General features: G+C 51.8%; 5 protein-coding genes across 32 annotated transcripts; 3 read left to right on the top strand and 2 right to left on the bottom strand.

Annotated features, from left to right (window-relative positions):
- Nucleotides 1-266: 266 nt before the first annotated feature.
- ZBTB41 (zinc finger and BTB domain containing 41) lies at nt 267-22,906 on the bottom strand. Of its 11 annotated transcripts, none has more exons than XM_036354583.1 (15): nt 22,765-22,906; nt 20,798-22,194; nt 17,769-17,976; nt 16,982-17,051; nt 16,080-16,227; nt 14,058-14,187; nt 12,926-12,994; nt 12,754-12,849; nt 11,297-11,403; nt 10,238-10,343; nt 8,401-8,460; nt 8,220-8,308; nt 6,014-6,850; nt 2,726-5,056; nt 267-878 (listed from the first exon to the last, which is right to left on the bottom strand). In XM_036354583.1, exons 2-13 carry the CDS (start codon nt 22,050-22,052, stop codon nt 6,195-6,197), a joined length of 2,994 nt encoding a protein of 997 aa, XP_036210476.1. In that variant the 5' UTR covers nt 22,053-22,194; nt 22,765-22,906; the 3' UTR covers nt 267-878; nt 2,726-5,056; nt 6,014-6,194. The 11 variants fall into 11 exon arrangements, with proteins under 11 accessions (XP_036210476.1, XP_036210475.1, XP_036210474.1 ...); XM_036354582.1 differs by having other exon boundaries at nt 267-2,845; nt 3,861-5,056; XM_036354581.1 differs by having other exon boundaries at nt 267-4,038; nt 4,974-5,056.
- Nucleotides 22,907-64,072: 41,166 nt separating this feature from the next.
- DENND1B (DENN domain containing 1B) lies at nt 64,073-148,319 on the bottom strand. Of its 6 annotated transcripts, none has more exons than XM_036354836.1 (24): nt 148,139-148,319; nt 142,768-142,832; nt 132,999-133,042; nt 121,032-121,081; nt 119,230-119,349; nt 116,663-116,732; nt 114,516-114,596; nt 113,465-113,524; nt 111,688-111,741; nt 109,481-109,591; nt 101,454-101,554; nt 98,070-98,115; nt 95,192-95,293; nt 88,222-88,347; nt 87,534-87,635; nt 80,701-80,791; nt 79,481-79,531; nt 76,764-76,804; nt 75,951-76,019; nt 75,211-75,267; nt 73,635-73,742; nt 67,493-67,575; nt 66,143-66,359; nt 64,073-65,391 (listed from the first exon to the last, which is right to left on the bottom strand). In XM_036354836.1, the coding sequence occupies exons 1-24, from the start codon at nt 148,192-148,194 to the stop codon at nt 64,843-64,845; spliced, it is 2,454 nt and encodes an 817-aa protein (XP_036210729.1). In that variant the 5' UTR covers nt 148,195-148,319; the 3' UTR covers nt 64,073-64,842. The 6 variants fall into 6 exon arrangements, 5 of the variants coding, with proteins under 5 accessions (XP_036210729.1, XP_036210731.1, XP_036210733.1 ...); XM_036354838.1 differs by lacking the exon at nt 148,139-148,319 and adding an exon at nt 144,934-145,119; XM_036354840.1 differs by lacking the exon at nt 142,768-142,832 and having other exon boundaries at nt 148,139-148,278.
- A 17,792-nt stretch (nt 148,320-166,111) lies between these two features.
- Nucleotides 166,112-171,021, top strand: CUNH1orf53 (chromosome unknown C1orf53 homolog). Its single transcript, XM_036355148.1, has 3 exons — nt 166,112-166,409; nt 169,101-169,202; nt 170,376-171,021. Exons 1-3 carry the CDS (start codon nt 166,146-166,148, stop codon nt 170,445-170,447), a joined length of 438 nt encoding a protein of 145 aa, XP_036211041.1. The 5' UTR covers nt 166,112-166,145; the 3' UTR covers nt 170,448-171,021.
- Nucleotides 171,022-174,679: 3,658 nt separating this feature from the next.
- On the top strand, nt 174,680-195,957 carry LHX9 (LIM homeobox 9). Of its 4 annotated transcripts, none has more exons than XM_036354983.1 (6): nt 174,680-174,772; nt 179,994-180,112; nt 181,852-182,054; nt 183,397-183,752; nt 190,433-190,635; nt 195,806-195,957. In XM_036354983.1, the coding sequence occupies exons 1-6, from the start codon at nt 174,745-174,747 to the stop codon at nt 195,860-195,862; spliced, it is 966 nt and encodes a 321-aa protein (XP_036210876.1). In that variant the 5' UTR covers nt 174,680-174,744; the 3' UTR covers nt 195,863-195,957. The 4 variants fall into 4 exon arrangements, with proteins under 4 accessions (XP_036210876.1, XP_036210878.1, XP_036210874.1 ...); XM_036354985.1 differs by lacking the exon at nt 195,806-195,957 and adding an exon at nt 192,754-193,005; XM_036354981.1 differs by lacking the exon at nt 174,680-174,772 and having other exon boundaries at nt 179,445-180,112.
- Nucleotides 195,958-234,916: 38,959 nt separating this feature from the next.
- NEK7 (NIMA related kinase 7) lies at nt 234,917-275,789 on the top strand. Of its 10 annotated transcripts, none has more exons than XM_036354529.1 (11): nt 234,939-235,222; nt 236,126-236,203; nt 250,321-250,405; nt 254,265-254,405; nt 255,107-255,169; nt 256,105-256,215; nt 260,491-260,599; nt 261,797-261,904; nt 265,306-265,400; nt 269,571-269,684; nt 272,951-273,213. In XM_036354529.1, the coding sequence occupies exons 3-11, from the start codon at nt 250,349-250,351 to the stop codon at nt 273,059-273,061; spliced, it is 909 nt and encodes a 302-aa protein (XP_036210422.1). In that variant the 5' UTR covers nt 234,939-235,222; nt 236,126-236,203; nt 250,321-250,348; the 3' UTR covers nt 273,062-273,213. The 10 variants fall into 10 exon arrangements, with proteins under 10 accessions (XP_036210424.1, XP_036210426.1, XP_036210425.1 ...); XM_036354530.1 differs by having other exon boundaries at nt 236,121-236,203; XM_036354533.1 differs by lacking the exon at nt 254,265-254,405 and having other exon boundaries at nt 234,938-235,222.
- Nucleotides 275,790-284,455: the final 8,666 nt, after the last annotated feature.

Raw genomic sequence — 284,455 nt, 5'->3', positions numbered from 1 at the left:
TTGGCCCCGTTCAGACTGGTGTACAAGGAGAACACTACTACAGAGTTTTCTAAGCAAAAGTGTTAGCATGAATGATAATTCCAACAACACTTCATTTACATTGTCATATGGTGAATATCATCCTTCAGATTAACATTGCAAATACAAGCCTTCTTACGCCTCAGTCACTGAAAAGTTGGTTTCCGATCCATGGCGTAGTTCATTTTGTTTACTAATCATCGTTAGCATGTAAATGTATATTAATTAGCCACTTAAAAACCATTAAATCATTTAATACATTTAATATGTAAAATACCGCAAAATATCTGGCTGATGAGAAATGAAATTGACACAGATGTGCCCTGGAATGCTCGGTTTTCCATTTGTTCACGGTCGTTGACTCACCCAGGTACTGAGTACCACATCCCCATGCCAAGAACCTGTTCAGTAAGACCTGGAGATGCTTTATGAAGATCCAAGAACTTTATTTTAAGTATCAAAATCACACAGAGAACTAGTTCGGCGTACAACATCCTCCTCGTCACAGACACGGGGACTTTTCTACAAAGACATTGGTACTTCAGAAACACGGGGCAGCCCACGTATCCAGAAAACACACCCGGGAACGTCATACACGGTCGACAGAATGACGCCTGTGGATATCTGAGGTTTCTCTCTGTAACTGCTCTGACACGTGTCCTTAGGGATTAAAACAAAACTTGGGAGCTGAGACTGAAAACTAAGTTCGAAAGCATTTTCACTTTAATGAACATCGTGAGTGCCCTTCATCCTAACAGGTGCTACGCAGCGTGGAGCAGCTCAGTGCTCACCTCTGCACTCATCTGTTGGCCGCCACACTCATCAGCTGTCCTCCAGTTTCATCTGCAAGTCAAGCCCAACTGTTGGAAGGAATAAAAGTTTTGTAATTGCACCCCAGGGTGCTGTCCAACTTCACCGCAAGCAGGAATGCCGAGCAAAGAGGAGAAATAACCGTGAGAAGTGTACCTGCTCTTTATTCAAAAAACAGTTTAGAATTTCCAAAAGTAATGCAAGCACTGACAATACTTAAGAATTTGAAAAAAAAAAAAAAAGAGGTATGTCGTCTCTGTATAACCTCTATTCCGTCAATATAATCTTCATTTCTATTTATATAATGGCTACAGAGGCTAAATTTAGATTCTTTGGGAATTTTTCCAATAGTCATAGACTTAAGATCAATCGATACATAGCAAGTTGATGCGTGAAGAGTAACAAAACGTAGGCTTTCTCTCTACCAAAATCTCTCATCTACCACACAAGCTAATCCTATTACTTTTGTCTTGTTAAGGCTACTTCCAAAGGAGGTGCGGAGGGCATGCTAATATTCCTGCATAAAAGGACCGTGAAGTAGAAATAGTTTGGAAGGAAATAAAGAGGCCGATCCCCCTCAGGAAACCACTGCCGACTTTACCGAGAGACTACGCTTAAGCAAGCGAAGGGCCTAAGAAAGAATTGTCCAATTTTCTAAACGGGTTAGAAAACGATTCTCACATTACCCATCATTCGCTCTAATAGCAGGTAACACTTGCCCATGACCCTATTTGAAGTCTTAGAAATGCCACCGGCTTCTGGTACATTCTCATCATTTTAAATTTGGCACGGAATCTTCGAGTCACCCCAACGCGACTTTCAAAGTCCTCCCTCTGCCCACGCTGATACGCTCCAGCTGTTAGCCGGTTGGCTGGGTTGCTCCTGCGCCTAAGGGCAAACTCATCTCAAGCCATCACCACCCTCAAACTGAACTCAGAAGCCACTCAGTAGAGCTGTGTGGTTATGGTGACTGATTATTATTAAAAAACTGGGGGGCGGGAGGAAGAGACAGAGAGACAGACACACAACTCGTTTTATTTTATTTGTTAGATTCCTCTATGAAGCGTATAGAGCCAGGCCTGGGAGTGTCTTTGCGGTGACTATGAAGGCCAAAAGAGACATCAAAACACAAACAACAAATATTCACACAAGTACGTGAGTGCCTATTTCCTTACGTAAACATAAAGCAACCTAAAAAAAAAAATTATAATAAAGTGCTGCCTGACCAGCAGGCCACACACACATAAGACCCATAACAACAAAAATAATCAAACCCCGTTATTAGCCGGCACACGCTGGCCGGCGGAAGCAACTCGAAGCAACGACAACACAGGGAAAAGGCACAGAGCATTCCATCCAGACAAGACGGTCAGAGAGCCAGGGCACCACGTCTGGCTTGTCCCCGGGGACACGGTCGAATGATCTGGAAGGAGGAAAACGCAAACTACCCAACCTACCAGTTTAGCTGTGTCTTTACTTTGCTTGCAATTGGAGAACGGAAAACGATGCCTGATATTTTATACTAGCCCTCAGCTAACGGTTCATAGGTACTCCGCTAAGATGCTTTGACACTTTAAAAGGTCGACCGAACGTGATCAGTGGGCCAAACTTCGCCCAAAAGGAAGTCACTTTAGGGAAGCACCAGGGTAAGCCCTATCTTGGCTGCTCACTCTTCTCGTGGCAATAAATGACTACGTTACTTCAAAGGACGCCAAGACCGCCACCTTCGGAGTTAGTTACATCTTGCTGGATGCAGAACCGACCCTAACCTAACATGGCATCTTAGACTGCAAAAAAAAATAGGTGGAGTGTTTCATACAAAAATAACTTCAACTCGTCTTAAAAAAAAAATCTAAGGCAAATGATTTGAATAGTGTAGTGTAAAAAATAAGCTTACTGTTATGCATTTAATAGTGTTCACTGAAGGTAACATTCTATGCATTAAACTGAGGAAAACAGCGTTCTTCCTTGTGATTCCTTTGTCAGTATGACTCTTCCCAGAGTACTTTCTTCTGTTCTTGTTTTTATACGTATAAACACAAACACTTCATCTTAGTATTCAAACTAACAATTTTTTTTTTTTTTAAATCCATAAGCCTAGGACTTCAACTGTGCTTCTTTGGACAAATATTTATTCAGACAACGAAGAATTTAAATTCTTTTGAACTATTGCAATACCTACTAAAATCTTTGGTGCATTTAAGTAAAAACGGAGCAGGTTAACAAATCTCTACACTTTATAAATTATTCCACTTACATATTGAGTGCTAACTGCTATCAGCTAAAACATTAATTTAAAACAATAAATTATGCTCATAAGATAAAAAATTCTGAATGAGGCTAAGCTTAGTTGCAAAATTCAAAAGTTAAGTACAGGTACAGAAGTAACGAATTTTAGAGTTGACGGGACATTTGTCCCAGAAACTCCCAAATAGTACAAAAGGTTAAGTGAAAAGAGGAGGCGTTTCATATTTCTTGTGCCAACTTCAAAAACTATATACATTCAGTTTGCCCAAATCTACGAGGTTTTCACCAGTTTAGTGTTTCTTAGGCTCTAATTTGGAAATTAGAGGCAGCAGATTGGAATTGTTTGCTTGTTCGTCCGCTGAGACTCTCGCTTCGTCAGAACCACCCTTCCCTGCCCAGCCTGCTGACAATGACGCGAGAACACACGGGGCCTGGCACCTGGGAGGCAGGACTGAGCCACGTGTCCTTCCCTAGAAGCCGGGACCTGCCACTCATCAATGATGGGGCGTACCTGCGTCCTTCGCCTCAGACTCCCTCTCTCCAAACTGGGAAGACGGCACGTGCAACTCGCCCTCAGAGCTCGGTCTGAAGTTTGCAGAAGATGACTTGGGAAAGCAATTTATAAACCTCTGTTCAGGCGTAGTGACCTACAATCACTACATGGATTTGTATTTCATTCTACGGAAGAGATGCATTCCGGAAAAGCTGCCTACTGTAAACCAATCCCTACCACCGAACCATGTATTTAAAGCATTAGATTACGAAAAGAACCCTAAAGTAAATACCTTCAAAATACAAAGCGTTCTTTTCCATGTGAAAATGCAACACCCCTTCTGTCCTGCTACCAAACAGAATACACCCTGTACACACACGTCTAGACCCTCTGCCTTTTTGCAAGTCCCAGTCTTCCACGCAGCTTGTACGCGAGGCCGGGCACACTGCTGGGTATGATGACTTCTTTTCCTAAGAGGAACTTTGTTAGTTCAAAGCCGTGTTGTTCTTTGTTAAAAATCCTAAGGATACGTATTCCTCAAAGCCGATCTGAAACACTAACAGGCTAACAGTACCTCACATTGTCAAGTTCAGCCATGTAAGTACCCAGATAGATTATCGTTTCCACACAAAAGGATGTGCCAAACAGGAGAATTCATACATTAATTCCATCTACCGGTCCTAGACTGACTATAACCAAATCTTAACAACTGAGGCAAAACTCAGGCTGGTTTTCTTATTTACAAGAGCTACGTGGGGTAAGTAGCCTCAATTCTCACCACTTTTTCTCCTCTTCCCACTAGGACGACACACTGTAAAGTACCTTCCTTTCTTAAGTGCTTCAGCAAACACCTGTCCCCATGAAGTGGCTAAATTTTATTAAAACTTCATTATTTTATTTGTGATTTTTTTTTTTCTCACAAGGACCAGGCCAGACATTAGTTTACATTAAAAAAGTGCTTAAAGCAATCAGGGGTGTAAACAAAACGGAAATAGCAAACTCTTCACATTGCTATTTTCCACCAGTTTACATACAGACGACAGGCCACGGGAATCAGCCCCGCCTATCGGACCCTCCCAGCAGCTCTCCTCGCAAACAGTGGCCTCGCTGAGGATGAAGCTGACCTGAAGATGCGGAAAGTGCACACCTTTAAAGGTATCTCACTGACTTGTTCCTCAGTTACCTGTACTCAGTGAGGAGTCCCTGTAACTGCCATTTCCCTTCACCAAGTGCTCACCTTCTGTCTCAGACGACAACAAAGATCCAGGAAGATTAGGCCCCAGGCTTATGGGAAAAGCAGACATAAACCTGGGTTCCATGTACACCTGTACACACACAGCGGTTCCCTGTAATGACTAGTAAACAACATTGAGAGGAGACAGACACACAGAGTATAATTTGGCACCTTTTCTAACAACGGTGTGTGGAATATCACGGTTCTGTTTCCTAGAGTTTCAGTCAGCCAGCGTCAATGAGACCAAACATCACCTGTGAATTACATTTCATTAATCGGTGAGATGAAGATCTAGGCTGTGATATGTTAATGGGAAATAAATGGCAGCTAGGACAGGTGAACTGACCTTGAACGATACTATCACGTTTTGCTTTCTACACATTATCAATTGTGTAATTTAATGCCTAGAACTGCATTTGCATTTCTTATTCATGTTCACTGAAGCATAGGCAAAAACCAATTTGGATACAGTGGGGCCTTGACTTACGAGTGTCCCGACTAACGAGTTTTTCGAGATACGAGCCGTCTCTCGGCCGATTTTTTGCTTTGAGTTGCGAGCTAAAATTTGGGTTACGAGCCAGCTTCAGATACCCCACCACTAGCTGGCGCAGCGAATGTCACAGTGAACGCCACAACATCAGCCCAGCATCACGTGTCTCACTCGTTCACTTTAATGATTTGAAATACGAGTAATTTGAGTTACGAGCTCCGTCCCGGAACGAATTAAACTCGTAAGTCAAGGCCCCACTGGAGTTATTTCCATTCTGCATTTCATTGAACACGCTACTCTGACACGCGTTAGCTTTCTGGCTTTTTGCCAAAAGACCAAAGGAGAAAGATAACCTAAAATTATCAGGTAACCAGACTAAGAAACAATACAGACACACCCAAGACTTCCTTATAAATACAAATCCCTAATACCAATTTCCGGAAACCTGGAGGAAATAACGAATCTCTGTTAGGATAAGGGAAGGGTTGCGATTATCAGTAAACTCTCGCAAATTCTTTCCTAAAGCCTACATGGTCCTTAAGCTTGTTCGGAAGAGGGGGAAGGGAGAGAGGAGGAATGAGACTAAAGAATAAAATGTCCACTGATGATTCAAAAAATCAAAACATAATGTCAACAGCTAATAATTTTGAAAAGTTTGAGATTCCATTAAAATTAGCGCTAAATAATCCTTTAAAATCATAAAAATGTTCACTTCAAATACCTCAGTATGTGTCCAGATATTCACATGTTCAGTAAACAGAGATGCGTATTTTTTCTTGATTTGCGACGGCTCTGAGTACTTGAAAATGAAAAAAAATCGCAGCCCTACCCGTTGAAAAGCCACCTGCACCAGGCGGCCGGCACGCGAGCATCCAAGAAACCCGTGGACCGCGTGGACGCCCTCACGCGTGATGCTCCGCGTCCGGCAGGTTCTGCACGGCCGTGGCGCTATCGAGGCCCAGCAGCGTCCCGAGGTAGGACTGTTCCCGGGGGTCCAGCATCTGCTCGGGCCGGACGGGGTGAACTATATTTGCGGGCTGGGGGGTCAGGGTGTATTTTTCCAGAAAAGCTAAGTCGGCTGCCCGCGGGTAGTCGGCTGCCGGTGGCTGTGGCGACAGGATGTCGTGCGAAGACGGTGGGAGGGGGGTGCTGTGCTGCCCCAGGTCGCTCGGGGCGTCGGGCATCTGCACGGGAACCAGCGTCACGGGCACGCACACCTCGGCAGACACGTCCTGTAGCATCGCCTTGGCCTCCGTCGGATACGCTTTGGGCTGGTCCGCGTACTGTTTTGTCTCTGCCGGGAAGATCTTGTCGTCGGACGAGTATTCCCCGGGCAAGGCCACGAGCTTCTCCTCGGAAGCGCTCAGGGCGTCGTCGGGGGACTTGATGCCATGCACGTGGTCCGTGTGGTACTTGAGCTTGTCTTTCCGCTTGAACGTGGCGTTACAGTACTGACAGTAGAAAGGCCGGGCGTCCGAATGAATGACCAGGTGCTTGGTCAAGGTTTTCTTAATTCTGAAGGACTGATTGCAGATCTGACACTTGTATGGCTTTTCACCTGCATGAACAAACATCAAGTGTCAAATGCACTGGCTGGATAAGACAATGGTTTTAAGTAGCCAATTTCCATGCGGATTCTTACAAGAACTTAATAAAATAATGCAATAATGTTATGTGCTGTCACAACGCAGTCAGCTGGTAAAACAGGGAAAGACTTGGGTTTGAATTCTGGCTGTGCCCCTTACTAGACAACCCTTGAGCAAGCGTCCCAATTCTCAGTCGTCAGCCCCGGCCATTGTCATTACAGCTGGCATTCACTCTCCTTTGTTCTCACAGTGGCCTCTGTGTACCCCCCGAATGGGGCTTCTTCATCTGGAGGGAGGTGTGATTTTGCTTGTCACAGCAGCACTGGGTCAGTCATAAATTCTATCCTGTAATTCTTGCCTATTGAAATCACCCAAATCCGGTTATTTCCCCCATTCTGGTTTTTATGAACGCAATTATCGTTCTTTTCCAGAACAGCCGCATGACAACACTCAAACTCAATATAAAACAAAGCGGCTGGCTCTAACCGGTGTGGCTCAGTGGATAGAGCGTCGGCCTGCGGACTGAAGGGTCCCAGGTTTGATTCCGGTCAAGGGCATGTACCTTGGTCACGGGCACATCCCCACTGGGGGGTGTGCAGGAGGCAGCTGATGGATGTTGCTCTCTCATCGATGTTTCTGATTCTCTATCCCTCTCCCTTCCTCTCTGTAAAAAATCAATAAAATATATTTTAAAAAAAAACAAAGCGGCTGAAAATGCATAAATGTGCCTCTTTCTCAAAGAAGAAGAGGAAGAGCACGAAAAACTCCTCACTGATATGAGACGTCAGACACAGACATCCACGGAGGAGTCCAGCAGAGCCGATGTTTCACAACAGGCAGCAGCGCCCGGGGAAGAGGAGGATGAAGAACGTGGCCCCTTCCGGAAAGCAGCAAAGCCAGCCGTTCTCCTCGCCCGCCTGTGAGTGACAGCTGACGCGGAGGAGAAGGACACGGGGGCACTTGCGGGCGAGGCAATGAGGCCACATTCGAATTACTTTTTCAAAGACAAGAAAATAACTGATTCAGAGTTCGCAGATACAGAGGAGCCATAAACAAGCAGACAAGAGGAGAGGAGAGCCACGCTGAGTCCATTCCCGACGGGAAAGGTCTTCCCCTAACTGTACAGAAGGACGTTCACAGCATTAAAGCTTCTGTCAGCGAGAAGGGGAGACCGGAATTCAGCTCATCGGTAACGTCAACCTTTACGTAATGAGTACCAGTCTTAATGGGGGAAAAACAAAGCAATTTAACCGAGAACAACAAAGTTTAAATGCCTCTATTTTACTCCTGAATACTACACAGAGGTGTATATATATATATAAACTACCCATTAAGTTTTACCTGAATGCGTCCGAAAATGCATTTCGAGACTTGATTTGCCTTTAAAAAATTTCTTACAGACATCGCATTGATGAAAGGTGGCTTTATATCTAAGAAAATAAAAAGGGTAGAGTTTTTTTCAGCGTCATTTCAATAAGTCATACACCACAAATCGAAGTACAATGGTGTCAAAGACAAGCACCTGTGAGACCAAGTTGGGCGCTGAAGTGGCCACTGTCTTCGTGGAATACATACCATTTGACTTGAAAGAACAAAAGACAACCTACAGTTACAGACGTGAATATTCTGGTAGGTACTTCCTCAAAAATTAAATGAAGTGAGCCTGTCACTTCAAGGGGGAAAAACTGACAATACCGGTTGCTGATAAAATTGGAGCTTTCAAACTAATGTAAGACTTTGGGGAAACTTGCATTTGCCCTTGATCTTGGCAGGGTTCCAGCACTCCATTCTGGGACGCTGGCGGAAGTATTAGCCAACGTGACTTGTTGATCCGTCCCGTGAAATACACTGACACTGGAAAATCTGTAACTCAGTGAGCCCCTATTTCCAAATGACGAACGCAGGATACGACAGTGTCATGTAGGTAACACACCCATTCAAAGTGCAAGGCCGACCAAGAGATTCCAGGCATCAGAGGATAAACCCCATGCATCTTGTTCAGGTCCCCCCTAGCTCCTACCCTTACGAAGCTACCACTTGCTGAGTTTCAGTGTGGCTGTCACGAATAACACCCACAATTACCTAAGAAAAAGGCTACTGTAACACTCCTCTGTTAACCAACCGTGTATCTGAGGGAGGCTAGGTTTTCTTCATTTCCTTCAACCAAAATAACACCCGTGACAGCAGATAGGACAATCCAGCTCTGAGGCCGTGAAAGGGATTTGCAAGAATGTACACCACCCCACTCTCTTGATAGTTTTGTTCTGTGAAGGACTTATCTTTCACACAAGTGCTATTTATGTGAGCATGGGATGGCCGTCTCATTACTAAATGAACTAATAAGAACTTACGTTTTTCTCATCTTAATTTCTAAGGATTCATGTAATGTATCTCACCTATAATTCAGCATCTATGTTGTAAGCACATAAACAAAGGCTCCCAAGGCACTGACCCATTGTAAGGGTACAGAGGGGTTGAGGCTCTGGAGCGGTGAGCGTGCGGCCCGTCTTCCACCCACGCACACGGGCTGCTGAGGCTCTGGCTTCCTTCTCCGCATGGCATCGGGGGTATTTGCACGGCCCAGCCCTTCAGAGCCTGCTGGCACCTCGTGAGCCCAGAGTAAAACGACCCCTCTGAACACACTGATGCAATGAGTGGGTCGCTGAACAAGGTCAGCGAAGGTCAGCGAAGGGAGCGCCAAACCAATGCATGAAAATGAGCAAAGGATGCAGTCGCCTGCCTAGTGGTCCGCAGACCCGTCTCCAGCTCCTGCCGTTATAGACGCTGTGGGCAGCACGCTCAGGACTTGTCACTAGGCGTCCGGGCACCTTGGACCACGCCTGCTACTTCGCACTTGCTCCAAATACCGCGTCCAAGAGCATAAACTCATTCAACGTTTTACACTCGACAACTCAGTTAAGCTCGGCTGTCTAAACTGTACTAAAAGGTGGATGCTCCGGACCATGCACGCCTCCTTCAAATGAAATGCCATGTTCAGTGCTTAGGATGGTTACAAAGATTTAAGTTCCGACTGCACACATTCCCGGTAACGGCTGTCTCAGTAAGTGTAACACACAGGCAGTGCCAGGCACGAGAGCCACAGCAACCAACACACACGAATCCCCCAAGGAGCCGAGCTTTTGTGTGAGTCATCAAGTTCAATGTCCACCCCCCAGCCTCTGAACAACTTGGTACTGATGCCTTGCTCAGCCCCCACAGGTCTGCAGAGAAGCTACGGCAGTGAGAGAGCCGGTTAGCCAATATCCCCAACCAAACAGCAGCAACTGAGACACCTTGTGAGTCCCCCCAACCCAGGCTGATCGGACGCGGCGCTGAGGAGAAACTACCTGTCCACTTACTTCTGCCACACCTTCTCTCCGAGGTGCACGCTCTTGTAATGAACAGTGAGATGATCCCTGCGGCCAAAACATTTTCCGCATTCTTCACACTGATGAGCCTTTTCACCTTAAAGACCCAAATATCTGATTATAATATGCACTTCAGTTTCCCCCCAGAAAAAAATTACCAAACAGGAAAATAACACGGGGAGATACAGACCAGGAAAGTAAAGCCACCCTCAGCTGAGGGTGTAACGATCTGAAATTGATCGGCATGATTAAGGTACACTTTAAACAAAAAAATAGGGTTTCAAAAATTCACCGTGACATGAACTTGAACACCCAGGTACAATCATTTCTCTTCAAGCTTCCATGTTCTAACTTCCTTCATCTCCAATCAAATGATAAATATTATCCTGGCATCTCCCTTTAGGGCAGCGGTTCTCAACCTGTGGGTCGCAACCCCTTTGGGGGCAGAAAGACCCTTTCACAGGGGTCGCCTAAGACCATCGGAAAACACATGTATAATTACATATTGGTTTTGTGATTAATCACTATGCTTTAATTATGTTCAATTTGTAACCATGAAAATACATCCTGCCTATCAGATATGTACATGACGATTCACAACAGTAGCAACATTACAGTGATGAATTAGCCACGAAAATAGTTTTATGGTTGGGGGTCCCCACAACATGAGGAACTGTATTAAAGGGTCGCAGCATTAGGAAGGTTGAGAACCACTGCTTTAGGGAGTCGTGGGCAGCCATCGCTGCATAATCCACACGATGTGCACAATGCTAATGTTGAGCATTTGATTAAAACAATTTTAAAATATAGTTTGTAGTCACTAAAGACAACCAAGTAATTAAAGTTACAGTGGAAAAAAAATGGGTCATAAAATGATGTCCCTTTCAAATGCTTCTTAAAAAAGGTAGTTGGGACCAGGGTTCAAAGGAGTGGCCTACAGAGACCCAATCATTGGACTAATAGCCAGCGTTAATTAGCATTGAATAGCATGTACTTTTCAGGTGCGTGTTACAGAAAGACTTCGGAACAGCTTGGCCAAAGACACCTCACCTGAATGTATCTTTTTGTGCTTCGTCAGGTGGTCGTGGCGAATAAATGTTTTCCCACACTCGTCGCACTCGTACCTCTTGTCATCGTGATGGACTCGCAAGTGAAGTCTACAGGGGAACAGAGTTCAAGAGCACGGGAGGCGGTGACTCCGGGGGAACAACGAGGGTGACTCCACGCGGGGGGAGCGGCTGTCTGCTCCCAGCCTCATCCCGTCCCGGCTCCCTTTCTAGGTCTGAGCCCTTCCTGCTCTGACTACCCGACTCCAGGCTTCCTGCTTCCCCACCTCTTCAAACGAGCACTCAGCTCCGCCCAGGCTCCCACCCCGGCCGGACGACACTCGCCCCTGACCTTTCAGATCCTCCAGCTACTTCACTAGACCCAGCACGCGCTGGACTCGTATCCCTCTGGCCAGTGAGGTCTCCGAGCAGCCAGAGGAGAGAATCCAGAAGGACTGGCAGCAGGCGGGTAGGTGCCCAAGGGACAGACTCGTATGGTGGCCAGCGACAGCCAGTAATTAAAGGGACCCTTTCGGAGCACTGGCAGTGCTGATAAAGTGACAGTTGAGAACTGAGTGGATGTCTAAGTCATCAGCTTTCTGACAATTACATTTTACTGCTGTTCTTCATATCTAACCAGACAAAATATGGCTCATTTCGTAGTTACCCAAGGACAGATTATAAAAGGTTTAAATTCTTAAAACTGGTTTAACTGGAATTATTTTTATCCTCACCGTCCTCCAACTATGTCTGTCCCAGAGAAACGAATAGCTTTCTCATTCAAGTCGCCCAAACATGCTTACTCTACTGTCACTAAAACTGTAAACTGACTGAATTCCTGCAAAGGGAAGCATTCTGTTTAAACTTGGAGGTAAATAGCAAAGCCTTAAGGTTAACATCCTTCAGAGAATTAATTAAAAGTAAAAATTGTACACGTATCCCCCAGTACACAGTCACCTATTCATTCAGAAAAAAAAGCAACTTTTCAGAAACTGCAAATGTGGTCAAGGATTCAGTTGCAGAAATAATTACATGAACTTCAAATAATGAAGACTTTCAAAAACTGAGAATCCTGGAGTTTTCCATTTTGCCGTATTTTCATACCGAACTATTCTTGGACAATCGAGAGTGAAGAAATACACTAAGTTCTGAACACCAGAGTTATAATGAATTTTGATTCAAAGAAAAGTAATGAAATAAATCTTTAAACGATGATAATTCCGACAGTAAAGCATCCGGCAGGTCTGGTGATGAGGAAACGTTTAAAAATATTTTATCGCACAGAATGAAGACGACATTGGAAGTTGTAGGGGGAAGTCTACACGCTTTTGCACACCTTTGCTTGTGACAAGTACTGAGAAGTGTTTTCATCCAACACACAGCTAAGCCACCGGTAAGGAAACGGACGGAAACGAAGACGCAACTCTCACTCCCGTACCAGGAAGACAAGGGCCGGCTCACCTGTAGGAGCTGCCGTGGCGGAAGCGCTGCCCACAGATGCTGCAGAGATGAGGCTTCTCCCCGCTGTGGATCCTCATGTGCTCCTTCAGCGTGGTTCTACGTTAAACACACGTTTAAACGAAAGGTTTACTGAACGCCAACGTGCACACGAAACAGACGCCCGCAGGCTCACCGGAAACGTGTCCAAGCCAACACTCTTCTTCTAGGACCAGTCTCCCCTGCACACAGTGGTCTCTCTCCTCTGACAAAACCAAAAGGGACAAAATCTGAACGTTGGGCCCCTTTGCCACTGGTTTGCTCATGGCTGAACTATCTATCTATCTATCTGTCTGTCTTACACAAAACCTGGAGAGGAATAAAGAGAAGATACGTAATTGAGACTGCTGAGTTGTTTTCCCATCTGCCTGGAAGATCAAACCCATAAGCCAGGATGTCCGCCGGGATCAGGCCCGGGGCTCAGTGCTTTCAGTAGTCAGAACGCATCCACCCTGCACTGCGCGCTGGGAGGGGGGTGCCCGCAGCCATGGCCCGAGTGGGGGGCGGAAGAATCCAATGACCTCCCTTCTCAAGCACCTTTACCCCATGCCCCCTTTTCTGCCTCTCCTTCCCGCAGGCTCCAGGGGGACCCCCTGCTGCTAGCCCTTGTGCCTTCTGTGGGTTCCATGATGTCAACTAGGCTCTCCATCCCTCCGATGCCTCCTTCGGTCCGAGACCTCAGTCAGGTACTGCTGACCCACTGGCTTTCTAGCTATAAACCTGTGTTGTTCTTGTTACCTTTCTCCTCGGTCTCTGCAGCTTACTGTCTTTAAGATAAATAAATAAGTGAATAAATGTTAATGTATGTCCAGTGGGGTTCCAGAAAAAGGCAGAATGGTACCTACATTACATTCACCATCTAAACTCACAAATCCTGGCTTTACATCATCGTCTAGAGCAGCGGTTCTCAACCTGTGGGTCGCGACCCCTTTGGTGGCCGAATGACCCTCTCACAGGGGTCTCCTAAGACCATCCTGCATATCAGATATTTCCATGACGACTCATCACAGTAGCAACATGACAGTGATGAAGTCGCCACGGAAATAATGGTATGGTTGGGTCACCACATGAGGAGCTGTATGTAAAGGGCCGGAAGGTTGAGAACCGCTGGTCTACAGCATTTTACATAATTTGTGTTTTACCTCTAACCCTGACGTTAGAGCATAACTCACGCACGCTGTGTCTTGCGTGTCTCTAGTCCTCACACACGACAGGTCTCATTTCCACACGCCGGCACCAGGACGCCCCTGCGTGTGGGGGCCCCTCACCTCTCTCGCACGGACTTCCCGCAGATGAAGCAGGTCCACTTTCTCTTCCCGCCGTGCGTGCACTCTATGTGGCGCTTCAGGTTCCCCGTGTCATTGAACTGGCGGCCGCAGATGTCGCACGGAAAGGGACCTGAAGGGGAAGAGCAGAGTAAGTCCAGGTCGAGGAGGAGAAACTGAGGTCAGCTTCCCCGGTGTGTGTGAGACCAGAGCGGCTGCGGGCGACCAGGGAACCGACTACCCGTGATGGGCATCTGAAGGGGAGGGCAGCCCGGAGGGATCTGACGCCCTCTCCAGCCAGCGTGTCGGCACTGAGTTCACCTGTGGGGCAGCCGGCTGGGGTCAGGGACCCGCCTACTGGTGTGGGGAGCCCCACACACATTTGGTGGCCAGAGGCTTCAGAAATGAAGGGTTTTGTGTGAACAGCGAAGGAGACTCAGGGGAGGAGGAAGACACAGTGGGTACGAACTGGGTTCCCCCTCCACGGGAGACTGGGCTTTCCCCCTCACAGTATGTGACAAATGGATGCCCACTCTCACAAGTGCATATGTCACGACACAATGCAATCATTTATTTATAGTTTTCTCTTCTCTTCCTAGAAGGCAGATTTATAGTCTTGTCTATATTCCTGGAATTGAAGACCCCTCAATTCCCAACGGAAGCTGTTTTTCCCGGAACTAACACCTAAAGAAACTTCTCACATGCAACACGCAGTCATGAACGTGCCTTCAACCACGGTTCTTACATTACACATATCGTAATAGTATGGAACCCATGCAACAGTAATTACAAAACCTGTTTCCATATGACGGCATCTTAGATGTGCTGAGATGAAATACTATGCTAGAACAACTTACTAAATGCAGAGAAGTCTAAGCAAAAAAAACAAAAATAAGCCCCCAGCAGACACTAGTGCTATATACGAGAATTGCAAAGCTGAAGTATTCCTGACCACACAATGGAGGCTTCAAAGTATTGGGAGATAGATGGTCAATCTCTCTTCCCAGACAAAATATCTCCCTACTTCCAAAAGCGTTTTAAGTCCTTCAAACATTTTAGTCCATGAAATAACTGTACGACCCTAGGTCACCATGGTCACCCACCTCTAGAATATGTATTTGTCAATTTCCATCTTGAATGTGGTATCGAGAAATGTCATGTTCCAGATGAAGTTAAAATCGGTGAGATGACTACCTCCTAATTTTGAACAATATATTTTTATTAGTATAGTTCAAAGCTACACTGGTTTCCGTCAAGTCCTGTGACACTGGTTCGGATTGTGCCTTGAAAGTCTCTGCTATTAATCCCAGCTATAAAACAAGAGTTGGGATTTGGACCATTTTACAGTGTCCCCCATGACCAAAAGTCAGATCATCCCCATGCCTACGACTCTGCATTTATTCTTAAATAAATGTAACTTAATTTGTTTTAACCTTTTGTCCAGTAGTTTTCTTTTTACATTTTTATTTTCTACTGTATTTATCACCCCTACCAGCTTCACATTAGCTACACGTTTCCTGAGCACGAGGCACGTGTTTGCATCCAAGTCGTCAATGGGAACGCTGAACAGGAAAAGCTCTCCGCCTGGCATGACAATAACTCATCTCGGGGGTTAACTATGGTGACTGCGCCTCACCGCACGACCAGCAGGCCACAGTCTCCACACGCACTGGGGAGAGAATTCACCCAACACGATACTGAATTCCAAGCAGACGAAGTCTATTGCCCTCCCTGAAAAATGAGTTTTTTTCCAACACAAAGAAGCCGTAACCCAACCACTCCCAAAGCTATCCAACTGTCAACGGTGAGTAAATGCCATTTAGAACCACGGAAAGATCTGCCACCGAAACAATCAACAAACAGACGTATTTCCTGGTCTCCAGGAACTGCAGGACACGCAGCTCCCCGCCCGATCCACACGACTCTTCCTCCTCCTCCCCCTCCTCGCTGTGTGACTGCGGCAGGTCCCCGCACGCTGTGGTCACCAACCGCAGCCACTGCTTCTGGAAGGAGCCATCTGCTCACCCAGATGGAACTTTTCCTGATGCTTTAACCGGGCGAACCGTGACTTGAAATGCTCTTCGCAGTAGGTGCACTTGAAGGGCTTGTCCTGGGAGTGCAGGATCATGTGTTCCTCCAAGTGAGGCCTCCGAGTGAAATATTTCTTGCAAATCTAAAAGAACGTGCACACAAGATGTAAGGGGACCCGAATTGGAAATTAAAATACAAATCTCGTGATGAGGAAGAAACCCACAAATTCAAGTAGATTAAAAAAAAATAATAATGTGCTGACAGTGCTGCTCCGGGGCCTAAAAAGGCCTCTAGTTTTGGCCGAGGCTTCTTGGATCCTAGCCGCCATGCCAGAAGGAAGCTCAAGTAGCCCCACCAAGAGACCAAAGCAGAGAAGACGCCCAACACCGAGTTGCCAGCGCTGTGAGTGAGCCACTTTGGAAGTGCCCCAGACCAGACCAGATCAGACCACCCACTGGCTGCAAAGGACTGAGTGACGCCAGCTAAAACCACGTGGAACAGAAGAAGCACCTTGCGAAGTCCGGCCCCAGAAAATGGTGAGAGACGATAAAATGACTGTTTAAGGCCACTAGGCCTTGAGGTGGCTTGTTATGTAGCAACAGATAATCAGAAATGGAGGGGAAGTTCTAACATTTGATATGCACGGGCGATAGTGGTGTCACAGTTTACACACACAACTTCAAGTTCAAGGCATGGTGATCACAGTAAAATAAAGCCAGGACTATATCTGTCAGGTTCATCACCAGCCTTAATTTGTCAAACGTAGGATGTCATAGCTAAAAGGCAGGTCTAAAAGGCAGCTACACTAAGTTTGTGTTACATGCAAGTCTGATTACTTTCCCCAAAGGTACCATGACATTTAGCTTTGTTTTCTAATACAAATGAAAAGCTATTACCTCACATTTCCAACTTTCACTCTTTGTCTTCCTAATGGAAATAAACTCTTGTGCATTTTCAGGATGAAATCTGGAAGAGAAAAAGAAAAGGATGATTAAGAAAAGACTGTATTAGTTAAATCAACATTCCATATAACCTGTGGACAGTGATTACAAAAATCAAACAGATTCCTTTCTTACAGAGAATGACACATGAGTATGTTAAGAATATACATGTCACTTCATGAAGTGAATGCATATGCCTAAATTTATGCAGATGTTGTAAAAAAGTCTAAACAGACGTTAAATACATTCAGGGACCTAGCTATTCAGAGATAATCTTCAAGGTGATTCACTTAATTTCTGTGGGTTTTTTTGTCCAGATTTCAGTAAATTTAACATCTTATGAGTTAAATATTCTCTCTCACAAATTCTTTATCAACTAAAGACAAAGTTGAGCATGAGGAATAAGCCTCCTAGGGTTCTAAAACCCTCCCTGGAGTTCTAAAACCGTATTATTTTGAAAACAACCTTGCCCAAACCCAAGGCAGAAAACAAGATAACTAAACGCTGTATCTGAAATGTCTACAGACAAAGGAGCACGTTTCGTCAAAAACCTTCATCTCAACAGCCTGAACAAAAAATGTCAACAAACCAACACTCGCTGCTCTTAACCAGTTTACAGTCCGCAAAACACGAAGCCATGACGGCACTGGGGACAAGCCCCCCTCCGCCGACGCAGCCGGCGACCTGCGTGTTTCAGCCGGAGGGCGCGGTGAGTGCGTGGCGGAAGCGCGGCCGTACTTGCCTCTTCACGTGCTTGGCGAGCGTCTTCCTGCTGGCGTGGAGCTTATGACAGTAAGGACACTTGTGCTCCTTCTTATGAAAGTCGGTGTCGCTGCTGTGCTTCTTCCTGTGAACAGTCAGGTTATACTTTGTCGAATAGCGCTGGTGACAAATATCACACTCAAAGGGCTTCTCACCTGTGTGCACACGTGTGTGGCTCTCGTATTTCCCTAGGAAGAGAGAGACGGCAACGTTAAACTCCGTGCCTTCACCGCAGTGACTAGAATTTGATGGTGGGGGGGAAAAAACAACCTCATGATTCATAGCCTAGTTAATACACAGACCCACACCCACACCCACACCTAAAGGAAGTTTACCTAAACTTGTAACTTTGATCAACCTCAGCGACTTATTGTTCTGAGCTTACTGCTCAAGACGCCTTCCCTCGAAAACCTGGGCCACCCCTCCCGTGTTCGAGGGATGAGTCTGATCCACGCCTTTATGACTCTTCGACATCACAAGGAGCGGGCAGGTTTTACCAAACCAGAAGGAAGCTCGCTGCGCTTTAGATCAGCGCTCCACACATCCTGGGGCCGTGAGGAGGGCTGGGGGTGGAGGGAAGGGACAGACGCAGTAGAAGATGCCAAAGTGCGTTCACACTCGCTGGCTTGTCAGAGACACGCAACTACACCAGATTCATGACTAACAGGAGCAGCTCGCATTCCTCCAACACCTTCTCCATGTCATCCGCTGTAAGCAATTCCATCCTCATGGTCACCCCAGGAGAAGGTGCCGTCAGCATCTCCCCCACTCTACATACAAAGGGCAGAAGGTGAAGGAACTTGCCCAAGAGCTGGATTCAAAAATGCAGGCGGTGGGACATCCCCCACAGCCCATGCTTTTTTAACTGGGATGTTATAATATCAACTGCCATCTCTAAGTTCTGGGGGAGAGAACACAGCCCCAATGAGGCTAAGGGGGGAGGAGGGTGTGGGATGAGAGGGAGGGGTAACGTAAAATACACTCCGAAAGGTAGGCTGGAAATAGGCCTGCAATGCGACCAATTTATTCCCACAATTACCTGCGCTGCCCTTGGATTAAAAAGCTGCCAAAAGCTAATATATCAGGACCTTCATCTTGAAAAGTATTTTCCCAAATGATGTGCAGGGAACTTTCATCTCTTGGGGCAGTGAAAGAAGTACACCCCAAAAGTGTCTTGTGATAAAATTACTGCAGGAAATGCCAGGTTATGTAAAGTGAACAGGTTTCTTCGCAGGGCCTTGGACAGGTAACACAGGGGGAATGACAGCACCGGCCTCCCAACCTAACGTCCACGGAGAACTCCTCTCGGAAGCACCTCACAGTCCGAGGTCTGCGTGCTGGGCTCGCAAGGCCGTTTGTGACCTGACTCCCTGCTCACTCCTCTCGAGTCAAATTAGGTCAAATGAAGGCAGAATACGGGAGGCACGAGTGAAGAATCCAAAGCCTAAGAAATAAAATCTATTGGAAAGATGACATGTTCCCGGGTCTCTCCATGCAGAGATGGCGTTCTCCCCCCTGCACCCCGCACAGCATTCGTGGAGAGCTCTGCAGGAGCGACTATTCACCCTGAGGCAGCTAGTTCACCTGTATGTCTGTGCTCTTCCCACTGGGTTACTCAGGAAACGTTGTATTATTCGTGTTTGTACAGAGCCGCACAGTAAAAATCGAGATAAATGATTAAACTGGGCTGTCAAAAGTATTCTCCTTTGGAGTGACGAATATTCAGAGGCATGATAAAAAGCAAAAGGATGTTAGCGCGGCTGTGCCAACAGTATACTGTCGCCTATTTGGAGAGGAAATGATTACCAGTCCCTTATAAAGCCAATTTCCACCTATAACCAGTCACATGAGTACCTCAACCCTGCCAGACACAGGGGGAGAGATTAAAACTGAGTAATTTTACGAAGTCAGGTTGCACTCACATGTTCCTTTTACCGTTTTATGTGGTAGACTACATTTCACAATTTCACAACTTTGAATTATATGGAAAATATCAATTGTTGCAGTTTAGAAGTCCACATTAGAAAAGTTCATATAAGAGGCCTTCAAAACTTACTGTACTAGCAAATATGAGATATCTTAAATACTCACTGGCATAACTTTAACTCAAGCTGACAGACCACATTTCCTACAGAGACTTTTCTAATAAGGGAAAAGGTGATGTATTCATTATTACAACAACCAAAGAATCTACTAACTAGGGCACTTCCTAAAGGCTCGTCCGACAAAATTAAATTGCAATCAGTACAGCTTTACGCTCAACTATATAACAGTCTAGTCCAAAACCTACTGACTAAACAATGCCCAACACTGGAAAAGTGATGTTTCTAACTCACATGTTACCAAGTCCAAGAGGAAAAGGTAAATGCATTATTGGATTAAATCTAATATGACCTAATCCAATTTTCTATCATGACTCAAAAATAGCACTTATCTATGAAATCGAATTAGCATATAAATCAAATCTCTACATGCACCATAACTGATGCTCTGGAGATTCTCAAACCAAACACACGAACCAGTCACCTGCCGCCTGCTGTCAGGACACGAGGAAGAGACAGTAAAGCCTTATGAATGCATAATTCCTGAATCACGACAAATTCAAACAAACAGGATAAAATATGTACTGGGAACCAAGCACCCACCCCAGTGAAGTATTCTTTTTAAAATTGACTTTCCAGCCCTAACCGGTGTGGCCCAGCGGATAGCGCGTCGGCCTGCGGACTGAAGGGTCCCAGGTTCGATTCCGGTCAAGGGCATGTACCTTGGTTGCAGGCACATCTCCAGTAGGGGGTGTGCAGGAGGCAGCTGATCGATGTTTCTCTCTCGTCGATGTTTCTAACTCTCTAACCCTCTCCCTTCCTCTCTGTAAAAAATCAATAAAATGTATATTAAAAAATAATAATAATAAAATTGACTTTCCAAGTCCAGTTTTTAGTCATGGCCTTCAAAACACCCCTGAAAACGAAGTTATTAGAGACAGAAGTGCGACAGGCTCTCTCTTCTTACCTATCCGGTCGAAGGTTTTATCGCATATGGGGCACTGCAGGGTTTTTTTGTTATTTATCTGAATGATCACGGGAGATAACCCGTCCTGAATACTTCCTGCAGAATCGCCGGTCTCAGGTTCTTCTTCCTCCTCCTCCTCCTCCTCCTCCTCCTCTTCCTCCTCCTCCTCCTCTTCCTCCTCCGCACCATTCGGCTCCTTGTCACTTGGCTCTTCGGTGTCCGAGAACTCATCCGACATCTCCTCTAGCTCATCTTCCTCGGCGTTCCCTTCGCTCCCCGGATCCTCGGAATCGTTCCTATCGGGCTTCCCCTTCTCGAAACGATCTCGGTTCAAGCTGTCTGACCCGTCGCCACCTTCTCGTTTGTCATCGCCGGCGGCGGCGGCGGCGTCTTCGAACTTCACGGGGCACCTCCGGTTCCTCTTGGACCTCCTGGCGGAAAACCCTCTGTCCAGCATGTTTAGCCCATGTTTTTTCCCTAAGAAGAGGGACCTGTGCGTCTTGGCCAAATGGTTCTCTAAGGACTTCTTGTAACAAAAGTGTCTGCTGCAGAAGGTGCACCGATGGTCATCCGACAGCCGCCCCCCGGTCAACCCGCTCAGCGACTCCTCCGGGGGCGGCTGCTCGAGGCGCTGGGGCTGGAACGGGGGGTGGTGGACGTCTTCGCTGTTGAGCAGCTTGACCGCATCGATGATGTCCAGGAACTTGGCGGCCTCGAGGACCAGGGGGATCTCGTACTGGGACACGAAGAACTCGGCCGTGTAGAGGAACTCCAGCAGGTGCCGGAAGACCGAGTGCGGCACGTGGTCCAGGATGACCACGTCCGTGCTGGGGTTCTTGCTCAGGCACGCGTGGAAGTAGCTGCTGCCCACGGCCACCACCACCTTGTGGGCGCTGAACTCCTTCCCTTCCACGATGATGAGCAGGTCGCAGAAGGACGGCTGCTTCTGCCGGTCGGCGTTCAGGTAGGCGAGCAGGTTCCGGCGGTACTGCCAGGAGCTCAGGAGCTTCCTCTGATCGGGGGCGGCGGCGGCGGGAGGAGGCGGCGGCGGCGGCGGCGGCGGTGGCGGGGACGGGGGCAGGTCCCGGTAGCAGCGGAGAGCCTCCGGGGCGGCTGGTCTCCGGGCGGCGCGGGGGGCGTAGGTCAGCGGGTCCCGCGCCCCGGCGGCAGCGACATGCCCCTCGGGGGGATCGCGGTGACAGCCCAGGCGGATCTTGTCGTCAAGGCTGAGAGTCGCCTTTCTCCTCTTCTTCATTGCAGGGCGACGGTTTCGGGGCGAGAAACTTCATGAAGTGGCTGGAGGGAGGTAGCAAGGGGGGAAATAAATAAAATAAAATAAAAAACTAGATTGTCTTGGGTATCGGCTACCGGAGGGGCGTGCCCGAGGGCTTCGTGAGCTGCAAAATAAGGGGGGAAAAGCGTTAGATGGCAAACCCAAGCCCCTCGCCCCACCCGACGTCACCCGAAAGGACGGCCAGGTCGCAGCGTCCACTCCCTCGGGGCTGAGACCTCAGGGCGGGGAGCCCCGCGGGCCGCGTCCGGGGAGACAACCCACAAAGGACCCGCGGGGGAAGCCCGTTCGCACCCCGAGGGCCCGCCGCGCGCACGGGGCGCGGGGCAGGAGGGGCGCCCGCGACCCCCGAGCGAGGGGGCAGGTGGGCGCGGGGCTGGTGACAATAAGGCCTGCGCCGCCGCGGCACCAAGTCCCCCCGATCACACGCTGTTGTGGGGCGCGTAAGGCTCCCCACTTTGGAGAATCAGCGCGCCCCGCGGCCGACACCGCCCCGCGGAGGCGCCACCCCCGGAGCGCGCGGCGCAGGACGAGCGGGGTCAACCTCCGGGACGACCCCGTCAGCACCGGCGCCTTCGCAGGCCCAGCCCCGGCGGGGACGGCGCGCTCGCCGGCGGCCAACCCGTTCCCGTCCCCACCCCGGGGTCCTCGGGCCAGCGCCCCGTAGAGCCCTTACCGGGAACCCGGGGCTGCCCCGCTGGCTGCCGGCCGCCGCGCTCCACTCCCGGCGCGCTCGCTCCAGCGCCGACCCACTTCCGGGTTCAGCCCCCCTCCTCCCTCGGCGTCGGCCCCACCGACCACGTCACTGCGCGCGCCGCCGCCCAGCCTCCCGGCTTCCCAGCGCGCGGCCCGGCGCCGGCCACTGCGCATGTGCGCGCGCCCAGCTGTGCGCAGTCTCCGTAAGCCCTCCCCGCCCGCCCGGGGAGTCCGGAAAGTGCGCATGTTCCGTAAACCTCCCCGCCCGCCTGGGGAGTCCGGCAGTGCGCATGCTCCGTAAGCCCTCCCCGCCCGCCTGGGGAGTCCAGCAGTGCGCATGCTCCGTAAACCTTCCAGGCCCGCCCTGGGAACCTAGCAATAACCCAAATCTGTGCTCCGGGTTTTCGGGGCGATTTGCCGGCTTGCAGGGATTGAACCCCTCAAAACCCCGCAGGGAGCCTTGTTGGGAAAGGGAAGCGGGCCGGACGGATGGGAACTGGGGAGCCATGGGCAGGGCCGCTGGAGCACCAAGGATCGCACCTCCCTGTGTGCAGCCACCCACGGAGCCGGTCCCCAAACTCTGCGTCCGAGGAACCCACGTGGACGGCGTTTCCTTCTTTTTCTTGAGTCAAAGAGCTAACGCGGCTGCTCCTGAAATTATTCTTTAAATTCTTACTGTGCACAGAAGACACGGGGAAGTGTCCGTATAAATATAATACAAGCCGGGAGGGCAGGAAGGGGAGCCAAAACCAGAGAAAAGTGATGTGCTCTCTCTGAAATATGTCTTTATTAAACACACCGTCAGGGATATTCTTTCAGAAGATATTCAATAGGTGCGTGTGCATGTGATCTGACTTTATCTTCCAGTTAAAAAAAAAATGAAGAGTTTTGAAGCTCTTTTACTTGCCCAACATTTAAAGTCATATTTACTTATAATAGACTCAAACTCAGAGCAACTTTCCGGGACCCAGAGGAAACGAATAGCGACAGAGGTACATTAGTGCAGGTCATAAAACATCGGCACATCAAAACGTTTTAGATAAAAGCACATTTGAATATCGCAAGCCTGCCTGCAGTGCAGCAACAGCCTAAATGTTTATGGGTAAACTTTTTTTTTTCCACTGGGGGGTGCAGTTGGTCAGCATATCCAGATTTCCACAGCTCCTTTCGTAAGTATACTTCATAAATAAATAATAACAAAGAGGTGATTATTTCCAAGACACTGTAGGATGTGGAGCAGAAAGAAAAAGGGGGGGGGGGGAGAGAGAGGGAGGAAAGGGAGGGAGGGAGGAAGGGAGACAGAGAGAGAGAGAGAGAGAGAGAGAGAGAGAGAGAGGGAGGGCCTCCTCTATTTCAGTGTTCTTTTCTGAGCCCTGGGTCTGTTGGCCAGGCTTCTCTCTGTCGTCCCATCTCCTTACATTTGCTTCCTACATCATGCCCAGGGGTTTTCATTAGCGAAAGGAAGAGGGACACGTACACCCCTTCCACTTTTCCTGGAAGAGGTTCCAAGATTTCTTTTTTTAAGTCGTTGGGGGGGGGGGGGGAAGCACAAAAGAAAAATAAAATTCCATGACACACGAGGATCCGATGAAATGCAAAATTCAGCGCCTGTCAAGTTCCAAGTGCCTATGGCTGCTCTTGAGTTGAGTCGTGGCATCAGAGACCGTCTGCTCGACACACCCTAACATACGTGCTATCAGATTCTTTACCGCCATCGGCTGACCCCTGGGAATAATGGGATGAATGAGAGCCTTTTACTAACAGAGCTGGAAAGAGTGCCTCCTCCATCAAGACTAACAGGAAGAGACTGGAAATCCGGGTAGCTTCTACTCACTTGTAGGCCCTGGGGAATATAGGCGAGGCTGGAATGTTGGTCAGGAAAAATGATACTGCAGTAGAAGATTTTTTTTTGTCCTCCTATTAGTATTTTCGTCACGTTTTGACATCCCTGACGTGACTTATTATCATTTAATTGGCGGCATTTTTTCTCTCTCTTTGTGATACATAAAATGAGGGCGCACCTTACGAAGGATGGTGTCTTCCACTCAATGAAACATGTCACTGGTCTGGAGTAATCACAAGTAAATCCTTTGCAATGAAAATATGTACATTGTTTCACCTCCTCCGGTTAGATTGAATAACTCCTGATTAAACATTGACCTCAGAGTGGCTCTTTTAACATTCTTGTTCGCGCAAATCCTTCTTCCAATTAAATGAATTTCCAGCAAGGTCTGATACAAACATCGTGACATATTTTTTTTTCTACTTACACAACGCCCTCCAAGAAGCTTGCACGCTTCCCAAGAACATGCCTGCTTATGATGACACATGTTTTTGTGTACCTGTCATTTTTATCGGCACGTGGGAGTCCTATAACCAAGGTTGTCACTGTCAACGTTGACCCTCTCTTCATTCTCAGAGCCATAAATAGTGAGTCCAAAACTACGTTTGAAAGGCAGGATGCAAGAAAAAAAGAAAAAAAAAAAACACAAAAAAACCCCATCGTATCATTTCCCACTCATCTAACCCTTCCAGGACGCGTCGCAGTTAGAAGACAGTTATGGGCACAGACAGATTTCCCGATTAGCAGGTTCATTAGGGAGAAGGTACAGAATACTCATCGCAAGACGTTCATTCACGCTGACAAGGCCTGACCCGGTGGGCACTCACTCATCAGTGACAGTGGAGCTGCTCCCTGGTGGAGGCAGCCACGGGCCAGGCAGGGAACACGCGTTCCTCGTGGAGGAATGCATCCGACGGAAGCAGGCCCCCCACCGCATGCCCCTGCTTCTGGGAACTCCCCAGGGAGCAGCCAGCTCTTCTTCAGTCCCTTTGTTCGCGCTGCAAAATGCTCAGGGGAAGTTTGCATGTTACCGCAAAGCAGTTTAAACTTCCAGCTCTGGTGAGAAGCATGATTCTGCACCTTAAATCATCGCATTGGGCCTGGACGGTTTTGCTCAGGGGTTAGAGCGTTGGCCCTCGGACGTAAGAGCCGCCGGTTTGATTCCGGTCAAGGGCACATACCTGGTTACAGGCTGGATCCCTGGTCCTGGGTTGGGGTGCGTACGGGAGGAAACTAATCGATGTCTTCTCTCTCACACATCCATGTTTCTCTCTCTCTCTCTCTCTCTCCCCCTCCCTTCCACTCTCTCTAAAAATCAATGGAAAAAATATCCTTGGGTGAGGATTAACAACACCCCTCCCCCCCAAAAAAATAATCAAATTGATCCTGAGTAGCTCCTTTGGTCAATACAAACTCTATAAGCACGGGGTGTACTCAGCTATTAACTCCGTAGTAATTGTGTTACAAACTCTTATATTTTCATTTTTCAATATCATGACACCCAAAAAGGTTACTCTATGAATATCAATCAAAATCACATATTTTAAGCCCAGAAGGATATTTTCACATTATGATTATAAAATGTGTATTTATTTAATGGCGCTTTTTCCAAAGGGCAGAATGTTCAATGATATATGCCCTTCTCCTATATTGGCTGGAGGCCTACAGCCTGTCCCCACCCCTCCTCCTGCCCAGAGGACCACAATTCCTATTACCCAGATGATCCCACTTTTCATAATAAATGACCATGAATTGGGAGTGGGGGGTGGAGAGTGAAAAGAGAGAATGTGGAGAGAAATGGAGGACGGGGGAGAGATTGGTAGACGTGGCAAAAGGCCTCGACCTCCAGGAACGTTCCTTCTCTCGGCGCCAAAGCTAAAATGAACAGATGGGGAGCCAAAGGTGCTGAGGGTCACAAGGACCCCCAGGTGTGGCCCTGGCCAGGTAGCTCGGATGGTTAGAACATCCTCCTGGGGCACCAGGGTTTCGAGTTGGATCCCAGGCCAGGGCACACCCAAGAATCAACCAATGAATGTATCAATAAGTGGAACAAGGTGGTGGTTATGGACAAGTGGACACAGGATCAAAATCTCTAACAAACTATAATTTTTAGTACTTAAGTATGTGATGTTTCATTCTAGGAAATAAGAAACAGATGATATCATCGATGTATCTTCCTTTCATCTTCAGAATTTTTGCATCTTTTCAGAAAATGACAAAAATACTACTTTTCTGTTTCGCTCCGCAATTGTGACGATACTGAAAATTCTTTTTTTTTAATATATTTTATTGATTTTTCACAGAAAGGAAGGGAGAGAGATAGAAAGTTAGAAACATCAATGAGAGAGAAACATCGATCAGCTGCCTCCTGCACATCTCCCACTGGGGATGTGCCCGCAACCCAGGTACATGCCCTTGACCGGAATCGAACCTGGGACCTTTCAGTCCGCAGGCCGACGCTCTATCCACTGAGCCACACCGGTTTCGGCTATACTGAAAATTCTTGTAGTCTGTAGAGATATCAATAAAGTTGTATATGTTTGTAAAAAAAAAATAAGTGGAACAACAAATTGATGTTTCTCTCACACACACACTCTCTCTGTGTGTGTCTGTGTCTCTGTGTCTGTCTCTTTCTTTCCCCCTAAATTTATTTATTCGTCTTATTTTCTCCCTTGTTTCCAGCAACAGAGAAACATTTAGAGGCCAAACTATCCTGGGAATGGAGCGGGGAGTCGGGGGAACGGTGGCGAACGGATGAAAAGCTAGCTCCTTGTCTTTCGGTGGTTACTATAGCAATCATCAGGATGGGAGACTGCTTCCCCCGAACGTGGTTTCTATAACAACGTGATGGGGGGCTTTAGAAACAGACCTGAGCGAAGAGATGCTCCAGGGGTCTCCCAACCCCGAGTAGACCACGGGATTAGCATCCTCGTAGGGGGCAGATATGCGCTGGCTTATTTGCTGGGAGCCTTAAACATATTGCTTTTATTTCCTGCAGATGAACGCACTCGATTGTCCCATCGAGACCTGGCTTTCGCTGATAGGGTCTTAGGACCTCTTCCTTTTGGAAAATAATGGAAAACCTCCTGACTTCGTGTCTCTATCATGGCATCAAAATAGCCTTAAAGCGCCTTCTCTCCCTGTGTCGCCCTCCAACGGGGAAAACGGTAACTATCCCTCGTGACCACATCTGCCAATTCTCTCCCAGGTCTCCCCAAGGTTGCTCTAGGCCAGCGGTTCTCAACCTTCTGGCCCTTTCAATACAGTTCCTCATGTGGCGACCCAACCATACAATTATTTTCGTGGCGACTTCATCACTGTCACGTTGCTACTGTGATGAATCGTCCTGTAAATAGCTGATATGCAGGATGGTCTTAGGCGACCCCTGGGAAAGGGTCCTTCGACCGCCAAAGGGGTCGCGACCCACAGGTTGAGAACCGCTGCTCCAGGGAGACCTCGTACACGCCAAGATTCCCCCTGATGGGAGGTGACCCTCCTGCTCCCACACGTGGAGCCGGGGTCCTCCGCCTTGGCTGGGCTCCTCTCACGGGGCATGGCCCCTGTTCGACTGACCATCTCTCAGATATCAGACAGGGAAGCTGACTGGAGTTGTTCTGCGTGGATTGCGTGTTAGCACAGTAAGAGGGTGGCCTACAAGGAAACAAGGCCGCCACTTCTACACGCGTGTCAATCGGGATCGTGGATGAGTAGAGAGGATCGATGCAAACGCCAACGGTTTCCTAATAATGGCTGATGGCCTGTGGCGGACGTGACTCTAATCTCCACGGTTCACCTGTGGGGTGGGTGTCATGTTTACCCTCCTCGGGGCCTGCAAACCCCCCAGGACAAAGGGAGAAAGGCTGTTCACAAGAACGTCTGAGAAATTCAGGGAATGCCTTTCCTGAAATTGCCTGTAGTTTTCCGTTGCTCTGAGTGACTCCACTCCCCCTTGTAACTGAGCTAAATGACCAGCATCACTGTTTTCCAAGTAAATAGAATTATTAGGAAATACAGGGTGTCCCCCCACCACCACCAAATGTATACACAGGCTTTGAAGAACAATAAAGGCGGTGTTTATCACAATACATTTCGTTTTCAGAATTGAGCTATCCGCTGTTAGAGTGTGCAGACGTCTTTTGGGGACACTTTCTATACACACAGACACTCACAAAATACAATATTGTTTAATGTTTGGGTGCTCATCTTCTTTAAAAATGGTCAAATTGGTGTCTGCGTCTCAGCACAAATATATATGTATATTTCATGTATGTTTGTATTAAAAGTGACACATATATTTTTTCAGCAATGGCAATACCAAAATAGCAAACACGAAAAGAATTGCTCACAGTAACCACATAAAATATTTTCTTTGGACAGAGATGTCCGAATTGCTATCGTCAACCCTTCGTTGGGGATGTTTCTGGAAAGGGCCGGAGTCCTGTGACTGAGCTAGAAGGGCTCCTCCCCTCCCTCCTCCCCCTCCCCTTCCCCCTCCTCCCCCTCCAGCCCCCCCTCCCCCCCAACAGCTGGCCCACACCCTGATTTTGTGCACTGGGATTACTCATGGCATTTGCCTGGAAAGAACTCTACTGCACTTGAGAAAGAAAAGGCCTCAAACCCACTAGCGTTCTAGAGCTTCTAAGAAGATCCAGTAGGTGGCGGACTTGACTTTGAGGAAACAACTTGGCAGACTATATAAATTGGTCTGGAAATACCAATTCTCCTTCACATCTGTGTGTGTGTGTGTCTGTGTGTGTGTCTGTGTGTGTGTCTGTGTGTCTGTCTGTCTGTGTGTGTGTCTGTGTGTGTGTGTCTGTGTGTGTGTGTCTCTGTGTGTGTGTGTGTCTGTGTGTCTGTGTGTCTGTCTGTGTGTGTGTCTGTGTGTGTGTCTGTGTGTGTGTGTGTCTGTGTGTGTGTCTGTGTGTCTGTCTGTGTGTGTGTCTGTGTGTGTGTGTCTGTGTGTGTGTGTCTGTGTGTGTGTGTGTGTCTGTGTGTGTGTCTGTGTGTCTGTCTGTGTGTGTGTCTCTGTGTGTGTGTCTGTGTGTGTGTCTGTGTGTCTGTCTGTCTGTGTGTGTGTCTGTGTGTGTGTGTGTCTGTGTGTGTGTCTCTGTGTGTCTGTGTGTGTGTCTGTGTGTGTGTCTGTGTGTCTGTCTGTGTGTGTCTCTCTGTGTGTGTGTGTCTGTGTGTGTGTGTCTGTGTGTGTCTGTGTGTGTCTCTGTGTGTGTGTGTCTGTGTGTGTGTCTGTGTGTGTGTCTGTGTGTGTGTGTCTGTGTGTGTGTGTCTGTGTGTGTGTGTGTGTGTGTGTGTGTGTGTGTGTGGTGTCCCCCCCAAAATGTATGCACACACTTTGAATTATTATAAAGGCAGTGTTTATTTTTATTGTTCATTTTTTAAATGCATTTACTTAATTAAACTCATTACTTAGGAGAGCACACCAAGGCAGTGTTTTATTAAAATACATTTCCTTTTCAAAACTGAGCTACCCGCTGTTAAAGTGAGTATACATTTCTGGGGGACTCTCCCTCTCTCTCTCTCTCTCTCTCTCTCTCTCTATATATATATATATATATATATATATATATGTACATATATATAAAAATATATGCTATGCATATCATCGAGAATAAAGCAATCTATGGTCTATACCAGTGATGGCGAACCTTTTGAGCTCGGAGTGTCAGCATTTTGAAAAACCCTAACTTCACTCTGGTGCCGTGTCACATGTAGAAAATTTTTGATCTTTGCAACCAGAGTAAAACAAAGACGTATATTTTTGCTATTTATTTTATGTATTTAAGTGCCATTTAACAAAGAAAAATCAACCCAAAAAATGAGTTCGCGTGTCACAGGTTCGCCATCGCCGGGCTATACAGCATAGACAACAGAGCGATAAGAACTTGGGAAAGGAGTCCAGACGTAGTTTTTCTCAGGAAGGGACCCTGGAGGGAAGACGCGAACATCGAGGAGCCGGTTAGACATCCCAAGATGTGGTCAGAAGGCCAGCCTCTGGAGGGGAAAAAACCTAAAGTCAAGGACGATGAGCTGAGGTTTCCCGTGGGGAACAGGCGAGGTTTGCTCCCGGGTCAACCCTCCCGATAACGTGGACGCCCATGTGAACTTCCCCGGGGCAGGCGCTGGAGAGAAGAGTCGGCTGCCAGAGAGACTCCATCCGGGACATCTGTGAACATCATCCTCCAGGACCAAACCCATTGGCTTGAGGCCTCCAGTCTGTATCCTTAGGACGCAGCCGGCGTGGAGTCCCATCGGCCAGCTTGGGATGGCACAGGGAGCGGAGTTCTTTAACTTGACCCTCAACCGGTGATATGTGAGCTTCACTGATATTTTTAAATCTTTGTAGATTCCTTTTTAAAAAAAAAATAAAAAATATGTTCTTACTGATTTTTTAGAGAGAAAGGGAGAAGGAGAGAGAGAGAGAAATATCCATGATGAGAGAGAATCCTGAATCGGCTGCCTCCTGCACGCCCCCTGCTGGGGATGGAGCCTGTAACCTGGGCCTGTGCCCTGACCGGGAATCGAACCGTGACCTCCTGGTTCAGAGGTCGATGCTCAACCACTGAGCCACACCAGCTGGGCCTTCGTGAAAGCTTCATACCTGTGTTTGGTGATAAACATACGCACAGCCCTGGCGAACAGTCTAGCTCATTATGAACTCACAGGTGCCCTCGCCCCCAGCCCCTCCTAACCAGTGGTTCTCAACCTTCTGGCCCTTTCAATACAGCTCCTCATGTTGTGACCCAACCATACAATTATTTTCGTGGCTACTTCATCACGGTCATGTTGCTACTGTGATGAATCGTCATGGAAATATCTGATAGGCAGGATGGTCTTAGGCGACCCCTGTGCAAGGGTCGTTCGACCGCCAAAGGGGTCGCGACCCACAGGTTGAGAACCGCTGGCAATAAGCCACGTGCAAGCCGGAGCATCCACAATGATGAGTCCTCGAGAAAAAAGCCTGTCTAAACACAGGGCCTCCTCCTGGCAAAGTCAACACTCCCCCTGGGGGATCTGTGTGTGGCTCCGTCAGATAATCCCACTCGACCCCTAAGAGCTCAGACATAGCAAGACCAAACCCTTCCTGTAACCTGAAAAGAGGAGGGCGTAAGTCCCCGCTCACATAACGAGGGCTTCTTCTGCTTTTTGCATAATTTATTGTTTCGTTTTTCGTTAGGGACCTTGTTAATAGGCTCTCCATACAAGAGAGGGACCCGGTGATGTAAGTCATTCTCTCCCGCCTTCGCGGATAGTAACAGCTCCGGTGAGTGCTGTGCGGTCGTAATTCATTCGTGTTTCTCATGCGTGAGAGACCGTGCCTGTTCTTTATGCGCTCGATTAATTCTCACAATAACTCCACGCCACAGGCACTATTATCTTCAATTTACGGAGGAGGAAGCTGAAGTGCGCAATCATGGTTTCCAAATAAGGTGGCAGGATAAAGGAAAATACTGAAGCTGTAGCTAAAAGATCATGGGGCATTGATATGGAAACTCATCATGCCTTAAGGCTTACAGAGATAATTCCCCAGGGTTTTTTGTTTGTTTGTTTGTCTGTTTAGGTTTGTTAAAGACATATATATATTTTAAATATTTTTAATTGATTTCAGAGAGGAAGGGAGAAGGAGAGAGAGAGACAAACATCCATGATGAGAGAGAATCCTGGATCGGCTGCCTCCTGCACGCCCCCTACTGGGGATCGAACCCACAACCAGGCCATGTGCCCTGACCAGGAATCCAACCATGACCTCCCGGTTCATAGGTTGATGCTCAACCACTGAGCCACACTGGCTGGGCTCCCCAGGGTTGTTTGAGGTAAATATTAAAAACATGCTACAGGTCTTGGGTCAGTGGGCCACGGAAGAGATGGAATAAAGAGGTTTGATCTCAATGTGACCACGAGCTGGTGGGATAATTCCATGGGGCTCTTCAGCTTCAGCGGCACCTGCCCAGGAAGTGGCTTCCCAGGGCCACCAAATATCTCCCACCTTTTTTATTTTTTTATTTTTATTTTTGCTTAGAATAGAAACAAATTGCTTCTAGCAAAGAGAGGGTAACCATGTCTTATGGTTAAAGGCTTAAAACCACACCTTTGAGTTACCATCGTCTAATGTAATTGTATCTTCGGTGCTCACACATACCTACTGCTGCACCATGCAGTGTCTAAAGTCGGCTACCAAGCTGCCCAAGCGACAGAACATTCTAGAAGAAACAGAGGGCAGGGGGGAAATCAACAGAAGGAACCATTTCAGCCATTCATGGAGAAAATTTCACTAGCAGATGCTTCCTTTTCCTCCGTGATGTGTTTTTGGACGCGTACTGTATATTACTAAAGCCCATGACACGATATTAAAATTCGAGGCTCTTGCGTCATAAATTCACAGAGTCGGTCGACATGGCTATGACGGTCCCCGAAGAGGGTGGAGAATGATATTCCAGAACTGGAGTCGTCGCCTAAGCATTTGCGATGTAAATGAGAATACAAGCGATACATACTCTAGAACTGAAAATTCTGCAACAGGGCAATCAGCCTGTGTTGTAGAGGTGATACCAGAATCCGTGGAAAACCCTCCGTAACCCTTGTCATCGGGCCACCTATAAATATTGGTGTGAATTTTGGCAAGCAACCTGCCCGGCCTGATTTTGGCCTAATTCTCACTAGGGTTGTGTTGATAGAAATGTAAAAGCATTTCACCTCTCTTCTTTCTTGGCCCACTGGTGTGTGTGGGGGGGTGGGAGGGAGAAATAAACATGATTATTTCAAAATCTAGTTCCTCCTCTCTGAAATCAATAAAAATATATTTAAAAACCAAATAAAGAGAAGATTTAATGCTACAAGCTCCTCTACATCTGAGAAAAAGAGATCAGCCCTAGCTGTTTGGCTCGGTGGATACAGCATCAGCCTGCAGACTGAAGGGTCCCAGGTTCAATTCCGGTCGAGGGCACAGGCCTGAGTTGTGGGCTCGATCCCCAGGAGGGGGCGTGCAGGAGGCAGCCGATCCATGATTCTCTCTCATCGTGGCTGTTTCTCTCTCTCTCTTCCTCTCTGAAATCAATAAAGATATATTAAAAAGAAAAAGAGAGCACGCCATTGGGTCACGAGACCCATGGAACTCAACGACAAGACTCCATGGGGATAGCTGTGCCAGGTCCTCGCCTCCAGAGTAATTAATTACAGGAAGCGCCAGTCACCTGACATGCTTATCTGAAAAGTTCCTCTGTTCCCCAGATAAGATTGGATTTGTTTAAAAAAAAAAATCAAAGAAAGAACCCCAACAGCCCTGGGGACTGGATTCCGCCTCACAGTGTCTCTGTGGCCAGAGTCCTACAGAAAACCTCGTTAAAACCATCGACTGCAGGGATGAGGGAGGGATCTATTTATACACATGGTTAAAGGGAAGTGCAGGCCCACGCCCCACAGGGTCCCAGCGTGGGGACAGGCCTGGCGAGACGATAAATCAGAGGCTCCTGGCCGGAAGGAGATAATCCGGGACCAGAAAGCAGAAGAGGATTTATGACGGCTGTGAGCGGCTTCCCAGCCCGGCCATGGGGGAGTCTGGAGACTTCGGAGGAGAAGGAAATTGGAAATAGCTGAAGAGCTTTCTTCCCTAAGTCCGCTGGCGCACTCCCAGCGCCGGGTTATAAAGACTCATGGAGGCCATGCCTGAGTGGCGATGTGTCGATCCTGCCATAGGAAAGCCACGTATTGAAAAAGGAGACGTTCCAGTTTAAGGGACTGAGGGTCCCCGGCGGGAGGGTCACCCTCAAGGTCTGTGGGATCTTGATCTCACAGGTGCTTTTCGTTTCCGTTTTCCACTAGACGTTCCTTCTTCCGATGGTTGGAGAGGGTCCCCGAGGGTCACCCGTCACACAGGCATTCCACCGGCGGGTGGCAAATTTATGTTGCGGTTCTACCTGGACGTCTGACCCCACTCGGGTTTTTATTAAAACTTCAAATTAGCGAGCCTATCGTAGTCTCGTTATTTGCTTATTAATAGTCAATTCTCCAGGTTTGGTTTGGGCTTTTTTGCGAAGCTAGGATTATATTGTAAATGGTTGATGGATGCCTACTTGAAGGCCGCCTCCTTTCGTTTGCTCAGGACTGAAGTCGTGGGGACAGAAACAAAGTCCCTGCTTTGGGGAAGCTTTTCGTCTGTCGAGAGAGGCAACTCCACATGAGAATAAATACGTGATAAAAATTACGCGAAGGGCAAAGAAAGAAAAGGCCCGCCCAGGTGCTGTGAGGGTCAATGAGAGGATCTCATGCAAAGCGGAACACAAGGTCAAGTCTGGAAGCTAAGAGCAGCCAATCACAGTCTTGGAAGGGGCGGGGGTGAGGAGGAGGGTTCTGGGAGAGGGAACAGTGTTATCAGGGCCTGGAATAGAAGATGTTCTAGGATAGGGATGTAGCGATGGGAGTGGGGCCAGAACACACAGGGCATTGTAGGTGAATGAGTGTGAATTTCATTCCAAAATAAAAGGGAGTCATTGAATGATTTTGAAGTGTGTGTATGTCTATATATAAAAGAGTAATATGCAAATCGACCGAACGGCGGAACAACCAGAACGACCGCTCACCCAGTTGCTATGAGGTGCACTGACCACCTCCCCGTTCCTCCCCCAGGCTGGCAGACTATGATTCCCCGATGGTGAACAGGGAGGGTGGTACCAGGGGGCAGGACTGGCTGCCAGCAGCTGGGGAAGATGGCCCTGATCACAGGCCCAGGCATGTGCCCTTGACCAGAATCAAACCCAGGACCTTTTAGTCCCCAGGCCGACGCTGTATCCACTGGGCCAAAGCCACTAGGGCACCTGCATGCTTTTATTTCCCCCTTCATAAAAGGCGTGCAAATAAATCTTGATAAATGAAGAAAAGCATGAAATAAATCTTGGAATGGGCGCTATTTCCCAGGCGTGTCGGCCGCTAGAAACCTCACAGGTAAGCTTGGTTTCCGTGAGCACAGAGCTTTCTCTGGAACATATTTATGCATTGACCTCACCCCTGGGATTATTTAAATTTCCTGTTTCTGTTTCTTAAGGTTGTCTTTTTTTTTTTTAATTTCTTTCTAAGATTATTAGATCTTGGTGTAGGCACTTTTTTTGTATGCATTTTTGTCGGCTCTAAGGTAAGGGGATGATAAATATTTTAAGTATTGGTTTTAGAGGCATAAAGAGTAGATTCTACCAAAATCAGAGGCCACTGCTAATATGGCCTCATCAATGCATCTGCAAGTCCTAAGAGGAGAAGCAGTGGAATATTCTAGAAAAGTGAGCTAGATTTGACTTCTAAAGAGCTGCCAGGAATGACCATCTGAATTAGGAAGTCCTAGCTGTCCCAAATCTTTTTTAAAAAATATATTTTTATTGATGTCAGAGAGGAAGGGAGAGGGAGAGATAGAAACATCCATGATGAGAGAGAGTCATGGATTGGCTGCCTCCTGCACGCCCCTCACTGGGGATCGAGCCTGCAACCCGGGCATGGGCCCTTGACCAGGAATCGAACCCTGACCTCCTGGTGCATAATGTTCAACCATTGAGCCACGCCAGCCGGGCTGCCCCAAATCTTCATGGCGTAATGAAATAGTTTAGCTTTCACTCACGTGAATTCCAGAATGGGGTTATCATAATCAACTGTCCTCAAAATGGTGATTCAGGTCATAGGCTCCCATTTTTTTTTTTTTCCCTCTTCAAAATGTGGCTTTCAAGTTTCCCGGGTTTTTCTGCAGCGAGCCCCTGGAGGAGGAACGAGAATGCAGCATGGCATCTAGGTTTTTATGGGCCAAGTAGTAAAAGTGGTGAAAATCTCTCTCTCTCTCTCTCTCTCTCTCTCTCTCTCTCTCTCTCTCTCTCTCTCATTCAACAAAATAAATTTATTTCCCATACTTTTGGAGGCTAGAAGTCAGAGTGGCAGCATGGTTCTATTATTTCTGAGAAGGCCTTTATTGCCCGTAATCCCTAAAGGATGGTTTTACTGAATATAGAATCCATGATCTATTCCTTCAGCATCTGCAAAGTTCAACACCACTTCCTTCTGCCCCCCATGGTTTCACATGAGAAATCTGCTGTCACTGTGCTGGTGCTCCCGTGCAGGTAATGACTTCCACTTCGTCGTTAGTGTTCACAAGTTTATTTATGATGTGTCTTGGTGTCAATTTACTTGGGTTTTTTTTCCTGTTTGGGCTTCCTTCAGCTCTTCATATCTGTGGATGAATAACTTTTGCCAAATCTGGGAAGTCTTCACCCAATTTTTCTCGAATGCTCGTTCAGCCCTGCCTTCTTGTTTTCTACATCTGGGAGTCTGGCCATACAAATTATAGGCCTTGGGCTATTATTTTTTCTCAGGTTCCTGAGGCTCTATTCTTTTTTTTTTCCAGTCTATTTTCTCTCAGTCGCTTAGTTTAGGTAAATTCCATTGATCTGACTTCAAATTCACTCACTTCATCCTCTTTCATCTCATCTCTACGATTGAGCCCACCCAGGTCACTGTTACTTCTCCTGTTGTGTTTGTCACTTGCATTATTTTTTTTTTTTTTGGTAACATCTATTTCTTTGCTGATATTTTCCATTTTTTACTTTCATGTCAACAGAATTTGTCGTTTCTTATTAAATCACTTCTATGGTGCTGACTTCGAAATCTTTGTTAGCTAAATGCAACATCTGATTCAACTCATTGAATTGACATCCATTCATTTTCTTTTCTCATTCAAGTTGTCATTTTCCTGGTTCTTGGATGACAGGTGCCTTTAAATTATATCCTGGACATTTGAGATATTAGGTTCAGAAACTCAGAATTCCATTTGATTATTGTTTACATTTTATCAGGCAGCCACCTACTTAGGTTTGGCAAACAAGTCCCGGCTCACTTTTGTGGGCTCTGGGTCCCATAATCAGTTAATTTTCCAAGTCTTTTCAGTGTTCTTTTTTGTTTGCTTCGTCTCTCCAGGGCCATGGGGGCTCTCACGGGTCTCCGCTGATGATAGACATGACACGTTTTACTTTTTTACATGCTAGACATATGTGTATTTCTATCACTTGCCGGATTAAAATAAAATGTGCATCACGATCAAAGAGATCATGGCGTGTAATGCATTTCATGAGCGCCATTCAAAGAAAGCATTGAAGTTGGTAAATATAGCTGCAAACGATTCGGTTTTATTATAACTAAGAATGTGTGTATGATTCTTCACGTGTATGGTTCCTTCCTATATTGAGAATGGCCGCGGATGTAGCTTAATTCTTCTAACGTTGTGTACCTTAAAGTGAAACAGTCCCACACGAGCATTCACTGAGTGTCAGGAGACAATCCCCAGGAAGAGAGAATTAAGAACCTGAGGCCGGGAAAGGGAGACACGGTGAGAATGGTGAGAACGTGGGCCTGAGGAGGCGGGACATCCTGGGGAGAGGAACAGGCTTCCCTGAAGGACTCCAGCTTTTATCCGGGTTTCTCCTGGGATTTCCGGCCGGTGAAGCAAGTGTTCATGACCCAGAGAAGCCATGTCTCCTTCAGTGAGATCATTGAGAAAACCTGAAGATCCACTGGGGTATTTTTATATATATATATATATATATATATATATATATATATATATATATATATATATATTATTGATTTCACAGAGGAAGGTAGAAGGAGAGAGAGATAGAAGCATCAATGATGAGAGAGAATCATTGATCCGCTGCCTCCCCCTACTGGGAATCAAGCCCGCAACCCAGGCATGTGCCCTTGACCAGGAATCAAACTAGGCACCTCTTGGTTCAACAGGTCAATGCTCAACCACTGAGCCATACCAGCCGGACTCCACTGGGGTATTTTAACTATTAGAACCGACACTCAGAAATGCGTGTGTCTAGGGCAATAATGGTTACTGTTGTCTCAGTGCCTAAACTCATGAACATTTTTTCTTTAGCAAAATATCCTCATATACTGGCACGACCCCCTTCTGCTCACAGTTGCAATGCCGTGCAAGACTGGTGCCTCAACACTTGATTTAAAGGTCTCTGCCTCCCCCGAAGCCCACGTATTCACATAAGTGGAAGGGGAAGCTCAGCAGCTCTGTACTTGGAGAAGGCCTGGCGTTGGATAACACTGTCCAGTCCAGTCCAAAGTCAGTAAATTATCTTTATTTTGCACGACCATCCTTGACCGCTAGTGGAAGGAATGTTGGCCGCTTCTTGCTGTTATGTCCTAGCTGTCCCGTTTGGGGCACTGAACTCAGTTCTGGGATAGAATGAGGAAAATACAGGGTCTTTGCCCAAAGGTCACTAGAAGAGCATGGAGAAAAGACGCCTAAAAATATGGCAACGGCCACAGTGAAGCCATAAAAAGGTAGTCAGACCAGTTCGTAAAGAGGGCCTGTCAGTGCTATGGATGCCAAGTAGAATTTAGTGGAAATTATAAGAATCCCAACAACTTGATTAGTTAACTTGTGTGTGTGTGTGTGTGTGTGTGTGTGTGTGTGTGTATGTGTGTGTTTACACAAATGACCATGTTTCTTCTGAAACGTGAGGCAGGCTCCCATGACCCGTGTGCTCCTGCTTGAAGCAGCCTGTTCTAACCCAGCGGCTAAATTGGAAACAACTGGCTCACGGTTTCTAATGTTCACAGTTTGTTTCTGTTTATCAGAATACGGGCGTGAGAAAACCTTGCCCAGCCTCCCCAACCGCCTCCTAAGCCAAGTCCAATGCTCAAGTCCAATGTTCACTCACCAACCCCAATTAGCATTGGCTCCGACTGTGGGCAGCCCCCTCGAGGGGCTCTGGATCGCTCTGTGGTCATCTCAAAGGCTACATTTTGGTCTGCTTCCCCATCTGCTCTCTGCGGGGATCCCCTGAAGTCCTGCTTTCCGACCTGGGGCAGAAATAGCGGGGTCCTAGCAACAAACACCCCGGTGAGGGCCACCTGGCGAGGTGACTATACCCAGAGCTCCTGGTCTCTGGTTCATGTGTTTCAGGCACAACGTGGCTAAACATGTTCCCTTACCCTTAAGCATTAAGTCCAGCCGCTTCACCTAAAATCCAACTGGCATAGCCACAGAGGGCCAAGCAGGAGGCGTGGGGAGTGTCATATATTAATGAGGCCACCAGGCATATGGGACAGTCAATAGCTGTGCCTAAGAGACGGTCTCAGTAGAATATGTGCACTTGCTGACTTTATGTTTCAGGTTCATTGTTCTTCGAGATGCATTTTTTTCCCCTTTAATTACGATGTCAAGTTAGAGAGTCTAGATCCTAAGTAACTTGAACGGATATTAGAGACACACAACAAACTCGTTCTATTTCCTCATCTCTAATTCCACGCGCACCGACTCCCCGGGAAATCTCACGGCCTCTCCTGACTTTAAATTGCATGGAAATGTTGATGTCATCAACATTTTTTATCTCCGGCTCCTGAACTCCCCTTGACTTTTCCATTTAGAGGACTGAAACGATTTTCTGACATAGCGTACCTCCAAAAGAAATCTTTATCTCTACCTCTGGGCATTCTCGACCTCCGTGCGCTCCAAAATCAAACCCAAGCGAGCAAAGAAACTAAAACAACCACAAAACCATGCTAACGACAGACCTATTTCTCTTTCCCGTCTCAGCGAGGCTAACAACGCAATCACCCAGTTTGTGTCAGGGCGCAAATCTAAAAGGCATATCACTCCTCCCTTCCTTTCATCACACGTTCAATTCAGGGACAAGTTTTGTTGGTTCCTCAGTTCCAACTTTCTTCTTCTCAAGGGTTTCAAGACTCACAGAGAAAATCGCAAATGCATTGTGAGAGCTTGTATTTTGGTGAGAAATCCTTCCATTAAAACTTAAATCCTCAACCCTTTCTTTGATGATTTCATGACTTCCTGTGTTGGTGGATGGACGTGGATTGGGCCAGTAGGAGCTGTTATTGGGAATGGATGCCATCATGGGGGGCACTTCATAACCTAAGGCAGTGGTCGGCAAACTCATTCATCAACAGAGCCAAATATCAACAGTACAACGATTGAAATTTCTTTTGAGAGCCAAATTTTGTAAACTTAAACTATAGAGGTAGGTACATTGTTATTAACTTCATTAGGGTACTCCTAAGGCTTAGGAAGAGCCACACTCAAGGTGCCAAAGAGCCGCGTGTGGCTCGAGAGCCGCAGTTTGCCGACCACGGGCCTAAGGCAAGGTCACCCAAGTTCTGTGCCTGGTTTCCCTGGGCATTATCTTTGAGTCAAGTGAGTATTTTTATTCCATTGGTTGGTGACAAACGTAAGTTTACCTGTTAGATGCTTTAGTAGTGGTGTCCTTGGTGAGTTGGTTTCCCAAGGCAAACCCACAAGGTTTTGTTGACACGTGACAATGTTTTCTGGTGTTTTTGTGTGTTTTTGTTGTTGTTGTTTTTTTCCAGTTTGACCTCCTTGTATTTATCTCCCATAGTGTGTGAAGTTGTGTTTTTTTTAAAAAGAATAAATGAAGGCTGGGTGTGGGTTGGCCACTGTTGGCACATGGGAGACTTCAGGACTTTCCAAGTATCCCACACAATGAGGCAGATGTAGCCAAGCGTTTAAGATGTTAGAACTCCAGCCAAGCAAAATGGCGGCCACAATTACGTCCAATTTTTACGTCCATGTGATTCGCAGCTTAGATCTCAAGGCCTGTTTATGACTTGAAATTTCCAGGCAGCTATAGAGCTATTTGATAGATCCAGATCCATCCACCTGATTTATTCCCATCCTAATTCTTCTCCCTCCTCTCTCGCTCTTTCAATGATCATGGCTCCTAAAAATTTCCTTAAAGAAGGATTTTTCAATCCAAAACTCCGCCAACTCTTCCTGACCAGAGAGGAAAGAGATGCAGCTGTGTAAACTCCAGCCTCTTTTTCAGCTCCTCTCATGGTAGTCGGACCCCAACACGGAAGGTCTGAGTGAAACTTTTCATAAGAGTCACAGGCACTCTCTTGCTAAAGCTAATGTTGATTGCCTTCTTCAAGGAGTTCTTTAAAAACATCCCTCTCAGAATTATACTTTACAGTCTATTGAAAAAACCATAGTGAACCAGATACGGCGACCCCTCTACCATTTTGGTTTTGTTTCCTTGTAAACATTTGATTGAAGTATACCGCACAAGCAAAGAAAAGTGTGCTTGTCCAACATTTACAGCTCAATCAACTTGTTATGCAGGGAACACACAGGTATCACGTGCTCAGGTCAAGATAATGATGAAAGGGATGCTCCTTTCTTTGGGAGGAGGGATTCAGAACTGGCGTGGATAGGAGAAGAGATAAAATTCAGTTTAATAAAAGGAGTGACTTTTGAATAATTAAAGCCTCTACCACTTGTGATGAATTGAGGTTCTATATGGTTCATGGACAGGAGAGATAAGACCCTGAATCAAGTGGTAGGTTGAATGGGATGAGATCTTTGCTTCCTTTCAATTCCAAGAAACTATACAAAAACCAACTGAAGATGAATGTCCTAGTGGTAGCATCCAGGCAATTACAAACGTGTGCAAAGAAATTTTATTTTCTAATTTATCAGTGAAGATGACATTGAGAAGCTCCTGAAAAATTGTTTTCCAACTTCGTCCAGTATGTACATTAAAAGAGTAATGGTGTGGGGTTTCCATTTCCCATGTTTATAGAATATTTTATTCTCAGTGAAGAATACCTTCAATGAAGTCTGGGGTGGAAGGTTAGAGTAAGCTGCATAGGATGAAAGAGTAATGGGTGAATTTTGTCAAATAGTGAAAATTTACATCTCTTCTTCTTAAAGCTAACAGCATTTAATTTTAACACAAAGGTGTTGCCTAGATGAGGGCAATAAAATTCTTTTGTAACCGTGCACCCCACGTTCAACATCACAACTAAGATCTCATTCCTCTGCACTTATTTTTTAATGAGGAATACTCTTCCACACGTGGCCATTTCGTCTTCTGATTTAAACGCCTTCGAACACAACCTGCTTCGATGACTTAATACATTTCAAAAAGGCACATAAAGATAAGGGTTGTCTGTGTTTGCTACTTAACACCTGGCTTTCGCGGAGACCGGGGTGATTAAAACGAAGACAGCATTCCTTCGGGGTCACCTATGAAACAGCGATTCTGGAACATCATCAAAACTCTGGGCCAGGAGGAACCAGTTTTTGGACGGGGAGGGTTCCACAGAGGCCAGGGCCTCGGATTTATCTAGTCCTTTGAATGAGGTTTAACACCATCGACCTGGCCACACTCCAATACCATTCATTATAGCCTGCCTGTCTCCAGCGCCCTTGAGATTTTAATAAGGCCCCATATTTCTTGTCTTAACCCACTTTCCCAAGACCGCTCGCAGCAGCCGTCCAGCTGTGGCCTCTCACGTAGGGAGCCGGCCTTATCTCGCGGCAAAGGGCATCCCTGCCTCTCCTTTCCCCACAGAAGCAGGAGGAAGCCAGGCGAATTCGTTCTGCTGAAAAGCTTTGAGCAGCTTAGACAACTAGGTAGGAAGATTCAAGGATGATAATCCAATTCCGGATGGTGCCTTCATCGGGAAAACAAAAATGATAGAAGCGGGCACCCGGCCGAGCATGTAACTGCAACCAGCGTGAGATTCTGCAAAGCCCCTGAAGGTAGAAACGCTGTGAGCAGTTAAAATGCAGGGCGGCCTTACACCCGGCCGCTTTCCAGGTCGTCGGCAGCCTTTTGGGCCTTTGCATCCTCACTTTGATGCTTCCCGTCTGGACACATCCCCACATCAGATTCCACCATGCAGCCCAGCGGGACCCCAGGGCCCAGGAGCCAGCGCCAGGGCGTGTCTGGCGTCCGTCCTCGCTGGATTGTCCTGGTGGGGAGGGATTGTAGGACGCAGATCAGGCCCCTAAAAGCAGTAGGAAAAGGGGGGGGGGTCCCTCAGGTTCTCCCTGTTTCTAGTGAAGATACATTTCCCTCCATGACCCCAGGATGTCCTCTGACAACCATTCCCATTCGAATTACTACTCCTAGGTCCCGGGAGGTCACCAGTTAATATCAGCTCTTCACGTAAGCAACGCCTCATAGGACCTGCATTTTGTGGGCCTCCGACAAATGGGTCCCCCGTTCTGGTTTCCTCTCACTCCCTCCCTTTAATATTTTAGCCTATTTAGGCAATGCATATTGGAGAAATATATAGAAAATAATTTTCACTAGGTGCAAGGAATCCTATATAATAAAAGGGTAACATGCAAATGGACCAACAGAGGAAATACTGGTCACTATGATACACACTGACCACCAGGGGGCAGACACTCAACACAGACACTGATTGGGGCCTGCCGGCCAACGTCTCAATCCCTTCCCTCCAGCCGGCAGGCTCCGATTGCCAGATGGCAAACAGGGAACCGGGGTGGGTGGCAGGGCCAGCTGCCGGCAGCTGGGGAAGATGGCCCTGATCTCAGGCCTGGCCTTGCGACCATACCTGCACACGGATTTTTGTGCACCGAGCCTCTAGTATATTATAATAGACAAACAAGACATTATGGCTATATATATATATATATATATATTCATATACATACATATTTTTTATTGATTTCAGAGAGAAAGGGAGAGGGAGAGAGAGAAAGAAACATCAATGATGAGAGAGAATCATGGATCAGCTGCCGCCTGCACGCCCCACACTGGGGATCAAGCCTGCAACCCAGGCCTGTGCCCTGACTGGGAATCAAACCATGACCTCCTGGTTCAAAGGCCGACGCTCAACCACTGAGCCACGCAGGTCAGACCGTTATGACCATGTTTGAGTCCCTCAGATTGTCTGTCTAACACCCATTGACCCCATATTTCACAGGCAACTTCAGATCCTGGCAAACATGCTGAGGAAATAGAGCAATGGGGCGTTCTACGTTCAGTGGCACAGAATAAGTAATTAATTTTCTGTAGAGCCGTACGGGGATGTCTTACAAAGGTTTTCTCCAGGGAGACTCATACATCAATTTAATTTGTGTATGTGTAACTAAAAGTGCTTCCTCACTAACAATTATTTTCCGTGTGTGTCCTTTGTAATAAACTCTGTAGCTGTAATGTTATAAAATTGATTCAATCACACTGAGCACCTGTAGGAAATGATTAAAGCCCGGCCGGCGTGGCTCAGGGCTTGAGCGTCAACCTATGAACCAGGAGGTCCCGGGTTCGATTCCCAGTCAGGACATATGCCCAGGTTGGGGGCTCGATCCCCAGAAGGGGGCGTGTAGGAGGCAGCCGATCCATGGTTCTCTCTCATCATGGATGTTGCTATCTCTTTCCCTCTCCCTCCCTCCCTCTCTGAAATCAATTAAAAATATATTTAAAAAGAAAACGATTAAAGGCGAAGTGTGGGCACCCAGCCTTCCTGTGTCACGTGGCAGCATCACTCATCGCAATGGTCATCATGAGCGCTGTCCCCACCTTCAATGAGAAGGACATTCCACGGCCACTGAGCTCACACGAGACATCTCAGACACGTCCACGCCGACTGGCAACAACGCAGACGACAGACCAACCAGCGAGATAGTGGAACCTCCAACGTCCCGCACTCGGTGATGGGCGGGAGGCCTGACCCCACGTGGAGTTTGCATGACCACATGGTGTGCCCAGGCGGCGCTGGGCGCTCCCTTTTCAGGCCACAGGACTGACACTGTGATGGTGAATGAAGGGTGGACGGTGGGGCCAGACGTCCTTGGTGTGAAGGCACGTGATTCTGCGTCCCTGTTTCCTCACTTACAAAATAGGGATACTGCCAGCAGCCTAATTTGCAGAGTGGTTGTAAGGGATGCATGAGGGCATCCTCAATGAATCTGCTGTCTTTGCTTGCAGCTCATCCACACCCATGAGTCCCGCAGGCCTGGCTGCTTCCTGATCATCAGCCCTCAGTGTTGACAATCGGAGGGGCAGATAAGCCAACGCCGACCCGCAGTCTCCCCTCCATGATCCCCAAAAGCATCTCACACTCCATTGCCTAGCGTTTCCGGACGCTGAGGACCGGAATGACCGCCTGCGCCTGCGTCTGCTCCTTTGCCAAAAAAATCAAAGTAAAACTAATCTTCATGAAAGGCGGAGAGACTTATAATCAGACGGGGCTCGCTCTGAACTTCGGAGGATAAGCAGGGACCTTTGAAGGATTTTCTCATCCGAGGATCCTGGGGGTGGGGGGGTTTGTGGGGGGGAGGGTCTGATTTGGCCAGGGCCTGGGCTAAGCTCATTCATTCAGGTAACTGGTTTTCCAAGGGGAATTTTCCTGGGAAATGCTGCTGGGGCCGACCTGGGGTGTCTCTCTTGTTATTTCCAATGTCACAGGGACACCCCGCTATTGTGAATGCGTTGAATGAGCCATAATTGTACACCACGGTCTGTTAAAATTAGTACTGAGTCCTAAATTGTCATTTAAACTTAAAAAGGCAACCAAAGATTGTTTTCCCTAAAGCAATGGTTGTTGTTTTTTTTTTTAAAAAAAGGTAAATAGATACGTGCGGCAATTTTTGAAACTGCTCTTTGCTATTTTCTGTTATTCCATCATGAAAGCATACGTCTGTGTCGTAGGTTATAATAATTGTAAGGAGGAAGCAAATTTTCAGGCTTCTCTTCTTTCTTTAGTCTTTGTCCCCCAATCACCCCAACTCTTCAAGTTCAATAGGTTATTTATAATAGTAATAATAATATATTAGAATATGCTATATATTCTAGATATAGCATTAATATTCATACAGTGTACCACTATGTTGATATTAAAACTTCTCTGTTCTATTAATATTTATAGCATAACCTTCTATCCTATTGTAAATGTGCCATTGCTATTACTAGTATTCTTTTTCACTATGATACATTTTTAGGCAAGCTTTAATCCTGGATTGAGTGAAGGTGGTCAAAAGGTACAAACGTTCAGTTATAAGACGAATAAGTCCTTGGGTTCTAACTTACTTCATGTGACTGTAGGTAGCAATACTGTATCGTACACGTGAATGCTGCTAAGAGAGGCGAGAGATCTGAAAAGTTCTCTCCACATTCAAAGCCAGCATGAGAGGTGATGGGTGTGTCAACGCAACTTTTGTTTTTTGTCATCATTTCACAACATGTACATGTATCACATCAACACACAACATGTACATGTATCACATCAACACACAACATGTACATGTATCACATCAACACACAACACGTAAATGTATCGCATCAATACGTGTATACCTTAAACTTACACAAGGTTATGTGTCATTTATATTTCAATGAAGTTGGGAGGGGGGTGGAAATGGGTTAATTAAAATATTCCATCCCGTCTCCCCTCTCCCCTCTCTTCCTCATGAAAAAAGACACCCCACCAGAGTCTCTCCTTCATTCTCCGTGACCCGATGTCTTTTTTCTATCAACACATTTCCTGTGAAAACTATCATTTTCTAGCCCGGGGTCTTTCAGAATATGCAGCGATAGGACTGAACAGCAAGGCCATGCACGCATAGTCACACATGGCGGATTTATATATTTTAGAGCACAGTTTTTGCCTGGAATTCCTGGGAATTGTTGAAATGCTTCCCCGGGCAAGAGCTGCAGGCAGAGGCGGCTTCCCAGCGGACGGCACAGGCATTCCCTGCCAAATGCAATTAGAACGAGGAGAGAAGTCACCTGGAGACCAGAAACACAATTCCTTTTACGGCACCAGGCGGGCAGCCCGATTGGTCCCCACAGTGCGATCCATCAAACCGCTCACGTCTGAAGGCCCCCGGCCGAGGTCGCTGGGGTGAGAACGAATTTGATTTTAGTGCGGCCGGCCCAGGAGAGAAACCTTCTAGAATCATCTGCCTGGTTGGCCCGTCCACCTCTCATAATAACGATTGATCCCGCTGGCTCACTTCGCCCAACTCTGATGGAAGGCCACGGGGTCCACAGCCGGCCGGAGCCTCATAAATTTCTCGCGGTTTCCTCGGATCCCTTCCGAAGGGGCGTTTAATGGCGTCATTTCGAAGCTGGGAGAACAGCAGCGCCGGCTTCTGCCGTGCGGGTGTCACTGTAATGGAGGATGATGGCAGCCGGAGAAGTTCAAGTGGAAACGAATGAGTGTGGGCGCCTCGCCGCTTCCCGGCTAACAAGCCGGGTGGGCATCATCGATAACCCCGGCCCTGGGCAGCATCTGAGCTTCCGAGAGCCGCAGCCCGAAACTCTCTCACAAATCCCACTCTGGGGTCTGCCCATCCAGCGGCCGCTCTTTGCAGATTGCAGGCCGAGGTAACCATTCCCAGGAGGGTGTTGGGGAGTCGGATGGGGGCGGGAGGGGGGATGTGGAACAGATGAGAATCAAGAAGAATGGCAGGCAGGAAGCAGTAGACCCTCCCACGTATATCCTGGGATATACACCAGGGTCACAAGCCAAGTTCAAGTCTTGGGTGGCGGCGGCGGCGGAGAGGGTCCAGGTCTGCGTGTCACGGGGACCTGCTTTTGCAGTGGTTCTCAACCTTCCTCATGCCGCGACCCTTTCATACAGTTCCTCATGTTGTGGTGACCCCCAATGTCATTGTTACAAATTGAACATCATGAAAGCATAGTGATTCATCACAAAAACAATATGTCATTATAGATGTGTTTTCCGATGGTCTTAGGCGACCCCTGTGAAAGCGTCGTTTGACCTCCAAAGAGGTCGCGACCCACAGGTTGAGAACCACTGGCTAGAGTTTGGGGCAAGCTATGAGGACGTAGGGATGGAGCCAGGGGAGGAGGGTTAGACTGAAATTGCAGGGCACCTGGACCAACAAGACAAAAACAGCACATGGTTCCAGGCGTTCTCTTCCTGCCTAGGAGGAGCCGTGGAACTAACAAACCATTGTTTCTTCCGCTGGGTTTCCTGCTGCCAAATTAATAGCCTCAGGATCCTGCTCGACCGGTGGTGTGGCTCAGGGGTTGAGCGTTGACCTAGGAACCAGGAGGTCACGGTTCGATTCCTGGTCAGGGCACAGGCCCGGGTTGCAGGCTCGATCCCCAGTGGGGGGCGCGCAGGAGGCAGCCGATCCATGATTCTCTCTCATCATGGATGTTTCTGTCTCTCTCTCCCTCTCCCTTCCTCTCTGAAATCAATTAAAAAAATTATCTTTTTAAAAGTATAGCCTTGGGATCCCGACCCGTAGGATGGGCTGGTAAAGAACCCGCAGCAACACCACTTCGAGAGAAGCGTGGCCAGGGCTGCTTCGCAGCGAATATTGGCAGCGAAAAGCTGGGCTGTTTTCAATTTCCCTCTGACAATCTTAGACGAATGCACCCGGTACCCTCAGCAGCGCCAATCGCTTGAAGAGAGATCATTTTTTCTTTCCCAAAGGATAACAATTCATTATTAAAGAGGTGAAAGCAATGGGGGAAAATACTATTGTTTTACTAGAAAAGGCCTAAGGACTTAGAGCGTTTAAGGAACCAAGCGCTTACCAGGAAAGTGTTGCCCGAGGAGTACAAAGTATGGCCACAGATCACGTTTCGCCCGGTGGAATTTAAAGTGTTTGGGGTATGACATGTTATTCCAATCACAGCGCTCTAAAAACCCGACTCCCATTCGCAGGAATGGAATTGTTATGAAGACTAAGTCACACCAGTCTGTTCTTTTACTGCATTTTCCCCCCAAACTGCTTCACTCCACAAAATGCACTTAAATAAGCATTGGAAAAATCGAATAAAGACAGGCGAATATACGGCAATCAAGGACACTTCTGTTGAAATAGTTTTCCTTCAAAACTGCAACAAAATGGTCTCAAGACCAATTTCAAAAACCTTCCTATAGATAGATAGTGTCTAGGCATCCTTTCCGAAAATCCCCATAAAATTGATCAAGTTTGGGGTGGTATTTTATGTAGATAAGGGCTGTCCCCCCCTTTGAATATATGCTTTGAATAATTATTAATTCCAGTGGCTCAAATCTGAAAAGAAAGAAACATTAATTGAGCTATCAGCTGTTAAAGTGTGTATATATTTTGGGGGGACTCTCTCTCTCTCTCTCTCTCTCCCTCTCTCTCTCTCTCTCTCTCTCTCTCTATATATATACACACACATACTGAGTGGCCAGATTATTATGACCGGCCAGATTATTATGACCACCCCATCAGTACAATTAACAAGTGAATTAGTTATGCGAATAATAATAATAATAAAACCTTGAGAGTATTTGCTTAGGAAGTTTTCAATATTCAGTATTTTTGGAAGTGTCAATGAAGTACTGATGGGGTGATCATAATAATCTGGCCGGGCCCTGACTGGTTTGGCTCAGTGGATGGAGCGTTGGCCTGCGGACTGAAAGGTCCCAGGTTCGATTCTGGTCAAGGGCATGTACCTCGGTTGCAGTCACATCCCCAGTGGGGGTTGTGCAGGAGGCAGCTGACCAATGTTTCTCTCTCATTGATGTTTCTGACTCTCTCTCTCCCTTCCTCTCTGTAAGAAATCAATAAAATATATTTTAAAAATTAAAAAGAAAATCTGGCTGGTCATAATAATCTGGCCACTCAGTATATATATATATAATACCTAGGCATTATAGATATTATAAAAGCACTTAGTTTGCACCAATGAATAACACAAATGACAATTCTATACTTCTATCATTGTATACATTACAATTACATTGACGATTCATATAGGTTATCACTGACTTTGTCACACATGTGAGGAACCTCAGCAGTTAATTTGCACGCTGCTGTTCCTGTCCAAGGACTCCCTGGATTCCTGTCTGAGGACAGTCCCTTTCCATGCAGGGACACCCTTGCTCTGTGTGACAGGACAAGCTGTCAGATTCCATTCCTCCGGATGTGCTGGCAGCGTTTCCATTCGGGAGGGAGGCCAGGCCGCTGGCAGAAACCCCACCCTCTGCCGGGGCAGCACCCACAGTGGGCTGTGCTCCAGGGAGAGGGGCGCCCACGGGTCCCCGCCCTGTGTTCTGTGCCTCGGCTAGTTCCTAAGGCAACGAGAGGAATAAATAACTCCCAGGAGGCAGCAATCGAGGAGCCTTGTTCTCACCGTGGCTTTCCCTCTCAACCCCGGGGGTGTAGCTGTCATTATCCACCGGCAGAGAGAAGGGAGGGCGGGCCTCAGAGGCTGAGAAACTTGCCTGAAGGGACGGTGTCCACGTAAAGCTAGGATGGGAGCAGAAGCGCCAATAGCTGTCTCCAGACCACGTGCAGCAGAAAAGCTAGAGGTCATCCGAGTCCAACTCCCTCCAGGAGAACGACCTAGTGCCGTGGTCGGCAAACCGCGGCTCGCGAGCCACATGCGGCTCTTTGGCCCCTTCATTGTGGCTCTTCCACAAAATACCACGTGCGGGCGCACATACAGTGCCATTGAAACTTCGAGGCCCATGCGCAGAAGTCGGTATTTTGTGGAAGGGCCACACTCAAGGGGCCAAAGAGCCGCATGTGGCTCGCGAGCCGCGGTTTGCCGAGCCGCAGTTTGCCGACCACTGACCTAGTGAATGGGATATATCCCGACATTGTTCGAAGCGATAGCTGAGTCAAAGAACTTCCTAGAGCGGGTGTCTCCCGACCCCCAAGTCAAGTCCGTTATGTCTGAAACCACTTGAAACTCTGTGCTGGTCTGCGGGTGCGGGCGAGAAATTACTCAGAAGCCAGAACTATCTATACTCCCCGCTTCGGGGCGTGCTTAGATGAACGATCACATTATATTCACTGAAGAACTATAAACGTTAACAGAGAAGACTACCTGGAAATAGAGTCTCACGTTGGAACACGAGAGAAATGCTGTATAAAAATGGTAGGTTGTGTCCTCGCCGGTGTGGCTCAGTGGACAGAGCATTGGCCTGCTCTACTGAAGGGTCCCGGGTTCGATTCCGGTCAAGGGCATGGACCTTGGTTACAGGCTCCTCCCCGGCCCGGGCCCTGGTCAGAGTGCGTGCAGGAGGCCACCCATCGATGTGTTTCTCTCACATCGATGTTTCTCCCTGTCTTCCCCTCTCTCTTCCATTCTCCCTAAAAAAAAAATCAATGGGAAAATATCCTGGGGTGAGGATTAAACCCTCCTCCCCCCGCCCAAAAAAAAGTTAGGTTGTGATTCTAAAACCCCCTTTTTCTTTTCCTCTTTAAAGAATTCCCAGGTCTCCTCTGGATTTTGACTAAGCGGAGAGAGGGACAGAGCCTCGAAGAGGCTTTCATTTCTATCCCCCTGAAGTGTTCGGCACAGATCATGTATGTTGTGGGGCGCGGAAAGTCACTGGGGGAGGGGGAGGGGAGAGAAATAAAAGCCAGACTGTGGAATGTCAGCTCTTACCAGGCCCGTCATCTACCTGGAGATGATCTGGGTAGCTGTGCACAACAGAAATACGAATAAATCGGTGAGAGACGACCTCACCACTCCTAACTCGTGGAAAGCCAACGCCCACCTTGGCAGAGAGAGCAAACGTGACGGAGAACAGCAACCCGTCCCACCCGAGGAGGCCACGCAGGGTTTCATCACCGCCCAGCTCCGCGGCCAGCACTCACTCTTGACAAGAAGGGGGGGCGGTGGTTTGAGCAAGAGCAGAACCCTGTCCGATGATTTACCAATCGAAGCCAATTACAGCCGTTGCGTCTGAACTGGATTGAGTTTCTCCGAAATGACTTTTCAAAGCAAAGACACGAGTGCGCCGACGCGACGCTGTCTTTTCTCCCCGATCGCCCGTAACACAGCCCCAGACCGCTTCCCTGGCCCACTGAGCTTCCAAGTGCCAGTGGTGGGGGCAAAAATCAGGTGGAAACCTAGAGCCAAAACACAAAGCTACAGAGAGGGCGAGCCTGGCTCTGCCGGACGGCGCGTGCCCGGAGCCCCGCGTGGCCACGCGTCCATGGGGGTGCGCGGCACCAAACTCCTTGGGTGGTTTCCCCGTGGATGCGACCGGCCACGGAGCTGCTCCGCCTGCCATCTGTGATCTCCCCTCCACCCTTCCTTCCTAGGCCTTCCCAGGTGTTCAGGTTGGCTCCACTCCCATCGCCCTGGAGGGCAAACCCCCCTCCCCCATCACTCAAATAAAAATCAAGAAAGGAAGGAAGAGAGAGAGGGGAAGGAAGGAAGGAAGGAAGGAAGGAAGGAAGGAAGGAAGGAAGGAAGGAAGGAAGGAAGGAAGGAAGGAAGGATGAATGGAGGGAGGGAGGGAGGGAGGGAGGGAGGAAGGAAGGAAGGAAGGAAGGAAGGAAGGAAGGAAGGAAGGAAGGGAGGGAGGAAGGGAAGACAGTGAAACTTGGTAGATGCCATAAACTAATTGATCTCATTTCTCTAGCCCAGAGGTTCTCAACCTGTGGGTCACGACCCCTTTGGCGGTCGAACGACCCTTTCACAGGGGTCGCCTCAGACCATCCTGCATATCAGATATTTCCATGACGAATCATCGCAGTAGCCACATGACAGTGATGAAGTCGCAACGAAAATAATTGTATGGTTGGGTCACAACATGAGGAACTGTATTGAAAGGGCCAGAAGGTTGAGAACCACTGCCCTAGCCGATCACAGCTTGAAATGTCTTTCAAAATCCCTAACTCCCAACAAGCTTTCCGAGATCTCTGTTTGAAGTCTCGCTGCAATTTACCCCGAGATGTTGGCGGAACCTGAAGTGAGACAAACATCTGGTACGTGGTCGTCTCTGTTTTCCATGAAAGTGAAATTAAAACCAGTCTTAGCCCATCGCCGCCGCCGCCACGTCCCAATGGCTGAGAGGGCCTGGGAGCGGCTCCGGCCTCCCCGTCGACCACAGCGCTCATTACGCATCGCGGGCCGGGTGACACTGAGCTATGACGCCCGCCGCCTCCATGTCATATTTCACACGGAGTGGCAAGCCGTTTGATGATTTGTCTTTCAAGGAGAACCCGGGAAACGATGGCGAGGCCACGCTCGCTTTTTGAAGAAAATTGTAACTGACCCAAGGCAATGCTGGGACTACACCGTCAAAATAGCAAACAGATGTTGACTTGTTTTGATGGGCGTCCGAAGGCAGCGACCCGTGCGGTTCGGACGGGCCATGGTGATGCCAGCCGCCTGCTAATTACATTCAAAAGATGCCACCCCAGCAGGCCTGTGCTTTCCTTTCGTTTCTCCCCACCCCCCCCCCCCCCAACTTGGAAGTTCATGAAGTTTTTAAACCAAGTCTCCTCAATCGGTGACCGAACCCTGCTTCTCCCCAACCCCCCAACCCCCACCCCTCTCCTTATTCCCCCACACGACTAGAAACTGTTTAACCCTCATGAACAATCCGGGACGTCAAAAGCTATCTGCAAGATCATCTCTTTCTGAAAATTCGCGGCACACGTTCAAGGGAAATTCTGTTTTGCGTATCCCTTCTTCGTCATCAAATGAAAATACTCTGCATTTGCTGTTCCTATGAGGAATGTTTGCTGGGAGGTTATTCCCATTATAAGAAGATGCCTCCTGGCCGGCGTGGCTCCGTGGTTGAGCGTGGACCTAGGAACCAGGAGGTCAAGGTTTGGTTCCCGGTCAGGGTACATGCCCGGGTTGTGGGTTCCATCCCCGGCAGGGGTCGTGCAGGAGGCAGCCGATCCATGAACCTCTCTCATCTCTGAGGTTTCTATCTCTCTCTCCCTCTTCCTTCCTCTTCGAAATCAATGAAAACTATATATCTACTAGAGGCCCTGTGCATGAAATTCATGCACTTGAGGCAGGGAGGGGTCCCTCAACCCGGCCTGTGCCCTCTCCCAGTCTGGGAGCCCTCAGGGGATGTCTGACTGACGGCTTAGTGCCGGTAGTCGGACATCCTTGGTGCTGCCGCTGAGGCGGGAGAGGCTCCCACCACCACTGCTGGGCTCCCTGTGGGAGCGCACTGACCACCAGGGGGGCAACTCCTGCATTGAGCATCTGCCCCCTGGTGGTCAGTGTGCATCATAGCGGCCCGCCGTTCCGCCATTCAGTTGATTTACATATTAGCCTTTTATTATATAGGATATATACTTATGAGCCATAATGAGAAAATGGCATCTTTCTGGCCTGGTCCATGTCCATCCAAGAGGGAGGAGACAGACTAAAAAGGGCAAAGGCAAGCTCTCCCCCGCCCCATCATGATCTTGGCTCGATGTTCCCCAATCATGGTACCCACTGCGGATGGAGAACGCAGTCGGCTGAGTAGACAGGGAAGGTGTGGGGTCTCGCTCTCTTTTCAAGCCGACCGTCACATCATCAGGTGTCTCAACAAGGCGAGTGTGGAGAAGGGTTTCTCAAAGCGTAGTTCCCGGATATATTGCTGTCTCTCTCTTTCTCTCTCCTTCTCCCTTCTTCCCTGAAATGAATAAAAATATGTTTAACTTTTTTTTAAAAAAAGCCAAAGGCATTCAGGATCAAAATGAGGAGGGTTGCCAGGGCCTCTCGCAATGAGCTCAGTAAACACACGCGCCCCAGTCACTAGCTTTCGCTGTTGTTTTCTCCTGCCTGATGCATCCAAGTCAAGTTGTCAAAGATTAACGTCCCCCAAAGCACTTCCTAATGAGATTCAAACTTCCTCCGTTAAATGTCAGATGTATACTGAGCCTCCTATTTGCATTGCTAATTGACCTCTTTCAAAGCCAGTTGACATTTTTGGCTTTTTTTAATGAAAAGTGCTCCTGATCAGTTCACTGTAAAGCGGAATTGATTTGTCTTATGGGAAGAGACACACTTCACCATCGTACAGTCCGTCCATATCAGCTGCAGTGCCCACAACAATGGATTCGATTCCTCTTATATTTCCTGAATATTAATTATGAATCAGATTCCATCTGAACACCACTCTTAAACCCCCCTTTTTTTTTCTTTTAAATTCTCACCTGAGGATATTTTTTCCATTGATTTTTAGAGAGAGTGGAAGAGAGAGGGAAAGACAGAGAAATATCAATGAGAGAGAAACACATCGATTGATTGCTTCCTGCACGCGCCCGGACCAGAGCCCAGGCCGGGGAGGAGCCTGCAACGGAGGTACATGCCCTTGACCCGAATCCAACCCGGGACCCTTCGGTCTGCAGGCCGAGGCTCTATCCACTGAGCCAAACTGGCTAGGGCACAACCCCTTCATCTCACAATAAAGTGCTGCTTAGCTTCTAACAATCTGTCCTGTCTTTTACAAGGATTCATTAATACAGGCGTCTTTGCTAGACAAGGGCCTCACCCTGAGTCCTATATGGGAACCTGCGGGGCAGCCTGGGCTGGCGGTCAGCTAAGCTCTGAACGATGACCAGGCAGCTGCAGGTCAGCCCTGAAAGCCAGCAGAAGTCACGTGAGCACTCGGCCACCCGTGTTGATTTATCACCAAAGGAGCAGCCCCCACGGCTCTTACTGCCACCCAGGGCATCGATCTGAATCTCACCACTGGACCCTGTAGAGATGGAAGATGTGCAGCCGTCTAGTCGCAGCGCCCCCTAGCGCTTCCCCGAGAAAGTGACTCTTCATGAAGAAGCATTGGTCCTTCAGCCCGCCCCGGGGGTTTAATGAGTTTGGCACTGACCACAGGCATCCATGAACTTTTCCCCAACAGGGTTCTTGCACGCCATCAAGAAGATGAACAGCTTGTTCTTCAGGTTGGCCGTCCCCGTTCTCTCCCCAGACACCCCGATTACCCTCGACAGCCTGTGGGAATGAGAAGACGGATATCACATAGCTCCATGGGGATGGCAATGCGCCTGCCGGCCGGGTGTCTCAAGGGGGGGGGGGGGGGGTTCTGGGCTGAAGAACAGTGGGAGGAGTCGAAGTGTACGTCTCCTCTCACTTCTTATCTCAGTTCCCATAGAAAAGTCTCTGCTGAAATACAGGTCCAGATAGAGTCCACCCATAAAAACGAAGAAAAATGACCGTTCGGGTCAAAGGGGAGAGAGCACTTCGTGAGCCAAGACTTCACAGAGGGAAACACGGTTTTGGAAAATGTAAAACGGGATCTTGTTCTTGCTTATCAGCACCCCTGGCTTCACGCTTCTTTCCCACTAACTCGAACGCACGAGGCAAAGATGGTGGCTGTTGACATAGAGCGAAATAGGCCTAAAAGGCTGCCTCACAGAACCGCCTAGAACCCCAAGAGGATCCGCAGTTGACCTACGAGCCGCCTGGGTGGAAGCGCACAGTGCACTGACCTGCAGATTTTTTTCAATAAGTACAATCATTGTGCTTTTTCTTCCTTATGATTTTCTCAATAACATTTTCTTTTCTCTAGCTTATTTTAGTGTAAGAATACAGTATATAATACACAAAATAGTCCAGTCCATAGCAGACTATCCGTACAGCTGGCCCTCCACATCCACAGACTCCTGACCGTGGATTGGAAATACTGTTTCCAACCCTAGCCGGTGTGGCTCAGTGGAGAGAGCATCAGCCTACGGACCAAATGGACCTGGGTTCGATTCTGGCCAAGGGCGCGTACCTCGGTTGCAGGCTCCTCCCCAGCCTGGGCCCTGGTCAGGGCTCATACAGGAGGCAACCCATCGATGTGTTTCTCTCACATCGATGTTTCTCTCTGTCTCTTCCACTCTCCCTAAAAGTCAATGGAAAAATATCCTCTAGTGAGGATTAACCAAAAACAAATAAAGAAAAATAAAAAAGAAAGAAAATACTGTTTTCAGCCTGGCTGGTGTGGCTCAGTGGTTGAGCATCGACCTATGAACCAGAAGGTCACGGTTTGATTCCTGGTCAGGGCACATGCCCGGGTTGTAGGCTCGATCCCCAGTGTGGGGCGTGCAGGGAGGGAGCCGATCCATGATTCTCTCTCATCATGGATGTCTCTCTCTCTCTCTCTCCCTCTCCCTTCCTCTCTGAAATCAATAAAAATATATATTTAAAAAAGAGAGACTTAGGTAAGACATTGAGAAAGACTAGCTCGAGGAGACTAGAAAACACTGGGCCATCCCCCAACGTCCATCACATCCAAACCTACTGAAAGCTGCCCCGAGCAAGTGGCCTCCCTGCGGTGCCTGAGCCCCGCCACCCGGCCGGTGGGATGATGGATGGTCCGCGCCCTCTGGCCCACCCAGGGCTCTGCGCACTTGGCAGGCTCCCTCCCTGGTCCGGCTCCTCGCAGATCTAATCGGAGGGCTCCCCTCCCGCCCCAGAAGCCTGAGCCAAAAAAAGGAAACGAAAACGCCTCAGCTATGCTCGGTCTCCCGGGGGAGAAGAAGCTGTTTTTCTGGGAGGAAACCTCCTTTTTCCTCTTTATCTCGGCCCTGCCCCAGCCACCACCCGTCCCCTTCCAGTCTGAGCCCAGCCATCAGCCAGCGGCCCCTGCAAGCAACAAGCAACGTTCACCTTCTGGGAGGTGGGGGAGGAAACGTTTCTGACACCCAGGCCGCTGGTCTGCAGAGGGAAGAGGACATTTTCCAATCACCGTCGAGTTGCTATCAGTTGTTTTGGAAAATCTGGCTTTCGCAAGTCATCCTACCTGGACATTCCAAAGCTGTACTGAGCGGGCAACCACCGGCTTGTTGAGCCACGGAGACCTTCCCTTGATCTCCTTTTGCTTTGGGTTGAAACATGGGCGTCCGAAGGAAAAGAAGAATTCAAACTCATCAGCTACATTCTTGTTTGCCTTCGCGTAAGGCCGTGGTCGGCACACTGCGGCTGGGCAGACCGCGGCTCCTGAGCCACATGCGGCTCTTTGGCCCCTTGAGTGTGGCTCTTCCACAAAATACCGACTTCTGCGCATGGGCCACGAAGTTTCAATCGTGCTGTACGTGTGCGCCCGCACGTGGTATTTTGTGGAAGAGCCACACTCAAGGGGCCAAAGAGCCGCATGTGGCTCGCGAGCCACGGTTTGCCGACCACGGGCCTAAGGGCACATTGCAGGTTGGCGACTTACAGCCTGCGTCCCAGGGCTCTTTGGCATCCCCTATACATGGACCTTTTATCGCAGTGGTTCTGGAGGATGAGGCCCAGAAATCAGGATTTTAAAAAGATTCCCAGGTGATTCTAATGGGCAGCCAAGGTTGAGAACCACTGTGTTATTGGGTGGCAGAGAGACCAATCCTCTTGGAGAAATTGGTTACTTCCTGGCTCAGTTTTCTCTTGGTTTCCAAATATTTAACCTGTTTTCTATTCTAATGGGGGTGTGTGTGTGTGTATGTGTACAAATAACTTCCATTACACCCCAAATTCGCTAAGGAATATGGAGAGTCATTTCCCCTATGATTAAGCATGTATGAATTGCATGGGGCTTGGGAAATAAAACTGTACCATTCCAGGTAGACGAGGCAAATTTTAGCCGTAGCCGGTTTGGCTCAGTGGATAGAGTGTCGGCCTGTGGACCTAAGGGTCTCGGGTTCGATTCCATTCAGGGCCACATGCCCAGGTTGTGGGCTCGATCCCCAGTAGGGGGCATGCAGGAGGCAGCCAATCAATGATTCTCTCTCATCATTGATGTTTCTATCTCTCTCCCCTCCTCTCTTTAAAAAATCAATAAAATATATATTGGAAAAAAACCCAAAAAACATAGCGCTCACATAAGACACGGTTCTGAAGCCTACATTTTTCTGCACACCTTCGCCTCGTCAGAGGCCCAGGCCCCCCAGTGTGTTTTGGGAACGGGCAGGCCCGAGGTGGCAAGGCCTCCCGGGAGGATTGGCAGCTGCACTTGGAAATGAGCAAATGCAAGGACGGGCTTCGTTCCCAATACATTTCCAACTTCCCATCCAAGTCCGATTGTGCTGATGGCAGTCAAACCACATCGCGGCATCGATTCAAAGAACCTGCTGATGGAGTAGAAAGGAATCCATGGCAACCGGGTAACGACAAGGACAATTATCCGCGTCTCAGCAAGTCACGCCGGAATGTGCTGAGCTCAGGCGGCCGCGCGCCAACGAGGCGCTCTCGTCGCTGATACTGACAGTTGGACGAGACACGTGCTGCGATTTCACTGTTGCACCCGGACAAGGTGCTGTTGGCTCAACACCGCGTTTCCCGACACGGAGGCTGGGAACCGGCTCCTTCCTGATCGTCGCCTGATACGTGGTGTTAGATCCGGAGGGAAGCGCGTGGCCAACTCCCGCAAGCAAAGCCCCGGGGACCTGCTGCCTCGTTTAGTTGTTTTATTTCTCCACGGGCACGCGGGGGTGTCACAACCACAGGACTGAGCCCGGCCGGCGCGGCTCAGGGGTTGAGCATCAACCTATGAACCAGGAGGTCACAGTTCGATTCCTGGTCATGGTCGGGTTGTGGGCTTGATCCCCAGTGTGAGGCATGCAGGGGGTGGCAGGGGGAGACAGCCGATCCATGACTCACTCTCATCATTGATGTTTCTTTTTTCTTTTTTAAAAATATATTTTTATTGCTTTCAGAGAGAGGAAGGGAGAGGGAGGGCGGAGAGATAGAAACATCAACGATGAGAGAGAATCATGGATCGGCTGCCTCCTGCACGCCCCACACTGGGGATCGAGCCCGCAATCCGGGCCTGTGCCCTGACCGGGAATCAAACCCTGACCTCCTGGTTCACGCTGAGCCACGCCAGTTGGGCCTGATACGCTTAGTAACACTCTGTGTGCCCGTCCCACGATCGTAGACCCGAACAAAGTGAGGGGACCACACCCATCGGGATGATGTAGGCTGGAGTCTGCAATGAGGTAAAGCTGAGGCAGGGATGGTAGGGCCCCCCCATCGGTCACCTAGAGAAACGAAGGGGTTACCTGCCCGGTTATAAGAGAAGAGCCACACCGCCATGTGAAGTTTGGGTTACACATCGATTTTATTTCATAACTGCATTGTCGGGCACTTTATGGTAATGCGTAGTTCATCCAATATTCATATCTGCATATTTATTTTTAAAATTCCCCCAACAATCCTTTTCTACACAATGTTCTCTCAGTAGTAGTCAGCCTTTGAGATGATTCCTACTGCAGCCTCCAGGACGCAAGCACAGTGGAGCCCGTCTCCATGCCCCGTGTCTCCAGAGGGCTCAGGCCTTCTAAACAGCTACTGCATTAAAGCAAAAGAAACACGCAAGGGGCAAGTTCAACTCGGAACCCCTCGTGAGCCGCGTCTGCAGGAAAGCCGGGTGCACGGGAAGCTGGGGGGTCTCGCCCACGTCTTGCCCGCCTGCAGTGTCATCACCGAAACCACAGCAGATGCAAGAAAGCTCGTGTTTGGCATCCGATGGTGAAATGGGTCGCAAGTCAAGCGTGCAGAAGGGGGAGGGGTGTTCCCTGAAGGAGGCCGACGGAGGGGTGTGGTACCTGGAGGACGCACCCAGCCTCTTGGGTCCCATCCTCGACGTCACGGGACCAACCAGAGGCCGATTTGTTCGTGTCCCTCGTTGTCCCTTCTTGAGGGACATGAGCAGGCGACCCCACGGAGACCGGGAGTTCCCCGGACCGAGAGACTGAGGGGTGTCTCACATCAACGAGGTAACCTTTTGTGGTTCTGCAGCCTTTGAAGACAAACGATTGTGCGGCTCGCGATTCCTTCACTCCACGCACGGAGCGAACACGGCATCCGGCGGACGCCGCTGGCCAGTACCTCTGAGTTGGTACCTTCACTTTGCTTTGCTTGCTTTTGGGTAGATTTGCATTTGGGTTACAGAACTGGCACAGTGCTTTTCTGCTGGATTCAAGTATCGTAAAGGTAGAAACCTCGAGAAGCTGGGAGGTGCAACAGACTGTACATCACACACAAAGAAATGAACTTCATTCACAGGCGGTGCCCAGCTGCGGGCGTCGCCCGACAAATGCCCCTTCGATCGGCGCGGCGCGGGCTGGGCGTTTGTTCAATGGACACGTAGCATCCAGACGCTGCCCCGTGCCCGTGTCCTTTAAAAACACAGCATGGCCAACCCTCACCTAAGGCTGCGGATTCTTCTTGCATATTTATTGTTGCTGAAGCAGTTCGCGAGGATGCACAGTCCACAATTATTTTAAATAAACAAACACACTTCTCCTGCCAACCACAGCAACACTATACATTTTTTCCCCCCCTAAAAACATCACCGGGGGCATTACTACATACAGTTTTACACAAACACCGAACAACAACACCTTAAGGCGTCTGCTACCAAAGCAGGTTTGCATATGTATCTGAACGAAATGAAGCAAGAAATGATATTGCACAAAAATCCTATCGTTTTCAACGTGAAACGTCCTTCTTTCTAAACACACAGAATTCTCTAGAACAAATCAAGATGCCGGCCGGTTTGATCAAAACCATCCTCTCTCTCAAACAGGCTTGAAGACACAGACACTGACCAGAGGGCGGGCTCCGCGTAAGACAGACCCCACTACTGACCCCATTGGAAAGAACCCCTTGCTGTGTCATGAGGCGCTTTGGAGAAATTAGATTTGGGGACTCAGCTGACATTTTTTTTTCTTCACGTGACATTCTTAAACTTGTGTTCCCATGGACAAATCTCGGCCCAGAATCAAGGTGTCTTATGCTAAACAAAACGGCATTCGCATCCAAAAATGTATTCATGAGAGTAATTCCACCCCCACCCCCCCCCCCGAAAATCCAGATTTTTCTAGAAGAGAAGGAAGAGCTACTGATGTTGAGAATATTCACAGTTTTCTCCTCTGGCACAGGAGCCGAACTTTCTCACCCTGTTTAAGACACAACTGACTCATTCAAACCCTGGATCCTATGAGGGAGTTAGCGACAGAACTGTCACATACAGTCTTCATTCAAAAGCGAGGGGATTAGAGCCGGGCCGGCGTGGCTCGGTGGTTGAGCATCGACCTAGGAACCAGGAGGCCACGGTTCGATTCCCAGTCGGGGCACATGCCCGGGTTGCGGGCTCCATCCCCAGTGTGGGGCGTGCAGGAGGCAGCCGATCCATGATTCTCTCTCATCATTGACGTTTCTCTCTCTCTCTCCCTCTCCCTTCCTCTCTGAAATCAATAAAAATATATTTAAAAAAATAAAAATAAAAGTAGGTACCTCGGGTAGCAGCATTATTCTAGATTCTTCATATAATTACAGAGAAAGGTCATGAGCGTGGACGTGGCACTGTGGCTCTGACTTACAGCAAGTATCAGATGAAGCAGCTTTAAGAGGCTTTTTTGGTATTAGAATCTTGGGTTAATAACATCTAAGCAGAATTTATTATTATTATTATTATTATTATTATCATCATCATCATCACTATTATTGATATTTGCAATCCCTTTTAACGGGTCCCTTCGCAGCAGGGACAATGCCCACCGTTTTCTTTCCCTCCGTCCGCAGATACGGCTCCTTGCGTATGTCCGGGACGAAGAGTCCGTGACTGCTTTCTAAATGAGAGGGCTGTTCGCTTTTAATAGAACGACGATCATGCTATCATTGGGTGCTTTTCTAAAACATGCGAAAGGAGGGCACCATCCTGCTACCAACACTCCTAATGCTACTGCCTAACACTCTCCCTTAACAGAGCAAGAGCCCTGGGTTCACACGCTGCTCTTCCTCCCCTGCAATGCCACGGGGACCCCCGCTAAGGGCGAAGGATGCAGGCTGTGGGGGGGAGGAGGTAGGGGGATTTCGGGGAGAACCCGGGCTCTGTGGAGGGCCCGTCTCCCTCATCTACACAAGTCTCTTCGTCGGACAAACAGGTGTTAGGTCTTCAAACACATAAAATCCCAGCAGCAGGGGAACCTGCAAATAGCTGGCTTCGTGGGAACAGAAGAGAGGAGCCGAGTAGAAAAGGACACTTCTGTCCACGGCAGACCTCACGTGAATTTCACTTCCTTCCCCCCACGTCCACCGGGGCACTGGGGAGTCCAGCTGAAGAGCAGACGCTGAATACCCAACGGTTCCATGGGCTGAAACAGGAGTCCTCGCTGCTAGTCTTTCGGATGGTTTCCCGGCATAGCGCGGCGAGTGTTTGGTTTGGCTTTTGTTCCTAACGTGGACGCGAACGCTGACTCCGCGTGGTCAGTAAGGCACGGATCCAGCTGAAAAGACCTCGAGGGAAATGGTACCCGTGAGGGGCCGGGCAGCTCTCCCAGCCAAGGGGGGACCTAAGGAGACATGACAGCCACATGGGCCTAGGACCGAGAAAGGACAGCAGGGAAGACTCAGGGCGTCTGAAAGGGGCATGGACCATCAATACTGACTCACGAAGCCCGGCCGGTGTGGCTCAGGGGTTGAGCATCGATCTATGAACCAGAAGGTCACGGTTCGATTCCCGGTAGGGCACAGGCCCGGGTTGCAGGCTCGATCCCCGGTAGGGGGCGTGCAGGAGGCAGCCGATCCGTGATACTCTCTCCTCATCGATGTTTCTCTCTCTCTCTCCCTCTCCCTCTCTGTGAAATCAATAAAAAATATATTTAAAAATAAATACTGATTCATTGATTGTGATGAACGGACCATCCATACTGACCTGGGCTATTAGAACAGGGGAATTGTGGGTAGGGATGGACGGGAGCTCAGTACCTCCTTGACAATTTTCCTGGAAGTTTAAAATGTCTAACATGTAAAGTCAGTTACTTTAAAACCCAACTTGAAAATATAAGCAATTTAGAGAAGTATTACTTAAGGAAAGAAAAAGATCAGAACTTAAAAAGTCAGGACAGTGTGGGTGGCCTTTGGCTCTCTGAGGGGAGGGAGGAGGGAGGGGAGGGAGGAGGGGGGGGGAGGGAGGAGGGAGGAGGGCCTCCCCGAGAGGCTGGGGGGAGGCATGGAAAGTGTCTCGTGTGTAAACAGGAGGCATTCCCTTCACGCTGTCGTGCAAGAAGCTCCCTGTGTGAAAGGCATGGACCCGGAGACTTGTTTTTTGGAAGACGTGGCTGCAGCGTCCACAAGAGCTTTTCATTAAAAACAAAAAAAAAAAACACAAAAAAGAGAGATTTTTGTCCTGGACTCAATGACTAGAAAGGCATTATTGCTCCGCAGGCCACGTCTAACGTCTCTGGGAGGGTTGACAGGCGATTCCATGAGTGGCTACGTTTGCTTACTAGCGGCGGAAGATTAAGGCAATCGTGGGTCAAGAGTTTCAGCAGTTGGAGGGGAGTTCGGATACGTTTAGCTAACTGGATCGGTTCCTGGAGTAGCGCCGGTCACGTGCAAGGCTTCCGTACGCATCCTCCGTTTAAATAAAATGCAGGGCGGTAAGCACCAATCCTGGGAAGTCACGTGTCCAATGATAATCTCCACACACACACACACACACACACACACTAGTACCTGACTGAAGAGCACAGTAGAAGAAGTAGCTTTCACCCCAAAAGATCAATGGGTCGCACGGGCCCACCAGATCCGCGGGTGATGTCTCCCATGAAAACGAAAATGTCTAGACAACAGCGAGCGTTGCCATGCCTACAAGTAACTGTTTACTGCACAGTCCCGTGGGACCCTCCAGTGTCTCCCCAGACGCGTGGACGCCTGAGGCTGGCCCTCAGTTCTTGACAGAGGCCTGGTTTCCACTCGTGCTTCCCCCCGGAACGTTCCCATCGGGCTGGAAGGCGGGCACCGCGGGGCACAGCGAAGCGGCTTCGTGGAGCGGCCCAGGGTCTCCCGGAGCCCCCTGGACACCCTTCCCTTCCTTCTCCCATGGGACCGAGGAGGACGGCCGGCGCTCGAGGCTGGGGATCAGCAGATCGTCTGGGGCCTGGTTTAGTGTTTCCTCCTTGTCTGCTTTTCCTTCCTCAGTCCGGGCAGCGTCCGTTGGAGCCCGCGGGACACCCAGCTCAGAGGGGGAGGCCGGCTGGTCCGCCCCATGAGGGCCGCTCCCGGGGGCCCCGTCGAGGGGCCTGGCACTGTTCTCCTCCTTCAGGCTGAAGAGCGAGCCCGTGGCGCAGCTGGAGCTGGCCCGCTTCCTGGGGGACGGGGGCAGGTGTCGGCCGTGGAGGGCGCTGTCGTCCTGGCCCCGGTTCCAGTCGCCTTGGTCCCCGGACCCGCCACAGAGGGCCGCCAGGTTGTCCTCGCTTGGGGCGTTGGATTTATTCTGGAAGAGGAAACAGCCCATTCAGGAACGTCTTTGATACCTTATAGCATCGCTTGAGCGACTGCCCATGATTTTATTTAGTTCTTTTTTAATCCTCATCCAAGGATATTTTTAAAAAATATATATATTTCCATTGATTCCAGAGAGGAAGGGAGAGAAAGAGGAGAGAAACATCAGTGATGAGAGAGAATCATGGATCGATGCCTCCTGCATGCCCCACACTGGGGATCGAGCCTGCAACCCAGGCCTGTGCCCTGACCGGGAATCAAACCGTGACCTCCTGGTTCATAGGTCGATGCTCAACCACTGAGCCACGAAAGCTGGGCTAGCTCTAGTGTTTTTAAAGCATTCAGGTCAATTTGTTTAAAACTACAGCTCCGTTTTGAGGCAAGACGACAAAAATTTAGTCTATTTTAAGATCAAGGAACTTTAGAAAATATAGTGGGGACATTTCATGTTTTATAAAAGTCCCCCCAAAAAAGACAAGTATAGAATTAGGTTGTCAGGAAATACTACTACTTGGCCAAAGAATTTCAATTCCAGCCAACCAGAGTTGGCTGAATAAAAGGGAAAACACTCAATATGTTTTTACTAGAATTAATTCTTCACGATTCAACGTTAGAGTATTTTTGAAGTTGGGGCACGTGTCCATTAGAGGTCCGACACTTGTATGAGCTAAGAGGACAGCCTGGGGCCGTCGCAGCCACGGGAGGGGCGGGGCCTTGAGCTCCGTGGCCGGAGCACCACTCACCGCGGGCTGGTAGTCGATGTTGTCCATGGAGCGGAAGAAGTCCAGGCTCTTGGCGGCCGCCAGCTTGCCCGGGTCGGAGCTGTGGGTGCTCAGCGTGTCCAGGATCTCACCCAGCAGGTCCATCTCCCCCGAGTACAGCGTCTTCCCTCGCGTCTCCACCGAGTCATCGCTTTCGTAGGAATAAGCCCCAGCCTCCTCTCCATCCTCCGAGGACAGCCTGAGGGGAAACAAGACGCGCTCTGGGGGCCGGGTGACCACACGGGCTGCTGTGCCGCACCTCTTGCCCCCTCCCTTCCAGGGCCCGCTCAGGGGAACAGCGAGAAGACGGAGGCTGGTCCATGGCCAAGTTCACCCTGGGGAGGATGTCTAGCCCAGTCACATACAGGGAGTTCCGAGCAGCTGCATTAAGAACATGCAGCCGGGCCCGGCCCGTGTGGCTCAGTGGTTGAGCGTCCACTCAAGAACCAAGAGGTCAGAGCACAAGCCCGGGTTGTGCACTCGATCCCCAGTAGGGGGCGTGCAGGAGGCAGCCGATCGATGATGTTTCTCATCGACGTTTCTGTCTCTCCATCCCTCTCCCATCCTCTCTCTCTAAAAATCAACAAAAACATATTTTTTTTTAAAAAAAAAGAACGTACAGCCGGCAAGTCTACGGCACCTTCACCAGGAAGCAGAAAAGTCGGGATGTCACCCAGTCTGATTCTGTGGGACTTGGGACTTTGGCCTTCGAAATGGTAGATCGAGCACTTGCACCATGTGCTGGGGTCAAGTTCACGTTCGATATTTTTATATGGTTTATCCTTGTACTTATTTAGTCGCCTGTCTTAGGGAAGAATGCATATTCCCTTGTACAGACCAAGATTGAACAGCGAAAAGGCATGTTCATTGGTCACGCCCTTGTAGGTTAACATTGAGAAGTCAAACAGACACTATTATGATTATTATTTCCCTTATTTTATGGTAAAATTCCTCTTCACCACTGTGGGTTACACCGTAGACGTAAGTCTCTCCGATCCCCCGGCTCAGTCTGTTTCTAGGGACTTTCCCTGTTTCTGATGCTGAACCTGCCCCCTCCCGGGAGGGTGGGGGGGCAGGGTATAATGTGGGTGGCTTCCTACTTCCCGCCCCCCGACGTCCCCCACATCTGCAGCATCCTTGCTTCCCAAGAACCAGCCAGCCCAGGCCCACCCTGCTCTCCCGTCTCAATATTCACCCCCCACGAGACGGGTGAAGAGCATCACAAGGGGGTGACATCCGATGCCTGGGGGTGCGCACTCTCAAGTACCCTGTGTGACCTACGACCTCTGCCCAAGCCCCGCGGCTGGGAGGCCATCCAGCCCCATTACTGACTTGCTGGCCCGGTCCACGTCCTCGTCCTCGTCCTCACACGGCGCGCCGTCGTCGAGGCTCTTGAGGGGCCTGTGTAAGCGTGCCTGCGGGACGGACGGACAGACGGCGTTAGGAGGACAGCACGCCTCCTTCCCAGTCACGTGTCAAGGAACGATTTGATTTGCAAAGGAACGTTTTTTTTAAAAGATCAATTTCAGAGAGGAAGGGAGAGCGAGAGAGAGACAGAACCATCCATGATGAGAGAGAATTATAGATCGGCCGCCTCCTGCACGCCCCCCACTGGGGATGGAGCCCACACCCCGGGCAGGTGGCCTGATTGGGAATCGAACCGTGACCTCCTGGTTCCTAGGTCGACGCTCAACCCCTGAGCCACGCCAGCCGGGCGGTCAGAAACACTTTTAAAAGCAATACGTACTCAGGGCTTTCAACGTTACCCAATAACTTGGTGAGCTGGGCAGGAAGAGAGGAGAGAGTAAGGGGCCATTTATCTCAACACGTACTCCACCTCACACTCAAAACCAAGAACGAACGAGAGGACTGAACAGGTGTATACGTAGCCCACCCACCCGGTCGGTCGGTCGGTTGGTCGGTCGGTCCCTGTTTGTTCTGGGAATACTTGGCTTACAATTGATTCGGTCAACACTCAAGAGAGAGAAAAATGGCCGCTTATTCAACACAAGCATCCCAGGTGGTGTCTGCGTTACCGGTTCCGTTGGCCCGGGACTCGGGTGCAATGGTTTCTGGGAGGCAGCAGGCCCAAGTCACAGAACCACCCAACTTCCTGTCCTGACCACCGCCTGCTCCTCCTGCAGTTACCATTTCTGCCGCTAGATGGCAGGCGGACCCCAATCAGGCAAAGGGCTGAGTCCATTGCAATTCATAAGGGGGTTAGGGGGTGTTTGGGGGAGAGGGGGGATGAGGGATATAGGCAGAGGAATGGGCAAATAACGGTTTTTTAGACTTTATAAAATTAAGATGCTGTGACATGTGATGTGTTTGAAGGCAGCTCCTCTGTGCTACTGTCCGCATTTTAGAGTTGGGAGTGACTGAGGCTCTGACGTGTTACCTTGCCTACCCAGACTCCACAGCAAACCCCTGAGCTTATGCATTCTGGATGCTCGGACTTGCATGAAATAACGTGAGAATAAGCTTTAGAACTCTACGGAATTATAATGGCCACAACCCTAAAAAAACGCATGCGGTTCGGAATTGGAAAAGAGCTTTAAAAGCACGCCTGTCGTCATTTTTGTAGGTGGGACTATAGCAAGGTGCAGGAGACATCAGTCCAGTTCAGATGATGATAAGATTCTATTAGCCCAGCCGGCGTGGCGTGAGCGTCGACCTAGGAACCAGGAGGTCACGGTTCCATTCCCCGTCAGGGCACAGGCCCGGGTTGGGGGCTCCATCCCCAGTGTGGGGCGTGCCGGAGGCGGCCGATCAACGATTCTCTCTCATCGTTGATGTTTCTATATTTCTCTCCCTCTCCCTTCCTTTCTGACATCGATATTTAGAAAAATAAATAATAAATTAAAAATGTTTTAAAAAGACTACCCTGAAAGGTAAATTTTATCATGATGAATTTTGTCTTGCACAACCATCATCTTTCAAGGAAAGGAAGAATTATCTCATGCCCACTAGAGGGCAGCCTTGTAGCCCATTACTGGATGTTGGGGAGGGAGCTATGGAGCACAAGTTGGACTACAAGTATGTGACATGCTGGAGATTAATATTATTTCAACAATTAAAAAAACGGGAAAATAGCTTTCTTTAAAATTAACAATGTGGCACCAATACTGTTCAATATTGGCCTTAAAAGATCAAATTTAAAAATTAGCGACATTAGCATAAATGAGACTAAATATATGCTACGGAAAGAGTGATTTTGGGACAGAGATGCTAAAAGGTGTTTAGAAAATTCAGACAATTTTTCTTGGGCGTCTTTAAACGGGATCATACTCACATAAAACATTTCAAAAAATTTTTTATCATCTAGAACTTGCGAATAGATTTCCTGATCACCTTCACTCAACATTTCAGCTTGATCGTAATAACAGGACGCTCACTACCGAGTCCAATTAAACAAAGTGTTAAAAATTTAAATTAAAAAAACAACAACAGGTTTTTTTTACTTATCACGATTCGGTTAAGCATTTTTTTTCTTTTAACTTTGCAAAATGTATGTGAAGTATTCGTTCCAATGACCTGGGCCTCCTCCTTCCTACACAGAGGCCCCACCCCCAGGCCATGGCGATCTTTCTCCTGGTGACTGACAATCGCTTTTCCTTGGTCGGATGAGCGACTGGCCACTTCCAAACCAATGGCCGAGCCACTTCTTTCTCGGCCAATAAAGCAACGCTATGCAACGGGCCCTGCTTGCCACGTTCTGGAACCTACTGAGTCACCTGAGTGGGAAACGCAACCTATGATCACATTCACTTTATGCCCGCGGTTCGCTGAATTCCAATGAAGGAACGTGTGTCCTAAATACGAGACTGTCATCCACGGCCTACGAGGCGCGAGGGGGCCGCCATGTGGGAGCTCAATAATTGAGAGCATGCGCCTGTGTTTTCCTAGAAATTTCACAGGAAGTTACTGTCCTCCGTGTCGCGCATTAACATACGAGATTCATTATCTGTGCGACGTCAGCCACCTGCTTGCTTCTATTTTTAAAGACAGGCTTCCGTCCTGGGATTCTTTCTGGTCCCCCTTCAACCAAGAAGGGGGCTTTGAAATGCCCGGCTCGCAAGTGTTTCCTTGCCAAACAGGCACATGGGACCTCCACGCACCTTCCTTACAGGTGAAATGACGGCTCATCCGCTATCAGATGAGCGTGTGCCATATCCCGCCAATCGAGGAGCAGGTTGCATCCACCAATCAAGTCAGAAGGACCCAAAAAGGTAGCCAAGTTTCCTCTGAGGTGTGCATAACACCTCGCACGATGGGTAGAACAGGGAACATCCCCAAATGGTATCTGCTAGTGCACACACCTCCCTCTGTATACACTGGAGAGAAAGCTACTCGTATCTCAAACCACAAGCCTCTACGTAAAGACCCTTAAAAATAGAACAAATGCCCCGGCCAGCTTGGCTCAGTGGATAGAGGGTCACCCTGCGGACTGAAGGGTCCCAGGTTCGATTCCGGCCAAGGGCACATGCCTGGGTTATGGGCTCGATCCCCAGTAGGGGTTGTGCAGGAGGCAGCCGATCAATGATTCTCTCTCATCATTGATTTTCTATCTCTCTCTCTCTCTCCCTCTCCCTTCCTCTCTGAAATCAATAAATATATTTTCAAAAAATAGAATGACCACCCGTGGAACAGTACGTGGCGTTATTCGTAGAAACTACGGCTATTAAACACACGTCCGCTTGTACACACTGCGTGTGGGTGAGAGTCTTGACTGCATTCCAAGGGGGGGCGTTGTTCACCCACAGGGACACCCCCCTTTCTGTCATGGTTCAGGCGGAGAAATAGCCTTCCTCTACATGGTCTGTGCAGCTCCGGCACAATTAGCTGGACGGGTTGGAAAGAAACCGGGCGGACAGCTCTGGGGCCCAGCCGTGAAGGAGTTAAGAGCGACGCCTGCCAGGGTTTCCAAAGGCCTCACAACAAAGAGCCCAGCCCTGCCCTCGCAGGGGATGGGGGTGCGGTGTTTGGTTTGCTTGGGGCCATCCATCTGCTAATGTTGACGTGCAGCACAGCTAAGCTCCCGCCTACGGTGCACCCGTCCTGCTGCTGCTGTGTGTGTGAGAGAGAGAGAGAGAGAGAGAGGGAGGGAGATGCAGACACACACACACACACACACACACACACACACTATTACTGGACTAGGACAGGCTACTATGATTACAAATGCAGCCGTCTCTTAGATGCACACACATTCGATGTTTCCTTTCAAGGGATTTCTCATCCTTGGAAAATGCCCCTCGGTTTCTGCGGGGCAGCATGTAAGGCAGCATCCTAGAGGACAGACGTCGTCCAAACATCGCCCGCGAGGCCTACGGGTCTTGTTCTGCCGTCACATGGACGAGAGAAGGCCCGTGTGTGGCCGAGATCAAAGCTGCCATGACACGGGGGACCCCCTCCCCGGGGCCTCGTTAGCCTGAGGCCGCGGCTAACCCCGCACCGGAGGGGCCAGGCCTGGGCTGTACAGATGCAGCGCCTAATTGGGAGCTGTCCCCCGGACAGGCCGTGCAGCCTCATCAACGAAACGGGAACCAGCCAGGCTCATCGGCACCTCCCCACGCGGTTCCCGGGGGGTAGGGGATGCGCAATCGGTTCCGGCCACGAGCGGGTCACGCACGCGGGCTCGGAGCACACACAGTCCGGGGGTCGGTCCATTCTCGTCCACGGGACCCAGGTGGGGAAGCGTGCCTTTTTCGCCTCTAAGCACACTCTCGGAATGCCAACAATCACCACCATCTCCTTCACATCCTTTGCAGAACAGATGAAAATAAAATGTTTCAGCGACACGAGTCCGGCTGCAAACTGGGGGTGGAAGGCTCTTCCCGGAGCTGAGGCCCGGGGCGCAGGGGGACAGGCCAACGGAGTCCAGATCCTTTATTTCGATAATTTCACTGACAACAAAACACATCCTCAAGGTCTGCTAGGCCAAGATGTTTCTTGGTACAAGAGCTGTATATAGATATATATTTTTTTGGTCTCAATGTGTTTGTATTGACTTCAGAGAGGAAGGGAGAGGGAGAGAGAGATAGAAACATCCATGATGAGAGAGAGTCATGGACCAGCTGCCTCCTACACGCCCCACACTGGGGATCGAGCCCCAAACCTGGGCATGTGTCCTGACCGGGAATCGAACCCTGACCTCCTGGTTCATAGGCTGATGCTCAACCACGGAGCCACGCCGGCCGGGCACGAGCTGTATATGTCTTTTCAAATCATAACCTGGGGTCTTCAAGTCATTCCTACTTAAATGGAAACAGACACCGTTAGGGGCCCGTGGCGTTAGTGACTGGAGGGTGATTGTGTGACCCCGGGAAGTGGCTACGGGGAGGGAAGACAGCGAGCAGATGCGTGGCTACGCGCGGCCAGAAGCTAAGGACGCGCGTGTCTGTGTACACAGACGGCTGCCACCTCGCGCACACGCTCTCTCTGATGCCTGCGGCACCCTGGGGAATGACAGGGGTTGTCATCCCTGTCTCCCAGGCGCCCGAAGTGAGGCTTGGGGACGCTGTGTTCTGCTCAGTGCCAAAGGCTGGGACCTTCTTCAAAGTCAGGGGTGTCTGTCTCGGAACCCCACCCCCTGGTCCCTCAGGGCCCAGCCTGGCTCCTCCCAACATGAAGGCCAGGCAGCGGCTTCGGAACCCGGGTCCCAGAGTCAGTCTCTCCCCCGTTCCACCCCTGCTGCTCTGTGTACCACCTGCAGACCCGTGGGCAGCGGGACCCCTCCTTCCCTGGGAATTTGCTGATTCTAGATTCCGCCTTTCGCCACCTGCAACTGTCCCGAGAAATGCTCCCCTATCTCCCCGAAGATCTCAACGTGCCCAGACCCTGATGTTATTCCACTCGGGGAGACGGGGGTAAGAGAACCCCTTCACATAGAAACCCGTTCACATAGAAACCCGTTCCCCGCGGTAAAGACAACCCACAGGCTCCCAGATCGAGGCAGCCCACCTTCTGCGAAAGTTAACTTTCTAAGAGGCGAGAGCCTGAGACGGATAGGAATTGAACATCCTGGGAGCAAGACTGAGACGCCGATTACAAACCCATCAGTCATTTACAAGCGAGTACAGTGGGGCCTTGACTTACGAGTGTCCCGACTAACGAGTTTTTTGAGATACCAGCTGTCTCTCCGCCGATTTTTTTGCATTGAGTTGACAGAGTAATTTGAGTTAACGAGCTCCGTAACGAGCTCGGTCTCGGAACGAATTAAACTCGTAAGTCAAGGCCCCACTGTAAATGTTTCCCAGCTGATGGCAGTGGGTAGAACAGGTTGCCTCACTGGCGGAATCATCATCATCATCATTATTTAACATTGTTAACTAGTTATTTAAATATAGTTTATAATTTTTACGTTTTTTGTTGTTTTTTAGAGAGAGAGGAAGGAAGAAGCAAAGAGAGAAGAAACATGGATTGCTGCCTCCCGCACGCCCCCTCCCGGAGGCCCGCGGGCGGGCAGCCGTACCTGGGTGAGCCTGCGCTTCTCCCGGCTTGCCCCCTTGTCGTTGTGTACGGTGTAGACGGGGGTGTACTGCACAAAACCGGAGTAGGCCCCACACTCGTCCTCAGTCTCCTGCACGTGGAGAGAGACGAGAAGTGGTGTCAGAACGCTGCCTGGATGACTGATGGACGCTCTTGGGTTCCTCAACCAAGCATCCGTCCGACACAGACGTAAATAACAAAAGAACACCCGAACTGCACGCCGAAAGGCTCTATTTAGAAAAATAGGCCCCCCTGCATTGTTCTGTGTCATGAATGAACAATTCACGATTATTTCCAGAATAATCTCTATTTTGAGTAATTTGAGTCAAACGCATATGAGGATCATTCACCCTCCGTCGAGACCATGGAAGTTTTGAGTGGGATTATTGGTCTCCGAAGGCACAATTTCAAAACAGAATAACCGATAAAAAAAAAACTGCGGAGATGTAATATGTAATCAAATCAGACAGACGTACACACAGACGCATAAATATGCACATACATGCGATGTTCGCAGAGTCCAGTACACACCCTCACACACAAACCTTTGTCAATGAAGGACAAGCGTCGTGTAAAGCAGCTACTGCTGGAAAGAGCTCATAGATAGACCAGCGGTTCTCAACCTTCCTAATGCCGCGACCCTTTAATACATACAGTTCCTCATGTTGTGGTGACTCCCAACCATAAAATTATTTTCGTGGCTACTTCATAACTGTAATGTTGCTACTGTTACGAATCGTCATGCAAATATCTGATCTGCAGGATGTATTTTCATTGTTACAAATTGAACGTAATTAAAGCATAGTGATGAATCACAAAAACAATATGTAATGATATATTCAATATGTGTTTTCCGAATGGTCTTAGGCGACCCCTGTGAAAGGGTCGTTCGACCCCCAAAGGGGTCGCGACCCACAGGTTGAGAACCGCTGTCAGAGACCAAAGGAGGGCATTCATGGCTTAATCCTGCACCCCAAATCATCTTCTTTTAAAAAATCATTAGCTTCACCCGGCCGGCTGGCGTGGCTCAGTGGCTGAGCGTCAACCTAGGAACCAGGAGGTCAGGGTTCGATTCCCGGTCAGGGCACATGCCCGGGTTGCAGGCTCCATCCCCAGTGGGGCAGGAGGCAGCCAACCGATGACTCCCTCTCATCATTCATGTTTCTCTCCCTCTCTGCCTGTCCCTTCCTCTCTGAAATCAATAAAAATATCTACCTAAAACAAATTTTTTTCTTAAATACATAAACAATGATCGGCTTGCAGCAAAGCATTTTGGGAGGGGTAGCTATATCAAGGCCATGAACTTTACGGGAACAACACCTCCTGTTAGAAGAGCATCTTTGAAGATCTCGGGAGCCCTGCGATAAAATATGCAAGCGATCAAGAGATGGCTCCGTGGGCGCACGCAGCCCGGCAGGCGGTTTCCAGGGGGCTTGTTAGGAAAAATCCATTCCCGAGCACAGGGCTAAGCACACTTCAAAAGTCATTAAAAGCACACATCCCGTGTGGTCTGCGAGGTCTGCGCGCCAACCTTTCGCGAGCGGGAGGAGGAGGCCCACCTTGTGTTTCAGCTTGCTCTTCACTTCCTTGATGCCCTGCTTGGCGTGGCTTTTTGCCTGGAAAGCAAGAATCCGATTGTCGGGCTCAGAACGCTCCTTTTACCACGTGAACAACGAGTCCCCAAGCCCTGGCCGGTTTGGCTCAGTGGGTAGAGCGTCAGCCTGCAGACTGGGGTCGATTCCCGGGCAGGGCACGTGCCTGGGTGGGTTGTGGGCTCGATCCCCAGTGTGGGGCGCGCAGGAGGCAGCCGATCCATGATTCTCTGTCACCACTGATGTTTCTCTCTCTCTCTCCCTCTCCCCGCCTCTCTGAAATCAATATAAATATGCTTAAAAATAAAACAATGAGGAGCCATTGTTAGCTTTTATAAATAAAACTAGAGGTCCGATGCAGGAAAATTCATGCAAGAGTAGGGCTTCTTCCCCCGGCTGGCTTCCCCAGGGCTATCTGTAGGCACCTGGAACCCGGCTGGCTTCCCTCCAGCCCCAGCTTCGTCAGGAAGGACATCCGGAAGACGTCCGGTCTAATTAGCATATTACCCTTTTATTATTATAGATATCCTCTCTATATAATGACACCATTTGAGCACTTGGGTTTCTTTTGGTCAGCGCTATTTCTGATTTTTGACCATCGTATTTAAAAGGAAAGGAGGGAACATTCGAGACTGACAGGTCTCTCGGCTAAAACCATGCCGTAAAATTTTACCGGTGGGGTGTTTAAGTATCCAATGAAGACTCACGTATTTATACGCTGTCCGCACCGCTGGGGTCGCTCTGGTCATCGCGGAGTTGAACAGGGCGCCTCCTTTCTGCAAAGGAAACACAGACACTCATTTCCAAATACGGTCGACCAGATGCCCTGGAAACAAGCACGGGTGATAGGGTAGAAAAAAAGCTTTCGTCATAGGTTCAACGAAGGCCTACAAAACAGCAACAATGAGAGAGACTCATGGACCGGCTGCTTCCTGCACACCCCCCACTGCGATGGAGCCCGCAACCCAGGCCTGTGCCCTTGGCCGGGAATCGAGCTGTGACCTCCTGGTTCATAGGTTGACGCTCAACCACTGAGCCACGCCGGCTGGGCTCACCCTGGAAGGTGAAGCCTACTGCAGCGGCACGGCCAGTAACAGGTGTATATTTAAAGCGTCATAAAGAAATACGACTATTTTCACGTTGGGTAATAAAGTCTCGATTTGTGGAAGAGGGGCTTTATATATTTGAAAAAAACTGTATTAACAAAAAAAAAAACTGTACCGGAAAGGAAAAAGTCCCCCTCCCTCCCCCGCCCCAAATCTCACTATTCCACCCAATTCCCTGTTTTGGAATAGAATTCAAGGTGGCAGTGAAACCTTGCTTTTTCAAAAGAAGCCATCTCTCTCCGGACAAAAGCTTTCCACTGGAAATCGCATTCATAAATACAAGCAGGCGATCAAGGATGTTGAAATGTGAGAACACACACATTGAAAAGACCGCCAAGACACTGCATACTCTGGCTGAACCTCGCCCATAGATCGAGAGTGGAAGGAGAAGAAGTTCTGGAAGGCTGTCATTACCTTGACCGTGTGTACCCACTGCTGATACGACCTCGGGCTCCCTGGGAGAGGCGAAAGTAAGATGTCAGGGATATTTGACCAGAAATAAATCCACAGACCAAAGTTTACCAAGAACGACTACTGCCAGGAATTTAGCAAGCAACTTCTACTTTTCTGCAACGCGGTGGAAGCAGCAAGGAAACGCCATGAGAAAGAATAAACTGTTCTAATTCTTCGAACAGTTATCACCCTTTTTAAGCACAGACACTTTTTCTTCGCTCACCGATGAAGCCAAGACGTTAAAATATGCTGCCGTCTTTCGGTTTTTAATAGTGTCTTCAGAGGGGGGAAAAATACAATCTCTCTTTCGAAAGCCAAGATGTCTGCATCTTTTAAAAACCGATTTTTCAATGTTTCGTGTCTCTTTTACCTTTTTTTTTTTTTTTTTTTGCCTCTTTAACACAATCAGGTTCGTTTTAAGATAATATTTCAAGTGGATAAGATAAAAAAAACAGCAAATAGAAGCAAATTGAGACATGCAGAGGACCTTGAGGACAAAAAAGATTCTCTATGGATGTTCGATGTGAATTTTCATGGACAACAAATCTGATTTCAATGCAATTCCACTGCGGCTCCCGTTGGAAAAGTCTCTGGTTGAGAACCCAAGTGTGAGAGATTCATGCCAGGAATGGTCATCACAGTCACTGGAAAGCTCAGAGGCAGACAAATCCAGTGCGAATAACACCAGTGATCGCATATCCGGCTCCAAAGATGGCCATTTAGTCGGTAAAAGGATATCAGAAGCCCCACAGCTCCCCGAAGGCATGCCCTATAGCAACTGACTGAGTCAGATTTCATCAGCCTTCCTGGTTGTTTAATTTTTTCAAAATATATTTTTTATTGATTTCAGAGAGGAACAGAGAGGAAGAGGGAGAATGAGAAACATCCATGATGAGAGAGAATCATGGACCGGCTGCCTCCTGCACGCCCCCTATTGGGGATGGAGCCCACAACCTGGGCATGTGCCCTGACCGGGAATCGAACCGTGACCTCCTGGTTCATAGGTCAACGCTCAATCCACTGAGCCACAACGGCCGGGCTGCCTTCCTGGTTGTTTAAATGCTTAAGAAAGCAACGTCCCAACGGCTACCCTGCGAGTATCTGGTACACAGAATCCCTAAAACAGCTCATCTTTTTAAAATTGAGACATAATTGACACAAATAACATTATAGCTATAGCTCACATTCAGCCCTTTCCAATTTTGTTCTCAGATTTTGTTTTTTACCTCCATGACATTATTGGAGTTGTACTTTTCAACTCTAAAATTAAGCCCAGCCGGTGTGGCTCAGTGGGTTGAGCGTCGACCTATGAACCAGGGGGTCACCGTTCAATTCCCCGGTCGGGGCACATGCCCGGGTTGCCGGCTCGGTCCCCAGTGTGGGGCGTGCAGGAGGCAGCCGATCCATGATTCTCTCTCATCACTGATGTTTCTCTCTCTCTCTCTGCCTCTCCCTTCCTCTCTGAAATCAATAAAAATATATATATTTTTAAAAAGAATCTGGAATGATGTGGCGCAGGGCAAACTAGAAGTCCCTAAGAAAACTGCCTAAGATGATAGGAAAACATGCTGTATAATTTAGGTAGAAACCTGTGTGTTTTAAAAAAAAAGAAAAAAAAATGTCTAAAGGATGCTTGTCTCTTTAAATTTCGTGCTTTTACGATCCAAGGCTCCTATTAGCACAAAATTGAAGAGACAAGCACATTATTCTTTGAAAATGTTCTTTTTTAAAAGCTGTTTTTCTCCTTAAAAAATGCATCTGAATGCCAAAAATGAAAGAAAAAAGGAGGGGGGAAAAAAAACCCCCAAGACCTTCTGTTCGAGTAACAGGATTATGGGAAGAATCAGCATTTTTTGAGAAAATTCTTCACATTGTTCTTGTTCATCAAAACAGCGATTTTTCTCACACTCAGGGACAGACTCTCCCTCTGGTCTGCGCCAAGCCCGTCTCTCCTAACGTATTTGTTTAAATTCCAGTCATTTGTAGCGTCTTATCCCCAAACATGTACATTGGTCTACATTGCTCGGTGCGGCCAAAAAGATGACACTAAAACTGATGATGAGTTACCGCCCCTTCAAATTCCTCCGCTCCCTTCGTCAGTAAGAAGGGAAACAGGACAGCCCGGCCGGCGTGGCTCAGTGGCTGAGCGTCGACCTAGGAACCGGGAGGTCACGGTTCGATTCCCGGTCAAGGGCGCAGGCCCGGGTTCGGGCTGGATCCCCAGTGTGGGGCGTGCAGGAGGCAGCGGGTCCATGATTCTCTCTCATCATTGATGTTTCTCTCTCTCTCTCCCTTTCCCTTCCTCTCTGAAATCAATTAAAAAAAATAGATCAAAAAATGAAGAATCCAAAACCTTTTGCATTTTTCAAGAACAACGAAGTGGTTGGCACGGAGTCGTACTGAAAATGCAGTCCCCAAGTCAGGTGCCCGCTGGGGACCGCTATCCCCCATCCTTTTTTCAAACAATAAGACCGACAGTGACATCGGTAGGGACCGCCCCTCGGAAAAGCCACCAAAGCCACCTGGCCTGATCCATTGCCTTGGAATGGGGACCGACTCATAATCCATCTACATGAAAGGCTCACGCCCTATTACTGTCACCCACGTCACCTTCCCTCCCAGGGGTGCCGCCAGCCCCACGGGTCACAGAGATAATGAGACAGCAGTTATGTAAATACCCAATCGATGCCTCCAGCAATTTGTCCAGGAGCTGACAATGCTTTGCTTGTCTGAGGTGAAAAGTATAAAAAAAAAAAAAAAGTCTTATTTTAACACAAAAGTCCCATTGAAGCTAAATTCCTCCCAGTGAGCTGAGGGGAGCCAGGAGGTGGGGGACTCCGGGTTCGGCACCTGCAGAGTCAAGTCTGATAAGTTTTTCCCCCAAAATAAGCACTTCCAGGAAAATTCTGTGCTTCTTTCGGGCAAAGGCCCACCGCGCTGGGCTCCCTTGTTCATCTTTAACGAACGGACAGTTGATGGCAATGGCTTTTCTGTTTCCATGCTGCATAAACAGATCTCATTTAAGAATAAAATTCAACATGGGGGCATTTTTAGAAGAGTGCTGTTTGTCTTTTCACGTCTTCTTTAAAAATATATTTTTATCGATTTCAGAGAGGAAGGGAGAGGGACAGAGAACGAGAGACATCCATGGTGAGCCCTGGCCTGTGTGGCTCAGTGCATAGAGCGTCAGCCTGCGTACGGAAGGGTCCCGGGTTCAAGTCCGGTCAAGAGCACGTCCCTAGTCGGGTCAAGAACACGTCGGGTCAAGCTCCATCCCTGGCCCTGGTCAGGACGGATGTGCGCGGGAGGCAACCCATCGATGGTGACATCTCACATCGACGTTTCTCTCTCAGTGTCTCTCCCCTTCCCTTCCACTCTCTCTGAAAAAAAAAAAAAAAAAAGAGCAATGGGAAAAGATCCTTGGGTGAGGATGAACAACAACAACAAAAGAAGGTCAAAACCTCTACAAAATCGACTCACTGAGCATCTAGAAGCCACAGGGCGTTCCACCCTCTCTTTTCAGAGGGCACAGCCTTGTGCCCTGTCTGTGGCCTGCCCCCTGGGCAATAGCATCCCTCGTACGTCCGAGCAGACAGCGCAGGCCGGTAGGACGGGCGGGGAGAGGTCAGCGCCTGCCTCTCTGTGTGTTTATGTCCAGAAATAGCGGGCGGTGACCCAAACCATCACCCCTTGGGGAGCCCCTCCACCCCAAGTCACGCCGCGAGTCACGGGAACAGGCAAAGGAAGTGGATGGATGGGGCGGCCCCTCTGACACAAGAAGATGCCTCTGACACATCACCCGTTTAGAGGGAGACAGCGGGGCATCAAGCCGCTGCTGCCAGACACAGGGGAGAGGATCCCCTGGAAGACAGGTCCTCGCCCGGGACGTCGTCTTTACCTCCAGAAAAGCCCCCAGAGGTGATCTCCTCCTCGAAGGCGTCGGAGAAGCCCTTTCCTGCGTTCAGTTTCGCCAGCCGCCCGTCGATGAACTGAAATGGAAGAGAGTCGGATGGGTTCATCGTCACGGCTCTCCTCAGAGTAAAGGCTCACGTATATCAACGACATGAGCAGCAGACACTCACAGAAACATCAATTACGCACACGCACACACACATATATATATGCACACACACACAGACACAGGACGAGAAAATGCTCCCAGAATTGCAATAGCCAGGACTCAGGAACAGCAGCTCATTATTTAAATATAAATGCAAAGACGAACTTCACGAATGGGAATCGGAAACTGCAGGAGGGCCTGGCGGGTGTGGCTCAGTGGTTGAGCGTCGGCCTATGAACCAGATCACAGTTCGATTCCCAGTCGGGGCACATGCTCAGGTTGCAGGCCCCATCCCCAGTAGGGGGCGTGCTGGAGGCAGCCGGTCCATGATTCTCTCTCATCATTGATGTTTTTATCTCTCTCTCTCCCCCTCTCTGAAATCAATCAATCAATCAATGTATATACATATGGAAAGTGCGGGAAGAACGATCCAGGCTCTGGGCAGCACTCAGTGCACAGGAGTCTGCACAGAGGCCTGCTGGCCCCTCCCGGCCTCCGTGGCCACAGTATCCGCTCAGGGCGTAACTGCAAACCTTACATGAACTTAACCTGACGGATGCGCTTCATTGCACAGTCACTGACACAGGCAGCATCCAAGGAGTGTCAGACCCCTGTCCCATGGAGATCAAGTTCCTCCAGCAAAATTCAGCACCCTCATCTAACCCGTCCTGTCCCGAAGTATAACACAGCAGAGGTGATTCGAACCGCTTACCAACAAGTAAGCACACCTCTCTTTTTTAAAAATATACTTGTATCGATTTCAGAGAGGAAGGGAGAGGGAGAGACATAGAAACATCCATGGTGAGAGAGACTCATCGATCGGCTGCCTCCCGCACGCCCTACACAGGGGATAGAGCCCGAAACCCGGGCCTGTGCCCTGACCGGGAATCGAACCATGACCTCCTGGTTCCTACGTCGACGCTCACCATCATGGCCGGGCTGTCATGTGTAGAATTATTCATTCCATCCTCCCTTAGGTCAGAGGCAGTCACTTCTAACGCGGGCATCCCTGCTCCACAGAATAAATGGCTAATTCGTAAGAAAAGCAGTTGAAAGTGATTGCAAAATTCGGCCTGCACCCATTCCCAGCCCAGCATTATCCATCAAGTATCCTTTTGAAAGAAAAAGCAAGGTGAGGCAGAGAGATAAATTTAAAGCGATCCGTCCCTGACGATCAGGCCCAGGGAAGGCATCCTTTTAAAGGCCTCCACTCGCCCGAAGAGATTAAGACCGCGGGACTTTCTAAAAGGTTTCCATTTCTGTGTTTACTGGAAATAATCCCCCCCTTTTACTTGGAGTGGGACGGCTCAGGTCCGGAGATAGATAAATCCCCGACCATCCCCTGATGGTGCGTTTCTGGGGGTGAGTGAGTGCTGGGGGTGACGGCCCTGCCGTGCGACCCAACGGCCATCCATCACCCGCCTAAATGCCTCGTGTTATCGCCGACCGGGCCGCCAAGCCCGCCAAGCCCGCCAGGGACAGCCGGACACGGCTCAGCCGCATGCTTCATGAGGATGGGTCTGGGGGCGCGCACCCCCATGTAGTATGAACGCCCACACAAACACAGGCACCCCCGGGGGGAGCTGGGCCGTGGGACTCACGGCGGGAATGCTAAAGGGCAAGAGTTCTCCCAACTCCCTTTTTCTATTTTTGCCTCAATAACAGCTTCTTTTCCCGTCCAAGTGGAGTTGGTTCCCGGCCACACCTCCCCCCCCAATAACTCCCTCGCATTTCACAGTGAGAAAAAGAAAAAAAAAGAAAAAGATAAGGACAGGTTTGGCTACCGTGGCACAGAAACAAATTGTGAACGAGAAAACAGCCTGTGTTGGAAAGCGATGGTTTTATAAGGGCCTTAACCTTGGGTAACGGTTAGGAAACACACATCCCTAGCTCCGTGGTCGGCAAACCGCAGCTCGCGAGCCACAGGCGGCTCTTTGGCCCCTTGAGTGTGGCTCTTCCTAAGCCTTAGGAGGACCCTAATTCAGTGAATAACAATGTGCCTACCTATAGAGTTTAAGTCTAAAAAATCTGGCTCTCAGAAGAAATTTCAATCGTTGTGCTGTGGATGTTTGGCTCTGTTGACGAATGAGTGTGCCGACCACTGGCCTAGGTCATTGGAAGACGTGAGTTTTGAAAGAGTGACTTGGTATTGAGAGGAATGACAAGAAACACTGCGAATAACAACGAAAGTGCCAGAGACAGCGCAGAAAACGAGACGGCAGCAGGTTTTTAAAGGAAGGCAGGAGTGCGCTAAGATGATGGCGTTTACGTCAATCTTCCTATTTGGCTTTTTAGTCCAGAGGCATTGAAGGGTCGCACGCTGGTTTGATCCCCGGTCAAGGGCACGTACCCGGGTTGTAGGCGCATGTGGGAGGCAACCAATCGATGTGTCTCTCTCACCTCAATGTCTGTCTGTCTCTCTCTCTCTCTCTCTCTCTCTCTCTCTCTCTCTTTCTTTCTCTCTCTCTCCCTTCCTCCCTCCCTCTCTCTCTAAAAATCAACAGAAAAAAAATATCTTCGGGTGAGAATTAAAACAAGTAATAATAAACGCTCAAAAAGATTGTTCGGGGCAGAGGGGGTCAGTGGAGCACCTCTTTGCCGGCTGGGGAACAGGAAGTCGGGGTGCTATTTTGTGTGCTAACCTAAAGCACAGAAGCCAACCCCCAGAAGCGACACACTAGACACAACCGCACACCCAAACGCGTTTTCAGTTCGGAGGAAAAATGACCGTGTTGCAAAAAATGATCTATGAGCAGCCCCTCTTGGACACGAAGATAACTAAGCTAATAAAATCCAAGCCTCGCCCTGGCCAGTTTGGCTCAGCGGATAGAGCGTCGGCCTGCGGACTCAAGGGTCCCAGGTTCGATCCTGGTCAAGGGCATGTAACTTGGTTGCGGGCACATCCCCAGTAGGGAGTGTGCAGGAGGCAGCTGGTCAATGTTTCTCTCTCATCGATGTTTCTAACTATCCCTCTCCCTTCCTCACTGTAAAAAAATCAATAAAATATATTTTTTTAAAAAATCCAAGCCTCAAGGGCTGGAGAAAAAGACATTGTAAGTGAACCAGAGATCATTCACAATTTCAAAAAACATTCCAAAAAATTAAACTACTTTTAAAATATATTCATTTCTTAGGGGTCTCTACAGTTCCCTTTCTTCGGGGCTAAAAAAGAACCAGGTAGTAGTCTGATTTAAATATTTCACCTTATAAATGCTCCGTAAACCTTGACAGCTTAGTGAAAACTACGCTCAAGTGTTATAATAAATTAAGTCATCAGCTACTTATGGGCACCTGCTAATGGCCAGAGGCTCAGCCAGTCGCCGTGTATATATATATACACACGGCCTGTTGTAACAAGTGGGAACACGCCGGGCCAGTCTCGAGCTTAAATCCAGAGAACGGAGTACGTGAAGGAGTAGAAATATATTGTTATTTTTATTTCCTCGCCCAGATTCAGTGGTCACGTGACAGTTAACCTCTCACATGCTAAATTAGCCTGCCAGGGCATAATGACCCGAAAAGCAAGTGAAGAGTATAAGAAGCCCATTCAGTGCTACTTACTATTAGACCTAATAATTTAAAAGCAGCATCGATGGGACAATAGCGCCCCCCAGGAATATCAACAGACAGACATGAAATAATTTTCTCCAGCACGAAGTCTGTTGAACTTCACGACCATCGGCCCGAAGGATCCATGAATTCAATCATTCAATAAACACGTAATGGCATGTCTGCTACACACCGGGCACTTTTCTAAGCGCCTGAAACACTGAAAATGAATAAAACAGACCCAAATCCAAGTCTTGGTGATGCTACAACAGCTGGCGGGGGAGGGGGTGGCGGAGAGAAATAGCAAGAAATAATGCGATCCATTACTTAGTACGTGAGAAGGTGCTGAGTGTTGGGAAATAAACTAAAGATTGTGTGAGGGAGGCTGGGACTGTGGGGCAGGCACTTTCCATTTCAAATAGTGAGGCTGGGCCCTGGCCGGTGTGGCTCAGTGGATAGAGCATCGGCCTGCGGACTGAAGGGTCCCGGGTTCGATTCAGATCAAGGGCACATGCCCGGGTTGCAGGCTCGATCCCCAGTGTGGGGCGTGCAGGAGGCAGCCGATCCATGATTCTCGCTCATCATGGATGCTTCTATCTCTCTCTCTCCCCTCTCCCTTCCTCTCTGAAATCAATAAAAATAAATAAAACATAAAAAAATGCGAAAATGCATCCTCGTGCTGCTATTCTTGCGGCTGCAGGGTCTCCATCGCCCGCCTGGGTCACATTACACGTTTACTCCTTTTTCAGGTCGTGAAATATGTGTCGGGTGCAGTTGCCGCCTCGCCTCGCCTCTGTTCACGCGGCAGATGTGTTCTCACACCCCCGAACGGCGCGATCTCCAGCTCCACTAATGCATGTGCTGATCTCGGCTATAAATTACCCACCGTACATAACGAACTATGTGTTTCTTTAAAAAAAAAAAAAGATGAATAGGAAGGTGTGGAGATTTATCAGAATTTATTGTTATGTTAAAAGCTTTCTAAAATCTCCCCAAATCTCCAGCAAACATAAAAGGGGCACGTTTGGCTTCTGACCCGTCTCTCTGATCCAGGATCTTATTCAAGTCGGAGAAAGTGGGTCAGAGCACAAAACATAAAGGCTCTGGATCTCAGAGAATTCCCACTCTGCACAGCACGACCTCATGCGACGACTCCAGGTTTAACATGACGGACACCACGCCCTGCCGGTGTGGCTCCGTGGCTGAGCGTCAACCTATGAACCAGGAGGTCGGGGTTCGATTCCCGGTCGGGGCACAGGCCCAGGTTGGGGGCTCGATCCCCAGTGTGGGGCACGCAGGAGGTGGCCGATCCATGATTCCCTCTCATCATGGATGCTTCTCTCTCTCTCTCCCCCTCTCCCTTCCTCTCTGAAATCAATGAAAATATATTTAAAAAGTAAAAAAGGGCAAGAAACCAACACAGGTGCAAGGCTGCTGAGGGACCCCAGGTAAGAGGCCTGGAAAGAAGGGCTCGGCCCTCAGGAGGCGGCGGCTAAAGAAAGATGGAGCTGTCAGGGCCGGGGCTTAGGAAGCGGTTTCTGGGACGCCTTCCAAGTCCATTATCTGACGAGGAGCCGCTCCAAATGGAGCCGCTATCACCCGCCAACGTTCTGTTTATTTCACGGTATCGGGGAATGTTCGCGCCGGAAGGTATCTCGGATGCGGTGGCGCTGCAAGCTGACTCATGTTACAGGGGCCCCAGGAGGTTAAGGCGTGGACAGTCAAGAAAAACACAGCCCACGACTGGCGAATCTAGAAACGTTCAAAACCAGGGTTTTTTTTCCCTTTTTTTTTTTTAAAAAAAATATATTTCTATGGAATATATTTATATTCAGAAGGTTCCTCCATTTGCATGTGCTCATTCGAGTCTTTTGCACCATTAGGTTGGATATGATTCTTTACTGACACACAGAAGTTTGTTTCTTTATATTCTAGATTCTAAAGTCTTGGGTGCTTCATATGTATTGCAAATATGGTGTTTCTATCTTCAAAGTAGCGAACATGTCAGTTTGGCCCGGCCGGTGTGGCTCAGTGGTTGAGCGTCAACCTATGAACCAGGAGGTCATGGTTCGATTCCCGGTCAGGGTACATGCCCGGGTTGCGGGCTCGATCCCCAATGGGGGGCGTGCAGGAGGCAGCTGATCGATGATTCTCAACGTTGATGTTTCTCTCTCTCCCTCTCCCTTTTTCTCTGAAATCAATAACAGTATTTTTTAAAAATAGGTGCTTTTTGTAACTATATAAAAGAAAAACTTATTGCGTCGGACGGAACTTGCTCTAATGATAAGACTCTAGTCGTGGAGTTCTGATGGTCAGAGTTCTGATGGTGGAGGCCTAACTGACCAAGCATGTCAAACTCGCGGACCTCGGGCGGCATACAGCCCACAATGAAGATTTCTGGGGCCCAGCCCATGTAACGGTATGCAAGAAACGTTTTAATAAAAATTTCCTAACTTAATTTTTACAACATCCTGTTATACATCATTATGAATAACGAACTACAACATTTGCTAATGACTGATGACTATCATCGTGTTGCATTCATTTCCCTACGCGCCTTACGCACAGGCGCACCATTTCTCTCCACGAATACCAGCAGCGAGTATTTTAGCAGCCGACGGCCACGTCATTCGTCTTGGACTGACTTGTGTGGTGTGCACAACAGGAAATAGTTCGCTTTCGGAGAACGAGAAAAATAGGTTTACTTGCGTGACGCTTATTCATTTGTGTAGTTAGTTATTCAGTGTCCGGTAAGTTAATGTTCAAGAACAAATATTCATTTTTACTAGAATGTTCTATTACTTTATGTTAGCGATGGCTCATTTATTGCAACCCTTTGTATTCAGCACGTCTCTATCGAAACAAACCCACGTTTCTACGAACATGGAAGCTTTTGTTTTTTTTGCTGCCCACGTACACTTACACCTTGTTGATTTGGCCTGTGTTAGCCTTTGTGTTTGACATGCTTGAGTGAGATCTTCTACCCGCCCACTCCACCCATGACCCCCACAGAATTCGACCTTCACAACTCACTTAGGACACAGACAGGTGGCACGGTCTCACCTTGACAGATAAAGACACAGAAGGGCACTAATACTCCACGCGAGGGGGCCCACCCTCACCTGCTTGAACAGCTGCAGGTTCACGGCCGTCTCCAGGAATTGCTTCATCGGGCTGGAGCGGTGCCTCACAAAGCTCTCCTCACAGAAGGTGACGGGCTCCCCCTGGAGGGAGAGAGGAGGTCGGGGCGTCCGTAGACGGGAAACCGGACAACCAGGGGGTCCGGGCTGCCTGTCGCTACGTGAGCCAATTCAGCACAGACAGGGCTGAATCCTCCACAGATGAGCGTTCATTCCAATAAAGGCAGCAGCCTGGGAGAGCCGCCGTCGGAAAAGGTTAGGGGCAAACACAGCCTACTGGGGACTCGCTACGGCCTCACTGCCAAACAATGGAGCCCCACCCCAGCCCGCACTACCGTTCCCGCCTGTGATCCCTGCGTCCCCGTGTCATCTTTGTCCTCCTACCCTACAGAGGCAGCTGGCTATGGGGGGCTGCAGAGCAGCTTTTTGTGGATGACCTGCTGGTATGGAGGTCAGGGTTCGAATCCCGGTCAGGGCACAGGCCCAGGTTGCAGGCTCGATCCCCAGTGTGGGGCGTGCGGGGGGCAGCCGATCCATGATTCTCTCTCATCGTGGATGTTTCTATCTCTCGCTCCCTCTCCCTTCCTCTCTGAAATCATTTGAAAAATGTATTTTTTTTTTTTAAAGAAAAGCAAATGCAAATTGAAATCATGACGCAAGGCAGGCTCACGGGTTTGTATCTCAGCGCGTCTCGGTAGCATCCGAACAGAGCGGCCTGCGCCCTGAGGAAGGCCCGGGCCACCCCGTCCCCCGTGGCCGTGGACTGCTTCTTCAGCTTCGTCTTCAGGGCCGAGACCTGCGGGACAGAGAGGAGCCATTACATCAGTGGTTCTCAACCTTCCGGCCCTTTCAATACAGTTCCTCACGCTGTGACCCAGCCATACAATTATTTTCGTGGCTACTTCATCACTGTCATGTGGCTACTGCGATGAATCGTCATGGAAATACCTGATATGCAGGATGGTCTTCAGCGACCCCTGTGAAAGGGTCCTTCGACCGCCAAAGGGGCCGCGACCCGCAGGTTGAGAACCGCTACGTTACATGAACACCTCAGGAACTGGTCCGGGGAGGCACGGGCCCCAGGGCAGGCAGGCCGACCCCAGACCCTGCGGGTCCCCCCCCCCCCGGACCCCCCCCCCCCAGCTCGGCCTCCTCCCCGCAGCTTCTCCCCTGAACGGCGGGAGCGCCTGCTGGCCCGTTAACTGAAGGGAAAGCTGGGACCCAGAGTCACGTGCTGATGCAAATGGCTCCACGCTCTCCCTTCTCCTGTCTCCCAAGGCCTCTTGACATCAACGAGCTTTAATTGTTTTACAGGAAACTGCTTGGGAGTCACTTCTTGCCCATTTTTTTAGCCATCACAACAGGTGTCTACCCTCCATTTCTGCCCTAAAAGGCTCCTCGTTCCAGGTCCTCCGGGGTCCCTTCCCATTGAATCTTAGTTTTGGAAGCCTCGCCTGCATATGGGATTTGCGGATCCCTTGCTGAATAGTTCTGAGCATCTATAATAATCAAAGCGCCATATGCTAATTAGACCAGACGTCCTTCCGGGCGTCCTTCCTTCCGGACAAATTCTGCCACAGCAGAATTTCGTGCACCGGGCCTCTAGTTATGACATAAGAAAGGGGAATGAAGGTAAAGTTATTGAGAGCCTACGGTGAGTAGAGAACTGTGTTGTGCAAATGGTATACCCGGTCTTGTTTAAATATGTTTTTATTGATGTCAGAGAGGAAGGGAGAGGGAGAGAGAGAGAAACATCAACGATGAGAGAGCATCACGGATGGGCTGCCTCCTGCACACGCCCCACACTGGGGATCGAGCCCTGACCTGGAATCGAACTGTGACCTCCTGGTTCCTAGGTCGATGCTCAACCACTGAGCCACACCGGCCGGGCAAGAAGGAATATTTTTATTTCCTGACGCAAGCGGTCCTGACTCCTCTTGTCGATGATGGTTGTCACGGAAGGGTCAACCTAATTAACAACTCAACTTTGAATAATGCTAATGAGAGAGGGACACAGCGTCAGAGGAAAGACCAGCTCTACAGGTGACAAACCTTCACAGGAGTGACATTTTCCAGGGAAAAGTCACAGTGACTCTGATCTGATCAAAGGGAGGGACCCCCACTGGGTCCAATTATACCCTCAGTCTGGAGAAAATGATTGAGTCGGGATATTCATCATCTAGGCAGCAAGGCTTGTGTCGTGTGGGCTGCCTCCCAATAGCTGATCTTCCCCATTTCTACCCAAGCCCCCTAGATGCAGATGGAAGTTTATTTTTTTTTAAGGAATCTGCCTTTTATTTCACATGTGAATCTGAACAGGGTGGGGATGGGATGTGATTAACATTTTATTTTACTTGTTTAAAATATACTTGTATTGATTTCAGAGGGGAAGGAAGAGGGAGAGAGAGAGAAACATCCACGATGAGAGAGAATCATGGATCGGCTGCCTCCTGCACGCCCCACACTGGGGATCCAGCCCCCAACCCAGGCGTGTGCCCTGACAGGGAATCGAACCCTGATCTCCAGGTTCATAGATCGATGCTCAACCACTGAGCCACGCCGGCCGGGCATCCCTGCTGAATTTGTGCTGATTTCGTCTGGGCTTCCCCTAGAAATTTCAGGGGCCTCCATGGACTGTGAGACACAATGAGGACGTTAGCAGAACTGAACCGTGGCAAACCTGGGACAAAGGGAATATTCTCTGGGGCCCTTTTTTTTCTTGATGACAACGTAACCTATTAAACCTTCATGTTGGATTAGAGGAAAGTGCCAAAGGCTTCACCAAGTCTGTTGACTATCTTTAGCTGGGAGACTGCCGTTTGTTTATCTACTTATTGTTTTCTTTTTAAAAAAAGCTCATTTAAAACACTCTTTGAAAAAGCCCATTTTTTCCCCAAACTTATTCCCAAATTAATTAACTCGCTCGAATGCAACTATCTAAACAATTTATTTAAAGTCAGCGTTGTTGTTGTTGATTCTAGCTCTTTAGTCTTCAGTCTTTAGGCTGACTTCTTTAGTCATGGTTTTTGGTGACTGAGAACAATTCATGTCTTTCTTTTTTCTTGATCTCCGAGAGGAAGGAAGAGGGAGAGAGAGATAGAAACATCCATGATGAGAGAGAATCACTGACCGGCTGCCTCCTATACGCCCCCTATTGGGGACCAGGCTGGAAACCTGGACATGTGCCCTTGACCGGGAATCGAACCGGTTCAGAGGTCAATGCACTGAGCCACACCTGCGAGGGTGCCTTTTCTTTGTTTCACAATAAAAACATCAACCTGTTCCTTCAGGGGCAGCCGAGAGCCTCGAGGGGAGATGCCTGGGATTTTAAACGACTCATTGTATGTCAAGGCCTCCTCAGTGTTTCCGTAAGGACAGGCACTTCACACACAGGTACCGTCCACGGAACGGAACGCACCGTGGTTCCCAGCGAACTGCACGAGGACTCTTACACGTACCTATTTTCTACACACCCTCCTTATATGACACGGAAAATCATTTCCCAATAGGGTTACAGGCCAGGTGAGAATGAGTGGTTCAGACAGTGCAGAAAATCCGAATTCACATCCAATAGGCCATCGGGACGTTTCCGTAACAAGATTAGAAAGGAGAGAAGCTTGGATATGGAATCTTAGAAGAGTTAGCTCATGGCTCCGGGAGTCACGGTTATGGGAGAGGGACCGCGGTCTCGGGTGTGGGGCATGAATCCGAGGGTCAAAACCCATGTCACCTAAAGCTCTAAAAACACCATTAACGGCACCGTCTGTGCGCCTTCATCTTCAAAACAGGAGACCTGAGACAGGTCACCTGTCTCAGAGTATATTATTATTATTATTATTATTATTGTTATTATTATTTATGATTTACTGAGTTAAAATGAAAGACAGGGAAGCAATATAGGTCCAAATGGACATTCCGACGCACGTAACTGTCAGATGCCCACTCTAACCTGCTTTCAGGTAGAAGAGCGAGCTGACCGTGGTTTTATCTTAACAGTCCCCTGGAGACGGATTTCCTGCATCTCGTCATGATTCTAATTCGCTTCGTTTCCCAGCAAGTGGGTCGCCCTATTTATTTCTGAAATAATAACCACGGTTCAAGGTACTTGTCCAAGTGTCAATGACAGTAAAAATTAAAACGCGCAGTAATAGCTTAGAAATACAGTATTTTAAGTGGGTGCATAATTGACACGAAATGAGTGTTGATATTTGGAATGGGGGTGGGGGGTGTCTCCATAGTGCATTTTCTTAAACGAAAGTGACCTCATTAGAGATTTCACATGTTCTGTTTAATCAGACTGGTTCTTCTCCCACCCCTTGCTTCAGAACATAACACAATAACGCGAACTTCAACTGGTATTGTTTCTAGCCCTAACATGGCCTTTTTTTGAAATTTCCAAACACTCAAACAACATCTGTTTGGAAGTCTCCATATTTGGCACAGCCAATAAAAAAATAAAATCAGCTGAAACCGGTTTGGCTCAGTGGATAGAGCGTCGGCCTGCGGACTGAAAGGTCCCAGGTTCGATTCCGGTCAAGGGCATGTACCCGGGTTGCGGGCATATCCCCAGTGGGAGATGTGCAGGAGGCAGCTGATCGATGTTTCTAACTCTCTATCTCTCTCCCTTCCTCTCTGTAAAAAATCAATAAAATATATTAAATAAAATAAAATCACACACAAAAATAAAAAAAACTAAAATCACAATGTCCTCACAGGCCAACACGGCGACGGCCGCTCTGAATGGACCCCCAGCTTTTAAAAGCGACCCCGCGTAATCATCAATATCGTTAAAATCACTCCCAATCCAACCTGCGCTCCGTTTCCTTTGAGCGCCCCAAATCTGTAGTGAAATGATGAAATCGAAAAACAAGTGTTCGTGTCAGAAGACAGAACGGGAGTTTCTCCCCCCCCACCCCCCCCACCCCCATCCCCGCCCCCTTAAGGGACACAAAGGGTCGCCGGACGCCTGGCCCTGATTTATTTCTCCAATTTTGAATTTCTTGAGTAACGGAACTGCTACTGGCAGGGTCGTATTTCTCACAGTCCATAAATCTCCGATATTATGTGTGAATATTGGAATGAAGCCATTAAGAAGATTACAGCGTGCGACGCAGCAGAGGGTCCCCGGGAAAAAAGACGGGTAATTCAGGACAACTGTGACCACTGACCCGGGGCCAGCGCGGCCACTGGGCAGGCGGGCACCTAATCGGGAGCACATGGGCCCGGGGTCCTTCCGGACTCGGAGCGCAATTTAAGGGCCCGCTGCACGGGTTTAAAAGGCCCCCGTTGAACTATCAGTTAATTTATTAAACAACCAAACAAGGCCAGTAGTCCTGTGTTCCAGGCTTCGGGTCTAGTTTACGAGCTCCCATCGCACACGGAAGTCAGGATGATTCTTGACATCACTGAAAACATGGACAGCGACAGGACATAGGACTTGATACTTGATCCTGTCATCCTGAAAGCGGACGATACAGCTACATGGGCGAGAGATGGTTAAGCAGTCCTCTGAAATGTTTTTAAGACAATGAGTAGGACCTCAAACACCGCAGGCTTGTGATCATAGCCCTGGCGCTACCTGGGAGCTATTTCAATTTCTTCTTTCTTCATATTTGTAAGTCCCTGGCCCTTAGCTTCACACACACACACACACACACACATATTTCTGTCTACACCACCTCGCAACGGCCTTCTTAGCAATATTTTCACTGTTTCACTTATGCCTCGTTAACTGTGGCTATAAGATGGTCCCTCGTGTCCTTGTACATTGTGTGAATATTGGTTAACTCCTCATATTTAACTCAATGTTTTCACATCAAGCTAATTCTACTAGGGAAGTACTACTTCTTTACTTAAAAAAGAATCGCCCATCAAAACAATGACCGTTAAAGATTCTTTTTCTCAAAGAAAGAACGAGGCGTCGTTAAAGTGACTAAAAATTTTATTGTCACACACACACACACACACACACACACACACAAAACACATTGATTTCTTATTTTTCTTCCTCTTCCTCCTTTTTTTTTAAAAAAATAAACAATCCTTTCTCCTTAGACTATTAAGAGCAGGGAATACATGCACCTAAGGAAAACATTCTTAAAAGTTGGGGCTTTGTTTTCGTAATTATTTCTCTATCCGGCGAAGGATACTTTGATGGATTTCCAAATGAATAACTCTAATCATTTCTAGCAGCTTCTGCAAAATTTTTATAATGAGGCAATCTAGTTATAATGAGCTCAAAACATAATAAAATTCTGCACTGAGCGGGGGGGTGTGGATTTGTTCGTACGTAGCCTTAATGGCAAGATAAAGAGGTTCAATTTCATTTGCTTCAAGGTCAGCAAGCATTCGAGGTTATTTATTTATACCCATAAATAACCTGATGTGGGCTTAAAATATCCTATTTTCCTATCACTAGCCATAAACACAATCAGGTTTAGCTTCACTGTTATTTTTTCTGAGTACGAAATTTTTTAAATTCCATTTCTCAAACTCCCTAATCATGATTTCAAAATACTTGCCATATGACAGGGGGAAAAAAATATATATTCTGGAGGTTTTGTTTATTCTCCAATTTTAATACCTCTGAAAAGAATGAATTTAAAAAAAAAGAGGGGGGGGAGGGAGCGCAGTATTTTTTTTTTTACCTAGGACTGTGTTATAAAGATATTTTTCAACCACCATTCAGAAACAATCCCAGCCTGCATTTTTTTGGCCCTGTCATCAGAAATACCAAGGCCATAAAATGTACTTTTGGAGGCTATTTAACATGGAATACAGAATCTGCCCTGTTAGAAGCTGTAGACACACACGTGTGCGCGTACACACACACACACACACACACACACACACACACACACACGCCCTTTGCGAGATCAAAGACCCGGAGAGAGCCGGCACTTAATTCATCAGCCTTCCCCGAACCAGAGACAGTTTTCGTCATTTCAAAAGGCTCAGATGTCTTTCATGACAAGCCGGGCCTGCAGTTTAATTTACAAAACAGAATCCCAAGCCGGCCAGCCTCGGCGCGGCCCAGGCCGGGGCCGCACGGCGTGCGTTTCCCTCCCCACCGCCCCCAGCAGGCCCGGGAAGATGAAACACGCAAACCGAAATAATTTAGGGAAAACAAATAAATGTTTCAGGAACGTCGAGGGGGATCAAAGGCAGCGTTTGCTGACCCCGCCGGGCCCCGCATTTCTGATGAGACTGACCGGGGCCATCGGATCATTAATTAAAAGGAACGGTGCTGGCAGGTGGCGGGGACGCGCCGCCGGTAATTGGCTCCCTTCTCTTTCCTTCAAAAACTCTCTCTCTCTCGCTCTTTGGCAAGACATGCCACCAGGCAGACAGAAATGCCTACTTTGTAAGATAATGATGAAGATGAGAGGGAGAGGTGCCCGTTTCAAGAAACGCTGCCTAATGAAGGCGCCCGGCTTTTTAATTACGGTCCCGCGTCTCCCCAGCTGCCAAGGAGGGAGACACGGGACACGCAGACCCGCTCGGATGCCTCACCCACGCGCGCAACCCCTTTATCTCCCAGTCTATGAAAGTGGGGGGACTCGCTCTCGGGAAGTCGGGGCGCAGGAGCAGCCGTGGGTGTACGGATCCAGGGGCGCCCCCAAGGGCCCTCCCGGACTCACCACATCACTGGGGAGGTTGTCCAAGTCGTGAAACGGGGACTCCAAAGTGTTCGTGTCCACGTTTAACATCACCACGTCCTCCAGCGATCTGTTCCTCACTCTCTGTCGAAAACACACCGTGATCAATGAGACGGCTCAGGGCCTCGGCCCTCCAAAATCCGCCGAGCTTGGAAATGTAGGGAGAAGTGTCTGAAGGCATGAGTCTGGGGTCGGCACACTCATTAGTCCACAGAGCCAAATATCAACAGTACAACGACTGAAATGTCTTTCGAGAGCCAATTTTTTTGAACTTAAACTATACAGGTAGGTACATTGTTATTAACTTCATTAGGGTCCTCCTAAGGCTTAGGAAGAGCCACACTCAAGGGGCCAAAGAGCCGCCTGTGGCTCGCGAGCCGCGGTTTGCCGACCACGGGTCTGGGGGGAAGAATTAAGGGAAAAGTCCTGCCTCATAAAAAGAATGCAAACAACTTTGCTTTATGAGGAAAAATAGTTCCTATCCGACCATTCGAAAAGGTTGGGTTGAAAACGCTTAACTAGCACGTTTGCTCATCTCAACATACTGATGCGGTTTGGAGATAATGACTATGATTTAGCTGCCACAGATATCTCCCGACGAAGACTTACAAAGTGGGCATGGTTATGTTGAACTGTGAAAAGTTATCTTCTTTCAATTTGATCAACTGAATTGTGATCTTTGATACAGGAACATGGGTCAGGTCCTAGACCAGTGATGGCGCACCTATGACACGCGTGTCAGAGGTGACACGCGAACTCATTTTTGTGGTTGATTTTTCTGTGTTAAATGGCATTTAAATATATAAAATAAATATCAAAAATGTAAGTCTTTGTTTTACTATGGTTGCAAATACCAAAAAATTTCTATATGTGACACGGCAACAGAGTTAAGCTAGGGTTTTTCAAAATGCTGACCCGCCGAGCTCAAAAGGTTCACCATCACTGGCCTATACCTATATTTTTTTTCAGTATAAATCATAATGTAGGTCTAAGATAAGCCAACCAAAGTTCATAGCAGTCAATGTTTTCTCTATATTTCCATTTCGATTTGGTGTAAGTTTATGATGACGACAAAGTCAAATAAAAAAAAAAGACAGAGAGGGAAGTAATATGGAAGTCATTCTTAGTATTTATCACATGAATTTCAACATAAAAGATCAGATTTCATAGCCTATCAGATTAACTAGTTGACTGTTTGTTTGAAAGCTTAGTCAATTGGCCAAATTATCTCAATATGTGTACAAATAATTGTGAATTAGAATTTCATCAAATTTTTCATCCTTAAAGAAAGAAAATATTTACAGTTCATGTTTCCTATTTAATTTAATATGTATACTTAAATCATATAATTCTACTGGTCTTTAATAAATGATAGCACCTAATCTTATTCCCTAATGCAAATAAGGTGTGCATTAATAAAATTTATCCACCAACTCAGAACTCCATAATTGTATAGGTCAACTAGCAATAGGTCAATTAACTTCAGCATCATATTTTTAAAGTGACATTCTAGAAGAATAGCCATTTTTGAGAAATATGAAATACTGTACATTTTAAATTGGCCAGATTAATTACTTTGTTTTCAAGTTGGGCAGGACTAAAATTTCTCTGACTCGTTTAGAATTTCAAATCTCTGCATCAACCCAACCCAGGAACCAAAAGGTCCCAGTTCGATTGCCGGTCAGGGCACATGCCTGGGTTATGGGCTCCATTCCCAGTAGGGGGTGTGCAGGAGGCAGCCCATCCATGGCTCTCTCTCATCATTGATGCTTCTCTCTCTCTCCCTGTCCCTTCTTTTCTGAAATCAATAAAAATATAATAAAAACAGAGCACAAGGTGTTGAAGGTGGTCAGCCTGCCTCCCATCCTCGCGAGAGGACGCTTCCGGGCAATGTGGCTAGCGTGGATGGACAGGAGCATCGATGCAGGAAGAGGCCACAGGGTAAGCATGTCCCGCAGAATCCTCTGCGCGCGCACACGGTCCACATGACCCTCCCCTTGGCGGCCTCGCCTCATTTATTTCTAATCGCCCACAGGCCTTCGCCAGCCTTGGGTTCGTCCCTCAAGTCTCGTTTCCCAGGCAGAACAAAATGTCCTTATCCTTAATTTTGGAAAGAGAGCTCCACTGTCAAAAGAGACTGCTGGCCATCTTTTATACCCAGGATTGCATAAAAAGAATTAAAAGGGAGATTTAAAAGGTCATTCATTTCATGGCTTTGAACGACTATGTTTACAAGTCCTGCACTGCCTTGACTGAGAATAAGAGAATATGTGATTCTCCCTTAAAAAAAAAATTCGTTGTAACCGCAGCCAATTAAGATGCGGAAAATTACGCACTTCAGCCTCCCCTATAAAACATGTAAGTAGATATACCTACGTTTTAATTATAATGACATTTACATAAAATTTAAAATTTTGGTGGAAAAAAAATCTGCCAATAATGACATGATAAGAATGGAATTGGAGCTTGCATATCATCTCCTAATAGATTAAGGAGAAAGTTACTAAATGGTGCCCAACTAGTATAAAACATACCTACCGTTCCTGTTGTACCGTCTCACTCACGATGAAACCAAATAATGGTTCATTAAGAACTAAAGTTTTCTGGATTTAAAACTAACCATGTGATTTCTCCCTTATGTAACCTATTTTCATGGGTTTCCTGCCATTGAAGATGCTCATTTGGTATAAAAATTAAAATGACGTTATTTCAATGTTACTTTTTAAAAAAATGACCATGTGAGTATGATATTAAACTAGTCACTGCTCTGTACTAGTCAACTGATATTCTTCCAAAGCACAACTGTGTTAACTATGATTTTTATGAGTGAATTGATCACTATTGTCTGATGGATACTCACCTCTATGAGGCTGGAGTGTACTCCAATCAGGTACGGCATTGGAGCGCTGAATTTAAAAAACGGTACATTCATAGTTCATTAAAACTGAAACAATATACGTAGTTCTGCATGCTTAAACTATTACTTAAATGCACAGTTCTAACGTAGCATAGCTTAGGTATTTTAAATTATTTTCTATATACAATTCAAATTGAAAGACCATTAATAGATTCAAGTTAAGGTTGATTTATATATAAAAAAAATCACAAAATCATTTCTAAGTAAATCAAGAAACGGAATGCTTTAAAAAACTTTACCGATTGAGAATATTAGGGTCGAGGCGATAACCTGAGTTGAACCTTTTCCATATACTTCATGTCAAATATATCATAAATAATCATCAAATGTATTCATATTTCTTTTGTACATCTTTTTATCCAATTAGATCCTCATTCCTATGATTTTCTTAATATATCATTATTTCCCCCCTACTACATCGGCAACGTTTTTTGAGTCAGTCAGTACCAAATACTTATGGAGCCCTACTGTGCGCCGGGCAAAGTTCCTCCTCACTGTCATCATCCTATTTCGGTCCTGTCCTTCTGCTCATGTACCCTTGTCTTTTCATTCAAATATCATCCTTTCCTTTTTATCCCACATTATATTTCTTAATAGAATAATTTTAACAAATTAGAAAATATGCAAATAAGTTTAAGAATAATATTGTATTAAATTAATTAAAATATGGAAAGCCCACCAGGTGCCCTGGTCGAGGGCCTTGGGTCCAACAGTAAACAATATGGACCGAATATACTCCCCGGGGGGGTCTCATACTCTAGCAGAGAATAGAGTCATTCAATAATTTTTGTAGCACATACCATCAGACTCACCACTAACTCAAAAACAGTTCTCATGAAACAGAAGAAGGAAAGTATTCAACTTGACATTGCAAAATTAAAATGCTACTTGACAAGAAACCATGAGAATGGGCAGATGTCTACAAAGGTGACAGAAAATACCCAAATACACAGCTACTTAAAAATAAAACACTTTTCAATATGTCCGTACTGACTTCAGAGAGAGGGAGGGAGAGGGAGAGAGAGATAGAAACATCCATGATGAGAGAGAAGCATGGATCGGCTGCCTCCTGCACGCCCCCTACTGGGGACTGAACCGGTGACCTCTTGGTTTATGGGTCAGCGCTCAACCACTGAGCTGGCGAAATCGGCCCCTTTTGGGAGAAGAAGACCGGGCACATCGCCTGGATTCAAAGGTGAACCAGCTATCGGTGAACGAGGAAGAACAACTATCATTTTCTTGGTGCTGGAGTCGCCCCGCCTCCTGGGTGTGTAAGGACTCACACAGCTGAAGCCCTTCCGCCAACATCGCAGACTCGCCCGGGTTCGAGACCTCTCTGTCGAGACGTGACATGCGCCCCGTGTGTACGCACCGAACTGTTAACCTGCTAACCGACCACAGGAGGTCGTTCAATAGATCGCGAGAACCTTGCAGAACTGATGCCCACGGACTAGTAACTCCCAGCCCTGGCCGGTTTGGCTCAGTGGATGGAGCACCAGCCCTAGACTGAAGGGTCCCGGGTTCGATTCCAGTCAAGGGCAAGTACCTGGGTTGGGCATGTGCGGGAGGCAACCAATGGATGTGTCTCTCTCACATCGATGTCTCTCTCTCTGTGTCTCTCCCCCTCCCTTCCACTCTCTCTCAAATTGAATGGGAAAATATCCTTGGGTGAGGACGAACAAAAAAGAAAAACAGAAACTCCCCATTTTCTCCTCATACTGGGAGATCGAGGGGAAGAGGCAGATGGTGTCACATGACCCTAGGAGCCCCTCGCCATCCGGGTAGGCCACAGGGACCTCTTCCTCCTACGTGACTCCTAGGTGTCCCCATCCATGTCCCCTTTATACACCTCTGACATTCACCTCGCAGAATTACAGTGTTACTCTGTGCCCTGCGTGTGTGTGCATGTGCATGTGTGTGCGTGCGTGTGCACGTTGGTGTAAATTCCTTCCCATCTGGGAACCCAGGGGCAGACGCTAAGTCTTATTCCTGATATGACAGACTCATGGCTTGGCAAATGGGTGCTCACTTCACGGTGGATGTACAAATGGGCGAGGGAGTGAATGGAGGTGCCAGCACCCTGGGGAGCCTTTACCGGCAGACCCCGAGGTGAGGTTCCCCTGCGGCCACGGGGTGGCATCCTGGCCCTCACAGGCCACGCCATCAGAGACCCCCAGCGTGAAAGCAAAGGCCCTTCCAGGCGCGAGGGGGGCCCTGGGGTTGGGACAGTGGGCGCACACACCCCACCGCTCTCCAGGCTTCCTGCTGCTATTTCTGAAGTGGAATCTAAACCATGGACTGGCAGGCGTGGCCTCTGACATCCGTCTCCCTTCCGCATGCCGACCTGTCTGACTAGAACCGTCCGCAAGGACACAGAGAGGGGGAAGTCATGCTCCCCAGAAAGTAGCTGGGTCCGTAGAATTCTCTGACATGGAAGACAGCTCGCGTCTTCGAGGGCTGGTCCTCAATACACGGCTATGTCCTCCTGCCCCACCCCCTGAGCCATCCTCGTGGCCTGGACGCTTGGGCGTGCTGGTCATCTCCCCTGCACCCCCCGGGCCAGGGGACAGTCTGGCATGAGAACTTGTCCCAGAGGCTTCTGCAGGGGCTGGAACCCAGTCAGAAAACTCCAGAGATGAAGCCAGGAAACAAGCTCCCTCCGTTACCATGGAAACAGCAGGAAGAGGACTGGGGGCTGGCTTAGCGAGGACCGGGATGGCCCCCCAGGAAAGCACCGCTTGGCCCCTTCTTAAAAGCATGTTCCACACTCGTTGCTAATCCCCAAAGCAGCTTCCGGCGCGTCCGGGCACGCATGTGCACATCAAGCTCCCCGTGGCTCAGTGGGTGAGCGTCAACCTAGGAACCAGGAGGTCACTGTTTGATTCCCGGTCAAGGGCACAGGCCGGAGGTGCCAGCTCAATCCCCAGTAAGGGGTGTACGGAGGCAGCCGATCCATGACTCTCTCTCATCATGGATGTTTCTGTCTCTCTCTCCCTCTCTGAAATCAATAAAATTATATTTAAAAGAGGAGGAGGAGGAGGAGAGGAGGAGGAGGAGGAGGAGGAGGAGGAGGAGGAGGAGGGGAGGAGGAGGAGGAGGAGGAGGAGGAGGAGGAGGAGGGGAGGAGGAGGAGGAGGAGGAGGAGGAGGAGGAGAAGAATAAGGAGAATAAGAAGGAGAAGGAGAAGGAGAAGAGGGAGGAGAGGAAGGAGAGGAAGAAGGAGAGGAAGAGGAAGAGGGAGAGGAGGAGGAGGAGGAAGAGGAACCGGGCTTTCTCCCACGGTGACCCCGGGTCCGGGAGCCGCCGGGAGCCGGCGGGGGTGCTCACCAGCAGTAGTCCAGCAGGTGCGGCGGCAGCACGGGGATGTAGATGTGCTGCCAGAACATGGGGTAGAGCAGCGCGGCCGATCCGTGCAGGCAGGCAGTCAACTGCGAGATGGAAACGGACAGCCACAGTGAGGAGCAGGCTCCCTCAAACACAACACCATCCCCCCCACACACACCCCCGTTCCCCAAGACGATCGCACATCCCACTGCTCTCGTGACCTCCACCCTATGCCTCTACCAATTCCGCACGCAACATGCCTTCCATTTCGGAAGCGCCCCCTCCCTGAAAACACAGCCTATCAGCAGCTCCAGGAGGTTCTTGGGGGTCTCAGGGAGACCGGTGTCTGAAAATACAGTGTTTGGGGGTCAACACGAAGCCCATGGACACAAAGATCAGGTGGGCGCCGTAGGGGAAACGGTGGGACCCGACGGCTGGGCATGGCTGGGACTCGTGCTCCGCGATGAGACGTGGAGAGGGAGAGGGGGGAGGCTCCGGAGGGAGATCGTTAGGGCAAATTGCCAAAGCGTGAAACACGGGTCCGACAGCCGGGGCTGTGCCGCCCGAACGCCGGGGGACCGGGCTGCTCGACAGTGGACCGCGGGGCGCGGTACCCAGAGACGCTGCTCGCTGACACATGGGATGTCACTATTGACCAGCGCGGGCCGCGCCTGACAGCTGGGCTGCAGGAAGCCAGGAATATCATCATTCCCTCCTTCCTGACGCCTGTTTGGGGGCCCAGCTGCGGATCAAGACAGCTGCCCGGACGTGGCTGCGATTGCAAAGGGAATTGCCATTTTAATTGTTTTGATTTGGCGAGTGGCTAATTAAATCTTTTCAACGCCTCACGTAAAGATACCTCCCCTCTCTAGTCCCCCCTTCTTCTGTCCTATGGACCCGCCGCAGAATTCTTCCCCCGTGATTTTCTGTGCTTTTTAAATTCCATTCCTGTAAGCGGGGAGTCGTCTTTCTCCCCCAGCGTTTACGGCAATAAGTGAATCAGCATGCATCATCGTTTTAAAGGGTTGCTAGGGTCTGCCTTTCAAGGCTACGGAGGAAATCATTTTGCCCAGCTTGAAAATCAGATTTGAGAAATAAAACCACCCGAAAACGGGCCTGAAAACAGACTTTCTATTAGCCATCATTTCTCTTTCATTATAGAGGGGATGAAAATTTTACACACAGTAATCAAATTAATTTAAAAATTAAATGCATACAAAGCAGTTCAGTATTTTCTTATTATTGAATATACCAGGGTGACACTGGTTAATAAGATCATCTAGGTCTCTGGGGTACAAATCTACATCATCATCTGTGTATTGTATTGTGTGTTCACCACCCCCAAGTCGAGTCTCCTTCCATCACCATTGATCCCCCCCTTTCCCCTCTGCTCCCTCCCCCATCCCCGTCCCCTCTCAATTCAATCTCAATAGCAGCACTGTCTATATTCAAGTACCAAGGAGTTCTACAGAATTAAAAAAATTAATTAAGATAACCTCGTCGGGAACCAAAAACATACACATTTTGATTAAAAGCATATTCCTCTTTATCACGTGTGTTCTGTCTTTTGCCAATTAGATTTTTCATTAGTGACATGTGGAAAACGATCGATTTTGGTTCCATTTAGAATAAATGCCATTGACGGGTTTTAGCGCTTCACCCTCGCAAGCCTTCACAGCTCACCGACAGCCGTCTTTCAACCAACACTCGTTCCAAATTCCTTCATCCGAACACGCAATAGGCCACTAGGAGGCATGCAAATGCTTCCATTTAGCGATTGCGGACCATGGACTTCCTTATCTCCCGTATCTGAGCCAGAGGATAATAAAAGCGGGGTTCACCTAGCCAGCGTCGCCTTCCCCGAGAGCTTTCGGGCACTCCCTGGGTGTAAAGCAGGCATCCTCCCGACGGTGCGGACCCTCCTCCCACGGGAAGAGTTAAGGAAAGGCAGCTCTTTTGCTCACTTCCTCCATTTCTCCAGACATGGCTTTGAAAACCCCTCCTTTTACCCCTTGAGAAGGACCGTGGCCCGGGTGTGTGTGGTACACAAACACAATGAACAGGCTAATGGAGGAAGACACACATTCTCAAGGTGGGGAATGTACTCAGGGTCACTTATCTCCCGGGCCACACCCAGAACCCAAAGTCCGCTGGGACACGTCACCTAGATCCGTCCCCGACGCCCCCAGGGGTCATCCTGCATGGACGCTATGAATGAGGCACAAGATTGGACCGGCTTCCAGAAGAATGAGTTCCTAATGCTAAGCAGTCACCACCTCTGACGACGGTCAGCACGTGGGCTCTGTCCCTGACGCTAAGGCAGCGCTAACTCTCCCGACCAATCCTGTCCCTCCACCCCTCTGAGAGCCGAACCAACGAAGGGAAATAAACAACGTGTTTTAGAAGTTTGGTTAGAAGAACAAAGTCCTAGCAGGAAATAAGCTCAGTTTAAAAGCCAGGGAGAGGGAGAAGTTTCTTGCTTTTTAGTTATCCGTGACCTACTGGATCCTGAACCTTCAAGGGTAGCGACAACCACATTTTGGGGCCAGATTACCCGAGGTTCTGCCTGGCTGGTGACGAGGCCAGGAAGCAACCTTACTTTTCCTTTTTTTAAAATATATTTTTATTGATTTCAGAGAGGAAGGGAGAGGGAGAGAGAGAAACACCCATGATGAGAGAGAATCATGGATCAGCTGCCTCCTGGGGATCAAGCCCACAACCTAGGCATGGGCCCTTGACCGGGAATCCAACCGTGACCTCCTGGTGCATAGGTCGACGCTCAACCACTGAGCCACGCCGGCCAGGCCACAGTGCTTTTCTGGTATCTTCCAGCTGCTTCTTTCATCATCCCTGCTGCTTCTCGTGAAGTTCAAAGAGGAACAAATTCACCAAATAACGGTTTAAGAGAAGAAAAAAACCCACCACCACCATTCCTCCCCATCTGGGTCCAGTGGCAAGTGAGTATCTCTCCGCACCTGTAACCCCACAAAGCTCCCTCAAAGTGCTGACTAATGCGAGATCAATCCCGATTCCCCACACACTGCGATTGTAGAGTCAGCACAGGTGGAAGCCATGGGAAGAGACGAGAAGTCCACGGGAGAAACCTGACAACGAAGGTGGGGGACAGTGAACGTGGTCATGCGATAAAGGCACCTGGAACTTCCGGTCCCAGGCCCCCAGGTCGAATGTCACTGACGATAACAATAGCAAACGTCTCCAGGACGCTGACCAGGTGCCGGCACTCTTCTGAGAACCTGACATTCTCACATCTGTTACCACTATTCCCACCGACGGACCAGGGCATGATGGCAAAGGTAGACCAGTTGCCCAAGACCACACACCTCGCAAGCAGCCAAGCCAGGACTCCAGCCCAAGCAGGCGCAATCGAGAACCTTCCTTTCCGACTGCCTTCCCACATACAAAGATCCGAAATGCCCACCCTTCTGAGACCCTGAGTCACATCTACTGACGGAAAACATTTTATCCGAACGACATGACGGAGAGTGAGTCTTTGGGATGGACACCCGGACAAGCATAAGACGAGAGGAGAGTTTTCCAGTCTTAGGAGTTCCCTCAGATGGACCTCCAGCCGTACCTGCCAACAAAGTGCCACCTGACCACCCCAGTGGTGACCTTGAACCAGGAGGTCGCGGTTCGATTCCCGGTCAAGGGCACCTGCCCGGGTTGCGGTCTCGATCCCCAGTGTGGGGCGTGCAGGAGGCAGCGGACCCATGACTCTCTGTCACCCGGTCCTATCTCCAGACCCCTGTCCCTCTCCCTTAGCTCTGAATGGAAATACACATCACACGACACCCTGGGAAGGAGAATTAGCAGGGGCCGCGTCAGCTGACATCACTGGTTGCTACAGGCTTCGGGGAGAATGAAAAATCTAAAATTCCTAGCATCTCCCTCCCTGCGGCGTCTCAATGACGACATGCAACGGCACCCCGCGGCTGCCGCTCGACAAACACGAGGGGGGACGTGCGCTCCGATAATCTTCGCAAAGAAGTGGGCCTGGGTCACGCCTGTTCCCTCGCCAACCGTTCGGTTCCTGATCTCCAGCAAGATGCTCCCAGCTTCGGGGTTCGGGCTCAGTGCCCACACAGGTGCCCCCAGTGACAGACAAGTCACGGATCCTCAAGATCCAGACGGAGAGGGTCAAGTCCCCCCAACTCCCCTGCAGCCCAGCGAAGCCTGTGAAATCCCCACCTTCACGGCCGATTTTCCAGGGATCACAGAGCTTTCTGCTTGCAGATGCCCTGGACGGAATTAGCGCGAGGAGGAGAGAAAGCATATGCCTGGCTGCCCGGGGGCATCTCCCACAAAGGCAGACATTACAGTTTATTAACACGATTCCAGCGCGCGGCACACTGCTCGCCGGGCGTGCTCCCGAAGGGGCGTACGCCCTCGCTCCAATCTCTGGAATTAACGTGCTTACGGGCTTTGGGAGGGAGATGTTTACCAACTGAACGTGGGTCCGGACGGGAGCCCCCGATTAGAGACCGGCTTCAGAGAGGGGCACCCCGCTCCCCCGCTGCAGGCCACGCAGGCCCGCCCTCGTTAGCAGATGACTGACAGCGTGATGGGGAGGCGCTGTCAGAGGCTGGCCGATGGGCCGGCGCCGAGACAAGACGCACAGCCCCGGCCGGCTGCTCAGAGCAGGTCTGAGGGACCGTGACAGACGCGGATGACAGCGCTGCACGCCCGACCGCCTTGAGACGCGGGGACATGACTTTCGACAGCCATGTTCCCGGCTCCGGTCGTAAAGCAGCAAGGAGTCGAGGGATCTACGCGTGTACGATCATGATGGATCCTCTGCTCTGATGTTCTGCAAGCCCCGCCGAGGTGCACCCGCCCCCCCCGCGGGGACATGCCTGTCTGTTGCATGGATGACACCCACGCTCTCCATCAGGGTTTCCAGGACGCCCCGCCCCCAGCCGTGTGTACTTGACAATGGAAGTATCAACAGAATAAACACAGAGGTGTTATGTCCTAGTGTCGTGGTCGGCAAACTGCGGCTCTCGAGCCACATGCGGCTCTTTGGCCCCTTGAGTGTGGCTCTTCCTAAGCCTTAGGAGTACCCTAATTAAGTTAATAACAATGTACCTACCGATATAGTTTAAGCTTAAAAAATTTGGCTCTCAAAAGAAATTTCAATCGCTGTACTGTTGATATTTGGCTCTGTGGACTAATGAGTTTGCCGACCACTGGCCTAGTGCATGAAACTCAAACACATAAAAATATAATAATGGGTCCCAGCAAAACACTACACTTATAATGGGGGGGGGGGGGGGGACACATTAAAATTTCATTTTATTTTATTTTAAGTATGCCTTTATTTATTTCAGAGAGGAAGGGAGAGGAAGCGAGAGATAGAAACATCAATGATGAGAGAGAATCATGAATTGGCTGCCTCCTGCACACCCCACACTGGGGATTGAGCCCACAACCCGGGCCTGTGCCCTGACCGGGAATCGAACCTTGGCCTCCTGGTTCATAGGTCGATTCTCAACCACTGAGCCACGCCGGCCGGGCCATAACAACACTCTTAATATTTTTGCTACCATATCTCAGAACTAGATTTTTTATGTTAAAGTTCATCTCTATAAAGATGATGAAAAAGTACAATCTTAACTACAAACAATAGGTAAAGAAAGCAGAGCCTTGAGTAACTGAATTCTCTAAATTCAGTTACTAAAACCCCCAGCAGCGCTACAACCCCCAGCAAGCTATAAGGCGGACAAGCGTGATTAGAATAAAATTATGAACGTCAAAAGGGTAAAAACGCAAACACAATTCCTCAAACGACAATTAGATAGTGAATGTAAATACACCTTAACTCATATGTGTTCTTTCGAGAATTAAAATTTTGGCTGTAGGTTTTTAGAACGAGTGCAACAATTCATGGCGTTAAGATGAAGTGCATTCTAGTCTTTATGGCATAGAAAGAAATATAAGACTCTGAAAAGCTTTACAGCAAATCAGTTCACGGACACTTTACTCTTTCCTTGGATGTCTCCGAGGTCTCACTCAATTCTTTCTAAAGTCAGTTCCTTCCGAATGTACGTATGATCCTGGTCTCTGACATTAAGTGTTACCGTGCGTAGGATTCGTGGCAGATCTAGACATGAATTTCCAAGAGAGAGAGACCCAGGTATAGCAGCTTCCCCCACATAAGACGGTAGCAGATCCTGACCGCGAACTTGATCTGTGTGTCTGTGATCAGCCCTACGCCCCAGAGAGGGAACTTAGGGATGGCACTGCCATGGAGCTTTCTCGAACGGCCATAAACCATCGGCATTGGGTTTAGTACCTCGAGCATGGGGAGCAACTCCCTGAGCGAGACCACGCCTTTAGTAAAACAACTTATTTTTTTTAACTCAGATAAAGTTAAAGGGCGGGTCTGTTACTCTTTAAACTGCATTTATCTAGTCCCTTAGAAAATTATAGCTGACAATCATTGAAGAATCATTGGGTCTTATGTAGATAGGATTCTTAGCACTTCACCTGTATGGATATGTATGCATATGTATGTATATATGTGTATGTATATGTGTGTGCATATGGGCATGTGTGTATGTGTGTGTGTACATGTTCAAAAAAGGATGAGGATGAAGAGAAGAGGGAGAAGAAAGAAGACTGGTTTTACCTCAGTGGGCAATTTAAAAAATGGCAGAAAAGCAAATTTATAACGATTCAGACTGAATTGCTCGATAGTGCTTTAAGAAAATGCAAGATATCACCTTTGTCACCGCCTGTTGCATCCTCCACGCTTCCCCCTTTAAGTGCAAGTGGTGTGTCTTTCAAGATGTAAAATAATATATCTCCAATTTTTTTGAAAAAGTGAGCATATCGATATTTCAATTCAAAAATCTGAAAACCGTGGTTTTTCAATTATAGAGTCAGGAGAACAACCCAAAATTAGAAGCAGAAAACCCAGGACCACATGACCTGTCTCCGGTGAGCTCTGGGGCCTATGGGTGGGCATGTAGCCTCTCTGATACCACCTCTCCCGCCATTCAACACGAAACCGACCTCCTAGAGAGATCCTGAAACTCTCTCTGCTCGAAAATACCAAACTTCGTCGTTTCTATTTCTACGACCAAACGAAACATGTATACGTTACCTTCTTTTTACCAGCTACCCAAATGCTTAAGACAGCAAACCCGTGCCATCTTAAATGATGGGTTTTAATAAATATCTCACATATTATGCTAAATATCTAGTTAAGTGGATATTTACATTTTTTAAGTCAATCAAAAATATTAAAAATTGCAATATCGAAAGCAGGAAAAAAAATAAACAGGAAATGTAGCAAAAGACTTGTGACTCTTTTTCTACGGCCCAAAGACACTCCGATTCTCACCGCCTTCGCCGTGTTGATCAAGAGCTCCCATAGCCCGTTTCAGGGAGCAGCGGACGACGTGTGATTAATAAAAAAAAAAAAAAAAAATGCTGCTTTGACTTTTAAGTTATTATCCGTCTGAAGAGCTCCTCCAAGTCACAACTCCTATAGAACCTTCCAGCAAACCCGCGCTTGGCAACAAAGAGGCACCCACCTACTGCCCGGTTGGGAGAGCGGCTATTCTCCTGGGCCCCGGGTCCCTTTCAGGCAAGCGCCCGGGGAACAAGCCACAAGTGCATAATCACCCTCTCATAATAGCTCTTCAGAATTCTTCCTCTGGCAGAAGGCAGTCAAATGAACCCGGGAGAGTTAACAAGAAAAACGGAGGGGGGAGGAAAAGAAAAAAAACAACAACAAAAACGCAACTCTCATCTCCCGGATCAGAAAAAAAATAATTAACCCGACTTAATGCATCGCAGGCCGCCTCCCATAAATCAGACTTTTGTCCTTCAAGAGCCGCGGGACGACCACTTATCAGACACGGGGGCCGCGGATATTGTCTCCGGGGACACGGGGAACCTGTCCGAGTCCGCAGAGGCGCACGGCCTCTTTGTGATGCAGGGATGCAGGGGGGGCCCTTTGTGATGCGCACCACGCGGTTGCTAGGAGACGGGGCGGTACTCACGGTGCTGAGCTTGCTGGAGGTGATGAGGATGCGCCGCTCGTGCAGCATGCTGGCGTACAGCTGCAGCATGTTGCTCACGTCCACGGCCACGAAGTACTCGGTGAGGTTCCTCTGCGCGCGAGAAAAACCACGGTGTGCGCGTCAGGGCGCGTGGGGATGACCGAGGAACACGTCTGACACAGTTAATGGTCTTTTTAAAAAATATATATATGTGTTTTTTTCATTGACTTTTTTAGAGAGAGGGTCAGGGAGAGGGAAAGGGAGAGGGAGATAGAAACATGTTTGAGAGAGAAGCGTCATCTATCGGCTGCCTCCTGCACGCACCCCCTACTGGGGATCGAGCCGAAACCCGGGCATGTGCCCTGACTGGGGTGGTTCATGGGTCGATGCTCAACCACTGAGCTATACCAGCTGGGCACGTACCTGGGTTGCAGGTTCAATTCAGGGCCCCAGTCAAGGTGTGTGCGGGAGGCAACCGGTCAATGTGTCTCTCTCGCACAGATGTTTCTCCATCTTCCTCTCCCTCTTCCTCTCTGTCAACCAATCAGTGTCTCTCTCACCTAGATGTTTCTCCCTCTACCTCTCCCTCTCTCAACCAATCAATGTGTCTCTCTCACATAGATGTTTCTCTCTCTCCTTCTCTCCCCCCCCCTTCCTCCCTCCCACCCTCTCTTCCACGCTCTCTAAAAATCAATAGGGAAAAAAATATATCCTCTGGCGAGGATTAACAAAAAATAAATAAAATGAAATGAAAACTCTGAAGGGAAGGGTCCAGGGTCATATCAGTCAAGGCATGGGGGGTCAGCTGCCAGGAGGACAGAGCAGGGCGGCCCCGCCCAGCGGGAGCAGCACATGGACTTGAGGCCTGTGAGGTGCCCTGAGCGTCTGGGTGGCCCCCCTCAGGCCCACAGTCAGAGCCGCAAGCGGAGACCTGCCCCAGGAGCTCTCTGGACGCGTCTGCACTGGCAGCACCATCCACACACCGTCTGGGTTCGACACGAGGAAATTCACAACTGATTTCTTGGGCTTATTCACGCGTCACGCGTGTGCTTTTCGGACACAAACCACTCAGGAGCTTTGGAAACATGTTTGGAGGAGGAGTGGAATTCCGAGGAAATAGTAAATAATCCGGGAAGCGTTTTTTTCCCGTTGCGGTTTCCCTCACGTGCAATCGAGTTGTTTCTCCCGGTTCATTTTATCTTCCCAAGGGGAGCAGACCAGAAATCACGCAGGAAAAATACTCCCGTTCCACGCCTCGTCCAAAGGCATCTTTCCGCTGACACCTACCCATGTACACTTTCCTACGCAGTATTAACTGGGTATAAATATTAAAGCACTAAGAATGTTTCTAATATTGCCCTACCCGGTGTGGCTCAGTGGATAGAGCATCAGCCTGCGGACTCAAGGGTCCCAGGTTCGATTCCGGTCAAGGGCATGTACCTTGGTTGCGGGCACATACCCAGTAGGGGCTGTGCAGGAGGCGGCTGATTGATGTTTTTCTCTCATCGATGTTTCTAACTCTCTATCCGTCTCCCTTCCTCTCTGTAAAAAATCAATAAAATATATATTTTTTTAAAAAAAGAATATTTCAAATATTGGCTACAACCAATTGGGGCTTAGCAAAATGCAAAACTTAGCAACTTTTATAATTTCTTGTTAATACCCCTCAGGCCTTACAAAGTAATGCTATCGCTTCAGTGAGAATCCAGAACTCAGGCACGAGACACCCAGGAGCTGAACGGAGATAGAAGCAGGGATCTCAGATGCTCCGGTCAGTTCACGGAGGTGGCTATTTGTGCGGAAATATTTCCCACTGCGGTAGCCATGCCCCACCCATAGAAGTCATCCCAAGAGAAACCTCCCCTCCCTGATCCTCACTGAAATATATGATCCCCTGAACTATCTCAATGGATGGAAATACTGGCTCTCACACCATTCTCCTAGCCACACCCTGATATTCAGAAGGGGGTAAAGTAGCAGGAACATAAAGAAGAGAGAGAGAGAGAGAGAGAGAGAGAGAGAGAGAGAGAGAGAGAGAGAGAGAGAGAATGAACCATGTTACTCTGTATTTCTTCATTATTTCTCAGAACCACAGATAGTTACTATATCTTCTATGTCTTTACACGGGGATCCTTCAACAGGGAGGCCGAAGGAAAGGAAACCCACACAGGGAATAGAATAAAAAACAAAAGCAGCAATCAACTTACACTCTCGGGGATGGTTGGGAGTCCGGTTACGTCGGGGGCGATGAAGTAGGAGTGCTAATGGGTAGAAGGAAGCACACGGAAGAGAGGAGGGTTACGACTGGGCAGCATCGCATACCACGTGGGGTGAAAAGCAGAAAAACTACAGCAACCGAGTCTGTAGATACCGAGGACCAATGCTCAGGATTTGTTGAATTTGAGAGATTATGTCCATGAGGTTTAAAGGCGCTTCAACAATCACTTTCTCATATAAAGAACTAAGTCTGGGCCCTAGTAGCCAGTGTGGCTCAGTGGATAGAGCGTCGGCCTGCGGACTGAAGGGTCCCAGGTTCGATTCCGGTCAAGGGCATGTGCCTGGGTTGCGGGCATATCCCCAGTGGGGGGTGTGCAGGAGGCAGCTGATCGATGTTTCTCTCTCATCGATGTTTCTAACTCTCTATCCCTCTCCCTTCCTCTCTGTAAAAAAATCAATAAAATATATTTAAAAAAAAAAAAAAAAAGAACTAAGTGTTGTTGGCCCTAGCTGGTTTGGCTCAGTGGGTAGAGCATCGGCCTGTGGACTGAAGGGTCCTGGGTTCGATTCCCGGTTAGAGCACATGCCCGGGTTGTGGGCTCAATCCCCAGTAGGGGGCGTGCAGGAAGCAGCCGATCCGTGATTCTCATCATGGATGTTTGTCTCTCGCTCTCTCCCTCTCCCTTTCTCTCTGAAATCAATAAATTTTTTTAAAAAAATTAAGTGTTGGTTGAAAATATTGAATTTTACAAAGTCCTAAAAACAGTTGAGAACAAAAAGCATATCACTGTAAGGTAGATATCTCTTCATTTTTGTGTATACTTATGCTATATATTTATGTATTTAAAAACACGTTTAGTTTAGGGAGACGGCACAAGAAGGCTTGCTTCCCCAAAAAAGATATCAAAATCTAAGATTTCCTATGGACAGCCACAACAGGTATCTCTGGGACATATCCGTCGCTGTACGATTTAGAACGCGGCAATCAAACAATATTTCGGCCTTTAAAACTTCTTAAAAATACAGTGACTCGTCTCACAATGTTGTGGCCTTCATACATCCCCTCAACGAATACGAATTAGCTTCGATACCTGAAGCAACACCACAGGTCTCAGACGGATCTGGATAAAACGCACACCGTGTGTGCCGGCCCGTCCCCCACCCCACATCTACCACCCAGAATCAGAGTCCCAGGGAATCACCAGAATTGTTTTATTTTCTGTTCATAGCGATCTCCAACATCACTTTACTGCCTTCATCACAGAAGGACATATTTAATACTGTTTTAGGATTAAAGATGGGGGTGGGGGGGAGCCATTCGAGCCAATACTAAGCTCCGCTGAACTAGCGAGACAAGGCTAGTTCCCACAGTCCATGTATATATAATTTTCCAGGGTGGGAGAAGAAGATGAGAGAGACCGCAAGGCCTCCAGGGACCTTGTGACCAAAAAAAAAAAAAAAAAAAAGGGACAGAACTCTCACTCCTAAAATGCGCTTCACCATCACTACTTCTGACGACGGAGAATATGCGTGGATTTGGTCTCTATTCGCTGCTTTTACTTAGAGGGGTTTTCAAAAGAACTGAATTTCACACGACTGGGCTTTAAAAGGGAGTATAAACAGAAAATATATCCCACGTGATTAATTTCCTTCCGAGAGACCCATTCCCCATTTCCCACAGACGGGAGTGAATCGTAAAGACACAGTGGAAGGATTCTTTTCCCAATTTGATAGTGATTGTGAGAAGTTGGTGCCCTTGGAACTCACCGGTGCTAGGGAGGGCTGATCTCTCAGAACTTGCTCACTGGCAATAAATATCTCTTGGTTCTTATGATATATGAGAGAGAAAAAAATGAATATTTTTACTTTCAAGGGGGAAGTCTGCACCACCACTGGCTGTCTCGCCGAGACAAACCCGCGTAGCCACACTGTCCACGGAAAACATGTGAAGGGCACTGATGATAAACGTGATTTTAAATGCAGATCTGCTCATGGTATGTTAGGATAATCTGAAAGGACGTATTTTCATTCTCCCCTGAGAGCAGAGAACGCTATGGGGAGGTAACGATTCTGAAAGACGTTTCAAAATAACCATTTACATGAAATATTCCATTTTCACAGCCTCGCTGCGATATTCTAGCGGCCGTAACATCAAGTCTTGAAGAACCCATGTGCTGGGACATGGAGATTGTAAGAAATAGGAGATTGTAAGAGAATCAGAGTGCCTTCTCTAGAGTTGTCACATTTTTCTAACGGAAATTCTGGAAACAAAACAAAAATTTCTTTCCATTTGAGGGAGGAACAAAATTCCTAACTCATAAAGCTAGAACGGCTACCAGTAGTTCAAAGTAAGTGATTCAATCGCAACTTTTGCCCCTCGTTAACAGCACGGGACTGGGCGCGTGACTCGTCACCTGCTCTGAAATCAAATGAAATTTCAAAATAAGCTTTACGCAGAGTTAAGGCCATATTTCATTCACCTGCTGAATGTACCAACACTTAAGATATTGTATTGAGAATAGGTGCACAAGATTTGAAAGCTATCAGAGACTACTGATTCAAAATTTTACGAAAAGGAAAAAAAAAAAACCCACTGATTTAACAACTACCAAGATACACATCCAACGTATTAGGTTAGGATAGTTAGAGCAGGTCCAAAAGTCTCGCTGTCCTAAGTCTCACCGTGATGTCTGTCCTAGCACTGACGCTTTCCTGGGAGCAGAGGTGAGTGTAGGATGAAGTTTCCTAAAGGTGCGTGTGTTCTTAAATGAGATGCATCTATATCGCCCACAAATCAATTCACTGACTGCGTACTTACCACACTCAGATTGACAGGGCTGTTTGCCTTGGGGACTGGGTGGTTATAGAGCGCTGTGAGAGTTGCATTCAAATCATTTTCCTACAGTCAACAAAGAGGTAAATTTTATAAATCAAATATATATTGAGCAAATATGATGAAAAGGATTTGATAAAGTCAGGCACCGTGCCTTCTCATGTTAGGCTGGCTCTGTACAACTGTTTTCCGCAGAAATGCTCTAAATACCCAAAATTCAAATATTTCAATCTAATCTGGAAAAGACATTCCTATGGCTTTATCCAGAAAGAATAACATCAATCCTTATATTTAGTATAAATATATATTTGGCAGCATTTAATTCTTATAAAATAGACTGTTATCTAAGGAAAGAAATTATTTAAAGCATTAAATCCAAGAACAAGGGAACGGCATAAAAACAGCAATACAATCCATCAGATATTAAAAGCTTCCACCTCCTATTTTAATTTTAAAATCTCAAACCTAATTTTTTAAGGACTAAGTATAACTGAAGTAAGATGTCATACTAAGATCCAACACAGAGGTTATCCTAAATATTTCTTTTCTAAGTAGCAACTGGTCACTACCCGACCCACAAAAGAAAAAGGAATTAAATAAACTATATAACAGATCTACCTCCTAGATTTTTGTAATTAAAATGTATCTTGATGTGCCCACTTACTCTTTCTGAATTACTCATGCAAATCCAGTAATAGATATAGGAAGGCAGCTTTTTAAATATATAGTTATTTTTATTCTCTCTTAAAATGTTTAGGGTGGGAGAATAAACGAAAGGAAAGGCAATTCTTCAAGGACAGTAACAACTAATTTTGAGGGATGTGGACGCGAGACACGACTTCTCACAGGGTTTCTTTCAACTTGGCCATCAAATTTAATTCGGATCACTATGAACATCTGCAAAAGCGTGCACTCCCAACTGCCTATCTGAAATTCTCTTTAGAACGACCGAAAAAGAAGACAACAAAGACTTTATCCCTTTACCATTTCAACAATGAAATATACCACGGAATATTCCGGATGATATCGATGCTCTGGCTATATAAAGCTCCTATGGCCACATGAATTTTGTAAAAGTCCAGCTTTTAAAAATCCTTGGTACCTGCCCACTGTAGGTTGCGTAAGGATAACTTGAATTATAAAATCTAAATATCCGTCTAAATAACCCATGGGACTCGATTAAAAATAAAAATTAAAGATTTCCTCTGGTTACTCATACCGTGAACTGATAATATTTTTCCTCTCATAAAGAACACAAGTGTAGTCTTATGTCCTCTTCTCAGAAAACCAAAATTATACGGATTACACAATTCTTCAAAAAAATTAAATATGAATTTCCGTATTACTCAGCAGTTCTACTTCTGAGTATATTCTCAAAAGAGCTGAATGCAGGGACTCAAACATGTATTTGCACACCCATGCACATAGCAGCCTTGTTGACCATAGCCAACAGGTGAACAAACACAACTGTTCACCTACAGATGAATGGACAAGCAAAATGTGGTCTGTGCGTACAGTGGGATAGTATTTAGTATTAAAAGGAAAGAAACTCTGCCTGGCCAGCATGGCTCCATGGTTGAGCATCGACCTATGAACCAGGAGGTCACGGTTCGATTCCCGGTCAGGGCACAGGCCCGGGTTGCGGGCTCGATCCCCAGTGTGGGGCGTGCAGGAGGCAGCCAATCCATGATTCTCCCTCATCATTGATGTTTCTATCTCTCTCTCTCCCTTCATCTCTGAAATCAGTAAAAATATATTTTCTTAGGAAAGAAATTCTGACATAGGTTAACCATTGGATGAACCATGAAAACGTGAGTAGTGACATAAGCCAGGCACAGAAGGACAAAGATTGTCTGAGTCTAGTTATGTGAGGCACAGAGTCACATGTGGCCCATGGGAGCCGTGCATGTCCCAGTGGAGTGTTCACCGTGGGCGACATAAACACAATGGCTGCTGCCAGGGGCATCGGGGAGGGGAATGGGAAGTGATGATAGGGTGGGTGGCTGTAGAACAGTGTGAATGCACTTAATGACACAGAACTGCACCCTGAAAACTGGTTTAAAACAGTGCATTTTATGTCATATGTATTTTACCTCAATAAAAAAGTGGGGGGGCGGGGGGACATTGCTTACCTGTTCCTTAGCCAAGTAATCCGCCAGCGTATTCAGAAGCTTGTAATAGACTTCAAACCACGGCAGGTAGCTGCAATAATAATAATAATAATAATAACTGAAAAATGTCTGTGTTATTTAGAATCAAGGAACAAGATGAGCAAATGAACATTAAATTGATAGTATTTCAAACCGTTCGATCCCGGAAGGCAGGAACGCACTAAACCTGTGTTCCCTGACTGTTACAGGGAAACGGAATATTATCTGTTATTCGTTTTCATAACATGGTCAGAATCCAAAGCTTTGTCTGTAACTCCTATCAGCTCACCTTGCTGGGGCAAGAACTGTTATTCTCACGCTTTTATTTTTGTGGCCTCTTAGAAAATTTCCAAACAATACACGTTCCACGCAATTCATCTGTAAGTCATGGTTAAGCGCTTAAGCGGATTATCAGTAAGTTAAGATACTTTCCCACTAAATTTTTGTCCCAAACACCATCAAAACCTAGCTCTTGCCACCAACCCCAAAGATCCTAGGGGGGAAAAAAAAAAGTTTTTAAATGTATTCCATATCTAATGTGGACTGAACGAGGGGTTTCACTCAAGGCTTTTATAAGACGAAAAATGTCACTTCTTTAACAGAGCATCCGTGACGCTCATAGCCTTGTAGCGTCTACAGACATAAACCAAACACCTGAGGACCAATTCTTTTAAAGCAAAAGGCAGGAGACGCTTCAAAAGTTCGTTATAAGATTAGTTCCTTCACTTTTTGTAGAGGCCTCGGCAGAGGGCAGATGTACAGGGAGAACCCCGAGTCCATGTCTGCGGCCGGAGGAAGACCACCCCCCCCCACACACACACACACACACACACACGGCTTCCACCCCCGAGCTGATAAAACTTTTACATTCCCAGGTCAAAGGCTAAATCAAGGGAAGGAAGTGTTTTGTGTCAAGTGGTCCGGGAACCGCCAAGCGTCGCAGGGACCTGACGCGGGGGCATCAAATAAAACTGAGGAAACGGCCTTTCCTAGCGGAACGTCTCATGTCCAGGGGCTGCTTTTTTTCTATCTGGGAAATCGACACAAAATGTGTAAAATTGGAACATTCTGCTTCCAAGGGATGTGCCCAGAGGAAGAGTGTGAAAGCTCCAAGTGTGGTATGAGTTAAGGCTTGGGGGCGGGGAGGGGGGAGGTGGGGGGGGGGGGTAGGCGATACTACAAAGGCCTCAGCACCAATCCGTCTTCCTGACGAGGGCACTTCCCTCTGAACCTCGGCGACAATTTTATAGTCGTAAAAGCATGTTAATCCCGTTAGGAAAAGATGTCATTTCGGGCATTTTTTTTTTTTTCCGGCCGGCATATGAAAGCAATTATGACTATAAACAATGGGCGAAGACTTAAATGAGTCGCGTCTTCGGGTATTTCTGAGGTCTCGTTCAACGAGTGTTAGACGTGTCGTAGAAAAAGCCGGAGATACCACTGGGGCTGAAAACTCAAAATTCAATATCCACGTTTATAGAAATAAACTGAAATCCTAATATTTCTGCTAAAAAGTGGACAAATCACCTCGATTTACTTTCAAGTCCCATCATAACATAAAATCCAGGAGAGAGAGAGAGAATAAAACCCTCCTTTTTATAGCATCGTGGGCCAATTCTCTTGCTTGGAACTCGAAGGTGAATTCAAGTTGCTTTTACGTCTTAGAAGAGCATCATCCAGGGATGCAGAAAAGAGGCTGTGAACATTTTGTGCACGTTTTCTGGCTCAGAAATGTAAGGAACAGAATAAGGCATGTATGTGAGTGTACGGGGGGGCGGGGGGAGAGAAGGGAAAAAGAGAGAAACTTGGTTATAAACGTGAATCGAGAGGATGTGTATATGAGCCCATTGTACACGTCTCGAAGCTTTCCTGTGCATTTGATTTTTTTTTTTTTAATGAAAAGATTTAAAAATTCGCAGAAGAAAATCAGGGAGCCCATACATCTCTGGTCTTTCTACGAGGGCACACCTGGGTCGGGAGAGCGCCTGAGGGGAGACTCCCCTTCAAACTCCAGCCTCTGAACTTCCATCGTGAAGCAAAATGATAGAAGGAGCCGTCCCCACCCGCCTCCCACACGGACACTGCCCACCCCCAGCGCCCAACCGACTGGCTTCAAATCAGGAGAACCGACCCGCCGTTGGCAGCATCGCACCTTCTGGCTAAAACATGCATTTTCCGGACGATCGTTATCCCGGTGAGAATGTGGTGCCTAAAGACAGCATGGAGGCAAACTCACAGCGGACATCGACTCTGTGCCGACATGTCCTTTGCAAATATTTTTAGTTACTAAACGTTATTTCTTTTCCTATGCGCATTTCCACAGACTCTGGTTTGGCCCATGTCCATTTTTTTTAAAAATATATTTTTATTGATTTCAGAGAGAAAGGGAGAGGCAGAGGGGGAGAGGAGAGGGGGAGGGAGGGGGAGAGGGAGAGGGAGGGAGGGGGAGGGGGAGGGGAGGGGGAGGGGGAGGGGGAGAGGGAGGGGGAGGGGGAGGGGGAGAAACATCCATGATGAGAGAGATTCATTTTTCCCCCCCAAGGGCTCACCTGAGGATGCATAAGCAGATCCTGCCGCCGGAGGTGAGTCTGCAGAAGCCAAATCTCTGCTTGCTTTCGATGTCCGTCAGCACGAAGGCGAAGTGCTGCCCCACTTGGTTCTGAGACACCCTGGAACACAGCACAGCCCGCAACTCAGCCTTGGGCAAGAACGGCCACATAGAAAAGCAAGGGCATGCCCTGGCTGGTGTGGCTCAGTGGCTAGAGCGTCGGCCTGCACACTGAAGGGTCCCAGGTTTGATTCTGGTCAAGGGCATGTACCTGGGTTGCAGGCACATCCCCAGTGGGGGGCGTGCAGGAGGCAGCTGATCGATGTTTCTCTCTCATCGATGTTTCTAACTCTCTATCCCTCTCCCTTCATCTCTGTAAAAAATCAATAAAATATATTTTTTTAAAAAAAGAAAAAAGAAAAGCCAGGGCAAGAGCATAGGTGTGTGTGGCGTCGGCTTCTCCTGTTCTATGAGTTGGTTCTTCGAGCCAGAACCACGTGCCAGAACCAAAATGAGTGTCAAACGCGTGAGCTGGAACTGAATCATGCGCCAACTCTCCAAGTCGGCTGTGACACCTTCCAGGCCAAGCAACCCCGCACGTGCTAACGCCTTCCCAGGGACGCCTCAGGACACGTGTGCGTGGGCAGCTTTTAATAATTTTCACCCCTGGAGAAACGCCCAAGGCTCACAGCACCCCTCCCAGTCCTCTTCCTCGATCGTGTCCTGGCGATTCGTGTGAAAACTGTGCCGTTGGCAGGCACATTAGTTCCCCCGAAAGGAGGTAACGCAAGGCTGTCACCAGCATCGATTATTAGCATCCCTTAGCCCATCTCTCCGAATCGTGTCTTCAGTGTTGTCAAAGGCCCGGCCGCCTGGCTCAGTGGTTGAGCGCCGACCTAGGAACCAGAAGGTCGGGTTCGATTCCTGGTCAGGGCACAGGCCCGGGTTGTGGGCTCCATCCCCAGTCTGGGGCGTGCAGGAGGCAGCCGATCCCTGATCCTCTCTCATCATTGATGTTTCTCTCTCTCTCTGCCTCTCCTTTCTGCTCTCTGACATCAATAAAAACATATTTAAAATATATATATATATAGTAAAAGTTTAGGTTTTTACTCATCCTGAGCGAAATATTTTCCTAAAATACATTTTTGTTTAGAATCCTCTCCTACCAGGTTCTTAAAAAAAAAAAAAAAAAAAAAAGCATACCACTGATAATAGGGTGTGAAACCCCCATGAAAAACAATCAATGATCTGCTATTGTGCTCAAAGGGCCGGGCACCCTGCGACATTCCCACGGCACCCAGGGATGTACCCAGCACAATACACACGGGCGTGAGACTTTCAGACGCGCCCGGAGAGCTCCCCGTGGCACCCCATGGACGGGGCCCTGTTTCTACAGAGCTCTTCTCAGGAGGGACAACTAGCGGCCAGGTTCACAGCATCACACAGACGGCCCTTTCAATCATGGGGGCAGAGACAGAAGCCGGGACGTGTCCGTCCAGTTTTAAAAGACGCCCTTCTAAGGCTCTGATAAGGTCTGATTAAGACTGTGCCCCTGAAGCACAAAAGGGAGAAATGGAACCCTCAGACGTGTCCTAACCGGCCACAGGGGAGGAGACGAAAGGTCTCGGGGATGGAAAGCCTTCCTCCTTCCAGGTATGGCTTCATGTTGAGCCAACCGTCTGTTGCTGTTGTTGGAGGCGATAAAGAGAAAGGACATTTCATTTCATTTTTATTTTTAAATGTAATCGTTTCTACGTCCTCACTGAGCCGGGTAAAGGGACTTCAGCGATGGCTCAGACGTACCTTTCGACGTCGAAGGGGAAACAGAACTTGGGCACGCTCTTCAGGACTTCCTGCGAAGGCCAATCGGAAAAACAAACAAACAAAAAAAAAGCTTTAGGATGTGTATAAAGACGCAGTTAAACCTTTTCTGAGACATCGCGGGGGGGGGGGGGGGGGGGCGGGGAGTGGAGGGGGAAAAACGTAAAATAAAAGGGTTCATTTCTTAAGCAGAACGGCCCAGGTTGGGCGACGACCTAATTGATTATTAAGAAGGAAGGAGGGGGGTGTGAGGGCAGATTGCAGGGACAATGGCCCGGGGCGAGGCGGCAGAGAGGTCTGGCCTGAAGGGTATTAACACCCTTCACATCCCCGCTGCGGTCCCCTCAACAAGGCCATATGGATTTTACAAGAAGCGCCCGCGCCATATGGGGAGGCTACTGGTCCCACAGACCAGCCACGGGGACTTCTGACAGGTCCTGGCGCAGAAATAGAAATGTTGTTTCAATTAAAATGCAGGCGGGGCCGGGGGGGAGCAGAATGAATTACTGGGAGGTAGGGCCGCCTGTCCCACAGGAGAGCGGTTTAGGGAGAGACTTTGCAGCCAAAGAAACACGCTGATGGGACCCTGGGAAACTCGGCGGCAGGCGCCCCGAGTTATATCTCGAATGAAACCCTCCCATGTCTGTCTAAAACCCAGCCTTTCCGCCTAAAGCAGCACAGCTTCAAGGCGGCCCCTGTGAAAACCAAGGTTCGCAATAAGCGTAGAGAGCGGCCTGATTCAGGCCGGACCCTGCCGTGAGCTTCCATTCGTTCTAAAATAATGTTCCAGGCGCTCAGAAATCACACACGCACACGCAGTGAAAACAGAATGCAAATATTTAAATGCTCGGCCGTTCGGCCCCAAATAGGAAAAAAGGCCTGTTTTTGTCACTTCTGAAAACCAGCTTCAGATGAAGTCTGAGTCCTTCGCTTAAACTTCCGAATGGAAGAGAGAACATCTGACAAGTTCGAAGCCAGGGGGTGTTGCAAGAGATTCGTGAGCCTTTTCCTGTTAAAAAAGGGCCAATATCTTCATGCAGTAGCCACAGCCCCTGCACCCCCCAAAATACCTTCCCTGTGACCTCTTTACCCTTAAAACCTACACCCCGAGAAACCATCCATCTCTCAGCAGCTAAACCCTATACCGAACTGGGGAGAGCGTGTTCTAAAGTAGAACCTCTCACGTTCTGTTAAAATGTGGAGGGCGGTCGGGTTCCCATGAGAAACAAAACATTGTGAAACCCCAACGCTGGGGCCTAAGAGAGCTCCCAGCACCCCGGTCCCCGGCCCAGAGAAGAGCATCCGGTAGAATATCAGCCTCTGTCCTCAGGGCAGGGCCCCTGGCCCGGCAGGAAGGTGGGCCTGGGAAAGCGGGACCCGCATCTAGGGGAAGCGAACAGTTTTACTCCTGGCAACGTTCTGTCAAGTGCAATGAGAAGCGCGGCTAACCTGAAACCATTTAAGTGACTGAGCCGGAACCCGGATCGTGGTCAATGAGAGCAGTTCAGGGGGCCCTCGTGCATCCTCAGTTTGTGCTGTGACAGTGAAGCCACTGACCACACTTACTGCCCCGTGAACACCATCGATCGAGACCCTTCCCTGCAAAAGGGCCCTATCATTTCTGGGAAGATAGGTAGGTAGATAGAGAGATAGATGATAGATAGATTAAAAGAAAATAGATAATGACAGATGATAGATAGAAAAATAGATTGATAGAAAAATAGACGGTAGATAGAAAAATAGGTAGATAGATGATAGATAGATAGATAGATAGATAGACAGAAAAATAGCTAGATTATAGATAGATAGACAGACAGACAGTAGATAGAAAAATAGATGATAGATGATAGATAGGTATAGATAGATAGAAAAATAGATAGAAAGAGATAGATGGTAGAAAAATAGATAGATAGATAGATACATAGATAGAAAAATAGATAGATGATAGATAGATAAGATAAGATAGGTAAGATAGATTAGATAGAGGATAGATAGATAGAGGATGGATAGATAGATGACAGATACAAATTCACTGTCTGCTTCCAAATATACCAAAATTAGGAATCAATTTCACATCCATTTTTTTTTTCACATCAATTTTAAGGCTCAAATTAAGAAGGTTCTCCCCTTAGAGGTTTCATCTTTCACACCCACCCCCCTCCTTCCACCAGCAACTCTCTCTCTCTCTCTCACACACACACACACACACACACACACACACGCACACACACAGGCACACACAGGCACACACACGCAGGCCCTGCTGCAACGCAGCCTCAGCTCGCTTCCCAACTGGCAGAAGCGCGCCTCGGGGGACAAGCCTTTAAACCTCGGCGCTCTTTAAAATTCAACCAGCCAGCAGGCCCCCGGCCCAGCGCATAAACAGCCCAGACAAAAAAAGCCCCTCTCGGCTCCTGTCGGTGACAAAGCCGCCCAGCAGTGGCCTGTGTCTCCCTTGACAGGGGAAGCCGGGCTCACACAGATCAATAGATGGGAGTCCTCCCTAGCTCCCTGGGCTCCTGTTTCTGCCTTAATTACAGGTGCTATTCACACTGAAGTTAAAAAAAAAACGAGGGGGGGGGGGAGAAGGGAAGGGAGAGGAGAGAGAGGGAGAAAAAGGTAGAGGGAGGGAGAAATAAGACACATGCAATTCGTTTTGGGGGATGCTTATTACAATACTGTTCATTAAAAGTTGTACTTCTGCGTTGATTGGAAGTGTTCATACAGCCTGATCTTTCCACCCCACAGTGTTTTGGGTCACACACACACACACACACACACACACACACACTTCCAGGCCGGCACCCACAGGTGATGTAAAGGTTTAAGGTAATACTCTTCAAACGTTAGTTTCTCCCTGTTTTCTACAGGATTTTGTTTGGTTATTGTTGAGTTTTTTTGGTTTTTTTTTACAAAACACCCAATTTCCTTAACCGAGAAAAACGATTTGGGTTTGCAAAATCCTCTTAGCTCTCTGGACTATTTTATTTTTATGCAGAAAGAACGCATGGACGACGTGAAAAATCAAGCTACCGAAAAGGAGGAAAGGGAACGTCCGTTATGAACAAACAGCAAAATGGAACGGGCAGTGCCACGTCTACCGGCACGCACCCCACAAACAACACCCCCACGATCGGGTAAGCGAGCGCAGGGCTGACAGAGAGCAAACGCGGCCTCTTGGGGCCTCAATCCCGTCCCCGTCCCCGTCAGGATGAGGATCAAGTGGATCTTGCGAGAGAAAAAGAGAGTCAACTGTGGGCGTGGCCACGGTGGATTCAATCTTTCTCCTCTGAGGTTACCATCCGGCACTATAAATCGATCCACTGACAGGGGAAACAAGCATTGAAGAATCTACTTCTTTTTTAAGCTGAAAATGTCACGCGTGTCTCCTAATTCTAGCTCAATAACGACAAAGGTCCTAAACCTGTCTCTCCCTCTCCCTTCTTCTCGGAAGCCAATTAAAAAATAAAATAAAAAGGAAGCATAACCATCCGTTGGGAGGGTTTTTCAGAACACACTTGAGCGTCCGTGTCATCTATAAGCACCGGACAGCCATCAGGGTCTGGGCTCCACAACGTCGGCCCAATGACAAGGCAGACAGACTTGTTCTTGGGGACGGACTGACCCCGCATCCTCCTTGAGGGCTCAGGAGTCTTCGTCCTCCTGCTCTGCTGTCCCCAGTGGGTTGGGCAGGGCCACAAAATGAGCGGCCGGGCTTCCACACGTGACCTGCCGTCACAGCGGAGCCCCTAGAAGCATCTCTGGCCAGGAGTGTGTTCACCGGTGGGGGAACCCTCCCCAGAAGCCCCCCTGCTGGCTTTCTCCTTCTGTCTGATCCGCCGAAGGTCAAAGCCACTCCTAAACCAAAGAATGACCGTCGGAGACGCCGCGCCCACGGCGGGACCTCTCTCTTGGTTCTTACTCTCCTGTCTTCGTTCCAGGGGAAACACAGTTCTCTTTCCTCCTTCCCCCTTAAATTAGGGAGGTCACGGCAGGACACCGCGAAAGCCGACACGAGAAACTGTGGAGGTTGCTGACTCCGGTCAAGGTGTTTCTCTCCATCGACATTTTAAAGGGAATTTTTTTATGGTTGGAAGATGCAAATAGCGGCCATGAAGCCAACACATTGTGCTATAAAAAAAAACCCACAAAAACAACTGTGCTGGTGACATGTAAATTTCAAGAGTTTTGCTTGCATGGGTGTATCAGTCCTACAGGATAAGACCCTGCACTCTACAAATATTCCTTCCCGAATTCTTCCCCCCCCCAAAAAAATGAAGAATAGGAAATGCTTCCAAACGAATTTTATGAGGCCAGCATGACTGATTTTAGTACCAAAACCAGACAAGGACAACACACAAAAAAGAAAATGACAGGCCAGTACCCCTGATAAACATAGATGCAAAAATCCTCAACAATGTATTAGCCAACTGAATTCAACAATACATGAAAAGGATCATTCAACATGATCAAGTGGGATTTATTCCCCAGGGAGGCAAGGATGGTTCGACACCCACAAATCGACTGTTATCATTTATTGTGACGGAACTCAGAACAGTGGTAGTCTGGGGCTGTAGGGGTGGGGTAGGGGGCACAGGAAGTAACCAGGAATCAGCACGAGGGAACTTTCTGGAATGATAGGAAACAGTGTATATCTTTAAAGGAATGGGGGTTACACAGGTGTCGGCATCAGTCAAAACTCATTTCACTGTGCGCTTGGGATCGGCACTGCACCATATCGAAGTCATTGGTCAAATACCCTCCTCTGATATAATAAAAGGCTAATATGCAAATCGACCAAGTGACTAAATGACCAGTCGCTATGACATGCACTGACCACCAGGGGGCAGACGCTTAACGCAGGAGCTGCCCCCTGGTGGTCAGTGCACTCCCACAGGGGGAGCGCCGCTCAGCCAGAAGCCGGGATCACAGCCTTTTCCGCCTCCGCAGCAGCACTAAGGATGTCTGACTGATGGTGGGGAGTGGGCCTAAGCCGTCAGTCGGACATCCCCCGAGGGCTCTCGGACTACAAGAAGGCGCAGGCCGGGCTGAGGGACACCTCCCCACCCCGTGAATGAATTTCGTGCACCGGGCCTCTAATAAGTTAATAAATAAGTATCCCCATTTGGATAATAAATTAAAGTCACCCTACCTAAGAGAAATAGGGAAGCTTTGAAGGGTTTAAAAGGGGGGAGGGAGGGCATGACTGCACTTGAATTTTAGACAGATCCGCCTGGTCTCACGTGTAGCATGGATTTGCACAGGGTAAGACTCAAGGCTGGGAAGTCCGATGCCAGGAGGCTTTTGCAATAATCCAGGGGACGGGTGGCCTGGAGTCACCAGTGACAGCTGCTCCCGGAATGCCGAGGAGGGCACAAGACTGAGATAAATGCGAGAGTCACCGCGGAGACATCCAGGAGGTGGCGGCTCCACATCTGGCGCCCCAGGGACCGGCTCTGGCCGCGGGGACGACAAAGAGAGGACGTGGCACCGAGTCAAAGGCACAGGGCGATCAGAGAGACCACGGTTTCACCCTCCACTTCTGTGGACGATCGACATTGGTCTTCCTATTTTTTTGTTTGAGGTTCTCTCAAATTACACAAGCTCCGCCTTTTATAAAAAAAATGTGTCCACGCCCAAGACGTTGAATATGTCCAACGACAATGAAATCCGAAGTCCTCAGTGTTTTGTTTTTTTAAGGAGTGTGTCTGGAAATTCTAACTAGAACTACCGGGAGCTCTTATCTTACAGGCGTCTTCTGCCCCACCCACTGCAGGACCGCCCTCCACCTGCTGGCCTACACACCGAGTTCCACACTCCCTGCTGACGGCACCTGGGGCCTCTGGCGGAGCCTCTAAACAAAGGTGCCCATTTGGGTCTCGGTTCCTGTAACTCCGAACTCTTTTCTCTGAGAACCTGAGCCGCGAACACTGGTTCTTTTCACAGAGGGAAAGCCACCAAACAGGTCTCGCCGAATAGCGACGGGCGCGTGTCACTCCTGGTCTAGTCCGTCCGCTCTGGCCCGAATGGCCTTAAAGACAAAACACAACTGGGCCTCTTGCGAAGGGTTTCATGCCATAAACCAGAAAGGATGTCTAGACAGCGAGTTGATAAACTTTCTCAGGGAAGAGCGGATACTCCCCTTGAATAAACCATCTCTTACCCCCTGCTCATTCTTTCTGCGCTTTTATTGGGATGGATGGGAAAACAAGGAGTCATTTTTAAAAACAGGGGCGACTCCTGTGTAACAGCAGACTAGGTGGAATCCTGTAAAGAGTCAACCTTTGTTCAGCTCCAAAGTAAAACCAAAATAGTTCTTCCTTTCGCTAACCACTTTCTTGACGGTATGGCCGGCCTTCAAGTCTCTCGCTTCTGGAGTCTTCTCAGTCTGCGGTGATTTCAAATTTCTACCTTTTAGAAAAATATCTTTTTATTGATTTGAGAGAGAGGGGAAGGGAGAGGGCGAGAGAGGAACATGGATGTGAGAGCACTGAGCCACGCCAGCCGGGCTGTCAGGCTAACTCTTTCCCAAGCTCTTTCCAAACTTCAGAGTCAGGCAAGGGCCTCTCGCACTGCACACAAGAGCCTCCGAAAGGAGTCCGAGCCTCGTGTCTGCACCTGTGTCTGCAACCGCGAGCACGCCCAGTAGACACCGCACCGCTGCCTTTTCTGGACCCACAGGCTAAGGGTAAAGACATATGCTGCCCGGCCGGCGTGGCTCAGTGGCTGAATGTCGACCTATGAACCAGGAGGTCAGGGTTCGATTCCCAGTCAGGGCACATGCCCAGGTTACAGGCTCGATCCCCAATAGGAGGGGTGTGGGAGGCAGCCGATCAGTGATTCTCTCTCATCATGGATGCTTCTATCTCTCTCTCCCTCTTCCTTCCTCTCTGAAATCAATAAAAAAATATATTTTTAAAAAGATGTACGTGTCCTAACCGGTTTGGCTCAGTGGATAGAGCATCGGCCCACAGACTGAAGGGTCCCAGGTTCGATTCCGGTCAAGGGCATGTACCTTGGCTGCGGGCACATCCCCAGTGGGGGGTGTACAGGAGGCAGCTGATCGATGTTTATCTCTCGTCGATGTTTCTAACTCTCTATCCCTCTCCCTTCCTCTCTGTAAAAAATCAATAAAATATATATTTTTTAAAAAGATGCACGTTACCAATTAGTAAGTTTACCAAGAGAAGCTGCAATCTTATCGCTTGTCTGGAACAACACACATGAATAAACCTGTCACTATGTGTTCGAATAACTGGCCCCTAAAAGCTACAGAAAACGACTCGGAGTTCACAGATAATAACAGTCCCCATCAGCACCCGAGAAAGTACTTAACAGACCACCAACACGAAGTTAATTTTTGAAATTACGCCCACGTAAAGGTTAAACACGCATCGCATCGCCTGTACTTCTTGCAAGAGTCCTGTGACGTCTCCTCCCCCAACACGATCACGTCTTGGAGATTTAACAAGTCTCACCGAGACGCAACCTATTAAAATGCACATATCTTACCTCCCTGAAAAAAATGAAAACGGATCGAATAAATAATACTGCTAATCTGGCCCCCTTGCGCTCTCCCTGCGCGCACACACACACACACACACACACACGCCCTGCCTTTCTCCACGACACGGCAGCTGGCCTGAAAGATTTCAAACGATCCCTTTGGCATCATCTTCCATCATCTTTTCAGGGGTGTGCCTGGCTCCCCTCTGAGCCCCGTCCTTTCACCGGGGTCCCCTTTGAGATCCGTCCATATTTCCATAATCCACGCCGCTGTTTCCTTGGGGCCTCCCCAGGGTGGAGAGACCCCCACCTCCGGAACAGGGGGTGGGAGGGGGGGTGTTACAACGGCCAGTAAGCCGGGTAACAATCGCAAGGCAACAAAAGAACCGGGCGGGGAGGAGGCTAGCTGGTACCATATGTTGACCAAGTTCAACATGCTCAGGTCGCAGGGGATGTGTTTTTTTAAACTTCAAAATGTGAGGAGGGCAGCGCCTTCCCAGCTACGTATCCTCCCCAATTGCCTTAGTAAACAGCGGGGCGCTGTGGCTTTCACCGGGCTCACCCCTGAACAATGTTCATGGGGATAACCAAAGGGAAGGGTCAGAGAGGTGGCATTTTCTGGGTCGTCGCCTCATCCCGGTAACCTACAAACCTCGCCCGACTCACCCCTATTCCTAAAAAGAAACAATACGTAAAATGATGCCAAAGGAGCATATTTCCTAGGCCTTCCTACTGACTCGATGCCCATTTTGAAAGACGTCAATGTTTTCGCCGCGTGCCATCTGACGATGTCATTCTTGTTTCCACCCTCTGTTTCATCGTGAACTGACGTTCCCTTCTTTTTCGAAGAGACTTTAGGGCCCAATCGTCGAGTTAATTTTTTTTTTCCCTCCTGACTCAGGGGAAACTGCTTCTGATTCATCGGCCCGTGTTATGTCACCTTGGAAAAATTTATTTTTTTCTCTCAAGGACTCAGAACTTTCTAGGACCAATTTGCAAATTTACGTGCCAAATAGTCACCGCTCAACAGAAAGTAACTTTTTTGTGAAACCGCAGTTATCTCTTTAAATCCGCAGCATCTATTATCATTTGATTTCTATAGCTACTGAGCAATGCCAGACCTTCTGGGAATGATGGGGGCATTTGCGTAGTTATTATAATGTCACTGCCATAAAAATAAACAAAGGCCTCGCTTCTGAGAGCTTATTAAAATAAAACCTGTTCACCCCTTCGGCAGGAAAAATAAGGTCAATTTTCCAGGGCCTCTCACATTTTATGATCTGCAATGTATGCGAGAATCTTCTTTGCAATGGGAGTTGTTTCCCAGTAAAATGTCTAAAATGCAGCCAAATTTCTAAAAGATCGCTGTTTTTCCCAAATTAGTTTCCCTGTCTGCAATGAAAATTTTTTAAATTTAAAAGTAGTAACTATAAGGCAGCAGGCAGGTAAAATCAGAATGTAACTACATTTTGCCTTGAGCTTCATAAAACTGTATTGACAAGAGAAACCAGTCTTGCCTCTATAAAGAAAGGTGGATAGAGAGAAGAATATAATTATAACAATAATCGTAGATTTAATCGTAAGCACTTTTGTTTTATTCTGATTCTTCTTTTGCAGACACAAAAATGTACAAAACAGGTAATATTCTGTGTCATAAAACAGGGGTAAGAAATAATGGCTATCGTAGGGTGACTAAGATAGATCACTGATACAACATTTAAGTATGAAACAAAGAATGATGTCATGAGATGATTATAATTCTCATACTATCATCTCTCTTTGCACAATTTTATTTCGTTAAAAATTAAAACTCGATGTGCCTTAGAAATACGGTTTATAGATAATGTGTATACTCACAGGGGTAGTGAAATGAAAATTAACCATCACACCTCAAAAACTGGCTCAAGACATTGAATTCCTTTCATTTAGAAAAACAATAGTCAGTATAGGATGCAACGAAATTATTTTTTTCCTGTGTATGGGATCAACTTGGAGTTAAAAATGACAAAACTGAGTCCAAACAAGCAAAAGAAAAACAAAACACTTTTAAAAAACACATATCCAACAACTGTTTAAATATTTATGAAAGTATGAAGATTGAATCACTTATTTTCAGATACTTTAGATCTGCTTTATGAAAGAACTTAGCAAAAACCCAGTCTCCAGGGCCCTTGGCCAGATTCCCATATAAAGTTTGGGCTTCTTTTATTTTTATTTATTTTTAATTTTATTGGTATCAGAGAGGAAGGGAGAGGGTGAGATAGAAAACATCCATGATGAGAGAGAATCGTGGATCACCTGCCCCGTACACACCCCACACTGGGGATTGAGCCGGCAACCCAGGCCTGTGCCCTGACCGGGAATCGAACCACGACCTCCTGGTTCCTAGGTCGACGCTTAACCAGTGGACCACACCAACCAGGGAAGTTTGGGCTTCTTTAGTCATAAAGTCAAAGTCATGGGACGCAGCAGTATCTAAGGCAGCAGTTCTGAACCTGTGGGTCGCGACCCCTTTGGCGGTCGAATGACCCTTTCACAGGGGTCGCCTAAGACCATCCTGCAGATCAGATATTTCCATGACGATTCATCACAGTAGCAACATGACAGTGATGAAGTCGCCATGAAAATAATGTTATGGTTGGGTCACAGCATGAGGAACTGTATTTGAAGGGCCAGAAGGTTGAGAACCACTGAATTCTAAGGCCTCTTTCAGCTCCAACCCCCCTCGCAAAGGGCTCCAAGAACGGCTGTGAACTGGGATCCGGGGCGATGAAGTTCGTCACCACTACATAGCTGCCTGCCTTAGTATTTTACTAAGTATGTGAGGGCTGACCTCACACGTATGGAGCACAAAGCAACCGTTCAGCCCGACGGAGCAATCCCCATCACCAGTGGAGAGGTCACAGAGAGGGTCAGCAGAATGAAAAGGGTGTCCCTGAGAAAGGACACGGTCGCCCTGATGGGAAACCCAAGTTATGGGGTCTTCGGATCCCCTAGAATTCTCGGGGTTTACAAGATGGAACACACACACACACTCCCCCGACAGAGACCTGGACAGGAGGTCAGTGGACAAGAGAGAATTGAGAAGACAAAGAGAAGAACCACCCGGCCGGTGTGGCTCAGTGGTTGAGCGTCGACCTATGAACCAGGAGGTCACGGTTCGATTCCCGGTCAGGGCACAGGCCCGAGTTGCGGGCTCCATCCCCAGTGGGGGGCGTGCAGAAGGCAGCCGATCCATGATTCTCTCTCATCATTGCTATTTCTATCTCTCTCTCCCACTCCCTTCCTCTCTGAAATCAATGAAAATATATTTTTAAAAAGAGAGAACATTATTTCCAAATGACAAAATGAGTCAGGAAGGCTCTCAGATGACTGCCTATAATGGTTTCTTTTGTTGTTGTTGTTAATCTTCACCGAGGACATGTTTCCATTGGTTTTTAGAGAGAGTAGAAGGGAGAGGGAGAGACAGAGAGAGAAACATCCATGTGAGAGAGACCCATCAATTGGTTGACTCCAGCACATGCCCTGACTAGAGCCAGGGATAGAGCCCGCAACCCAGGTCCGTGCCATAGACCGGAATCGAACCCGGGACCCTTCAGTCTACAGGCCGATGCTCTATCCACTGAGCCAAAGCGGCTAGCGCTAAAATCGTTTCTGAAGGAACTGCTTCAAACAGGGACGTGTGTCAGCATTCATGTCTGTCAATGATGAGAACTATGAAAATCACATCTGTGCATGTCACTTCCGGTTACATGGGCAGTATTACACTTTTATCATTTTAACAGCGACGAGGAACGTTTTAGCCCATTTCTTGGCAAATAACAAAAAGGAATCTGCTCCTCATTTTCCAAAAAAATAGCTCATTTCTATCACCATCCACGGGATGGAGCCCGCCACCCGGACATGTGCCCTGACCAGGAATTCCATCAGCAACCCTTAGGTGCACAGGACGATGCTCAACCAATTAAGCCACACGGGCCAGGACGAGAAAATACTGGCAATTCCATTTACAGACGTAAGTGATTCGGCTATTACTGTAACAGGAGCGAACCAATCCCTTGGTGATAGCAGTCACTACTCGCTTCTACGTAGACAGACATAGTAGGAGGGTGTTCAACAGGGTATGGTGTCATTTTTCTGATGGGGAAATTTGTAAGTGGTTCGAAGTATCGTTCCCATAGCTAGATTTTTAGAGAGAGTAAAACTGTGGTAACACGGAATATTCCGGTCCTATTTGCCTCACTCTCAGGGCTTCTTCCTCACCCACCTCCGGGTAACTTTACAAGACGTTCCCCGTCCATCATGCCCTCATGGCCTTTGTTCTGAGTTAATCCGAGAAATACTGAGAGCAACGCATGGGTCCTAGCGGCGGCCAAGACCGAGATCAGAATCTCAGTCCTCAGATTTTAAATGTTTTTTTTAAAAAAGGGTCAGGATTCCTACCTGGTCTCCGAAGTCCTCTGGGAATTTCCACAAAACCACGGGATCTGTAAAGAATTGATATATGGCATTAAACAGAGGCAAACACACACACACACACACACACACACATAAAACACTTTTACAGCCACGGTTATCAAAATCCTCCGAACACGGTCAAAGCGCCTTTTTAAAAATGCCCAGCCCAGCCCTGAATGGCCATGCTGTGGTATTTCCCCCCGACCGTCCGACCGTCCGACCGTCCGACCGTCGAGGAGCAGGAAAGCACTGGCAAGTCCCGTCAGGGTTGGAGGTTGCTGTCAGTCACGGGTGACGGGAAGAGAATTTAAACAGAAATGTGCTTCCCGGTACCATGTGCTGATCTGAAGCTCATACAAAGGGAGTGAGGTTATTTTTTTCTTCCAACCCATGACTGCTCAGTGCTACACCATTTGAGCGCTGTATGCTGAGTAGACAACCCGCCGCCTACACCTGAAGACCGTGGGGCTGAGAAATAAGGCCTCATATAAATAAATGGAGGATCTGGAATGACGGGATGAGGCAGCTCAAGTTCTCCTCCTACATTCATGAATAACCAACTACGTAACTTTTTGTTTTTGTAAATAACGGCCTAAACCCTTAGAGACTTGCTCTGAACAATACTTAGACATTTGTATGTGAAGAAACCTGGAAAAAGATATTAATTGCTCATAGGTTCAAATCAACTACCCTCTCATTCTAGATCTAAAATCATTCTTATTTGCCTGGCCGGCGTGGCTCAGGAGCTGAGCGTCGACCTAGGAACCAGGAGGTCATGGTTGGATTCCTGGTCAAGGGCACATGCCCGGATTGTGGGCTCGATCCCCAGTGTGGGGTGTGCAGGAGGCAGCCGATCCCTGATCCTCTCTCATCATGGATGTTTCTCTCGCTCTCCCTCTCTCTTCCTCTCCGAAATCAATAAAAACATATTAAAAATAAATAAAATAATTCTTCTTTGAGTTTGACTTACAGATTCAAAACCCTTAAGGAAGTGAAATTAGTATTTTAAGATGTGTTACTTTAGATCCAGCTGCAAAATGGCAGAGGCGCGCGTCTACCGACTACTTTACATAAATGCACACATTTAGAACAAAAAGGCAGGCAATTTGGGAAACTTTGTCCGTTAGTTTCACCTCTGAAAACGTATACAAGCAAGGGGTGCAAACGCATCTACTATAATGGCCCCTCTGTGACTGTGTTCCCCGGGAAGAATCATTCAGAGAATCAAACCACTCCGACTGTCAAATTATTTTGGTCCTTCAGACTCTCAAACCATAAAAGCAATGTAACCGAGAACTCCGGCCTTTCTAGATGTTTCCTCCCAGAATGATCTCACATTAGCTTCCCGCCTCAAAACAACGCAGCCTCTTTTTGCTCAGAGGTAAGTGAATCCCAGCGCAGGTAATGACCATGGAACGTCAAAGAACTTTAAACTCTTAATTCGTAGCAGGTTAATGTATCACTTGGCTTCTTCCGGGCCCTTTAAAGTAAAGACCTATTATCATAAAATGAAAACCTTCATCAATCACCTGATCGAGTAATTCCGAGCCGATCGCGTCAGTCCAAACTTAACCCAACGGGGCTAATGGGTGAGAATTGAATTGAAAACACCTTGACAGAGAAAGCAATTTCTTTTCTCGCACTCCTCTGAAGCTGTGGGTGACCGCGGTAATCGAACCATCAACAGCGAGGGGCCATCTGTCCCAAGGGCCATTCATGAGAGTTCGTTTTTTTGTGTTGTGTTTTTTTTTTTTTTAATTTTAAATTAACAACAACAAAAAAAAGAAAGCCACGCTGAACCACAGATGTTCAATCTTGATTAATCTATGACAAGAAACTTACAACTGAGAATCAATGTTTTGACGTTTTTCAGATGCCAATCATTAAAAGCCAACACAAAAGTTTTTTACAAGTACACGGGGGGAGGGGGGGCGGCGGCGGGGGGGGGGGGAGAGGGGCAGTGAATGGGTTGCTTATAGAAAGATGGTCTTTCAAAGGAAATACTTTTTGGTCACCTGAGCTGTTCATCATATCCTAAAGCAGCGGTTCTCAACCTGTGGGTCGCGACCCCTTTGGCGGGCGAACGACCCTTTCACAGGGGTCGCCTAAGACCATCCTGCATATCAGATATTTACATGACGATTCATCACAGTAGCAACATGACAGTGATGACGTCGCCACGAAAATAATTTTATGGTTGGGTCACAACATGAGGAACTGTATTGAAAGGGCCGGAAGGTTGAGAACCGCTGTCCCAAAGCAATAGCTTTTCTTATGATTCCTTTTAGAAGGAGAACAGACAAGAGGCTATGCTGTAAATGAGCTCTCAGGGCCCTGGCTGGTTTGGCTCAGTGGACAGAGTTCGGATTGTGGACTGAAGGGTCCCTGGTTCGATTCCCGGTCAAGGGCACGTGCCCTGGTTGCGGGCTCGATCCCCAGCAGGGGACGCGCAGGAGGCGGCCGATCCACGATTCTCTCTCATCATTGATGTTTCTCTCTCTCTCTCCCTCTCCCTTCCTCTCTGAAATCAACAAAAATACATTTTTTTAAAAAATTAGCTCTCGGATTAGCACTGGAAACTGTTCATTGTGTGTATTCTCTCTGCAAGTATACGATGAAATACGAAGGACTGCGTTTATAGTCACAGTTCCCATTGCACGTAAGCTTTCAACGGAAAAAAACATTTACAAATGAAAACTGTGATTTTCATCGAGCATTCCCTTTTAATATGTCAGTTTGTTAAGCGTTGTCACTAATCAACACAAGACAGGGGTTGGCAAGAGTAGGTGTACAGTTGTTCGTATGGCAAGTAACGCAAGAATCACTACATAATCACACAAGAATAAACTGTGTTTCTCGTCCTCATGACTGTAAACCGATTTGTGCCCAGCCCTGTAGTTAGTATGAAACACTTGGAAACCAGTATTCTTGTGTTTTGGGGGGAGGGATTTTTGTTATTGTTTTATAATGTCTTTTTTTGAAAATATTTTTTTATTGATTTCAGAGAGGAAGGGAAGGGAAAGATGGAAACATCCATGATGAGAGAGAATCATTGACTGGCTGCCTCCTGCACACCCCCTCCCGCACCCCCGGGGACGGAGCCCGCAACCCAGGCATGTGCCCTTGAATGGAATAGAAGCTGGGACCCTTCAGTCCGCAGGCCTACGCTCTAGCCACTGAGCCAAACTGGCTAAGGCACAAACTAGTGTTTCTGTACACGCCTTCGCTTCCTGTTTCTTCCGGAACATGTCTAACCCTGGACACAGTGAACACAGCCAACACGTAATCTGCATGAAACTGTGTTGCCCCTTATTGTCAACGATTATCCTGCAGAGATACCCCTCCCCAAAACCCCATATTTCACAGCAAAGCGACCACTCTGAGACACGGCTAGTCCCCTGGAGCAACTAGGACAAAATACAAAGAGAGAACACACCATTTTTCTAAAGAAGGAAATCAACCTCCTCCATGGACTGTCATGATTAAACAGAAACGACCGCTTCCACGGATATAAAAGAACAACAGTGCCCAAGACCTTGAAGAAAATTCCCCAAGTACGACAACTCCCCCTTCTAAACACCACATCCAAAAGAAACTCAAAGACCAACAGATATTTAAATCCGCAGACCCCGGGGCCTTCCCGTGTCCCCGTGGCTGAAGGCACCCCTGCCCTCACGCCATCGGTTCTGTCTCAACCAATGTTTTCTGCACATAGTCGTCCGTTACTTCCGATCCTCAGCGAGGTTAACTTTTACCAGAGTTCAATGTGAAAGGGCTGCTTCAGGTGAATGCACGCTCCGTTTGAACGCTGAAGGCACCCGTCCTCCGTGGCACGTCTGCCACCGGACCAAGACGAAACGGTTTCTGAAATGACTAATTTCTGGACGCTTCCCCGGCTGCAGAACACGCTCAGATGCACCAGGCCGATAGCTCGGCGCTGTATTTCCAGATTCGACCGATAAGGGAGGAGGAAGTGAAAGAGGAAAGGGCCCTATCTGATCTTCACCGGTTCTGCCAACTCAGTGACAGAGCCTGTGGTTCATCGTCAACGTCCTTCTTTTTTTAAAAAAAAATTCTTTTTAAAGAAAGCACCCTTGCTTGTGATGATAAAAATCTACAGCCTTTCAGTGCTCTTGGCAAGAAAGCTTTTGAACATGTTTTTATTAAAATCCGAAATACGGGTGTTGGAGATACAGCACCGCCTTTTCTTCACTTCGTTTACTTTTAATATATTTTTATTGATGTCAGAGAGGAGGGGAGAGGGAGAGGGAGAGGTGGAAACATCCATGATGACAGAGAAGCATGGATGGGCTGCCTCCTGCACGCCCCCCACTGGGGATCGAGCCAGCAACCCGGGCCTGCGCCCTGACCAGGAATCGGGCACCCCACCCCCCAGGTAAAGGGAGGGGGTAGGGGTGAGATCATTCACCCGAAAAACCCAGAAGTCACCTTGGACGCCAGCAGCAAAAATAAAGAACAGGTGACCCACAGGCATAGCTACCGAGACCAGTTATAATCAAACTGTTAAAAAAAATACAGGGTGTCCCAAAAAAGAACGTATACACACTTTAACGGCGGAGAGCTCCATTTTGCAAATGCAATGCCTGTTAATACACAACGCCTTTATAATTATTCACAGCGTGTGTGTACATTTTGGGGGGACGCCCTACATAAACTCCACAGCATCCTTATCGAAGTAAGAACCAACAGATACGGAGTGTTGACATGAGATTTTTAAATACGTATATTTTTTTATTTCAGAGAGGAAGGGGGAGGGAGAGAGATATAGAAACACCGATGATGAGAGAGAATCATGGACCAGCTGCCTCCTGCACGCCCCCCCCCCCCCCCCGGGGATCGAGCCTGCAACCCGGGCCTGTGCCCTTGACCGGGAGTCGAACCGTGACCTCCTGGTTCCTAGGTCGATGCTCAACCACTGAGCCACACCGGCCGGGCTGAAATGGGGTTAGGCTTTCACACCTGCAGGCGAGGCGGCTCTATGAAGGAGGATTTGCTGACCGAAGCCACATCTAAAAGTCCAGCTGGACTCAAAGATTTTCTACATGAAACAAAGGCAGCGCCTCTCACAGACACGGCTCTACAGAGCCAGGCTCGCTGTGGCCCCCGCTGGCAGGTGGGAGAAAAGGGGAGTTTGGTTCACGTCAGCGACCCGCGGATAAAGGGAACCCTTTCGGGTCCGGGTGACCCTAATCCATCCAGTGTGTGCGGATGGACAGGGAGCCAGAGAGAGTTCTCGAATGAGCGCACCGCCAAAGGCAAACCCTGGTGACCACATTTCACTCACAGGTGGTGTTTTTTTTTTTTTCCACGTGGGGCGATATGCAAAGTGTCCTAAACCACTTCATTGCAACGTGTGATTCACCAAAGCCCTACTTTCTAAATGTCAGGGTTCCCCTGGGTTTGGGGCTGTGTGGGTGGGTGCACACAGGTTTCAATGCGGCCTCCAAAAAAACGTACATCTACCCCTAGCCGGTGTGGCTCAGTGGATAGAGCGTCGTCGGCCCGTGGACTGAAGGGTCCTGGGTTCGATTTCGGTCAAGGGCTCGAACCTCGGTTGCAGGTTCCCCGGCCCTGGTCCGGGTGCGTGCAGGAGGCAACCGATCGGTGTGTCTCTCTCACATCCATGTTTCTCTCTGTCTCTCACTCTCCCTTCCACTCTCTCTAAAAATCAATGGAAAAAATATCCTTGGGTGAGGATGATCAACAACAACAACGAAATACATATACAGTGAGGGTCCTGGTGAGTCTGTGGTTCAGAGGAAAGACGCGGGTCCTGAATGGGAAGGGCTGAGCGGAGGGCGTCCTGACCCAGCCCAGCCCGAGACCCACACGGTCCCACACGTCCAACGTCCCTGCTCCAGTCACAGCGACTCACGCCCCAGGTCGCTTCCGTGACCAGCAGCTCTCCGAAGTGACGGATCGGCGCTCACGTGCCCCGTGGCTGGGCACGGAGCCTCGTCCGATCACCTGGATCCACCCGGGACCCGCTCCCCACGCAGGCCTGGCCGTGCTGAGCTCTTCCTTCTACGCAAAGGAGGAAGCGGGGCAGGAGCTTCCCTGACGCAGGACCAACAGACACTCAGACACCGTCTCCGTCTGCATGTTCCACCCCCATTCCTGTCCGGACACAGTGAGTGCCAAGTACGGGCGCGTCCCGGGCCAACAGGACCCCCACAGGCGAGACGCACCCCAGGCGAAGTGGGCTCGGAAACGCCTTAGTGCACGGGGCGTGGGGACACGGGCTGGGTCAGGGCCCGCTGGCCTCGGCTTCTGATTTCAGAAGAGAGACAGAGGGACCAGCTGGTATGGCTCAGTGGTTGAGTGTCGACCTAGGAACCAGGAGGTCACGGTTGATTCCCGGTCAGGGCACATGCCAGGATTATGGGCTCGATCCCCAGTGTGGGGTGTGCAGAAGGCAGCCGATCCATAATTATTCTTCTTCATCATTGCTCTCTCTCTCTCTCTCTCTCTCTCTCTCTCTCCCTCCCTCCCTCTCTCCCTCTCCCTTTCCCTTCCTCTCTGAAATCAATAAAAACATTTTTAAAAATAATAATAAATAATAATAAATAGGGGGAGAGATCAACCAAAGGACTTATATGCAAGCATATAGGCCTAACCAATGGACACAGACAACGAGGGTGAGGGCATGAGTGGGGGGGATAGGGGATAACATGGGGATAAGGACACTTATGTAATAACTCAATCAATAAAAAAATTAAAAATAAATATTAATAAATACGTGTACCCCACTCAGCTTGTTCTCGCAGATTGCCTCCCATGATCACAGAGCAGCCGACCGTGAACTCATGTGAGGTTAGGAGAGGCCACGGGCCAGGTGATTAAAACAACAGATCGGATCTGCTTGCCAAGCAACCCAGACGCAGGAGCTGGGCCTCGGGGCACATTTCCTCGCTTCTCTGTGCTGCTCCGGCTTCTCCACCTGCCAGACGGGAGACGGGCGGCTCCTATCTCCTCCCCGATCTGTGCAGGAAAGAAACACCCGCTTCGGAGGAGCCATCGCCAAAACACCGCAGAGGAAGCTGGCGGGCACGCGGGCCAGGGCCGTGGGGCTCTATGCAACCCTTTCCCCCAAGTCCCACGCAACGTCTCTGACACGACACGCGCGTCCAAATTCGGATCCGAGGAAGGTGGCCAAGTTCTATGTCAACGAGCAAGACCCTGACAGATCACTAACCAAAACCCGGTTAACAATCACGCGTCTCCAAAGAGGTTTCCGACCTGAACTACTGGGGATGCACGAAAGGATTTAAAACGTCCCCATGGAGAAGTGGGCGAGGGAAGCCTGCCGAGTACCTTACCGTAACGTCCCCAACCTTCGCCAACACCCACTTGACCCCCGGCGTCCTACGTTCTACTGGATCCCGTGGCCATCAGAAATACAAACCGCTATTCCCAGACATGCAGAGAGCATTTTGATTGATTTTCCAACTTTGACTCCTTGCCAGGTGCTTAGTAAATCGTCTTCCCACTCCCCCCTCCGCCGCGACACCCACCAATGACTATTTTAGGGATGGTTGGGCCCCAGGGCAGCGTGGGTCCCTGGGATCCGAGGTGCTGGGGGATTCTGGGAAAGAAACTTCCTGGCCGGATCTCCCATGACCTACTTTTACACTTCCTCTTCTGTGAAACAACCGGCAAGCTTCCTTATTATCCAAACTGATTTGGAATCTGGGCCCTAAAGCATCCTGATTCACACGGGTGGTTTTTCAGGTAAATTCCTACACAAGTAGGGCCTCCGGGTGCCTTTAACGTCCAGGGGTGGGGAACGTCCGGCCCTCGGGCCGTATCTGCCCCGGGAAAACATCTGGTCTGGCCCTGCCCAGGCCTCCGGGGTGAGTTCATTAAACGTCTGACCGCCTTAGCTGGTTTGGCTCAGTGGATAGAGCGTCGGCCTGTGGACTGAAGGGTCCCGGGTTCGATTCCGGTCAAGGGCACATGCCTGGGTTGTGGGCTCCATCCCCAGTGGGGGGCGTGCAGGAGGCAGCCGATCCGTGATTCTCTCTCATCATTGATGTTTCCATCTCTCTCTCCCTCTCCCTTCCTCTCTGACATCAATAAAAATATATTTAAAAAAATACAAATGACGATGTTTCTAAAAAGCAGCAGTTTGCACAGCAACAGCCAAAGGGCAAGAAGAGAAGACCAAAGTGGGAAAAAGCAACTGGACAGACCAGTTCCTAAAAGATGGGCGAGGGCAGAGGGAGTGAGGACGGAGCCAGCCACTCGCAAGTCTCCAGGGAAAGGTCACGGCCCGCCTGCCCCAGGCACGGACCTGGTCCTTTCATCGCGATGACTTTAGCCTGCACGCACTCATGACTATAAGAGGCTGTCTTCCATCAACAATAGGTTATAAGAGGCTGCCCTCCCTCTCAACACTGAGGTTTCAAACTATGTTTAAAAAAACTATTCATAGTTTTGCATTTCTGATGTCTGTCTGTAGACGCCCAGAAATTAAAATGTACAAACCGTGGCAGAAAGAGAGCCGCCATGGTCCCAGCCGGCCAGCATGCAGCAGCCAGGGCCAGCCGAGCCCGGACCGTGTGCGACTTCAACTTCCTGCCCGACGTCAGCCACACCCCTGTCGCCACAGCCGGGGTGGGCACCTCTATTTTAAGGTGTGCAGCTCCAAATTGCTTAAGAGCATAGAATTGCTTTTTTAAAAATAAAGGCATATAATTGCTTTAAAAAAAAAAAGGCATATAATTGCTGGCCAGTTTCTGACGCTGAAAGTGTCGGCCGCCTTTGCACCAAGAATAGAGGCCTCATCTCCCCAGACCCACACCTAAGCATCAGGTGACGAGGGTCCGAGCACACCACCAGGGAAATCACACCAGCCACAGCCGTGAAGACATCACACAGGACACGCTGAAAAGGAAAGAATCAGGAAGATAACCCTCATTCTCTCTCTCACACACACACACGCACACACACACACAACAAAAGTGGGGAAAATGAACAAAAACCACCCTCGCAAAGGGCTCTGTCTTTTCAGGAAAATGCACAGAACTGACAGCTGAAACCCTTCCCAGGCATGTCCCACGCCTGCTTCCCTCCCTCCCTCCCTCCCTCCCCCCACCAGGGCTGGGCAAGCGAGGTCATTCCAACAGAAGGGGCAATTCCAGGACCATCAGGAGGGAACTGGTGAGGCTCCCCCTGGACTGGCGGAGAATTTCACTGGTGTTTGATATATTTATTATTTTTTATATTTTTTTATTGAGTTGAGAGAGAGAGGAAGAGAGAGACAGAAACATCCATGATGAGAGAGAATCACCGATCGGCTGCCTCCCGCACACCCCCCACTGGGGATCAAGCCCCCAACCCGGGCCTGTGCCCTGACCGGGAATCGAGCCATGACCTCCTGGTTCCTAGGTTGGTGCCCGACCACTGAGCCACACCGGCCGGGCCTCACTGGCGTTTTGAAAAGGAGCCACCTTTCCGAAGAGGAGTGAAAGGAAGTGAAACATGACGGCCCCACGGGACGGCCGCGCTGGAAGCTGTGTGTGTCTCCCACACCTGACACCGAAGCTGCACAGACAACATTCACGGTTGCTGCCAGCGCAGGGCCGAGACCCGCGGCGATTTCATTCCCAGCAACGAACGTGAGGCGGCAGGAGGCGCAGAGAGTCACGCAGCGAGAACCCTCACGCGTCCCCCACGCCGACACGCGCTGGGACGGACTCAGCCGTCTGAGGAATGGACAGAACGCACGTACCTTCGCCTTCAGAGGAGTGACATTTCACGTTCAATACCAGGTCAAAGGTTCTTTCTGGGTTTTCCCTAAACGAAAAAAAAAAAAGAGCCTGGTTATAGTCCTGTCCCGGGACGTGCGTAACCATCTCCGAAAAGCCGGTGTTCTCATCACTCTCAGTCGGTGCCGGGGACGACATGGCCGCAGTGCGGCGCAAATACAGTTTTGTTGTTGCCATCTTCCCACGTCAGCAACTTGAGAGCGAGGGGGAGGCCCAGGAGGCCTGAGACGCCGGGCAAAACATTTCACCTCTGAGCTTCCCCCTGTAAAGGGCCTACTTCGCATCACAGTGCAATTGTGAGGATCCAGTAAATAAAATTGTGAAGATTAGGTAAACTGAATAGTACATCTGGAAGTACCTTATAAAGAATTAAGTGATGCCTCCATGAAAAGCATCATCTTGCCCGGCCGGTGTGGCTCAGTGGTTGAACCCTGACCTAGGAAGCAGGAGGTTAAAGTTCGATCCCCCGTCAGGACACATGCCCGGGTTGCAGGCTTGATCCCCAATGGGGGGGCGTGCAGGAGGCAGCCCATCCATGATTCTCTCTCATCACTGATGTTTCTCTCTCTCTCTTTCTCCCTCTCCCTTCCTCTCTGAAATCAATGAAAAATGTATTTTAAATATAAATTTTTAATATATATTTTTAAATATAAATTTTTTAAATATATATTTTTTAAATGCATCATCTTTATTGTATAGAATCTAAACGAAAGCCGCATGGTCCTATGCACAGAGCAGGCCTCGCAATATTATGAACCGTCTGGCTCCGCCCGCCCCTTCCAGGCCACCAGCAGCCACGGACCACGCTCCTTCAGTGACATGCGTGGCCCCTACTTCTCTTGACTTGGGCACGTTCCAAGCAGCAGACCACACACACGGACGGCAAGGCCACCACCACCAGCCTCGCTTTCCGTCCATTATCTCGGGGGGAAGGACACACCTGCCTGCTGGTTCCACTTTCCCACCAGGAGCTGGACAGGGGGTGGGGGGGTGGGGGGGTGGGAGGGGGGCGCTGCCTCACTCAGACATTCCCTTCTGTACCAACTTCTCAGACATGCCACCGACTCATGGGCTTTGGTTCAAAAACTGAATTGCAATCTAGGCAGACACTTTTTTTTTTTTTTTTCAAAACAGGGTCCTGTTTTCACCTCTTTCTGCCAGAAGATAAGAGATGCGAGTCTGATACCACAGTGGCCACGTGACCAAAGTGCTCAGATATTTGTCAGGCTCCCCCGGCAAGGCCCTGGCAAGGAGGCTTTCGCGTCTGATCAGACTCCGCCGCTGGGCTCCCGGGTAAACACTCTTTTTCTTTTCAAATTTTATGATCAAAGACGAGAAGCCAGAAACAGGAAGTGACCGGCCACATCCATTCACCTGCAAGTAGAGGCACAGTCCCTCGGCCCCGGCCGCTGTGCACCGGTTCCAATGGTCACACTCCGACCCGGTGACCTCATCCCGCACCACCTAGCCAAATGGCAAAAAGGGGATTTTTCCCATCCCCCCCGCCCCCCATCCGCCCAGGAGGGCAGAAAATCCATTTCAACTACAGAATGTCCCTAAAATCCCTGCCTGTGCCCCTTGGGGACAGACCTGACATCGGCCCAGCTACTGACACCTGTGACATTTAAGAACCCTTTCCCAGCCGCACAAATACACTGGATGTTCATGGCTTTAAAGTCTGGGACAGGAGGGGGTGGCTAAAAAAGAGGGGGGTGGAGAGAGAGAGAGAAACAAGAAGGAATTCTTTGCCAAGTAAGTTTAGGAATGGGGGGGGAGGAGAGAGAGAGAGAGAGAGAAGGAAACCAAATCCCCGCATCCATGCAAGTCGCCTCCGACCTCCTGAAGGTTCTGAAGGTCCCGGAGCGCCCCCGGGGCTGCTGGGGGACCCGACGCCTGCAAACCCTGCCCAAGTGGACGCCGGTTTGCAGGCGCCCTGCCCCGATCATGGGGGGGGGGGGGGGCGCGCGTTCGCCCGCAGAAGCGGCGGGAGGAGGGGCACCCCCTGGGGGGAGAAGACCCGCCGGGAGCCGCCGGGAAGGCGAGCGGGGCGGGGGGGTGGGGGGGGGGAGGGGTGGCCGGATCGCGGGGACCCCGGGGCGAGGCCGGGCCCGGGCCTAGCGCGCACTCACCGCGTCCTGCTGTCCATGCTCACATGTCGCGGGCGCGCTCGGGGGGCGCGCGGGGCGGCGGCGGCGGCGCTCGGGGGGCCCGTGTCGCCGCGCGCGCCCGCCCGCCCGGCCGCGGCCTCTGTGACAGCAGCGGGCGCCGCCCGTGTCCCCGCCGCCCTCCCGCCCGCGGCCTCGGTTCCTGCGCCGCCGCCGCCGCCGCCGCCGCCGCCGACCAGGAAGTGGGCGGGGCCTCGGGAGGGGGCGGGGCCGGGGCGCACCTGGCACCTGACCGCCCGCCGCCCGGCGCGTCCCCGCGCGACCTCCGAGCGAGCGGCGCCCCCAGATCCTGCGCCATCCGCGGCGTTGGGCGCGCGGAGCGGGCTCCCCGCGGCGGAGGTCCCGTGCGCTGCGCCCCCCTCGCCCCCCGCGCGCCTTTGGGGGGCGCCCCCTGCACGGGGCGGGTCCCCACTTCACCCTTGAGGCCAAGCAGGTGCTTTGCTTGGAGCTGGAGGTGGAAACCCTGGGAGGCCGCACCTGGGCAGCCTGGCCCCCCACCCCTGCGCCTCTGACCAGGGCCTGGGGACCCCAGTGCACAACACAGGGCGCCCCCTCCTCATTCACCCACGTGCACCTGCCAAGTAGGCCACCCAGGGCCCACGGGTGGGGGCGCCCCTGGGTGCACACGGGGTGTCTTCGCAGGCCCGCCTGCACGCGCAGCGCCAGCAAGGACCGCGTTTTGTTGTTATTTTGGGTTTTTTGGTTTTGGTTTTTGAATGTGTTCAGGCTACTGCCCCTGCTTGTTTTTGTTGTTTTCATTGATGTCAGAGAGGAAAGGAGAGGGAGAGAGAGAGAAACATCAATGAGGAGAGAGGATCATGGGTCGGCTGCCTCCTGCACGCCCCCTGCTGGGGATCAAGCCCGCTACCCGGGCAGGTGCCATTGGCCAGAATCGAACCCGGGGCCCTTCAGTCAGCAGGCCGGCGCTCTATCCGCTGAGCCACACCAGCCAGGGCGAGGACTACGCTTTGGACACACTCACAGCAGCGGATGCACGGGAGGCCTGGGGACCATGAGACACAGCCAACATGTCAGAGCTGGGGCAGGAGGGGAGCAGGTGATGGCACCCAGGGGGCCTGTCCTACGCCAGGTGATGGCCACTGACCAGCACTTTCTAGAAGGAGAGGCAGCAAGCCAGCCAAGGGGGGTGTGTGGGGGGCATGACAGGGCCGCCCGGTGCTGGCGAGTGAGGCCACCTCACAGGCCCCTCTCTCTGTTCTGCGCCTTCCTCCCCAGGCTGGGGGAGAAGACACCAGGAAACGTCTCCGGGAGAACCTTCCACGGACTGTTCGGGGCCCGACACCTGTACGGACACCTTCTGGAGGCTTCTCCCACCGGGATTACCACCCAGGACGCCTGGCCGCTGTTTGTCACCCGGACAGGGCAGTTGCTTCCGACTCAGTTCTCACAAAAGGTAGGAGGGGAGGAAGCCGAATGTGGTTTGCAAAAGGGTGAGTCATGACAGGTCCAAGCCCAAGGCCAACCCTCAGGAACTCACAGCAGAATTTAGGCTCAAGAGCCTGAAAGGAAACTGGGTTACGCCCACGTTGAGTGTACCTGCCCAAGGTGGGGGGGTCCTTGGGCAAGGCAACCAGGTCTAGTGTGTCGCCAGGGACTTAATCGTCCACAATGCAGGTAGCACATCATGAGGAACCGGGGTGGGGGGGTGTATACATTAGCCTAACGTGTTGTCATAGCTCGTCACACCCAGGCATTTCGGCTTCTGGGTTCCTGCGCTGGTAGAAAGGGAATAATGACGTGTCTGTCACGCGGACAGCGCCGTGTGCTAGTCAGAAAGGGCTGCCGATTTTATCTGATCTTTTCAGAAACGATTCTGTGGATTTCAGTTTCAGTTAGGCAAACGGTACCGCACACATCCCCCCCCCCCCCCCCCAAATAAAACTCCTTTCTACCCAAAGAGTTACCATACTGCAGACAAATTCTGCAAACTGAAAAACCACTTCTGCTCCCGGGGTTACTAAATGGCTAGAACTTCTCCTTTCATTATAATGAATTCTCCTCCCCAAAGAAGGAACCCTACCTGGGATGCCTGCATGAGGGTTGTTTTTTTTTTTATCTGTGGTGCGGAAATGTTAATATATAGGTTTCTCCCGCCCGCGTGCTGGGATGTAAGCGACAGTTATACCTCTGCAGAATCATGGTTATTTTTTAAAATTTATTTAAGTATATGAAAGGAAAACACTATATATGCACACACCAAACAAATCTTTATATATATTGATTGATGTATATATATATTGATTTCAGAGAGGAAGGGAGAGGGAGAGAGAGATAGAAACATCCATGATGAGAGAGAATCATGGATCAGCTGCCTCCTGCACACCCCACACGGAGGATCCAGCCCACAACCCAGGCCTGTGATGTGCCCTGACCGGGAATCGAACCCTGACCTCCTGGTTCATAGGTCAACACTCAACCACTGAGCCATGCCGGCTGGGCCCAAAACAAATCTATTTAAACCAGCGTTGAAGCTGACCATACGTGAGATTCCTTTATCTATTCTGGTATGACTGAGATAAAAGGGACACATACATTTACGGACACAATTTGCATGATTGGTTACAAATTACCGGAAAAGAGAATTCTGTAGACACTGATCTTGGGGACATGTCTATTTAAACCAGGGGTGGGGAACCTTTTTTCCGCCAAAGTCCATCTGCATATTTATAACATAATTCCTGGGCCATACCAAATTATCAACTTAAAATTAGCCTGGCCCGGCCAGTGAGCGTCAATCTATGAACCAGGAGGTCACAGTTCAATTCCAGGTCAGGGCACAGGCCGGGGTTTTGGGCTCGATCCCCAGTAGGGGGTGTGCAGGAGGCAGCTGATCCATGCTTCCCTCTCACATCGATGTTTCTCTCTCTCTCTCTCTCCCTCTCTCCATCTCCCTCTCTCTCTCTCAAAAGATAGTCTTCCAGTTTGAAGACAAAAGGGCTGAGATCCCTCTCAACATCTTTCTCCCCTGAATATATCCAACTCTTTCTAAAATTCAAGGGGGAATAATATCTGTGTCTTTGGCTGCTAAACTTTCCGTGAAAAAGGATAGCCCAGTTCTCAAAGACAACCCAGCCGCGATGTCCTGTCCCCCCACCCCCACCACCTTTCCAGGTGACTTGCCCCAAAATTAAGGAATCAAAGCTCTTACCTCTGACCGGCATCTCCTGGTCGGCCTTGCTCCCTGCTCCCCAACCTGCCAGACATCGGGAAGCTTAAGACAGTCCTGAGTTAAGCAAAAATGGTCAGAAGCAGAGTAGCTCGGGCGGACTGTATCGGAGAAGTCCGGTACTCTTCCCGGACACCTTGAGGAGGCTCACCTGGGCCCCAGGCACAGGGCGGGGTGTGTGTGTGTGTGTCCCCTGTGTCACCGCCTGGGACAGAACCTCCCAACCCCACCCACCAGACACTCCCGTAAATTAAAAACATCCCCACGGTAAGCCAGCTCAGCTCACACCCATCCATCCTCTCTGGAGAGTGAGTCATCACGTCCAATTCTCAGTGACATCAGAATGTATTGGAGGGATGCCTGGCTGGTGTGGCTCAGTGGAGCCTGCAACCCAGGTATGTGCCCTTGACCGGAATCGAACCCGGGACCCTTCAGGCCGCAGGCCGACGCTCTGTCCACTAGGCCAAACCAGCCAGGGTGGAAGGAAGGTTTTTAAATCAAGTGGCCTGCTTGGAGGGTGAAACAGCCGACCCCAGCCAGCCAGCTGGCAAAGCCAGGCTGTGAGCACAGAGAAAAGGAAAGAGGCTCAGTGTTTGCGTCGCTCTGTCACCCATGCACGCAGGCCTCACGTACAAACCAGAAAGACAGGCCTGGCCTCGTTGGCGTGTGGCCTTTTCATAGCCGCGATGTTGTCAAGCGCTTTACGATCGTGTTTTATAAGCTGGGTTTCCGTCGTCCGTGACGTATAGATTAGTAGGTGAAACAGGTACCATACCTGGCAAAGCAGGAAGCTAATTCTCTAGGGATATCTTATCCCAAGAATGCACACACACACACCCCCCCCCCAGCCCCGTGTGTGCCACAGGCCCTAGGAAACAGGTCAGCCTGCGAAATTCTACTGAGACATCAAGCCATTATCTTCATAAAGCCCATAAGACTCTCTCTCTCTCTCTCTCTCTCTCTCTCTCTCTCTCTCTCTCTCTCTTTCTCTCTCTCTCGCTCAACAAATATGAACAAGACTCAAGTGGGTCCCTGTTTCAATTCCAATGATTTATTGTCATATGGCCTCTCCCTCGTTGATGTGTTTAAAATATCCAAATTACAATCGTGTTAGGTATTTCTGTAGTCATCCCTTTCTTCAAAAGTCCTTTGTAGCCCGGCCGGCGTGGCTCAGTGGATGAACGTCAACTGATGAACCAGGAGGTTACGGTTCGAGTCCCGCTCAGGGCACATGCCCGGGTTATGGGCTCGATCCCCAGTGGGGGGCGTGCAGGAGGCAGCTGATTCCATAATTCTCTCTCATCATTGATGTTTCTCTCTCTCGCTCTCTCCCTCTCCCTTCCTCTCTGAAATCAATAAAAACATCTATTTTTTTAAAAAGACACTCACTGAACCCACATATGCCGCAGCTGGGGCCCTGGTCAGCCAGGGACCCAGAAGAACCAAAGAAGTCCCAGGAAGCAAAGCCTGTGCCCTTACCGCCCAGCGTGGCTCAAGTCGTTAAAACTGCTCAGAATTTCGACGTTATGCTTCTGTTTGGAGGTTCAGGGCTAGTCACGGCGGTGCTCCCCTGTCAAATGACAGAGCAGGAGGGCACCCCAATTGCACATCCAGGAAGAGGGGCGTGGGCAGGAGAGAGAGTCCTCCGTCGTGTTGGTGCCTGAGGCCAGCAAGTCCCCTTTGCAAGGAGGAGTCGGGGGCAGGTACACCCCGAGTTCCTTCTCCTTCCTTCCTTCCTTCCACCTCCTGCTGCGGGACCCAGGGTTCGAGTCACCACAAAGCCCGCCGGGCCCAGAGGCTGAGCTGGTGCGGCCCGTCCACGTGGTTCCCCGGGGGCAGACAGCAGAGAGGAAGGTGGACACGTGGCCTGAAGGAGCCACACGGACACTCAGCCCCTGGTGCCTTGGGTGTTTGCAACATGCTCCACGCCCTCTGACCCCTTCCAAGCAGACCAGCTAGCAGTCCTAAACTCGGAGCAGGCACAGGGGAGCAGGAGCCCCCGCCCCACCCCCCAATGACTTCCTGGGCTCCCTCCTCTGCCCCTCGGCTTCACGGTGGGCCTGGAGGGGGAACATGAAAAGGAGGAACACCGTGGTGCATGCTGACTCACATGCTGCTCCTGCCAGGCCGTCCCTGGGTGAGGGGGAGGCCGTCCTTCCTCTTTCTGCAGCCCTGCCTCCCACACACTCCATCTGACTCACCTAGAGCACCCCGGCCAGACACCCGGCTGCCCCCCGGCTCTCCGTGCTTCCTCTCCTCCTGGGTGACAATGAGACAATGGAACTGTGTCCCCAGGCTGGCCTCCAGCCCTCAGTGTCCCTCTCTCTTCCATGGAAACGGTTCTCTCTGTAATGTTCCTGGAGCTGAAAGCATGACGCCACTCTTTCCCTCCGACTGTCACCTCACAAGGAAGGAAGGGGGGCATGAGGGAGACTGTCATTGAAACAGAGAAGGTGCCCTGGCTGTTTGGCTCAGTGGATAGAGCGTCAGTCTGCGGACCAAAGGGTCCCCGCGGTCGATTCCAGTCAAGGGCACATTCCCCGGTTGCAGGCTGGATCCCCAGTGTGGGGCGTGCAGGAGGCAGCCGATCCATGATTCTCTCTCCTCATGGATGTTTCTCTCTCTCCCTCTTCCTTCCTCTCTGAAATCAACAAAAATACATTTAAATATATAACATATTGAAAAACATGTATAATTAGCATAAAGAGTCAGAAATGAAAGGAGAAAGAGAATAGACAAAAAAAACTAGACTGTCAAGCCAGGAGCTGCAGCCTGTGAAGGAGAGAGCAAAGGGGCAGAGAGAAGATACCATCAAAGGAATAGCAAGAGGAGGTTTCCTGGAACCAAAGGACCTGGTTCAGAGGTTCAGAGCTGAAAGGGCCCCTCCCAAGTCACAGAGCGGAAAGAGACGCGTGCCACGTTGCCACGGTGACTCGGAACACCCGGGTTACCGTGAAGAGCCTGGAAGCTCTCAGGGATCAATAGGCAAACAAAAACAAACAAACAAAATCGAACCACATAAAACGGACAGGATCCTCCAGCCGGCGTCCCTGGAAGTTGGAAGACCATGGGGGGAAAATTCCAAGGAAATGATTCCCAATCTAAACTTCCATACTCAAAAAGGCAAATCCAGAAATGTCAGGCAAAGCCTAATTTTTAGACGTTGGTAGCTATCCTATATAATAAAAGCCTAATATGCCAAGTGTCCGACTGTTCGACCAGTCGCTATGATGCGCACTGACCACCGGGGGGCAGACGCTCCAACCTGTAGGATAGCTTGCTGCTGGGGTCTGGCCGATCGGGACTGGGCAAGGTGGGCTGGACACACCCTGGAGACTTCCCTCGGCCCCTCCCCGGCCCCAATCGTGCACCAGTGGGGTCCCTCGGCCTGGCCTGCGGGGATCGGGCTGCAACTGGCTCTCCGACATCCCCTGAGGGGTCCTGGATTTTGAGAGGGTGCAGACCAGACCAAGGGACCCCACCGGTGCAAGAATTCGTGCACCGGGCCTCTAGTTACAAGATAAAACAGCTCAACGAGAGAGGCAGCAAAAACTATCCCCCCTCTAGGTCCCAAAGGATGAAGACTGGGGTGACCCGAACTCAGGAGAGAGTGTCTAGAGAGAGCTTTGACCTTCAGGAGAGGGATCCAGGCAGCTCGAGGTATCGCACGGGGGAGGAGTCAGGGTATCCACACCCAGCTCCTCCTCTGGTCTCTGCTAAGGGATTCCCATGGACCAAACCCCGCAAGAAGCCAGAAGATGGAGGTGCTTATGGATTTAACCCACTGAAGCCCAGCCTCCCACAGCAGACAGCAGGGCAGGTCGGGGAGGGCAGGGAGTGGTGTGAGGGGCAAGTGTGGTGTGCGGGGATCGGGCTGCAACTGGCAGAATCCTGAGAACTGACCCAGTTAGGGAGTAGCTTCCACCGTGTGCGTCGTGAACACAAGTCTTTTTTTAAACATTATCATTATTTTATTGATTTCAGAGAGGAAGGGAGATAGAAACATCCATGATGAGAGAGAATCATGGATCGGCGGCCTCCTGCACGCCCCACACTGGGGATCGAGCCTGCAATCCGGGCATGTGCCCTGACCGGGAATCGAACCTGGGACCCTTCAGTCCGCAGGCCAATGCTCTGTCCACTGAACCAACCCAGCCAGGGCGGGAACACAAGTCTCAATGCAGAGTTTCTCTCCTAAGGAGCCGTGTCTCTCTATGGGAACGTTCTCCGAGGGGTATCCAGGCAGGGGCGGGTGTAAGGGAGCCTGAGTCCAGCTTTTCAGTTCCCACTCAAGTTGTGAAAGTGAATGAAGTTTAATCTACTTCTTTATGACCCTTCCCCCAACCCTGCAACCCTCCCCCCAAAAGATAGTTGGTTTGATTTTAAAAGGAAGTGAGTTGTCCGAAGGCATCTTCTTTGTCATCTTCTGCCCTTAACAAGCAGGCTGCAGCCCAGCTACTTGAGGGGCCCTGAGGGGGTGGGGAGGAGGGAGGATGGGAGGTGCTGACCCATAAGGACATATGGACACAGGGAGGCAGCTCTGGCCAGGGGACCATTAGATGGTGAATATGGAGTCTTGAGGGCCATTCAAGGGTTTCGTTTAGGCCAGGGGACACTGAGGTCACCCCAAAAGCTCTCCGAAGACCCTGGGGGCCATTAGCTCCTGTCTGAGCAGGGAGACTCTTTGCAGACAGAGGTGAGAAACCACAGGGAGGAAACCACCCCTCAGCCCGCCCACCAGCCACCACTGGTGTCTTCGTTCCCTAGCAACGTGCCCTAGCAACAGGGGACTTTTACTTCTGTGCAGGCAGCTGGAAATCAGCCCCGGGTTGGTCAATGTGTCTCCCAGCCTTCCCCTTTGTTGAATTAGGACTTCATCCTCCCCTGCCTCTCTCTCTCTTTTTTTAAAATATATTTTTATTGATTTCAGAGAGGAAGGCAGAGGGATATTGAGATAGAAACATCCATGATGAGAGAGAATCATGGATCGGCTGCCTCCTGCATGCCCCCCAACTGGGGACCGAGCCCACAACCCGGGCATGTGCCCTTGACCGGAATCGAACCCGGGACCCTTCAGTCCGCAGGCCGATCGATGCTCTATCCACTGAGCCACACCAGCTAGGGCGCCCTCTCCCGCTGCCTGGAGCAGTAGTGCGACTGACCCGTCGTCTGTTTGGGGCCGTTCTCTCTCTAGTTGGCGTTAGGAAGAGAGATAGATCGTTCTGCAGGCGTTGGCTGGTGAAATTACTGGAATTCCCACAGCGAAACTGCGCTCAGTAACTTGCTGGCGAAGACAAAAACCGGCCTGCGGGGATAACTTCGCCGCCTCCTGCAAAACAGAAGCAGAACATGGCCACATGGGAAGAGACAGCACCGGGGTTTTTAGCGAGGCTCCTGGGCCGGAAGCGACCCGAATTTAAATCAGAAACGAGGCCGAGAGTTTTAGGGATCGGCTACATCGAGTGGTCAATCGACAAGGAGGCTCTGGGTCTCTGGGAGAGCTCAGGGAGGGGGTGTATGTTGTAATCCTATGAAAAGTGAAGACACGTGATAGTAGCTAATGTGTACTCCTCAATTCCATAGCTAGTGGCATCTTACTGGATGCACTGTCCATGCCAGGCGCTGTTCTCCGGGCCTTCCTTGTGTCCGAGCTGGATCCTGCCCATCCCCCCAGCCGTGCATGGGAGCCAACCTACCCGGAGAAGGTGGGCAGCTCACCTGAAATGAACTGGACCTCAGTTCCAAGGGTCAGAACTCCAACGCAGGCCCTCTGGCCCCAAAGCCTGGCGGCGGCTGTCCTGTCCTACGTCGCCGCCCGGAACCTTCCCAGCAGCCCTCTCAGTGAGCTGCTGTGATTGTCCCCACGTTCTAGACGCGGGAACCGAAACGCAGAAAGGTGAAGTGATGGTCTCCAGGTCTTACAGACAAGGTCGGGATGGAGCGCCTGGGCTCAGAGAAAAGGCCTTTCAGCAACGAAGCCCACCCTCTTGACGGTGATAACGTGCTCTCTCCCCGGGGAGGCTGGCCTGTGCTGAGTTCAGGTAGTAAGGAGGGAGCTACAGTACATGGACAGGCCCTGTTTTCATTAGCCCGGCGTTAGGTCCGATCAAATAATCCATCGATACCCCCTCCCCCGGAAAAGGACCTTTAGATCATTTCCCATCTGATATTCCCTTTCGCTTAGACCACATTCCATTTGCAAGAAACAGTAACTTTCCCCTCCGGACTTGCCTGGGGTCCAGAAACACCCAGAGAATTACCCCCGCCCCCTGTCTGGGGTCCTTTAAAATGTCTGACTCCCCGTCCCTGGGTGTTGGTGCCTTTTGGGGGCTCCACCCATCTGGTTTACAGATGACTTAATCTGTATATATAAAACCCTAAGTGACCGTTCGACCGTTCAACCAGTCGCTATGATGCGCACTGACCACCAGGGGGCAGATGCTCAACCCAGGAGCTGCCGAGCGACAGCAACTTTGCAGAGTGCCCTCTCGCACCCTGGGACCCCTCGGGGGATATCAGTTTCGGCCCAATTCCCCGCTGGCCAGGCCTAGGGACCCCACCTGCCGGAGGGACCCCACTCACTCTGCAGACGCCCTTCGAACCCTGGTGCCGCCCCAGGTGTAGCCGGCTGGGGAGGGACCATGGGAGGTCGGCTCCAGGGCGTGTCTGGCCCATCTTGCCCAGTTTCGCCCCACTGGCCACCTTCTAATTAGTTTCCTTTCAATGTGCACGAATCCGTGCACCGGGCCTCTAATACATTTATAATTCTTTACCACTTTTGGCCTCGTGTGTTCCTCCTTCGGCGACCCTAACACCCGAGAGGCCGGGCCAGGAGTAAGCAGAGCCTGTGGGTGTCGCCATCGTGGGCTCTGAATGCAGCCAAGGGCCAAGTCGGGCAGGACCTGGGTCGTTCGATTGAGTCCCCGAATGTCCCCTTTTAATCGATCGATTTTACATTCTGTATCCTTTGTTTGGATCTAGTTCTCCAACCTGTACAATTTTTTGAGTCTCGATTCTACTTTTCCATCCTGTGAAGTGACTCCTTCCAGGTTCTGATCTGATGGACTTTTGATTGATCAGAATTTGCATTTTCATTTAAACACGCGCGCACACACACACACGCACAGGAACACGCACACGCGCGCGCGCACACACACACACATGCGCACACACACAACAAAAAAAAGACACCTCACCCAAAGATTGGATTTTCATGGAAATTTCCGCCGAAGCATTGTCAGCCACTCTAAATGAACAGGAGCGAAACAAAGTGCTCTTTTTCAGATTTTTCTATTTCAGCTTTATTTTCCCCTCTTTCTCCAGGGGCTGCTGTTTTCTTCCCACTCCCACCCCCGTCTTCCTTTGGCCGCTTCCCCTCAGCTCTCCACTGTTCCCTGAAACCAGGGCCAGCCGGAGCCACACAGCTGAAGTTCTGGCTTCACATCTGACTAATAACGCTTCCCTCCGGAAGCAGCTTCCTTCTTTACTTCGTTTTGGTTTCTTTTTTAAAATATATTTTTATTGATGTCAGAGAGGAAGGGAGAGACAGAAACATCCATGATGAGCGAGAATCGTGGATCGGCCGCCTCCTGCACGCCCCACCCTGGGGATGGAGCCTGCAACCCGGGCCTGTGCCCTGACCGGGAATTGAACCCTGACCTCCTGGTTCATAGATCGACGCTCAACCTCTGAGCCACGCCGGCTGAGCTGTTTTGGTTCCTTAATTTTACAGGTGACTGCCGTAACACAAGATATCCTAAATCTCTCAATTTTCTTAAATATAGTTTTATGGGCTTCAGAGAGGAAGGGAGAGGGAAAGAGAGATGGAAACATCCATGAGGAGAGAGAATCATGGACCGGCTGCCTCCTGCACGCCCCCCACTGGGGATGGAGCCCGCACCCCGGGCATGTGCCCTGAGCGGGAATCGAACCGTGACCTCCTGGTTCATCAGTTGACGCTCAACCACTGAGCCACACCGGCCGGGCACCATTTCATTTCTCCTGTGGCTAAATCCTGATACTTCCACAAAGCCCCCTGAGGGAGGGGCAGGGTATACATGTCTTGTGCAACCTTCGAAAGGCCTGCTGTGTACATCAGGCATCTAGGGCCTCAGGGAAAACATTCCACACGGTGCTATAAATAGGTCTGCTTCCTCTAGGCGATGAGTGAGTGGCGGCCAGGCCTGAGGACACTGGGCCCCGAGCTCCTGCTGGGAGCAGAGGTCCCTCCTGTTCATCGTGCATCGTTAGTCCTAGTGGGGGAGCAGGTGGCTTAGTCCAGACTCTGCAGCCACACTGGGTGCCTGGGACAGCACTGGCTCTGCCACCCCACGCGCTGAGGGCCCCTGGGCAATGCGCCTGCTTCGTCTCCTCCGCTGTGAAGTCAGGGTAATGATCATGGTGAATGGTACCTGTTTCATTTTATTTTACTTTAAATATATTTATATTGATTTCAGAGAGGAAGGGAGAGGGAGAGAGAGAGAGAGAAACATCCATGAGGAGAGAGAATCATGGATCAGCCGCCTCCTGCACGCCCCACACTGGGGATCGAGCCTGCAACCCGGGCATGTGCCCTGACTGGGAATCGAACCCTGACCTCCTGGTTCATAGGTCGGCGCTCAACCACTGAGCCACACCGGCCGGGCAGTGGTACCTGTTGTATAGGTAGGTTGTATTAAATACGTGAGTGTACAGCTGCCAGGCGTTTGCTACTATTATCATGATGCTGTTTTGTTATTATTATTATTATTATTATTATTATTATTAGAGTTGTGTACAGAGAGGCAACTGTGATTATCATGAGAGGAAATGAAACAGAGTGGAAAGAGAATAGAGCCTGGCCAGAGTGACTCAGAGGTTGAGCTTGCAGGTTCAATTCCCGGTCAGGGCACATGCCCGGGTTGCAGGCTCCATCCCCAGTGGGGGGCATGCAGGAGGCAGCCAGTCAATGATTCTCTCTCCTCCTGGATGTTTCTATCTCTCCCTCTCCCTTCCTCTCTGACGCCAATAAAAATATTCTTTAAAAAAAAGGAAGAAAGAGAATGGAGTGTGAATTCAGCTAGGCCCGCGTCCGGAAGGCCTTACTTCTCCCACGTTCGGGTCTCCGGTCTGTTTTCTAACCTGTGCCATGAGGCTCATCTTCATGCCTTTTCATGAAGGTGACAGGACATGCAGGACTCGTGGCAAAGCCCACGAGAGGGTCCTGGCGAAGGGAGCTGATGCGATTATTGCGGTTGGATTTCCCATAACCTCCTTACTTGGAAATGGGCCGTTATCTCTTATTTGCCACCAGGACGGAAAGGCGCCCTGCCCCTTACAGATGGGGGGCCATCACCCTGAGAGAGACTCCGTTTTTCAGACCAAGAGGTGAAGCAAGTGTTCCTTAAAATAGATGAAAAACACTCATTTTGCGAAGCGAGGGATCACGAAATAGCTCATCTCCGGGGGGGGGGGGGGGGGGGGGGAGGCACTGTGGTTTGGGAGGTGGAGGGTATGTGGAGGGCGTCGGAAGGGCGGGCCCTGGGCGTGTCAGGGTTTCAGGCCAAACTGTCAGATGCCAAGCCTGGGTGTGGGAGAACACACCCCATTCATTCCCCTAAGCCCCGCAGAAGCGGCTGCGAACCCCAGGCTTCGTGGGGTTCCCGCTTTCTTCCCAACATCTGGCCATCCCAGGCTCGAAGACACGCGCCGACATGAAACCAGGGTGTGTAGGGTCTCTTTCATCATGTGCACCTCCTCCGGCTTCTCCCCTTTAAATTCCACACGAGCCCCAGTGCACATGGCATCACTGTCTGAGCCTTCGAGGGCTTGTTTGTCTGTTTCCTCTCGGACTGCAGCTGCCAAGCTTTTTACTCCATTTCCTCAGAGGGACCATGAGAAAAGCTCTTCTCTCCTTTGCCTGGGACCCGAGAGAATAAACAGAGTTTCCGGGAGGTTGCCAGGGGTGGGATAGGTCTGCACGGGAAACAATCCGGTCTTTTCTCTGCTTGGAAAGACTCAATTCGGAGACCACGGCCCTGGCAGGTTACACATAAAACCACCCTGTGCCCACACCCAGCCCACTGTGTGCTGAGCTCTCTTTTTAAAAAAAAAAAAAAAAAAATAATATTCTTTTTTATTGATTTCAGAGAGGGAGAGAGAGAATCATGGATCGGCTGCCTCCTGCACGCCCCCCATGGGGGACTGAGCTCGCAACCCGGGCATGTGCCCTGACCGGGACTCGAACCATGGCCTCCCTGAGAACAGTGGACTAAAGCTGAGTTGAATCCAGCCTGGCCGGTGTGGCTCAGTGGTTGAGTGTCGACCTATGCACCAGGAGGTTGAGGTTCGATGCCTGGTCAGGGCACATGCCCGGGTTGCGGGCTCGATCCCCAGTGGGGGGCGCGCAGGAGGCCGCCGATCCATGATTCTCTCTCATCATGGATGTTTCTATTTCTCCCTCTCCCTTCCTCTCTGAAATCAATAAAATGATACTGGAAAAAAAAATAAAGAAGAAAACTCCTATCCTTAAAGTAAATAAATAAACAAACAAACAAAAATAGAAGCTGAGCTGAATGCAGACAAAGCTAACAGCTGGAGGCGGACAGCTCTCCGAACTGCTTGTAACTAACCAACCTTCCTTCCCTGAAAAGGCATGTGGCTCAGGTGACTCCTCTCGTCCCAAAGGCACCCCCTTTTTTTTCTTCTTCAAAAGCAAACTGCTTGCGTATTGAGGTCTTACATCCGCGATGCATTTACTGTTGCGTGTGGTGTGGGTTAGGCCTCCCCCTTGTCCCACCATCACTTCCCAGGAATGTCCATGTGACCGTTGAGGGCGACCTGGGGTGTACTCTTGGGCCACAGTGTGTGAATGTCGGCTGTCTCCTCCCTTTGGGGGCTGTACGCGGGATTCACTTTTAAGTTTATTCTGCTTATCAACACTCTTTCCCCCTCCCTTCCCCTCGTCAGGACCTTGAACCAAACGATAAATTAAGGCCTGATTTGTGGTCGTTCCCGGGTTCGGGGTGGGAGCGCTCCCCCCGCGGCTGGCTTCGCGCTGCCCGAGTGGTGCCGCTCGGCGCAGAGCCCAGAGGAGATAAGGGGACCCCACTCTTGGGCAGCGTTTCCTCCGTGGAGATAACACGGGTATAAATAACCCGCGGGGGCACAGATAGCCGTGGCGCGTCCAATGAGGGCCCAGTAAATCACAGCCGGATAATTAGCCGCGGTGAACGTGGGGCATTTGGTACTTGTGTGTGTCACATAATTTATTGTTATAAGTGCACGTCATGTCGTCATGAATAGTGTCTGTGTCTGAAAACCAGTCCCCGACATTGTTCTCCTAGGATCACTGGTCTGCAAACTCATTAGTCAACAGAGCCCAATATCAACAGTGCAACGATTGACATTTCTTTTGAGAGCCAAATTTTTTAAACTGAAACTCTATGGGTAGGTACATTGTTATTCACTTAATTAGGGTATTCCGAAAGCTTAGGAAGAGCCACACTCAAAGGGCCAGAGAGCCGCAGGTGGCTCGCGAGCCGCAGTTTGCCGACCACTGTCCTAGATCAATAGAGATCAATCCACAGAGAAAGCTGCAGACACCTTCAAGCGGTTTGCATCTGACTGTGTCAGCGTGTAAACCCACACATGCATTTAAAATCTGGCTGGTAAAGAGACGCAGAGATTGGGAAGGGGTGAAGGTGTGAGTGACAATGAAGCTCGAGGTGCAGATGGCCGTGACTCCGGAGGGGAGAGACCGGGGCGGGGTGGGACCGTTTTTTCTTGAAGGAGAAGGTGATGAGCTGAGCAATAATCGTAAAAGCAGGACAATCCCACTTCGTGTGCGCCTGGTGGACGTATATGCGGGACCCCCACGAAAATCTCCTGCTAGGAGAAGAGAACGTGCATCTGCTTAACTGCCTAGGTCTGATTCCCAATGACTGAAAAACGGGGGACACATTAATATGGTAGGGGGAGCCACTGGGGTGCAAGCAGCAAAATCTAGAGTGCGGTTTTTTTTCATCAAATATAGGGTGTCCCAAAATTCACGCAAGAAGTAATTTTGATAGAGAACACAGGTTTATAATTAAAAATTGTAAATGTCTTATTGATCCATAAAGTATACAGTAGAGGGTTATGTATGGAATAGCACATCGGGTCAGTGGCCTCCACGGCTTTGCTGGCACATACGCAAAGCCACGGTCTTCATTGGTCAAATGGCCACAGATATTAGAATCTGATTCAATCAACCAAGTAAAATTAGGCTTTTATTCTTGTTTGTGTGGTTGTTAATGCTCACGCAAAATTCAAATCTTGCGTGAATTTTGGGACACCCTAGACATTCCAAGAAAGAGAACAGACAGGGACCAGGCATCTCGGCCTAAGAGAGAGGGGAGGTGTGTCCATCGGCGGCGATGTATAGACATGACCTTGATTCTGACGCAACCAAACAAACTGTGAAAATCATTTTAACCAACGGGACATTTTGAAGACTGAATGGATGGTCAGGGACATGAAGGGATGGCTGGTAATTATTTCGGTGAGTTAATAATCATGGGATCATTCATCATTTTTTACCTTTTAGACATAGGGGCTGAGAACACGTGTGGAGGCGGGATGGGGCGCCTGGGACTTCCATTCCCCGGGGACCTGGGGGCCGGGGGAGTGGGCAGAGGTCCAGAGGGAAGAAGAAGCTTGCTGCTTCTTTTATGGGCTGGAAGTTTTATACAAATGTTTCTTTAGAGGAGGAGGAAGGAAGGAAAACAGGGAAGCAAACATGAAATATATCCTGACTGTATTTTAAACACGAGGATCCCGCTGCAACGCCAGGGGAGTGATACCTTATCAGCAGTGAAAGACGAGCCGGGGCTGCCTGCTGCTGGGACGTGCCAGACACCCGTGAGTTACCCTCCCACCAGCCCGCCACGCCCCCCCCCCCAGACCCCCCTCCGCAGAGAGCAGACAGCAGACCACACTCTCTAGTGTGAGCCCAGGCCTTAACCCTTCCTGTCCCGTCCACCAGCAGGGCCCTCACTCGCTCCCTGCTCCCTGGGGAGCTGCAGTTACGAGATGAGTTTATGCAGGAGGGCGTCGGAGTCCTCCAGTCCCGCATCCCTTGTTCTCTCTCGGGGTCCTCAGGCTCATTCGAGTTCACAGTGTTCTCAGGCCACGTCCGTGTTGCTAAACAGTTTATATATATATTTTATTTCCAAGAGGAAGGGAGAGGGAGAGAGAGAGAGAAACATCCATGATGAGAGAGAACCATGGATCAGCTGCCTCCTGCACGGCCCCCAACTGGGGACCGAGCCCACAACCCGGGCATGTGCCCTTGACCGGAATCGAACCCGGGACCCTTCAGTCCGCAGGCCGATCGATGCTCTATCCACTGAGCCACACCAGCTAGGGCGCCCTCTCCCGCAACCTGGGCATGTGCCCTGACCGGGAATCGAACCAGTGACCTCCTGGTTCATAGGTCAACGCTCAACCGCTGAGCCACATGCCCAGGTGGCTGCGGGCTCCATCCCCAGTAGGGTGCGTGCAGGAGGCAGCCAATCGATGGTTCTTTCTCATCGTTGTATGTTTTATCTCTCTCTTCCTCTCCCTTCCTCTCTAAAATCAATAAAATATATTTAAATAAAGAAAACAAAAGAAAGATACCTTGATATTCACTGGAAACCAAGGGACAGAGACAGAACATCCCAGGGGCTGAGGGGCGATCCAAAGGGTAAATCTCACCACCTATCGAACTGCTACCGATTTGTGATTCGACCTCCCCTCAGATTCCTCTCGTGACGGGGTCACCCACACAGCCAGGCAGCCAGGTCCGTACAAACAAAGCTACCTTTTCGTCGACATTTAATCGGGAACAGGCACAATTAGAAGTGCCCAGCAGTGAGCATCTCATGCGATCCTTACGAAACCCCTGTGGGGGAGGTGTGGCGACTGCACCCATTTCACAGACCTAACCTAGGCACGGACCCCAGGCAGCAGGTGGTCGTGGTGGCCTTGAAAGTCCACGGGAAGCTGTCCTCCAGCCCTGCCCCCTACTGCCCCCCGGAGGCAGGCTTGTGCAACTGTGAATGCCAACCGGTTCCTTGCCGAGACCATGGCATTTCCCCCTGCAACGTTGCTTCACTGCTTCTCCCGTTCTTTTTTTTTTCAAATACATTTTTATGGATTTCAGAGAGAGAGGGAGAGGGAGAGAGAGAGAGAGAGAAACATCAATGATGAGAGAGAGCCATCGATCGGCTGCCTCCTGCACGCCCTCTACTGGGGATCGATCCCGCACCTGGGCATGTGCCCTCACCGGGAATTGAACCCTGATCTCCTGGTTCATAGGTCGACGCTCAAACACTGAGCCACTCCAGCTGGCCGGCCCTCCCCCTCTTCTTTCAATGAATTCCCCTGCAACCTTGCACATACGAGACAACTGCAAATAGTCGAAAGTAGCCTTTAGCTCTAGAACTTGAGTGTGTCTCATGGAATCCCGAGAAAGATCAGAGAACTTGGACACAGACCTCCCACAATGGCGAGGGAAAACGGCAGTGTCTGTATCTCTCGCTTATTGCAGACCCCACGTTCACCCAACTGTTCAGTCTTTACAGGAAATGGGGCTAAACATTTTTAAGGGGCGGGGGGGCGCGGGGGCAAGCGCCCGGTGGTAAAGCACAAACACTGATGGGAAGATGAACATGACCGTGGGAGAAACACGTGAGCCTAAAGGACGCCCCTAGAATCCCTCGCAAGCCTAGGGGTTGAGTCTTTCGGGCGTAGAGGGACAAATGAGAGAACGGCCAAGAGACAAGTTTAATGGTCTCCCAGTTAGCCCGGCCGGCGTGGCTCAGCGGTCGAGCGTCAGCCTAGGAACCAGGAGGCCACGGTTCGATTCCAGGTCAGGGCACAGGCCCGGGTTTCAGGCTCCATCCCCGGTGTGGGGCGTGCAGGAGGCAGCTGATCCATGCTGCTCTCTCATCATGGATGTTTCTGTCTCTCTCTCCCTCTCCCTTCCTCTCTGAAATCAATACAAATATTTAACATTAATAAAATAAAATGAAAAGGCAGACAGAATATACTATACTCTAGAGGCCTGTTGCACGAAAAGATTCGTGCAATAGGCCTTCCCTTCCCCTGGCTGCCGGCACCGGTTTTTCCTCCGGCACCCGGGACCCAGGCCTTCGCTCCGGCAGGAGCCGCCTTCAGTCTTCGCTCAGCCGCTTCACGCCTACATATGCAAATTAACGGCCGTCTATGTTGGCAGTTAATTTGCATATCTCACTGATTAGCCAATGGGAGGCGTATCGAAGGTATGGTCAATTACCATGTTCGTCTATTATTAGATAGGATGCTCCTCCTGTCATGGACCTCAGACGGGTGGATGGGCCTTAGATGGGTGGATGGATGACCCAGGCGTGTCCCGGATGTATGACTGTCACGCTATGAACAGGGCAGCATCGCTGTGCAGGGCTCCACCGGCCACGGCCTTTTGGTTGCGCTGTCCTTATTGGCCCCATGATGTGGTACAAACTAGGTGAGCTCTCAACGGTGCTATCCAACCTGTGCCAGTCACCGGATGGAGCAACAGGTGTGGATGGTGCCGGTGTGACCACGCTCCCGGCGACATCGCAGTTGCACCGCCAGCGGCAGATTGGCGTTCCCGGGATTTGAGAGGTGCGCCAACTTTGCATCTGCAGCAAAGCTCAGGGCGAGCCCGCTGTTCTGCTCACTGAGGCATGTCCCCGGGAGGATATTAACATGTATCACACTCGGTAGACCAGGCAGACATGTCAGTGTCATGGATACTTGACCTGAAACTCAGTGCGCCTTTCATTCCCGTCACGGAACAGCGGTCAGGCCTTCCTCCCTCGGGCGGTGAGAGCGCGGAGAACAGCCCTGCGATTTGGGTGTTGTCTGTTCGGCCTTCACCATGATCTCTTTACAACTGTGTCAGGGTGTGGGAAGCCCTGCAACACTGTGGCTGCCACCCTCATTTTGAAAACCTAATACTGCCTTGGCTGGTTTGGCTCAGTGGATAGAGTGTCGACCTGCAGACTGAGGGGTCCCAGGTTCGATTCCGGTCAAGGGCACGTACCTCCGTTGCAGGCTCCTCCCTGGCCCGGGCCCTGGTTGAGGTGGGTGCAAGAGGCAACAAATCGATGTGTTTCTCTCACATCAATATTTCTTTCTGTCTTTTCCTTGCTCCTCCACTCTCCCTAAAAATCAGTGGAGCCCTAGCTGGTTTGGCTCAGTGGATAGAGCACATGCCCAGGTTGCAGGTTCAATCCCCAGTAGGGGGCAGCTGATCAATGATTCTCTCTTATCATTGATGTTTCTCTCTCCCTCTCCCTTCCTCTCTGAAATCAATAAAAATATATATAATTTAAAAATAAAAAAATATCAATGGAAAAATATCCTCAAGTGAGGATTAAAAAACATATATATGTATATAAAAATAAAAACGTAATACTAATCCGTCCATTGCACTAAGAAGGTCTATGGTTGAGAGGGCGGAAGAGGAGGTGGACGAGCTAGATAACTTCCTGTGTGCAGCCCATCCACACTCGCCCGGGAGACGCAGAGGAGAGGGACAGATGGCAGCCACTGCATAGCTCTCTGGGCTTCGGTGGCGGCAGCGGCGTGTCAGACTCCCCTGTGGAGGCAGCAGGGACTCCCTGGACTTGCCGGTGGACCTGGTTATACTCCCCACCAGGGTCTTCTAGGACCACCTCAGTGAAACCAGGGGCGCTCCTGGACGTCCGATGACATGAGACCAGGATTCTCTACGGGCAGCCTCGGGGCCGTGTTAACGTCTGCCCTCGATCACGGGGATTGAGAGTGAGAGTGCACTCACTCTACATGGAGCCTGACAGGTCGTAACACACCGTCCAGCCACCCCGAAAGCATCAACTACCGAAATCAGGGCCCGCAAGACCTGTGCCAAGCGGGCAGCGGACGGCCCAGCATCTGGGTGTGGCTGTCAGCCTCCAGCAGGGATGTGTCCACTCACAGGACAGTCCAGTCGTGACTCATTAGAAGATAACCCTTAAAGTCAATGAAAAAGAGGGGCACTTCAGGGGTGCGGACCGGATCACTTGGTAATGTATGCACCCGTCCTGTTTATCAGTAAAAAGGCCCAAGGTGATGTCATAAATACAGTTTAATGGGACTTCAGAGTTGGTATAGGTATCACCTAGGTTTTTTTAAAGTATTCATTTGCAACCCTTAATATATAGTCAATACCGTCAAATCTGCATCGTTATATACAGATTGTTAAATTTCCATTTCCATATGGAACGTAGTTCACATGCATTTGAGAATGAAGACCGCTGACTTGCTTGCCTGCTCAAAAATTCATTATTCATTAAAGATGGGCTGTGGAGAGACATACATGAAAAAATGACATGTAGCCCCCCTGTCTTACCATCTATTGGGAAAACACTGCAAAAAAAAAAAATAAATGATTACCTAGAAAAAGCTAAAGCGGAGCAAATACCCATACCTGAAATGAATGAAATCCCGAAGGCCTGGGCTGGCCGGAGGGAGGCTGCTGCCTCTGCGGTCGCCCTTTGCCCCCAGCGCCCGTCCATCAATCCAGGCCCTTCTCGGCCAGGGCTTTGTGGGCGGACCAGGGACGGGCCCTGATTGGCTGACGAGCCACCTGCGCTCACAGCGATTGGCTCAGGAGCGGACGGGGTAGAGAGGGAGCTGTTAGGGGTTCTGGGGGCCAAACACAGGCTTCTGCATGTCCAGGAGCCTCGTGACCAGGCTGTGGTCTGGGCTGGACGCGGATGAGAAAGGCTGAGGCCCTAACCCTACGGGGTTGGTCGGTCTCCCTACGGCCGCGGGCTCGGCGGTGGGCGTGGCGAGCTGGCGGGGGCGTGGCAGGCGCTCGGGAGGGGGCGTGGCGGACTCGGTGGTAGGCGTGGCTACCCGGCGGGGGCGTGGCAAAGGCTCAGGAGGGGGCAGGGCGGGGCGAGCCCTGCAGGGCGGGGCGGCACGGCCCGCGGCGGCCATGGCGGCCAGGCGGGTGCCAGCGCTGGTGACCGCAGCCTTCGGGGCACGACCTCCCGCCGCTCGGCCGGCACGGCCCCTCGGGGTCTCAGCAGGGCTCCGCCAGCCCCTCGGGGTCCCCCTCTGCTCCGCTTCGGAGGGAGAGCGCGGAGATGTCGGGCCCCGCTCGCCAGACAGCCCGGCGGCGGCGGAGAGGTGCCCGGAGACCGGAGCGTTAACGGCGGCGGAGCAACGGATCGCGGACCTGCACGCAGCCGCCTGCGCGGTGAGGCCCCGCCCCCTGTGCCGCCCCGCGGCCCGTGCGCCTGCGCGGTGAGGCCCCTTCTCCGGGTCCCGGGAGTCGGTGCGCCTGCGCGGTGAGGCCCCTCCTGCCTGGTCCTGGCGACCTTAACGCCCGTGCGCCTGCGCGTCCCAGGCGGAGGGGCGGGTCGGGGGACCTGGGCCCCTGCAGACTCAGCCTCTGATGGCTCCCAGGCTTCCTGGCCCCGCCAATCGGGCTGAGAGTTAGCGTCTGGCTGTCCGTCTGTCCTGAGTGCTCCTCTTTCTGATCAGTGCATGAGCTGAACATCATCACTCCTGTGTGTGTGTGTGTGTGTGTGTGTGTGTGTGTGTGTCTGTTGTATGTGTGGCTGTGTGCCTGTCTTTCTGTGTGTGTCTGTATGAGTGTATGTGTGTCTGAGTGTGTGTGTGTGTGTGTGTCTGTGTCTGTGTGTGTGTGACTGTATGTGTCTGAGTATATGTGAGTGTGTGTGTGTCTGTGTATATAAGTATGTGTGTGTGTGAGTGTGTGTGTATGAGTGTGAGTGTGTGTCTGTTGTATGTGTGTCTGTTGTATGTGTGACTGTGTGCCTGTCTTTCTGTGTATGTGTTTCTGTGTGTCTTTCTGTGTGTCTGTATGAGTGTATGTGTGTCTGAGTGTGTATGTGTGTGTGTGAGTATGTGTATATGTGTGTGCCTTTGTGTGTCTGTGTGTTGGGGGATGGGTGTGAAGACGTTGATGGAGCGGGTAGAGGAGCCGGGAAGGCACAGGAGCAATGTCGTGCGTTGATCTGCAGGATCAGTTAAACACCCTACCAAGCGATGGTTTTAGTGATGAATAATAAAGCATGAACTTGCTTTTATTCTACGTTCCGCTGCCATCTTTTCTCCCCTTCCCTCCACTCTTCACAGAGCTCAACGTCAAGGCCCTCCGTGGGCACCTAGGTTCTCGCTAGGCAATCGTGAGCTTCGTTCTTCTGTTTGGGGGATTTGACAATTGCCTGTCAGCATCAGTGTCAAAACTCAGCCTCTCTCTCCCTCTGGCTTCCTGACACCTCAGGCTAAGACAGCGCCGCAGAGTTAGGGGTGGTGACAGCGTCCTGTCGAAAGAGCAGGAGAAAGTCCCTCTACAAGGTCTCAGGCTAAAGAACATCACCCGTGTGCCCAAGACCCAAGGAAGAGGCCGAATTGGTGACGTGGCCGGCACACCACACACGCGGGGCAGTTTGGAAAACGGGTTTGAGCGTAGGTAGAGGGAGCTTCCGGAGCGTCTGAAGGGCCGTCGTCAACCTGGCTTTTTGCCCCTGGCCGGTTCGGCTCAGTGGATAGAGTGACAGTCTGTGGACTGAAGGGTCCAGGGTTCCATTCTGGTCAAGGGCATGTACTTCGGCTGCAGGCTGGATCCCTGGCCCTGGTCGGGGACACATGTGGGAGGCAACCAGTCGATGCGTCTCTCTCACATCGATGTTTCTCTCTGTGTATGTCTTCCCCTCCTTTCCTCTCTCTCTAAAAAATCCATGGAAAAAAATATCCTCGGGTGAGGAGTAACAAAAAAAGAAAATAAAAATCAAAGTTGCTTTCGGTCAAACTCATGAAAGCAGTGAGCGTTAATATGGTCAAACAATACCAGGTTTTTGTGTGTGTGGAGGGAGGGGGGTGGTGTAAAAACAGAACTAATAACACCCTGAAAAGAAAACAGCGTGAAGTGTTCAGTGCGGTCCCACATCACGGGGTAACGAAGAGTGTTCAATAATGGCGCAGGCCGTACTTTTCTCGGCGCTGTTGGTTTCGATTAGCGCCTTTCCTGTACGTTTAAATCACCGTCCGCGTATTTTCAGCCCTGAACTCGCCAGTGCGACTTCTGAGTGCCAGTTCATTCGCAGCCTCTTAAGCTCTTCACGTCTCCGAAATCACCTGTGATTAGACCTGTTCCCAAGGAGCCGAGTGAAAAATACCTAAGCGGTGGCCGCAGGGGCCCTGGGCATAGAGGCCTTCTTGTTTCCCCATCAACGTCTCGTTCTCCCGGCTGTGTATTTCCTCCTCCTGCTGCCGCACAAAGTCGGCTCCTGCATCACATTGGAATGTGTTCCCGCCTTGATTGCTAGGGGCCCTGAAATTGCTTGAAGAGGTTCATATTGGGGTTTTTGTTTGTTTTTTTAACATACATATATATTTTTTAAATATATTTTATTGACTTTTTACAGAGAGGAAGGGAGAGGGAGAGAGAGTTAGAAACATCGATCAGCCGCCTCCTGCACACCTCTTCCTAGGGTTGTGCCCGCAACCAAGGTACATGCCCTTGACCAGAATCGAACCTGGGACCTTTCAGTCCGCAGGCCGACGCTCTATCCACTGAGCCAAACCAATTAGGGCTTAATATATTTTTTATTGATTTTAGAGAGGAATGGAGAGGGAGAGAGAGAGAGAGAAACATCCATGATGAGAGGGAATCATTGATCGGCTGCCTCCTGTGTGCCCCACACTGGGGATGGAGCCCGCAACCTGGGCTTGTGCCCTGACCGGGAATCGAACCGTGACCTCCTGGTTCCTAGGTCGATGCTCAACCACTGAGCCACCCTGGCCGGGCAATCTTGTTTTAAGGGAATTGGGCAGTTGTTTTGTTAGTAGGATTTAGGGTAGATGAGGAGATACGGCGAATATTGAGACTAATGGATGGTTTTATTTCGCGACTCTGCAGGCCAAGCAGCTGACCTACGTGGACCCGGCCACCGGCTACCTGGTGCTCACGCGACTCGCCCACTTGCAGAGGGGCCGGTGCTGCGGATCCGCCTGCAGACACGTGAGTGGCAGATCCTCGCGTTCCGGCAGCCCCTGGCGGTGCTTCTGTAACTTCATAAATGCCTGTTATTTGAACAACAAGTCAAATAAAAACGCGAAATAGACCTGCCGCGCGCTTTTCACAAGCTCCCTCGGCCCAGGACAATGGGGCCTGAGGACCAACTCAGGGCCTTTAAACTTAATGGCCTCGGGTAACATTGCACCGTGGCCATCGGGCGCTTGCACGGCCGGGCGGCGGTCCGTGGGAGCTCTTTATGCTCAGGAAACCTTTCACGAGGCTTTAAATGAGCCGCGCTCGCGAGGTAAGCACAAAGGGCGCAGGAAAGGGAGCTAGGATATTGCAAGCTGGAGCCCAGAAAGTGTTTTCTTTCATTATTAGCTGTTAGCTGACTACATAGAGATTTGCCCAGCACTGAGAGGTGGGAATCCCTTCAATGATAATGATTTTCTCTCTTTGTTCCTTCTTTCCTTCCTTCCTTCCTTTTTCCTCCTCCTCCTCTTCCTGCTCCTTCTCCTTCCTCCTCTTCTTCCCCTTCCTCCTGCTCCTCCTCCTTCTTTTTCTTCTTCCTCCTCCTCTTTCTCTTCTGTCTCTTTGGCATCCTTTCTCTGTCACTTTTCTGCTCTGTCTTTAACCATGAAACTACCCCAAACCGTGGGGATGGATTCTGCACTAACTTTGCAAACGCACACTCTCTGGGCGCATGGCTGCGGAGATCAGATCGTAAGCGTCTGCAGATGCGCCTACCGTACGATGTAGAGCACCATTTCCTCTCGCTGACCCACTTTCTAATTAAGGAGGAGACGCCGCGTCCACGTGCCAACTGTGGCCAACGCTGACGAGTTAGGCCTTCGCTTTCCTGTGCGTGCCCACCTGCGCCATTGTCTGTGTCGAATGACGCACATACGAGCTCTGCACAAACTGGGGACTTGGGGTTTTTCTGTGAGTGAGCTTTTGACTGTAAAACCTTCAAGTCGGAAGGATGCTCAGAGGAAGGGACTGGGGCCCCTCATCAGGATGGTTCCTCAGGATTCTCCTCCCGCTCTGCAGGACCCGCAAGATCAAATGACCTTCATCACGCGGTCCGCGGCCCCCTTTGTTCACCATGGGCAGCGCTTACTCTGTCAAGACAGTCGCTAAGGAAGTCATTAACAATTTGTCTTCTTCCTCCTGCAGTGCCCATATGGTCAAGTCAACGTTCAAGATCCAGCTAAAAAGAAGAAATTCAATTCCTGTTTCTATGTTTGACAACAATTTCATCTCTGGTTGCCATTCCGTTCAACCTTCTTTAAAAACACACACACATCTCAATTCAGAATTGCTCTCTCTCTGAGTGCTTGAGCACTGATTTAATCATAAGTGTATGTGTGTGTGTGTGTGTGTGTGTGTGTGTGTGTGTATATATATATATATATATATATTAAAAGAACATCAATAAAATGAACAAAAGCGAGGGAATGTTGGTGTGTTCCCAAAGTGGCCGTGGATTTTCTGCTCGCCTCCCTCCTCATCGGGCACATGTGCTGAAGAAGAAAATAGCGACTGTTCCCTTAAATGCAGAGGCGCGATCGGGGGGCCTCCGTGCTCCCCACGGGGCCAGCAGCCCAGCGGAGACATTCGTCATCGTATTTCTATCTCCAGCTCCCTCTGGGGAGGTGGCTGCAAAGCTGTACCCGCAGCATCTGAGTGGCCAAGGAGGGCCTCCCGCGACAAGAAGGCTCTCGCCCTCCATCTGTTCTCTCGGTGGAAATGCTTAATCACTCTGCCTGGGGTCAGGCCGCTTACGGGGGTTTCTTGATTAAAGCGCCTTCCTTCTCTGCCCCACGGGTCTGCATCTCCCAGGTGCGTCTCTCTACACATGTCCACCTGGTCCATCCGCTGCTGGGAAGCCCCTGGGCACCATCCTCTCTGAGCACCTGCCCCTGGAGGGCTGGCTCTACCCAGAGCAGACCCTCAGCCAGGTCTCCCAGCAGGATCTGAAAGGTTCAGAGCACCCTTGGGTCCGCCTTGGTCTCTGCCTGCGGCCCCACTAAGTGCTCTGTGCCTTCCCTCGCGGTCAGCTCCAGAAGAAAGGCCTTCTACGCTGTACAATGAGCGTAAAGAAGCCCCGGGAGGTTCTGATGGCCCCACCGACGGTGACCTGTGACTCACTCCATGTCAAATAAGAAATGTCTCCCACGCTTGGCATTCCGGTGTCCAGTGTCTGCTGGTGCCCCTGGCCAGGCTCCCCCTCTGGAAATTATGTCCAGGACAACAGGAGGAGGGGGCCAGCAGCGTGATCACTGGGGGAGGCGGGCATCTTTCCAGAAAGGTCCATGGGCCCATCTCCTTCCCATTCCTGGGTCAAGGAGCAGCCATTGTGGAGTGAGGGTGGATGGGGCTTCTGTCCTGGGTCCCAGGAGGGAGAAGAGAGAGAAACGGCCGAAAAGGCCCTCTTCCGGGGACATGAGGAGGGAAGGACATTCATTCTGACAAGGAGCCCGGCCGCAGTGTTTTGAGAAAGCCCCTTGGCAGATGGACATGACTTAGGGGGACCCCCTCCAGGGGGGCTCTTTCCCAGGTCACTGCCTGGCGGGGGGGGGGGGGGGGGGGATGGCCGCCCAGGAAGCCAGGACTGGGGTGGCCATCACAGGACTGTGTGACCTTCCTTGGGAAAATGTCAGGCCTCCCCCCCACTTGCTGGGGATGGTGGGGTGGGTGGCGGTGGGGCCATCTCACCGGGTCACATTCAGGGTCTGCGGTCCTCTGTGGTTCTGGGGAGATGCTTCCAAACCACAGGTCTGCGGGGGCGGGGGGGGGGCTCCCACAGTAAACAGTGTGGCCGCATGGCCGGGCCTCCCGCCAGAGGGTGGCTACACCGTGTCGCACGCTGTAAAGCTCACGTCCAGCTTTCTCACGGGGCGTGTGCCCACCGCGCGTGGTCGCTGGAGGAACAGCTTTCACAGTTTCAGAGACCCCTGCTGCTGGGCGCCATCCATCAGGGGGACGGGCTGCAGGTGCCTGGCCACAGGCTGTTTCCAACACAGAAACCCCTAAGGGAACTGGGGTGGGGGGGGCGTGTTGCTTGCTGTGGGGACATTCTCACCCCCTGCAGGCCCCCCAGCAGGGGGCTGGCACTCACCCCCCCCCCAGAAGCCACACTGGGACCCTCTATTTTGGGAGCCAGGAAGGGAAGGGCTTTTTAAAAATTCCCCTCCCCTCCCCGAGTTGGCATGGCTCAGTGGTTAAGTGGCGACCTATGAACCAGGAGGTCAGGGTTCATTCTGATCAGGGCACATGGGGGGGGGGAGGGGGTTGTGGGCTGGGTCCCCAGTGGGGGGCGTGCAGGAGGCAGCTCGTCCATGATTCTTATCATTGATGTTTCTATCTCTCTCCCTTCCTCTCTGAAATAAATAAAAAATATATTTTTTAAAAAAGAAAAAAAGCCCGCAGCTCGTTTAGTGAGGGGTCGGGTGGGCCCCGCGTGCCCTCTGGGTGCCCCGTCTTTGCAGGAGCGCCCCGCCGGCGCCACCTACACCCTGGTCCCCATGCAGGGTTTCAAGTTGGGCTGGGGACCCCTAAACCGCCAGATCCGGGGGGCGCCCTTCCGGAGACTCCGGGTGTCAACGCGTGCGAACCGGAACCTGGCTCTGGGGGGTCGGGAGCTTCCCCACGACCTCCTCTGTCCACCCGCATCGGTGTTCTCCCCGGGCGGCGCGGCTCCAGGCGCCTGTGCGCGTGTGGGAGGCACGCATTTACCAAACACCTAACCGGTTCCTCACCAAAACGGTCAAACGCGCTGCTTTGGGCCGGGATCAGTGGCAGCACCTAAGCGTTTTGGGGTGGGTGTCGCCGTCCGTCCATCCGTCCATCAGTCCATCCATCCATCCATGCGATGGCCTGGCTGGCCAGAGTAGAAACTGAACGTGGGCGGCTGCTCCCTCCCTGGCTCCGAGAACAGACCCAGATCCGGGGCTTCTCTAGGGCCGGGGTGGGGAGGAGCCCCGGGTGAGGGACCTTCCCAGGCGACGCGACGGTGGGCCCGGCTGGTGGAGCCGAGAGTGCGGGTGGGAGGGAGGGGCACTGCGGCCGGGGTGCCCCTGAGCGACATTGCGGATTCGGGGCGGGAAGAGGACGCCATCGGGCTTGGCTTCCAGGCTCCTCCGGGTCCCTGGCCTCTCCCAGCCTGTGCGCGGCGCTGCCCGGACCCACGCGCCCTGCATCCCACGTCCTCCGCTTCCTGGAGGCGCGCACCGCGGAGACGGGCTGTGGGGACACCCTGGGGGGGGGGGCAGGGAGGGACCCTCACAGTCTGGCTGCTCACACCCGCTGCCCCAGCGCCCAGGACCCCTCGCCCCCCCCCGTCTCCCGTGGCGAGGGGCGCGCTGGGTTGGGGAGTGAGGGAATCAGTGGCCAGAGGCCCGGCTTCCCGGTTCTCGACCGCTTCCCGGCTCCGGACGGCGCTCGGGGCTGCCGGGGCCACCGCCCCTCGGGGACCTGAGCTCAGGTAACCAGACGCCACCCACCCGGGGTGTGTAGTCTGTCTGCGCCCCCCCGCCCCGGCTCCTCTCCGGGTGTGAGCCGTCCCCCCGTTCCCCTTCCCCACCTCCTTCCTCGTGGGGCTGGAGAGGAACATCGGAACCCGCCGACCACGGCCCCCTGGCGCGCAGAGCGCACCCCAAAGTGCTGGGCCCCAGCTCCCCGCCCGGAGCGCAGAGAGCGAGCCGGGACCCGAGGGGAGGGGAGGGGTTGCGGCGAGCAGTCACTGGCCCAGCCCGGCTCCCCGCCCGCGCCGCCGCCCCTCCCGTCTAGGCCGCCGGCTGCCTCGGCCAGGAGGGCGCCCCGGGGCCGCCGCGCCGGCTGGGGACCGGGCCCGGGGCGCGCCGCCGACTCCCGCCCCCCGCGGCGCCCCCGCCCCGAGAGGCCGCGGCTTTACGAGGTTCGGGAGCGGCGAGGCCTCCATTAACACCTCCCCGGATGGCGGCGGGGCTGGGAGGGCGGGACGCAGCCTCGGAGCGCGCCTCCCGGCACCGGCCCCGGGGACCCTCTGCCCACCCCCCCTCCTCCCCCTCCTCTTCCTCCTCCCCCCGAGCCGGAAGCATAAACAGAAAATAAAAGACAGGTGGAGGGCGCTGCGGGCCAGAGGTGAGGGATGAGAGAGAGAAGGGGCGGGGGAGAGGTTTTCCCATCCCGCAGTTTATTTATTTGGATCAACAGAGGGAACCTCGGCGAGACCTGGGGGCCGGCCGCCGCCTCCCTCCCGCCCTCCCGGAGGACCGGGCTCTTGCGGGAGCATCTAGACCTCAAGGTAAGACCCGGGGGGCGAGGGCGGGGGGCGGGGGCGGGGGCGGCCTGGCGCCAGCAGCTTTATGCCCCGGGCGCGCGCGGAAGGATGGCTGGACGCCCTACGCGCACCGCCGGCGCCGGGTTCCGAGGACCCGCGCGGTGGGGGAGGGAGCGGGGGCGGGGGAGGGGGAGGGGGCCTCTCTCCGCAACCTGCCCGCGCGGCTGACGGCGGCTCTTCCTCGCAGGGCGGGCAGCCTCCGCCGGCTGAGCGGCCCCGAGGATGCTGACCGGCACGACGCTGGAGGCAGGTGAGGACGGGCCGGGCGCTCGCCTTCCCGGGTCCTTCTCTTGAGCCGGCGCGCACGGCGTGTGTGTTTGTGTGCGTGTGTGCGTGTGTGTGTGTGTGTGAGAACATGTGCACACGCGTGTGCGCGCTTCTCTGGGTGGAACGGAGAGGGGTGTGTGTGTCTTAGAAGTGACCCGCGCTGGGGAGGCGCAAACACCCAGCCGACGCCGGCCTTTCTCCAAGCGTCTGCCCCTCGGGGGGCGGAGGCCGCGGTGCCCGGAGCCCAGCGGGGTTCATGCGCGGGGGCTGCGCTCGGGTCCTCCCGGGAAGGGTGTGGGGGCCGGGAAGACCGCTCCCCCCCCCCTCGCAGGGCCTCGCTGGGAGCGAGCGGCTCCTGCCTCGCTTTTGTTCGCTGCAAACCCCGGGGCCGGTGCGGCGGACGCGGTGCGGGACGCGCCCCGTGATTCCCCGGGCGGCGCGGGAAGTCGGGGGAAGGGGCTGCAGGTATCAGAGCGCCTGGTCCCCGACTCGGAGGCCGCGCCCGCGCAGAGGAACCCGGGGACCCGGAGGGAGCAGGTGACCAGCGGGTGCTTGGCGGGCGCGGAGCCGGGGCGCGGACCGGAGCGCGCGGAGCTGGTGGCTCGGGCTCCCCCCGGGCGGCGGCGCCCCGGGCACACGCCCCGCAGGTCCTGGGGGTTCCCTCGGGTTCCCTCCTCGCGGGAGAGTCCGAGGCGCGCCGGCCGCAGCCTCGCTGGTGGGGAAGGAGGTTGGCACCGAGGGGTCCCTGTCCACGGACTGAAAGCGGCCCGGCGGCTCCCCGCCCTCCGCCCGCCCAACGCCGCCGGGAGCCCAGCGCTGGGTGGTCAGCGCTCCGTGCGCGGTACTCGCGCCGGGACGACGCTGACTCGGTGGGTCCTGGGTGCCGAGCCGACGCCACACCTTTCAGACCCAGGGCGCCTCCACCAGCTCGCGGGGCCGGGAGGACCGGGCCAACCCGCGGGCGCGGGGTCTTGGCCTCCGACGCGCAGGTCTGAAGAGACCCAGAACCGCTGGTGTTGGAGATGCAGGTCCGGGGCCCCTGGGAAAGCCAGGCTTCCTCCCTCCCCTCCGGGGAGTCTGGGCCCGAGCCCAACACAGGGTCTCTGCCGTTGTCCTGGTGGGAATCCCGGACCCTGACCCCTCGGTCCAGCTCCTGCGCCCCCGGAGTCTATCCAGCCGCGCGCCCGGGGAAGCGCAGGAAGAGCGGGTTGCGTGCGCCCAGCGCCGCGCCAGGCCCAGCGGCCAGAGTTCGGCCCCAGGGCTCCGAATGGCGTTTGGGTTCCGACTGGAGACGGGGTCTGGCTTCTGGGCCACGGGCGAGGCGGGCTACTTTCAGGGCACGCGAGGGGTGGAAGAAGGCAGCGCCGCCCAAACGGCCTCCGTCTAGTCCTTTGAGAGAGACAGGGGTGGCGAGGAGGGCCCCCCTCGGGTAATTTACCGGGGCTCCCCGACCAAAAGGGTAGGACACCCCCGGCCATACACCCAGATTCGTTAGGCGTCCTCTCCGCCTCTCCGCTCCCGAAGGAACGGGAGCAGGAGGCCGGGCTGCCATTTCCGCGGAGCTGAGGGGACCTCCCCAACCCGTCGGCCCCCTGCCCCTCCCCGGGCTCCCCGCTAACTTCCTGCATTGGCTGAGCCGGAGGGGTCCGGGCCGGCCCGTCTGCTTCATCCTGGGAAGCAGCAGATCCCGCGGGGCGCAGGAACTCATTACCCGACTTTTATAAGAAGGAGCAGGCGTAGCTGGGAGCCCAGCCGGAAACTGCTTCCAGAAGGCGCCCTGCCTTTCTCAGGAGCTGAGAGAGGAACAACAAATAGGGGTGGGGCGGAGAGATGAATGAATGAGTGAGTGAACGAATGAGTGAGTGAATGCGTGAATGAGTGAATGAATGAGTGAATGCATGAATGAGTGAGTGAATGCGTGAATGAGTGAATGAATGAGTGAATGCATGAATGAGTGAGTGAATGCGTGAATGAGTGAATGAATGAGTGAATGTATGAATGAGTGAATGAATGAGTGAATGCATGAATGAGTGAGTGAATGCATGAATGAGTGGATGAATGAGTGGATGAATAAGTGAGTGAATGAGTGAGTGGATGGAAGGCTGACAGGACTCGTTGTCTTTGCCTGCCCTGGACATTAAAAAAATATATTCTTTTATTGTTTTCAGAGAGGAAAGGGGAGGGAGAGAGAGACAAACATCCATGATGAGAGAGTATCATGGATCGCCTGCCTTCTGCACTCCCCACACTGGGGATCCAGCCCACAGCCCTGACTGGGAATGGAACCCTGATCTCTGGGTTCATAGGTCAAGCTCAACCACTGAGCCACGCTGGCCCAGCTGCCCTGGACTCTTTCCACAAGATCTGGCTTAGTTTCCTGGCGTTGCTGGTTAAACTTTCGCTTCCCAGAGTCTCCGAACTTTCATCTCTCGCAAGGAGAGAGTGGTGTTCTTGGGGGAGAGAGGGTCTTTTTTGTTTTTGCTGAGCTTCTAGAACCCAAAATCTAAGAACAGCCAGACCGAGTCCTGAACCCCCATTTGGGCAGGAGGTGTGTGTATGGGGGGGGAGGGCCGCGGGGGGAGAGTTCAGCTCAGAAACCAGAGAGAGCAGGTCCCTGGATTTCGGTCCCATATTTCCCATCTCCTAGGAGCTTGGAGCCTCCTTCCAGGAATGGACAGATATTCCTCTCCCAGACCCCATGCCTTCCCCTCCTCCTCTGGCCGGAGTCCTTTTGCCTGCTGACTTGTGGGGGGCCATCACCTCTTTGTGAGGGGACCTGATGTCTGGGAGAGAGGGGTGCCCAGCCCCTCCTTGGGGCCCTTTGCTGAGCTCCCAGCAGGCACGCGGGTTTGCAAAGCTCATTGATTTCCGTCCAAAGGGCCTAATTACCTTACTTACAGTAAACAGCCACCCTGCTGTCGGCCAGGGCTGCCAAGCTGGGCTGCGGGGAGGGGGGGCCTCCGGCTTAGTCCACTTGATTGGCTTCATTTTTGTGTGAAATTGTGTTTTTTTGAGCCACATTCTGACGCCCCAGGACCTCACGGCGGCGTCCAGTCTGCAAATGACATTAGTTCTGATCCCTAGAAAAGAATGGGGGGGGGAGTCTTGGGGGTCATGGAAGGGGTGACTATGGCAGCTTCAGAAAACGGCGTTTTAAAAAGGGAGTCAGGCTCTGCACCCAGAGTTCCCTCCTTCCATTCTCCCCCTCCTCCCCTCCCTCCCTCCCTCCCTCCCTCCTTCCTTCCCTTCTTCCGCCCTCCTTCCCTCCCTCCTTCCCTCTTCCTCTCCTCCCTCCTGTCCCTCTCCATCTTTCCAGGTTTGGCACGGTTCCTTGTCCTTCCTGCATTGGGAAGGGGGTGGGCCGCCAGGGGACTCCCGAGGTGCCGGGGATGTGTCAGGACACAGCCCTCTGCTCCTGGGATGGCTGTGCGGAGGGGGGGGACCCAGGCGGGCCACAGGGAGGAAGGCACCGAGCAGCCTGCCTCCTCCTCTCCCGTTCAAGCCAGGCCAGTTCCCGCAGGCGCCCCAGTTTCCACCGGCTCGGGGGCGTCTGGAGGTTTGAATGAATTGACCATCTCCTGGGACTGTGGGCACTTTCTAATAGGGCCCAGGAGGGGCTGCCTGGGACAGAGGGAGACAGAACAGTGTGGCCGCTGGTGAGATGCTGGCCAGCGCTCACCTTCCCCCCTCCCCAGCCAGGAGCCCCCCTTAAAGTCCCTGGTGCGGCGTCTCTGGGCCCCTGTCCGTCCAGGGCAGTGGGGACCCAAAGCAGCAGGCCCGTGCCCAGCTCACGGGATCCCCAGCGCTGCCCACACTGACAAGTGTCCAAGGGGATGCCAGCCTCGCCCGCCATGGTCCCTCAGACCCGACCAGCTAAGAGAGGAAGTCACCCATCTCTCCATGGACGGGGCCAGTGGCATCCTGATGCCCACCGCCCCCCCCCCACACACACACACTGATGTCTCCAAGAAACCCCTTTCCCCAAAAGTAAACTCTACCAACACAGCCTCTCCCGGCCCCAATCTCTCGTGGGTGTGGGGGGCGGCCCCAGCCCGAGGTAAGGGGAGTCCCCGCGGGGAGGGAGCGAAGGGCCAGGGGGTGGGCAGGCCAGGCATCGCTCTGAGCCTTTACTTCTTTGGGGGCTGGAAGCAGTGAATGAGCGGAGGACTAGCAGGTCCCGGGAGGAAATTCAAAGTTTGGAGGGAGCCGGCCTCCGGTTGGCCTTGAAGAGCCCCGGTCTGGTGCCAAGTTGGAGCCAACAGGCCGGCTCTCTGGCTCCTGAGCCCGGGCGGGGACCATAAGGGCTCCTTTTAAAACGTGGTTGCCGGGAAGTCTAGGGTGTGTGTGTGTGTGTGTGTGAGTGTGTGTGTGTGTGATGTGTGTGATGTCTGGTGTGTGTGCGCGCGCGCGCGCCCCCGCGCTGGGGGAGCGGGGATGGCACGGCGGCCCCCTCCCGCGGCCTTCCCCGACCCCCCTCGGTCCTGTTTGTCCCCGCTCGCCCATCACCGGGGGTTGAGAGGAGTATGACAGGTCTTTGTTGTCTGAATAAAAAAAAAAAAAAAAACCCGGTGGCGGCCCCGGAGAGGGACTCCTCCTCCTGAATGATCAGCCATGGGCTGGCGCTCGGCGCTGCGCACATTGGCCGCGGCGCGGGCAGGAGCAGTCCCAGCCCGACCCGCAGGCACGGGGACCGCGCGCGCCCGGCCGGGGACCCGCCGAACCGAGCCCGCGCCCCCGCCTCCGCCTTGGTCTTCAGAACCGTTTTCTGGCGGCACCAGAACTCGGGCTCCTCCCGCGCGGCGGGCGCTGCTCGGCAGTAACTCCGTCTCCCGGAGCCGCGAGCTTCCCTCCGACCCGCCCGCCGCTGCCGCCCGCGTTGGTTTGTTTTGCGCGCAGCAGCGGGAGCCGCCGGGTTTGGGCTCTTTCTGGTTTTTTCCTTCTTCCCTCTCTGTTTCTTTCCCTCTCATTGCTTTTTCTCCCCAAGCAGATCGCTTTCCCCTCTTCCTGCCTCTTTCCTCCGCGCTCTCTCCCTCCCGCCCTGGGTCCCTCCCCGGGCGGCTCTGCGCTCCCTGCGCCGCCGCCGCCTCCTCCGCGGTCCCCGCCGCGCGCGCCCGCCCTCGGATGCGCTGAGAGCCCCCGGCGCGAGTTTATGGAAATAGTGGGGTGCCGAGCCGGAGACGACGCGTGTCCCTTCCGCCCCCCAGCCATGCTCTTCCACGGCATCTCCGGAGGCCACATCCAGGGCATCATGGAGGAGATGGAGCGCAGATCCAAGGGCGAGGCCCGCTTGGCCAAGGGCGCGCAGCTCAACGGCCGCGACGCGGTAAGGAGAGGGCCCCAGCACCGCGCCCTGCGTGCCCCGGAGTCCCGGTCCCGGCGGCCCCGGGAGGAGGGTGGGTCGTGAGGGAACCGCGCGGGGCTGGCGGGTGGATTTTCTCGGCTTCAGCGCCCGCCTCTCGCTGCCGTGAAACGTCTCCACCGCGGAGACCCCGCTCCCACCACCGGCGGCCGCCGCTGTGCCCAGAAGCGCAGGTGATCCGGGAGCGAGCGGATGGGGACCGGAGGCTAGGGTCCCAGAGCCCCTCGGCGGCCCGCGGTCTCCTCGTTGCGAGGGGGAGCGAGAGGGACAGAGAGGGAGCGAGAGCCGGGCGCGGGCTGTGGGCTGATGGCGTCCGGGCCACGCGGGAGCCGGGGAGCCCTGGTCTCAGGTCTGACGACGGGGCCTTTGGGGGGACTAGGAAGGAAGGAATGGGCCACCTCTACTTCTCCGGACCTGGGCACCCCCAAACGCAGCGATTTTCGGGGTCCCTGGCAGCTCAGCTCGGCCTCGCTAGCGAGTCAGGACGGCGCCGCGCTGCGCCCCGGGTCGGCCCCGTCGGCTGTGCGGGGAAACCGGGTAAAGGAGCCGGCGGAGCGGGGCGCGCAGCCCGGGGCGAGAAGGAGCTGAAAAGCGACGTGATTCCTGGCTCCTGTTCGTGATACTCCCAGGCCCGTCCGCCCCGTAAAGAAAACCCTTTAATAATCTCTGAGCCGCCGCTTCCCGCCACGAACCGCACCCCGAACTGGAGGGGAAACTGCGGACTTGAGGACCCGCCTGCGGGCCCTGAGCGGAGAACCATAGACTCAGCGGGCGCGCAGCCTGGGGCCGCTCAGCCGCGTTTGGGGTCCCTTTCCCCCTCGCTATGAGCCCAGTGGGTGGATGTTTCCGCATTTAAAACCCCAATTCCGCGCGGGGCACGGGTCCCAGTCGTGGGCGAAACCTGACTTTCTAGGCCCGCCCAAGTGTCCTGGAAAGTCCGACCCGTTTCCGCAGGCCTTGAAGGACATGGCCAGAGCTTAGCTTTCCCAATCCCCTTTTAGGGGTCACCCTGTTTCAAAACCATCAGCCAGCACCCCACATTTCCCAAGCTGGGGGCTCAACCCGGCCCGGGCTCCCCATCCTCATCGGGGACACAGGCAGGGATTGAATTTGAGCACCAAACCCACGTCCAGGACGAAGGTCTGTCTGCACCCTGGCTGGGCAGAGGGGACCGGCCCCGGGACCCCCCTGGGAACTGGCACTCCCCACCAGGACCAGAAAGAGGACCAGGTCCCCGGAGAATCAGGGAGAACGACTTCTGCCCAGTTCATCCCCCTCAGAACTCTGTGACCAAACCGCCAGCTAGGCACAAAAACCTGCCCCCTCTCCCTGCTCCCGGGGATTCACGGGCGCAATTGTGATCTCGTTCGTTTACAATCAATGCCCTTCCCGCCCCCCAACCACGATGCCCGCGGATTTCACTCCGAGTGCCTCGAAAGCCACCCTTTCCATCTTTTTTTCATTTTGTTCGGGTTTGGAAACAGGCACCAAACTAGCATCCTTGCGCACCCAGGCCTTTTTCAAAGAGGCTCGGGGTGGCGGGCGCGTCCTCAGGTGACCAGCGGGCCCCGGGGACAAGCGGAAAGGGAGTGAAGCGCACAGGGGCGCGAGGGAAGGTGTCCCCGCTGTGGGCTGTGGCCCTCGCGCGCGCCCTGGGTCCCGCGGCCCGCGCCCCCCTCACCCGCGCTGTGTTCGCCTTGCAGGGCCTGCCCCCGCTGAGCCCGGAGAAGCCCGCGCTGTGCGCCGGCTGCGGGGGCAAGATCGCCGACAGGTACTACCTGCTGGCGGTGGACAAGCAGTGGCACCTGCGCTGCCTCAAGTGCTGCGAGTGCAAGCTGGCCCTGGAGTCGGAGCTCACCTGCTTCGCCAAGGACGGCAGCATTTACTGCAAGGAGGACTACTACCGGTGCGCGCCCCCCTGCGCCCCGGCCCGGAGCCCCCGTTCCCTCGGCTCCCCCCACCTTTCGCCCCGTCGGGGAACGGTTAGGGGACCGGGGACCAGGGAAGTCCACTGCTGACACCTTCAATCCGCAGCCCCAAGACGGACCGTGAGGATGGGGGGAGGTGGGGACCCACCTGGGATGTGCAAGGTCCCCGTGACCCCCGCGCGCCCCGGCCCCTCGCAGCGCGTGGAGGGAACCCCGCCGGGAAGTCCGGGTGGAGTAAATGAACGCGTCACTGTCCTCCCAGATGAAAGCGGGTTTTTTTCCGTTTACTACGAACGGGGCAAGGTCCGCGCGCTTTCGTCCCGGGCGCTGCGCTTGGGCGAGGGCGGCAGGGACAGTGTGAACGACCTGGGAAGGCAGGACTTCCCAGCCCGAAAGAATGGGGACCCCGTTCCCAGTTTCGCCCCCGCTGGGGAGGGGGGGACTTTAGGCTTCCCCGGGGCGCATGCAGTTACTCCTCCCGCCGAGGCGCCGGGACGCGGAAGGGGAGGGTGTGTGCGCGCAGGGATCCCGCTCCGCGCGCAGCCCGGGGAGAGATGCGGTTAGAACAGAATCCGCTGTGGAGCCCTCGAACCGTTTTCACTTGCGTTGCGATTGCATAGCCTTCCCGTTCCTGGCGAGTCAGCGAGTGCAGAGCCTGCTGTTTTATTTTCTTTAAAAAAAAAAACCCACAAAATCTTGGCCCAACTGGCTCAGGGGTTGAGCATCAACCCAAGGAGGTCAGGGTTAATCCCCAGGTCAAGGGACAGGCCCGGGTTGCAGGCTCCATCCCCAGTGCAGGGCGCACAGGAGGTAGCCGGTCCGTGATTCTCTCACCTCATGGATGTTTCTATCTCTTTCTCCCTCTCCCTTTCCCCTCTGAAATGAATAAAAATATTTTTAAAAATCTCCATGTTACAGAGAGGGAAGCTGAGAGTCAGTGGCTCTCTCCCATCATGGATGGTTCCTCTCTCTCTCTCTCTCTCTCTCTCTCTCTCCCTCTCTCTCTCCCTCTCCCTCTCCCTCTCCCTCTCCCTCACCTTCCTGTCTGAAATCAATACAAATATATTTTAAAAATCTCCATGTTACAGAGAAAAAAGCTGATGTGAACGGAAGGGGTCTTTGTCCCGTTTATCACATCAGGACAATGAACAGATGGAATTAATGGCCTGGCCGGGTCCCCGTCCTCTCCACCCGGAATGGAGCGCTCCCATCTCAGGCCTGGGCCCCGCTGACCCAGTCCCCGGGGGTCCCCGCGCGGGAGCCGGCCCTGCCTCGGCCTCCACCCGCGCCCTGACGCGCGCGCCACTGCTCTCCTTCCAGGAGGTTCTCCGTGCAGCGATGTGCCCGCTGCCACCTGGGCATCTCCGCCTCCGAGATGGTCATGCGCGCGCGCGACGCCGTCTACCACCTGAGCTGTTTCACCTGCTCCACCTGCAGCAAGACGCTGGCCACGGGCGACCACTTCGGCATGAAGGACGGCCTGGTCTACTGCCGCGCGCACTTCGAGAGCCTCCTGCACGGGGAGTTCCCCGCGCCGCTGAGCTACACGGAGCTGGCGGCCAAGGGCGGCGGCCTGGCGCTGCCTTACTTCAATGGCACGGGCACCGTGCAGAAGGGGCGGCCCCGCAAGCGGAAGAGCCCGGCCTTGGGAGTGGACATCGTCAATTACAGCTCAGGTGGGTCCCCGCCGGCGCCCTCCATCCCTACACCCCACAGGCCTCCTGCCCGTCCTGGATCTGGTTCCCAGAAGCCCCTCTCCCTGCTCATCCTTGTCCCTGGGATGGAAGGAGTAAGAGGGAGAGGAGGGATGGAGAAGGAGAGGGAGGAGGGGGAGAGCGACAGGGAGGGAGGGAGAGAGGGGACCCTTTATTTAAGTTGTGGCCAGAAAAACACTCGTCGCCATGGGTTCCAATGGCTTCCCCCAACAGGCGAAGTCAAGTTCTGGTTGCCCATTAGTTAACGAGCCCATTAGCGTCTGGCTCCCACTCCCAGCCAAACAGCCCCCCGGGCGATTCCTGGGTGGAAGCCACTTTATAGATCCTGGAGAAGGTTTCCCTAAATATAGAAGAAAAAAAGAAACGCTTCAGAGCCCAGCCCCCGTGGGCCCTGGGGGGTGGGGTGGGGGCAGAGGCTGCGGGTCGGTTGCCAGCCTGAGTTGGTTAGGAAAGCGGTTGGCAAGAGTGTGGAAAAAGCCATCCCTGAGGTTGGTGAGAGGTGCTGGTGGAGGGTGCGCTGGCGGCTCCCTCCGTAGGTAGGTCAGGCCGGCCAGCTGTTCCTTTCGATAAGCCAGCCAGAGGAGCAGGCCCGGAAGGTGGAGAGAGCCTGCAGGTGAGGCCCATTGGGGGGCGGGGGAGGGTGTCTTCGTGTCCAGCTGCTCTTGGCCCTACACCCACCTCCTCTTTTAATTGAAAACAAAAGGCAGGCCAGACCACCGTGAGCCTCTCTTCCTTGCCGTTGGGGACACACGGATCAGTCTCCATCTCTCTCACTCACCCATTTCCTATTGTTAGTAGCCTGTACCCCCTACCACCCCCCTGGTGAGGATGGGGACAGGCCTGGGGACCCCAGTCTCACTGCATAGGATAGAGGCCCCAGCCACTGGGAAAAGGGGTTCCAGTGGCCATGGGCCAACTTTGGGGAGTCTAAGGACCCGCCCTGTTGATGTGACTTCCCAGGCCCTAGTCCAGCTCAGGCTGGGAACCTCATGGGGGGAGGGGGACTCGGCCTAGGAGAGTCGCTCTGTTGGAAGGGACCTTGGGGACCATGTTGTGGCAACCCCACTCTGTTGCCATGAGCAGGAATATCAGTCGGGGCTCGGGCACCCCAGAGCGCACATAGATGTCTAGTTTTCTCTTCCCCCAGCGACTGGTAGGGCACCTGGTCTGTCTTCTGGCTCCACAGTGTCCCACCCACCAGGGACGTGGTTTGTCAAGGTCAGGCAGCAGGATGGAGCGGGTGGGAAGCCCCAAGTCCTGCTCCGAGGAGCCCGGAGTTTCCAGGGTTGGACCCGGTGGGTGCGCGGGCTCCCCAGCACGCTCGTCCCCAGGAGAGAGGGGATGGGGGCCCAGCGCGGCTGCAGCTGTCCCCATGGTTTCATGCCAGGGTCACTGGGCGAAGGAAGGAGGGCCGTCGGCTCCACAAGGTGCCCGCCAGGCAGGTTAGTGTCCGGTGGCCGGTGACCTGGTTTTGCCAAACCCGGTAGGTAGAGGGTCTCAGCTTCCTGCTCTTCCCGCCGCACTCCGGCGAGGGCTCTGGTTCCTGACCACTTTGCCCAGCAAATGACTTGGTGTCATTGGGTGCGTGGCGCCCGGACAAGACAGCTGGGCAGGAATTGTTCTTTATTAATAGACAGCGATGTCGGAATCCGGGGCCACTCAGCAAGGCTCTAATTAGAGAGAGAGAGGGGGTGGGGTATCAGCGGGAATCCCTGTAGGGTGAAGGACAATTCTCGCTAAACGGAGGCCAGCCTGGTTTTCACTCGTTTATTGAGCCGAATTGGCTGAGTGTGGTCTTGCTTAGCATCTTCCTTCACGTCAGGAAGACGTGAGGAGCTATAAGAGGGGTAGAACATTGCTTCTCCTACTGCGCTGAGGAGACCCAGCGAAGACAAACCTGCTCCTTTAAAATAATGAAAGATTCCTTCCATTGGGGTCCTCCGTTTGCAAACTGGTGCCCCCACCAGGCTGTGGAGGAGGAGGAGGAGGAAGAGGAGGAGATGGAGGAGGAGGAGGAGGGGGAGGAAGGAGATGCTGTGGCCTCTCTCACCCCCAGGAGTTTGCCCATAACTGGCCCAGATGCCTCTTCATTCACCCGCCCCATCCCTCCTGGACTCCCCCCATCTCCCCCCCAGAGAAGAGTGAGCACATAGCCCATATTTCTCTCACATCAGCTGGAAAGAATCTGGAGAAACGGGGTCCAACATGCCTGTCTGAAAATCACCCCCCCCCCCCCGTTTGTTACAAAAATGCCTCTGAGTTTAAGGCCAGTTTGTCACAAAACTAGCGAAAGAGAGGCTTGGGCGAATCCAAAGCGTTCCGAGGTAGGAAGTCAGATGGAGCCGCCGCTGACGCTCACTCTCCTTGGCCTTGGCCTCCCTGGGCCGGCGGTGCCATCTCCGCTTCCGTGTGGCTAGCGCGTCTCGGGGAGAGTCACACTGACACCAAACAAATAGCCCGTGGCCGTTGGCATCCTTTCCTAGAGGAGGAGTTGAAATCTGCTAATGAGGCGAAGGCTCCCAGCGAAGATGCGAGACTTGGCAGGGATCGGGTTCGTGCAAATGCCTTTCGCTGAGAATATTCCTGTTGCGGTTCTCCGTGTGCAAAGAGGCAGCTATTTTAGGAAGCGACGTGGGAAATGTATCCGGAATGCTGGGTTGAAATGAACTCCCCTTCCCCCCACCCCCCCAGGGTGGAAAGAAGTAGTCTAGGACAGGCCACTCTTACTTGAATACTTGAGCATTCATTGAAAGAAGGAGCGCTCTGGGCTCCTCAAAAATCTCCCTTCCCAAGTTCAGAAGCTCCTGGTAGCTGCTCCGTCAGCTTGGCACTGACCCCTAGTGGTCTCCCAGGGATCGGTTCCGACGAGAAGGTTCCTTCAGAACAGGAGAGCGCGTGGGTGCCCGTTCTCTAAGGGGCTGCACAGCGAAATAGTCAGATCTTCTCATTAACGAGGCGCCAGATGTGCGCCCAGAGGTGTGTGTGTGTGTGTTTAAAGACAGTTTTAAAAGAGAGATCATTTCATCTCATAAATCAGGGGGCGGGGAGGGAAACCCCACGGCTTTCGAAGGGGACCCCAGGGACACACACGCCATCGCGGGCGAGTTTACAGGATGCATTTGCAGTTACAGGCAGGTGATGCGGGAGGAGGCACCAAGCCACTCTGCGGGTGAACTCGATCGCTCTATTAAGCTGAAATACGCAAGTGATAACGCAGTCACCGCATCCATGCAGTGAAGTGCTAACCCTCTCCTTGCACCCGGAACTGGGCTCTGTGAAAACAAGGGCCATCCTGGCGTTCGACACCCTGAAATTTTCCTCCGATTAAAACCTCATCAGCCAGGGAAGTGGAAGCGATTTTATCAAACCTCCCCATCATTTTTGTTCACACGATTCCTTTGAAAGGCTAATGAGCATGGAGATAGGTTAGGAATCAGCTCATTTCTAAGAAATAGGATTTGGGGGGAGAGGGAGAGAGCGAAGGGCCTCGTTAAACACCAGTTAAGTCTCCCATCCCAAGTGTAATATTCCGTTCGACGTGTTGTTCAGGAGAAGTGACGTGTTACGTGTGGCAGGAACGCAGTCTCGTTGGCAGAAGCCGGGGTGTCTAAGGCTGGCCCCTCTGACCGTTCCGTTGTGGGTACATTTATAATCCGGGGGTGAAATACAGCCCAGTGAACTGGAGATAAGTACAGTTTTATGGCGGGCCATAAGATGCTGTTTCACCCGTTTGAGGATATAAAAGTGCCGTTCTGTCGGGCATTTGAACTTGACATCGCCCCACTGGGCTGACATCGGACACAATTCCTAGTATCTTCTCCGTTGTCGGATCTCCCGGCATATGCTACCCTTGCTCGCAGAGCTTAAAAAGTCCATGCTCAGCATGGGGGTGTGTGTGTCTAAGTTAGATTCCATTTCCAGTTGACTTGATTTTGCATGAATCGTCAAGGACAGTGGTGTTGATGGCCAAGGTGCAAAGTCTGCATTGCACGCTATTGAGCTCCCTGCCGGCCGTGTGCTTGAGGTAGGAGCCGCAGAGGTGAACTGGTCTTTCCGGCGTCGATGAACTCACCTGCCCCGTTACACCTGGGCTGGGCGCCCTCCTCCTTCTGTATCTGATGGAAATACAAACAAAGGAGACGTGAGTTCATGCCTGGTTCCCGTGACACGAGGGAGAATTTCTTGTTTAAATGCGTTTCGTGATGTGGCTGATCTCTTGATGGGACACTGCTTATCTACTGTGTTTCCGTACAGAAGAGGATTTATTGAAAATATCTTTTAGGACGTAATTCTAACCAGAGCATCGCAGGCAGGTAATATTTCACCGAGCAGAATGGAGGCGCTGATGTTAAGAGATGCCTCGCTTGCTTCAACATTCAAGTTTCTCCACACCCCCCTGCCCACAGCGGCATGATCAGGTTGATTTTATTTTTTTTTAATTTATTATCATGATTTTTAAAATCCTTATTGTGGAGAATCTTACAGATGCTCCCCCCCCCTTTTCACTCCATGGCCCCTCTCCACCGGGTTCCCAACCTGCCCCAGGCCTTCACCCCCCTACTCTCTGTGTCCATAGCAAGATCTTTGGTTCATCTCTGCCCTCTCTCCCCCACTTCCCTGAGATTCCTCGCTCTGTTCCCTGCTTCCTTGCCTCTGACTCCATTTTATTCACCAGCTTATTTTGTTCATTCGATTTCTTGTTTATTTTGATTTTTTTTAAGATTCAGTGGTATTGCTTGTCATTTTATTGTTTTCAGGTATTCTGTTATAACGCACTAAAGTTCAGGCTGATCAGATGGGAATATTCATCGGATAAGTATCTGAAATAAGCTTTACAGGGGGGAAAAAAAAATTGCCACGGCCCTATAAGCTGGGAAGTTGGCCGAATCCGTGAATAGCTAGCAAGATGTTTTCGTTTTGTGATCATGTTTGCCGTGTAGAGCCGGTGGGTTCTTGGAAATGACCTTTTCAATGCACAGCTTTCTACCCTGGGGACAATGACCTGCAGGCTGGGCTGGTTTGCCCTCAGGAGGGCTTTGCGAGCAGCGAGGAGAGGCCGCCCGCTCTGTGCCAGGCCTGCCAGGGCACAGCTCAGGCCCTCTCACACCCGCCAGAGCCACGGGGCAAGAACTGGGTCTGGAAATGAGGACTCTCTGTGCTGTGAGCTGTGAGCTGTGAGCTGTGAGCTGTGAGCTGTGAGCTGTGAGCTGAGCTCAGGCCTGTGCCCAGTGCAGACAAGCCTGGGCTCATGCCTCCGGGAATATGCATTAAAGCAATTCAGGCACAGCCTCCACGTTCACCAGCTACAGCCAAAAAGCCCTCAGAAGCCATATTCCTACGATCGCATAAGCCATCTATGCATTTCTATTGTGTAACTTTCCCCCTTCTCCGGACACTTGCTTCTTCCTGATGGACAAGGTTGTAGGAAGCTCAGAAAAGGCTAAACATTGGGCCCCGGCCGGTTTAGTTCAGTGGTTAGAGCATCGGCCTGTGGACCGAAGGGTTCTGGGTTGGATCCCGGTCAAGGTCATGTACCTCAAGTGCAGGCCCTGGTCAGGGCGCGTGCAGGAGGCAACCCATCGATGTGTTTCTCTCACATCACTGTCTCTCTCTGTCTCTCCCTCTCTCTAAAAATCAATGGAAAAAATATCCTCGGGGGAGGATTTAAAAAACAAAAGAAAGAGAAAAGGCCGAACATTGGAACTGACTTAGCTGGTGGCTCCCGAAACCCTCAGATGGCAAAGGCACTGGCTTCGGGGAGTGCGTCTCCGTTCACAAATACAGGCCGCGTGGAGACGCGGGGCCTCTATAGACTGGGTGCGGAGGGACGTACGTACGTTAGGACGGGGTGGTTTTCTTTTCTCTCCCTTTTGGAGATTTCTCTCACTTCCACACTTGCAGCTCTTCCTCTTACGTTGTCCTGGCAACCGTGAAGCAGGAGAGGAGCCTCACGGAGTGTTTTCCTATGACATAAGCTGTGGTCCTGGCCACCTCCGCAGGCCGGTTGGGCTGACTTTGGCAACTGACCTGCTCTGGTTGCCTGGAGACCCTCCTGATGGGACAGACCGCCTTTTCCGTGGCTGTTTATTTTTTCATTTTATTCTATTTTTATTTTTTAAAAATATATTTTATTGATTTTTCACAGAGAGGAAGGGAGAGGGATAGAGAGTCAGAAACATCGATGAGAGAGAAACATCGATCAGCTGCCTCCTGCACCCCGCCCCCCCCCCCCACTGGGGATGTGCCCGCACCCAAGGGACATGCCCTTGACCAGAATCGAACCTGGGACCCTTCAGTCCGCAGGCCGGCGCTCTATCGGCTGAGCCAAACAAGGTAGGGCTCATTTTATTTTTGAAATATGTTTTTTTATTGATTTCAGAGAAGAAGAGAGAGGGATAGAAACACCCATGATGAGAGAGAACCATGAATGGGCTGCCTCCTGCAACCCCCGCCCCCCCCCCACCTAGTGGGGCCTGAGCCCCAAAACCTGGGCATGTGCCCTGATGGAGGGGGAGGGGGGAATCGAGCCCGTGACCTCCTGCTGCATAGATTCCGTGCATAGATTCCGTGCTCAGCCCCCTCCTCCTCCCCACGCGAGGGCCGTCCACTGAGCGCTGGTGGGTTCCCTGTGCCCCCGACAGGTTGCAACGAGAACGAGGCCGACCCCCTGGACCGCGACCAGCAGCCCTACCCGCCCTCGCAGAAGACCAAGCGCATGCGCACCTCTTTCAAGCACCACCAGCTGCGGACCATGAAGTCCTACTTCGCCATCAACCACAACCCGGACGCCAAGGACCTCAAACAGCTCGCCCAGAAGACGGGCCTCACCAAGCGAGTGCTGCAGGTAAGAAAGAAGGCGCCCTCCTCCGCCGTGCACACCCCCTCCCCCCCAAAATCCCACCCCCTGTCCCCGGGCCAGGGAGCCAGGTCTGCCCCCTGCTGGCTGGTGCAGGGATTGCCTCCACCGCGTCTCCTGAGCTGACCTTAGTGATGCTCCTAGAGGGGGTGCTGAGCTTTCTCGGGGGGCTCCCCCGAAGGTGCCCCAAGAGAGAGCAGCATCTTTAAGAATGCAGGTCCCCCCGCGCCCCCAGAGATGGAGAGTGGGGTCCTCCAGCCAGCACAGCTGCCTCCCTGGTCTGCAGGCCTCAGGGATATTACTTGCACAAGCCGTGGCTTTACTTGTTATTTTTGTTATTTCATTTTTATCTAAGCTGTGGCTGTCGAGGGGGGCTTTCACGCTGGGCTCCCTCACAGACTTGTGGGGGACCCTGCCTGGCTGGCTTCTCAGCAAACTCTTGGCAGCCAGCTCACGGGCTGTGTTACCACCTTCCAAGTTCAGGTCCACCCCCCCCCTTTTTTTTTCAACTCCCCCAAAGCCACAGTAGGGCCCGTGTCTCAGCAGCCCATTGGAGCGGGTGTTTTCTCATGGGAAGGAACCACGTTTCTAGAAAACCAAGTATTGGGGTTTGGATCCTGACCTCAGCCAGGTCCGGCTCTCCGACTGATGAAAGAAATGGCAGGGGGTTGAGATGGCTCCCTGGGCCCCCCCTTCCATGTCTCAGGGGTAAAGGGCAGGCATTTAAAATCCCCCCACACACACCCGTTTGAGGCCTGGTGGCCCGTGGGTTTCCTTCCTGTGCTGAGAATACCTCCCGTGCGTCCGTCTCAAGAGCAGCCGAGCTCTGGGGGAATGATGCTCACTTCCTAGGAGTGAGTCAGACTCTGGCGATGGCCACCTCTCCTCCTGCTCAAAAGACAGCGGCTGAGGAGGAGGCTGGTGCACTTTCGGCCCTTTCTCTCCGGCTTCCAGGGTGTCACCACTTAAGCTCATAGGTCCCCGGTGGACCTTGTTAAGCCTGGGGGCGGGGATACAGGCAGTTGATAGAATTTATATAGTATTCATGGAAGGGATCTATTGTTTTAAAAAAGCGCCAAATTTTTTAAAAAGCAAATAAAAAGGACCACCTCTCCCAAGAAAAAGAAACCATTATTTTATTTTTTTATATTTAAAAAACTATGTTTGTTAAAAAATATTTTTATTGATTTCAGAGGGAGGAAGGGGAGGAAGAGACAGAGAGAGAAACATCCATGATGAGAGAGAATCATTAATCAGCTGCCCCCTGCACGTCCCACACTGGGGACCGAGCCCACAACCCGGGCCTGTGCCCTGAGCGGGAATCGAACCGTGACCTCCTGGTTCATGGGTTGACGCTCAACCACTGAGCCACGCCGGCCAGGCTAAAATACGTTTTTATTTATTTATTAGAGAGAGAAGAAGGGAGAAGGATAAAGAGATAGAAACATTGATGAGAGAGAAATATCATCCATTGGCTGCCTCCTGCTCGGCCCCTACTGGGCGATTGAGCCTGCAACTGGGGTACATGCCCTTGACCAGATCGAACCTGGGACCCCTTCAGTCTGCAGGCTGACGCTCTACCCACTGAGCCAGACGGGCTAGGGCAGAAACAGTTATTTTTAAAAAGAGAAATATATATATATATATTTTAAAAAGGAGCCCAGCTGGTGTGGCTCAGTGGTAGAACATCGACCTGTGAACCAAGAGGTCACAGGTTCGATTCCCGGTCAGGGCACATGACTAGGTTTTGGGCTCCATCCCCAGTGGCGTGCAGGAGGCAGCTGATCCACGATTCTCTCTCATCATTGATGTTTCTCTCTCTCCCTCTCCTTTCCTCTCTGAAATCAATAAAAACACATTAAAATAAAAAATGTTTAAAAAGGGACACCATTTACTTTACAGAATTGTAAGTAAAATAAAAGAGATAAAAATAAAAGAATGAATGAATGAAAGGAAGGAAGGAAAGAAGGAAGGAAGGAAGGAAGGAAGGAAGGAAGGAAGGAAGGAAGGAAGGAAAGGGGGGGAAAAGGAAAGAGAAAGAGACAGGGGAAAAAAAGAGTCTAAAATTAAACCGCGGTAAAGACATCCCTTGGGATTGGTTTGCAGGTTTGGTTCCAAAACGCACGAGCCAAATTCCGAAGGAACCTCTTGCGGCAGGAGAACGGGGGTGTGGATAAAGCCGAGGGCCCGCCGCTCCCAGCGCCGCCCCCCGACAGCGGCCCGCTCACCCCGCCAGGCCCGGCCGCCCTCCCAGACCTGGCCGACGCCCCCCTCACTGTAGTGACAGCCGTGCCCTCGAGCATGGACAGCCGCGAGCCCTCCAGCCCCTCCCAGACCACCTTAACGAGCCTTTTCTAACAGTGGTTTCCTGTTTTGTTTTTTTTTTCTTTTTTAAATGCTCCCTCTTCTTTCGATTCTGATCCTAATTATTATTATTTTATTATTTACAAGACCTCCCTTCCCCGCCTCCTAACCCGCAAGGTGTTTGGGAAATTAAAACAGCTTGGTGTGTAGCATCGGCAGCCACGTGACGAATGAGTTTACAGCCCCGTCTCCTTGACAAAGTGTATTTTTTATTATTATTATTATTATTTTTTGTCCACAAAGTGTAGTTGGATTTTTGGTGGGTTTTTTTTTTTTTTGGTGTTTTTTTAAAAATTAATCAGATCATTCAGTCGGCAAGGGGAGTTTTTGAATCCTCCAAGTGCCTCTTAAAATTGTATGTTACTTATTTCCAGAAATCTCGGAGGGGAAAAAAAAAGAGAGTGGTCTTTTGATGGGCAAATATTCATATTCCCTCTTAAGTGATTGGGTTAATAAAGTATCAGTCGATGAAAACGCTTTAGGAAAGCTGGAAATTGTATGTGTGCTTAGGGAATTTTGAAAACGTCCCATTTTAAAAAAAAAATTTTAAACTGAAAAAAGAAAAATGTTTCGGTCACTCCTTTTTCTTACGAATGAGGAATATGATTACACAAAAGCACTAACTGTAGCAGCTCAAATAGGAGAGATTCATTAGATTTATGAGGCTGAACAACTCCTCGGAAATGGGACTCTTAGGGTTGCACAGCTTCACAAAACTCCCACTAGCTCCTTGCTTTTCAACATTTGGACAATACTTAAATGCCCTACGTACCCACAAAACTCCAAATAGGACTTGAAATCCTACATTTTTTAACCTTCCAAAGCTGCAAATGGTAGTTGTAAAACCATTCTGTCCAAGTTAATCCCCCCCACCCCTTCCAGGGAACGTGAAAATAAGCAAAATACAATTTTTTAAGGAGTCGAAAAAAAAAATCAGCATAAACTTAATTAATAGCTTTATGAATTGGCTTGAGCTGTACCATGATATTGTGTCTGGCATTCTACGTGAATAATGTTTTAAAAAAACCCCAACCAACTTAATAGACGAATACCAACAATGAGCATTCTTTGATGTTCTGTTTTATTTTACTTTGGCACAGCTCGATATATTTGTCAGAAGCAAACTTTTCTGACATTGGAGATTCAAAGTCATTAACGTAGATAAACTCAGAGGCCTCGTGGATGCTGATCTGAATATATTTCCTAGTTTACAGTAGCATTTTTTTGTTCTTTTAATTTAAGCTAAAATCGTAATGGTCTGGGCAGTGGTGAATGTCCATGTGTAGGCTTCCGTTGTAGTTAAATACCAATTAGAATGTGGATTTCCTAAAAAAAATAAATAAATAAAAATAAAATAAAAAAAGGAGTCAAGATATATGTCTTGCTTTAGTGGATTGTTAAGAATAACTTTGCACATGTTCCCCACTTCTTGGACCCCTCAAATCTCCTCTGGTGGTCCAAGTGGCAATTTCATAGATTTTTTTTTTTTCCAAGGTGTCCTGGCTGTTGTATAGACGTGTGGTTACCTATTGACAGTTCACTGCCCACATTTAAGTGCATTATCGTAACTCTTGCTCAGGGTCTTTAGAAAATTAGCACAGAAAGTAGCTTATTTTTTAAGAAAAATAAAAATAAAGATGATGGGAGATAAGTTAACACTGTAACAGAAGGAAGGCGTGATCGCCATTATGCGGTGTCATCTTCGACGGGGCGGAAATCTCGACTTTCCCCAGTTCTATTCGATTTTGGGCATTTACCACTAACCAGACCAAACAACCTTGATAAGGCTGAGATGTTCTTCATACACTTTTACAGGTAAACTAGCGATACTTCCACATGTTGTTCTTGGACGGAACAACCTATGGTACTATAGGTCTACTTTATGAGGTAGACGGATTTATAACTCAGTTCTCCTATGTGCCTTAAAGATCTCACTTAGAAGTAAGTTTGTGAAAAGAAAAAAAAAAATCAGGATTATATGTGTTGTCCGTTAACTTGTTTGAAGCCCTATGACGCCTCACTAGTTTTGTACTGTTTTCCCTCTTATTTCTGAAACTCTTTTTATGGTGTAATCCGGTCAGGGGGACGAACATGTCATAGAAAGCGGTGTGCACTCTTTCAAATATAGTTGATAAATCCAATAATCTTATATATTGAGCTTCGTGTTTATAGTACAGTAAGTGGTCTAGCAGAACTGTCCCTGTTTTCTTTGTTTATTGATAAATGCATTGTATAGAAACTATTTCCCCTAAATATTTATTGGACCAAACAATTGTGATTTATCCTATTAAATTTTGTGTGAATAAACCATTTTGAATCTAAGGAGTTTTATTTCCCACAAGTTTTATTTAAAGCTTAACCAGACCGATGTGTTTCCAATACTGTACAGTATGTAAAAGCTACTAAAAGAGCAATACAAACGCTTTTTTTAAAAAAAAAAAAAGAATAGTCAAACATACAAAGAGTTTTAAGATCTCCAAACTTCTGATGCGCTTGAAATGTACACCCCATTGCAATGTCATTCTACGTGGAGTTGCCTTTGAATCTATTTTCTTAGGATACAAGTAATGCCCCATAGATTTGAGTCAGCCCAAGTTTTGGAATTTAAAAAAAAAAAAGAGAGAGAGATAACTAACAGATACAATGATTGCATGAAAAAGAAACCTTAAATATGATTAAGATTTCATAGTAGGTCTATTGAGCACCAATGGATGTTTGTAAATCTAATTAGAAATTGACCCCTAAAAGCCAAGTTGCTCTGTAGTTAATAAATTGTCACTATGATTTTTTTCAGGGAGAACAAATCTTGGGGTATTACAGCCAAACATCCCGACGATTGAAAATTCCCTAAAGTATTAAAAGAAGGGGAAAGTTTGATCGGAAATCCACAGCAGTGAAGACAAAGACAAATATTAGGTTATGCTAATCACACACTCTAAAAACCGATTGAGCCAAAAAAAAAAAAAAAAAAAAAAGAGCGAGAGAGAGACTTAAATGTCATTTCCTGATGGTGAACAATAAATAATTCTGTTCTTTATGATGCCGAACACACACACACACACACACGGGGGCTTCACGTGATGTGGCTTAAAACGAAACGAGATAGACCGTGTGTATACACAGAGCCACCGGCAGCCTATGCCCGCCTCACCCCTGAAGCCAGTTATCCTCGGAAAAGCAAACCCCGCACACCTGTCAAGCACAGTGCAGCCCCCCACCTTCCTCTCACCTGCTTGCTCACGTGTCCTGGTCCTACCTGTGAAGGCATCTTCCAATTGTAAAGTCAGAGCCACCCCAGGCCTCGCTGGAGAGAGTAGGGAACCACCCCCCCTCCCCGCTATCCTCCCCCCCCCGCCCCGTAATTCTAGTCTTCTTGTTTATTCCTTTCGAATCAGAAATCTCTGCATGTACCTCTCCACCCGCCACTCCCGGCGTGCACCTCTGTATGAAGACTTGCCTTTGCTGTTTCCTGTATGATAAGTAGCTTTCACGAATAAACATTGCCTGCGATGCGAGCAGAGTTCACTGTATGTGAGAGACACACACAGGGTCGAGGTGAACGTTGCACGCTGTCCCCAGGAGGCGGCGTCGCGCATCTCCAACTTGTGAGACGTAGGAGACGGTCGAGTTGGGTTTGACTGTCGAGGTTCCGTGCTGGTAGTCTAGGATGCCATTGCTGACCTGGTTTTCAACGTTTCATGGATCAATGGGCGTGTATTAAAAAGGAAAGAAAAAAAAACCACACACACACAAAGAAACCCAGAATGGCAACACAATAAACGTAGAATCCAGTGGCACGTCAAATCTCTGCAGCTTTTTTTAGACGGTTAGGGTGACATTTACAGACGCTCTGTACGTTTACATGTTCGCTATGCAATGGGCAGACTGGTCGCAGTATCCAAATACATCCTTGAGCTCCGCAAAGACCCAGCCTTTACGGAGTTCAAACTACATGACACGACACGCAGCGGGAGCACGTGGCGAGGGGAACACATATGTAGGAACGACGTTTGTGTTGTTTTTAAATTGTTAACGGGGATGTTGGAAGAAAGGACTTTCTAACGGTTGCTATTTAGCTGTATATCCAAAGCAGATGTGAAACACGTTAGCGTCTAACTTTCCAGGAAATTTTTCATGCTGATGAAATTTTTATTATATACAAATGAACCCTATGTAAATGATGTAACTTTTACGAATGACAGACATTAAATATTTCACTGACATGTGTTCTCAGAATTTTGAATGTTTTCTTAAATGCTCTCACTTCCTGAATCCCCCCCCCCCAAAAAAAGAAAAAGAAAATGTAAAGAGAGAAAAACTCACTGGTTAAAAAAAGAAGAAGAGCAATAAACCATGACACGCAGATAGTTCTGAGCGATCGCCAAGCATGCTGGATATTTATGCCTCGTTGAACCCCCCACTCGTGGTTTAGTAACTAAAATAGATTTTCGGGACCGTTTCCAGCCAGCGTGTGGGAATCTCTTGCCTCCTGTTGCCCATCTTCTCCGTCACCTGGGGCAGTTTTGGTCAGAAATATTGTGGCTCCTCACTGGTCCTACAAACCTTTAGGTACTTGTCTGGCCTGTGAGATGCAGGGAGAGGGCAAGCGCATCATAGAGAGTGGACATCAGGGGGACAAAACAATACGTATTTGAAGCAGCACATTTTAAAATTATTTTCACTTTTTAAGTACATTTTTATTGATTTCAGAGGAAGGAAGAGGGAGAGAGAGATGGACACATCATGGATGATGAGAGAGAATCACGGATCGGCTGCCTCCTGCACACCCCACGGTAGGGATGGAGCCCGCAACCCGGGCCTGTGCCCTTGACCGGAAATCGAACCGTGACCTCCTGGTTCATAGGTGGATGCTCAACCCCTGAGCCACGCCGGCTGGGTGAAACAGGCCCATTTTTTTAAAAAAAAGCAAAAGGAAGCATGCTGACTGCGTGAGTTTGAAGAGAACAGCAGGTGACGGAGTCGAGGGCTGTCAGGCGCCCGCACACGGACTCTGGCACAGAAGCGAAGGAGGCGGGTGTTGGGAGAAATCAGGGCTCTAAGCTTTCGCAGCTTCTCCCTCCCCGAGGCCTGGGTTAGTCTAACGTCTGGCAGATGGATCTTGTGCACAAAGAAAGCGAAACAGAACCCAGGAAAGCTTTGCTGCGAGTGTCCGTCTGCTTTGGAGTTGTGGCCCCGCCATGCTGCCCTGCGGGGCCTCCCCCGGGGATCAAACTCCCTCACACCCAAAGCCGACACTTCTAGCATCACCTGGAAAATATCTTTATTTAACCCCTCCCCGAGGGGCCCCCTGCACGTGCTTTCACAGTGACCTCTCTTTGGACCCCAAGGGTCTGGAAGCCACAGAGAGAGACGGCCTGGCTTCCTGGGGCCGTGGCCCGGCCGGTGCCACGTGGGCAGTGCCCTAGGGGGAACGTTCCGGAATGGCAACGTGGAGGCCTGGCGGGCTGGGCTCTGCGGGCAACGCCTAGGGTGATGTGTCGTTCTCCAAGGTCGAGAGCAACTCCTAATTGTGCGTGGAGCCTGGCTCTCGGGGTATCGACTCTGTCAGGGACCAGGGCTCGCTGCCCTGCAGAGTCTGTGGCACCTGCATGGCCCCCGGGCACCGGGGTTGCAGAAGGACGCCGGGACTTTGTCCAAATCAAAGGATGGACGTTGTCTTTGCCCGGACACCGCAGGTTTGGGGACACTCCGGCTTGGCCTTCCGGGCCCGCTGCCTGTGTGGAGGCCGCTGGGGAGCCGAGGCGGGGCATTTAAACCCACAGAACCCCTCCCGTGTAGAGCCACCGTTCTCTGCTCTACGGCCAAAGTCAGAGTCAGAAGTCCTTTATGTCTTTCTGTGTGTTTTTTTTATAGGATAATATTACCATGGGCCTAATTTTCAAAACTGATTCGAAGTCCAAGTTGCTATATTATTCAAAATGCCCCCCGGGGACATCCCCATCTCATTTGACCAAAAAATAAAGCGTAGAGCCATGCATGGAACTCAGGGAAACGTGGGTGACGCGGACGCAAGTAGCAACAGAACCACAACTGAGCCCTGACCGGTTTGGCTCAGTGGATAGAGCGTCAGCCTGCGGACTGAAAGGTCCCAGGTTCGATTCCGGTCAAGGGCATGTGCCTTGGTTGCAGGCACATCCCCAGCAGGGGGTGTGCAGGAGGCAGCTGGTCGATGTTTCTCTCTCACCGATGTTTCTAACTCTCTATCCTTCTTCCCTCCTCTCTGTAAAAAATCAATAAAATATATTTTAAAAAAAGAACCACAACTGAGCTTCTTTGTAACGGTGTTTAAACACAGATATTTTTAAAAATCTACCATCACTCCCACTATCAACACAGTAAGTCCCCCCTTATCATGCGACCCCCCACCCCAAGCATGTTTTTCTCCCCCGGGAGGATTGATCTCGCTCCTTTGCACACAGACATTTATCTTGTGCTGACATAACCGGCCTCGGGGGTGGGGCGGGGGGGCGGGGGGCGGAGGCCGGGGAGAGGCCTGGGCACGAGCCATGGGTAGGAAGTCCCGATGTGCGTTTCTGTGTATTTCCTCCTCGCCTATGAGGATCATCAGGGACAATTTTTGTTTGTTTGTTTGTTTCCTTTGCATCTTCCTCTTTATATCTGGCATGACCTTCTCCGTGCATCTGAAGAGTGGCCACCTTTCACGCTCATTTGAAAATAAAATGTGCTACAAACCAGACGCCGCCTCGGCCTCCGTGGCCTCCGGGTCACCTGTGCACCTTTTCATTCTCTGAACTTTCCCGTTGGACCAGAACGTGTCAGCCCCGGGGGGCGTGGAAGTGGTTACCTGCGACAAAGATACGAAGACGGAACTCAAAGGGGAGGGTGGTTTCACGTAATCCCTCGCTTCCTTCCCCGGCCGCCTGCTTTCGCCTTGACATTCAGGGGTTTTGACAGCTCGCCTCACGTGAAGGGGTATTTGCTATTCAGTAAACTTTAATTCTACGGAATGAGTGCCCTTTCTGGAAAGTGGGTATTTGAACAGCACGCAGGCATTTCACGGGCTCAAGCTGTTGGGATTCTACAGGCAAAGCGCTTTCTCAGAAGAAAAGAATAGTGGGTGGGGGAACGAGAAGGGATAACCTAGAGGCCGGTGCACCGGTGGGGTCCCTCGGCCTGGCCTGTGGGGATCAGGCCAGAACTGGCTCCCCGACAGCCCCCTAAGGCAGCGGTTCTCAACCTGTGGATCGCGACCCCTTTGGCGGTCGAACGACCCTTTCACAGGGGTCGCCTAAGACCATCCTGCATATCAGATATTTACATGACGATCCGTAACAGAAGCAACATGACAGTGATGAAGTAGCAACGAAAATAATTCTATGATTGGAGGTCACAACATGAGGAACTGTATTGAAAGGGCCAGAAGGTTGAGAACCACTGCCCTAAGGGGTCCCGGATAATGAGAGGGCGCAGGTCAGGCCGAGGGACCCCACCGGTACACGAATTCTTGCACCGGGCCCCTGGTATGCATATAAGATCTTTGGTTCCTCTCTTCCCACCCTCCTCCCTCCCCCTCTTCCCTCTGAGAATCATCAGTCTGTTCCATGTTTCCATGCCTGTGGTTTCCGCTCCTGCATTGAGCGTCTGCCCCCTGGTGGTCAGTGCACTTCATAGCTACTGGCCAGTCGGCAGGGTTGGCCAGTCACTTAGGCTTTTATATATACAGATTTTTATTCATTTCAGAGAGGGAGAGAGATAAACATCAACAATGAGAGAGAATCATCTATTGGCTGCCTCCGGCACGGGCCCCTACTGGGGATTGAGCCCGAAACCTGGGCATGTGCCCTTGACCGGAATCGAGCCTGGGACCCTTCAGTCCCCAGGCCGGCGCTCTATCCACTGAGCCAAACCAGCCCGGGCTCATCCCGCCTTCTTTCCCAGGACAGATGACAGCTGCCATCTCCTATTTATCAGTGAGATGACTTCATTCACCTCCCTGTCCCTCTCTCGCCTCCACACTCAGCCAGGCGGGGGCGCGCCATAAATATTTATGGAATAAATAACAGGATGATGCGGGCATCGTCTTCAATGCTCCCAGGCGCCGATTCTTCAAGCTGAGCCTGCGAATCACCCACAGGCCTGCCCGAGCACAGCTCCCAGGGCCTCGACTCCGAGATTTCTCACCCAGCAGGTCGCGGGGGGGTCACGTGAGAATGTCCACGGCTAACAAGTTCCAAGGTGACGCTCAGGTTGCAGGGCCAGGGCCAGGGCCGGGGGGCCGTGGCTGTCGGAAATGAAATGCACGGCTCACCAGGGCCAAGACGTGTAATTTCATTCCGGTGCCAATAGCAGGGAAGAGAAATATGAGTAAAAAAACAACAACAATGGGACTTAAAACTTCCGGAAGCCAGGCATAAAAAATATAAAAAATAGGCCCTGATTTTGTCTATTATGGGAACGTGTAATGGATTGCTATGTCAGTTTTATGGCCAATAGTTGTGATGCGTGTTTATGAAAAGGAACGACCATTGTAGGCTGACATGATTATAAAAATAGTTTAAAGGATTTAAAGCGATCCGTAGAGGAAATGTAAGGATTAAGGGTTGAATTCTCAGGGTGGAGGAAGATGGGAAAAATATACAGGAAAGAGGGATTTGCTGACAGAGCGGATATGGGACGTGGAAGGAAGGAATTAAGAATTATGTCTGGTGGCCCAGTTTTCAAGGGAATGCCACTTCGCTGTCCTGAAAAATGAATTCCACGGAATCCCCCCCCCCCCAAAAAAAAGAATTATGTCTGCCCGGCTGGCATGGCTCAGTGGGTTGAGCATCTGCCTAGGAACCATGAGGTCGTGGTTCGATTCCCGGTCAGGGCACATGCCTGGGTTGTGGGTTCGATCCCCAGTGTGGGGTGAGCAGGAGGCAGCCAATCCATGGATGTTTTTATGTCTCTCTCCTTCTCCTTTTCTTTCTGAAATCAGTAAATATATATATATATATATATATATATATATATATATATATATATTTTTTTTTTAATAAAGGGTTATTCCAAATGTTTTTACACCAGCAGCGGGAGGGGTGGAATTGGCACCAGCCTGGGCGGCAAAACCCAGGGGGGACAGGCCGGCCTCCCGGAGCTCGGATTTGGGCACGTTTGCAATTCCTAGCACATGTTGGAATATGTGACACGGTTCAGCTACGACGGACGAGGACCTCCTGTGTGTTTGCTGGTGGGAACGCCCTGCAGAGAGGCTGAGCCGGGAGGTGAGGGGCTGACAGCCCCGGCAGGTGGAGTGGACCAGGCTAGTCCCCAGTTTATCTCCCAGAAGCGGACAAGGGCGGCGTGCGTCACTCACAGGGGTGGGCGCATGGGGCGTGAGGTTGGCGGAAACCCCTCCCGATCCCCTCAACTTTCTCAGCGCACAGAGGAGCGCGGCGAGGAGAGCAGCTGAGCTATGTGGGTAGGGAGTGAGGGCAGAGCTGCCGGCCGACCAGCTGGAAGGGCCGCTATGGCCGTGAACTTGAACAGAGACCAGCCTGTCTCCAGCCCCAACCAGCTGAGCAGGTGCAGGAGGGGATTAGGCAGGGAGCTGGCGTGGTGCCAAGGAAGGAGGAAGGAAGGAGAAGGCCCGGCAGGACCGAGGGAGCAATTACCCCGATGGACGGAGTTACCGGAGAAGCGTGGTGACATGCGGGGTTGAGGGACCTGGAGAAGGTGGCGGATCGACAGATCGAGGGGCCCCAGAGAGGAAGTGGGGAGAGAGAGAGATAGAAACATCCATGGTGAGAGAGAACCATGGACCAGCTGCCTCCTGCACGCCCTGCACTGGGGATGAGCCTGCAACCCGGGCCTGTGCCCTGACCGGGAATCAAACCGTGACCTCCTGGTTCCTAGGTGGACGCTCAACCACTGAGCCGCACCGGCCGTTCCCTTCCTCTGTTATGTCTGAGCACATTCGCACTAATTTACTAAACGTGCATTCAAATGTGTCACCTCTGTGTCGCTTCGGCAGCATGTGTACGAACGTATCGATTTCCTGGCGATGGGAAGTATGGCGGCGCGTGCAGAACGCGAGATTGTTAATGCGCGGGACCCGCTTGGCGATGTGTTCGGTAACGATGGGGCAGACATAGTGGCGTATTTCTCGGCCAGGAACGCGGCACACGGGAAGGAAATGTGATCTCCGGGGACCGTGTCTGAGTTTCCCACGTCACCCGGGAGCTCTTTTCTGCGTGGGAGGCTGCGTGGCCGCATCTACTGGTAATTGGAACCGTCTGGTAACAAATGCGTGAAACTGTGGCGCCTGCCGAGAGCCAAGCCTTGCTCGCGGGGGCCTGCCTGCCTCACACACCCCGCTTTTGGAGAGGAACAGGGGGAGGGGAATGCCTCTCCTTTTTTTTTTTTTTTTTTTTTGGTTAATCCTCACCTTGAGGATATGTTTCCATTGGTTTTTAGAGAGAGAGCGGAAGAGAGAGGGAAAGACAGAAACATCGACGAGAGAGAGACACATCGATGGGTGGCCTCCTGCACAGCCCCGACCAGGGCCCGGGCCGGGGAGGAGCCTGCAACCGAGGTCCGTGCCCTTGACCGGAATCGAACCCGGGACCCTTCGGTCCGCAGGCCGACGCTCTACCCACTGAGCCGCACCGGCCCGGGCTCTCTCTTTTCCTCGTAGGGTATAGGTTTTGGTAGATTTTGGAAACAAAACTCAGAGCTCGTTTTCCTTCTCCGCGTTGTGCCTCCCGCTTGGCTCCCGTATGCATCTCGCTCCGAAGCTTTGAGCAGCGAAATGGCCCGCGGTTTGGGAGACAGTCCTCCACCAGCACGTCAGCTGTGAGGAATCTGGGTAGCTCTTTGGTTTGAAAACACTGGGAAGGCGTTTAGCTTGCGTTTGGCAGCGTTCCTCGGGCTCCATTTAAACAGCAGACTGCTATTTTTGAATTTTTATTGATGTCAGAGAGGAAGGGAGAGGGAGAGAGAGAGGAACGTCCATGATGAGAGAGGACCATGGATCCGTTGCCTCCTGCACGCCCCACACTGGGGACGGAGCCCGCAACCCCGGCCTGTGCCCTTGACCGGGAATCAAACCCTGACCTCCTGGTTCAGAGGTCGCCGCTCAACCCCTGAGCCACGCCGGCCGGGCTAGAATGCCATTGTTTTCATGGAAACCACGCAAAAGGCATCTGTCGGGGGTGAGTTGTCAGGCGCACCTCCGCGGGGAGCCGATTGCAAAGGTAATGAACACGTAACTGTGTTTACTGACTTTGACGGAGGGTAGAGATAAAGACACAAGACGAGGGCCCTAACCCAGGGAATATAATCTTTTTTTTTTTTTTTTTTTTTACTGTTGGCCTGTTAGGTACAGGGAGGGGGTCCTGTCCCACAGGGAGCCGACTGTACATGAGGAAGTGGGTTTGCGATCGTGTCGGAGGCCCGGGTGGCCGGGAGGGTGTTATCCCAGCTCTGCTCAGGCTGAGGGCGGACGGCAGCAAGACCCCTCATTATTCTGAGACGCTCCCCCGCTGTGTGAGCGAAGGAGAATGATTGATCTTTTCAGGACTGCAAATCGCCGAACGGGGCCATGCGCTCCCTGCTCTAGCTGTTGATGTTCAAGGCAAACTGTCAGCGTAGGGAGGAGGGCTGGAGGCGGGCGGGTGGGCCGGCCGGCCGGGCAGGTCTCCACAGAGAAACAGTCCTTTGATGGGGTTTCCTTATCCTGCGATCTTTGCCCCCTGGTTTGAAAGCAAAGGACCTTGAGCGTTTTTCTTTTTATAAAAAAATATATTTTTATTGATTTCAGAGATGAAGGGAGAGGGAGAGAGGGATAGAAACATCCATGATGAGAGAGCATCATGGATCGGCTGCCTCCTGCGAGCTCCCCACTGGGGATCGAGCCCACAACCGGGGCATGTGCCCTTGACCGGAATCGAACCCGGGACCCTTCAGGCTGCAGGCCGGTGCTCTATCCACGGAGCCACACCGGCCAGGGCCCAGGTTGGACTTCTTACCCATCATCCTGTACGGCCTCTTGGGTTCATAGAAACTGTTTTTACGTGAGGTCCCAAGATCCTCGTACCCGAATGCTTTTGCATAGAAGCGCCGTTCAACCAAACCTGTGTCTGCTCCACGCCAGGCGCGGTGCCAGGATGTGATAATCAAGTCCATTCCCTTAAAAATGTGATTGACATGTCAGTGACATGCCCCTAATGCAAAGTGATACTCGAGGCGGCGTGTGGGGCCACGCGAATACAGATGAGGAGGAAATGGATTCCGCCGGAGGGCGGGGGACGAGGGCACGCACGCAGGAAATGAAAAGCGATGAGTCAGGTGAGTCCTAACGCCGGAGTCGGACTCAGGCAGGAGTCGGGGGGAGGGAACGGGAAGGAGGAATGTCCCATTAGGTTGGGGCGAGAGGCCTGGAGGCAAGAAAACAGGGCTCGTTACAGGAGAGTGTGCAGGGGAGGCTGCCGGAATAGCCAGGACAGGGTGCTGGTGGGGCCGGCTGGTGTGGCTCAATGGTTGAGCATCAACCTATGAACCAGGAGGTCATGGTTCGATTCTCAGTCAGGGCCCAGGCCCGGGTTGTGGGCTCCATCCCCAGTGGGGGGCGTGCAGGAGGCAGCCGATCCATGATTTTCATCATTGAGGTTTCAATCTCTCTCCCTCTGTCTTCCTTTCTGAAATCAATAAATATATATTTTAAAAAACCCCCAGAAAACCCCAAAATGTTTCTTTAGAAAATAACATCAGCGCAGTCTATCCTGTTGGCTGACAAATGGAGGCGCTGACGTGAAAACACGTTCTATCTGCTTATTGGAGCCGGATGTGAAGTGTTGGTTACATGACCAGACTCATCACAGGTGCGCGTCTGCGTCCCCCTCCGGGTCGACGACAGGAATCACGGAAGGCGGCCCACAGACGGGGACGTTCTCGGAAAACCGCATCCGCGTGCCAACACGCGCCGGTCAGAGCACCTGGATGAGTGGTTTTCTCAAGGACGGCGGCCGGGAAGGAGGGAAAGTAGTGAAAACACCGACCCTCTCCCGGTTTTAAAAGAAATTTAACTTTTCTCCCCCGGTGAACGCAGAGGCGCTTTGGACTGCGGGACCCCCTTGGCTCCTACAACTAAGTGCTGCTTGAAAAACGGCCTTTCAGCCGCAGCCGCAGCCTTGGCTCGAAGCCTCCGGAGGGAGGCCTACCAGCCCCGCTCTCCGTGGCCGCCTGCCATTTCGGGAAATCGAAGCTTTTTGAAAGAAGAAGAAGAAGAAGAGGAGGAGGAGGAAGAGGATGGGGAGGAGGAGGAGGAGGAGGAGGAGAAGAAGAAGAAGAAGAAGAAGAAGAAGAAGAAGAAGAAGAAGAAGAAGAAGAAGAAGAAGAAGAAGAAGGGTGGGGGAGGGGGAGCAGAAGAAGAGGAGGAGGAGCAGAAGGGAAGGGGGAGGGGGAGGAGGGGGAGGAGGAAGAGGGGGAGGAAGAGGAGGGGGAGGAGGGGAGGAGGAGGAGGAGGGGGAGGAGGGGGAGGGACAACAACACAGGTTAAGCCATTTAATTCACCTTCTTGGAACTAGATGGACGTTTAAGGAAAAAATAAGCCAGGGGAGCAAGAACAGATGTCCACATCCTATTGGACCACTCTTTCCACATGTGGCAGAAGTGGGGTCTATGGGCACCGACTCCAGCGTAGCTCCCCCCGCCCCCATCCCACAGTTCCGTGGCGAGCCTCCACTCAGACAGCCGGTGTGGCTCAGTGGTTGAGCATCCACCTATGAACCAGGTCAGGGTTCGATTCCCAGTCAGGGCACAGGCCCGGGTGGCGGGCTCCATTCCCAGTGGGGGGCGTGCAGGAGGCAGCCGGTCCATGAGTCTCTCTCATCATAGATGTCTCTCTCTCTCCCTTCCTCTCTGAAATCAATAAAAATCTATTTAAAATAAAAATAAAAATAGCAAGAAACGTTTCAGCACAGTCTCTTCCATGTTAACGAGAGTCGAAGGGGAGAGACTTTTTTGAATCAGGATGGATTTAAAGCTACTGATCGTCCCCCGGAACCTCTCCCACGGCGTCCGCCTGGGAGATTCTCACAAGCCATCTCTCTCCTCCAGAGCTTTGGCTCCGGACAGAGCTCCTCAATGAAGACACGATTCTTTTTTAAAAAAAGATCATTTTGGGATCTGGGGCCAATAAGATCTAACACCCACGCCCTTCAGCCGTTTGAGGGATGACAGACCGTCATTCCAGGGGCAGGTTCTGGGTGTCCGGGCGACCTGCCCTGGGGGTGAAGCGGTGCTTTTCTCCGGAGGGTGGCTTTTTAACACCCACCGTTTTCCCGACTCCCGACCGGTTTCCACACCCTCCCTGGGCCCAGGCAAGGCTGTGGATAGGAGGCCATCAGACAGGGGGAGGGCTGAGGACCTGCGGCCCATCCTGCTCTGGGCGCTGACAGAACGTCTCCTAAAAGTTAGCCACCAGCCTCGGGTGCCGCGTCACGGCCGTGAGCACCGCAGAAGGTCACGCAGAGGGATGGAGGGTGACCTCCCGGGTGCGTGGCAGCTGAATGAAGGCCGCTGAATGAAGGCAGCTGCAGGAGACGCTCCCCACGCACCCAGGTGCCCAGGGGAGGAGAGCCAAGCCACGCCAAGCAACGCCAAGCAACGCGGGAGGGAGACGGCCTGGCCCCGGCGCCCGCGTCCGCCTCCCGCCTGGGCCCAGCGGGGAATGCAGGCGGCGGGCGAGGCGCTGAGAGGCGGAGAATTAAGACCATGTGAGTTTCCGTGCGAGCAGAAGGGCCTTCCCGGACCCACTCAGCCCACGGCAGCCGCCGCCAAAGGGTCTGCCATTCAATCAACGTCCCGGGCACCGGCTGGGTCTGTAGTTTGTTTTTTTAAGTTCTCTCTCTCTCTCTCTCTCTCTCTCTCTCTCTAATATATGTATATTTTTATTGATTTCAGAGAAGAAGGGAGAGGGAGAGAGAGGTAGAAACATCAATGATGAGAGAGAACCATGGACCGGCTGCCTCCTGCGCGCCCCACACGGGGGATGGAGCCTCTAACCCCGGCCTGTGCCCTGATTGGGAATCGAACCGTGACCTCCTGGTTCCTAGGTCGACGCTCACCACTGAGCCACGCCGGCCGAGCACGTGTGCGTTTTAGACGAGCAGTGCTGACGCTGGGCAGCAGGGCAGCGTCTGCCTGTGATCAGGGCGGTGGATGTGAGTCGCTTAGAACAACGATGCGACCAGGCAGGTCAGAACCACAGAGGCTGGGGGAGGAGTGGGAGGGCCCGCGGAAAGGCATGGGGAGCAGGACGCGGGGAAGGAGGGAGGAGGGACTTGGGCCGATGAGCTGAAAATAGGTCATCGCCCTGGCGGAGAAATCCTCCCATTTCAAACTCCAGCGTTTCCACTGGAAACCGGTTCTTCTGTGCTCAGCAGGCCCCGTCTTGGACTCTCGGGTCCATTCGAAACCTCCAGCCCTCATCCTCCCAGTTTCCCTGGAAATGGTCCCATCCAGGGAGCAGCAGGTCCCGCTTCATAGGAAAGGGCTGAACTCATTCTTATTTAAACAGACACGGTGTCCGAAGGCTTCTCTAGACGCCGAATGGGAACAAGAAAAAAAAAGCCACACGGCTCCCTCCTCCTGAAAACCTCTGTTCCTGTGCTGCCGGCCATGTCAGACGGCCACTGGGCGACCCCCCACCCCCAACCCCCGGGGCCTTTCTCATCAAGCCCAGGACCCAGTTAGACTAAAAGAATAAATTAATAAAATAAATCAGAAGGCTTTTCTGGCCCTAACCGGTGTGGCTCAGTGGATAGAGCGTCGGCCTGCGGACTCAAGGGTCCCGGGTTCGATTCCGGTCAAGGGCATGTACCTTGGTTGCGGGCACATCCCCAGTAGGGGGTGTGCAGGAGGTAGCTGATCGATGTTTCTCTCCCATCGATGTTTCTAACTCTCTATCCCTCTCCCTTCCTCTCTGTAAAATCAATAAAATATAAAAACGAAAGGAAAAAAAAAAAAGAAAGAAAGAAAGAAAAGAAGGCTTTTCTGGGTCTTAACAAAGTCCTATATTCTTTCTCGCACCAATCCGTGCCCTCTGTAAAAAAAAAATAAAATAAAAGTTTTAAACCTCTTTATAAAAAAAATGTTTCCACCGATTAGGCTGTAATGAGGAACAGGAGTTTTATTTTGGATGGAGGCGGAATAAAGTCACATTTTCACCCCTTCCCGCCCTCAAGAAGCACAGACTTCTTGTCCCGATAATCCGTTTTCCCCTCCAGTATTGTTTGCCAAGCCCATTCAATGCTCAGTGCCCGGCTCTGCTTTAGAAGTTAGAAAGGCCTGGCTGGTGTGGCTCAATGGTTGAGCATCAACCTATGAACCAGGAGGTCAGGGTTCGATTCCCGCTCAGGGCACACGCCCAGGGGTTGCGGGCTCGATCCCCAGTGTGGGGCGCGCAGGAGGCAGCCGATCCATGAGTCTCTCTCCTCATCGATGTTTCTATCTCTCTCTCCCTCTCCCTTCCTCTCTGAAATCTATAAAAGTATATATATATTTTTTTAAGAACGTGTTTTACCCCATCAATCACTCGTCTTTGTGGAGCATTCCCCTCGGCTCTCCTCCGTGTCTCCCTGTGGGCTGAGAGCGAGCATGGAAAATCTCACCTTCCCAGACAGGCCTTCTTGGAAGCCGTAAGCCAGCGGGGAAGGGAGCTGAAATTTATATTTAACTTCAAATGCTTCTTACCGCAAATGTTAGAATACGGGGCACCGCGCGGCCATTTCTGGGCATAACTGAGCTCGCGCGTTGGCCTGGCCCCTGATTTATGAGCCGCGTATAGATTTATTTGGGTGATTTCGGCGCCTCCTCCCCTCCGTCTCCCAGGATCGAACATCTACAGCTTTTCATTTAATTTTTTCCTCCTCCTTGGCTGCATAACGAAGAGGGTCTCCTACTAGTGAAAACCATTCCCATGCTGCCAAACGATAAGCGGAATATGCATTATCTCGGGCTATGGCGACCCCGAAGCACAGAGGACATGGGAGTAAAATGCCACAGCTCTCCAGCACGCTCCCCGCTCATGTGAGTGGAGAGGGAATGAAAGAAAGGGGTGGGCGTGATGTTGGGAGAGGCAGGCATTTACTTTTTTAAAAAAATATATTTTATTGATTTTTCAGAGAGGAAGGGAAAGAGATAGAGAGAGTTAGAAACATCGATGAGAGAGAAACATCGATCAGCTGCCTCCCGCACATCCCCCACCGGGGATGTGCCCGCAACCCCGGTACATGCCCTTGACCGGAATCGAACCCGGGACCCCCCAGTCCGCAGGCTGACGCTCTATCCACTGAGCCAAACCGGTTTCGGCAAAAATATATATATATATATATATATTTTATTGATTTCAGAGAGGAAGGGAGAGGGAGAGAGAGAAACATCAGTGATGAGAGAGAATCATGGATCGGCTGCCTCCTGCACGCCCCACACTGGGGATGGAGCCTGCAACCCGGGCCCATGTGCCCTGACCGGGAATCGAACCCTGACCTCCTGGTTCCTAGGTCGATGCTCAAACCACTGAGCACACCGGCCGGGCTGGCATGTACTTTTCAATTTTCTCCCTGGGGTGTTGACGGGTTTAAAAATAAAACAAAAACGGACATCAAGAGCAGGGTCCGAACGATCTTTTTATGTCTTCGTGTTAATGTATTTACGGGTCGATCCCTTTCTACGTTGTCACAGAGGTCAGCAGCTACAGGAATGGCACCTTCCAGATGCGGAGGGGAGAGGAGAAAAGTGGGCGGGAGGTAGGGAAAGGTAGGAAGCAATAAAGGGAAGTTGGTGAAAGGCCAGAATCCTCTGACTGGCGCCGGGAGGCCGCGGGAAGTAATAACTTTGGGGGCTGCCTGGGCGGAGGAGGTGTCCTGGGATCCTGGGGGGAAGGTGTGGACAGAGCGAGGTCACGGGAGTCAGGGGTCCCGGGAATGAACTGGGGACAATGGCAGCGGAGCAAGTGGCACTTCTAATGGCTGGAAGGTGTGGCCTGAACCTGTCAGGGAGACGAGGGTCTGGGTCCGCCCTCGGGGTGGGCCGCGGCCCCTGGGGAGAGCGACAATCTCGCCGAAGGTATGTTTTAGGGCAGTGATGGCGAACCTTTTGAGCTCGGCGTGTCAGCATTTTGAAAAACCCTAACTTCACTCTGGTGCCATGTCACATATAGAAATTTTTTGATCTTTGCAACCATAGTAAACAAAGACTTATATTTTTGATATTTATTTGATATATCTAAATGCCATTTAACAAAGAAAAATCAACCAAAAAAAAATGAGTTTGCGTGTCACCTCTGACACGCGTGTCATAGGTTCGCCATCACTGTTTTAGGGTGACCTTTTTTAAAAAAACATATTTTATTGATTTTTTTACAGAGAGGAAGGGAGAGAGTCAGAAACATCGATGAGAGAGAAACATCGATCAGCTGCCTCCTGCACACTCCCAACTGGGGATGTGCCTGCAACCAAGGTACATGCCCTTCACCGGAATCGAACCCGGGACCCTTCAGTCCGCAGGCCGACGCTCTATCCACTGAGCCACACCGGTTAGGGCTAGGGTGATCTTTTGACCTTCACGCTGCTTCCCGTGTCCCACTCGAGCCTTGCGTTTGGGGTTCCCAGGCCTTCTATGGGATTCGTGTCTCCTTTCCGCCCCTGGTGTGTCCCCAGCTGCCTGCAGCCATCAGGGCGTCGTCCGTGATCGGTTCATTTCAGAAGCTGTGGTCGCACCACATGTGGGATTTCACGTTTTGGTGTCGCTCTGGCTGTGGTGGGCGACGGGCTCATTCTCCGTGGCTCTGTGGCTAATTCCCTCCCCACCCCCGCCTCCCAGGGAAGCCGCTGCATCAAAAGGCTTTGCAAATACTTGCAAAAGTGGGGCTGGAAGAGAGCAGCTCCCCTTCGAGGTCCGTGCCGACCAGCGGTTCTCAACCTGTGGGTCGCCAACCTGTGGGTCGCGACCCCTTTGAGGGTCGAACGACCCTTTCACAGGGTCGCCTAAGACCATCGGAAAACACATAGATAATAACATACTGTTTTTGTGATTCCTCGCTACGCTTTAATTATATTCAATTTGCAACAATGAAAATACATCCTGCCTATCAGATATTTTACATGACGATTCATAACAGTAGCAACATGACAGTGATGAAGTGGCCACGAAAATAATTCTATGGTTGGGGGTCCCCACCACATGAGGAACCGTATGAAAGGGTCGCGGCGTGAGGAAGGTTGAGAACCGCTGGTGTAGACCAAGCGTGTCACACCCAAAGGCTAACACGAGCCAAATCCACGAGGCATGGGGCCGGAGGGCCGCGAGCTGGACATGCTGGGCGTAGACCCTGGACGGCGTGGACACACACTCGGAATCCTTCTCCCCGCGTCGTGTGTCACCCCCGTGCCCCACAGGACAGCGTTCCGGTTTGGGAATTCCCGCATTTTCTGTAAACAGAGAAAACAGATTCTCCTCTGCGGCAAGGACTTGAAAGCAGAATTCCCCAAACGGGCCCCATGAAGGCAACAAACCCCATTTCTGCTCCCAGAACCCCCCTCTCCGCCCCTCTCCCATCTGCCGCCGCCCCCGGCCGGTGTGACAGTTCAGAGCGATCGCTCAGGTTCACGCACAGCAAGCAGCAAGCTTCGTTCGCCCTCGGGCCAGAACAACACGCATTTTAAAAGTTGGCTCAGCGGATGGCCTTGGACGAAGACAAATGGCCGAGGACGGACGGAGCCCTGAACGGGAATGTTTACCTTCCCCGTGAAGCCCTGCAGCAGCAGAAGGACCGTCCTGAGCAGGTGATTTAACGCGGCGTGTGCTCGCCGACGCTCATGTCAGGCCCCGCACGGAGATTTACTGCCGGTGGCACCCCGGGCCCGGGCTCGCTTGGGCCCCTGGTACCGCGCTGGGTTCCAAGAAAAACACCTTGAACTTCCTCCTCCCGCGCTGACCTCTCGCCATAAAGCAAAGGGGGCCTGAGCCCCCGGAGGGCCCACGGCCATCCTTCACAGCGAAGGTAAACAGACGCTGCCATGCTCTGGCCCCGTCTTTGGGTCGAGCCTGGCCGGCGTGGCTTAGATGCCGGCCGGTGCCGGGAGCGCACCCCTCCTCGCTGGCTGCCTTCACCATTATCTCGGCGGGGGGAGGGGGGTGTGCTATAAATCTCAGCTATGCAAAGGCGCGGCCGGGACTGTCTGCAAAGCCACGTGGAATCTGAGGACACGAGTAGGATTTATGACAGGAATCGCTTCTCCTGGCACAGATGGGTGGCAGGCCGCATGGTCCCTTCCCTCGTCGGGAAAGTGGAAGAGAGACTGCCCACAACCGCCCATTTCCAAACGCCAGCAGCGTCATGTGGCATCATTAGGCCTTAATGTAGACGTGCCCAGGACTAGCCAAGCACAGGATGTGGGCACACTAACTGTGACCGAATAACATGAGTGAAGTCTGCTGGCTGTTTTTAAGAGTCTTTTCAGCCGGGTGGCTTTCACGCCCGAATTCCCGAGCCCAAGTCCAGGCCTGTCCTGGGACTTTGGAGGTGGGCGAAGTCCGCAGGGCCTGCGTGTGGGGGTTCGGTGATGTCAGCTCGAAGTTGCAGAAGCCTGACCTCAATCTGACTTAAAGCGCAGGAGGGCCCGGCCGGCGTGGCTCAGTGGTTGAGCATCCACCTATGAACCAGGAGGCCACGGCTGGACTGGGCTCGATCCCCAGTGGGGGGCGTGCGGGAGGCAGCCGATCCATGATTCGCTCTCATGATTGATGTTTCTAACTCTCTCTCTCCCTTCCTCTCTGAAATCAATAAACTTATATTTTTTTTAAAAAAGAGAAATCAGGAGTTTTTTGTTTTTTTTTTTTAATCCAGCAGATCTGAAGAGCACGTTGTAAAGAAATGCCATGGGTTTTGGAAACAGATCAATCCCGTTTAAGTCATATCCTAGCAGCTTGACTGGGTCCCATTAATCCTCAGCTTTCTGTCAAAGGCGGTCTGACCAGCTCACCCCCCGGGGCTGTGAGGGCGTTTACGGCGATAAAACCCCACGGTGCCAGGCACGGGGCATCTCTGGGAATATTTACAGGTTTGACATTTTAGGAAGGGTAATAAATGGGTCTCTCCGAAGCCGCCGCCGGAACGGATGTGAGCTGGCGGAATCCCCTTCCCGGGGACCCTTTGTGCAGTAAATAAATAAATAACCCAAAGCAAAATGAATCCTGGGTAACATCTACCGGGCAATGGCTTTGGGGTTCAACTTGGAGTTTGCTATGGCTTACGCCTTCATGCGGAAAATGGCGATATCAAGTTGCCATGAGATCGGAATTCCCATTAAAAATGTGTCCATTGGGCCCGGCCTGTGTGGCTCAATGGTTGTGCATGGGCCTATGAACCAGGAGGTCAGGGTTCGATTCCCAGTCAGGGCACATGCCAGGGTTGCAGGCTCGACCCCCCCAGTGTGGGGCGTGCAGGAGGCCAGGTTTGATCCATGATTCGCTCCCATCATTGATTTTTTTTCTCTCTCTCTCCCTCTCCGTGCCTCTCTAAAATCAATAAAATATAGATTTTTTTTTTTAAAAAAAGAATGCCCAGCATGCATATAAGCATAACCAATGGACACAGACAGCAGGGGGGTGAGGGCATGAGCGGGGGGTGGGGGGCAATAGGGGGATAAGGACACATATGTAATGCCTTAATCAATAAAGGGAAAAAAAGAATGTCCATTGGCACCCCATAGTATTTTAATAAAGAATTGGGTCTAGTCCTAACCGGTGTGGCTCAGTGGATAGAGCGTCAGCCTGTGGACTGAAGGGTCCCAGGTTCGATTCCAGTCAAGGGCATGTACCTTGGTTGCGGGCACATCCCCAGGAGGGGGTGCGCAGGAGGCAGCTGATCGATGTTTCTCTCTCTTTGATGTTTCTAGCTCTCTACCCCTCTCCCTTCCTCTCTGTAAAAAAATCAATAAAATATATTTTTTAAAAAAGAATTAGGTCTAGGTTTCATATTCTGGAAACCAGTGGCCACCGGCATTTTATGAAATAATCAAATAGGAAAACAGAAACGGTGGTTCTCTCCGAAGAAATGAAGGGACTCCGTCAGTAGGGGGCGACCTCGCCAGGTTTTGCAAGGTGCCTGAACTTGGGAGGAGGGACATCCTCCCTTCCCTCGGAATTCCCAGGAGGTCAGTGGGGAGGTAGGAAAAGACGATGGGAAATGCAGGAGGGCTGGGGAGGGGTTGTCTGTCTGTCTGTCTGTCTGTTGTTGTTCCTTTCTCGTGGCCCTTGACTAAGTAAGTGCCCAGGTGCAGAGTGAGCCGAGGGCACACAGAGGCTGAGGCCGCCAAGGTGATGGGCCAATGGTTTGACGCCGTTCCCGTGGCCGAGTTCTTGGCGTGTTGCAGGGGGGCCTGAGAGCATCTTGAGGGGCCAAGACTGCAGAGAGGGGCAGAGGGGACCCCAGTGCCCTCCATGGCAGCCACCCGAGAGGGTGGGCCATTTGGTAAACGCCGTGTCTTGCCCTGGCCGGTTTGGCTCAGTGGATAGAGCATCAGACTGTGGACGGAAGGGTCCCAGGTTCGGTCCCGGTCAAGGGCATGTACCTGGGTTATGGGCTCGATCGCTGGCCCTGGTCGGGGCGTGTGGGGGAGGCAACCAATCGATGTGTCTCTCTCACATCGATGTTTCCCTCTCTGCCTCTCCCCCTCCCTTCCACTCTCTCTAAAAATCAACGGGAAAAATATCCTCAGGTGAGGATCCAAAACCAGAAAACAGAGCCACGTCTTCTCACTGGAGTTTTCAGTGACTGTAGTCTGTGTGCGTGCATATAGACATTTGTCTGTTAATGACACTGTTCGATGCCATCTTGAATCATCAGCACTACAGACGGAGTGGACGGGGTGGGCACTCTAGAAGATTCTGGAGAAATAAAGATCGACGGAGTGAGGAGGAAAACGCCTCTCCCAGGTGATGTCCCGTGAATTGATAACTTGAGAAACCAGCTCAGACAGGGTGTGCTGACACGGGTGTTGGGAGTTACATTCAGTTAATGATACAAGAGGCCAGGTGCATGAAATCTGTGGACAGGTGGGGTCCCCAAGGCCTGGCCGTCAATCAGGGCTTTCTGGCTGCCAGCCGGGGCCTTCCTTCGTTCTGCGACACCCCCTGGTGGTCAGCACATGCCATAGCGAGCGATTGAACTCCTGGTCGACCTCCTGTGGGGACAATTTGCATATTAGGCTTTTCTATATATCGATTCTTTGCCATAGGAAGGCTATGATTCCTCGCTGGATTTAATAATGAATGCCCATAAGTATCGTATGTATTATTCAGAATATCAGGCAGTAGAACCACAATGAGCAGTCATTAAGAGCTTCTATGAAACGCCTTTGGAATGAGGTTTTAGATTTAGGACCAACAAAAGGCTGATTAATGGCATCTTTCTGCTAAATGTCACAAAAACAAACCAGGCGCTCTCTCTCGTCAGTAAATCAGAATGGCTGCGGCTCCGGGAAGAATGCGTAATGAGAAGAGTGGGTAAGGTAACGTCGGCTCATTTCTATCCGTGAGCCACTCCAGCTGAATTATTCATCTTTGCTGACCATAGCAATGACATGGGTTGGGTGGCAAGGCTGAGCGTGAAGGGTTCTACTCAGCAGGTCTCATTTGTATTCCCGCAACGGCACAGGCCACGGCTGGTTACGGATGAGCATGTCATAACGCTCTATCATGTCACATTGGGAATAAGATCGCTTATTGAGAATGAGGATTTGTTAATGAGGAAAAGGCAAATTATATTTATCGCGGTTGCTCATCGCGGGGCAGTTCTCAGCGACTTTCCTTCAAAACGATGGGGAGACCACGTTTGGATTGACACCTCCATGATGACGACACGTAAGTTTCCTGGGCAATCACCCAATTCAACAAATAGGGATCGAGCCCCTAGTCAGTGCAAAGCACTGGCCCTAGATGTTGATGGGGTGTGGGTGATGGAGAGGACATGATCGTTGCTCTTACCACTGTTAGCTGTCACCTCATCCTCTTCCTGCACCCCTAAAGTATGTCTGTCTTTGCCCCTCCCTACCTGGACACAGAAACCAGCAATTTTTATTTTATTGTATTTTTTTTTGCATTCTCTGTACGGAACCAACACTCAGAATAGCACCGGTAGAGATTGTAGTCTTTTCGATGCTTCCACCAGAAGGCGACATAGAATCATACTTAGGAGCCTGGATGGAATCTGGCTTTGTAGCTTCCCAGCTGTGCGTTGTTGGGAAAAGAACTTAACGTCTCTGTGCTCGGCTTCCCAGCTACAACATAAGTACTTACAGGGATACGGTGGGTATTCGATGAGTTATAAACCTTGATGAAGGTCCAAAATAGTATTTTATCCTCCATATTAGTATTTTAGTTTTGCAATCTCAAAGTAGAAGGCACTGCCATATTTTTATGGTGGCCCTCAAGTAAAATTTTTATGGTGGCTCATTAAAATTCTTCCCATTTTAGGGTTGGCAAATAGGAGGAGGGGAAAAGAAAGGACTTCCATGAGGTCACCAGGTCAGAAACCTTGGTTTCCATTACACTGTGATTTTTGCTCAGGGTTGGACAGGTTTTTAAAAAAGGAATTATTTTTTTAAAAAAAGAAAAAAAATTGAGTGTATAGAAAGTTATGCTTAGTCTATATAGTACAGAAACTTATCTTTATTATCTAAGTAGACAGTCTTTGGTATGATCCCGCCCCCCCTCCCCCCGGCTTCGCAAAATTTGAAAAGGAGTCAAAATCAATGCAAGAAAAGAACGCAGCAGGTGCTAATTCCCTACGGCATTCTCTCATTTCCCCCCCTCTTCTCTCTCATCAACGTCTGGGCAACTCCCTTCCTCCTGGTCCTTCCATTGCAAAGCTGGAGGTGATATTGGAGCTGGGGACGCAGTGGGAGTATTTTTAGAAGGTGGCTGTCTTGACTTTGTCTCTCCTTGGATATTCTGGGACCATCATCATCGCCGGCTGGGGCTGGGGGGGCGGGGGGAGGTGTCTGAGAGCTGCTTTCCAGTGGGCCTGGGATCCCAAGCCTGAGGCCGAGACGCCCGCACACAGCACGGGAGACCCGGACAGTGACCTGCTCCCACCACTCAGTCATTGTTCATTCAAAGTAGGCGAGGGTCTTCAAGCCCTTAGAAGACACCCCTGTTTTTCGGTTCAACAAACCACACTTCCCTTTCCATCCCTGGGAGCCCCCGGGACAACTTCAAAGCAAACTGACCAACCGCAGGGGAAGCCCTTGGAATGGGGTGGGGCGGAGCTGGAGGAGGGAGCCCTGCAGCCTGGGGGTGGGGATGGTATCTCTAGTTGGCTCACTTTCGCAGGGAAGCTGGGCTGAAAGCTCTAGGTTCCTGAACAGCTGGCCCTGGGGCAGGTCCCTTATCCGGTGAGTCATAAGCAGCAGGCCAGCACCTCCCCCTGCCTCCCACCAGGTACCAGATCTATCATCTCTATCATATCTATCGGGAGCATCAAATAGCACTGAGGGGCGTTGGGGCGATAAAGCCCTCCTCCCCCCAAAGGCCAGAGCTGGAACGGGCATTGGTGGAATACCATCAATTTTCCCCAAGTGAACAGAATTGTTCATGGAATCGTAACTGTCATCCATCCATCCATCCATCCATCCATCCATCCATCCATCCGACACCAAAGCAATACTCCTCTGACAGATGGCGCTGGAGGGGATGGGTGTGCAGTAGTTACAATCATTATTCATCCCGTTATTGCCAAGGCCACACCCAACCCCTGGGGTGGGGTGGGGGTGGGGAGGCTAGGGAGGAGGGGGAAGCCTGGTACATTTCTGTGGAAAAAGCAAAGAGCTGAACCTTATGAAAGGCATTTTGCCAATACAGTCGAGTCCTCATAATAATTTCTCTGAACTCGCTGGTTACACGCCACGGTAAGTAAAATCTGTTTCACATTTTATGTTACCCGTATGACTTCTCTTTCCTGCTGTTATTTTAAGACACGTAAGAGGGCAGCTAGGAAAATGGCCCAGGCCTGTGGCTCAGTGGTTGAGCGACGACCCATGAACCAGGAGGTCACGGTTCGATTCCCGGTCAGGGCACATGCCCGGGTGGCGGGCTCCGTCCCCAGTGTGGGGCGTGCAGGAGGCAGCCGATCCACGATTCTCTCTCATCATGGATGTTTCTCTCTCTCTCCCCTCTCCCTTCCTCTCTGAAAAAAATAAAAAAAAATATTTTAAAAAATTTAGCAATTTCACTAAGGATTTGAAGACTGCATGACAAAGAGTGCAGTCTTTTCTTATTTTGCTATCTTGGTTGGACTCTGCTGTTTTTTTGTTGGTTTTTTTTTTTTTTCTCCCCTTCTTTTCTTCCTCATTCTTTAAGGAAATGCTCCTCCTTTTGTCTCTGGCTCAGCACCACCCACTCGGAAAAATTAATCATTTTTCCCGACCAAGATTTCTCCCTGGAAGAACCCCCAGGTGAGCCAGGGAGTGGATGAAAACACCTCCCTCCAAAGGTATCCGGAGGCGTCATTTCATCCCAAGTTCCCACTGTGTGAGCTGAGGTCCACGTTCTGTGTTCCTCACTGAGATTTCCGATGAGAAGGCAACTCCATTGCGGATGTTGTTCTTTTCAGACTGAATGTGGATCACCCAGCAACTGGAATGCGTGCCCCAACCCTCCCTTCTCCCACAGAAACTCGCCCTTCTCCGGCCAACCCTTCCTTCTCGGCCTCTACAGACCTCTACACAGGGCCTTCCTTCCCATGTCGCAGGTCCAACAGGGGGTCAGGCGGCCTCAGGGCCTAAACTTGAGGCTCCTCCCTCAAAACACTGACTGAGACGGGTCCCCAAACTTCCACCTGGTCTCCGAGGAAGGGTCCCTCCTGCAACTCAGAGCTAATTCTGCCAGCTGTTCTCTTGACCCAATCAACTCCATCCCCGACTCTGTATCATTTCACCATTTCCCTTCCTCTGGGTTTCAGCCGTCTCTCTCTCTCTCTCTCTCTCTCTCTCTCTCTCTCTCTCTCTCTCTCTCTCTCTCTCTCTCCTGAAACGCACCTTCAACCCTCCCTCTCATGATACTTCTCTCTCTCTTCCTGCTTCTGCAGCCAGACCTCCTAGAGGTCAGCGCCTAACCCCGTCATGACTGACTGTTGTGTTTGCTGCTGGAATTTCTTGTCATCTCAGCCTCATCTACCCAGTCCCTCGGTGCCCGCAGGCCATTCTGATGGATCGGAGCTGGACACCGGACCCCAGTCATGCCAGTGAGAGCCCACCAGACTCCGCGTTGGGTCTTGCATTCGCGTTATTGAGAAAATAGGTGTCCTCTTCCTTTGATGGGCTTTGAGCTGGAAACACCGACGTGCTGGAGCTGCCACGGGCCACGTGCTGGAGCTGCCACGGGCCGTCCGCCAACCCCGGGGCAGAGCCCAGCGGAAGGTGAGAGGCGCTGGGGAGAAACGGGATCCCGGTGACATCATCCGCCAGGCCGAGCCCAGCGGTGACTAAGGCCAGAAACACTCCTGGATATTTTAGCTCCATGAGCCAACAGATAACTTCTTGCCTCAGTCATTTCGGTTGTGGCATTTTGCCTGTTATTTTCAAGCAAAAATAAAATAAAATAAAATAAAATAAAATAAAATAAAATAAAATAAAATAAAATAAAATAAAATAAAAAATTCTTGGGAGATGCTGTTTCTAAGTCCTCACTTCTCGCTCATTCCTCGGCCCACGGCGGTCTGCCTTCTGGTCTCGGCTCACCCCCAAACGCTCCGTCGCGAGGGTCACCTCCTCTTTGCCAGGAGTTATTTCACGTGAAGCCCTTGCTGGAGGATTCGGAAACATTGGCCAATCTCCCCTTTTCTAAAGCCACCTGAGCCCTGGGTGCCTTTATGTTGGGTTTTTATTGGGTTCCCTCCTGCATCTCTGCATTGCCTGCCCTCCCCCTCCCCCCCAAATCTTTAATCTGGTCATCACGGTATCGCCCTCTTCGTAGTCTCCAAACCGGCATTCTTTCCTTGTGCGAGTTCATCAGCGATCAAGGTTTTAATTATCCTTCATGTTCTAGTAGTTTCCACGTGTCTGTCTCTAGCTCCACGTTCTCCTTCAACTCTGCACTCATAGAGCCAACTGCTCTTATGCAACCTCACCCCCCTCACCCCGATTTACCCCTTTGCTATACTTCTTTCTTTCCTCTTCTGTCTCTCTTTCTTTTCTTTTTTTATTGATGTCAGAGAGGAAGGGAGAGGGAGAGAGAGAGAGAAGCATCCATGATGAGAGAGAATCATGGATCGGCTGCCTCCTGCACGCCCCACACTGGGGATGGAGCCCACAACCCGGGCCTGTGCCCCGACCGGGAATCAAACCCTGACCTCCTGGTTTACAGGTCGACACTCATCCACTGAGCCACACCGGCCGGGCCTAAGTCCTTTATTGTATTAGTTTGTTTAACCCTCTCACAACAACGTAACAAGGCAGGGACTCATTTTAATCCTCATTTTCTTCTTGCCCCAATTTTCAATCCCTTCACCCTCGGACTTTCTTGGCTTCCATCTGGCTGTCCCCCAATCCTCCCTTCACGGCCTGCACCCTGGTGCCGGAGCCCAGGGAGGGGTTGCTACAGTGTGAATCCATGGTCGCCGGTCCAAATGGGCCCTGAACCCCAAGTTTCCGGAGTCGGCCCCCTCCTGTTCTTAACCAAGTTTCTGCAACCGCTCTCTCTCTGTTCTCCCGGCCCCTTTGGAAAAAGCCACCAGTGACCTTTATCTCCTGACTCTGGGGCCGGAGGTTAGGACAGCCTTTGGGCTCCTGGGAATCCCCTGCCTTCGCCTGCCCCCGGGGAGAACCGCAGGTTTTATCACAGCAACTCCGGCTTTGTCATCCCGGATGCTTCGGGCCAAATTCCAGCTCCTCCAGGACCTCCTGGGGCTTATCTGTCTGTGGTCTTTTCTCCTCATTCCATTTCTTTCCTGGTTGGTTCCAGGGTTTGAATTTTGCCTACGTCTTCAGTAAATTGCTTCCGGTCCTTTTAGGAGTGAGATTCGACCTGGAGATAGTGGCTGTGAAACATGTTTGCATCCACACCAGGAGCTGTGCAAACATAAGGCGGTAAATACAGGACTTTGAATCTTTTCAACAGCTGCCCTCCAGCCCCCTCCAGCTGGGGTCTCAGGTCCCTGAACTAAAGGTTTGGGGAACTAGACTGAGCCCTGAGATGCATCTAGACTTTTTTTTAAAATACATTTTTATTGATTTCAGAGAGGAAGCAAGAGGGAGAGAGAGAGAGAAACATCAATGATGAGAGCGAATCATGGGTCGGCTGCCTCCTGCACGCCCCCTACAGGGGATCGAGCCCGCAACACAGGTACGTGTCCTTGACTGGAATCGAACCCGGGACTCTTCAGTTCACAGGCTGACGCTCTATCCACTGAGCCAAACCGGCCAGGGCCCCATCTAGACTTTTGACAACATCCAAGGGTGGGACTGACATAAACAGAGGGGCCATGACTCAGCAATTCTAGGAAAACTGGGATTCCTCATTCCTTTAGGACAGCGGTAGTGGCCCGGGACCGCCGGTTGGCGATCGCTGCTTTAGGTACAGTGCTTGTTATTGTTAAAACTAATTGACTGCTCTTATATGGAAGGGAATTTATTCTGTGGGGTTTCCCCCCATATAATCACCTTCACCTGACCTCTATGCAGTAGCATTTAGGAGGAACGCCTCCCTGTATACAACTGACTACTTCTTATTTTTTTTAAATATATTTTATTGATTTCAGAGAGGAAGAGAGAGGGAGAGACAGATAGAAACATCGATGATGAGAGAGAATCATGGATCGGCTGCCTCCTGGCCGCCCCACACTGGGGGTCGAGCCTGCAACCCGGGCATGTGCCCTGACCGGGAATCGAACTGGTGACCTCCTGGTTCATAGGTTGATGCTCAACCACTGAGCCACACTGGCCAAGCCTGACTTCCTCTTATTTTGAAAGAGTCATGTACAGAGCTATACTTTTATTCAAATAAGTTATGCAGCCACACAGAGAGCTCCCCAAAGGGGGAAAAAATGTATACAATAATATTTTATAAAAAATAAATATAAAGAGGCATTCCACCAACTATCAGATGTTGATTGAGTGCCAACTATACTCTAGGCTCAGTTCTAAGCTCTGCCGACCCAGTGATACAAACCACAGGCAAGCCCGGCCGGCGTGCAGTCTTATATACTCAGAGTCGAGGGGTCAGGCATGGATTTTAGCATTATTGTTAGGTTAGGTGGCTCAGGAGGCGGCGCAAGAAATAGAGTCCAGTGAATCAGAAAAGAAAGGAAAGGAAAAGGTTTATTCTGCGTCCCCGGGAGACCCACGTACCCCAAGGACAGGGCACGTGGATTCACGCCAACAGGGAGGGGGGTGCTTTTTTTATACTGCGGTTGGGTGAGGGGCGGGGACATGAGCTGAGGACTCTCCGACCTAACAATTATGACTATAAACTAGTGCCCAAAAGGGGAAGCGTTGCCCTAAAAAAATGTTTCAGATGTAAGACGAGAGAGAGGACATAGTTCCTTTAAATACAGGACAGGGCGTGTGAGTAGATGGTGCAGCCACAATCACCTGAGCCATAGGTTTGCTCCTACCAAGTTTGGGCTTCTCTCTCGTTTTCCTCATTGGACTTCATGGTCTACTCTCCTTCCCGTTTCCTGAACCTTCCCCCCAACAAAATAAATAATTAAAGCCACAGATGAGCTGTCAGAAGGGAGCATCGTTTCCATGCAACATTCACGTCTTGGTAATTAACATGGAAGCGGATGCGTTTAGCAGATGTAACAGCATTAGACTTGTAGATTTTAATTAAATGAATGGCTCACGAGAGCTGTGGGCTCTCTCCAGACGCTGAAAACACGGCTAAGGCGATCACAAATACTGACGGTAGGAAAAAGGACGGTCGTAGCGATGGCGGGTCTTCGTGTCTTACAAAATTGGTAACTTGAAAGTCCTCTTTTTAAAAGATATCTTTTTAGAGAGAGAGAGGGGGAGAGAAACATCGATGTGTGTGTGTGTGTGTGTGTGTGTGTGTGTGTGTGAAGAGAGAGAGAGAGAGAGAGAGAGAGAGAGAGAGAGAGAGAGAGAGAGAGAGATGTGAGAGCAATATACCGCCCCGATACCGGGGATCCAGCCTGTAACCCGGGTACGTGCCCTAACCAGGAATCGAACCAGCGATCTTTCGGTGAATGGGATGACGCCCAACCCGCTGAGCCACACCCTCCAGGGCTGAAAATCCATTTAAGTGAGGCACCCATCAAGCCAATAGAAGTCACTAGAACAGGCGATGATAACATGGAAGGGACTGAATCTACACTGCACACCCTGTTCTTGCAAATTCCCCCTTTTTTGAGGGAGTTCCCTGAGATATTTCCCAGAAAGTCCATGGCAATATTTAGTCGCTTTAAACTAGCGGCTAATGCGTCATCTCTGATTCTTTCTGCAGTTTCGGTGGAGCGGGGCCGTCCAAGGTTCTGTTCAGATGGCTCCATCCGGGTTTTTAAAAACAACAGTCAGTTCATCCGAGCGGCAAACAGAACAAAAAAACCCTCACCCAGTACAATTTCACTAAAATGATGACAATAATGGCGGAAGGGTGGCCACACTTCTTAGCCAACCAAAAGGACGCGTCCTATTCAAATTCAGGGCCAACGATCAGTACTTCGGCTGTGAATATCCAGTTTGTCTATTTACAAACGAGGGTCATATTCCTTTGATATCCCCTCAAGTGTCTTTACTCCCAATGACGATGACTAATTTTAAGCAGCTCACTTACGTGACGGCACGCCTTCCATCCTAAGACCTACCCTTTTTACTTCCTAGCGTCTTGTGAAAACAGCACTCGGCAAAAATAGGAACTCAGCCACCAGTGGTTGAATGAAAGGCTGCGTTTCATAGGTTTACGTTTAAATCAGAAGGTCAAAAATTTGAATGTTTTCGTAGGAATCGAAATGTGTAAACGAGAAGACATTCCCAATTCATGTTGACACTGATTATTAGCTAGTAAGTCTATATTTCATACATGATCTCCTATAGACCGTTAATACTGCTTTCTCGTTCTGTCCTCCAACCCTGTCTCTTTTTTAAAAAAATATATTTTATTGATTGTTTACAGAGAGGAAGGGAGAGGGATAGAGAGTTAGAAACATCGATCAGCTGCCTCCTGCACACTCCCTACTGGGGATGTGCCCGCAACCAAGGTACATGCCCTTGACCAGAATCGAACCTGGGACCCTTCAGTCCGCAGGCCGACGCTCTAGCCACTGAGCAATACCGGCTATGGCTCCCCCAGCGCTGTCTTCACGTCCACCGCGTCTTGCAAGGGCTGGTGGCACGGGATAAAAGAATGCAGGACGTTGAATATCTCCATCGAGGAGCTATTCTGCTAAGACGACAGGGAAGTCTCCCAGCCATAAATCACGCCCGCGCTCTCAGCAGCCCTGAGTGAAAGAATTTTCATGAATCTTTAGCGAGAGGGCCGCATGCAGAAGGCTCAGCCGGGCTAAGCTTTAAATACCAGGGACTTTAGCAGCTGGCCTCTCCCCAGAGCGGCCACAGGCCCCGGACATTGGTGCTCACTCGTCAATGTCAGATTCCTCCCCAGCAAAGCGTTGAATGGGTCAGCGCTGGGCCCTGGGGGGGTCCCGTGGGCTGAAGGGGGGTGGGGTGGTGCATGGCAGAAATTAGGGATGAAACAGGGACCATTTTAACTCCTTTTCGCACTCCCTTCTTGGCTGGGTTTCCCGCCGCCATGTAGACGGCTCATTTGCTGAGCTAGTGAAAGCTGGTAGCCCTGAGGTTTATTGCGGATTATAAATCGGATGGAATGTTGAGAATTAAAACTTGCCTCCTCATTGGTGACCCGAGGACTCTTTTAACTACTTTAAAACAGAAAAATGCAAAAAAAAAAAAAAAAAAAATGACGGGAACTCCAACCCGGACAGAGTCTCGCATTTCAACACACATAAAAAAACGTTGATTACGTAATATTTTCGTTATGAATTTTAAGCCTCTTTTAATAATCACCGTCAGCCCCGGGTCAGGTATGCTTCTGGTAATTAGTTACCAGCGGGGTTCTAGGAGCCCAGTTCTCATAAAATATTGTTAAGATGATTTTATGTTTTTATAACTTAGGAAGGCCAGCCTGGCTCAGTGGTGGAGGGTCGACCTAGGAACCAGGAGGTCACGGTTCGATTCCCAGTCAGGGCACATCCCCGGGTTGCAGGCTCCATCCCCAGTGAGGGGCGTGTAGGAGGCAGCCGATCCATGATTCTCTCTCATCATGAATTTTTTTCTCTCTCTCTCTTCCTCTTTGAAAATCAATACAAAATTATTTTTAAAGATTTAAAAATTAAATGGAAGGACGGGGGCCCAGCACCCCATCTTACAACCCTGGGGAGCAGGGTGATAGCATCTCCAGTTGCTGGCATTCCTTCCACGCGAGCCATGGGAGGCGACCGGGACTTTCCTGAGCAAAAAGGAGGCCATTAAAGCTCCCTCTGAGTCTAAAAATAAGACTCTCGCTTGGGAAGAGCTTAAAAAAAAAAAAAAGGCTCAAGGTCGTCTGGGAGAGTCACAGCCAAGGCATGTCGCACAACAGGTCTGATGACAAAGGCCCTTGGTGTGTCCGCCCATCACTCCCCGGACCTGCCTCTGTGGTCCACACCGAGCACCGACTGTGCCCCGGGAACTTGGTCCCAGGACCCCAGAGCCCATGACGGCTCTCGGGACATACCCATGGGCGCCCCGGGGAGCCTGTCCCTTTCCCCAGTTGGGCAAGGTCAACGGGAGGATGTGACCACCGCTTGACCCATGAGCTGGACCTGGGTCATCGAGGCTCCGCCCCCCTGCCCTGTGCTTGGGAATGAGCCCTCCCCCCCTTGTCTTTCCTGCTCCCAGAGCTGCTCCGAGGACACAGCCCCGGGACTGGGTGCGGGACTGGCCCAGTTCAGACGCCCCGGGTGCGTGACGGAACCCCCCCTGAGGACTCTATATACTCCCAGGATTCTGCCGGGCGGGCGTGGAGACCTACTCATCCTGTGGCCACCAAGACAAGCCTGTGAGTCCCCTTCCCTATTAGAACTGCCCCTACCCGTCTGTCACTCACCTGCCTTTCTCTCTGTTCCCTCCCTGCCCCAGCGCGTGTGGGTCGAAGGAATGGACACGGCCAGGGAGAGCGGTGGCCAAGGTTAGGAGGTCTGGGGGGCTGGCTGCCTCTGGGTCCCGTCTCCCTGGCTGGCTGTGTCCTCACAAGGCCCTTTCTCTGGGGGTCTCCCTTGGTGGGTCCAAATTTCCTCTTACAGGGACATCAGTCAGGGTGGACTAGGGTCCCTGCTCACAGCCTTCCATTAACGTAGCCACCTCACTAAAGGCCCTCTCTCCACACGTCCTGAGGTACCAGAGGTTTGGGGTAACGGTGTTTGCAATGAAATCTTCGCCCTTCGGACTTCCCGGGAGGCTGTGTCCTGAGTCGAAACACTGGCTGGGGTTCCTTAGATCACAGCGATAGGAACCTGATTGAAGAGGGCAAACCAACATCGAAAGCCGGGGTATTGAGGTGTGTAGCCAAGCAGCGCTCTGGAGGCGGGCTGCAGGCACGGCTGCATCCAGGCGCAGGCATCGGCCTCCCTCCACTTCTCAGCTCTGCCTTTCTGTGCACCGGCTTCATGTTCCGCGGCCCAGAAGGCCCTCGGCCGGCCGCCTGCGATTATGTTCTACCCCGAAGGATTCCAGCAAAAGTCGTGAGGCCTGAGCGAGCTGGAGTCACAGTTATTTCTGACTCACACCTGTCCTGGCATTTGTTATTCTTTCTCGATTTCTATGTTGGAAACATGGATGTGATAGCCGGTGCCAGTCCCTCGTACGTGGCTATCCCTTACGTAGAAGTGTCCGCTTGGTAAAACCTATTATCTTTTTCCGCCCCCAATGTACTCTTCCCTGCAATTTAGCCACCCAGCCACTAGGCAGCGATAGGCGCTCTAGTTATAACTGCCCAGTGTGAGCAGGGCTTTTTGGGGTCTGCTCAACATTATTTTCCCATTCATTGTTTTCCCATCCCGTATTCAAACACTGTGCAACGTCTACCCAACTTCCTCTGTGACATAGTAAGACCTGCCCACCTACGTAGGTAGAAGCTGCAGGCGGAGGCGGACTTGAGGAAGCATCGATTTTGCTGAGTGTAGACCACGAAGAAGTGATATTTCTATTCCTCCCTTGTCTTCAGAGAAAAATGATAATGGTCTTCGAGCAAGCCAATGGCAAATACAAACAAGACGGGGATTAAACAGCTGCATTCGCTGCTTGTCCAAACGACACGGGATGTGTGTGTGTGTGTGTGTGTGTGTGTAGATCCTTTGAAGTAAATTTGTAAACGTTATTGACAGTCAGATAACTTTAAAAGTAATTTCGACTTCAAAAAATAAATATTTAATAATACTATTTAATAATTATCTCAAGATCATTACATACTGTGTATAAATGATTTGAACATGCTACAGATTAAATAAGCCTATCACTTCACAGAGCGGTTAGTCACGGTGATGGGCAAAAGCGACGATATTTGTCCAGTTGGGACTGTCCGCCGTTGCCATGGGTAACCATGTACTGTGTGCTCTCTCCCGTTCTTTCCAAGGACGGATTAGTCCCTCTGCCTGTAGTTAAATATTGACCTGCCTCCCCCAGCCCTCGAATGGCTTGTGAACTCAGAGGTTCCCGCCCTGACTCTCAAGGGCGGCCACTTCCTCCGGCGTTGACACACGTCTCTGACCTTTGTCCCCGGAGCCCCAGCTTGAGACGCGACCCTGCTTGTTCCTGCCAAGTGCTGTTTCAGCTGCTCCTGCCTTTGGCCTGGGGAAGCGGGCAGGACAGAGGGAGCAGGGACATAGAAGGGCCCTGGCCGGTGTGGCTCAGTGGATAGAGCGTCGGCCTGCGGACCAAAGGGTCTGGGTTCGATTCCCATCAAGGGCACCTGCCTTGGTTGCAGGCTCCTCCCCGGCCGGGACCCTGGTATAGGAGACAACCCATCGATGTGTTTCTCTCACATCTATGTTTCTCTGTCTTTCCTTCTCTGTTCCGCTCTCCCTAAGAATCAACGGGGAAAATACCCCTGGGGGAAGAGTAACATGAGAAAAAGGAAACAGAGAAAGAGAAGGTCTCCATCATTTGACTTTTACCCCAGGGTGGATCAGGTGGCAGGGCAGTGGAGGGCATGGGGTACCCCCAGGTGGATCAGGTGGCAGGGCAGTGGAGGGCATGGGGTACCCCCAGGTGGATCAGGTGGCAGGGCAGTGGAGGGCATGGGGTACCCCCAGGTGGATCAGGTGGCAGGGCAGTGGAGGGCATGGGGTACCCCCAGGTGGATCAGGTGGCAGGGCAGTGGAGGGCGTGGGGTACCCCCAGGTGGATCAGGTGGCAGGGCAGTGGAGGGCGTGGGGTACCCCCAGGTGGATCCGGTGGCAGGGCAGTGGAGGGCGTGGGGTACCCCCAGGTGGATCCGGTGGCAGGGCAGTGGAGGGCATGGGGTATCCCCAGGTGGATCAGGTGGCAGGGCAGTGGAGGGTTTGGGGTACCCCCAGGTGGATCAGATGGCAGGGCAGTGGAGGGTGTGGGGTACCCCAGGGTGGATCAGGTGGCAGGACAGTGGAGGGCATGGGGTACCCCCAGGTGGATCAGATGGCAGGGCAGTGGAGGTTGTGGGGTACCCCAGGGTGGATCAGGTGGCAGGACAGTGGAGGGCATGGGGTACCCCCAGGTGGATCAGATGGCAGGGCAGTGGAGGGTGTGGGGTACCCCAGGGTGGATCAGGTGGCAGGGCAGTGGAGGGCCTGGGGGCCACGGGACGAAGGTGGCTCGCTGCCCTCAGGACAGAGCCTGCTCTGGGTCTGCCTTTGGTTTGGGGGCGAGACCCTGAACCTGGTTTTACTCACATCCCGAATTTCCAAATAGGTTGACTGTTGACAGGGCAACTGACCTGCTGGAGGAATAACACTAAAGGAAACTAATAATACTTCCTTCTGATTTCCCATTGTCCTTCCTCCTTAGGCCCCGGACAAGCACCTCGGCCAGCCGCCCCGGCAGGAATGGCGTGCCCGCATCCCGGGAGTGAAGCAAGGAGTCCGCCGAGGTACAGGGGGCAGGGATGAGGGAGGCCTCTGCCAGGTGGTCCCGTCCGGTTGTGGGAATCGAATCGCAGGGTGTTGGTGACACCCCTTTTTCAGGGGAGGTGCGTGCACACAGCGTATTCCAGGCGAACCCCAGGGGGAATTCGGTGTTTGGGATGAACTCCAGGATGCGAGGGATGACCTCCGGGATGCGGGGGCCGGGTTGCTGAGCGCAGCGTGTCCGGTGAAATGACCCCCTGCTTTGGCTCGGCACCAAGGCCGGGGTGTGGGCGTGTGGAAAGGGAAATCGTTTCTGAGTATATTTCCTCCACTGGTTTGACTTATGCCCCCTGCCCAGGAGCCCACAAGAAGCATGAGTTCAGCTGGGCTCTGTTGACCAGAGACAATCGTGATATGAACCTACACGGCTGGCTGGACTCTCTTTCCTATGGCGCAACCGGTATAAAATATCGCATTCCCCTACATTTAAAAAACATACAGAGAATGCATTCAAAACTCCTGTTTCCTAGCTACTAGAAAAATAGCCGGCAACAGCCATCATTGGGCTGCTACTATTTTTTAAAATATATATCTATTTTATTATTTTTATTTTAAAATATATTTCATTGATTTTTTTTACAAAGAGGAAGGGAGAGGGATAGAGAGTTAGAAACATCGATGAGAGAGAAACATCGGTCAGCTGCCTCCTGCACACACCCTACTGGGGATGTGCCCGCAACCAAGGGACATGCCCTTGACCGGAATGGAACCTGGGACCCTTCAGTCTGCAGGCTGATGCTCTGTATACTGAGCCAAACTAGTTAGGGCTCTATTTTAAATAATTTAAAAAATATATTCTTATTGATTTCAGAGAAAAAGGGAGAGGGAGAGAGAGAGAGAAGCATCCATGATGAGAGAGAATCATGGATCGGCTGCCTCCTGCACGCCCCCTACCAGGGATCAAGCCCACAACCCGGGCATGGGCCCTGACCGGGAATCGAACCGTGACCTCCTGGTTCATAGGTTGACGCTCAACCCCTGAGCCACACTGGCCTGGAGAATTGCTACTATTTTTATCCGTAACTAAACAATGCTCTAAGGACCAGAGCCAGCTCATCGGGACACGGCTCAGTCGTCTTTCTGGGATTTGGGTTCTAGCAGTCGGACGTGAGGACCCAGTCCCGGCTGATTTGTTTTCCACGGAAGCTTATCTGCGGGTGACCCGTTCACAGTGACCTCTGGCTTCCTAATGTCTTTCACGGGTGTTTTCAAAGCGAGAGAGAAAAAGATTTATTTTCTGACGCCGCACCGTGACCGCAGCCAGGGCCGGATAGCAGTGACCTCCCCCGGGTCGCTGGCCGTCTGCACTGGGCTTCCTCCTCTTGGCTGGGGTGAGTCCAGACATTTCGACAGCTTGACTAAGCCTCCTTGCCGCTCCCTGCCAAACCCCGTGGCTGCCAGCATCGCGCCGGGAGCTTCTAAAGGGCCCGCGGGGCCGGCACCGTGACTGCGCCCGTTCTTGCCCTCCGTGGTGGCGAGGCTCCTTTCAAAGGGGAATTATTTCGAATATTACCTCACCGTCCTTCATCGGGAAAAAATGTTCCCGGCAAGCCTCTCTCCTTACAGGGGAGCGGCATTTATCCTGAACCAGGGCTGGGAGAGCCGATGGATTTAAAGAAAATGGTTTGGAAAATCAACACTAACCTCCAATTTTTTTTAAAAAAAATTATTTTATTTTTTAAGATATATTTGTATTGATTTCAGAGAGGAAGAGAGAGAGAGATAGAAACAGCAACGATGAGAGAGACTCATGGATCGGCTGCCTCCTGCACACCCCACCCTGGGGATGGAGCCCCCAACCCGGGCATGTGCCCTGACCAGGAATCGAACCCCGACCTCCTGGTTCATAGGTTGATGCTCAACCACTGAGCCACGCAGGCCGGGCTGCAGGCTTATTATTCTTCGCACGATTGCCTTTTTGACTACAGTGTGAACCCCAGGGGAGCGGGGACTTTGTATCTTCATTAACAGTGGTACCTTCGTTCTTTAGAACCGTGTCTAGCACATCGATGGACGCTTCTTTTTAAAAAATTAATTATTTTTTTTATTGTCTAAAGTTTTACGTATGTCTCCTTTCCCCCCAATTAATCGCCCCCGCCCCCCCCCGCAGCCATTCCCACCCCGGGCAAGCCCCCACCGCCCCAGTGTCTGTGTCCATTGGTTATGCTAATGTGCATGCACACAAGTCCTTTGGTTGCTCTCTAATCCTCCCCTCCCGCCTCCCCTGCCATTTGTGTCTAGATCTATTTTTGTTCATCAAATTATGCTGATCATTATTATACCCCACATAGGAGTGAGATCATGTGATACTTATCTTTCCCGACCGGCTCATTTCGCTAGCACAATGCTCTCCAGTTCCTCCGCGGACACTTCTTGGGCCGCTGGAAGCCACATCTCCTCTGGAGATCTTGAATTCTTCCTCTTTCTGAAAATAAACTTCCTAAACCTTCGCTCCGCAGCCTTCGCATTTGAAATAAGTGTGAGCTGTGATCTACTCACTCCTGCCTGGAATCCCCTGGGCAGGGAAGCCACACCAGTGCAAAGACCCCCGGGGGTGATAACTGTGGAATGAGGACCTCTTGCAATGCCAGGCTGGGCTCAGGCGCCTAGCTAGCCCTTTGCTTTGTCTCCTTGCATTCTCTCCGCAGACTAGAGATAGGCGTCTCTGACTACCCTGCTCCCCTTTTACAAAGGGGCGCCTCCTCCCCAGAGGTGCACCACCTGGCCGCCAGGTCACACGCAGTATTCAGGATCGCTGGGCTGAGATGAGAAATCCATGTGTGGTGGGCTCCACATCGCCTCCTAGCGGTCACCTCCGCTGATGCGCGTCCAGGTGGTGAAGCCGGAAGGGGCTGCGTTGGCCGCCTTCCCAAGGCGCTTCTGGGGTACATGTGTATGTGTGTGATTATAATATAGCATAACCTTCTATGTGTGTGCGCGCGTGTGTAATTATAATATATACATAACCTCCTGTGTGTGTGTGCATGGGTGTGTGTGTAATTATATAATATATGCATAACCTCCTATATGCGTGTGTGCATGTGTGTGCGTAATTATATAATATATGCATAACCTCCTATATGCGTGTGTGCATGTGTGTGCGTAATTATATAATATATGCATGACCTCCTATATGTGTGTGTAATTATATTATAATATATGCATAACCTCCTATGTGTGTGTGCATGTGTGTGTGTGTAATTATAATATATGCATAACCTCCTATGTGTGTGTGCATGTGTGTGTGTAATTATAATATATGCATAACCTCCTATGTGTGTGTGCGCATGTGTAATTATAATATATGCATAACCTCGTGTGTGCATGTGTGTGTGTGATTATAATATATGCATAACCTCCTATGTGTGTGCATGCGTGTAATTATAATATATGCATAATCTCCTGTGCGTGTGCATGTGTGTGTGTGTAATTATAACCTCCTGTGTGTGTGTGTAATTATAACCTCCTGTGTGTGTGTAATTATAATATATGCATTACCTCCTGTGTGTGTGTGTAATTATATTATAATATATGCATAACCTCCTGTGTGTGTGTGCATGTGTGTGTGTGTAATTATAACCTCCTGTGTGTGTAATTATAATATATGCATTACCTCCTGTGTGTGTGTGTGTAATTATAATATATGCATTACCTCCTATGTGTGTGTGTGTGTGTGTAATTATAACCTCCTGTGTGTGTGTGTAATTGTAATATATGCATTACCTCCTATGTGTGTGTGTGTGTGTAATATTATAATATATGCATTACCTCCTATGTGTGTGTGTGTAATTATAACCTCCTGTGTGTGTGTGTAATTGTAATATATGCATTACCTCCTGTGTGTGTGTGTGTGTAATTATAATATATGCATAACCTCCTGTGCGTGTGCATGTGTGTGTAATTATAACCTCCTGTGTGTGTGTGTAATTGTAATATATGCATTACCTCCTGTGTGTGTGTGTAATTATAATATATGCATAACCTCCTGTGCGTGTGCATGTGTGTGTAATTATAACCTCCTGTGTGTGTGTGTAATTGTAATATATGCATTACCTCCTATGTGTGTGTGTGTGTAATTATATTATAATATATGCATAACCTCCTGTGTGTGTGTGCATGTGTGTGTGTAATTATATTATAATATATGCATAACCTCCTCCTTCATTGAGCTCGCCGGTGCAAACCAGGTTGTCCACTTTTCGGACACGTCCCAAGAGCCCCTGGCGTCCAGGCTGGGACTCACTCTCCCGCAGGTTCCCTCCGCGCACAGGTGGTTGAAACTGCCCTCGTGAGAGAGGCTGGCATCCCCACGCTGTGACCCCGAAGGGGACGTCACCCACTCGGCTCACCCCTTGCTAGTGGGGCGCGTTCACATCTAAGTGAACAACAAAAAGCAACAAATTGTGTGGCTGGAAGTTGCCCCGAAGGGGGGGGATGGGGCGAGGGGGGCAGAACGGCGCGCCCCGCATAGCCAGGCCGGGCAGCGGCAGCGATGTGCCGGGAGGGGGGGTCCCCCAGGGCGGCCTCGGCCCGGGAGTGAGGCTGCGGGGGTCCCTCCGCCGCGCAAGGCGCCGCGAGTGGCGCGCGGGGACCACCCGGGAGTTTGCCCGCTGGATGCTCGGCGTGGGACTCAGGGGAGGGAGTGGGCGTGGCCAACGGCGGGGGCGTGGCCAGAGGCACGGGGCGTGGCCTAGTCGCCCCGCCCTCTCCTCGGGGATGCCGGGATGTTTACACTCCTGACAGCGGCGTCCGCGGGAGGAGGAGCGGGAGCCGCGGGAGGATGGGCCGCCGCTAGGCTCGCTCTCGGGACGCGCGGGGCCGTGCGAGGCGGGGTGGCCGCGCCTGCAGCGTCCGCGGGGGCGGCGCGGCGCGAGGTGGCGTTCGGCTCCGGGCACCGCAGCCACAGCCCCCGGCCCAGCGGGCCTTCCCGCGGCGCCTCCTGGCCGGGCCGCCCGCGCGCCCGCCCCGGGCCCCTCGCGGGCAGGAGGACGGGCGCCTCCCAACTTCCTGGTGAGTCGCTGCGGGGTCGCGGGCGCGGGGCCGGGCTGGAACGGCGAGTCGGGGCAGTTCGGGCGGCCTCCGGGCCCCGCGGCCGGCCGGGAGGTGGGGCGGGGCGCGCCGCGCTGAAGGCGGAGGTGGGGTCTTGCTCGTGGGCAGTGGAGTGGCCGGGGCTCCGCGCCCAGCACCGGCTCCGGCGGCCGAGGCCGCGGTAACTAAGAAACTGCGCGGCCACGGCGGCGGCGGCGGCGGCGGCAACAGGTCTTCGGTTTCAGGACCCAAGGAACTTGGGCGAAGTCCCGCCTCCTGCCGCCCGGCGCGTGCTGATTGGCCGCACCGGGTATTTATCCGTCGCTGATTGGTGGGGCCCAGCTGTCAGGATTCGGCCGCCACCAGACTTGGCGGAGCGAAGTTCGGTGGCGAAGGGGGTGGGGGAAGGGGGTCTCCGGTGGCTGGGGAGGCGCGGGGAGGACCGCCGGCCGGTTGGACGGTGAGCTTTCGCGGGACGCCATTAGGGCGAAGAACGGCAGGGAGGGATGGAGGGATGGCAAGGCCCTAGCGCGCACTGGGGGGTGGGGGTGGGGGAGACGATGGCAGCGGAAAAGAAAGACATCGAACTTCGAGGCCAAAGCCAGAGAGACGAAGGGGAGCCCGAAGGAAAGAGGAGGGAGGTGGGGGGACCACGTTTCCCGGGACAGGGTCGGGCAGCGAGCGCGACTCAGAGGATGCTACCGGCGGTGGCCCCTGTGCGCCATAGGCCTCGGCCAGGGGGTACCCCAACCGATGGAGCGGCCATCGCGCGGCTGTAGCCCTGGACAGGGGTCAGTAGGAAGGACTGACTTATTCTGCAGCAGGACATGCCCCCGTCCAACGCGTCGCACGAATGAAATGCTTTTCTTGCTCCTTGGAGACTAGGGATCCCAAGAATGCGATGGGAGACGTCAGACGCCCGCGTTCCGGGAGCACCGAGCACCCGTCGTGATGACAGCCCCGGTGGGTTCTCGTCCCCCCTCCGAGGAGTTTTGCGTTTCAGGGAGCGTGCGCCCTCCCTGCAGGCGACAGCGGGGTTGCGCCGGGCGGCCTTTTGCAGAACCGCAGACAGAAAGTGTGTCGACGCGTCGGTGCGGGGGCTTGATCGACCGCGCGCCGGTCGGAGGGGAGGGCGAGCGGGCGCCATAGGACTTGCACCCAGAAAAAGTGTGTGTGGCACGTTTGGGGCGACCCGACTGGCACCGACCCCGGTGCGTCCCCAGCGAGAGGGGCAAGTGGGCCCTGCGATGCGCTGTGGCAACTCTCGCCGGATGGGCGCTCGGGATTCTGGGCCGGAACAGCTGGCGGAGGCCAGTGCACGGGGGACGGTGAACGTAGCCCGTAGCCGTTTCGTTTCCCGGGGAAGGAGTCCGCTCCGCAGCTGGTTCGCTGTGAAAACCGCAGCATCCTCTGCTGGTCCCGGCCTGGGAGCGGGCTGGGCCGGGGAGGGGTGGCGGGGGGGGGGGGGGGGGGGCTGGAAACTTCGCTTCCGGGAGGAGTCAAAGGGCAGAAAGCAGGTGGGGACGGTGGGAGACGAGCTGTGGAAATAAAAGGGCGAAGGACCCCCTTGTGAGGGCTGTTGGCCAGAGACTCCGGCCCGGGGAGCCCGGGCGCCCCGGGAGGTGCGGGCCTGAGATGCCGCCCCGCAGCGCGACGCCCCGCCCCCGGGGCACTGACGGCCCCCGCAGCCAATGAGCGGCGAGGACAGCGTGGTTCCCGCTCGGGGCGGGACTTCCGGTCCCGGCGGGGCGGGAGGGGCGGGACCTCCAGTGGAGGGAAGTGCTGGGCGCCGGGATGCGGGGCGCACGTGTAGGTGACGGCGGGGAGGCTCCGCTGTCCTCTCCCCCCTCATACGTGTCCGGCTCCCCAGCTCCCGCTGCGACGGAAACCGGAGGGTCGGCGGGAGACCGAGCCGATCGGCAACCTGAACTTGGCCGCGGCGACTGGTCGGGGTTTGCCCTGACGTTACCCCAAATGTCGGAACCCACGTCCTTAGGCGATTCCTACAGCAGCGACCCCCTCTCTCACGTTCAGAGGGGATTTCCAGCCGGAGCAGGAAAGGGGGGCAGATTGCTTTGTTTATTTAAAACGGAGTCTTTTATAAAAGACCCTCCCTGCCCCCCATTCAACCAACCAACCAACAAAAAAGACCACTGTGCGGGGGTGTGTGTCCCTCTGTCCGTCTGTCCGTCCTGCACTCGGGGCCCACGCCACCATCCTCTCCATCTGACCGCCGCCCGGCTTACCATCTCCTTCCAGAAGCTGCATGAGCCCATGTTTGTCTCCTGATTGAGTCTCTCTATTTGTCGGGACCCTGGTTTTCTGCGCTCGGAGAGGTCTGCTTCGGGGAGCAGAGGAGCGCCTCTCTGTAAAGTGCGCGGTCCCCGCGGGGTGCCCGGTTCTCTCTCCTGAGGACCCTGGGCCCTGGGGACCCCCGCTGCCCCTGCTTCCGCTTTGCTCTGTGATTCCCATATTCGTGATGCCCTGGGTTCCCGGTCCGAGTTGGTGTGTTTATGGCTTTGAGAGGCCGTTACCCTTAGCTGCTGGGGTAGGAAAGGACCACGGAGGCTTGGGGGTGATATGATGGACAGCAGGAAACTGGAGTTGCAAAAGATCCTGAAATCCTGATTGCGAAATGGCAAAATTAAAATTTCCTTTTTAGTCTGCTCGTAATTATTATTTTTTAATTGTTAAAATATTTTCCTCATTCTCCTATTGATAACAAGGCCCCTAGCCTCTATTATATTGTGGTTAGGAAAATGGAATAGATATGCTTATATTAAGCTTCTACCACGGAAGGCATTGCGAAGCTTCCATTGCCTTTCCTGTCTGCCTGCCCGACCTGCAGTCAAATAATGCGGGATGTTTGCATGTCACACAGACACCGGGGGCATGTCCTTATTCCGAACAGTGTATTTCTAGGCATGGTTTGTTATTCAACAAGTAGAGGTAAAGGGAAAGATACTCATTATACACGAAGAGTGCTTACCGACGGGTTAATTTTGTGGGAAAGAACTCATGTTTTTTTTTTTTTTTAATATATTTTTTATTGATTTTTTACAGAGAGGAAGGGAGAGAGATAGAGAGTTAGAAACATCGATGAGAGAGAAACATCGATCAGCTGCCTCCTGCACATCTCCTACTGGGGATGTGCCCGCAACCCAGGTACATGCCCTTGACCGGAATCGAACCTGGGACCCTTCAGTCCGCAAGCCGATGCTCTATCCACTGAGCCAAACCGGTTTCGGCGGAAAGAATTCATGTTTTATTCTCAGTTTCTAATAGCAACGTACAAGTTCGCTTCTTTTGTGTTCTTTCTAGTCTTTGGTGTTAAAATAGTATGGTGGCCAGTGTTTCCATTCAGAGTAGTAGGTGGGCAGGTGGAATATTCAGCGAGAACTGGCATTTCTGTTTACTTAACGTTTCCGTGTAGACCTAAAACAAAGTTTTAATGAAGTTTGTACATTCAGTGAGTATTTTGATTGTTGATGGCATGTTGCTTTAGCTTCACTTTGTCGTTCGATGGCCTAGAGAGTCTGAACCACCTCTGATGATAAGGAGTGTGTCTTATTAGCAGTCCTCCCACTGCTCTGAGTCATTCTCTTTGGAGTAGGGAGTTGTGATGTGCTGTTTGATGGTTGGCAGGGAGTCTGAGCCTGCAGAGTTGCCCCAAACCAGGCCACCAAGGGAGTGCTGTGCGTTCTGTGATCCGGGAGCCACCAGCCGGGATCGGGCAGCCAGGCCCTGGACACAGCCCTGGCAGGGAAGGGGCAGCTATTTTGGGGGCCCCAGACCCGACCCTTGACTGCTGTGGCCCAGGAAGTGGATGCTGGGGCCCTGGCTCTGAACACCCAGAATGCTGTCAGATCCGGGTTTGACAGGTATGCGGTTGGGAAGCACGCACTCAGTGGTTTTCATGTGCAGGTCCGGGAGTGACTGGTCTGCGATAGGCCACACGGGGATGCCACCGGCCTTTTAAAGGAAGATCTCTCATTGACAACGATGGATTGATGGATAGAGTCTGTTCCTGCTGCCGCCACGATGTCTGGCCGGGAGAGCGCACGCAGCTTCGTGGTGGTTCAGGCCTGAGAGTCCGCCTCTGCTGGCTGTTGTAGCCAGCGCCTCAGCTCAGATGCCGCTGGGCACTTGCTCTTTAAATCATTACTGTAACTCAGTCAGAATCAAGTCGATACAGAAGTACAGCTATTTTATAAGTAACACTGAGTAATAACAGAAGAGAAAATCCCGCTTCGCGGTGGAAGAAACAGCGCATCTGAGTGTGTGTTTCTGTTCCATCCCAGCCAGGGGTGCCCACCGCAGTGGGTGCTGCTCTCACCTTTTGGCGTCTCTGCAGTGTCTCAGCTGGGCGTGAAGGCTGCCGCTTCCCGTGCCCCGGGGGGTGCAGTCCCACCCCAGGGCTGCCTGCAGCTCTGGCTCCGGCCGGCGGCACCCGCTTTCCATCCTGCCTACCTGGCCGCGTGGACGGCGTTCAGGAATGTCAGGATGAGTAACCGGTTCCTTTTTCCATGACCGGCTTCTTTCCACTGATAACAGGCGGCGGCCCTCGGCCCCTCCATCCACCCTCCTGTCAGGAGCCCAGACAGGCCTTCGCCTGCCAGCCGGGCGCCCTGTGCCAAGAAGCTGCCCGGCTGCTTCCGATGCCAGCGTTCATTTGCTCACCTTTCTCAGTGATTGGGAGATTTGCTGGTGACCATTCCTAGGCCCACCTTAACATGGAATGTATTAGGATGAGGCACTTGGAAAAGAAGGTCTCCAAGTCCTGGGTCAAGTCCAGGCTCATCTCTATGTCTTTTCCCAGCCAAGCCCAGGTCTGAGTCTCGGGGAGCTGAGCTCATCCCCGGACTGGGTCTGAGGGCGTGTCTGGCCTGGGAGGGGCGTGGCCGGTGGGAAGAGTGGCAGCTGGGCAGCAGATGGGCAGGGTGTTGAGTGGGGACGCTGGGACCCCTGCCTCCACGTGGGGTCCCTGATGCAGCTGTTTTGTTCGTGCGTGGGGTGGTCATCGCCCCACGGAGATGCGGAGGCCCATTTTCTCCCTGTGAGCGCTGACGGCACAGGGTCGGGTTCAAGCGAGTTTCGAGTCGAGGTCGGCTTCTGTGAACTTGGGAGGCAGGAGGGCCTGGACGCAGGACGTGGAGCCTTTGGTCGCGGGAGGCTTCCCGCAGCCGTGAGATGGATGCGGCTGTGATCCCGCTCACTGCGTTCCTCTTTGCCCACCTGGTCCTGTGATCCCCCACATCACAGGTTGAAGAAGAAATCTGGGGGTTGGTAATAGTTGAAAGTAAGGAAACAGTCTGCACGAAAATCTCACTTTGTGCTTCTAGCCATAGTTTGGTTTTCGTGAATTGTAGGATGTGGGAGGCACCAGGCTGTGCCATGCTGCCTGGCTGGCCTGGAACCTGACCCTGACCCACCTTTCCAGGCCATTCCCTTGTACTCCCCTCTGCTTACTCACCGCTGACCACTTTCCATTGCTTGATTAGTGCGCTTCCCTTTCTGGCTTCCCTGGCTCATCTGCATGTGTTTTAATGCCTGCTTTCTGCGCCTCAGCTCTTGCCTCTCGAGGGAACCCGTCTTCATCCTTGAAGGCTCAGTGGCACGGGGGGGGGGGGTGGTGGTGGTGCACGGACGGCTCTCTGGCTCTGCAGGCCTCCAGCTCCATCGTCTCAGCTTCCTTCCTGGAGCATTAGCCTCTGGAAGGTGTGACTCACGCCCTGAGCCTCGCTGTGTTTCCTCACGGCCATTCTTGTCAGAACTGGCAACCAGGGGTGGCCGTGCCTGCAGCCCAGTGACGGCATGGGCAGAGGGCCTGGCGTTGGAGGAAGTGCGCGTGGTCACCGAGGCCGGAGGAGGGGTGACCAGGGTCAGTGCCGGCGGTGAGGAGCAGGGCTAGAAAGAATGTGCCACTCCTGAAGGGCTGTCGGCAGGAGCGGGTCTCAGTCAGATTTCCATGTTAGGTAGATGGTTCCGGCGAGAGCATGGGGGAGGAATTCAGTGACCAAAGGCAGGAGGAGCAGGATAAGCAGAGAGAGGATTGGGTGGTGGACTAACAATGGGGACTTTTGTGGAGGTGAGGGGTGGCCTGGGAACCCCCTGGGTGACAGGTGGCAATGCCACATCCCGGGAAAGGGTGCAGAGGGGCTCTGAGGTGTTCAAGATGCCGGACCTCGCGAAGCGGGTGGTGGGTGGTCCTGGAGCCCCCGGCTCATAAAGCCTCAGTGTCAGGAGGCAGGTGTGCAGGAGGCAGGCGGGCAAGAGGCAGGTGTGCAGGAGGCAGGTGTGCACGGGAGGCAGGTGTACACGGGAGGCAGACGTGCGTGGGAGGCAGGTATGCAGGAGGCAGGTGTGCGCGGGAGGCAGGCGTGCAGGAGGCAGGTGTGCACGGGAGGCAGGTGTGCGTGGGAGGCAGGCGTGCAGGAGGCAGGTGTGCGCAGGAGGCAGGTGTGCAGGAGGCAGGTGTGCGCAGGAGGCAGGTGTGCACGGGAGGCAGACGTGCGTGGGAGGCAGGTGTGCAGGAGCAGGTGTGCGCAGGAGGCAGGTGTGCGTGGGAGGCAGGCGTGCAGGAGGCAGGCGTGCAGGAGGCAGGTGTGCGCGGGAGGCAGGTGTGTGTGGGAGGCAGGTGTGTGTGGGTGGCAGGTGTGTGTGGGAGGCAGGTGTGTGTGGGTGGCAGGTGTGTGTGGGAGGCAGGTGTGTGTGGGAGGCAGGTGTGCAGGAGGCTGGTGTGCAGGAGGCAGGTGTGCGCAGGAGGCAGGTGTGCACGGGAGGCAGACGTGCGTGGGAGGCAGGTGTGCAGGAGCAGGTGTGCGCAGGAGGCAGGTGTGCGTGGGAGGCAGGCGTGCAGGAGGCAGGTGTGCGCGGGAGGCAGGTGTGCGCGGGAGGCAGGTGTGTGTGGGAGGCAGGTGTGTGTGGGTGGCAGGTGTGTGTGGGAGGCAGGTGTGTGTGGGAGGCAGGTGTGTGTGGGAGGCAGGTGTGTGTGGGTGGCAGGTGTGTGTGGGAGGCAGGTGTGTGTGGGAGGCAGGTGTGCAGGAGGCAGGTGTGTGTGGGAGGCAGGTGTGTGTGGGAGGCAGGTGTGTGTGGGAGGCAGGTGTGCAGGAGGCTGGTGTGCAGGAGGCAGGTGTGTGTGGGTGGCAGGTGTGTGTGGGAGGCAGGTGTGCAGGAGGCAGGTGTGCGCGGGAGGCAGGTGTGTGTGGGAGGCAGGTGTGCAGGAGGCAGGTGTGTGTGGGTGGCAGGTGTGTGTGGGAGGCAGGTGTGCAGGAGGCTGGTGTGCAGGAGGCAGGCGTGCAGGAGGCAGGTGTGTGTGGGTGGCAGGTGTGTGTGGGTGGCAGGTGTGTGTGGGAGGCAGGTGTGCAGGAGGCAGGCGTGCAGGAGGCAGGTGCGCAGGAGGCAGGTGTGCCAGCTGCAGACACATGAGCATTGATTTACATAACTAAGGGACTGGCCGTATAACAGAACTCGAGCAAGAGAATCAGCAGAATTGCTCATTGATCGTAGGGCAAAAGGTGTATTTTGTGTGGAAATGAAAGCAGGTAAAACGTTTCCTCTAAAACCTGCTCTTTCTAGTGGGGTTCCCGTTGCTGGCTGGTTTATTTCAAGCAGGTACTGGATTAAGCAGTGACAGCTGCGTGCACAGTTCTTAACCAGCAGCTGACAAAAGCCAGTCGCCGGAGCTGGTGCGTCACCAGGGCACTGAAGGCTCTCTCCAGGGTCGCGGCATCCGGGAGCAGCGGCACAGCGGCCTCCCCCTGCACGCACAGCCAAAGCCCTGCTCTCGTGTGATGGACATGGAGTGGAGTTTCCGGTTGTTAAGGGTTAGGGAGCTCGTGCCCCCCGGGCGCCCTTTAAAAAGCCCCTTGAAGATGTGCTGCAGCGAAAAGCTGGGCTGGGGAAGGGACGTGTTTGTGCAGAAGCAGCGGGACCGGCATTGAGACGGGCTCAGCGGAGAAGCGGGCCGCACAGGGGCCGACGCGCCTGGAAACAGCCAGAGGCCGGAATAACTCGGCAGGATCAGCCGTGGGATCACCCTGGCATCCAGCTGCCGGCTCTGTTCCTTCAACCTATACCGGGACGGGGTCAGCTATTCCTGAACAAAACGGGGTTCCGGGCCCCCCAGGCCGGAGGGCTGTCCGGGGAAGAGGCTCCTGGTGGCCAAAGGGCTCCTGCAGGAAGTCGGATTTGGGACGGGGCTGCTCTGACCTCACAGGATGTGGGCAGCTCTGAGCCGCGCACACGTCCTGTGGTCGCGAGACGCCCAGGCCCACGAAACCAAAGCCGGGCCGGCGGCTCCACGGGCTGGGGTCCGCGGGTGCACACGCCGGCTTCTGCCTTTCCTAGAATCATCCCATCCCATTCCAGGAACCGCCCATTTCCTGGAAGAGGCGCAGTCACACGGCTTGGCATGTGTGTGCCTGTGTGTGAACACATACAAACAGGCTGATCTGCAGACTTCCGAAAACCCGAGCTCCAGGCTGGTCTCCCGTGCAGTCCTGGGGGAGTGACATGCGTGCCTCTGAGTTGTCTCATCCGTCACCTGGAAATGACTCCCACTCGCCCACGGGCGTCCTGAGAAGATTCTGGAGAGACTTGAAGTGTGTGAAGCCCGTCGTTGGCGTTTCGCTGAAGAGTTCATAGAAACATGGGATTTGGAAACCCTGGAAGTCAAGGCCACGGGGGCACCTGCAGACCCCCCCCCCCCCTTTCTTTTGGGCTGTAGTTTAACGTTAAGCCTGCAGTTCTAACTGATACTGACAAGCCTGGGGACGCTGCTCACATTTCGCTCATGAAAGTGATTGGTCAGGTTCCCCCGAAGCTCCCGGTGGGACATGGTTGGCCCTTTGCTGGGGGACGGCAGGCTCCCTCGCTTCCCAGGGGGGAGCAGACGGCACCCAGCTGGAGTGATGGCGTCAGGGCCAGAGTTCATTGTTCGCATTGTTACTTAGCGCTCTGCCCCCTTTGGCCTACGCCCCCCCGCCCCCCGATAATTATGACCTGAAACAACTTCTGATAATTATGATCCTTTAGTGTGGCTTTGCTCACTGAACTGAAGAGTCACAGTGAGAGCCCAGATGGAGTCGTTGCCGTAAGAGGACAGCACTTTTTTCTTAGAGCGATTCTTCAGGTTTCTTACATACATGACGTTCGTGGAGCCATTTACTAAAAATAAAAGTGTGAATAAGTAACGGCTGTCACTCCCACGGTTTCCGTGTGGGCGTGTGGAGGGGAAGGTGTGTGTGAGGCCTCCGTGCCACCGCCACCGGCGGACTGCGTTTCTCGTGGGAGAGAAGCGTGTTCTGCGTGGGCCAGGCTGCAGGGGCAGGCACGTGACGGCACGGAGAGTCACCTTGTTGCCTAGTTTTCCCATGAACTGTAAACATGGTAGTTCCGTGCTACGTGGATGCGATAAATCATGATGAATTGGAATCTTGGGTATCGCAGCCTCTTTAACCAGCTCAGAGCACCACCCACCCAGAAGCCTCAGCTTTGCTTCTGGGTGAGGCCAGCGGTGGACGCAGTGTCGTTCTGAGCAGACCAGGCCTTGTGTCCCTGCAGTGCGGGTCCCACAGCAACCGATCCTGGCCGGCTTGCAGGGCGCGCTCCCCCGGGCCGTCCAGGGGGTCCGGCAGGGCTGGGTCCTGCGTGATCGCTGGGCTCGCGCTGGGTGGTCACTATGGCAACTGCGCTGGAGCACCCGCCTCCCAGCTGGGAGCTGCTCCCGGAGCCAGCATGCCAGCAAACCCTGAGTTTATGCAGCGTGACTTCCCTGTTCACTTATTTCAGAGGAAGTGGGCGCTGAGTGGACTTTGGAGACTGGAAGGGACATTGGAGACCAGGCAGTCGGTACCTCGTTTGCTGTTTGGGGAGCCTGGGGCTCAGAGCATTGTCGGTTGTTATAAGGAGAATTCTGGGTAAAAGCGGGTGAAGACTTGGATCCCCTGCTCACGTTCCACTGCTTCCCCCTAAATTATTTGTCCATGAGACTCTCCTCTGAAACGTAACCTGCTGGGGCTGGATCCGGTCTCAGCCTTCCCAACAGAAGAAGTGGCTTCTGGAAAATTCCACGTGGAGGGTGGACTAACCCACAGGGTGAATTTACAGTCCATTTGAACACTTAGCGGCTTAAAGCCGGTCAGCCAGCCCCTTCAACATGGCGCACGAGGGTCAGTGCTTGAACTGGAGGAGAGACCTCGTCAAACTCGTTAAATGATGAAAAGCAGTGGGTAGGACACTGGGTTTTGTTCTAATACAAAAGAACGGTAAAAAATATAATTTTAAAATGCCTTTATATGTTTGACACTCGCAAACTAAGTGTGGGCAGGTGCTCTTCAGGGTTGCCTCTATGTGATGGGAATAAGAGTGAAGCAATGAAAAGATGGGCAGTAGGGAAAGTCTAGCGGCGCGTCAGTCAGCTCTGAGCACTGGCTGGAATGAACTGTTTGACCGACACTAACTCCCAGGGGAGTTGGAGCCGCGTGGGCTGATGGTCAGCTTTCGGCAGGAGGGGTTCTCGGGCATGCACCGCGATGGGCTCACCATCCTGGGTTTTTCCCTGGTTAAAGTTTCATCATATATTAAATACGTAGGTCTCTTCAGCCCCTGCTCCTCAGTGGACAAGGGTGTGTGTGTGTGTGTGTGTGTGTGTGTGTGTGGAGAGAGAGAGAGAGAGAGAGAGAGAGAGAGAGAGAGAGAGAGAGAGAGAGATTGGTTTGAGAGTATGCCTGCTCTCTCATTACTGCCCAAGGTTATGGTCATGAATTAAGACTTGAGGTTAGTGTTGTGGTTGGTGTTCTTGCTGCCCGGCCGGCCTGTGACTTTAAAGCTCCAGTAAAATGAAACCCAGTTGATACTCAAGTTATTCATCGAGCCTGTGAGGCACCTGGTGGGAAGCCTTGCTGATGTGCGGGCGGCCCGGGATCTCCGCAGCCTGTGGGTCGGACTGTGTGCCTTGCAGCACAGGAAGGCCTGGTGCCCAGCGTGCGGTGCCGGCTGCTGCGGGCACAGGAGGGCACGCCCGGCGGCCGTGGCTGCAGGGCTGCCCCGGGAGCAGGGCGTCTGTGCTGGCCCAGGGGAAGCACGGGGCCAGGGGAACTAGGATTCTGAAGCGCAGAGACGGCCGGTTTGGCAAAAAGAGTGGGACATGAGGCTCTGAGTCACTCCCCGAGCTGCCCAGTGGCCTGTGTGAAAGGCAGCTCCGCCTGAGCAGCCACTGCAGAGCTGGGGCAGCCTGAAACCCAAGCCGCTTCCGGGCTGGCGTGGCCCCGAGCCTGGCCGTGGTCTGGACACTCCTCACCAGGCGATGAGCTCCCTGCTGCCAGGCCCTTCGCTGTCATCTCTTCCTCCCGGGCCTGCCCACTTCAGAGAAGGACTCAGTGCGTTTCTGTGGCGTGAACCGGGCCTGCGGTTCCAGGCCGAGGAATTTGGACTTGACCCTGAGCCAGAGCACTGAAGGTCACCTTCCAGGGCTAGTTCCCGTGGAGCACTTCCTAGTAAGGCGGGTGGGAGACGTACACTCTGCTCAGAGCCCCGGAATCGGGAGCCCTTAGTTCAGCAAAGGCTGTGATAACGGGGACCCGGGGGCACTGGAGCGCACTGCGCACCGAGCCGGCGTTTCCTGTGCGGACCGGTCACTGCAGCCACGCCAGGCCCCGTTGCCGGCGCGGTTTGGCTGGACCTGAAAAGTCAGAGGTGCTGCGGCCAGGCTGTTTCCAAACCAGAAATAACTCCGCGGCCTCAGCGCCCGAGCCCACACTCCTCCGGCTGGGGCATCCGTCATCACGCGAGGCAGGAGGCTGGCTGCTGCGGGGCGGTGCTGTCAGGGGAGGGATCGTGGCGGCTGTGCTGGCAGGGAGGATGGAGAGGGCTGCTGGGCCGTGTGGGCGCTCACTGGCGGGGGCAGGCTAGGGCCTCGCAGGCTGTGTGCACAGCCAGCAGGCGCTGGGGCTCCCTGGCCTTCCTCCCTTTCCCACTGAGGCTCTCAGCGGGGCTGCTGCGCCTGCTGAACCCCCCGGGCCAGGAGGGCTGGGGCCAGGCAGGGAGATGGGAAGAGAAGCAACCACTGCTGGGCCCTGGCTGTGTGCTCGGTTGCTATGGTCCCAGGCACGGAAAGAGTGCCCGTTAGATGCCCAGTCCGGGCACATGGCTGGTCGCAGGTTCCATCCCTGGTAAGGGGCTTGCAGGAGGCAGCCGGTCAATCGCTCTCTCTTTCTCTCCCCCCCGCCCCCCCTTATAATGGGCTTCATTTTCCAGTGAAATATGGCACCACCTCCTTTCAGCCTGCAGTGAGCCATTTCTTTTAGACCCATTCTTGTTCATTGACTAGCCAGGGGAAGGTAATGTCTACTTTCCTACAAAGTTGAAAGGTTCATACGCTTCTCAGTTTCTCGTGATTGCGATTGGGAACGCTAGCTCTTACTTCCTCCCTCCTCCCTGATGACTTGGCAGAAATACAAATCCAGTCGCAGATGCGACATGCAGGCTTTGGGGATGACCTCGTCGGAGCAGCGAGAGTGAGTGAGGAGATGAGGAGAGACCTCAGGGAGGGGTGGGGGCTCAGGACGAGCGGGCCACTTCCATCTTACTTCTGGTTGGACCGTGTGACCTGTTCCACACGCGCCCCTCCCGGAGTGGAGTCGAGTTCTTCTGCAGTCCCATTCCTAGCTTCCTGCTCACGGGAGGCGAGCACTTGCGTCTGTGTTTACAGGGGCTTTGTCTGTCGTTGCCAGGCTGGAGCCCATGGCAGTGAACTTCAGGCGGAGGGTGGGCGACAAGCAGGGACGTCCACACAGCTCAGTCCCTCCGTGTCTCCTCGTGGTCACTCGGTTTGCGAGTTGGGCAGGAACGTCCGAGGGTTTTCTTCCTCCTGCATCGTATGTAGAGGCACCTGGTGTCTCTCTAACTTGGTCTGTGGCTCGGGAGCGCTGCCAAGTTCTCTGCTTTCAGATCACCTTCTCCCTTGGGAACTGGTGAGGAGTGTGTGTGTGTGTGTGTGTGGGAGGGGGAGATGCTGTGGGAGACGGTACATAGCTTTCTCCACTCGTCTGCCCTCCACCGTGATTCTTGCCTTGAAGACTGGCAAATAGTGACTTTTTAAACCCGCCCCTCCTCCTTTATAGGGGACCTTATCTTGGAAGGAGCCGCGTCCCCCTCGTCCACTGTGTGCTAGTGCATGTCTGCGCCTCACGGGCTGTCTGAGGCGGTGGCTTACGGCGACTCTAGAACGGTCCCAGAGGTGGCGGCGCCCGTGCAGCTGGCGTGTCCCTGCAGCAGGTCCGCACTGCCCTTGACACACGCTTGCATGTCGGGGGCTCGGTTGCACTCCCAGCCCCGGCTGCTCAGCAGTCACTGTCCAGGGAGCCCTGGCTCCTTCCTGGAGGGAGAACCGGGGAGGGAGAAGGGCGCTTGGAAACCAGCTCGGGCACCCGTTAGCTTCCTGCTTTTCACTGGAAGCGCTGAGCTCCCGGGACATCCGTCATCCTTTCAAAGCCCGATGTTATCTCCCGGGGACTGACTCACAAGGACTCGGAAGCCTGTGAATGAACTGTTGATGCCCCGCCTCTGCCAGTGGCCTTTGTCCTGCTGCTGATGGAAACCTGGGTGACTCAGTGGTTGAATAGACCCGAGTGAGGTCAGAAGCCGTCCTGCCCAGGGGAGTTTGGGCCAAGAAAAACACTGGGCTCTGGATGTGAGGATTTAGACTCTGCCAAGTCCCGGTCACCCTCAATTTCCACGGCGCCCTTCTCAGCGTCGAGGTGTCGGATGCACATAGAGTTATAAGCCGGCGACTTCATTTCGGGCGAGAACAGTGTTGCTGTTTTCCTGCGGCCCAGGCTCTGCACTGTTATTCGTCAGTTGTGGCTGTTTTGATCAATGAAATGGAACTTATTAGTATTTCCTCATAGACTGCGTAGATGTTACTTATAACTGGAGGTTTTGTGACTCGCCTTGCGATGGAAGGGCACCTTCATTTAAAGAAAAGGAAACGACTTTGTAACTTTGAGCTTCAACTCTTCAGAGTTCTGAAAACTCAAGGAAAGAAAAACTTCTCCAACTGTTCGTCCGAAATCTCGCTTCAGACTGGCTTGTGCACAGTGTCAAGTTTAAGATTTCACATTGTGTCGAGATCAGTTATAGAGAAACTGGATAGCAGGATGGAATCGTCAATGTATGTGTGAAAGCAGGAAGTACTTTGAAATGAATGGAATTTATACATACCCTTGGTTAGTCAAATCGCAGTTACTCTAAGCTTAGTTAGAAGTTGAATTTAAAAGATTGTAAGCTCTATGTCTTTATTATTAATTTTTGTTGTATAAGGAGGGAGATATCTTCCTTTAGCTAAGCATTCTTTAATATTAACTATAATTTTAAAATGTTTCCTATCTAGTGACTAGTTTTATAGTTAACCCCCTCGGCCCCCCAACACACACACTCCTGTGAGGACTGGCCTTTCAGTTGAGGCCTGACCGCCACTGTAGGCCTTGTCGGACATACAGGACCTGGGTGGCCGTTGATAGAATATGACGCCGGGGGGCGTGTCGGGGACGGGCATGTCAGGCATGAGCGCGATCGCAGGATCTTCCTGAATTTTCTTCCCGTTGTGGAGAGGGGCCCATGAGGCCTGAGGGAGGAGAGATAATCTCACCTTGTCTGCCAGGGTCTGCTGAGTACGTGACCGGGGACGGTGACGCTTGGTGGTGGGTAGACAGAACTTGTGCTAAGCAACTGGCAGATGTGAGGGTGTGGCTATCGTAATGGGTTCCTTTTTGAAAACAATATATTTTATTGACCTCAGAGAGGAAGGGAGAGAGAGACAGAAACATCAATGATGAGAGAGAATCATGGATCAGCTGCCTCCTGCACGCCCCACACTGGGGATCAAGCCCATGACCTGGGCATGTGCCCTGACCGGGAATGGAACCGTGACCTCCTGGTTCACAGGTTGATGCTTGACCACTGAGCCACACCAGCCGGGCTTAATGGCTCCTTTTGCAGCGTTCGGTCGGCCTCTGATGTTGCTGATGAGCACGGTGAGTGGTGATGTCCGCACTGACATCTCGTCTTTGCCTTCGCAGAGCTCTGACGGTCCTCTTCCTTCGGACGATGGATGAGCAGTCGCAAGGCCTGCAGGGGCCGCCTGTCCCCCAGTTCCAGCCCCAGGTAAGGGCCTCACGACGAGCACCCCTCTGTCCTTAAGACGCGCACTGACAGGTCCTTGAGGAACTGAAGCGGCCCCTTGCTAACGAGGAATGGCCAGGTGTCAGCATTGTGTGCATTTTCCTAGCCGTCGAATACTTCGTTCTCAGGGACAAACATGGAGGAAGGTCGCAGCGTTGGTTTTTACAGTCTCCCTGCCTCGGCGGCTTGGCCACTGTGCGCCTTCATCTGCTCCGGCTCCTGAGACCTGGCCAGCCTTCAGAGAGCACCTCACCGCATCTGTCCGTGGGGAGCACCCCCTTCCCACTGTGACCTCTCTTCTTGGACCCTGACGGCACCTTCTCTGTGTCTCTCCTGGCGTTGCCGGTGCCTACGTGTCGTGGCCTGTGGGCGTGTTCCTGTCCCTCCTGTTGGGTGGAGAAGGGTCCTCGTTCCCCCGACCTCGCGTGGAGCAGGGGCTGCGTGGACGGGCCCGGGAGCTGGTGAGGAAGGCCTGGCCGCGCTGGCGGGGGCACAGTGGCCTTCCTCTGTGTTGGATGAAAAGCCGCTGGTCATGGTTAATGGCGCCCTGTCCTCACTGGGCTGAATCGCCAGCACTTTGTGTCTAGGAACAGGTTACTTTTCAGATATTCCGGGAGATTTCAGGGAGATAACTGCAACGGGAAGAAGCGTGGTTAGGTGACGTCGTTAGCACACGTGGCGCTGGTGTGTGCAGGTGTGCGCTGTCGCTCTCTGGTTCACAGGGGGGTTTGTAGGAAGTACGTGGCAGAGCTGTGCCAGATGCGGTCACAGGACATTCTAACTGGTGTCGCTTGGAGGTGAGTCATATCTCTTTCAAGATCATAGAATGAGTTTTATTGGCATAAAATGGAAGGGCATTTTGTTACTTTTAAATTCTGTTAACATTCAACAACATTAATGTCAAATAGAAAGCAATTTGTTAGTTTGCTAAACGGTAATATGAAAACCACCCGTAAGAGACGATGGCAGTAACAACGAAAACCTTATTAATGATGCTAAACATAATGAGCGCTGGCTGGTGTCTTCGATCATTGATAACAGTCCCTCTGGGACTTCCCGGGACAGGAGGTTCTCCCTGGGGAGCCCGCGGAGTCCACGCTGCGACTCGGTTAATTTCCCCAGAGAGCCATCATCATCATGTTACCCCGAATCACCCATTGCTTAGTGAACGTCTTCGCTTCCAATTGTGAGCAAATTAATTAATTGAGTCCTAGCGATCAGCAGTTGTTCCGAGAGGCTGCGCCTGGGAGGCAGCCGGGGTGCGGCCGAGTGGGTTTTATTTGAGAGAGAATGCACGCTGTGCAGGAGGCGGCGAGCGGACCGCCAGGTACCAGTTGATCCCACTGAGTTAGCAGACCTGGTGTCGTGTGATTCGCTCGGAGAACGCGGACACTCAGGGCCTGGTTGCTGATTGTCCTGCGCAATTTTGAATAGTTGTCTCGTGTCTGAGATTTCAGGATGCTTTTCCAATATGACCTGTTTGTATGTGGATGCAGATCTCTTGAGATTAAACATAATTTACCCCCGAAATGGAACAGAAATGCTCCCCAAATCAGTTCCAATTATGCCCTTGAGGTTAGGAGTGTAGGGGTCTCAGGTCCTCAAGAAATAAAATCACATGTAAAACAACATATCGGCCCCGTGGTCCCTGCACATTGGTTATGGTTTTGAGACTTCTTCCGAAAAGGAACCCATTTGAAAGTCGCCATGTGGGCATGGTCTCTGTGCAGTGAGTTAGGAGACGTTGGGCCGGACCAGCCCTGTCTCAGGGGCAGGCATGTCTGACCCTGGGGGCCTGGGCATGGGGCCAGGTGTCCTTTCGTTTGCCTGGGATCTTAACTCCTCAGCCCGTTCCAGCCAGGCGCCCACTTGCCATCCACGTGGCTTCATGTGGGATGCTCGCCCCTCCCCCGTGAGCATGAGAGGCTTTGGCGGAATAACCCTGGTTAGATGCCCTGCATTGGCTCCCAGCAGCCGCACTAGGTGGCATCTTCATCCCTGAGTCAGGAGCTGGTCCGCAGGGAAGCGGGGTCTCCCGCTGGAGGCAGAGCCCCGGCCGGGGATCCTTAGGCCTCCTGGTCCGTGGGCTGTTGGCATAGGGAGACGGGGAGCAGGTGGAGGCAGACCCTTCGGGGCCCAGAGGGAGGGCCCGCGGGAAGGTGGAGGTGGCAGCTAAGCACTGTGATCTTGAAGCCAGAGGACCCGGAGGAGTCGTGTACAGCACGAGGGCCCGGGGGAGGGCACAGCTGTAACGGGTGCTGAGCCTGGCGCTGGCCTGGCCACTTGCATGCACCACCCGCTTGACAGCCCCGGGAGCCTCCCCGCTCACAGAAGTGGGGAACAGCTCCGAGGGTCCTGGGCGGCAGAGCTGGTCTCCGATCCCCCCATTCCAGCGCCCGGGCCTTGTCTCGGGCGGTGGGGACTCCATGGAGCTGTTTTATTCCCAGGATAACTCCATGCTACACCACACAGTGGAGGGTTGGACATCATGCAAAGGAGAGACCATGGCTTTTCTAAAAATAACTCTTCCTCGCGTGGCCTCCCCGGCGACACCAGCTTTTGTTTGAGGACGGACAGCGCTGCCTGCAGTGGGCAAGCCCGCCCAGCGACGTGGGCGCTGGGGACGGTCGGGGTTCACGACCGGGTGCGGGGTCACCTGGAGGAGCCTCTTAACAAGCCTGTGCTATGCAGACTGCAGGGCGGTGGGACTGTGCCAGCCCCGTCTGCGCTGGAGACAGGACGGGGCGAGGAGACGGCTGTCACTCAGCCCCGCTGCCCTTGGAAGAGGGGCCGAGGGGGAGGCGCCGCAAATGGGCTGTGAAGTTGACCCGCGGCCCCTGCCCAGCAGATGACGTGTAATGAAGTGTCTAATGCTCAGGCCGCTCAGCCTGATCCTGGGTGGCAGCCCGCCCCTCAGCTGCCAAGCTCGCCCCCTCCGGCCTCGCTGCCACCCCGGCCGGCCGCCCCGGCTTAATAAGCCCAGACAGTGTGCGATCTGACATGCAAATGTAGGTCATTGCATATGTAAATGCGTGATTACAGGCCTGCATGCCAGAGCACATTAGTGAGCCGGCCCAGCGGGCGCCTGTCACGGCGCCTCGGCGGGCCACGCTCGTGCCTGTCAGTCACCCGCCGGCGGAGGTGGGATTCCCGTGTCCCCGCAGCGTGGGGCGGTGCTGCCGGTGACGCTGCACCTGCTGGCGGCCAGGTTCGCCCCGGAGGCCGCGGGCCTGTCCCCACGGAAGAGGCAGGAGCCCTAGTTCTCAGACGCTGTGGGCTCCTTAGAGACCCACGCATTCCTGAGAAAGGCACAGGCGGTCACGAAGCCCCTCCTCTGGAAGTAATACTTTCCTTTAAAGTTGAGAAACTGAACAAGCCCCCCATGGCCACGGCGGCGTCGGGGAAGCGGCGCTTTGTGAGTTTGCTCTGTTCCGCGGGCCGCTCTGTCCGAGGGACGTGGTGCGGGATTCCAGCTTCCTCGTTACGTTGTGCGTGTGCTCAGCCTCATTTCTAACACGCGTGTCTGCCCAGCTCTGTTTTCTCATCGGGACTGGAGATGGCAACTCTCTAACTGTGGATTCTCTCGGGGGGTCCGCAGGGCTGGGCCGTAGTGCGGGCTTTGCTCAGCCGTGGGAGGCGCAGAGACTGGCGTGGGAGGCAGGACACCGTGGGGCTTGTGACGCCGACATGGCCGGAGTGTCAGGGGACGACTAGGTGCCCATCTGTGCGGCTCCCTCCTGGCCCCCGCCGGGGTCCCAGCTCACACAGGCCACCTGCTGGAGTGACAGCCGCCATGGTGTGCACATCGTGTGGCTGAAACCTCGCTGGTCTCTCCTGACAGAAGGCCTTGCGGCCAGATATGGGCTACAACACGCTGGCCAACTTTCGGATAGAGAAGAAGATCGGCCGCGGGCAGTTCAGTGAGGTGTACCGGGCGGCCTGCCTGCTGGACGGCGTCCCGGTGGCTCTGAAGAAGGTGCAGGTGAGCTGGCTCCCGTCCTGTCCGGCGCCGGTGGCCCCACGGGCGTGTCCCTCACACGAAGGCCTTCCCTCCGTTACCGCGGACGGGCCGTGGGCTCGATGCCATGTCCCTCACACGAAGGCGTTCCCTCCGTCACCCGCGGATGGGCCGTGGGCTCGATGCCGTGTCCCTCACACGAAGGCATGCCCTCCGTTACCGCGGACAGGCTGTGGGCTCGATGCCGCAAACTGTGTCTCACTGTTGTTTGCTACTCACAGCCCTTCCATCCTGTCCCGTCCTGAAAGCCTAGAGCTGACACCTCCCGGGGCCGGGAGGGCGGGCGTCAGACTCACGGAGAAAAGGGAGTCACTCCTCCTGTGCACGGATGGCACCCCGTCCTTTTCCGTGACTTGAATGAAGTGGCCGGGGCCGGGGCCACCCGTGTGTCTCTCCTTGTAAGCCGTTACCTAGGATACGAGCCGATGCGTATTTTCCAAGTCTTAGTAACACGCGTGTTAGTACCGGCCGCCTGTGGAAGGAAAATGGAGGCTCCAGTGCTAACGTCCAGTGAAATACCTGCAGACCCTACAGCCCCTACAGGCTGATCGGAAAGACATGCTCAGTGTGTGTACAGTTATATGTATAAAAATCATAAGGAGTGGATGTGGCAGGTAGCGTGGACATAGGTTATTACTGTGTGTAATTCTGGACTCTGCTTTTAGATATTTGACTTAATGGACGCCAAAGCCCGTGCCGACTGCATTAAAGAAATAGACCTGCTCAAGGTACGACCGCCAGCCGCATATTCTCCACCCGTGGGGTTACGTCCACGTTGGGAAATGAGTCTATTTTGAAGGAGGCCTTGTGGCCAAGATAAGGCAGCCTCGGGCCGGGCTCCGGCCTCCCAGCCGGCAGCCCCCGCTTTCTCCATCCGCCTCAGAGCTCTTAGAGGCACCCAGTGGGGCCGACTCAGCCGCCTGTGGGGAGCACAGCTGCCCATGCTGATAAGTAACTTACTAAATGTTCCACTCACAAGCAGAAGGATCGTCAGGGCAACCGAGGCCACTCTCATTTCAAAGAATATATACGTTTGAATCTCAGTGTACTGAAGAGTCTAGTTACCTTTGGGAATCGTTGTGAAATAATGTAACTGGAACATTGGGTAGGATTCGCTTTCCCCCCTCATTTCAAACTAGGAAGTAGATAAAGGCAGTATTTAAATGCAATATAACAGATGACAGTTGTTGAAATTCTTTAATTTTTTTGTTTGTTTTGTCTTTTAACCACTGGAAGTAGCTATGCTAGGGTCAGCCCGAACTTCAAAACAGGAGCAAAAAGGAGAAGGTGATTACCGCTGAGTGCCCTGCAATGGCAGAGCTCAGTCTGAAGGGAATCATTGTTAGCAGCTGGTGGCTCCATCGTGTCATTCACTTGTAGGCGTGGATAGATCGTTGGACAGAATATACTTTTTAAACCTTTAAGTGCCTGGTAGTCTCTATTATTTCTAATAAAGAATATTAAAATAAAATTAATTTATACCCAGTTTTACTTTCAATTATTACACTTCCTTTAAAATTCACAAGATTAAGAAAAAATACACTGTCATGTGAAGTTTCCGTAACTTAAAGATGAGACGCAGTAGCTAAGTGCATTCTTAAGTTATGAAACTATTGGGAATTTTCCAGAAGAAACCTTTTTCTTGCCTGTTTTTTTCCCACAGCAACTCAACCATCCGAACGTGATTAAATATTATGCGTCATTCATTGAAGATAACGAACTCAACATAGTTTTGGAATTAGCCGATGCTGGTGACCTATCCAGGATGATAAAGGTAAGGTTTGTTCTTACTGCTCGGTTGTCCATTGGACGCACAGGTATGTCAGGTGCTTTACACTGACTTGGGCACCTGTGGAATGCATGGCATGCCCCGCGGTCACGGCTGTGGTTGGAGCTGGTCCCTGCCCTCAGCCGCAGGGGCAGAGAGAGGCTGTCAGGCAGCCCGACCTTTCCGGGCGACTCATTGGAGAGGAGTGTGGACTCTGCGTTCAGACCCTGCACATCAAACCCGACTTGGCCGCTTAGCAGTGACTTCACTTTCTTTTAAACGGGCGTGTTACTAGCGTCAAAGTTCAGCTACAAGCCATAGAGACCCCCAGATCACAGTACATTGGTGTTTGTCAAGAGCTTAGCACAGGGCCTCACACACACAAAGCACGTGTTGTGTAAGTGTGGCCACTGCTATGGGATCACTGTTACGTGTGATTCTTTGTTCCATAAAACTCTGGGGCTGGTGTGGCAGCTCTGAGCTCTGCGATTCCCAGAGCCCAGGCCTGTCTCCAGCTGACCTCACCCTCCCTGCCTAAGGGACAGGGCGCTTGCTGCTGCTCCTTTCAGCTCCGTCCCGCTGCCCGAGTCCAGGCGTGAACGAACGCTCTAGCTGCAAGGGAGGCTGGGATGTCCGTCTGCGTGTGGCTGGCTGCGTGCTTGGTGGAAAATCAATGAGAACCAACCAGATGAGAAAAGGAGGCTATTTATTCTGAGCTGACAGCAGGAGTCAGTGCCACGGAGGGCGCGGCGGAGGTCATGGGTGGGAGTGGGAGCCTTTCCAGAGGGTGGCGGGCGGCCTGGGTCCAGGCCGTCGGAGGAGCTGATGGAAGCCGGCGGCTCATGTGACGGGCCTTTTCCTGGTTGGCCCTGAGGTGGGAGCAGGGACGGACGCTGGAAATGCTGCCGGTTGCTAATGAGGCGCCGACTGTGGCCGAGGCTGTGCAGCCGCCTGGATGGCCCGGGAGGAGGCCCTGGTCCCTGCAGGTCTGCCCCGGCGGCTGCTCCCTGGGTGTTTGCTGGAGAGAGAGGTGGGTTCCTGGTCGGGCTGCGGAAGGCTCAGCCTGTTGTTCCCTGTGGTCTGGCCGTGATCTGGGTGAATGTCCGTGTCGGCGGATCCGGGGGCCGGCAGGGATCCACCCAGGGGCTCCGGGTAGGAGGGTCAAAGGCAGCGCATGCGGACGTCAGCGCGCCCTGGACTAACGGGGGTGGCCCTTCGCGAAGAGGAGTCTCAGCTCTGCCTCTGACGGGTCTGGTGGGTGCACAGCCTCGTGTTCCCTTGACTGGCCCTCGGAGGCCGTGTCCCAGGACCCCCTGGAAGTCGGGGGACAGCCCGTGGTTTGCATTCCATGCCAGAGCCGCCCAGGGCCCCGGGCGAGGCATGGGCAGACCTGGCGTAGCTGCGGCCCTCCCGGCTCGGCACCCTCTTGGGGGTCAGTGCCCTGTCTGCGAGGGGCAGGTGGTCTGAGCTGCTCTCGAACCCTGATGGCCTGCAGGAAGGAAGGCGATGCCCCCGCTGTCAGGATGCCATCGCTCTGACTCGGCCCGAGGCTCGTGGGGAGTGACTCACCCGGCGCTTATCAGATTTTCGGTTTCAGGGACTTCCCGCCCCAGCACAAGCAGCCGTCCGTGTGAGACGCGCAGGGAGACAGGACTGATGTGCCATCTGTGCGCCAGCCTTGGCACAGGGCCGATCCCGGGGGAGGCGCCAGGGGATCCTTGATGGGCAAACACCTGCTGACGGCCCGGAAGGACAGACCGTCCCACGGGGGACCTGCCCGGCGGGCGAGGGGGGTTTGGCCGTCGCTGAGTTTCTTTGCTCAGTTTCTTCGGGCTCCGGCGCGTGGACCCGGCCCTGGACGGGCCCTGGACGGGCCTGCTCGTCCTGCTCCGGCGTCCGTGCTGTCTCGGCCACACGCGCTGGAGTGTTGGTCTGTTTGGTTCCGTTCCCACTCACGTCCTTTCCCAGGGAGACCTTTCCACCCAGACACTGGCTTCTGCTCCTACTGCGCTTGGAACCGGCTCCTTTCACGGCACTCAGCAACGCGGCCTCAGTGACGCGGCCTTAGCATCGCAGCCGCTAGTGCATTGGTCGCCTTTCCGTGGAGACTGTTCCATTGAGGCCCAGTTTCCCGCAGGGCGTGGGGCTCACCTAGTGCAGGGCCAGGTCGCTTGCTCACCAGGCCCATGTGGGCCGTGGGGGTGTGTGTGCAGGCCGCCTGTTTCACGCCTGTCAGCGCTTCTCCAGGGGCCTGGGCTGGGCACGTGGCCGTGGGACATGGCAGGTTCCTGCTGACTCACGCTCTGCCCCCACGGGCGCTGGCGGGAGAGGATGGGCTCCGAGAGGAGGAGGCGGCTTCTCGCCCCGAGAGCTTCCCCGAGTGTTTCTGACCCTCGTCTGGGCCGTGAGCTGGTCTCCATGGAAGAGGCGAGGGTGATGGTGACAGTGTTTTATGGGGCCGCGCGGTTGCTGGAGCGTGAGGGACGCGGTCAGGCCGCAGCGGGGAGAGTTGTAAATCATGGGCATCGTGGAATGGCCGTGTCTCAGGCTCAGCCTAATTGGGGGGAAGAGGAAATATCGCTCCCGGTCTGATTCCGGAGCGAACCCGGGCGGCCTCGCATCAAAGACCCGGCGATGAATAATTAACGGCGGAGCGGCCGACAGTGGCATTAGCGTGTAGCGGAGATGCTCCGTGTTCCTCTAATTAGGCCGCGGACGCCCGAGGCTGTGGTCAGATGCAGCTGCAGGATGAGGTTCAGGATGAAAGGAAGCCCGGCTTTCTCATCACCCGTTTCTCTGTCACCGGCGATCACAGCTTTAAAGGCAGGTGGACTCGGGCGGATTCCAGCTCACCCAGTGGTGTGTGCCGGGAACCCTCTGTGGTGTGCGCTGGGCTGGACCAACTCGTGTTCCAGGGCCCACGTGCCCGTCATCCCACTCCCCAGTGTCGGCACCCGCTCTCGGTGGAGGGCCTCACACAGAGGCGATGGGCCCAGCTCAGAGCTGGACCAGCCGGAGCTCGTGTGGGCCCAGCCAGGGCAGCTGCTGGGAGAGTAGCGCCCCCTAAGTCGCCCTCTGTGCTGTGTGAGATGCCATGGCCTGAGGCCACTGCTCTCCTGGCCGCAGCGGCTCAGCCGGGAGTGGGGGGGGGCTTTACCCCGGGCGTGGGGATTGGGGGTGCGGGCGGAGACTTCTGTTACCACAGACTCTGAAAAATTAGCTAAAGTGCCAACAGCGTTTGGAGAGAATGATGGCCTGCAAATATCCTAACTTACGACTCCTGCTCGCCTTCTCCGCGGCGGGCTCTCCCTCCTGGTCCGGAAGGAATTCGTGTGTGGAAGAGGCGTTGCAGCCTGGCCCCTCAGTGAAAACTGATGGTGACGACAGTCCCCGACTGAAAACATGATACGGATGTTTTGAACTTCTTAGTAATGCCCGGGTTAGCTTTGTAATCGCCTGGTCATCTAATTGTTCTGCGGTTTTAGCTGCTGATATAATAGCCATTGAAATGGCTGGTAAGTTCATTGCCGCAGTGTGTGTTACAGTGACGATTAACCTACGTTACGAGCTACAGATACTGTTACACAGCAAGCCAAGTGCAGGTTTGTTTGTGAATGGGTGTATTTCTCGTGTGTTCCTCCAGCAAGGGTCACGTGGGAGAACGGACAGGCACCTGGACCTGTGGTTTGCAGTTCATTTCATGGGTGCTCCCCTCCCCCATCCTGATTGGTGCTCAGCGTTGGCCCCGCCTTCCATCCTTTTTTCACTGAGTTTAGTTTCATTCATTCAAAGGGAACTGCAAGTCTGACGTGTAATGTGCAATAGAAATATTTATGAAAACTTTCAACCCAACCCCTTTCATGTTTAATAGTTGAAGTCGGATTTCAGTCACAAGGTGCTTCAATATTTATTTAAAAGGCTCTGCAGTGAGACCTCTGTCACACGAGAATTTCTCTTAATGAAACAGCCTCACCTTCGGTTTCTCGACTCTTTTATTCTGGCTTTTCCTCAAGTGGAACCTGACGTCTTCCTTTCAGGAGGAGAATCAGTTTGTGCAGAAGCTATTTGAATAGGTGGACAGCGCCAGGGCAGGGGCTGGCTGTGCTGGTGTAGCTGCGGTGGGGAAGGTGGGGGGGTGGGGGCTGAGCCGTGATGTCGGGTAAAACCCTGGGACCCACCCACCCCCTCGGGCGGCCCCCGGCCTTGCGTGGGCCTGAGGGAGGTGAACAGGCAGAATCCGGCCGGAGGACTTCAGCTCATCCTTCTCCCCTCCTCCCTCAGCACTTTAAGAAGCAGAAGAGGCTGATCCCGGAGAGGACTGTGTGGAAGTACTTTGTGCAGCTGTGCAGCGCCCTGGAGCACATGCATTCCCGTCGCGTCATGCACCGAGGTAGGCGCCCCGGGCCCCGAACGCCCTGTCCATTCAGGAGCCAGTGCGTCCAGCCCGGCACAGGGGCTGCTCCCACAGGAGCCTGCCTGCCAGTCGCAGTTCCCTGGACCAGGCGCCCTTAAGGGAGGCCCGGCTGGGGATAGTTCTTCTCTGCGGCTCTTCTGAGCATCGTGTGGATTTGGGGGGTGAAGGAAGCAAGGCGGGTGCAGGGGAGCGCATAAAGGGGGGCCTCCCCCCGATGCACCAAGTCTGTGAGGCTGCTTAGGGTTCACAGGTGCAGCGCTAGCTCTCAGCGTCTTGGCTGGGAGTCCGATGGGTGGGCGGAACGGAAAGGTTCCATCACTAAAGAATCGGCCCCTTGGTTTGGGGGCGTGAGAAATGTCAGTGATACGCATCTGAGCTAAGGTTTCTAGGACCTCTACGTCAGTTATGTGCATAGAGCGTTGTGATTTTATTTTTTTATTTTTTATATATTTTTTTTTATTGCTTAAAGTATTACAAAGGGTATTACATATGTGTCCATTTTATCCCCCCGCCCTAGACAGTCCCCTAACCTCCCCTATCCCCCAGTGTCTTATGTCCGTTGGTTATGCTTATATGCATGCATACAAGTCCTTTAGTTGATCTCTTACCCCCCTACCTCCTGCCCCCCAACCCTCCCCGGCCTTCCCGCTGCAGTTTGACAATCTGTTTGAGGCAGTTCTGCCTCTGTATCTATTATTGTTCAAAAGTTTATAATGGTCTCTATTATCCATGAATGAGTGAGATCATGTGGTATTTTTCCTTCATTGACTGGCTTATTTCACTTAGCATAATGCTCTCCAGTTCCATCCATGACGTTGTGATTTTATATTTTACCTAAATATGTCAATAAAGAGAGATTTTATTTAAAATTGACGTGAAAGGGACACATTTATTTATGCTTTGTATTTCACAAGAGTTTATTTGAAAAGGGGGAAAATGTGTTTGAAATGAAAATTATTCGTGACCTGAATCATGCTGCCTCCAATATTATTTGTCTCAGGACTGAGGACACAGAAATAGAAGGATATATAAAAGCTACTCAAAATAAAGCAGTCGGTTCACAATTCAAGCAGACTGACTTTTTAGGATGCACTTTACCAGGAAATGTGACTTTTGATCCTTGAAAGCAGCTACGCTGGCCTCACCTCTCCTGATGCCTACATTTGTCCACAGATATCAAACCGGCCAACGTGTTCATCACGGCCACGGGCGTGGTCAAGCTCGGGGACCTGGGCCTCGGCCGCTTCTTCAGCTCCAAGACCACGGCGGCGCACTCCTTAGGTGAGCGGTCAGGGAGGTCCGTCCAGGGGCAGCCTCTCGCGGCGGGGGCAGAGGGTCGGGGGGGGGGGGGACTCGCCAGGTGGCCGCCCACACACAGCCCCTCCTTCTAAGCAGACTGGTGACGGCTCCACGGGTCCTGGGTGGACCCCCACGCCCTGCAGTCTTGCAGCTCTTGGTGAAGGAGTCAGTGAGCAGACTCGGTTTAGCTGTCGCCATGGAACCCCCCTTTTATTTACATTATCCTCCCTGACAGAGAATAGTGTTGTTCCTCAACCTTCACGAATGAAGAGTGTGATGACCTGTGAGTGACCTGTTGTCCGAACACCAGCGTGTGCGTGCCGATGTGTGGCCGCTGTGTAGCGTGACGGTCGTGGTGGTACCAGGCATGCGGCCTGACAGGACCGCCCTTGTCTTCCTGGGCCTCGCCGGGACGTTTCACGTTTATTTTTCTTGTCTGATCGCTGTGGCTGGGACTTCTATGCTCTGAGGAAAGGAGGCGAAGGGGCACCCTTGTCTCCGCTCTGATCTTAGAGGAAGAGCTGTCAGCTTCTCACTGCAGAGGCTGCTAGGAGCTGCGGGCCTGGCGGGTGTGCTGGCCTCTGTGATGTTGAGGCGCATTTCCTTTATACCCACTTTGTTGAGAGTTTTTGCCAGAAATTTGGTGTTGAGTTTTGTCAAATGTTTGGGGTTTTTTGGCATCTATTAAAGTGCTTCTATGGATTTTAATCTCGTGTTTTGTTGATGTGGTGTGCCAAGTTGTGGATATTAAAACATCCTTACAGCCCTGAAAAAAATCCCACTTGGTCATGATTATGATTTTTAGGGGTATTTCCGAGTTTATTAGCTGGTACTTTGTTGAAGATTTTTGCATCTGTTTTTCAGGAATCGGGGCCTATATGTATGTCTGTATTTTCCTGTCTTTCTCTGGTTTTGGTGTCAGGGTAATGCTGGCCTCATAGAACGAGTTTGGAAGCATTCATTTATCTGTAATTTTTGGGAATAATTTGAAGGACACTTAATTCTTCTTTAAATGTTTGGTAGAATTCATGTGTGAAGCGATCTGGACTTGATGTCTTGTTCGTTGGGAGTTTTTAAAAATTTTATTATTGATTTAATTTCATTATTAATGAGTCTCCTCAGAATTTCTTCCTGAGTTCATCTTGGAAGATTGTACGTATCGAGGAGTCTGTCCATTTCTTTTAGATTGTCCTTATGTTGGCGTGTAATCGTTCATGGTAACCTCTTATGACCCTTTGTGCTTCTGTGGTATCAGTCATAATTTCTCCTGTTTCATTTCTGACTTTCTTTATTTTGGCCTCTCTCTCTCTCTCTCTCTCTCTCTCTCTCTCTCCCTCCCTCCCTCCCTCCCTCCCTCTCTGTAAGTCTGGCTAAAGGTTTATCAGTCTTGCTTTTCTTTTCAAAGAACCAGCTCTTAATTCCATTGACGTTTTCCTGTGTTTTGGTCTCTAATCTGTTTCCTCTATGATCTTCACACTTTTCTTTCTTCTACTAACTTTGGGCCTTTCCTGGCTCCCCTGGATGTAGCTTGGGTGCTCGTTGGAGAGTTTTCTGTTTCCTGAGGTAAGGCCTGCATCGCGATGTGCTTCCTCTTAGAACTGCTCTGCTTTGGACCGAAGGTTTAATGCTGCGCTCTCATTGGTCTCAGGCATATTTTGATTTCCTCTTCATTCTCTGCTCAGTCTCCCCGTGTTTGCGTGTCTCCCGTTTTCTTGTCGTTGATCTCGTTGTATGCCATGGTGGTCGGTACAGATGCTGCCTCTGACGCCTGCCTTTAGATTCACCGCGAGTGGCTCTGCCCCCCAGGAGGTGTCCTGGGCTGTCCCGTGTGCACTTGGGAGGCACGTGTGTTCGATGCTGCGGAGGGTGTGTCGCACGTCGGTTCTGTCCAGCGACCTGTTGTGTTGTTGGGCTATTGTCTCCCATGGATCTTCTGTCCGGACGTCTGTCCACTGGGAAGCGGGTCTGAAAGTCCTCTGTCCCTTCCCCTTTTCGTTAGTGTTTGCTTTGTAGACGTTGGGGCCTTCCATGTGGGGCGCACAGATACTTACAGATGTCACCGCCCCCTGTGGCAGTAGCCCCTTTATTGCCCGTGCTGTACTGTTATTTTTTAAGGGAGAAAATAATACAAATTCTGTAAACAAGTCCTTTTCTGTCGTCACTGTTAGTTTGTTATGAGTTCTCATGTATTAAGTGAAAACTTGTATTTCATTCTCTGGGCTTCCTCCTGAGTACCAGTGGCCCCCTCCCCTCAGTGGACTGGGATACGGAAAGAGACGAGAGGTGATTCTAAGGAAACTTACTTAGATAACTAACCTGCTGTAAACCTCCGCGTGCGTCCGCCGAAGGGGCGCGTGAGTCACTGGAGACAGACGGCCCAGCCCGCCTGCCCTGTTCTGGCCCAGCTGCCCCAAGAGGTCCCAGCGTGCTCGGGGCCGTGGCAGTGACAGGCACAGCTGCCATGCGTTTCGGAAAGGGTCTAGGGAAGGACTGTGTGTCCATTCAGTTTGACGTGTGGGAATGCATTTCGATTTCCTGAGCATTGAGGCTTCTCGGCCTCTGCCCGGCGGCGAGAGGGAAGGACGGGCCCGTGTCGGAGAGGAGGCCCAGCTCCCCGCCCCCACGAGAGCCCCGGCCGCACGCAGGCGCACTCGGGAGCAGTGAGAGGGCGCATGGGACCCCCAGGCCTGTGTCCGGCAGTCCACTTTGAATTCAGCCGGTCAGTGACTGTGACCCCCTCCTCCCACTTCTCAGAGGGGACTGGACATGTGTCCATCAGGAGGTGAGTAGCCCACGTAGATTTACACGTGAACACATATCTGAGATGTGTGCCGCTTAACTGTTAAGATAAAGCATGCATATTATGTAAAAAATACGTTTAATACATGCTTACCTCTCATGTTGACGGTTGTTGTGGTAGCATGATCTGAAACGGCCATAGGAAGAGAAAAAGGCGTTAGCACGTCAACAAACAAAACCAAAGTCACCGGGAGCCCCCAGTGTCCACAAGTCTCCGTGGTGCCACCAGCAGTTCTCAGGGCCCGGGCCTCTCACAGGCGTGGCCCAGCCCCTCGACGTCCCAGCGCCCTCACCGTCGTTCAGAGCGGGCGTGAGGCGGCGGCGAGGGCTCCCACGGGGCGGAGTGGGGGGCGCAGCCCGCATCGTGTTCTCGGGGTGTTTCTGTGAGAGCTGACGAGTCTGACTGACGGCCGTTCGCGGGTCTGCGAGGAGAGAGGAGTTGGAAAGCTTTGCGTTTTCTCAGAAGCCGTTCTGTGACGGTAGTGAGTGGCCTCGGTGACACTTTAACCCAGAATTTGGGGGATATCTCTCACCCGGCTGCACCTCATCTGCCTTCCCTCCTTCTCACTGGCTGTGTTTTGCAGTGGGCACCCCGTACTACATGTCTCCCGAGAGGATACACGAAAACGGCTACAACTTCAAGTCGGACATCTGGTCCCTGGGCTGCCTGCTGTACGAGGTAGGTCCTGCCTGTGAACTCGTGTGTCCTCCGACTTCCTCGCTGCCATGCGTTTCCCCGTCCTGACAGGAGGCACTGATGTCCTGGGTGATGAGTAAGAATGAATGTTGAATTATGAGTCCATGGGCGTGGTAACTGCTTTTATAATGGGACTTAGTGACTACACATTCCTGCACATTCACTTTCTTTAATATATTTTTAGATTACTTTCCTTTTGATGAGAATTTTACTTTTTTTTTTTTATGTTGACATGTTTTCAGCATCTTATTTATAAAAATACATTTGAACAGCCGTGACAAAACTGGCCTATCCAGGCGTTGCAGCAGAGGGCTAATGGGATGGATTTAACATGGGAAAGCAGCAGGAAAGATCTTTATCGCCGTTATTTTCCCTTCACGTGGGGTAACTGGGCTTAAGGGTAGCAGGCAGACAGGTCGTTCTTGGTTGCATTTCCACGAGGAACGCTCGGTGCAGTGCTGTCTGCCGGGCGACCGCTGACCATCCCCACGGTCACGGTGCAGGCTGACCCTCCCGCACACACTGCGGGCAGCACCCAGGCGGGGAGGGGTGCGTAGTGTGACCCCACAGGCCTCTCACCGGGCAAGGGCCCCAAAGAGGGGCTTCAGCTAGGACTGAAGAGGCATCTCCGAGGATTAAAGGCTCCGCGCCAGCGCTGTCATTTCAGAGCCAGCCCACATCTAACTCCTGTAATAGAGTAAAACGAGGGGTGATTCACGGAGTCCCCTGCCCGTGTCAGTGTCACCAAGGAAGCCTGAGTGGGCGTGTGGGGGCCTGAGGGGACACGTGGAGGCCAGCGTGTCCCTTACGTCCTGTGTGTCTCTTGGCCTCGTACTTAAATGAGATGCGAGCTACAGTGAGGCCTCCGGTTCATTGCCCACCTCTGCTCGGAAGTGGTGCTTCGAGGGTTATTTTTAACATGAATCCTGATCGTGAATCGTTTTACTGATTGCGGGTTCACGTCCCCATTTTAAAGAGGTTATTTATTTTGGGATCACTGACTTTCTCTCCCTACTAAGCGACTAGTGATTACTTAGAAAGAAAGGATTTTTAAACGTTCCTAACTATGTCCCTCGGATAATGTGTATCATGAAGAAAATGAGTTAGTGATAGAACGTTATTTTATGTATGCATGTGATATTGCTTTATCCTGGGTGATATTTTGTTAAAATCTGGCACAGTGTCAAAAAGAGCTGATTTGATTAAGTGACTAATGTTGAAAGGTCAGTGTCATGCGGATGCGTTTAATACCCGCTTAGATCTCAGATTCCTCCCGGCAGCGTCTGGTGTGATCACAGCAACACCTTCCTCTCAAACCCGAAAATGAGCAGCAGAGTGAGTCCCCGATGAGATTCAGTGAAAGAGAGAAAGTTTGGGGGAAGTTTGCAGCTTCTTTAGGGCCGCAGGCCCTCCGGTCAGGACTGGGCCGTCCTCTGCCCCTAGACCTGGCCGGGGGGCTTGAGGGGGCGCAGTGTCCCCTCTGTGTCCCGAAGGGCCACCCCTAATGGCTTTGGTGGCCACTCCTCCGCCCATTGGCTTCCAGGCTGTGGGTGATTTGAATTGAAGTGTGTGTCCCGGGGACATTAGCTTCCATTCAGTGCGTTTGCTCAGTTCCTGCCAGCAGGCCGTGCGGGAGAACTGGGATTTTTCTAGAGATTTACTCCACATTCATGTTGTATCTGCTCCCAGTGAGGGTTTAACAGTGTGTTACTGGAGCCTTTCAAACTGGCTGTACGATGACACCGGCCTTTCACATGGTTCCCACTAAGAATGCGCCATGCAGGAGCCGGAGCCTTTGCCGCAAATGCATTTGAAACTCAGAAAATTAGACTTTCAAATACTCCCGAGACCTCAAAAAAGAAAAAAATAAATAAATAACCCCGCACACCTCGCAGCAGCGTTTTAATTGATATGCAACAAAGCAGACTTTGCTAATTAAAACCAAGATGCCGCCTTGGCTACAGGGACCTTTACACGGAAAAGGGGGTTTTACACGGCTCCTTTATTGTTCAGCTCAGCGGCGGCCTCCGCGCCGGGTTGGAGGTTGGTGGCTTACGGTTCAAAAAAAGAGAGAGCTGCCAGCGGCCCGCAGACAGACAGCGGCCCGGTCCCCGAGACGCCCCCGGAATACTGATCAGGGCGCCGGGCCCCGGAGGTCAGGGAGCGCGTCAATCAGCCCGCGGCCGGCTCCGCGCGGAGCATCAAATTAGCCTGAAAAATTCAGCTGGCGGGAGGCGAGGGCGCGCAGCTGTCAGGCCCGCGCCGGGCGGCACTAATGAAGCAGATGAATAGTGCAGGAGCTGGAAAATAAAAACAGGACAGTTGACATTTTTCATCTGTCAGAGCAGGAGACGCGTGAGAACACACCGTCCCTGTTAACCCCCGAGGGCCCGCGGCTCCGTCCTGCGCGGAGCCCCTGGCGCAGGCGTGCGGCCCTTCCCGTGGACGGAGCCCTTTGCACACTCAGCCCCGTCCTCAATGGCCTGTTTTATCAGAAAGCGTCCTTGCGTTTATTTAAAATATATTTCTATTGATTTCAGAGAGGAAGGGAGAGGGAGAGAGAGAGACATCCATGATGAGAGAGAACCATGGATCGGCTGCCTCCTGCACACCCCCCACTGGGGATCGAGCCCGCAACCCGGGCATGTGCCCTGACCGGGAATCGAACCGGGGACCCTTCAGTCTGCAGGCCAATGCTCTATCCACTGAGCCACACCAGCTGGGGCTGTCCTTGCATTTTGAACACGAAAACATGTGATTCTGATTGGAGCCCCTCTTTTAGAAACCTCCTCCCCTTGGGGTGTTCTCCGTGATCGGGGACATTCAGATCCCCCCTTCCCTCTCCCTGGGGAGCTGTTCGAGGTGTTTGTGCAGGACCCTGGGATGGTACGTAAGATGCAGCTGGGCCTCGAGCCGCCCCCCTGCCCGAGGCACCGAAGGGGTTAAAGCCGGCCCCACAGACATGAGCGCGTTCGGCGCAGCATCCCCGACGCTCCTGAGCGCAGAGCACGGACAAGCGTGTCTCACACGCACCGCCTGTCGGGGGCACGTTGTCCTCCGCGCTCGTGATTAGCGCGTGGGAAAGGGGTGACTGGCTCGGGCAGCCCTGCGCCCGCGTCCTCGCTGCTGCACCTCCAGCCGCCACGGGGCTGAACGGGACGCGAACACTCGAAAGGGCGTTTGAGTTTGTAGCCTGCTGCCCGCGTCCTCGCTGCACTCCAGGTGCCAGCCGGAGCCCTGGCTGGAATCAGTTTGAATTCAATCGTCTCCTTTAAAAGTTGTTCATTCCTTGAGGTTTTTTTTGCATTAAAAATCTCACTTGGATGCCTGGACTTGGTGCCTGTGAGTCCTAGAGCTTTTGAACATACTCAGTGGTTTTTCGAGATGCTTCCAAAGGGAACACAGGTCCAGGTCACTGCAGACTGAGGGTCAGGCGGGGGCTCGGGTGGGGACCCTCTTCCACAGAAACGATGATGCGAGAGCAGTGCCCGCATTGTCCTCCCTGAGCCGCTGCTGGTGATAGTTCAGCTCCAGCTCAACTTTGTGTTTGTTATATTCCGGCCGTTACCTGATCCATACAGACCAGCGGTTCTCAACCTGTGGGTCGCGACCCCTTTGGCGGCCGAACGACCCTTTCACAGCGGCCGCCTAAGACCATCCTGCATATCAGATATTTACATGACGATTCAGAACAGTAGCAACATGACAGTGATGAAGTAGCAGCGAAAATAATTGTATGGTTGGGTCACAACATGAGGAACCGTATTTAAAGGGCCAGAAGGTTGAGAGCCACTGATATGGACCATCGGGGTCTGTTTAGTCATGGGGGAATACTAGCTGCTTTGATGGCCACTAGTTACAACGAATTCCAGTTTACTTTATGTCCCTTTTCTTGTGTTGTACATGTCTGTACGTAAATATATGGTAACCATTTCTCCCTTGTAGGGGATTTTAAATGTGGAAAATAAACAACCAAACATTGAAGTAGGATTTCTAGAGGTTCCCAGAGAATGGCCAGAAAGGGGTGCCCGTGAGAACCAGAGGCCCCCACTGTGAGGGTCTGTCACTGTGTCCGACCCGTGTAGCGCCGGGGGGGGGGGGGTCCCCGGGAAGCGGCCCTCTGACGACCTGGGTCTCACGGGCCTTTTGCAGATGGCCGCCCTGCAGAGCCCCTTCTACGGCGACAAGATGAACCTGTACTCGCTGTGCAAGAAGATCGAGCAGTGCGACTACCCGCCGCTGCCTTCCGACCACTACTCGGAGGAGGTGAGTGCTCCGCCCGCGCAGCCATCCGTCCGTCCGTCCGCCCGCCCGCCCGCATTCGCGCTGCCCGAGGGATGCGCCCTTCCCCAAACACCCGGCTGCCTGTGCAGGCGGCAGAGGCGGCCCTTCTCACCGGTACAGTCCCCGGAGACTCCTAAGTTGACCCTGCGATTCGTCGATGCAGTGGTGTAGACGCGGCCACTTGGGCTGCGACGGGACCCGCCTGGGCAGTCAGGGCTCAGCCCGGCTCAGGCCCAAGCTGCTGGTCCCGTGTCCGTGTGTCCACATGTCCCCAGGCCCCTCTTCAGGGGCAGCTCCGCCCTCCCTCACCCTTAGAACTACAGGCAACCAGAACTTTCCTCTTCGGCACAACCCCCTCCTGTCGTGTCTTCCCAGAACAGAAATGGGCGTCTTGGCCACGTGTCCCTCAGCCTCGTGCTTTGCTTTCAGCTCGTGTCCCCCCCTCCCCCCATCTCTGCAGCACCTGCCTGTCCCGCCTCTGGCCGCACGCAGGTTCCCACGGGCGGGTCTCCGGCTCCCGCTGTGGCCCTGTGAGGAGTGGAAGGGGCTGGAGGGACCTGGTGGAAGCTCTGCCCGCGTGATCACTGAGCCTCGCTGCTTGGGGAACCCACTGAAAGGAATTGCCTGGGCTCCATCAGCATCTCCCGTTTAGCCGAACACACAATGATTGTAGCTATTTCGTCATGGTTGTAGTGATCCCTTCATGATGGTAGCAACCCCGGCGTGATGTCACCAGTGAGGGAGACACGTGGAGCAGCAGGCCTCAGTCAGCTTGCGTGTGGCCTGTTCACGTCTCTCCGGGAGCTGGTGGAGGCCCCCGGGGAGGACGCGTGAGGGCATCTGTCTGCCCGGGAGAAGGGGAAGGCGCGAAGGAGCAGCAGGAAGCCGCTGCGCTGCTGGCTGGTGGGTGGCGGCCAGCTTTCTGTTCGCACGCAGAGCCCCGGTTCCGGTTCTGTCTGCGGGACCTGGAGCCGCGGGGCCGGAACAGTGAGCCCTAAAGGGCTTCTGCCGTCTCAGTGTCCGGCCTCCGCTAGCGCCCCTTGCTGGGCGTGGATGGGGGTCGCCGGCCGCCTGCTTTGTGCCCGCAGCCTTTGCATCAGGTCATTAGAGCGAGCACCGCGCGGGCAGCGAGCTAATCAGAGTGTTATGTTTGCTGGACGGTGTGTGGCCTGCGAGCCGTTCCTAATGGCTGTTGGGGCTGGAATATCATCAACGCGCTTTGCACAGAGCGCTGGGCGGCCGCGAGCACGGCGCCGGGCTCGGCATGTCAGGGCCGGCTCTTTGTTGTGTCACTCAGGCCGCTTCCCTCCGCGAGGCATGAATATTTCACGCGCCCGCACCTCCGCGCTCCTCCTGCACTAATTTCCGCGCCGCATTTGCATTTCACATGCGGCTGATGAGGGGATGCGGGCGCAGCGGGCGGTTGCCATGGTGACCTCAGCAGGATTTTAATGATGGGGCCGCATGGTGGAAGCGCCTGCCTGCGGGGCCACGTCTGGCCGCCGAGTGGGAGGTCGGGGCAGATATCAGAGTCCCGGAGTCTGCCCCATGGAAGGGCCCGGGTCTGAGGGACCGGCCTCCTCCTCCCTCCACGGTGGTCCCGGCCCCGTGGTCTCCCACGGGCAGCACCTTCCTCCCGTGGCCCAGGAGGTCCTGTGCCTGGTGGGCAGGAGGCTGTGCTGTCCAGGTCCACACGCAGCCAGGTCCTTCCAGAGAAATGAGACGTGGAAGGTGCGCCTGACGATGACCCGGATCCGGGCAGCTTCGCAGAAATGTCCGGGAGCGGGAGCTCTGCGGGCAGATGTACATCGGGCCGCTCTCCTCGGGGGGCAGCCCACGCTGCCTGTGGAGCCCGCACTCCCGTTCCTGCCGGGAAGCCAAGCAGGTCCCGGCTGCCGCTCAGGGCACCTTCATGGCTCTGCATGCAGAGCGGGGCTTTCGGTCGGTTTAAGTCCAGGTCGGTGTCACTTCAGGGTGGGAGCGTACAGGACACGGTGAAAAATGACGTGTCAGGTTTGTAAACTGGCTTTTCATCCAGACCAGGCCAGGAGGTGTCAGCTTATGGCTAAATGGTAACGGGCTCTGTAGTTTCCCAGAACTGCCCCCGACACCCCCCACCCAACTTGGTCTCCGTGTCTTTATGGGCACCGTTGCCTCTTTCTCTTTCCTGGTCTTCACCAGGCCAGCGGGGTCTCTTTAAAACCAAACTGGGGCGTGTCTCCTGCAGGAGGTTGTCCTGTCCGCCCCTGCCCGCCGGCCCCTCCTTCTGGGCTCCCCCTCCAGCCCATAGGCCCTGCTCCTGGAGGTCACTGCTCACCATCGGCCCCGGCCGCCCGTGGGCCTGCAGGGCCTGGGCACTGAGGCTCAGGGGAGACTGAGGAAAGGGGAGAGAGAGAGTAAGGTAACCACGGAGAAAAGATAGGATTTCTGGTGCTGTTCTCTGCTCTGTCGCAGGAGCACAAGTGGGCATCTTTAGCCCCTCAGAGGTAGAGCTTGATGGCTGTGAAGAGATTATAGCAATTTGGTGATTTCACAAGCGCTTATGTACTGACCAGAAAGAGTTAACACAAGTTTTTGAAAAATCTAAATGATTCCTAAAGACATACGTATAAGGCAGAGAATCTGGCTGCTGATTGTGGAAAAGGCCTCTTGTTGAAGTTAAATGTGTGAGGACGACATTGGTTGGTAAGGCTGTTTGGTGTCCAGTGTGCGACTCCATGACGCGCCATCTGCATATGCACTGTGCCCACCCCCCAGCCCAGTCTCCGTCCGTCCCCCGGTAGTTGACTCCCTCTACCCTCTCCTGCCCTCCACCTTCCCTCTGTCACCAGCATGCTGTTGTCCGTGAGTGTTTGCTTGTTTTTCTTCTTCGTTCATTTGTAGTTGTCGGTAGTTTTCCCACCTGTGAGTGAAACCATACGCTTCTTGACTCTCTGTCCGACCTCTCGCTGGGCGTGATGTCCTCCAGGTCCACCCGTGTGGTCGCAAGGGCGGCATCTCGCGTGGAAAGGCCCTTGGCTTGCCACTGACGCTCACCCGTGAGCGGCTTCCTGGCCCCTCCACCGGGCTGGGATACCGTTCACGCAGTCACGTGTGTCTCAGTCAGATGAACATGTGGCCAGAACACGTGCTTCCTCCCCTGCGTCCAGCTGCTCAGGCCCCGTCCAGCTGCTCAGGCCCCGTCTGTCCGTCCGTCCGTCTCAGTGCGTGGCTCCGGGTTCTGAGTGTCCTGCCTTCTGTCCCCGCAGCTCCGGCAGCTGGTGAACATGTGCATCAACCCCGACCCCGAGAAGCGGCCGGACATCGCCTACGTGTACGACGTGGCCAAGAGGATGCACGCGTGCACCGCGAGCAGCTGAGCCGGGGCGTGGACAGCCCAGCGCCCCAGAGCCTCTCCTGCAGCTCAGACCCCGGCGTCGGTCTGGGGGCGAGACGACTCCTCAGAGCTCGCGCGCTTGGAACCCTTCCCCCGTTTTCAGATCAGCTTCATTGTACCCATGTCAGTCGCCTTCCTGCAAACCCCGTGACTTGGGGGTAATCGGATCGCATGTTGGGAGAGTGAGCGGCACAGGATGGTCCTCGTGGCTGAAGGTGGGAGACGCAGCGAGGTTTCTCCTGACGGGTGTGTGGGGACCGACTCTCAGTGCCAAACGCGGCGCCGCGGGCCCTCGTCAGGGGAGACGCAGCCGGAGCGGCGCCTGGGGCCGCGGGCCTCCCAGCTGCGGACTGGACATGAGCCCACTGTGGACTCTGTGGTCGTTTTCCCTTTCCAGGTGGACTATGTGTTTTAGTTCTTAGCGTTGTAGCTGTTGCAATGTAATTCTTAAGAGAGATGTCACCGTTGGAGAAACTTTGAAACTTCTTCACATTCAAAAGGCAACTCTGAAATGTGAAACCATGTGGGGACAGAATGTGAGTCAGACACTGAAGAGTTTCCCGCCTTGTTTTGTCTTGTTTTCCCACCTTTGACGTCCTCTCCGCATTAAAGCGTATTCACGAACCCGTTTAAAAGTGGTTAAGGCTGGCGTGGCCGGCGCGGCGGTGACCTCGGAGGGTGTGCGCTCCGAGGCGCTCTCTGTGTTTTTATTACCGTTTGTACATTTGAAAACACCCTTTGAGTCGCCGTGCAGTGCCGTCTTGCAGTTTCCTTACAAACCCGAGGGCTTGACCCACAGCTGTGCCCTGGAGTGTAAGCGTATGCTTTTATTCATGGATTTTATGGGCGCTTCATCCATCCCCTTCAGAAAGCCTTTTGTATTCTCCAAGCTCCTTCCTTATTTATGTCCTCCGTGCATCTTACCCAGGACTGTCTCGGATCCCGACCACCTTGTGCCCTGAGAAGGATGTGGTGTCCCAGCCCTGGCCTGGGATGGAGGCCATGTTTCCTACCCTCGCCCAGCGCGCCGTCTGCACGTGGGTGTCGGTGGTCGGAGGGGAGGGAGGGAGGCAGGTGTGCGGGTCTGTGCGGGTGATGAGGCGTGACTCAGCATGTGTGTAAAGAGGTGAGAGCCGGCGTGGGATGGATTTGGGGAGGCGGGCGTTTATTTCCGTTGTGAAGCTCTGAGCACGTGCTGCATCCACGTGTGAGGAGGGCGAGGAAGTGGATGGTCTCGTGGAGGCTGTGCGGGCACGTCTGTTCCCCGAGTGCCCCGTGCGAGTGGTGACCAGAGCGGCCGCCACCACCAAGGGACAGTGCGGTGCCACCCTGTGACCCTGCTGTGACCTTGGGATCCGCCCTCCTGCCCACGCAGCCGCGTCTTGGGGGAGAACAGCGCCCTCTAGCGGATAGAACCCACCGCCGGCCCTGTGTCTTCATGTAAGTATCTCTCTTACAGCCACTGGGATACATTCAAGTCGTGTGTCCACTTTAAACGTGCAAAGGGCACCCAGGTGTACACCCTGCCTCTCCCGGTGTGCCCAGCCCCGGATCTTCATCCGTGAGTCTTCATCGGTGACGGCACCTGGGAACGAGGGGGTTGACCTTGGGAGAGGCAGACGGGCCTGGGGGGCCGTGTGTGCGGGCTGGTGCATGTCTTCCAGGTCCCAGCGCCTGACTGACAGCTGACACGTGCCCTGAGCGCCCACAGACTCGTCTCCCGCGACGGGGAGGGTGGGTTTTGTCGCCCAGGGGTGCGATGGGGTTGGTGAGATGAGCTGTTCCTCACTGAGAATCCACACCCTCCTTTTTCTTGCAATCTCCAAAAATCCCCGGATCGAAAACCCATCGGCTGCAGCCCTCACGGTGCTTAAAACTCATAAGTGAAGGAGTGAGCTTCCTTTCCAGCGACTCCGTCTGCCGGGAGGAAATCGGGGGGTGGGGGTGGGGGAATCGAACGGTCAGGGGAACCCGTGGTCATTTTCCACACGAGGAAACCTGCCGTCACGTCCATCTTTCTCCTGAAGAGGCTACTGGGTGAAAAACCAAGTTGGATTTTGAGGGGGGTCATTGCGAAGCATCGCGAAGGTGGTCGGGAGTTTAAAGTTTGATAATCGCACGTCAAATGATGTTCTTTATATACTTCTGTTTCTGGGCTTGTTTCGTATTGGTTAAGCAAAGCATTTGACTTGATCCGAGGGGCAGTAAAATGCAAGGTGCATCTGATTCTAAGCCGCATGGAGACCCCGGTGCCCTGGTGACGTGGGTGACGCCGGTGCGTGCGCCGAGGGTTGGGGTGGTGGCCGGGGGTGTGCCCGTGTAAATAAGGCGCTCACTCCCGCGTGCGATGAGTGTAATTTACTGATGCCACAGCGCTTCCCGCGTGTGCCCACCCTCCCGGCTCCCGTTACAAAACCCCGTCCCTGTGTCGATGTACTCCAGCTGTCGCTGTTCACATTTACATGATATTTATTTTCGCCAAAATGTTACTCACGTGAACTGTTTTTCCCTTTACAATGAATGTATTATGTGTATAACCCGCAAGCGCATAATCCCCCCGTGCCTCGTATTCCCATAGTTCTGTCCTGCGGACTTCCTTTCTGAAAGACCTTTATTTTGTCAATGCTTCCGATACACAGAACACTCGGATGTCAGCTTGGAACATTGTATCATATCCTAATATCAATAAAAACATACAGTTAAAAACCCGAGCACAGTAAACGGCTTATGTCTCTGTGGTGTTTTCCCCTCACGTCTGCCATGCTTTCTCTCACCCCCCGTCCTACTTCGGAAACAGCCCTTCCTCGAGCCCCTCGATCGATTGTCCTGGAGTCGCCCCAGGTCGGCCCTGTCCGGGCGACGGGGGAGCCTGGCTGACCCTGAGGTGGTGTCCCGACTGTGCCCTGAACTGCGGCACACCCTCCCGCCCCTCTTCTCTCCACGACACCTGTCACCTCCATGTCCCTCTGAACTCTCCAGCGTATGCCAGACACAGCATTTGGGGGAGCCCTGCTGAGTCTCCCCAGAATAATGAGGTGGTCATGGGATGGATTTGCTGGACTTTTTTCCGGCTCCTATGGATTTTTAACACCTTTTCACAGAAAAGCGCACATGGAAACCGCTGTCCTCCTGGAATGGGGGTGCGTTGGGTGGGAGCCGTGTCCCTGATACAAAGCGGGGAGCGGGGCTGTGGCGCCTGCGAACCAGACGGCCGAGCACAGTCCCTCCTCCCCGACGGTCCCGTGCTCGGCGCTCTTCCCGGCGAGGCCGAAAGCTGCTCTCCTGTCCACAGAAGTCAGATGGGGAGCTTTGCACCCCGAGACGGAGCCACCCTCTCGGCTTCCAATCGGTTCCGCTTCCTCCGCGTCGGCACCAGCGCGGTCCCCGCGGCGGCTCGTTAGCGAGGGCCCTGCTGTCCTGACCATTGATCGGCGGCGGCCCAGGGCCACAGCGTGTCCTCCTTCCGCTCCCCAGGGACGGCCAGTCACGGGAACGACCCCCACGCAAGGTGCGTGGAGAGGCAGAGCGGTGTGATGTCCGTTGCCCGCCCGTCCACGGGCTCGGGGAGTCATGTCACTGTCCTGTGGGCAAAGGGAACACGTAGCCGACGTGTGTGCGGGCCTGTGCAGGCGTGTGTCTGCATGCGAGTCTGTGCAGTGTCCATGCTCGTGTGCACATGCACGGGTATGTGTGCAGTACACGTGTCTGCATGTGTGCACGCAGGCGTGTGTGAATGTGTGCGTGTGTGAATGTGTGAGTGTTTATGTGCTTTGTGCTCTTGAGACCCAGTTAAACTGTAGGTGAAACCACAGGAATTCCCCCGCTGACTTAAAAGCCAGGAATTGAAAAAGCCCCCCCCCCCCCCCCCCCCCCCCCCGCTTAGAGGCGGGAGTAGTGTTTTCCAATCAGAGCATCAGTCCCTGAGACGGCGGATCGCGCACCTTGTGCAGCGATGTCACATGCGCGAGCTTAGGTTTGGCCCCAGGGGGATGATGGCTTTTTTAAAACGTGTATTTCTGCCGAGTCTTCAATCTGAGGGGTGGATTTCTTCCAGTAAAAACTTCAGATAAAAGCTGTTTCCGCCAAACGCATGCCAACGGTGAGGCTCCAGGAAGGATCGGCCTGGACATCGTCGCAGAGGTTGAGCTTTAAATGAACCAGGAGGTCACGGTTCGATTCCCGGTCGGGGCACAGGCCCGGGTTGTGGGCTCCATCCCCAGTGTGGGGTGTGCAGGAGGCAGCTAATCCATGATCCTCTCTCATCACTGATGTTTCTCTCTCTCCCTCTCCCTTCCTCTCTGAAATCAATTACAAAAAAAGAGAACCCTCTCCTCCCGTCTACCGCCCTCAGAGCCAGCGTGGGAAGGGCCTTTTTTAAAAAAATACATTTTATTGATTATTTTACAGAGAGGACGGGAGAGGGATAGAGAGTTAGAAACATCGATGAGAGAGAAACATAGATCAGCTGCCTCCTGCACACCCCGTACTGGGGATGCGCCTGCAGCCAAGGTCCATGCCCTTGACCGGAATCGAACCCGGGACCCTTCAGTCCACAGGCCGACGCTCTACCCACTGAGCCACACCGGTTAGGGAAGGGCCTTTGAAAGGACCGTCCACCAAATCGCACCAAACGGGAGGAGCTTGTTGGCCTCCTGCTTTGCAGGGCGGGGAAGCCGCCGGGAGATGGAGAAGCCGCGCTGTCCCCGAGCGAGCACCATGGGGATGCCCGTCCAGCAGAAACGACCCGGGAGGCCATGAGCTGCCCGGGCCGCGGGCTCTGCTGTGGCTCCGGACACGGAAACATGGGGCAGACGCCTCCGTCCCCACCTCGCGGGCGGGCGGGTGGCACGGACCTCGGTTCTCCTTTGATTCTCCCAGTGACGTCCGCGGTGCCACACGGGCCACGGGCATCCCATGGGTGGCCACGGGCCAAAGTCAGCCTCCCCTCCTGACTAACCAGGCTTTCAGTGTCAGGGTCTCCGAGGAACCCTTCGATTAATGAGTTAGTTAATTTTTAATATTTTCTTTTACTGATTTGGAGAGGAAGGGAGAGGGAGAGAGAGAGAGAAACATTCATGATGAGAGAGAATCACGGATCGGCTGCCTCCTGCACGCCCCACACTGGGGATTGAGCCCACAACCCGGGCCTGTGCCCTGACCGGGAATCGAACCCGGGACCCTTCAGTCCGCAGGCTGACGCTCTACCCACTGAGCCACACCAGCCAGGGCGGGAACCCTTTCATTTAGAGCTGAGATCCTTGGCCAAATACTCCGCTTGGCTGAGGCGGAGAGGATTTTGCAGGACAAGCTCCCGGAGGCGAACCCTTCGCCTTCGCAAACGGAATCTGATTGTGTGGGGGCGCGGCCCTCGGTGACAGGGTGGGGAGCGCTGTCCACGCTCAGGGCCGAGCCCACGTCTCATTCAACGGCCCCCCGGAAGCAACTGGCCCCGGAACCGCGGGTCATAAATTGCGCTTTGCAGGAGGCTCAATTACCGCCCCCGTCTCCTCCAAGAGGCCGGCGGAGCTGAAATGCAATATTTCATTCCTGACACTCAATCGATGCGGGTGGCCGTGGAGATCTATTATGCCTTTAAAGTAATTTATGGACGTCCTCGGGTTGCGCGAAGCCGACAGGCTGTCGGAACGCGTTGGGTTCTATCAATAGGTTCCCGGGGCCAGTCGGAGTGAGGGGTTAGTGGGAGTCCCTACAGGCACCGAGGAAAAGCAGGCGCTTCATTCCAACCATTAAGGAAAATCTACCCCCGCCCGGCTGGCGTGGCTCAGTGGTGAGCGTCGACCTATGAACCAGGAGGTCGTGGCTCGATTCCCCGTCGGGGCACAGGCCCGGGTGGTGGGCTCGATCCCCAGTGTGGGGCGTGCAGGAGGCAGCCGATCCATCATCCTCTCTCATCACTCATGCTTCCATCCCTCTCCCTCTCCCTTCCTCTCTGAAATCAATGAAAATGTGTTTTAAATAAATAAAAGGACCCTCTCTGGTCGCAGCCGCCCTGGAGTCCCGCCCTCTCGGCGCCTGGACCGGGGGCTCCTCCTGGAAGCGGTCTCCTGCCTCAGCTCCCTCAGCACCGGCGGCATCTGTCTGGGCGCACCCTCCGCCCGCCCTGCCCACCGCCCGGTGCGGGTTCTGCCTCACTGCCCCTGGGCGGCTGCATGTCCAGGAACTGAGTGAGTCCCAGGCTCCTTCACGCAGTGACTTCCAGTCGGCTGGGAGGGGGGGCCCCTTTCACAGGAGCCGCCGTCGGAGGGAGAGGAGCCCGTTCACAGCGCACAGCCGAGGCCGCAGCATCTCCTGTGGCTCAGTGGCCGGCTCTCAAGGGAAAAAACCTCGAAGAAAGCAAATAAACAGCCCCTGGGAAAGCTCAGCACACACCCACACTCACTCACACACTCACACACACACACACACACACGCACACACACCCATACACGCACACACACTCATACATACACTTACGTACAGTCACGCACACATATACTCTTGCACAGACATATACACATAATGCACACACATACACACACTAATACACATGCATACATGCTCACGCACACAGCCACACACACACACACATGCACACACACCCATACATGCACACACACTCATACATACACTTACGTACAGTCACGCACACATATACTCTTGCACAGACATATACACATAATGCACACACATACACACACTAATACACATGCATACATGCTCACGCACACAGCCACACACACACACACATGCACACACACCCATACATGCACACACACCCATACACTCACACACACTCATACATACACTTACGTACAGTCACGCACACATATACTCTTGCACAGACATATACACATAATGCACACACATACACACACTAATACACATGCATACATGCTCACGCACACAGCCACACACACACACACATGCACACACACCCATACATGCACACACACCCATACATGCACACACACTCATACATACACTTACGTACAGTCACGCACACATATACTCTTGCACAGACATATACACATAATGCACACACATACACACACTAATACACATGCATACATGCTCACGCACACAGCCACACACACACACACACACATGCACACACACCCATACATGCACACATACCCATACACGCACACACACTCATACATACACTTACGTACAGTCACGCACACATATACTCTTGCACAGACATATACACATAATGCACACACATACACACACTAATACACATGCATACATGCTCACGCACACAGCCACACACACACACACATGCACACACACCCATACATGCACACACACCCATACATGCACACACACTCATACATACACTTACGTACAGTCACGCACACATATACTCTTGCACAGACATATACACATAATGCACACACATACACACACTAATACACATGCATACATGCTCATGCACACAGCCACACACACACTCACACACACATGCACACACACTCATACATACACTCACGTACATACACAGTCACACACACATATACTCTTGCACAGACATATACACATAATGCACACACATACACAAGCACTCACATACACATACACACGCTAATGCACACACATGCATACATGCTCACGCATACAGCCACACACATGCACACACACTTATACACACAATGCACACACTCATACACATAATCTCACACACACACAGGCTCACATACACAGTCACAGCAAACACACACATGCACACACACTTATATACATGCATGTACACTCTTGCACACACATATACACACACGTGCAGGCTCACACACAGTCACACACACACACCCCGAACACATCCTAAAAAGACAACCGAAGTCCATGCCGTGTGTGGGCGATGAGACGGTGACGGGAGGCGGGTTGTTCAGGAAGTGTGTGTATACATACGTGTGTGTGTGTGTGTGTGTGTGTGTGCATGTACATCTTTGATGTTTCGGGCGCTGTGTGTGCGGCCTCAGGAAAGCGCGGGGCGAGGAGAGAGGACTCCCCGAAGGAGGCCCATCCTGCTGACTGACAGACCCAATCAATGGCCAATAGATTCGTTAAACTTTTAAAGTTTCCCTCCAGCCAAGGAGGAAAATGAAGTACAAACCGCCTGATTTGTACCGCTCTCCGATTCCTGGGGCGCCGGGAGAATGGCCCGGCCGGGAGGAGGCCCCGTGGGGGCCAGCGTCCGATGCTGCGTGGTTTGAAATGAGCCTTTCTGGGCTCACCTTTTTATTATTATTGTTATTATTATTATTATTATTATTATTATTATTATTATTATTTAAACAGGGCAGCAGGGCGCTACCCGACCCCCGTCTTCTGCAGCTGAAATAATGGAGCCACTCGCAGCGGGCTTCGGGGAAAAGACTTGCCGAGCCGCCCCTTGTCCACGCCTCTCTGTGACGGTCAGTGCCTGAGCCCCACAGTCCACACGCCGTGTCCGTCCCATTCCCACTTGACGTTGTCCTCAAAGCGCTCTGCTGCCTCCTGTCTCACCCTGAGGCCTCCGTGCCGATGCCGCGCCCGGCCTCCCAGCCCCGACCCCATGGCCGGCAGGAACCCATGGGAGCCCCCGCTTCTGTGGGACGTCCACGCTTTTAAACACAATCTCACCTGTTTCCTTTTAGTATTTTTATTTTTATTGATCTCAGAGAGGAAGGGAGAGGGAGAGGGAGAGAGGAACATCCATGATGAGAGAGAATCATGGATCGGCTGCCCCCTGCACGCCCCACGCTGGGGATCCAGCCCAATCCTCGGGTGAGGATTAACAAATAAAAATAACATGGAAGATGTGATGTGCACACAGCATTCAATTAAACGTCTAGAACCGACTTTTTTTTTTTTTGCGTCCCAGTTTCTTCTTATTTTTTTGTTCTTTTAAGTATGGAAGCTCAAGTATAAGATGTAGATTTTTTTCTTTTAAGCTTTACAAAAAAAACCCCAAAATAAAACAGAAAACTCCTTTTGCATTCCATAAAAATTGACAGAAAAGCACCTGGCCAGAAGAGCAGACGGCCGAGGCCCCCTGCCCCCACAACGTGCTCTCCGAGGCCAGGGGCCAGCGTGCGGGACAGTGAATCATGACGTATCTCCCCCCTTTCGAATTCACCCCCCTCCGCTGGGAATGGGGACTCGCACAGGTACGTGAATTGGAAACTCGGTTTGAGAAAAACGGGGAAACTCTGTGAGCACTTTGGAAGTGGAAGTTGGAAAATGCCTCTGGCTTCAGTTCTACAAAGACAGCGTGGCAGTGTGGCTCTATTTAAGGTAGTGAAAAAAGGGATGCACATTGTACCTAACTATGACTACCGGTGAGAAAAAAAATAATTGATAGGGTAGAGACAATGACTAATTTCTCCTTGTGTGTGTGTGTTTTTTTAAAAAAAATATATTTCTTTATTGAAGGGAGAGGAAGAGAGAGAGAGAGAGAGAGAAACATCCATGATGAGAGAGAATCATGGATCGGCTGCCTCCTGCACGCCCCACACTGGGGACCGAGTCCACAACCCGGGCCTGGGCCCTGACCGGGAATCGCACCGTGACCTCCTGGTTCATAGGTCGATGCTCGACCACTGAGCCACGCCGGCCGGGCCCGAAATTGATTTTAAGAGAAGCCCGACCCACATCAGAATATAATACTGTAGTTTGTTCAGTTTAAACCATTTCAGGGGGAACAAAGAACCCCACAGCAACCTCAGATCTTTGGCAGGAAAACAGATCTCTCTCGAGATAACGATAAAGCGTTTGCGGGATACGGCCGCCCTGCGGTCTGTGATTTCCTTCTGCGTGTTCCCTTCCCCGTGGATTCCTTCTTCCTCGTTGTGGCGGTTCCTCCATTCCCCTCAGAGGACGTTCCATGTCCTCTCTTCCTCCCTTCCCCGTTTCCTCCGCTCTCCTCCTTGCTTTTCTCTCCCCCGCCGCACCATAACCCTCCTCGCTCCCCAAAGGCAGAGCCAGCTACCCAAGCAGCCCTTTGTCAGCACAACGCGTCCGCAGAATGCATATTTATGAGCCTTTGAGCTTTTATTGCTCCACGGGGCAAATAAAAAACATGAAAAGTAGCAATATAGCGTTTCAAAGGTCCCTCCAGGAAAACAAAAGTCGCTGGAAATAAATTTTGGGGAAAAGGGCTCCTCTGTAGGAACAGAACCCCGACGAGGCACACGCAGGAGGCGGAAGAGGAGAAGCCGCGTCGCTCGTCCCCCTACACGAAGACTTGGGAAATTTTAAACTTTTTAATGGGTCTGGGCGCTTCACGTTTGGAAAAGAAAATAATGTTGAAAGAGGATGGGACATAAATGTTTATCATCCAGAGAATCTGAAAACAGCATGTGCCGTTTGGCCATAATAATCATATTTCTAAAAAGGCAAGGAGAGGGCGTAAATTGAAAAGCCCATCGCAGGCCCAGCCGGCGTGGCTCAGGGGTTGAGCATTGACTTATGAACCAGGAGGTCCCGGGTTCGATTCCCGGTCGGGGCACATGCCCTGGTTGTGGGCTCGATCCCCAGCAGGGGGCGTGCAGGAGGCAGCCGATCCATGATTCTTATCATTGATGTTTCTCTCTCTCTCTCTTCCTCTCCCTTCCTCTCTGAAATCAATCTATATATATAAAAGCCTAAGTGACTGGTCGACCGGTCCCTATGACGACACACTGACCACCAGGGGGCAGACGCTCAACGCAGGAGCTGCCCCCTGGTGGTCAGTGCGCTCCCACAGCCAACTTCCCATGGCCGGCCAACCTCCTGTGGTCCCTCCCAGGCCGAGGGACCCCACCCATGCACGAATTCGTGCACTGAGCCTCTAGTAAAAATATACTGAAAAAAAGAAAGAAAGGAAAAAGGACCACACACGTCTTGGGAAGTAGGGCTCAGAGAAGTCCCCCACAGTGAATGGTGGTGGTTCTGGGAATTCAACCCATTTCCTTCGACTCCAAGTGTCTCATTTGCAGTCGGTCAAGTGTTATTCGACGCTACCATGAGGCCATTGTCAGGGGACCCTCTCGGGTCGGAAGCTCTCGGTCTGACCTTCTTGGTGATGCAGTGTCTACAGCGTGTGGATTCGTTCCTGGTCCCTCCCTCCCCCCTCCACGTATTTGTTGAATGAATAAACCAACGGGCACATTCTTCTAGGACTTGGAGATTCCAAATGAGGTGCAAATGCTGAAGAGGCTGGGCCACCCAATAAGGTAATTCTGCACCCTTTCCTTTGCGTTCCTGCTGGACGGGCCTCGGTCTAGACGTGCCGTTGGGCCTGCTGACTGACAGGCGTCCGGGAATAGCGGGAAACGTTGTTATTCTAACCGACGTGGCCGCGTGCAGCAGACGGCTGACTTTTTCCTTCCGAGAGGCCGTTAGGACCTCCTTAGGC

The sequence above is a fragment of the Myotis myotis genome, unplaced genomic scaffold (genome assembly GCF_014108235.1).
Source record: "Myotis myotis isolate mMyoMyo1 unplaced genomic scaffold, mMyoMyo1.p scaffold_m19_p_21, whole genome shotgun sequence".
Taxonomy (NCBI): domain Eukaryota; kingdom Metazoa; phylum Chordata; class Mammalia; order Chiroptera; family Vespertilionidae; genus Myotis; species Myotis myotis.
This window is presented reverse-complemented; position numbering and strand designations above follow the sequence as displayed.

Coding starts and splice junctions, on each gene's coding strand:
- ZBTB41 (XM_036354579.1), bottom strand. CDS start 22,052: ATGAAGAAGAGGAGAAAGGCGACTCTCAGCCTTGACGACAAGATCCGC. Junction 16,228..16,981: donor GTGAAAGTTGGAAATGTGAG/GTAATAGCTTTT, acceptor ACGTTCTTTTAG/ATTTGCAAGAAATATTTCAC. Junction 12,995..14,057: donor GGGAAGTCCGTGCGAGAGAG/GTGAGGGGCCCC, acceptor TGGTTTTGTCAG/AGGAGAGAGACCACTGTGTG.
- DENND1B (XM_036354836.1), bottom strand. CDS start 148,194: ATGTCTGGCAGGTTGGGGAGCAGGGAGCAAGGCCGACCAGGAGATGCC. Junction 79,532..80,700: donor CTCTGGGGGCTTTTCTGGAG/GTAAAGACGACG, acceptor TTTTCACCTCAG/ACAAGCAAAGCATTGTCAGC. Junction 76,805..79,480: donor TTGCTGGAGGCATCGATTGG/GTATTTACATAA, acceptor CGCCTCTCCCAG/GGAGCCCGAGGTCGTATCAG.
- CUNH1orf53 (XM_036355148.1), top strand. CDS start 166,146: ATGGCGGCCAGGCGGGTGCCAGCGCTGGTGACCGCAGCCTTCGGGGCA. Junction 166,410..169,100: donor TGCACGCAGCCGCCTGCGCG/GTGAGGCCCCGC, acceptor GCGACTCTGCAG/GCCAAGCAGCTGACCTACGT. Junction 169,203..170,375: donor GCGGATCCGCCTGCAGACAC/GTGAGTGGCAGA, acceptor TTCCTCCTGCAG/TGCCCATATGGTCAAGTCAA.
- LHX9 (XM_036354984.1), top strand. CDS start 179,939: ATGGAAATAGTGGGGTGCCGAGCCGGAGACGACGCGTGTCCCTTCCGC. Junction 180,113..181,851: donor AGCTCAACGGCCGCGACGCG/GTAAGGAGAGGG, acceptor TTCGCCTTGCAG/GGCCTGCCCCCGCTGAGCCC. Junction 182,055..183,396: donor TGCAAGGAGGACTACTACCG/GTGCGCGCCCCC, acceptor CTCTCCTTCCAG/GAGGTTCTCCGTGCAGCGAT.
- NEK7 (XM_036354528.1), top strand. CDS start 250,349: ATGGATGAGCAGTCGCAAGGCCTGCAGGGGCCGCCTGTCCCCCAGTTC. Junction 260,600..261,796: donor CCGTCGCGTCATGCACCGAG/GTAGGCGCCCCG, acceptor ATTTGTCCACAG/ATATCAAACCGGCCAACGTG. Junction 261,905..265,305: donor CACGGCGGCGCACTCCTTAG/GTGAGCGGTCAG, acceptor TGTGTTTTGCAG/TGGGCACCCCGTACTACATG.